This window comes from Stylophora pistillata, chromosome 2 (assembly GCF_964205215.1).
Source record: "Stylophora pistillata chromosome 2, jaStyPist1.2, whole genome shotgun sequence".
NCBI classification, from domain to species: domain Eukaryota; kingdom Metazoa; phylum Cnidaria; class Anthozoa; order Scleractinia; family Pocilloporidae; genus Stylophora; species Stylophora pistillata.
The window spans coordinates 37,398,815-37,662,377 of record NC_142520.1 but is presented as its reverse complement, the minus strand read 5'-3'; the positions used below and the strand labels follow the sequence as shown (position 1 = coordinate 37,662,377).

The window sequence follows — 263,563 nt, the reverse complement described above, 5'->3', positions numbered from 1 at the left end:
AAAGTAACTTCAGCCACTTTAATATCCTGAATGAAAACAAGTTCCTTGCCGAGTAGCTCACCGGCCTCCATGCTGACTGGTCCGTGACTCAGAGTCAAAGGTCTGATCAGAGTATTTAGCTGTCACAATTTAACTTTGGCATTGTCTTAGCAGAACAGATAAGAGCCCTTTTTGTGTCCCAATCCTATAGATCATGGTTAAAACATGCCGGGTACAACGCAAATTACTTGGTAGTCACGTCACGCAGTATAATCAGGCTATCCTCAAATGTCATGACACATCTGGGCTTAGCTAGGCCGTTCCCGTCACCGAATCATTATACAACTGTGAAAATTGCCATTTATACTACGATTGCGTAGTTATTTCTAAAGATTAAATTTTGCGAGAGAGTCCTAATTTAACACTGTTAACGCGCAAGCAGCACGGATCCTCGCGCCTGGAAATATTTTCATTGTTAACTTTAATTAATTTCACATTTGAAGCTAAACGCCTCTTCTTCACTTGCTCATGGAGTCCTTTCGCTTTACCTTGACAGACCTATGGATAATTTTACGCTTTCCCGGCGAGAATTTGACCTGTAATGGGTAACCAATCAATTTCGACGCAAAACTGAAAAAAATTAAAGTTATATTTAAAGTTTATATTCCACGATGATTCCTGATGAAGTCCAGTAATTCTCTTTAATAGGTTTTTAATCTAAAATATACAAACAAAACTAGCATTGTTAACAATACTTATGTTACTTACATTGACCTATGTGCAACACAAAAGCAACTTGAAGAAACTAACATTACCTTTAGTGTTTTAATACATGTATGCCCTGGTGGTATATTTTCTAACAGCGATATTCAAGATCAACCCAGCTTGAAGGATCATCGTTTTAAAACAGACTACTATTCTAAATTACAATCGCATCAGGTTCTAAGTATTCCCAAGTTATGCACAGTTTTATCCCGATTTCTCTGGCCTGCATCATGTAAGGTTCATTTTCATGAAGATTTGAAGTGAATTAAATCTAAATTATTGTGTTGGCGATTTGAGAATTAGCTACCAATCATAATGATTATATTACTGATAGATTTGAAGATTTCTAATTCAATTTGCATGCTACTATGCAGGGCCGTTGTTGCTAAAAGAAACATCAGGTTTCAGGCCGGGGGTTGATGAATGAATTCCTTTTTTTCATTGCGCACATTCTATACAATATTCAAAGGCGCAGTACCCCCCCCCCCCCATCAATTTGATAGACACTACACAAAGATAGACCACAACACCAGGCACTACGTGCCCTACTCTTTTCGAACAGTGTGTAGGTTCTTTAACGTCCCACATATTTTTATCACATACAAGGGCCTTGTGAGACGGGACCTCCATTTATCGTCCCTATCCGAGAAGACTAGAAAGTCTAACCATTTGCAGATATTATTACAAAAGCAGCACTTTCTTCTCAGTTATTTAAAGACCCTGCGTGTTGGTCCGGCCGGATTTGAACTCACGACCTCCCGCACAACAGTCCGGCGCTCTACCCATTGAGCTAACCGGGAGGCGGTTCGTATTTTCTCTTTTTCTCTTTTTCTCTCCTTTGTTTGTTTCTTCTTTTGTCGTTTTCCTTTTTATTATCTTATTTGACATTATTTATAATTGTCGACCCAAGAGTTATCCCTGCAAAAGTTATAACTTAACTTAGTTTGAAAGTTGTTCTCGGTTTTCGTTTGTTGCGATATTTCTATTTCTAAGATAATCATCACAAGTGATTCCAGACGAAATGGTGCAAAACCTTTCAAAGTACATATTAATTAGCATATATACCACCACCCTCTACCTTTCTCCATGGGAATTTCGCATGTCATCTGATACGTTTTAATTCATTAATTATTACCAAGTGCTTCGAGAAGCTGATCTTAGATAGTAAATGAACGTTAAGTGCAACCTTTTTTCTCATTATAAAGATCATATATTATTTGTGGAGACATGCTATCCAGGGCAAATTGCGACTCTACCAATGCTTAAGTGCTGCTTGTCTTCATCAGGCAACGACGTTTGAATAGCTACTCGTCGCTAATGTTGTGGTATAATGACTTGTCACTGATATGTCTTAGAGCACTGTTGTTGATGCATTAATGCTCCAAGATGGCGTTACTCTGCCACAGATCTGTTTTGTTATTGGCTGGACTTACTACTCCGCCTTTAAGTTGCAGGTATTCGCGTTTACTCTCGATTCCTCTGTATCTTCTGATATTGTTTGCATAAGCTATCGACTTATCGGAAAATTGAGAAAACTCACACCGGTAGCAACGATAATGCAGAATTAATAAGCGACAGTGACTAAACACAACTTTCAACACAGTTCTGGAATACCTTTTCCACTTCACGTTTATCCTGTGTAACTGTTTTATTATGCTGCAGCGAAAGGTGTGTAGAGATTAGATTTAAAAAGTTTCTTTAGTTTTTTGGTGATGCTTATTTTCCTACTGTACGCCATGCGTACACACTTTTTTTCCAATAGAACTCTTTCATACATTACTTAAGCACGTATATTTCCACCCTCAAACAGGGATAATGATGGTGTGAGACAGGATAAAACCGAACATATCTGGCTTTGAAGTCAGTTCCAAGTGAATGCCTCACGATGCTTGTTCTATCTGAGTTTCCTTGAAAGACCTGGAATAGAGAAAACCGAAAAAAAAAAAAAAAAAAAGAAAGAAACTGACCACCTTGTTGTAGTCCACCAATTCTAAATTCCATTTAAACAAGGAGGTACTTGTAGGTGAAGGAGGGAAGGGAGGGGATGGAGGGGGCATCTGACCATGTCTCAACAGCTCACATCATTAACATAATGTTGTGCTTTTTTGTTGCGGCCGGAATTTTCTAAACGGTGTAAAATTTTCTGTCACTTTTCTTGTTTTGATCGCTCGTTTATACACCCTCCTATACTCATAGAAAATGTTAAAGATGGCACGAATTCCTTAGCTTTATATCTGCTTGCAAACTATCCGTATTCGCCACAAACTCTTTGATTTTTACTAAAAAATGTCAATTGTAGTGCTTTCCAAACCTTTTAGACATGTGGTTCTTTTTTAATGCATTTAACAGATGGCTATTTTGTTTCTCCAACTGTGCAATATTTCTGGTTCACTGGTCACATGACTTTCTGTCCCACCGTAAAATAACCATATGCATACTGTACTCGTGAAAACAGCAAATCACACTCTTGCTTGCAGTGATACAATGTTGTAACTCACCCACGTTATTAACGGACCAAGTTGGATTCCCCTTGCCCTATAACCATTACTAATAGTTGTTGATCAAATCAACGCTTTATTTACTGGTACTTCCAAACCTTTGTCTTATTCGTCTCCTCGTAGGTGTTCCAAGTTGAACCGTCAATGGATAGGTGCAGTTTATAGCTGGTAGTCCATTCCAAAATTTCCTCTCCTCCTTGAGTAGCCACAGCACAAACAGACAGCACTGAACCCATATCTACTTGAAGGTAGTCGGTTCTATCAGATTTAGTCTTAGGACACCACCCTCCTCGTCCCCTGGTTTCATTCAGTCGGCCGAAGTATGAAGCATAAAGATCACCTTTGATAAAAAACACACTGCTTGCTGACATTCTGGCATCTGGAATTGTGTTGTTGTCTGCCACACCAACAGGCCCACATGTGTTTCCTTTTCTATCTGGAAAGTATGATATGATAAGTATACACTTTGGGCACGTATGGTATTACTTTTCTCTCGAATGTGATGGTTCACAAATGTAATACATTAAATACCTGTACAATTGCGTCCATTTCCAGTACATTCGGGCTTACAAGTAAAAACGTACGATCCGTTGCCGTTCGCGTAGGTAGCATTAAGGTGACAAGAGTGATTTCCTTTACATTCGTCAATATTTGAGACACCACTAATATATTTTGCACTTTTTTCATTTTTGTTGCTTTAAAGTGGACAAAGAATCTCAGTCGTGCGATTGTATTAATCATTGCAAAAGATAAAACAATGGTTTCTCCTTTTTGTGTTTTACGAGTTAGATATTGTAAACGAACATTTCATCACAATTATTTTTAACCCACCACTATAATGGCTCTGAAACAGGCAAAATGTAGATCATGGTGAACCCTTGGTTAAACATGCATGGGTAAGGCTGCTTAAAATGCAGCACATAGCACTTAATGGGATAATAGTTCCTGCTAACGATGCTTTGTTTAATGCTAAGGCTACTATGATGTAGCGTGCGATCGAAGTCATATTTCTGATTCATTATTCGCTCGTACCTTGGCATGACTGTCCATCTCCGATGTATTCTTCCCTGCAGGTGCAGTTGTAGGAACCGTCAGTGTTGATACAGTTCGCATTGACGTCACAGAGATGGTCTCCGTTACTGCACTCGTCGATATCTGAAAGTAAAAGAGATGTCGGGGCAATTCAATAGAAGCAATAAAGCCCAAAAAACCAAACAAACAAAGGAATAAACGAACAAAACTATATCGCTGAAAAGTATATCAGCCGTGATATAAAAAAAAAAAAAAAATAGGCGACTTCGGGGAGTTTCGTAAAATAAATGCTAGCTAGAGAAGTGTCCACATGACTTGCCATCGGTATATTGCCATTTTCATCTCATAGATGGAACAGCATTCAAAAATTCAAGAAGTAACATCTACTAAGACGATAGTTATTATATAGTTTCGGCTTTTGAGGCTAATCCGAATTACCTTCGCATGACCATCCATCTCCACTGTATCCATCCTTGCATGTGCAATTATAAGAGCCCTTAGTGTTGGTACAGTTGGCTTTCATATTACAAGCATGGCTTCCATTACCGCACTCATCGATATCTGTAAGTATTAGGAATGTCAACGTAACTTTTTGGACAAATAAATATCGTGGATGACTAGGAATTAAGTTGAGCAACCCGGTTTTTCTTTTTTTTTTTCTTTTTTTTTTAATCTCTTTTGCCTTTGTGCGAAAAGAATTCAGTATTTTACCTCGAGATGACGGTAAGTTTTCTACATCAGATGAATAGGAAGTTGTTCACAGGGACTGACGAGGAGAAAAGCGAGGTTTGGTAGTCTTCATTGAGGTCGGGTTTTATACACTATCATCGTCTCATGTTGATCTCGAAATTTGCGTAGCTAAGCATTTCTATAGCTGACATTCCTTTGTCGATCAGCTGGTTAAGTTTGCTCTCATAATCTATACTATCATTCACTGACACGTCATTTGCTTTGGACTTCAGGTCCAGCATTTCATTGAGCATTTTGGTGACCTCAATGACACCTTTGATCAACATGCCTTGGGCTGTTTGTACCCTCGAGTCAAAGGACCTCGTGTTCGGCCTCAGTCTGTTCCAAATAAGCTCGTCCACTTTTGTGACGACCAAACTTTCGCAGTTTTGTGGTCGGAGGATATTTTCCCCTTCTCCTTTGAGCTTTGATTCTTCAGGTTTTTTCAATTTCAACATGAGTCCGTTCACGATTGTAGCAAGTTTTTCGTTGACAGCAACGTCGGTCGGCTCTGTCTCTGTGAGGCGTTGAGCAATTGCGTCGAGTACATTACATTTTTTATCTACGTTTTTCGACCGTTTTGCAGCGGTTTCTGTCACATCGTCTGACAAGACAGATATTTGTGATGGGGAGGCAACTCTTTGGCGTTTTGGCCGAGGCTCGTCGCACCGAGGGCGATCGTTAGTTTTATCGCCATTTTCATTGTCACTCTCACTCCTGTATTCTCCCTCGGAGCTCGCCAACAGATTATTTTCCTCTGTGGACCAAGTTCTTTCAATAGTATTTTGCAGTTTTTCAAATTGCTGAGTCAAAGTTGTTTGGAGAGTAAGCATAGAATTCGTTAGCATACTGCCAAATATTGACAGCTCACTCTGTTGTGTTATGTCATTTTCGGGCGCGTTTTCCGACAAACCGTTTGAAGTAGTGTTTTCTACACCACTAGTACCCTCTGACCTGGGAACCTCGTTCCCGCCATGAGGGAGCTTCTTTGCCTTCTTTTTAGAAGAGCTTTTTAAGGCGTAATCCTCAATATGTTCAATATTTGACATTTTTTCACGCCTGATTCGAACGTACGTGACCAATATTGCTGGCAAGCTAACGTGCACTGATCTTGCGCATGCGCGTTGCACTCACATGGTCCTTAAATGTGGTGATTTAGAAGAATTGCCGCTGTTAAGAATTTCTTAGGTGCAGCCCAGGCTCTTCTTAGTCCCATAACAAACGAGTGAGATAGGTGAGTCCTAGATCATCAAATCTATCTCAAAAACACGTGAGGATTGAATAAAACTTTTAAAGCTGTTGTGCATGATGTGCAGAGTTTTTATGATTTTCAGCGTTGATAAAAAAGCACTCAGTCATCCATTAAGCCATTATTCTACTGGACCATCATCTTCCGAATCATATCAGGTTACCATTTATGGTGCATTAATTTGGCCAGTCAGCCAAGTGGCCCATCATGCCGGTGCTTAACTTCGGTGTCTGTAACACGAAGCGACTAGGAGTATTTCTACTCCCCCTTGGATGGGATGCTAGACTATCGCAGGGTTACCCCCTAGCATTAAATTTGCCGGTATCCATTTTTAATTAAAAACCTGAGCGAAGAGAGGCACTGTGAGAGTAAAGTGTCTAGCCTAAGAACACAACACAATATCTCCGGCCGGGGCTCGATCCCGGACCACTCTATCCGGAGTCGAGCGCAACAACTATAAGGCCACCGCGCCTCCAACAATTTCGCCCAGTTCTAAAGGTTTTATCGCGCTGATACGACAAAGCATCGTGTTCTGGATAGGAGAGTTCAAATCCATTGCTCTACTTTTCCACTGAATGCCTGAAATAGACTGGTCCTAATGGAGGTGGCTTGAGTTCTTATTGATATCAAAAGACTCCACCGAGGGATATCTAGGGAATAATACATGAGTGCACCCGAGGCTGCAACTTGAAAAAGGCAGGACGATCTTTAAAAAAGAAAACGAATTTTACAAGTAACGGAGCTGGTTACAGCTCCTTCCTGTTCCCCCTAAACAAGACACAATACCCAGAAATTAGAAAAAGAAAAAGAAATTGGATATTGCGCCCCTAAACCCCTTTTCTTCGGCATTAGGTCACTGTTAACAAGTGAAAGAAGTACAGCCGACTTTGAATCTTAAACCACCCACTGTGTTGCGATTAAATACAAAATTAATTTCTATCAATTCAAGTCTTACCCACGTCACAATCGTGGCCAGTAAATCCAGACGCACATAAACATCGAAATCGTTGTCTTGTAAATCCCGAGTAGCAGGTGCCGTTGTTTTTGCATGGAGATTGAGCGCAAAAGTTCTTAAAAGGAAAAAAAATGGGATGTCACAGGTAGTTGCCAAGAGAACGTGAGCGCACAAAAAAAAAATCGTGAAGGGGCGTCTTTAGACAGGAATTAAAGAGTACAGTGTCGTTCCTAAGAACAGCACTTAGTAACCCCAGTCATAGGTCGGCTATATCGTTATATCCATCGTTGTGATCTTCTCCTGAGCCATGAAATGGATTTAATTATTTCGATTAGATTTAAACGTAGTATATTCAAGCTTCGAAAAACCAATTGAATAAAAACTTTTGCGGTAATGCCTTAAAATGACCCATTTATTTTTGCCTACGAGAATTATCATGTAAGAGGCATGGTTGTGCTTTCTTTATTAAAACAAAGAAAGCGATCAATTGCCAGTTTACTCAAGGCCGGTGACGCATGGTTCCAAACTGACAAATTACATACTTTTGTTAATAGAGTTGGGTGTCCACAAGGCACTCAAAGGATTTTTGTTCTTGGTAACTGCTTATTTATGAAAGCACTTGCCTAAAATTGTTTAAGAATAACAAATAATGGACGAAAGTACCCCTCTGCTCTCATGAATCGCTAGAAGAGAGAGAGGTGCAATTAACAGCTCGTCCATGTACCTTAGTTCCATGGTACACATAGTTCGCTGCTTCCACCAGATCTTTATCATGCTCTTTAGCCGTTGAGTTATTCAGTTCACAGTTGTGTTCTTCTGCTCCATTTTCTCCAAAATAAAAGTTAACACTGACGCAGTCATAGTCCAGGTAGCAACGATATTCACACGTGTCCCTGTCAATCACACTAGTATTTCTTACGGTGTGGTTAACAAGACGTTTTCCCACAAAGAACAGAGTCTGTGGAAATGCTAATATACGGCATTGATCTAAAAATTGAAATCATTAAATGTTAAATAGCGATATGGGTCATGAATTCTAAAGGTCGCAGCCGTTGTTAATTAAACTCGCTTTTCGAGCGCTTGGGACTTATATTGATAACTATGACATACTCAGTAAAATGCCAACATCAAATTATATAAATTCTTTAGTTTTTTCGAGCCAAATAGATCTCTAGAAAAGGATCGCATGACCTCCAAAAGACAGAAAATGTATTTTTTCTTTCTTTTATATAAATGCAAATCATTTTCATGATCACCTCTGCTGCCCCAGCTTATATTCATCAAATAATTTTTTTTTCATCTAATTACTTTTTGCGGGACACCTGAAACACATAGTTTCACAGTTGTTAAAAATGATACCGAAAATTGAAAAAGTGTAACTTTGACGAGCCCAAATTCCAAAGAAAATTTGTCTTCAGAAAACTAAATACTTGCCATTAATGTTCAAAGATAAAAGAGGCAAGAAGTTTCAATTATGAACTTTCAACTTGCGTACATTTTTTCAAATCACATTTTCCTCGCCTAAACGAAAATAGCTTTGGGGCTAAAAATATCTAATTCCTAAACGCGATACGAGTTATGGCCGTAACAAGGATTATTTGAGCACTGTTGATTTACTTATTTTTTTTCTTAAAATCTTTCAGAATTTTTAACTCAAAGCTACACATTCTCGTCATAAATTCTAGCAAATCAAAGGCTCTGTGAGCCAACTTGTGAATTGGAAAACCATACAATGTCGTCAATAGAAAGTGATGTTTGATTTCCACACTAGGATATGAATCGTTCTAAGAAGTGTTGGACTGGTAAATGAACGTTTTGAGGAATATGATGTAAAATTAATTTAGGCGTCAAAGACAGAAAATATGGTCTGGGTAGGAGTTAGTATAAGACAATCACTGTTCCAGATTTAACTGTAAAGGTTTGTGGAAAGAAAGTTCAAAATGGCGCTGTTTTGTTTATCGATAAACTATCGTTGCAATATTAAGCTTGGTATTTACTTGCGATGTAAGTAAGGGTTATCGGCCTTCAGCTCGTGGTTATGTGATTTATTTCCCTCGTGCGTTGCCCGAGGGAAACGCACGAGGGGAATAAATCACATAACCACGAGCTGAAGGCCGATAAATGGCATTTTTTACATGTGCGAGGATTCCCCAAGGGATGCAAAAATACACTGAAGAAAAATGGCTCTATTGTTCATGTTTGTTTTGTTTTTTTAACACTCCATACTGGCATTAGTGGGATTCACAGGTTTCTCGGCTTTTTCATTATATGTTAGTTTTTTAAAGTCGCATTTCGAATTAGTTGGTCGTCTTGTCCGTAGTGAATGCTGGGAACAGGATAGCAATGTTGAGCGATTCAGAGTCAGAACTGTTTGTTACTCAAATCAGTTTTAGTGGCGGCACCTCAATTGAGGTTTCGGAAAACAACTTCGAATCTTTATTTGCGGGTGCAGACAACGAGAAAGCAGTTGACAATTTTAAATTACGCACCGAGAATCTTTTGACCGACCGATTCCCCCCGAAAAGAACAAAGGAATTCAAGTTTATGTAAAACTAAGCATGGGTTAAGCATACAAAAGCTTATACGCTGGATGGGACGCTCGGACATAAGAATAAGCATGTATGCATAAGATTATCACATGCTTTCGTTCTTTTTATGCTTATGCTGTCTAGTGAGTCATTTTGTAGATGGCCTTGTGGCACTGCCACAAACATAGTAACCATCCCTGTTACGAAGGAGAGGTTGGATCAAATCCGCAGCGCGAAAGTAAAAACAGTTCGTTTTGCTTAACTGCGCATAACCGCCCGAACCGCGCGATTTGTTCGCGCGAGAACGCTTCCCTCCTACCTCCCCTACTAAGCAAAATTTTGTCTCCAAACTTACTCCATAGTTTGGAGATCAATAAACAAATCAGAATCCGTCGTTTGCGCATATATTTTCATGGCCTTAGGGGTACAAGAGGGTCATTATTCTGTGCGTTCATACTAAAATGATCAAATTTGAAAATATGGCGTCTGCCCGGCCGACCTTCAAAATTTTCCAGTGGGAATTTTCGTTCCTTTGCCATCGAGTTAGACCTTGGGGAACTGAGAATATAAAGTAGCAATGCTGTAGAATACTCTCCTTGGAAAATAATGGATTTCAAGGTCTTAAAGGTGACTGAATAAGCTCTCGAGTCAACGACAGCACGATTATCTAAAGCGATGCGAATTGTGGACGTAGACTGAAAACCGAACTTTCGGACTTCAAGCAGGGCCTAGCGACAATTTGACGATTCCATGGCCCGATAAATATTATGTTCGAGAAACAACGCGTTCATAAAGTATAGTTTGATAGAAGATTTTGCCTTAAATCACAGTTTTTCAGAATTTTCAATAGAACGCTACGCAATTTTCTGGCCGTGAAGTCAAGTAATCAACGATCTAATCAGATAAAATTTACTGCGTGGGCTTTGTACTTGAGAGAAATTCGTACGTTTTTTGCTTATAATCAGCAAATGAAGAACTGTTTTGAATAAAAATGTCTTCCCGAAATATTTCTTGGTCATTTTCGTCGTGCTTCCAATTGACAGATTCCATGAAACTTGAGATCTCTCCACTCACGCACAAATTCGCATATTCCTTTTAAAATATAACCCGCGTGCCTATTTGGCACACCTACGAAACTATTTAGCAATGTTTACCTTTCATCTTCATTTTTTAGTTAAAACTTAATACGTAACTATCACTTTATTTCCTTTCTTTGGTTTTTTTTTCTTTTTCGAACACAATAATCATTTTCCTGTACATATACATTCAAAGCATTGACGCCACCAAAGAAATATACGCTGCATGAGACATAAGTGTATATTGAGAGATTTGGCAAAACTTTAATTCACGGATGAAAAACGTATAGTTTTAAACTCTTTCAAGATTATCATTGGCTTCTTTTTCACCCCACCACTATTCTTAGCAACAAAGATTGCCATTTCATTTGTCTATTACTCGCCAAATGCTTTCAAATGCACTTAAAAGCCTAAATTCGAAAAACGTTTACAGGAATTGACCAATCGAGCGAGCTACCGACTGCCATTCTTTACATCATATCTACAACTCGCTCTTGCGCATGCGCGCAATTCACGAGGTAAAAATTATTTAAGCATGCTAATTGTACTACGCGGGCGTCGTAAACGAGGGAAATTTGTTAGTTTTCCGCTTCCAAGAATAAGATTTAGCGCTCCTTTGGAAAAGCTTTGGTCTTGAAATATCTCATGACCTCAGCTCAACCAACTCTCATGCCCCCCTTGTGCTCTGCAGACTTCCTGCAGCGTGCATACGTTTCACGATACGCACGCGCCAAGCACGAACAAATTCTTGATTTTACATTCTGATTTTTATATTGTTTTTCTTCTTTTTGTTTTTCTCATTATCGATATAAATTAAACTTGTGTGAGATAAAACGTGTCCGTAGAAAATTAATATTCAAAAACCCTTAGAAACCGCCCTTGAACTTTAAAATCGTCCTGTCCCTTCATTGTGCGTCGATTTTAATTGAATAGCGAGAATGTTCCAAGAAAGAGTTGTTAAATATAACTAAATTCAATATGTTCATGTTTAGACATCCATGTCATCTATCTCTTAGCCACCCGTCAAGTGAGAAGTTTTGATGTTCCCACTCATTCGCAGCCAGTATTCCTTTTGCATTATTGGAAACATAATTGTTCTGTCTGCATTTCAACAACTTTCTCTACGTTTTTATTAGCTTTGAAAAAACCCACTCATCGGGCTCCCAAAAATTGCGTAATACATAACACAGAAAGGGGGCTATGAAGAAAACAGTCTTCCTCGAATGCCGAGTTCCAAAAATTACTAGAAAGTCGTTTTGGTATATGTTTAACACCTGTCGGCAACATGTTTCCGATGTCAACTAAATATTACACCAGCGAATAATCACAGATCCAAAGAGAGATTCTTATTCCACAGCAGCATGTAAAAACAACAAAAAAGGGAAGGAAATTTTTCGAATTTAGAAAAAAATTTTTCCAACTAGTTAAGATATCAATTTTTATTTCCCTAAGTGCGAGGCTAACGTTAGGCTCTTACTTTAGTTCGTGCAAGCACCAGACAAACAAAAGAAATTTGCGAAAATATAGTCATTAATTTTAAGTAACCTTGATAGAACTTTATGGATTCAAATGAGTGTCTGAAAAGAATTCGAGGCTATAAGCTGTAAAATAGATGACCAATTAAGTGGTTGCGGATATTGTTCAGTTATAACTAAAAAACTTTGCAAACACACTTTCATATGTTGTGAAAAAGGATCTAAAATAATTTTGAATGAACAAAAGATACCAGCGTACTAAAATGGACGACGAGTTTCACTAGCCATTTTGTTAGTGAGGCCTCTATGCACGAGACTTTCAGTCTTTAAAAATTTGCGTTTCCTTTTTGTTTTTGGTATTATGCTTAGCTGGAAAATGAAGAGCAGAAAAATAAAGGTTTCTTATCAACAAATGCAAGCTTCAATACATACCATCTGGGCAGGACTGAAATTGTCTGAGGGGAAGCACCACAGAGACAAGGAACAAGTGGAGAAAAACTCTCATGTCCGCACAAAACCAGCCAAAAAGGAATACTTTCGATGTTTTGGAGCTATTGAGTACACCAAGTAGTTTATAACAGCAATTTGTTGACTAAGATGTAACTCCAATTTAAGGCTACACTTCCTAGAAACGTGTTAGCCAATCACATTTGGCCGTGATATGTGAAAGATGTTTTATCGCCCGTCACGGAGACGCTGTTCTGAAACAGTTAATTTGGTTAGTTTTCTCCTCAGGCAGTTATTTCCATCGTTCGCCCTCTATCCTTAAGGACTCTTCTTGTACCTGTTTCAGTGATTAGAAGTAGCATCAAACCAGAAAAGAAATTATTAGTTAAACTCTGCGAAAAGGAAGCAAGCACATAAGAAATCTTTTTTTTTTTTTTTTTTTTTTTAAGATTCAAATTGATATCTCTGTGGCATTTTGACCAAAGTTCTTAAGAAATTTAGAACACAATTTTAGAGATCATGGCTTCAATGAGGTAAACTCTTTTGTCAAGTGTCGTTCTCACTGAGAGTTTTTGTTTCAGCCCGACTTGCACCTGCATTTTAAGTATTCTTTCCTCTAATTTAGTGAGTTTTTGATATGCAAATTAAGTCCAAAAGAAGGTTCTCTTATTTTGATCGCTGTCCACACGGGCGGTCTGGCCAGAAATCAGTTTTAGCTTGTGGCGACACAAAAACAGGAGAATTGGAGAACAACCAAACTATGAAAGCTGAATGTTCCACCAAACACTTTTCATGGGCAAAGAAAAAAGAAAACCTTCTTTCGACGGGAAGTCGAGAGGACCCCCCTAAGAGAGAAAAGCATACCTTGCCAAACCGATACATGCAAACTGAACTGTAAAATACCCTAACTGGTATGTTCCGCATCTTTTCTTGAAAACTGGTCTATATGATAATATCTGCCACAAAAATTCAATTTGTTTGGGACAAAACTCTTAGATATGAAATGAATGGCTTTGAAAAGACCTTTGAAACCGCTATAGATCTTCCTTTCGCTTCATTGTGCATCGACAATTATTGAATCATGAAACTCAGGACATGGAGGGTTGTTTTATGTCACTACGTGATGATGGTAAACATCTTTTTTGAACTCGTGGTCATCCCATCAGATGAGCAGAGTCTTCGCTTATCTGCGGTTAAAACTTGTTTACTTCATTTTGTTCTTGTTTTTGTGTTATTACTTAGTCTAAATTGCCACAATTTTCTAAATGTCTTTATTTAGCAATAATTTCCATTAAATCCTCTACAATACAAATGTCTTTAATTTAGCTAGAACTTGTTTTTCTCATTATCGATATAAATTAAACTTGTGTGAGATAAAACGTTTCCATAGAAAATTAATATTCAAAAAGCTTTAGAAACCGCCATTGAACTTTAAAATCATCCTGTCCCTTCATTGTGCGTCGATTTTAATTGAACTGCGAGAATGTTCCAAGAAAGAGTTGTTAAATATAACTAAATTCAGTATGTTCATGTTTAGACATTCATGTCATCTATCTCTTAGCCACCCGTCAAGTGAGAAGTTTTGATGTTCCCACTCATTCGCAGCCAGTATTCCTTTTGCATTATTGGAAACATAATTGTTCTGTCTGCATTTCAACAACTTTCTCTACGTTTTTATTAGCTTTGAAAAAACCCACTCATCGGGCTCCCAAAAATTGCGTAATACATAACACAGAAAGGGGGCTATGAAGAAAACAGTCTTCCTCGAATGCCGAGTTCCAAAAATTACTAGAAAGTCGTTTTGGTATATATTTAACACCTGTCGGCAACATGTTTCCGATGTCAACTAAATATTACACCAGCGAATAATCACGTATCCAAAGAGAGATTCTTATTCCACAGCAGCATGTAAAAACAACAAAAAAGGGAAGGAAATTTCTCGAGTTTAGAAAAAAAATTTTCCAACTAGTTAAGATATCTATTTTTATTTCCCTAAGTGCGAGGCTAACGTTAGGCTCTTACTTTAGTTCGTGCAAGCACCAGACAAACAGAAGGAACTTGCGAATAAATATTCATTAATTTTGAGTGACCTTGATAGAACTTTATGGATTCAAATGAGTGTCTGAAAAGAATTCGAGGCTATAAGCTGTAAAATAGATGACCAATTAAGTAGTTGCGGATATTGTTCAGTTATAACTAAAAAACTTTGCAAACACACTTTCATATATTGTGAAAAAGGATCTAAAATAATTTTGAATGAACAAAAGATACCAGCGTATTAAAATGGACGACGAGTTTCACTAGCCATTTTGTTAGTGAGGCCTCTATGCACGAGACTTTCAGTCCTCCAAAATTTGCGTTTCCTTTTTGGTTTTGGTATATTGGTTAGCTGGAAAATGAATAGCAGAAAAATAAAGGTTTCTTATCAACAAATGCAAGCTTTAATAAATACCATCTGGGCAGGACTGAAATTGTCTGAGGGGAAGCACTACAGAGACAACGAACAAGCGGAGAAAAACTCTCATGTCCACTCAAAACCAGCTGAAAAGAAATACTTTCGATGTTTTGGAGCTATTGAGCACACCAAGAAGCTTATAACAGCAGTTTGTTGACTGAGATGTAACTCCAATTTAAGACTACACTTCCTAGAAACGGTTTAGCCAATCACATTTGGCCGTGATATGTAAAAGATGTTTTACCGCCCGTCACGGAGACGCTGTTCTGAAACAGTTAATTTGGTTAGTTTTCTCCTCAGACAGTTATTTCCATCGTTCACTCTCTATCCTTAGGGAATCTTCTTGTACCTGTTTCAGTGATTAGAAGTAGCATCAAATGAGAAAAGAAATCATTAGTTAAACTCTACGAAAATGCAAGCACATAAGAAATCTTATTTTTTTTTTTTTTTTAAGATTCAAATTGATATCTCTGTGGCATTTTGACCAAATTTCTTGAGAGATTTTTGAACACAATTTTAGAGATCATGGCTTTAATGGGGTAAACTCTTTTGTCAAGTGTCGTTCTCACTGAGAGTTTTTTCAGCCCGACTTGCACTTGCATTTTAAGTATTCTTTCCTCCAATTTAGTGAGTTTTTGATAAGAAAATTAAGTCGGATAGAAGGTTCTCTTCTGATTCCAAGTGAAGTTTCCATATTTTGTCTATGAAATGACTAAGTACACCTTTTAATTTGTAGCAAGAGAGAATTTCGTGAACGTGCTCGACACTTTCGATCGCTGTCCATGCGGGAGATCTAGCCAGAAATCAATTTTAGCTTATGGCGACACAAAAACAGGACAATTGGAGAACAACCAAATGATTTAACGAAAGGGAAGGCTTCTTTTTGAGATCTTAAAATTTAATATACTTTTTGCCGGATGATGCATCCTTCACCTTGTAGGTTTGCACCGTTATAAATTGCTTATGTTTTTCCAAGCAAATCATCTACTTCTTGAGTCTTATTTCACCCCAGTTTGGAACCGATAAACTTTGTATAGGCAGATCGTTAATGAATCAGTCTTGCGAAAGACATAAAACGAAAGATATGATTTCACCGCAGTAAACACTTTTTTCGATTTTTAAACAGACATGTGACAATTTTGATAAGTAGAACCTCGAAAAGCCTACAGACCTGATCAAGCGCTATTGCTCAGTAGGCCTCATAATTTTATTTATTTATTTTTTCATTTTTTTTTTAGAAAAAATTAATGTAGTCATAAAGTCCCGAGTTTTTCATATTAATTTTTAATTTAAAATGTTCCATACTACTTCTTAAAGTTGCTTTACATAGCAATATTTCCCATCGTTATTATTCATGTCACTTAATCTGAAACTTCTACATATCGAATAAGCCATAGGAAGTCCTTTGATTAAATTCGAGATCTTCTCTTGGCTTCTCTGGATATGGGCGATAATCGAAATATGAGAAAATTATTGTGAGTGTTTCCATAGTGATCGTATAGCATCTACACCGTTTATTGGTGGTCAGTATCACAGTTATTTTAGGTAAAACACAAGAGAGACTCAATTTTTTTCGCATGAGTTTCACTGCGCATCAATAATAGTTTGCATCAATCAATCAATCAATCAATCAACAACTTTATTTAAGTGTCTAATCTTCTAGCTTGCCCTCAGGCCTACTAATCGGGGACACTTCTTAAATTACCTACTACTTATAAATACATATTAATAATACTAAAAGATGATAAGATTTAACTATTCAAAACTTCTTCAAATATATACAATAGTCAATATACTTCAATCAATCAATCAATCAATCAAAGTTTATTGTCTAACGTGAGGCATGGTTGCCCAATTGCCCGAGCCAGAGGCTCATGTATAAAACGGTAGACTATAAATTAACTATAATTAAAGGTATATTATTAGAAGTACATAAAACTTTATAGGTAAAAATATATAAGTTTAGAGTACGAGTGATAATTGTAAAATTGTAGGTGATTAATATTGATAGTTAAAAGAGTCTAAACATTATGTTCGGTGAAAGATATTGCAGTAGATGAATATGAATAAGAATGACAATGTATGTGTACGTACAATAAAAGTCAACTACATGTATTACATTTACAGATTGGTCCTAGAGTGCTAAAATCGAAATTCTTAAGTTTACTACAAAAATCGCTAAGCGTAGATGCTGTTTTAATTTCTCTAGGTAAACTGTTCCAAAGGTGACTAGCTTTATATGTAAAGGAATTATGATACGATCTATTATTATACCCTGGTTGCACTAGATTTACACCTTTATTCCTTAAACTATATCTAGATTCCCGCAATTTAAAAAAGTTTTTAATATATTCCGGACCGTTCCATTTCATACATTTAAAAAGTAAAACCAAGGAAATATAAAATCGCCTATGTTCTAGAGTTTTCATGTTGCTTTTAGCTAAGATTGTATTGTAATCAACATTATTGCCGAGTTTAAGCAAAGTTTTGAGTGCGTACTTATTGACTGACTCAAGTTTAGAGCTCAGTGTTTTATTTATTCCAAGCAATAGCGGACTACAGTACTCCAGGTGAGGAAGTATGTAAGCCTTGTAGAGTGATAGGGAGACATCTACAGGTATAAGTTTTTTGAGTCTCCTAAGGGCACCAATCTTGGCATAGACCTTTTTTATGACACTCTGAATGTGATCAGCAAATGTTAACTTGTCGTCAATTGTGACCCCAAGGATTTTGAGTGAGTTAGATAACTCGACTCTAGAGTCACCAATGATAAATTGAGGGTCGTAAGCAATATCTCCGATCATCATAGCTTGGGACTTTATGTTGTTGACCATAAGATAATTACGAGAAAGCCAAGACAGGAGGATGTCAATATCATGGTTCAGGAAAATTTCCAAGAAAGTGATATCGTGATGAGATCGATAAGTTGTCATGTCATCGGCATATAGACGCAAGGAAGCGATCTGGCCAGCAAAGTTTAAGTCATTCATATATATATTAAAAAATAAGGGACCAAGAAGACTACCTTGAGGCACACCACATTGAACGGGAAGCCAATCAGAGAATTTGCAATTAAATTTAACTCTTTGCTGTCGCTCGGTTAAGTATGACTGGACGAATCTGAGGGCGTCATCATTCAGACCATAAGCACGCAGCTTGGCTAGGAGTAAACTGTGACACACAGAATCAAAAGCTTTGGAAAGGTCAATGGCAATAGTTCCAGTGACTTTCTTAGAATCCAGGGCTAGTCTCCAGTCGTCCACCATTTTTAGAAGAGCAGTGCAACATGAGTGCCCACTTAAGAATCCAGACATATTGAGAGAGAAGTGGGTCTTGAAAGCATCATAGGGCTGATCATACATAACTTTCTCAAGAATCTTGGGAATGGACGACAAGATACTGATTGGTCTGTAGTTTTCCACAAGAGAGCTATCATCCTTTTTATAGGCTGGAGTAACATTACTTAATTTCCATTCCTGTGGCCACGTTGAGTTAGCAAGGCTGTAATTAAGGAGCTTAGTCAAAGGCCCTTTGATTGTTGACGCAGATAGCTTAATAATCATGGGAGTGATATTGTCAGGTCCACAAGACTTGTTTTCAGGCCAGTAAGCAATTTACCAATGTATTCCGTACTGACAGGTTGAAATGAAAATCCAAGATTGAAATTGCGCGACGAGATTGAAGTCACACTTGGATGATGTTCGAAATCTTCAACAGACTTAGTCAAAACAGTTCGATCAAGAACAGGTGAAGAGAGGTGTTTATTGAAAAGATTTGATGGATCACTAACAACTGCACCTCTAACCATTATGCATGTGCCATCGCTGTTATCTTGTCCAGAAGACGGTAGAAGAGGCTTTACCCGCTTCCAAAAATCTCCAGGAGTTGTTGCGTTAGCTGAAGAGTCCAAGAAGAACCGTTTAATAGATTTTCGCTTAAGTTTGGTAACTAAGTTCCTTTGTACTCTATAACTTTCCCAAGTTTCGTCATTCCGACTAAGGCGGTATTTGCGGTATAGTTTGTTTCTCAGTTGAATTGCTCTTTTTATTTGGACATTGATCCACGAAAGTTGGTTTGCGTGAACCCTTTTTTTTTACAATAGGCGCATGTTTCTTAAAAATATACTTAAAAATACACATATGCAATAAAAACTATCTATACAATTTTATAATATATCAACTCTACTAGTTATAATATTTTCTGTTTATGAATTATGAGTTACACAGGTGGCACCTTTTGCATGCGTTTTCAGTAACCAATTCGCTCACATCTTTTTTCCTTATATTTGCTTTAAACCTTCTTAAGAAGGTCTCGTTTCTGTCCTTCATACTAAATTTTGACCATAGAAATGGTTCAAAAAATCTGAGGGAATGCTTTCCGTATTTGACAGTTTTTACCCTTTGAACATGAAAGTCCGAGTTCCTCAGGTTGTAGCTCGAAGGCGATGGCGAGAAGAGTTCTAGTATATTGTAAGGCAGTAATCTATTCCTGATTTTCAACATAAAGATAGCGATATCTGGTAATCTCATGTTATATAGACTAGTTATTCCAGTCTGTGTAAGAAGGTTACTATAAGTAGAGACTCGATCTTTGAAGACTGTACGTAGACCTCTTTCATTAATTCTCTCTAGTTGTTTCTGTCACTTGCACGGCAAAAGTGCCGCACCAAGCTACAGTATGTGAGATGGGGTAGAACTGCAGTTTTATATATTGATTTCGTAGTTTTGCGTTCATCGGGATTAGATTCTTTAGACTTTGTAGAACACCAATCATTTTGCTGGTCTTTATGCAGACCTCTGATATATGCTGCGAGAAATTCAAGTCTTTATCAATAATTACGCCTGGCAGTTTGAAAGCATCGGTAAAGTGGATTCTGCAATCATCAATCACTAACTCCATTTGTTGCGTGTCCCTTGCTACAGCCATTGCTTGTTATTTGTTATAATTGCCTTGCAGAAAATTTGTTTTATACCACCTCGATGTCTCTTCCCCATCTTTCTTAATTCTATCTATTGCTGTGTGCAGATTCAAGTTGGAGCAGTATATCTGATCGTCATCGGCATAGGCGGACAACTGAGATTTAACGCCATGCAGTGTAGAATAAATCATTTTAATTTGATACACATTCCACAATAGCGGTCCAAGGATGAACCTTGCGGACAGCCTCGTTTGACAGCTTTCCAAGCACTTGTGTAGTTGCCAATTCTTGTTCTATTTTCTCGATCATCAAAATACGATCGCATTAATACCAAGGCGGAGTCAGACAGTCCATATGCTTTCAACTTCGCCAGTAACAAATTCGGATGTAATGAGTCAAAAGCTTTGCTCATGTCACAAAGATCTAGAATTACAGGTAAAAGACATCGTTGAAGGAATAGAAGACATGTAACGCATTCTTATGTGACTTTCCAGGAGCGAAGCCACGTGTAGGTTAGGGATTCGCCTTAGGAGCTTGAAGTACTCGAACGCACGTAATCAGTTCAAAGTAACCAGATCACAGAAAATCAATCATAAACGTTTATTTGAAGGGAGCGATGAATCACCAATACAATGGTTAGATTACAAATTGCGATGTAGCTGAGATGGCAGGGTCGTAGCAATGGTTGTGGTGATTATGTGGTTCGAATTGAAGGCAAAGCGATACAAAAGGCTTATGTAAACTAATGCTAGCTAAGACACAAAATCTAAACAAGAGCAGTTTTTGAGCATAGATCTTAAACTATAGCGGCGCGATTACAACTAAAAATATGTAGCGAAGACTTATTTTGATCTTGCTCCTGCGAGGGTAGTAATTAACGGAACGATCACTCAGAGAAACGATAGCTACAACAGCGATAGTAGAAAAGGCGAGAACGCCGATGGCGCAACTTGACTGAGTTGGATGTGGTGTCTCCGACCACATGATTGCAAAGGTCATATTACGCAACTTGCATTGACCACAGGAATCTCAGCATGAATAACAATAAACCCAAGAAAAATTTACAAAATCACTGATGAACAAGTTATACAAACAAAACAAAACAAAAAAAGGAAAATACGTTACGAAAGTAACATCTTGAATGAACAGTCAAATGGAATGAAATGGAATCTTTTCTATAAAAATGATGGGCGCGTCATGTACCAAAACAAATTATAACATAGCGCGCGTGCTTGCCCCATCTTAGTTTTATTGAGTCGCTATGAACAGAATCTTTATTTGCGCACGCCTGTTCGTAAATAAGATGACGTGGGCTTTTTTTTTTTTTAACTTGGCTGCAGATCGCTAGAGTTGCCGTCCTGTTAAGCTGCAGTGCAGATTTCCTTCTTTTTAAAATATGGAAGCAACTAGCGAAGAACTGCCCAATTTTTCTATCGGCATCGACCTTTTAGGTCCTGATCCAACAAGCAGCGAAAGCAAAGCTGAATAAAACTCCCAAGTTACACGTTTCGCAAAGTTGTCGGATCGTTGAGTTTGAAAACATTTTATAGTGACACTTGAATTCATTTAGCTTTGATTTTCTCCATTCTCCCCGTTAATTCTAAGCTTTTCATTCGCAGTTATTGATTAACTAGATCAAATGCGCTCGCTCAAACGAAAGTATAAAATGTGGCGTGTTTCTGGCCAGCCAATAGGTACGTTTATTTACTTTTTTTGCGCAATGTGAGAGTTTTGCACTCTATCACAATAAAAAAGCCTTCTTCGCACAGATCCTTCTTGTCGCTCTGTTAGAAAAGAATTTTTTCATGCTTTTAGCTGTGCGCATATCGAGTTATGGATGCCCGCTCGCTAAGCATGAACAAATTCTTAATTGTAGCATAACCAAAGTAAGGCGCGCGCTCTGATTGGTCAATTCAGCGTCCACCATTTGGCCATGAGTGTACGCTGCTGACGTGAGCAAATGCAAAGACTAGTTTTCCGCACGCGCTTGCTTTTTCTGGTTACCCAAGATTTGTTAAATAAAAGAAAACTATTTTGGTACAATGTATCAATGTATAAAACGCCACAGAGTACACTATTCACTTACGGACGCACTTGGGAGGTTTTGTAAGCACTCAAGAAGGTAGAGTCGCTCTCGACTATCGTCTCGCGCGACTCTTGCGCTTCTTTCATGCTTAGCAACCTCCTGCGCGCACCATAACTCAATGGTGTACGCTATGGTGTTTATCATTTGTTAAATATTCACGTGCAGTGATCGCGGACGGAACGGCGCAGCGATACACCACTTAAAGCGGTAAAAAAAATTAAGACCAACAGAAAATTCGGAAAACGAGGAATGTATAATTTGCTTAGCGAGGCTAGTCTTCTGATAGGGAAACAACCAAAATTTCAGCGAAAAATTTATTTTGATCTCCAAGGTAAAGGCATTGAGTTTCTCGACATAGCGAACAAAACTTTTTATGTTATGTAGTGAACTTGGTTTTTGGTTGACGCATTTATCTAAGTTAACCTACAGAATTTACAGGCCACGAGGTCGCAAGTTAAGAAGCAGCTATCGCTTTTTCAAAGGTTGGAAGACTGTAGTAAACGCAGCATTCAAGCGCTGTACAAACTCCTTCTACTTGTGCAAGTTGGTCGGCACTAATACAATTTAGTGGAGAAATAATTGATTTTGAGACTGGTCTGTTCAGCTTTCGCACCGGCAGTGCAAACACGGTGAAAATCATGCTTTTTCCACAGCCTGTAGATAAAATTGAAAGGAAAACCTCTCCCCTTGGTAGACTTATCCTAGCTGTGTCTTTTTCTGCTTTCAAAACAACCGGTTTCCTCTCGAATTTAGAAAGATAACGCTCTACTTACCGCGCCCTTCACTTCTTATTTTGTTGCGTGACCAACTCTTACCATCAAATAATACCTCATTTTTCTTTTGACACCCATTCAACCAATTAGAAACCCTTTTCGGTGACAATAAATCCAGGCAGCCATTCAAATCACCTACTGTAGTCGCTAAATCATTCGTTAAAAAACTGCGCCTTACGTCCGGTAGCAGCGAGCTAGAGAATCGCTCAGAACTAAAACACATGTGGCACGTTTAACGATAATGAAAAATATGAGAATGATAACTGTATTCAATAATAAGAATAAGATGAGAACGGGCGAGCAGTATATAGAGTGTTCATTAATAAGTAAAGAATTTCTCGGAACATCGTGGAGTAGGTCTTACCCACCACCGTATGCAATAAACCTCGGATAAAATATGCAAGTGATTTCTACATACGTGTCAGTTTTCTAACCATTTTCTTTTACCTTGTGCTGAGAGGAGACCAATATATCACCGGCTTATGGCGGAAATGAGGCAAACTTATGACTCGATCAAGTCTACCAAAGATGGAAGCAGCTTCAGAAGCTCTAAAAGCCCTGTGTATGTTGGAGGACGTGACTACCACATCTCTAAGGAAGGACAAGATGCGATGAAAGGTATTCCTTTGACAATTCTCGGACTGAACGCATTTTAGAATTTTTTATTCTGCATTTATAATTAACCCCTTGTAGTGCAACTGATGATTCAAAACAAAAGGAAATGTTAAAGGAATACCTTTCATCGCATCTTGTCCTTCCTTAGAGATGTGGTAGTCACGTCCTCCAACATACGCAGGGCTTTTAGAGTTTCTGAAGCTGCTTCCATCTTTGGTAGACTTGATCGAGTCATAAGTTTGCCTCATATCCGCCATAACATCTTCAACATGATGAACTCGCTGGTTTCTGATCTCAACACGAACCAAGGCAGTGGTACACATTAGTGAACACACCAACGATACCGGACAAACAAACCAAGATCGACAGCCCTGCATATCGCCAACCGAAGAGTGGTTTTTTTTTTCTCGGACATACCGAAGCTGTGTTGTTGATTGCTCGTGTAACGCGCAATGTTATTTGTAGTGTGGGGAGGAAAATGCAAGCCAAGACAAGCCTAGACGGATCATTATCTTTTAGGTTACTCGTAGACAAATATGAAATCTTGAGATCTTGAAATATGAAATCTGAGATCTTGAAATGCGAATTTGTTGTTGACAGTTGTACAGATTAACAGCTCGATGTTACCGGATGGCTGACAAAATTCAAAGTCATTAGAGGGAGTTAAGGCCAAAAGTCATGTTTGGACTGGAATAAAATCCAACGTGTCGAAACTGAGCTGAAAATAGAAGGAAAGGTATGACGGCTTTGGGAGAATAAGAGGTTAGAAGTTTGGGGTTAAGTGTTACTGATGTTGTCTAGTTAATAAGACGGCTCCCGTTAATGTCAAAATGTGCTTACCATATTTGCCCGAGTAAGCTAGTCCCCGTTGTCTTGAATTGTTAGTAATCAGATGGCCATAGTTCGCCAGACCTGGAGATAACCTGGTTTTATCAACTGAGATGATGATAATGTAAATTAGCCGCCGTAAGGAAGTTCTAGAACTAACGTTTCGACTATTAGCCCTTCGTCAGACTTAAGATCTGATAAAACCAATATATATTGCATTATTTTTTCTCGGTTCGTGAGCAGGCTGTGTCGGTTTCGTGTTGAATCACATTGGAGAACATCTCTAGCTTCATTGCGATTTTTCATAAATATATCTTGTTTTACAGGCTGGGAAGCATTTTTAAGCAAAGACTTCGGTCACGACCTTTAGCCAATAAATAACATTAATATTCTCTTCTCTCCCTCCCTCAAATCACTGATGTTTCCGCGAAATTGATTTTGAAATCAATTTTGTAGTACTAAACTTGCTTTTAAACGGATTGACACGCTGCCTAAAAAACCCTTCGTAATTTTTTTTATCGTTCACAAAACGTAACTTAGAAAGTTAAAACGAAAGCTATCTGCGGTTAACAGTTACAATTAACAATATGACTACTTCATTCAATATTTTAAGTTTTACAGTTTTTAATATTGATGCTGAAAAGCCCTTTTCAGGGATGCTCACTAAAGTGTATGTATGTATGTATGTATGTATGTATGTATGTATGTATGTATGTATGTATGTACGTGTGTGTGTGTGTGTGTGTGTGTGTATGTGTGTGTATGTATGTATCTGAATTTTCCAAAACATTTTGTTCGTTTGAGAAACGTTAAGTGGAAACAAGTTCCTTAACTTGGCCATTTTTACCGATATTTAAATTTTACGACAAAAACCGAAGGTTTCGATTGTCGAAAGTCGCATTAAATCCCTTTGTGTCAATTTTCGGCGGAAGGAAGACAAGATTTACACACGCCATTGCAGAAACAAGCAAACTCACAACTTCAAAACACACCGTCGTTTGAATTCGCTCACAATGTGACTTTCCGTAACATTTAAAACTGAAAAGAGATAAACCTTCTTGAGTTGCAGCTCATCTGCGAGGATCATTTCTTTACGTGTATTTCATCCGATTATGATGTGTGATGAATAATTCTCATAGGCAGCCACAAGAATCAAAGTCACTGGTCAGTTTACGTGTTTATTCAATTCAAAGGACCTATCAAAAGTGTCCGAAAAATCCTAATCAGAAGGTTGATCTCTCTAACCCATACCACTTCTATACTCAGAAGCTTTCACCTACATTTCTTCCATAAATGAATTATGTAATTTGCTTGTATTAAAAGCGTTGGACAGGAAAAATTTATGATAAATCCATAATTAGAGTCCTTTACGACTCGTGTCCTTTATACCGCTTTGATCAGCGATTAAAAAAAAAAAAAAAAAAAATTAAAAAATTAAAAAAAAAAAGTCGTCGTGTGAGTAGACAGAAAGAGAACGATGGCAAAAACTAACACGGTGGTCAAATGTCTGCGCATGTGCAGCTTTTAGGCTGCCAGAACTAAATTGTCTCACACGAGTTACAACATAACACACGAACAGTTAGCCATGATATCTTAAAGGCGTATGACTCAAATTCTTCTTTATTCTATCTATTGTCTCTCAATTCCCTTGTAAACTTCCGCGAAAAGAAATTTAATGATTATCTCATCACAAAATTAAATAAAGCTCATTGAGCTGTTTGACTCTTGAAGTCAAAGTTATCCTCTTCTACTTTCTACAGGTTTCCCAATAAATTTGTAAGGATTATGGTGTGATTCATCATCATCTCGTCATCTGTTTGCTGGACGGTAATTACAAAATTGTTAAGAGAAGTTCTTTGACAACCGCTATTGAAAGTCAAAGGGTACTTTGAACAAAACAAAAAACTTACTTAAGGCAATTTGAAACACGGATACCTCATAACTTAAAAAAAAAAACAAAAAGAGTCAATAACGTACAGTACATATTTTTATAGTCCTTACTGTACAATTGCAGCTATCAGCGTTTGCTCCTGAATAAGAAGCAACTAGTCTGTGCTACAATAACGCAAAGTACAAGATGGTGTACCAGAGAGATGATACACATAAAAAGAGCCACAGTTTCTCAGTTGGATGTTGATGGACCATTTACAACAGTTTGATGACCAGTGAAAGCAGACCTGCCTGTTAACTTGACCCTCAGCCACTGTATGAAGAACGCCATTAAGCCAACCTTGAGCAGATGTTCCACACCTATAAGGTGGTGGACAAGTGGTTGGCATTTTTGTTCCAGCAGCTCCTTGGAAACGATACCAGCCATTAGACATTGACTTGTCACACTTTGAAATCCCAAGCTTGTATGTAGTTTTACGGTCAGCACTGGTCAAACTCGAGTAGCTTAGGCAGTCCTCAACTAAGCGAACATTATTTTGTTTGGTTATTTATTAAGATGAGCACACGCAGATGCAAACTCAATGAAGGATATATAATAGATAAATGATAATTTGTTTGTCTAAATTCAGAACACACACTGATTATTTAGTATAATGGAAACAAATAATTCTGTATAATTGTTCATGCGCATGTTATTTCCGCGTATGTAATTTACCGAATATACGAGAAATAAACTCGTTTCATGGGTTGACTAGTTACAGAGTGACGATGGTCCACACGTTTCCTGAAACTATTGTGAGAACCATAGGCAATATGGATAGCCCAGCTAGATAGCAGATCAGTCCATCAATAAGTAGTCGACTTATAGAAGGTCGAAAACCGACCAATTGTCGATTATACACCGACAGTTTACCGATGCCTTGATCGAAATATCAAGCGACAATTGATCGGTTGTCGGCCCACCGTGGATAAATACTCGTAATCAAAACCAATTTTTTCTCTTCGGTTGCTTAAAACTTGCAGAACATTTGACACTGGTTTACTAAAGGATTAATGTCAAAGAAATAGGTCAGACTTATTACAATAAACTAAACAAAATCTTCGAAATTCGAAGCGTATAATGAGAAGAAATTAAGATAACTCACAGCAATAGGTTGCCAATTTACTGGTATCAATAACGACCTTTTCTCTTACTCACCTTGTTTAACCTTTACATGCACTCTAGCCTCAAGCACCAAATGGGGAATTTTAGCCTCACATACATAAGTTCCTGTGTCCGCATCCACGAGTCCAGATATCCTTAGGGTTCCATTTAGAACTTTCATTCGCGCCTCAACCCAGGCCCCAGATGCGCGTTTCCAAGAAACTAATGGAGTCGGATCACCATCGGTGGAACAACTGAAAGATAACGATTCTCCTACATATTTGATTACATTGGTGGCTTCATAACAAACCTGGGAGCAGACCAAACTACCAATGCTGTGACAGCAGAAACTTTACCAAGTGAGTTTGTAGCAGTGCATATATATGATCCTGTGTCCTGCTTCTCCGCCAAAGCAAGGGTAATTAATTCCTTTCCCTCAGCAAACGTGATTCTATCCCTGGGGAGAGAATCCAAAATTCTTGTCCAAGTAAGAAGAGGTTTCGGAAATCCTGTCACGTGACATCTAGGTAGGGTGGTGTTTTGCGCAGTCTTAACATGCGTAGGACCTCGAACGAGCTGAACGCGTGGAGGAGCTTAAAAGGAATTGTTAGGAGATATTCATGCTTCCATGAATAATAACAATAGTCTCTTCCATTGTATAATGAAGAAAATGATTGCGTAAAAAGGTGATGCATTAAGTAGGATTCTTCAACCAGATAACAAAAAAAGGCTTATACGAGGGAAAATCTCTATTAGTAAAGCCCTCAATCACGGTACGTAACTTCAATTAGTCAAATAAACTTTGTACCCTCTATAGTCAACGTAGCGGATTGGTTCGCTGATCCAAGTATATTTCTTGCCACACAGATGAATTTTCCAGTGTCCTTTAAAGAGGCGTCGTGCATCTCTAGCTTCCCATCAGGACCACAAATGAAACGACTGTTCCATGCAGATGAATTTGACCTTAGCCATGACGCAGTCGGTTTAGGATTTCCTTTAGCGGAACACTGAAACACTGCACTTTGATTTTCTTTAACCGTTTGCTTGCTCGGTGACACCCCAACCACGGGGGATGAAATGGATTCTCCGGGTTCTCCTTTGGCACCGGGTGGCCCCCTGGGACCCGGGACTCCTTTTAACCCTTGCTCTCCCCTTTGACCCGGTGGTCCGACTTTTCCCTGCTTTCCGTACGATCCTGGTTCTCCTCTGATACCACGTGATCCTTTTCTTCCCTGGGCTCCACCTGGTCCTCTTCACCCTCGTGATCCTCTGAGTCCTTGCATTCCCGGCGGTCCTTGCACGCACATTTTTTTCTCTCCGTGAACAGAATGATAGTGGGGACAGCGAGTGTAAGGTTTTGTTGATCTCATTTCTGATTGCCAGCATGGTAATTTGATCTGGTTTGGCTCCAGATTCCGCTGAAAATCGGCGAACTCTGTCGATGCGCGCTGGCGAGGAAAAGAAAGATTTTGACCTAACGTTGTCGTTATTTTACCATTTGAAAAAAAAAGCCATTTTTTATCGATCTGAGATCTTGAGACTATCGTTGAGATTTGCATGTTTGAATTCTAAGCGATCAACGTAAACGTAATTAACATCTCAGGCCTTAAATTGTACTTTTTGTACTTTGATATTTGAGCTTATAATTTCCGCATTCACCGATGGATATGCCTCCTACAGTATACTGAGTACATCACCGGTGATAAATTCCGGTATCACAGATTAACTTTTTGTATATATCACACAATCAGGTGAACAGAATTTTTCTATAATCGATCTCATCCCTCTGAAAACTATGTGACCCCCCTTCGATCTCCTCTGGCGATAAATAACGTTGTTCCCTAGTGCCTATCGACAAAGGATCAAGAATTTTTGACATCTTCGTTTCTACCTTGAAGATACTGCATGTTTACATACAAGCATTGAATGCAGTTTTAGATTCTTTTTATTTCAGGAAATTGACCTCCTGGCATTCCATTACCCTACGGCCACGTGCACAGCTAATCACTTCAGCACGAGAGGAAACATATGTAAAAAGAAAAGAACATTCTACAGATCTGAGATCTTACAAAAGAAACATATAACGAAGCAAACTTTAAATTGTTCTTCACTATCGCTATTTAATTGTTATTCTTAATTGCTCACTAAAAGCATTCGTGATGAATGGTTAAGAATTAACGGGTAACAGATAAGGTGAATCCAAGTGTCATGTTACCAGTCATCACAATTCGTAGAAAAATCAGCCAAAAACGAAAACACAATCTACGAAAGAGATACATCTACTAAACGAGATGAAAGGTCTGTCTGGGACTGAACATGATTTTACCATGTTTCATTTTGTGTTGGTAAAAGGATTTCGAGTTTACTGAGCTGAGCAGAAAGCACAGAATCAACCTATTGTAGTGCGACTGATGATTCAAAACAAAACACAATGTCGAAGGAATACCTTTCATCGCACCTTGTCCCTCTTTGGAGATGTGGCAGCCAGGTTCTCCAACGGAATCAGGCGTTTTAGATTTTCTAAAGCTGCTTGCATCATTGGTATCTTTAATCGAGTCATAAGTTTGCCTCAGTTCCGCAATAACATCTTTAACATGATGAACTCGCTGGTTTATGATCTCAACATGAACCAAGGCAGTGGTACAGATTACTAGACACACCAACAACACTGGACAAACAAGCCTAGATGAACATCTCTGCATATCGCCAACAGACGAGTGTTTTTTTCTCTCGGACATACCGAAGCAGTATTGTTAATTGCTCGTGTAATGCGTTATGTTACTTGTATTGTGGGGAGGAAAGCGCAAGCCCAGACAAATATGAAAAGTGATCTTGAAATGCGAATCTGTTGTTGACAGTTGTGCAGATTAACAGCTCAAAGTTACCGGATGGCTCGAAAAAATTCAAAATCATTCGATCGAGTCAAGACCTAAAGCGCATAGGCTGTAATAAATTCCAAAACGTCGAAGGCTGAAAATAGAAGGAAAGGTATAGGGGCCGCATGAAGTAAGGGTTACGGAAACTTTAGGGTTAAGGTGTTACTTAGCCTGCAAGCAGGCCGTCATTATTTGTGCTGTAAGCTGCCGGACTTTGCCTGTCTCAATCTTCCCGCAGGATTTTTCGAGTCGGGATAGGTATGCTATGGGGGGGGGGTCTGGAACCTCATAATCAACGGTAGACCCCTGAGCTGGCAGACCTAGCGCTGACTCGCGTTGCCGCAAGGTTTCGTTATGAATTTGCAGCTTTCCACAAACCAGCTCCTAAACACTCCCGTATATCTGAACGACTGAATGTTGCGATTTCAAAATGAATGCAGTTTTGGTCTGAATTCATAGTTGGGATTTCAAATCAAACTTGTGCTGCGCGTTCGTTTGATTTTGAAATCACGTGTATGATTTCAGACCAAGTTGTACTCCATCCATTTAAACTATGGTAATATCAGTCGAATCCCGATAACTCGAACCTCGCGCTAACTTACATTTATGGCAGTTTTTACCCTCGTTAACTCAAAACCTTGATAACTCGAGCGTCTTATTCCACAAATTAGAAGCAATTTTCGTTTCCCTTCAGATCATTCTCGATATTTTTTTTACCCTCGATAACTCTAACCACGTCTGTCAATGCGTGACAAATCAAAACAATGTACTGCAGTCCAAAACATTAACGTTACGTTGTGATTTCTGCATTACTTTGGTGTTACATTTTCCCTCCCCTTCTCGGATCATGTTACTGTAGGTAAATATATTGTTCGAGAGTCGATCGATATTCGACCGATAAGTCGGTCGATACTCGGTCGACACTCGGTCGATAGTCGGTCGATAGTCGGTCGATGGCCGATACTCAGTCGAGACTCGGTCGATAGTCGGTCGATATATCGGTCTCGCTCAAGGCGAGGTTATCGACTATCGACCGAGTGACGACCGACATATTGACTGAGTATCGACCGACTCTCGACCGAGAGTGCCTACAGTAAACATGATCTGCCTTCTTCATATACAACTATATAATATAACTTTGTAAGGATTTTTAGGGGGTCTCATAAACAGAGGGGCTTATATCCGAGGGGTTATAGCCGAAACAGAAAAAGCACGACGAAACGAGCCACTGATCAAGGTAAGTTTTCCATTTAATGGTTTTTAAGTAAGCTTAAAAACATCATAAATCTTTTTTATTTATTTATTTGTTTATTTATTTAATGGTTCGCCCGAGGGCAGGTGATAATATAATAGGACTCTAGGTCCCCTATAAAATATTAACACCCAAACCCAACCCTGAGTATGAAAGAGAAAAGTGCAAAACCAATCCTAACCCAAAGTACCCATTAAAATATTTTTTTTTTACATAAGAAAAGAGAAAAGTAACAACAATTAGCAACTACAAATATTCATACGATTAACTCTACGACATTTAGGACAAATTAGCTTATATGAACTAATGTTGTCTCCATCAAATACCAATTTAAGCCTTTGAAAGAAGAAATACTTTAACTTATTTTTAAAAGAAAAAATGGAAGCCTGTGACTTAATATTATCGGGAATGGCGTTCCATAAATTAGCTAATTTATGGCGTTCCATAAACTAACTATTTCATTGCCTTTGGAAGAGAATTAAAACTAACAACACGAGAGGAATAACTTGGTTTTATAAACTGAGCTGATGATAATGTAATTCACCACCTATATGGAGGTTCTGGGGCAGACGTTTCGAGTGTTCAGTCCTTCGTTAAACTTAGGATCCAATAAAATAAAAAAAGTTGTAATCCCCTCCCTTCCTCCCCCCCCCTCCCCCCCATGGACGCAGCACCGCACTTTCTTTGCCCCCGCCCCCCTTGCTTGAGCTTAGTTGCTTCATCCGATTCTGCCGGCGACTCCGCCACTATTTCGTAAGCGCGTATGAGTCATTTGCACAATCAAAATATATGGCAAAGTTCCGGTTGTTTCGACGCTGATTCCTTCGACCTTATCACTACCATTACAAGTCCAATTTTCGATTTTCACCAGATCGTGCGTGCTCTTTTCTATCTGCCCGTAACAGCGAATCCAACTCCTTAGCCACTGAATACTGATCTTGAGAGCCAAGCTCAAAGAAAACAATGAGCATTCATTAAGTGACAAAGACAAATATTCATAAGAGCATATGTTTCCACCGATGAAAGTTCGTGGATGAGTTATCCTGGATGGAGTGCTATTTTTTAAGTCCTAATTATTTTCAAAGAACAGGAAGTTCTTTGAAAACTAAAAAAAAGCCTTGTGTTTTTGAGCATGGTGACTGAACATATAAAGGATCCAGCCTTGTTGAAGTTTGACGATCACCTTTGATCATCTTATATACCTAATGATATATAATTATAGTCTGATCAGTGCTGCGTCGAGTTTTTTTTTCCGTCTTAATACTGAATGTCTTGTGAAGTACAGCTTAGGGTACAAGCATATAACAATGAGTTTTTTCAAAGAGGCTTTTTGAAAAAGTTTTAATTTCAATATTTTGTATTTTCTGTGTCCCACTTGCGCCTTGCCGCTAAATTCATTTCGTCTGCGTAAGAAATTCGAGCCCAAAAAGGTAGTAAGGCGACCATATATAGGTTGCATAAGGATATGAGTATGTGCATACGAAAGATTAAGATCATGCTCTGGCTTGCTTTGGTCCAGAGTACGAAATAATCAACGCAATGTAGAGTGTACGTAGCGAATTCTGTGTAAGCATCCTCAACGTAGTTACTGTAAGTATTGTAAGCGGTGTCCTTTGTGTGGTTATGATTAAAATTAAAAAGATAAATAAACATCATCACTGCTGGAACTGACTGACTCATTTTATAAAATGTTAATACCGCCAAAGGAATGTCCCTCGGACATTGTTCGGTTTTATTTTTCCCTAGGATATTCCTTGGTTTTAACCAGGACATGTTTAGTTCACGCGACGTGTTAGATCCATTGCGTACGAGCAAAACTTTTCGTGGAGTTTAGATCGGGTTAAAAGTTTCGAAATTCATCGAATGTATTCGTTTTAGGAGTGAATCTTTTGTAAGAAACAATTTTTAACGAGTAAGGCTTACTGCATGGATATCGTCTCCGCCATGCATGCAGACTGAAGAAAAAAACATCATGACCAGCATTTTAAGCTTATCAGAGTGGGAAAAATTATTCTATCGGTAAGGAAGCGCTTGGTTAAGTTGCAAGAAATAAAAATTTCAAATCAAGTCAACATAAATCATTGGAGAAAAATCAGTCGTTTGATAAATGAGATTCTTGATCTGTTAAAAAGAAAAAATTACCAACGAAAGGGAGATAGATCATGAACCAACGACAAAAAAGAAAATGATTGAAGCTTTATTTTTTTCAGATTTTAAACCCCATTTTTAAACTTGAACAGTTCCTGTTAACATATAATGCTTAAATCAAGTATAACTAATTCTTATGTTGGTACTGATATAATTGGCCTTGCAGTTCAATATTTTAATTTCAGGTTAAATATCACCAGCCATCATATTCGAGAAATAGCAAACTCGGTATCTCTTTCATCATGTATTGATCTATTTTCGTTTCATAGCGGCTGAAATTTTTTTAAGCTTACACTTTTTATGTCATGCATGCACCAAACTAGGATGTTATTTGAGATTCCATATATATTAGCCTATGCGCAACGTTTTCAATCGTTTTCCCCGCTTGCGTTAAGGAGGCGCGAGGAAAAAACCTGAGTGACGTAAGTCTTCCCGCGAGATATCGCATTTCCAGTCCAACTTACAAGTGGGTCCTTCACTGATCTCTGTCATGCGTTAAAAAATAGTCACAATCATAAACAAAAGAAAGGGAGGCAGATACCAATTTCCGCCTACGTACACGACAGTCAGCAAAACTTTTCTGCGCAAACTCATAGGAAATGTTTGATAAATTTATACGCTTTAAGATTAAATATACGGGTCCAATCTTTCCCTCCTAGAGTTCAACATAGTGGGATTTTCACCTTAGGATTTATCAGTAATGTCTGAATTTCTTTTTCCTATCTGGAGATAAGAATAACGAAATTCAATCAGATGGAATTGATAATGTGTTCACCGTTAAAAAAAATGATTCGTGAATCGTTGTTTTGGCCCAAGACAAACATTCTTTTTGTCACTTCTCCAAGTGTGTTTTTGATAGGCTGGCGATGTGACCACGTGTCACCCTAATACGGAAAGCACATCTGCAGTATATTATGAACCTTTGAAATTAAAATAGCATACTGAGAGCAGGTGCTTTGTTACGCAAATTTGTGAATCTTAATATTCAAGCGCCAAAAACTTTCAGGAATTACTGAAGTACATCGAGACGGCGACATCACTGTGACCTCTGAGACGACCGCGTGGAGCTTTAAATCTCACGGATCTTCTTTAGCGAAAGTTGTTCTCAGATCAAGTAGACACTCGTGAAACGAAGAGATAACATCACTGGTAGAGCAAGAATTTATCAAAATGCTGAAAATCGTTCTCGTGTTGATTTTCGCGGCTTTCGCTCTGACAACGGCGTTGCCGTTGAGGAACACTTTTTACGAAGACGTCGATGATTACAGTCGCGATTTTATCCCGAAGGAAAACGCCGATTTTGACGAATCTGCCTATGATGGATATCTGCTTCGCCGCGATCCGGTCGAAAGAAACCCAGGTTTGTACCAGTTTTGCTTGATTTCTCCTTCGGAGTGCGCATTTTGTATTTACATGTGAATGTTTACTCGGTGTTTACAGATGTCTTGGGGAAGTATCGTAGCATGCAGGAACGCCTGTATGATGAGTACTATAACCGAGATGCACAGGGTAAGTGTCGTAGAACTCTCTCTCAGTGTCCCTAACGGACTATGAATACTATCACTTTCGTTACAGTATAGCTCTAAAATTCTCGTTAATAAATTCAACTTTGTCAAAAATGTGCAAAGAATGAAAGCTCTTAACACGGAATCGTCGACTCGTTTTTTCACCAATAGAAATCGGGCTATATTCTACATTTTCAGTACGGGTAATTCTAGACATATCGTCCAAAGAATTTGTTTTAATTGCACATTTTTTAAAAAAAAACCAAAAAGGGATCGAAATTTGCGTTTCAAAACACAAAATCGAATAGATAATGTTGGAAACTCCAGAATCTACGGGCGGAAATTTCGCCGCAGGGGGAACAGGGCACAGTAAATTTTAAAATTTTGTTGCTAGAGAGGGTTTGAATCGCGAAGATATGAAAATATTGGTCCTTGTAACGTTATAATTCAAGCGAGCAGACTCTGGTGAAATTTAAACAAGGAATGGTTTGCGGTGAATTTTCCCGGTGGAAAACTAAAGAAAACTAATTAATTTGCAAAACATTTTAGCCGATTCAAAATCGAGACATTAGTGGGACGGAAAATTATGATTTTCGTAAAAACTTGTAGTTTAGGTACCGAAATTGTTTATCATTTATACCCTAGAACAGTAAGCCCGACCTAACTCGACGGTAAAACATTTCTGAACGGTATTGATCATTTAAAGGCGCGAGATGCCTTGAACACGTAAAAGGATCGAAAATAAAGAAAATTTCGCTCCTGTTATTTCGACAGTTGCGATAGTCGTCGGTAAATGGGTTAAATTCTTAACTAAATAACCATTACGCGATAAACGTCGAATTTCATGTAAGTTGCCTACGTGGTAATCGTTTTTTTTATTATATCTATTACCGCAAAGAAAAGTTGGATGAAGAACAGGTAATATTTCAAAGCAGTTGTTTAGAAAATGAGGATTGCCTCCGTCAGTTTATTGAATTTCCTCCAGCAGTTTCATTCGCAATCAAAGCTATTATGATCCTAAAGTTATCAGTTGACAGATAATGTGACAACTAAAGTGAAAAGACTGGACGGAAACGAATGAAGTGTAGTTTTGACGAGAAACAGAGTAAATTTCGAATAGATTCTGCCTGAGTAAACATGGAAATAGCGAACCGGACGTGAAGTTGTTTTGCCGAAAAAATCAACTTGGAAAGCTAGGCTCGTTTTATGGAAAACCGAAAGCTCGTTCTGCTTTTTTTGATTACTATATGTCAGATAGCTGCTGTACTTAGCAACCAGTATTATTAAGAGATACAGGAACGCCGCAAGAAAAACAAAAAAATATTTCAGTTTTATTTATCGCTCACATGGCTACGGGCAAAGAGCCGCCTTAAAAATAATCCCACGCAAAACTTTCAGTACTTCACATAAAACAGAAACATGGCCAAGTTACGGTCGACGAATGATGAAAAATCGAGGATAAAAAGCCAAATGCATTTGACTACGATCAAATTAAAGATCGTCATCTTTTCGAATTGTGGTCGATTTAGAAAGTTGTCTTTGAACTTCTTCAAGGCCGAGCAAACATAATGATTCGAGCTGAAAAATTTTATCACAATTACAATTGGTAAACCTAAGCAATATATATGCCTAAAGATTAATGATTTCTAAACTTTTGGCTCTAGGCTTGGATATCACTTTCTAGTACAAATTGACGTCAAATAGGTACACTGACATGGGCGGGTTAGATATTCTGGCCAAATATTACCTATGATCAGGAGTGGAAAAAAAAGAAGAAAGTTGAAAGCCAGTTATGATTTTATTTTTGCGATATGTTTACTTTCGGAAATATGCAGCAAGTCATTGAACCACGACAAATTCCTGAGCGCCTAACTTTCATCACAGAACGGAGAGATTGTTTAAATAATCATCTCCAACTGCTCTGTTTTCCATGAATACCTCAGACTGATCACGTTAAAACTTTGCGGTCCCATCTCGGTGAACTCGAGCTTCCGCTAAATCATCACTAAACTTACCAAACTAGCAGCTAACCCGAACTTTCTGATATTACGAATTCTTTGTTTCTTGTTCCCTTCAAAAATCGCATTAGCGGGGGCTTTAAGGAATATTTACCTCGTGTTGGAATCAAACATGTTAAAATCTGCTTTGCCATTTGGGAAAAGTTTAAGGATCTTGCTCTTCGTTGTGCTTGAATAACTATGGAAATATCTTTTCGACTTGTTATGACCCAATATCGCCATTCTAAATAAATTTTTTCCCGTCCTCTCTAGCATTAAAGGCTGATTAAATAATTTTCAACCCATAATAAAAGTTGCGAGATTGATGCAAACTATGCGGGAAATGCTATTTAAAATATTTATGATTTACGAACATTAAACAATTTTCAACGTAATTACCTTGTATTGGACGAAATTAACATGACAGGCGGAAGATCGTTTTGACGAACAATTTAGATGTCGCAGTAGATTGCCTTTTAATTTGTTCACTACTCAGGCATGAATTATCCAAGAACCCATAGGTCCAAATTTAATCGTAACTGCACGGGAATTCAATTCTACATACTCGAATCTTTTATGGAACTTAATCAGTAAAGGGTTTTTTTTTTCTACTTGGGTAAATTTAAAGGATCTTGCTCTTCGTTGCGCTTGAACAACTATGGACAAACCTTTTCGACATGTTATGAACCAATATCACCATTATGCATAATATTTTTCCCGTCTTCTCCAACTCGCATCAAAGGCTGTTTTTTCTGTGCGAGAATGTGTTATTCAAAATGTTTATTATTAATGAACTTTAAAAGATGTTCAACGTCTTTGCCATGTACGTGTTGGAATGAAATTTACATAACAGGCTGAAGGAAGACCGTTTAGACGAACAAGTAATTTAGAAGTCGAAGTAGATTGTCTTTTGTTCACTTTGTAGGCATGCAATATTCATAAACTAAGAAGTTCATATTTAATTGCAACTGCACGGGAATCCAATTCTACCGACTCGAGTATTTTAAGGAACTTGATCAGTAAAGGATATTTGAATTCAACTTGAAAACTGATAACTGGCTATAAGATATGGTTCGTAGAATTTATCGTCCTGACAACATCGCTAGAATAACACTGAGCTGGGCGGCGATAGATCTAAGTGCTTCGGAATAAGCGTTAGCCTTGGTTAACTTGGGAAAGTTTTCCGGTAATTAATCGCCATATGACAAGTAATATTGATAAAAGCTTTTTCGTCATCCAAGCATAACTTGTAGAAAACCACAAAGAAAAGCGAATTCAATTGCCTTTTCACGAAGAATGGAGAAGTACAACAGCTCTCAGTGAGAGAGGCGAGCTAGCATACATGAAAACATGACACCCCGAGGGGCAAAGGGCATTTCTCATCAAGCAATTGCACTTTCGTTATCTGTTTATAGCAAGTAAAAGATAGAAATCCAATTAATCTTTCATGGAGAACAGACAATTACAATAGCTTTCTGCGAGGGAAGTTCCCTTTGACATGGAAATATTTTACCCCACAGTGCAAGACACACCCTAACGCTGCAAATAAAATGCACGCTTTTGTTTCACCGCGTGTGAAATGACGAGTGCTCTCAGAAGCTTGAATGAAAAACGAATTCCTCGTTTCTCTCCTGTTGACAATAGTGCATCAAAAACAGTTGTCACTCTCAGACCCTTGTTTTAAGCGTTAACAAAAGAATACTCAAAGAGTTTAACACAGGGGTAACGCACGAAATCCTCGATAATAAGACTTAATTGAAAGTTTGAGTTCTCTTGGCCTTTTCCAGGTGAATACAATTTTATGCAGCCAAACAACTTGAAGTCAGGATAGTGAAAGGTGAACATTCTCGTTCACAGCTCTGGACTGCCAGCAAGGTCTCTTTTGTAATGACTGAAACAAAAACACGCAAGTCTTCTGTTCAATTCGCAAACATCAAAGCTTGTTTAATAACTTTGGACATTTTGGTGCGGTCGTGTACTCAGCAATAAGCAACGAAAATTTATCAATCAATCTTTTGAGGCTATATTGTACTATATGTTTTATTCTATATATTCTATTTATATTTGTTTTTAATAGTTACTCTGTTGGGCTAGTTCCAATTTTAATTCTAGACTTGCATGTATTAATTACTAATCCTTAGTTTTGAGGGCCACTAGTTTGTCAGCGTAAGCTGTCATGTGTACACCCTCTTGAAATAAAGTTGACTTACTTACTTACTTACTTACTGAAACAAAAACACGCAAGTCCTCTGTTCAACTCGCAAACATCAAGGTTTGTTCAATAAATGTGGAGATTTTGGTGCTGTCGTGTACTCAGCATATAAACAACGGCACTAATTACACAACATTCCACCACAAAAGAATAGGCAAATTTAATCTGGTCGATCGATGATTAAATCTAGTCGATCATTAAATCTAGTCGACAATCAGTGATTAAAAGCAAACTTTGTCTTGGCCTCATCATTTCAAAATAGGTAACTCTAACCTTTCAGTAGTCTTTATAATTATATCATTCAATAGAGAAACATGGTTTAAAAACGATTTTAAGTTATTACTGCAATGATCACCATCATCATCTTCACAGTAAATTAGCAAAGTAAAATTCGGATCCCCAGAAAATCTCTCATGGAGCCAATGAGAACTCAAAAGAAAAAAATATAGAAATGAAAAGAAGAACAAAAAAAAAAGCTAAAAGCGCTGGAAACTGGGAGTGACAAAGTTGGGATTAAATTTAGTTTCAATTTTGCATCTGACTGAGGATGTAGAATAAATGTTCGACTTGATCTGTTAAACTCGTTAAATGTGTTTCAATCTATACAATCTCACTCGTATCATCTGACTCGTAAAATCGGATTCTTAATTTTAAGATCTGCTTTGAAAGATTTGTAGACTCCATGGAAAAGTGACTTAAACAAAACAACGACAAGAAACTAGAACACATGGCATCACATGCAAACTAAACCCAGTACTGCGCGGGTAGGGGAAAACAACTAGATATGACGTATTGCAATCAACAGAGAAGATGACGCAAGTTGTGTGGGCAATCACAGGACTTAGCAACGGAAAACCCAAGCAATCCCTTGAAATCGATTAATTTACACTTTCTTTTGACTTTTTGTTAGAAGATGACGAAAGCAAGGCTGAGGAAGAACTGCCTCTTGAAGATGCAGAGGAATCGCTCTATCGTGAAGAGGAGCCATGGACGAGTGATGACGAAGTGGAATCATTTAATGCGCCAACGGAAGATGACGAAGATGAAGCAGAATATTACGAGGAGGAACCCAATGACGCTGAGGTGGAAGAGAGCGAACAAGTCGAGGATGAGGCCCCTACGAATGAGGATGAACCCGAAGAAGTACCGGACGACGAAGCCTTCGAAACAGCTGAAGAGGGAGTTGAAGCCGCACAAGATGATGGGGCCGATAGTGCACCAGTGGAGGAGGACACAAAGCAGCAGGAAGATGAAGCAAAGGAAGCTCCTGTAGAAGACGAAACAGAGATAACCGAGGAGGAGGATGACGTGAAAGAGGAAGATGAACCCGAAGAGGAGGACGCTGATGAAACACCGGAGGAGGAGGATGAGGCGGAAGATTCTGTCGAAGCTGAAGTACCTGAATCACAAGATGAAAGTGAGAATCCAGCTGAAGACGAGGATGATGACACCTTTGAGGATGATGAAATAGAAGAAGTTCCTGAAGAAGAAGATGAGGCCAAGGAAGAAGAGGATGAAGCGAAGGAAGAAGGTGAGGCAGAAGAAACATTACAGACGGAAGATGAGGCAGAAGAAGCAGCTCAAGAGGAAGATGAGGCAGAAGAAGCAGCTCAAGAGGAAGATGAGGCAGAAGAAGCAGCTCAAGAGGAAGATGAGGCAGAAGAAGCAGCTCAAAAGGAAGATTCAGCTGCGAAAGCGGAGGATGAAGCCGAAGAGGATGAGGAGGCCGAAGACGTGCCTCTAGAGGAAGATGCTGATGAAGAAGTACCACAAGAAATGGATGAAACCAAAAAGGAAAATTCCGAAAAGGAGGCTGATGAACCATCAGATGAAGAGGATGCTGTTGAAGATGAAGCTGAAGAGGCCGCTGATCGCCATGTAAGTGCGTCTCGCTTCAGAGATCTTCCTTCTTTGAAGAAAATGGTGATGGACACCAAGAAGTTAGGTAAGCTCTCCAGATCACTGTCTCATATTCAGTCAAAGTTTTCTGCATAGATCTTGAGTGTTGAAGCCCCTGCATTATAACACTAAGAGATTCAAGACAAGTTAAGGTGATTACCCAGCATTGCATTGCACATCCTGTATTACAACATAACCAAAGTAAAGCGGGCGCTCTGATTGGTCAATTCAGCGTCCCCCATTTGCCCATGGGTGTACGCTGCTGACGTGAGCAAATGCAAAGACAATTTTTCCGCGCGCGCTTGTATTTTCTGCTCACGTAAGATTTGTTAAATAAAAGGGAACTCTTTAGCTACAATGTATCAATGTTATATTATGAAACAAATGGTAAACACCACAGCGTACACTATTGAGTTATGGATGCACTTGGGAGGTTTGCTAAGCACTCAAGAAGCTAGAGTCGCTCTCGCCTCGAGCGACTCGTACGCTTCTTTCGTGCTTAGCAACCTCCCGCGTGCATCCATAACTCAATAGTGTACGCTGTGGTGTTTACCATTTGTTATTATAGCATAACCAAAGCAAAGCGCGCGCTCTGATTGGTCAATTCAGCGTCCACCATTTGCCCATAGGTGTACGCTGCTGACGTGACCAAATGCGAAGACTATTTTTCCGCGCGCGCCTGTTTTTTTTTTTTTTTTCTGGTCACGTAAGATTTGTTAAATAAAAGGGAACTCTTTTGCTATAATGTATCAATGTTATGTTATAAAACAAATGCTAAACACCACAGCGTACACTATTGAGTTATGGATGTACTTGGGAGGTTTGCTAAGTACTCAAGAAGCTAGAGTCGCTCTCGGCTATCGCCTCGCGCGACTCTTACGCGAAGTTAAATTCATACTGTTGCTTGATGATTCATTTTGGTTTTTCTTTACAGAAAGGGAGCTGGAGTATTTTAAGAAGAATGGACTTCTAGACGAAAAGGAGGCATATGAGTTTGACCAGTGAACCTGATGAGTTCAAAGCCGCATATCTTTCTTAGTTTCTTCTTTTAATCACAATCAGTGCAGAAAGATAGCAAATCCTTTTTTTTAATGTTGCATGTGCAATATGTTGTATAATCGGTATTATATTCAAAACAAGCCTGTAGAAAAATCTTATTTTTTAATAACTTGAAAGTTTTTGTTTCCATTTTCCATCGTTTCTAAGCATTTTTTTAAATTTCGTTTGAATGCCAAGTGCGTTGTCAAAATTGTGTTTCTGTACAATACACAATAAACTTTTCGGTCGTTTGTTATTTACTTTTCGTATTACATGCCTTTTGTTTATTTGTATACTTTTTTCACAGTGTTACATGTTTTGTTCAAAATCAACACATGTGGGGGATCCAGAAATTTTTTATTGGTGACGAGGGAGGGGGGGAAGGGAGATGCAAAATTTGAAAGAGAAAATATACCATTTCTTCTACACTTACGCCCGAGTAAGCTAAAAACTATTTCAAGACAAGTCGCAGTCACAGAACAAGAAAGTCAAAATCAACACAATTTCTGATTAATTTCGATACTCAGTTCAAAATGTGTTAAACCATTTTCTCAATTTTCTCTTCGTCTGCAAATTGAAATCCTTAATATCGTAACAGAGGCATTTTGTCTGCGCATGCGCGAGTGGAATTGGTTTGTCGAGTTCGGCGCCATTTGAATAGTTTTCGACGCGTTTCTGCAGGTTTTCAACTGGACGATCGACACCTTTTTGTAAAACTTTTTGAGGATGCATGAAGGAGTATGACAAGTTCACCAACATTCCTAACTCTGTAGAGACTCGTGGTGTTTGCTGGCTCTTCAGTTGAGGATATTTTAATGATCAAAGTGCGAACAAAACGCGAAAAAAGCCCGAAAACTTGAAGTTTGAGATTTGATTTACCGAAGATCAAACTGTACACATGAGAAAACAAACCTTGAAGGTTAGTCTTAAGATGTTGATGTTTCAATTTTGTGAATTACGAAGTTGCATGTGGAGACAATCGTGAGATATTCGATCCGGAGAAAGATGGAAATTTACATTTTGATCTTATTTTACTTCAACTTCGAAGTAAAATTGCGTTAAGTTTGAGGTGGCCCCCAAGCATCAAATCACTTTAAATAACATCGTCTTTTCGTTCTCTTTACAGTCATATAGGACACAAGGCTTTAAAAGATGTTCCAGCTTCAGGATTAAGTTGCTCTTACAACAACCCTCGGCGAATTATTTTTTGGGAGGTTTTATTGGATTTTCCAAGTCATGACCCAAGACCGTCTTTGTCGTTTTTGCTCTCCAAGTCTGTTGTACATGTTAGGTAGGCATGTGTCTTAACAACGGTTATGGTCTTACCTCAATCAACTCCGGTTTTGGCTTATTTTTTTACTGTGTTTTTGTCGTAACTTTTACTATTGCCTTTTCAAGCTTCATTTGCTGACTAGAGGAAAAACTTTGGTAAAACTTATTTATCACTTGGCCCCCAAGTCCCTCACTATTGTCAGTTAATTGTTTATTTATCTAGCTTTCGGTCTAACTAGTCCATTAACCAAAAAAAAATGCGTGGGCTTTGTCTTATGAGTGAAAACTGGTACCGCTTTCTTCATGTTCATGTGTTATTCGAAAAGAATGGCGTCAGCTGTATTCTGTCCTGTTCATTTCAGTAGAATGCTTTGCCTTGCGAAGTGAATGTTGAGTCGAAGTGCACTATGAATTTCAAACCAGTTGAGTTTATATTTCACTTTGCTGTATGTGTCGTGATCATGAAATTCTTATTTCTTAAGATTGATGATATGAATAGTCCTTTTTACAGTTGTGTGCTTGGTTGCCAAGCCTTTGAACAGGAGTGAGGCTAGAGATGACCTTGTTATGATACAAACCTTGCTGCCTTTCAAATGTAAATCACTTTGTTATCATGCTAAGTAGATACAGGTCTCTATCACAACAAGGTCATCTTTAGCCTCACTCTGAATCAAAGGCTTGGCAACTAAGTACACAACTGTAAAATGGCCTATTAACTTTTATGTTCTCTTCTGTTTAAGGTAATGTGAACTCACCCACTAATTGGTAGTATTGATAGAATGGATGGCTGTGACATTTACTGTGGCAAGCTGTTATTCAAGAATTTGTCATTATTCCCAGAAGCTTACTACTGGTTTAAATTATTAGCCTTTTGTTCTCTGTACACAACTTGCCTAGACTAATATGCTATATGGGAGTTATGTCTACTTTATTTGTAAAATTGGTAAAATTACCAATAAAATTTCCAATAAAGTTTTCAGAAGTTTTGTCTAGATTTCATTGAAAATGAATGAGGAGTGATCAGTCATATTCCTTAAGAGTGTTTAAGCTTCCAGCATGAGAGCTACCTCACTGATACTATCAGCTGTACAGGTTCTCATCAAATTGTCAGAGAACTCTCGTAATTTAATAGGTTGAAAAGTAAGGTTGCGGAAGGTCTATGTGATGTTTTTGGGCAGTTTCTGGGCTTGTAAATAGATCAACCAGAGAGGCATTTTGTCTGCACGTGTTAAGTAAATTTTTGTTTGAAGTGGATATCTGCTGCTACATGCCTGTGTGGGTTTCCCATGAAAAAAGTGAAACAGGAAAATGCATTGGAAAACAATAGTAGAGTGAGTTCTTCAGACAACTTTTCTTGTCATTTTTCCCTCTGTAACTTAGACGGAAGCACCCTAGTCTTAATATGGTTGTGTGGTGTGAAAGGAAGTCACATTGATTGATTTTCCAAATGCAAAAGAATGTACAATCAAGTTCAATTCGATTACTCTTTAATGGTTGTTGGTGTGATCGATGTAGATGATATTTTTTATGAATGATACAGGAGGCCAGTCGAAGAGCACATGAATTGGAAAGCAATAATCGTGTCACTGCTATCTCAAGAAATTGAGTACATTTGTAGTACTTACTTTCCTTTGAGTGTTTTAGAGCTTAATCTGCTAGTGCAATGTATTTGCAATTTCAGCAAAAAGTAAAAGTTCACAGAAGTTTCGGTTTTGGTTGAAAAGTTTTTTTAAGAAATCACAACTGAATAAATTATTTTCCTAATAAAAAATATATTTTGACTTCATCCATCCTTCTTACAGCCCAAAAACATAACCCTCAACAGATGAGAATTGCACCATAACTAGAGGTGAGTACAAAAAAAGAAAGACCACCCTGTTGCCTAAATGTGAATAAAATCAAACAACATTTTGAGTTTCCAGTTGTAATAATAATAGTTAAATGAATCAATTATTTTCCAAATAAAAATTATATTTGATCACATACACCTTTTGTAACCTATAAGTTACGAGAGTTATCAAACAATTTCTTAAGAACCTGCACAGCTGATGGTATCAGTGAGGACAAAAAACGAAATTTTTCCCAAGCCTTGTATCCCCTGGAAACAAGACTGAATAAAGTCAGATTAAAATAACGAGGAGAGTTTTGTTTTAATATGAAAATGGATCATTTACACCTATTAGATTTTAGAGAAATAAGACTGAAGTCAAAAGGAGACTTTGATACGCCATTTTAAGTGGTAACGAACACCAACCTGGCTGCTATTTAAAGAAATTTATAGACATTTGCCAAGGGGTTTAGCTTTGACAATTTTACAGGAGACAAATCATGTATGAATAACTCAAGAAATTTATTAGCTCTCATGCTGGAAGCTTAAACACTCTTAAAGAATATGACTGATCACTCCTCAAATTCATTTTCAATGAAATCTGGACAAAACTTCTGAAAACTTTATTGGTAATTTTATTGGTAATTTTACCAATTTTACAAATAAAGTAGACATAACTCCCATATAGCATATCAGTCTAAGCAAGTTGTTTACAGGGAACAAAAGACTAATAATTTAACCCAGTAGTAAGCTTCTGGGAATAGTGACAAATTCTTGAATAACAGCTTGCCACAATAAATGTCACTGCCAACCATTCTGTCTATACTACCAATTATAGGGTCACTTCACATTACCTTAAACAGAAGAGAACATAAAAGTTAATTCATATCATCAATCTTAAGAAATAAGAATTTCATGATCACGACACATACAGCAAAGTGAAATATAACTCAACTGGTTTCAAATTCGTAGTACACTTCGACTCAACATTCATTTCGCAAGGCAAAGCATTCTACTGAAATGAACAGGACAGAATACAGCTGACGCCATTCGTTTCGAATAACACATGAACATGAAGAAAACGGCACCAGTTTTACTCATGACACAAAGTCCACGCATTTTTTTGAGGTCAATGGACTAGTGAGACCGAAAGCTAGATAAATAAACAATTAACGGACAATAGTGAGGGACTTGGGGGCCAAGTGATAAATAAGTTTTACCAAAGTTTTTCCTCTAGTTAGCACATGAAGCTTGAAAAGGCAATAGTAAAAATTACGACAAAAACACAGTAAAAAATAAGTCAAAACCGGAGTTGATTTAGGTAAGACCATAACAATTGTTAAGACTCATGCCTACCTACCATGTACAACAGACTAGGAGAGCAAAAAGGCCAAAGACGGTTTTGGATCATGACTTAGAAAATCCGCCAAAACCTCCCAAAAAATAATTCACTGAGGGTTGTAGTAAGAGCAACTTACTCCTGAAGCTGGAACATTATTTAAAGCCTTGTGTCCTATATGACTGTATAGAGAACGAAAAAACGATGTTATTTAAAGTGATTTGATGCTTGGGGGCCACCTCAAACTTAACGCAATTTTACTTCGAAGTTGAAGTAAAATAAGATCGAAATCTAAATTTCCATCTTTCCTCGGATCAAATATCTCACGATCGTCTCCACATACAGCTTTGTGATTCACAAAAATATAACATCAGCATCTTAAGACTAACCTTCAAGGTTTGTTGTCTCATGTGTACATTTTTATCTTCAGTAAATCAAATCTCAAACTTCAAGTTTTCGGTTTTTTTTCGCGTTTTGTTCGCACTTTGATCATTAAAATATCCTCAACTGAAGAGCCAGCAAACACCACGAGTATCCACAGAGTTATAAATGTTGGTGAACTTGTCATACTCCTTCATCCATCTTCAAAAAATATTACAAAAAGGTGGCGATCGTCCAGTTGAAACCTCGCAGAAACGCGTCGAAAACTTTTCAAATGGCGCCGAACGCGAAAAACCAATTCCACTCGCGCATGCTCAGACAAAATGCCTCTCTGGTTAAGGTGGCTCCTACCGGTTTTCATCTTTTTGATGGTTTGTAACTTTGAAAGAATACAACAGAAAGACTGACTAAGGCCAGTTGAACACTTTTACGGGGTTCAATTACATAATCATTGGTTATCCAAAAATAAGTGTCATTTCGTCACTAGCAGTTTCCATGGCAACGCTTTCATAGGCTTATTCAGACGCATTTTTTATCTTGTGGCTTAAATAATTCGAAAACTAACCCGGTGACCCCCTGATTTTTTTCAGTGATTGCTTTTGGCACTTGAAAAGGAAAATGCACAAAGATTTTTAAAAAATGCTACGGAGCGGAATTTCAGAAAATCTACAAAAAGGGCAATTTTCACACATCGCAAATTTCCTATCGTAGAATTTTCTAGTTTTTTTTCTGATGATTCCTTTCGACATTATTATCATATTGGAACAATAAAAAGAAGGGGTCACCGGACTTTTTTCCACGCAATAGATTTCGTGAGTTTAGCAATTTCCACGCGCGTTCTCGCGCATTTAAAAATCTGGATTCTATAAGATCGACATTTGCTCATGATCTGTTTTTAGCTACCGCTGACAATTGCGTATGCTCGCGCGAGCACCTACGATCTGATGTTTACAGACGTTTACTGCTAAGAAAATCATTAAACAGCCGTCAAAGACAGCCTCCCGAACTCATCTTAAAAAACGTACACATGACTTCTGGCTATATCATATTATTTTCCTTGAAGTTTCAAAGTCTTCTTCCACTTCAGGTAGATTATCCTTCACTTGAGTTCTTCTTTTTTCGCCGTCGCAAGATTTCATATCGGTTGAATATTTTTTTAAATGTGAAGTGAAGCAACCTTTACTTCTCCGAAAATCGTCTTCGTTATCTTAGTTTCTATCTCTTGCATTCACAGTGCCGCTCAACACATCAAATACAAGCTCTTAGGTAAACTTCTCACATAAGTAGGAAAAAAATCCTCGCGCCGCCATCTTTGTTTTAAATTTTCGTCTTTTAATCTCGCGCTTCTTTCGCACGTTTCTCTCGCGCGTGACGCAAGAGTGATCTGTTCCCCGCGCGAGGAAACTGGTACGAACCACCTTAAGCCAGCGAGCGCAAGCGAACGCGATTGACGCGTCCTTCTCTCGAACGCGATTTACCCTTCGTGCAAGCCACGCGTTTTTCTCTGCACCCCTGCAAAACATGCCCATTGATAAATTCAAAGAATATGAAATAGGAAAAGTAAGATAAATGAAGGATGATGAAATGAAAGTAAGGTAGTAAGAAAAGACATGGGAAACTAACATCGCACGGTTGACTGTAAATAGAATACAATCCACTTAAGGATTGAGAACTCTGCGTTCATCTTACTGTACCATTGAAAATCAACCGTCGGAAAACCAGAGATAATTGAAATAGGCTCTATTTCTGCAGAGTACCCACAGATTTCCAACGTAACCACACCCAAAGAGTATTTCATTTAGGACGAATTGTTGCAGCGGACCTGGCGCACCAATTTGGCCATTCTTCCTTGACATAACACATGTTGTGTAGCAGTATGTTTTTTTTCAGATACCTTTCCGTTACCATTGTTTTAATAACTCGTATCGAGCAATTACTATATCGTTGTATCTTCGGAGCAATCATAGTAACTTAAAGATAATATCTAGCAAGTCTTTAACTTAGGATTCCTCAGTTCACGAATATGAATGATGTCTTTCCCATTTACGCCTTTTTTTTTTTTTACAACAGAAAGCCATGTGAAAGCTAACCTGAGCAAACTGATATGTTAACAACATAATTTGATTTTAAAAATTTAGTTGTTTATGTAAATTGGTCCCCGTAAAGAATTTATAAAGCTGAAGATTCGAGCGTTAGCCCTTTGTCACTCAGTACAGCGAATCGAAGGGCTCTGAAGAAGAGCTAACACATAAGCGTCAGCTACAGAAACTCTGGCTAATTTAAATTCCAAACTCAGTCGATAAAACCATATTATCGTATATTACCCCTCCTCCCCCCCCCCAACCGACGGAACTCCACAGTTTCTTGAGAAACTTACCCCTTTTGAAAGAATTGTTTCATTTTTAGCGTGCGAGTATCGAATCATGAATACACGCGGGCAGTTTGGAGAGCAAGAGAGAAGCGTAAGGTTGCTCGAGGTGCAGCCGAGAGTAACTCTAGGTTTTTGAGACAATGGTGTCAGCGTGAACCATCTCTGTGATCCACCATTTCTTTTTCGTAAACTATTAGCCAATCAGACACGCGTTATATCATGTAGCCGTTGTAACTTATCCTGGCACACTACTATATGAGTCATACACCACAAAAGAAATTAGCTTTCTGGAGATACTGCTGACCAGTGTCTATTGGGTTGTCAGATCATCCGTCAGATCCAGTCAGATTCCGTCAGATCCCTTTGAAATCAACAAAATGGCGGGGATAACATCCGAGTTTTCTTCAAACACACCGTTTGATTTCCCAGACGGAAGAGTCAACGAAGATCTCTCGCGAAAAATGAGGATCCCGCAGACGATCACTGTACCAGGAGGTGAAGAAGATCACCAATCAAACGGACCGAAAAAGATTCCAGGCGATGGAGTGCCCATGTCGATCCCTGACAGAATCGAACTTGGTTCGTACTCGCCCAAAAGTGACATTCCGAGAGATTTAAAAGATGAAATGGTGGCAGTCAACTCTTTGAGTAGCATGATAACTCCTCCACGAACTCTGACCGTTGACGATACAAAATCAGCGCATTATCCTCAAACTAGCACTGCGCCTGTAAGTGGATCGCCAACAGCAGCTCGTGGAAACAGAGAGCGTAGAACGAATGCCGTTAGAGATATTGACGATGAAAGGTGTGTTAAAACTAATGATATTGGTTTTTTGTTTTCAGTAAAGGCTCGATGGTCCTGTTTTGCCCCCTCTTTGCCTAAAGATTGACCATACATGTTATTTGTTTGAAAATAAGGTTGATATTTTGAGATCGAGATTCATATATTTGATCCTTGGTTAAAAAGAGAATATTCTTTTAGTTTGATTAAGATAATAATAATATGCATGAAAAAAGTACCCGCTTCTTATTGGCTGAAAACGGTTGCATTTTTCATTTAACACAACTGCAAAGTTGATACACGAGTATTACAAATGTAATCTTATTTATTAACACCAAATTGTTCTCAAAATCGTGTTCTTGCCGTGCAACATCATAGACCAAAGACACAATTGGTCGAATAATTCTGTTTTGTAGCCATGCTAGCATTTTTTTTTTTTTCAAATGCCTATCTCTCTTGAACCTTGCATGTTTGTTTTGGGTACATTTATTGATTTAATTATTTTTGTGAAGACTTCTACTATTACAATTAACAACTAAAAAGTTTAAGGTTACTGGCAGGAATTTCTAGCTAGGGTGGAGGGGGAGGGCGTTGGTGTTATCTTACTGGTATTTGTTGGGATGTAATGATATTTTACGGCTGTAAAAACGACTAAAAATGCTCTCTGTGATCATCAACAAAATTGTTGACACATTGACCTTTTCAACCCCTTATTACTAACTTTATTAGTTAATTTCGGCAGGGGACGTTAAAGAACCCACATCATCAGATTACTGTGATGTGGTCTGGCCTGTTTATTAGGAATTGGGGGAGGGGGCATCTGTAAAATTTCTCCTTTATAATTGTAAACTGCCGTCAGCAGTCTGGAAAAGTCTCCCACACAGTGTTATAAAGCGCATTAGATCATTTACATGGAAATGCGCTATAGAAATCGATATATATTATATTATATTATTTATTATTTATCTCTTTTGCCCTTGTCAAGTTAACTTCTTTTCCCCCTCCCCTCTGTAATGTTGTATCATGATTCCATGAACTTTTAGCCATAATTGAATGGGGGAGGGAGGGCTGTTAATGGTTTATAGTAAGGTAGAGAGAAGAATGTTATTCTTCACACAAATAAAACTCTTCCGACTTGATATGTCAACTAATTTTGACCCTGATTATAGCACTGCCCCCCCCCCCCCCCATGGCTCAACCCTAACTTTCAACTTACTAGCCAAGTGCCTGGCAGCATGCTAGTTACATCTTAGATGTTACGACAATTTCAGTTTGTTTACTAGCCAAACTAGCTAGTCGAAAACCACAAGTCAAAACTGAATTTCTACTAGTCTATGGCTAGTGAGCTACCGTTAGTGTTGAGCCCTGCCCCCCCACCCTGAGCTCCATAAAAGTATGCCTTTGGATAGAGAGTGCATAGTATCACTCTGAGCAGGTTTTTTTTTTTTTTTTCCTTCTCAACTGAATTGATTCTTTCTACAGCATTGCTGTTGGTTTAGAGGTGATAGAGGAAGGAACTCCTTTAGACAGTGACAGTGATGTTGGTCATTACATGGGAGGTGACTCTCCCGACTCAAGAAAATTCATCCTGCAGATACAGCGTCTAAATAGCAGAGTTAATGAACTGGAGAGAAATGTTGAACACAACTCAGTGGGATTTTGGTCCAAAATGATTTTCTTTGCTTTCACAATCATTAATCCCGTTCTCTTACACTGGCTGTTCTGGAAAAGAAGGTGAAAATGAGAAGTGAAGTAGGATTGATATCACCTCTAAGCTTGGGACTGTCATGTAAATTTTGTTACGTTTAATAAAGCTGATAAAGAGATAAGGATACAGCTGATAAACTTGAAACATTTTTTGATGAGGCCATTTGTTTCATCAAGCAAAGACGGTGTTTTGATTTTTAGAGTAAGGGTCATTTTCAAATTCCTGCATTGAAAAACTGATTAATTCCTACATGGATACTGACATTTTCATCTTATAGACAGCCAGTACTGATGAAAGATCAATGCTTTTGTAAAAAGACATTAGGCACTGCATATATTAAAGGAAATAACTGCACTTTGTTTATGTCAAGAAGTTTCCTGACAGACTTTTTTGTATACTGGTAATTAAAGTTATGAAAGAGAAATTTGGATAATTAGGTAATATGCTTTTTTTAATCTCAAAATGTGAAAACTAACAATTATTGCATGAGGTTGAGCATGGTACTAAGAATTATCAAAGCCAAAGTTTGTGTTATCTGCCAAAGTTGAAGGCTGAGGCAAATAACACAAACTGAGGCCTTAGTAATTATTGCTATCATGTGGAAACCAAATCCAATGATTGTTTTGTTAGGCATATTCCTGAGCTGCACTTGTAAAGACAAGAGCGCATAAAACTATTGTCTGAAGGTATGACATCACTTCTATTCTACATGTATAAAATTTATTGTCTGTAGGTATGGTGTAAGAGAATGTACAATAACAACTCTTTACACCCTAATGTCAGTATGCATATTCTCCATACTGTTCACTAGAACTTTCCTAAGGTGCTGACAAAGAGAATTTGTTTGACAATCATGAGCCCCTGTAATTGGTGATTATTTCCTCTTTTCTCATGACTTTAAATGCATGCTTCAGGGGTGATATTGTAAGGAGAAATTAGATGCTTGTCACTCTTACAGATCAAAGGGTTAAGCCCATTTGCTTTCACGTTGTTCCCCTCATGACTCATGATTGTAAGTGAGAGTATTCGTATAAAGCATTAAATAATTAAACATGAAACCGTTGATTCTTTGGCCTGAGTTTTTACACCACCAATGCATACTAGAGCTAGACCAGTGGTCCACACCAAAAAAACCAACACTCCAGGTTCCAATTTTGACCAGGAAACAGCAGATGAAGAGCCACTTCGGGAATATGCCATATATGAAATCTATCATTGTTATTATTATTAGCTTGAAGAAGTAAAAAAGTGTGCAATGAGCCTCTTCTTTCCTTTTTACTTATATAATGAGGCATCGGTTGAATCTTGCTCAATAAAAAATTTGAGACCACTGTCAAGAAATATTTGATAAACTATTTCAGGGAAGTTAGGGAAAACATTAATTATTAGATTATTAACATTAATTATTAATTAATTATTAGAGAAAACAGCCAAAAGCTCAATGGCCTTCCCACTTGTATGTGCCTTGAACCCAAGAACATACAGAGTTCAGTCCTGTCTTCAAGACTTAAAGGTTTTGTAACAGTTTAATAACTTGTAATGCCCTTCAAGCCGGAATGATTTTACTGGACTTTCACATTTCTTCAACATATTTTATTTACAAACATAACTTATTCTTGAACAAACTTGTTTTAAACAACTGGTAGTCCATTTTATGTATATATCAGTATAAATTTTTAAGTACCCAGTAGTTATCATATTATTCAACTTTTGCCTGTACAGCATCTATCAATGAACTATCTATCTAGATTATCTACCTAACAAGCACATTTTACTCCAGGGCTAGGCCTATAAAAGGGGTCCCTGTTCCTGGAAGGCCCTCACCCATGAATTAATTTATAACAAGGACACCTTTCAGGAAATCTCTGATAGCCTTCTTATTCTTTGAGTCACTTTCCTTTCTCACTAGAAGCAACCAAAAACCGAATTTCTCCTTACAATATATATCATAACATTTTCAAGCAAGGTTATGATGAGATGGCAATGTATCAATCAGTGAGATTGGGTTGGATTCAACACCACCCGGCATCATAAGTGGATTGAGTTTGTTGGTTCTCTACTCTGCTCCGAGAGGTTTTTCTCTGGGTACTCCAGTTTTCCCCTCTCCTCAAAAACCATCATCATTTTAATTTATTTAATTTAGAGTTTATTTAGATTTACACACGACCCCACAAGCTGTTCAGCTTTAAACATTATCGAGTCTAAATAAAGGTGTTATTATTATTATTATTATTATTATTATTACTGATATTTAAGAACTGTGTGATTGACAGTGAAGAGAACTCAATTTTAGATATGGGACAGTTCAAGTCTTACTGCATCCTGTTTAGTGGGCATGGCCCAAATCTGTTTTCATCAGCCTGTGAGGAAACAATTCTCAAACAGCTTTTGGCAGTGAACGTTTGAAACAAAAAAGGAATTTTTCTATTATAACAACCTCAGATCTCTATGATGTACTGCTACAGCCCTAGTTGTTGTCATTTTAGGTTCATACAGCCTAAAAAGCGAGCAACCATTCAAAGATTTTGTCCCCTGAAAGAAAGAGATTTTCTACACTTTTAAAAGGATGGACTTCTTCTGAGTGGGGTGGGCGGGAAGGTCTGTTTTCACCCCCAGGAGGAAATAATTCTCAGGTAGCTTTTGGCAATGAGCATTTGATTTTGAAAAAAAGGGAATTTTATTTATAGTAACAGTTTTGACCATTTCTTTTTAACAACAACCTCAGATCTCTATGAGGTACTGCTACATCACTAGTTGTTGTCATTTCAGGTTCATAAAAACGAAAAAGTAAGCGACAATTCACACAAATTATCCCCTGAAAGAAAAAGAGATGCTCTACACCTTTAAAAGGAAGTACCCCTTCTTCTGAGTGGGTGGGGGGAGGGGGGGGGAGGTCTGTAGAATACCCCAACAGGCTTAGGGGGGGGAGGTCTGTGGAATACCCCAACAGGCTCATCAAATTTACACCAGGCAGCAACAGCAGCAACAAGCGTGGTAACAAAACTTCGCAGGGATGTTACCAGAATGTTTAGCTTTTAACACCATAGTGGCAATACCCTTCATCAGAGCTGAAGAAACTTTGTGACAAGCCCCAGCTCTGGAGATATACTCAGTAGCTAACGAACGGAGTCGTTTCCCGTCAAATGAGTGAAAATGGCCGGGAAAAACTTTATCTACTTGGCTAGACAGTTCTTGAAGTCTTCCGCACGTCTGAACATATGCAGTAATATCACTGTAAGGGAGCCAGTCTATCACATATCCGTCATACATAGTATCACCGCTGAACAAGATCCGAGCTTGTTCATCTATTAACCCGATGCTGCCTCGGGAGTGACCGGGGAAATGAAGCACACGCAATTTTCGGTCTCCAAGATCAAATTCGTATCCTTCTTCTAAAACTTCGAAAGGCTGAGCTGGTTTCACATGGTAGTCCTGAATATTCCATCCCTTGTAAGGGGGAACAGAAATCTCGGCCGTGGTTGTAAAAATAGAGACTGTTTCGTAGTTGTTTCCACTGCGAATGGCTTCGGCCTCCCGGCTGTGAATAGCGAAGTTTTCGAACTGGTGAAGTCCTCCTGAGTGATCAAAATGAACGTGAGTAGCCACGGCTTCTACAGGTTTGTCGCCGATCAAAGCTTCTTGTTTGAGGAAACCAGGGAGATCCCACAATCCAATCCCTGTGTCGATGACTAAATCTTTCTTCGTGCCTTTGACCAGCCAAATGTTAGCTTGATTTGGAGAATCAAAAAACCTCTCCCGAAACAAATACACATTTTCGTACCCTTGCACCTTCTGAACGCTAAATGGTTCTTCGGCCATTCCAAAATTAATGCAGTGAATTACAGTGCTAGCCCGTTATTTCAGAATCGTGCTCACAAGCACGACCACAATGATATTGCGTGACCATATATCGCGTGACTATTAAGGACCGCGGGGTAATTCCCTAATCAATTTTAAGGCTTTTTAAGGCTGACAACTTAAAAAAACTATATATGAGATTGTGTGTATAAGTGCGAAGTTGTTACACCTGACCTTTAAGAGGAAGCCTGCGGCTGTGCTATCGTTAACCGTGCTTGATGGCTTAAGCCCGGTCTGTCACGATGTCACGACATCCGACCAAGAACCCAAGCGAATTAGGTTCCAGACTACCACGTTTCCCTCTCCCTTCATTCACCCCATAGTTAGTACTATGTTCACACCGGAAAAATAATCGCAGTCAGTCAATTTATTGCACCCTGCGCATGACAAGATATTTCCATGTTAAAAAAGAGATTTTCTTTTTTTTCTTTACAGTTACAAAATGGTCTGTCTCGTCTTTACAATCGTATTTGTAGGTAGCCATAAACGTACAAAGAACTGCCAGTTCTAAAATACTTCTACTTCTCGTTAGCTGCTCTGAACGACTCGTGCCTCAGTAGAAAATGCACCAAGTTCTTCAGTTTTGATCATTTAGTACTCGCATCACAAGAACTGAATTTCTAATTACAGTTATGGCTTGAGGAATTTACAGTAATTGATTTCTATGGGGCTCGTTCTGGTCAAAATTATATTAATTATTTTGACTAATACAGAATTAATAAAACTTTTTGTTCAGTTATTTTTGTGGTGTCTTATAAATAATTATATCCACTCTTCGAATTATTTTTACCTATTTGACATCTTATTTTTTACTTCTTTAAGTCTGGAATTAATTTTACCTGTCTCATTTTTTGTCATTCCTTTCTTCAATTATTTTTTCCTTCATGCACGAATTTCTCAGCAAATCCCATACCTCATTGCGGGATGAGTTGAATCCCATAGCCCCTGAGAATAATTCCAAGATAGCGGCCAGGAACGTTGTTTTTCGAGAGAGAACTGAACGAGGTTTTCGTAATTTTCTGAAAAATTTGAAGGCAGTGTTTCGGCTTTTCCTGACTCCTGGGAATGGAAATTTAACAACCGATGCTTTAGTTGAAGGAAGACATCATCTGCTAGATGCCAGAGGGACTTTGTCTTTGTGAATTGTTGATTTGGAAAGAGGTGACCCCAACCCAACAGGTTTACCGGCAAGTACTTTACAAGCACCCCTTCAGAAGTTAAACGAGTTTGTGGCTCAAATGATTAACATGTTGCCAGCCGAGATAGAGAGTAGACAGCAGGCTAAAAATTCCGATCACTGCTAGGGTCCAGCTCGAACACTTGCGCTCACTTTTTTTCTCTTGGAAAAAAATAGCAAATATGCCGCAGGTGAGTGTTTCTACCATCCAGCGAAGGCGCAGGGAGTTTGGGCTGAGTGATGAATTTGATCGTTATTCAGACATAACAGATTATGAAATAGGTCAGATTTATGCAAGTGTAAGAGATAACTCACGTGAAGGCCCCCTCACCCCTAATATGGGAAGGAGGAGGTTCATTGGTGCATTGAGAAGCCGTGGTTTACGAATTCAAAGATGAAGAGTTAGTGAGTGCTTATGCCGCGTTGATCCCATTGGCACTGCTTTGCAATGGAGAATGACAATTCATCACAGAAAATATTTTGTTCCAACACCTAACAGCCTTTGGCATATAGATTCTGGGCACAAACTTATACGATACAAACTGATCACTCGTGTTTGCATTGATGGCAAGACCAGATTGTTAGTTTATGTTTCATGCTGCAACAACAAAAAGGCTGATACAGTGCTCTCTTTGTTCCAAAATGGGGTGGAACAGTGGGGACTACGTTCACGTGTTTGCTGTGACTATGGAATGGAAAACTTTTATGTTGGCCAATACATGATTGAACACCGTGGAGAAGGCAGAGGAAGCATAATCACTGGATCCTCAGTGCACAACTCCAGAGTTGAAAGAGCTCATTGAGATGTTTACTCTGGAGTGCTCGCCTTTTATGTACGCATTTTTGAGGCAATGGAAAATGAAAGCATTCTTGACATATCGGATGATGTTCATTTATTCAGCCTTCACCATGTCTATGTTCCCAGGATCAATAGATCTTTGAATGAGTTTATTCAGCAAATGAACAATCACCCAGTTTCAACTGAAAACAACCAATCACCCTTACAGATGTGGGAAAAGGGAATGTTAGAGAACATGCATTCTGGGCACACTGCACTTTCATCAAAAGAAATTGAAAACTTTGGGGTGGATCTAGAGGGTGCACTGTTAGTTAAAGAAGACGATTACCAGGTTAATGTTATCCCTCCAACAATTGAGTTAACTGAGCAACAGTTAACCCAAATGCCAAGTCTACTGCAAAATGATGAGAACTGTGGAGTTAATATTTGCAAGCAATGTGTAGAGTTAATTCATTCTTTCTTGAGGTAGAACTTTAGACCATGTAAATCAAGCAACATTGACAGCATAATGAGCAGATGGAAGATATCTGGATGTAGGCATTAGATGTGTGTTCCATTTATGGAATCACTTAAAGTAAGCAAGGGACAGCATTTTGATATAAGATTTCTATTCCAGTTTCCATGGAGGCAGACAGTGTGTGTTGTGAGTCAATTTTATTCTAAGTTTAAATTTTATTTTTCTTGGATTAAAACTACTTTACTATACAAACAGGAACAATAAACAAGAACCATCAATGATACTAGAAAATATCCCTACCCAGTCAGGGTGGGGATTTTGTAATTTATTATGAATATTGTCCTGGAAGGTGGGTGGTAGCAGGGTTGAAGTTTTGACTGATGGTGAAGGAGGTATGGACATTTTCTGTAAAAACTCAATGCATGTATCCCATATTAACTTCTTACAACAGCCGAGTAGTAAACGCAATCCTACACTGTTTTCTCTAGGTCAAGTGCATCCACAATTATAACAGTCAAAATAGGTCATGCATCTATGCTATAGGTAAACTTATTCTGGAAAAATTCCTTTAATCACTCCTTTCAATAGATCCACTGTTCAAATGGAAGTTGAAAATGCAAACCATTACTTGTTTCAAAAGTCAAATGTTGATTGGATCTCAGTGAACCCCATGTGACAATATGTGGGAATTTTGCGAGATTTTTTCCAGTAACACCAAAAGAGAGGCCTTGTCTGTAAAACAGTTTGTCGAAACAGTTAAATGCTGATCAAACAGTCATCAAAAAAAGAAATCATCTGCATAATGAGACAGCACTGGTAGTTATTTTCTGAATAACAGAAGTGCCATTTTTACTCTATTTGCTGACTTTCCATTCAATTTCTTTAATTCAGTCAGATGTGAAATTATATAATTATAAACATTTCCATGCTTTGGTAAAAGTGATGAAACAACAAGAGCATTAGTGTTAAAGAAGGTAATGTTGACGAATTTGTATTCCTGAAAATATCCATATACAACTTCCCGCAAGTTGGCGGATAATTTGACCTTGATCCTCTGGAAAATCTTGAACCTGCGGTTGGAGATCTGCGATGTAGTTCATCGACGGCGTTTTCTGAACGCGAACTGCACCTATTATTTCGAGCTGGAACAGGAGCAGGGTTTTATCTTCCCACTACGTTTGAAAGTTGAGTTATAGTTTCTATTGCACTTTCTGCAATTCTGATAATTTCATCCTTCTGGGAATCGCTCCACATGCACCAGCCGCCATATTGTATGAGGGTGAGCAATGGTGTATGGGATTCCCCTCAGCCCGCAATGACAGGTAAAATTAATTCCAGACTTAAAAGAAGTAAAAAATAAGATGTCAAATAGGTAAAAACAATTCGAAGAGTGGATATAATTATTTATAAGACACCACAAAAATAACTGAACAAAAAGTTTTATTAATTCTGTATTAGTCAAAATAATTAATATAATTTTGACCAGAACGGACCCCCATAGATTTCCTTACCCCGTCTCCCAAAAAATGTTCCACTGTATCCCAAACATTTCAATGGTTTTCGAGCTTAGTAAATAACCACGTTTATTCGCAGCACGCCATTTTTATACCACACTTAAATAATCACTCTGACTTTGTTTCTCTCAATAAATAATGTATAAAAATATATTAACACAATTCATCAAATATATTAAAACACCTCTCGTGAATTAAATATCCAAGCACTCGTATATCAAAATTAAATGTACAATATTTTTCGTCTTTCAATTAAAAGACAACATAAATAATTTCACTCTGTAAAACTCCAAACGGCGACAATTTCTTTTTTGTTTAAGACACTTATACATCTCTGTCCACATTGGTTTAAGATTTTTTTCTGGTCTGAGCAAAAAAAGCGTCTTCTCTCCTCGAAAGTATTTTCTCATCTCTCAATCGTAGAAAGATTCCAATAATCAAGTTAAAAAAAAAAAAATTATGAATACCGCTTCTTTTGTTGTTAAACTTATGTACATGTTCTGAACTTTTTGTTACGAAACCTTTGCTTACTTTACAATGTCAATGGCGAATGAGGTAAAATGTTTCCTGCGGGTGTAACAATCCGAAGTACAATTTACGAACGATTAATTCTTTGACAAAATTTTGATCAGTATCCTTTCAAAATGAGGAATTTTCTTCTATACGAGATCTAATTAAACCCGTTGTAGGAAAATAGGAAACAATGTTGTACTCTCACCACATTCCATATATCAAAACCGGTGTATTTCATAACCTGCGCTCTGTTTGTTTAAAATAATAGCAGTGTAAAGGAGGAAAACTAAATTCACAGACAGAAAATAATAGTTTAATTTAAGAAAGAAAAAAATCAAAAGAACACCGAATAAAAATCAGTTCCAATGACAAAACTCGGTAGGTGAAGAATTCGCAGCTCGCGAGTCAAATTCAATTTCGATGCATCGAATGTGGTATTGCAGTTAAAAGTTAAGGTATATCCCTTCTCGTTGAAGCGATTTAAATCAATTCATTCATTTAATAGGAGGTAAGAATTGTCCTCCTTCAGCTACAGTCGTTTCATCAGTTCTCTCTCCTTCAATATCATTCGCTTTACTCGCTGTGCCAGGTTTCTCCTTCACGACCTCTGAAGTGATTCTCTTAGTCAGCGGTACCCCTGCTCCTTTTGTCTCGGTCCCAGACTCCGCCTGTTTGGTGATATTATTTTTCTTGTCATGGTGAGCAGTATGCGAGGCGTCTGCTCCGATTGGCTGTAATCTTTCCCGCGTTCGCGCGCTCCGTTTCGTCAAGCTAGCTTCAGCGTGTCCTTTGCTTGGCTCTGCAGGAATTGTGGTAGGTCCTTTTGGAATTGTCTCTGTAGGGTTGAGTGCATCCGCAGCGGCCTTCTGTCGGGAAGTGAGGCGAGATGTCCCGCGATGTCTTTGACGTCCCTGGAAAAGTACGATAGAATAAACAAACAAAACAGAGGAAAAACACTAAAGCAAGTAGAGTTATTGTATCTGTTAATTGTTAAGTTATTGTTATCTGCGTAGTGAGAACTCGATTAAATTTGCTGAGAGTGATTTAGAACGGCGCACGCAAGGTAAGACACGCGCGCTTTCTCGCGGCAGGCTCTTTCGAGTCCTCAGGACTTCCCGTCCTCAGCGAGCGTATTCTAGTAGGCCTCATACGATCAAACTAGTTCTTGTAGTGGTATAAAACATCAGAAAACACGAAAAGAACGAATTTCGCAAAAGGATATGACAGAGCACGATTAGAACCAAACATGACCCGCACGGGGTAGCAGGATTTCGCTGGCTAGTACTTTTCTACGCGGAATCGAGCGAGGAACGCTTCCTTGCTTCCCATTCCCCTCGCGACCACCCGGACGCAATCATTTGCCCACAACACCATATCGGCATTATGTAACAAGGTTTAACTTAATCAATATTCGTCAGAAGGGAGGCTTGATCTCTGACCCTTTACACCCTAACATCAGTATGCATATTCTCCATATTGTTCTATATATATTTCCTTTGGCACTGAGAAGGAGAATTTGTTAAACAATCGAGAGCTTCTTAGGGAGGGGTTCATAAGCGTCCTTACCTCTTGTATCCATTCATGCTGGATAGCTTCGTCAGGAGTCAAACGAGCTGCTGGATCCCATCTAGAAAAAAAAAAAAAACCTTTTCAATGGCATGGTCATTTACAGATATGAAATAAAGACGCCAGCACCCGTAAGAATTTTGGATCCTATCCACACAAACGCGTTTCTGTTTGAAAACGCAGAAATTTGGTGCGTTCTCGCCTATCCTGCTCACTAAACTGTTCGAAAACGCCGCAAATTTTAAACGAAAGCTTTGCAAATTGTTTCAAAGGAGGAGTATTTTGGAAACGCATCGTTTCTGGAGTTGAAAAGTAAGAACGCTGATCAAAACGGAGATTTATGAAAACGATTTGAAACTGGTGACTTTTGAAAACATAACAGAGCATTTGAAGTGGACTGTGATGAAATAAATAAAACTATTCTGACTCTAAGCAGCCTCTAATAAAGTCCACGAACAGCGCGTCGTTTGTCTTCAGAGCTGCACCAAGTTCTTTGCCATTCACTTGGCGTTTCTTTCCTTTGGAGTTCGTCATGCTGCGTGGGTTTCCTTTGGAATCTAAAGATCAAAACAGGACGCAAGCTTAACAAAAACAGTGGCTGTGCCTTCACGAATTTTATAGGCAACCGAGAGGTACAAAATCTTAGCAAGAAATTATATCAGGGAACGCGTCAGTCTTAATAGTGGTGGACAAGGAGACCGCTGAGAAAGGTGTAGAATTTATCACAGGCGCTTCAAACTCTTAAAAAGTTTCCATGGCACATACAATAACAAACTGGTGCTGAAGGGGGACGGGGGTGGGGGGAGAGGGGGTGAAGGGGGAGGAAGGGATGAGGGTGATCTGCGATGAATTAGTATCCCAACATGGTGAGATGCCAGTTCAATGCAGATCACCGCCATCCCCTCCTCCCCCCACCACTTCCCTCCCCTCCCGCCCCCCCCCCTTCAGCACCAGGTTGTCATTAAGTTTATTATTAAACACAAGGTCGACTGCGAATTAATGCAGGACACATCAGCAATCAAATGACAGACCTACATACTAAAGGACTGAAAGACTAACCGAAGAAGATCCTTCTTCTCGAAGCTGGCTCCAATACGTTTGGTGGCGGTTTGCCTAAAATCTATGAAAATCAAACACGTAAATAGAAAAACTTCCAACGTTGAAAATTCGCTTAGATTGGAATAAATGTAGAAGAAAGACAGTACTGTGGCTCACTTAGGTACGATCTGAACAGCAATTCTCCTAACCACCCACTGCACATTTAGTTCATAATTAGTAGAGAGAACTGAGTGTTAAAACAAGATACGATCCTCTAACTAATAAGGTTAGCGATTCTCATCCGTTTTTGTTGGATTTTTCATGGAAATTGAACGGAGAAATTACACGCTGATCACAAAGGACTGATGTAACCAGAAAGAAGAGTTCTAGGTTTTCTCAAAACGCGACCTTTAGCGAAATAAAAAAAAAAAAAAAAAAAATGTCACCTCCATTATACATGCTAGCTGTTCCACTTCATTTTCGCCGGGAAACAGAGGATAGCCAGTGTAAAGTTCAACAAGAATACACCCAAAACTCCACATATCAATCGCCATATTGTAAGGAATACCTGAAGACATGAAACGAACAACGAAGTAAGCGGCGATGAATCAACGCTGCTGAGTAAGTAACGTATTCGATTCCCCATCGAGCTGTTCGGAATCCGAAGTGGGAGAGGAAGGTAGCTTGTGATCTTGCTTTTAAGAAGTGGATACACAACTGTAATCTATTTTTGAAATACCTACTTAATAAAAAAATATCAGTCGCGCGTATTTCGATGAACATGGTGAAAAACAACCATCAAAGTAATCACCAAGGCCAAAATGAGTGAATGAAGAGATTGCATTAGTTCAATGAGACTCGCCTAAAGAAACTTTACCGTAAAGGAGAATAACGTTTTCAGCTCACCTAAAATGACCTCTGGTGAACGATAGAAACGACTTTGTATGTATGTGTACACTGTAAAAAAAGGTGAACAAACAAAACAGCGTTTAATTAATGTGCAAGATGAAAGGAAAAAATAACTTTTTAAAGATTTATCATTAAAGAGGTTCTCGTTTTTCCACTAAAGTTTTACAACCCGTTCAATGCGCGCACCCACCGAGGGAGAATCACCAATTGCGATTGGTCAATTAAAATGTAACCTCTCCGTTGATTGGATGGAAATAAAGTTTTGAACCCGAAGCAAAGTGACGACCAAAGCTGGATAAACTACAGCCAAAATACTAATTTTCTTTGATAGAGCTAAAGTTACTTCCGTAAGATGCATCTCACATATAAATCTGAGGTATGGCATAGCTAACCCACGAAATCTCTTCAGCTCATTTGGTGAAGTTACCTTCCCAGGAATGGGAACCGAGAATGGTTTGAATTCTCACAAAAAAACTCCCAACAGATATTAAATATCTTCGTCTCATCTTTACCTCTTTGATGCTCGTAGCAACTCGAACCAAAGTCTATTACTTTAATGGAACTTTGCCCTCTTTGTCGTAGCAAAATATTTTCCTACAAATAATAAAAAAAAAGTATCAGTGGAGAAAATTCAACTGCAATATCAGTGAAGAGACAGGCCATCGCACTGAATTTTGTTTCAAAGCCTTGGCGTAGTACTCTAACTGCACGCCAAACATTATGCTTCTTACAACATTGGATGAATTACCGGTTTTAAATCGCAATGAATAATCTTTTCCTTGTCCAAAACTCTTAAGCATTGAAGCAAGGAATAAGCAAACCTGAAAGGAAAAAGAAAACGTTCAGCATAAAAATCACAACATCAATACTAATACACCATTTTAGACTTTGATACAGGCAAAGAGCGAACTGGAAAAAGGAAAATGAGATGAGCGAAAAGCAATATGCTAGATGCTGAATACAAAATGCGAAATGCACTTTGTGACATTTGCAAAGTAAACTATTTAAGTGCAATATAAGATACAAAACGTGAATTGAGAATTAGAACTGTAAAGAGCACATGAAATAATAGAATCATACACGGTAGGTCATCAATCATAAAATCATTTTGTAAAACGCAGTGATAAATACGTATGATGCACGATCCTCGCTGTAGAGAGCGCTATTTATGCAATAGCGAAAATCAGACCTGAAAAAAATCAGGCCTGTACGGGATTCGAACCACTGACCTCTGCGATACTAGTACAGCGCTCTACCAGTTGGCTTGTTAGCTCAATTGGTAGAGCGCTGCACTAGTATCGCAGAGGTCAGTGGTTCGAATCCCGTACAGGCCTGATTTTTTTCAGGTCCGATTTTTGCTATTGCATAAATAGCGCTCTCTACTGCGAGGATCGTGCATCATACGTATCTACAACCGCAGTTCAAAATATATGAACTTCATATATTCATTGTAGCAGTGATAAATATAGCTCACCTTCTTATCAAAGCAAGACTAAATCCTTGGAAATTGTTTTTCTTTATCAATTCATATAAATTCATTCTGCAAAATTGATTTACAAAGTACATCGGTGAGGCGAGAAGTTAAATATGTACCAAGAGACTGAACCTGGCTTAAACGTAGAACGTCAACGCTACGGCTTAATTCACATCGCACGGTTACAGGGTTCGCGCTGTTTCGAAATTAGAAGTAGGCCGTAATTCTGAGCCAGAACGAGGAAACAAATCAAAGGTTACTGAAACTAGAAACTTACCCCATGAGTTCAAAGCTAATGCACAAGTGATTCCTAGAAAGAAAAACAAGTCACTATTTTAGAAAGGTAAAAAAAATTTCGGGCCAAGTGCCTCACCCCACTCGAGCCTCACCCGAGGCGAGCCGAGGCGAGCCGAGGCGAGCCGAGCCGAGTCCTAGCCCCACACCACCCCAGCTCTCCTCAGAAATAATAAGGGGGCATTGCTACTCCACTTCAAAAACCAAAATCAATTTCTCCTTAAAATATTCATGCCTACTCAACCTGACAGGTGAGGAGAAAAAAATATATCAACTGGGGGATAGTGCTTTATAAAGTATCAAATTCTCACAGCTCAAATTATACGATATGTATGGCCAGCAGTGTAGAGAATTGATATTTTAGATCTAAAAATGATACGAGGACGGGAAGACGCCTCTCAGTCGAGAATGAAATCAGCCTTAGGTATGAAAGAGCTGCATGCGCACTTACCTAAAGTAGAAATAGTCTATCATGTGTATAAGATTGTAGTTGTTTTCTTTATCCTGCGAAAAAAAAATAAATGGAAAACAAAGTGGGAAAAATGAATGGTTTCAAGTTTCTAATGCGTAACTTTAGTTTTTAACTTGGTAGATTGACGAAGATCCGTTCCGTGATCATACTGACCTTTTTAAGCAAGTGTTCCAGAATTTTAACCTCAACTAGAGCTTGTTGGTGAAATCTGCAAAACACAGAAGTGCTTATAATGACTAAAGGGATGTGGGTTTTCTTGACAAGGGCGGCTACTAGATTACAAAAAGGTACGATATGTGATGATGGTTAACACTTTAAAAAAACACTTTAAAAAAAAAAGTACCTAAGCCTGCAGTCCTCAGCGGCAAAAGCACAAAAGGGCGGGAAAACGAGTGGTATCAAACAAATGCTTCTTTGACTGTCATACCTCTTCTTATTGCGTATTATTTTAACAGCAACGTGTTGTCCTGTCTTGTGATCCAAGGCTTTCACCACCTGACCAAAGGAACCTTTCCCCAGGACCTCAAGCACTTCATATCTGTACACAAGGTGATCGTGTAAGGCTTTCAGGTAACTGCCACTCTCGTCATCGTAACCTAAGAAATAGTTTTCACAGATAAAATCCGCCTTAATCTTCCCAACTATCCGGCGGCCGGTATAGAAAAGATGTTCATTTTTCGTCTTGTCAAGAGCGTGGGACAAAGAAAAACTTCTGAGTCTCCATGAGGAATCGAAGGAGGAGTCCCCATGAGCAATCGATGGAGGAATCGAAGTAGGAGTCCCCATGAGGAATCAAAGGAGGAGTCCCCATGAGCAATCGAAGGAGGAGTCCCCATGAGGAATCAAAGGAGGAGTCCCCATGAGCAATCGAAGGAGGAGTCCCCATGAGGAATCGAAGGAGGAGTCCCCATGAGGAATCGAAGGAGGAGTCCCCATGAGGAATCGAAGGAGGAGTCCCCATGAGGAATCGAAGGAGGAGTCCCCATGAGGAATCGAAGGAGGAGTCCCCATGAGGAATCGAAGGAGGAGTACCCATGAGGAATCGAAGGAAGAGTCCTCATGAGGAATCGCATTTACGGTTTTATTATAATTTCAATTTGTATTTGGAATTCATTTATTCCTAGTTCTAAGTAATTGTAACGCAATTCAGTCTACGGACTGCCATGTTCCATATTCTAATAAACTATCTATCTATCTAAGCTCAGTCCTTCGGATTCCGCTCTCCGATACTCTACCCAGGGTTCGTGCAGGAATTTCAGAGTTAAATTTAAGGACTTTTTAAGGAGTATTTAAGGACTTAAATTTGACTTCAAAGGAGTCATTTTTGCTATGAAAAAAGCGTTTGTTTGCAATAATGGCGGCACATTTTTTTTCCCCAAGGCGCTCTTGAACCAGATAACATTCTATATTTTTTCTCTTTTATTGTTTCCAATATATTTTTTCACATTTAATGCGTATTTAAGTAAAAAATTCAAGGAGTTTTTAAGAATTTTTATTTAATTTATTTCTTAGGAGTTTTCAAGGAGTTTAAGGAGTAGCACGAACCCTGTCTACCACCGAGCCACAAAGACTCTATGGTGAGCAAGGCCCATTAGGAAGTTCACTTATAACACGCGTCCTGCATACTGCTGGGATCGGCAATGTCGATAGCGTCACGTTTTGTAAAGAACAAGAAAAACGGTAAGTTTTGAGCTCGGTACAGAAATATAGAAAGATTTTTTTCGTCTTGTGGCGTGGCTCGTCTTAACTCGTGGATTTGCTTAGCACGGGAACAAGTGATGTGGGGATTCAATCGGCAAATTCCGTGGCGTTAGCACGGCTCTAGGTAAAGCATGCATCACTAAAGAGGACGGACCAATTGTTATCGTATCAATTGGGGAAGACTCTTGCGGGAATGACCACTAGCTTTTAGCGCAAGCATTGTATGTTTTGATTACATTCTGCGCAGTATATCCACGAGTTCACCAGAGCTTCACTAGTTGGTTTGTTTCGTTATTTCTTATCTAAGTGTTTCAATGGCTTGGTTACATTATGCAGTATGCTATTATGGATGCTATGTGGGTAGAACCTGGTGTTTTGTGCTTGGGATTAGCTATCGTTGGGGGGGGGGGGGGGGAGCAGGAAGGGACCTGAGGTGTCCCCTCCATTGTTAAAATGATTTTTTTTTCTGTTCATACAAACTCATTACTCAGGTTGCGAAACGCTCAAATCCGAAGATTCTATACGGCGTGAATCACACTCTGCACTTTCGACAGAATGCCATTTTAAGGGGCATTGTGAAAGGCTTACCGTTATTCTGCGGAGCGCCTGGTACACCTTCGATCTTCTTCGCCTCCAAACCAAGAAACCAAACGTCTGGGAAATCTAGTATTTCTGACTGCTCGAATGTGGACATCTTATCCCCGTAGTTTTTGATGGCAACTGAGAATTAAGTTTAAAAATTGACGTATCTGTAATTAAGCTCTCGTTTTATCAATTAACGCATCAACATGAACAAATGGATAAAAACCACAGCATACCATTTGTTTCATAACATAATATTGCTACATTGTACCCATAAAGTTCCTTTTATTTGACAAATCTTACGTGATCACAAAAACAAGCGCGCAGAAACTAGTCTTTGCATTTGTCCGCGTCATCAGCGTAAAATCAAATTCTGGACACTGAATTGATCAATCAGAGTGTGTGCTTTCCTTTGGTTATGTTATAAATGTTTATATTTCCTTTTAAGAAAGGAAATATGCAATTGACAAAACGTACTCTGCGATCAGGCGTTCGTTTTTAGGTTGAACTTAAGCTCTCACTCAAAAGAAAAAGAGCGCTTGATCGTAAGTAAACAGAGCATAGAATCTTACCGCTGGGTGACATAGGAAGTTTGTGCCCGTTAGGGTCTCGGCGAACACGGGTAAAAGTTTCATTCTCGCTGTTCGTTCTAGAAGCAAAACACATGAACAAACATCGTCAACCTAACCCTAACACCAAACCTCTTGCGCGAGAAATGTTTACAACAGTTCTAATACATATTTCATTTGAGCGTCTGGGCACAATATTGAATGCGTCTTTTATAATAGCTTTTGACCAACATACTAGGTAACCTCGTTCCCAGGGTCTCTCCTCTTCCCGCCCCATAGAGCGGGAAGGCGAGAGACCCTGGAAACGAGGTTGGATACTAGGTTCTTGGATTGATCTTTGAAAAACAGTTATCTAATAGTCAGTACCTACTAGAGTGCGTCCAAACAATAATTTAGCGAATAGCTTTAATACACTAACTATACTATTCCCTACATGAGAGTGGAGTGTCTCTTGGATCCTTGTTTACTAAAATCACTTAGGTTTAGATTCTGCGCCTGCAATGATAGTCAATTCAAAGGAAGATATTCGTCAGCGGTTTTTATTGACCATTAATACCGGGTATAACTACACATTAAGCCAAAAACACTTTACTGTATCTTGGTCTGACAAAGCACGGACTCGACACCATTTCTAATAAAGCTGTGAGGGGTAGGGGAAGCCAAATTACTGACTGTGATTTATCACTTCTTGAAAAAGGGGTGATAATGCGCGCTCTTGAATCCACCTCCCCTTCCCTCTCTCTCCCCAGCTATAACCTCCCTCCCCTCAGCTATGACCCCCTCCCCTCTTTCTGCCCAGCTATGACTCCCCTACCATCTCTCTCCCCAGCAATGATCCCACTTCCCCCTTTTCTCCTCAACTATGACCCCTCTCCCCTTCCCCCCAGCAATGACCCCACTTCCCCTTTCTCCACCCAGCTATGACCCCCTCCACTCTTCCCCCCCAGCAATGACCCCACTTTCCCTTTCTCTCCCCAGCTATGACCCCCCTCCACTCTTCCCCCCCAGCAATGACCCCACTTTCCCTTTCTCTCCCCAGCTATGACCCCCTCCCCTCTTTCCCTCCCAGCAATGACCCCACTTTCCCTTTTTCTCCCCAGCTATGACCCCCCTCCCCTCTTTCCCTCCCAGCAATGACCCCACTTTCCCTTTCTCTCCCCAGCTATGACCCCCCTCCCCTCTTTCCCTCCCAGCAATGACCCCACTTTCCCTTTCTCTCCCCAGCTATGACCCCCCTCCCCTCTTTCCCTCCCAGCAATGACCCCACTTCCCCTTAACTGTACCGCCGCCCAGTTAGCCCAATGGATGGTGCGCTAGACTGTTGTGCGGGAGGTCGAGGGTCCGAGGCCCGGCCGGACCAACACTCAAGGTCTTAAAATAATCGAGAAGAATATGCTACCTTTCTATAACATCAAGAAATGGTTAAATATTCTAGTCTTCTCGGATAGGGACGAATAAATGGAGGTCCCGTCTCCTGCAGGGTTGGGGGTAGGAGACATTAATTTCCCACACACGAGATTACTGTGTGATGGATGTCCTCCCCTGGGGTGGGATGGGTGGGTTTATACATTGAGTGTAAAGCGCTGTTGATCTGTCATTGTAAGGAGCTGACCATTTAACTTTTGAGAGGGGGGGGTGGGTGATTTTGAAAAAATTTCCTGCAAGCGCTTGTTGGAAGAAAAAAATTGCATGCAGCCCAAATGTAACATAAAACATGTACCTAAAAATCGGAAAAAAATATCCTGCACAGCAGATTGCTAGAAAGAGAATTTCCTGATGACCAGAAATCACCCATCCCCCCTCAAAAGTTAAATGGTCGGCCCCTAAATAGCGCTCTATAAGAAATAAATTATTATTAAATTATTATTATTATTCCCCTTTCTCTCCCCAGCCATGACCCCCTCCCCTCTCTCTCCCCAGCTATGACCCCCTCCCCTCTCTCCCCAGCTATGACCCCCTCCCCTCTCTCTCTCCCCAGCTATGACCCCCTCCCCTCTCTCTCCCCAGCTATGACCCCCCTTCCCCCCTAGCAACGACCCCACTTCCCCTTTCTCTCCCCAGCTATGACACCCCTACCCTCTCTCTCCCCAGCTATGAACCCCCCTTGTCCTCTTTTACCCCAGCTTCTACTCCACATCTCCCCTTTCTCTCCCTAGCTATGACCCCCTCCCCTCTTCCCCCCCCAAGCAATGACCCCACTTCCTCTTTCTCTCCCCAGCTATGACACCCCTACCCCCTCTCTCCCCAGCTATGAACCCCCCCCATCCTCTTTTACCCCAGCTTCTACTCCATATTTCCCCCTTCTCTCCCCGGCTATGATCAAGAACCTGTTAGGGAAGTTAAAGTGGAACTGGAGGAAACCTGTTTCTAAAGGGACACGGGCAGTTCCTTAGGCGACTTCCATGCTGCGACTTTTAGTTGGGAGCCCCGCGCAATTTGTCTCAATAAAAATTTAGTCGCCATAACAACCTGATGTACTCTAAATACCCCGGAAACGTACACATCGGAAACATAATTAGTCTTCAACGTAATTTCGTAATTCTACAGCGACCGAAAAAAGATTCCTAGACTTAACTGCCTCAGGAAGTACTTTCAGCAGTCATTGTCGATGAAAATCTCTCAGAGAAATACGAACATCTGGTTGAGAGTAAATTCAATAAGGTGCTTTGATCGCCACTAGCCAAACTAGGAACTTGTTTCCAAACGGATGTTTGATATAAAATAGAAAGAAACACCCCTAAAATGCAGACTAACTCCGCATCTTACAAGTATTTCTTTTCAGATGTGGATTTCGATTTCGACACAGATTCGCATGCAAATATCCTGTTCCAATATTTGCGTTCAGTTCGTAATCTTCCAGCAAACTATGTGTCTCCCATATTACTTCTAAAGAAAATATTTTCTTTACAAATCTAAAGGTCTGTTGTTCTCCTCTGTTTGTTTACTTGAACACTGGCCGAGTTACAAAAGGAGATTATCATAAGTTATGCCTTTTTCTCCTTCAACAAACTAAATTTTTCCTTAATGAAAATAAAGAAGAAACTAAATTTGTAATGTCGTGGCTTCCTTTCGATGACCTGACCTCTGGAGTCTCAGTTAAAAATAACCGACAGAATGAAAATTCATTACTTTTCAGAGCCTTTGCGATGTTGACAATTCTTGCCTGATTTTACAATTATAACGAAATTTGCTAAGGAATTACACCATTCGAATTTATTTGTCCCGCAGACTGGAGGTCCGACAGATTTAATAAATTAACCTTTACTACATAAAAACTCAAAGAAGTAAAAACATCGAGCCTTAGTTTGATTTTCTCAAATGCGTGTCTTACGAGAGAAGGTTATGGTGGCTGTAGATAGCGCATATCTTAAAAATAACAAGAAACTTAAATTTGCCGAGAGCCTTAAATATGTGTGCGTCAACTACCAGCGTTATCTTAGTCTCGAAGCAGCTGTTCTCAATAGTTGCCTGCACCGAGAAAGTAATATCTTGGAAATCTTGGTATCTGTTTTGATTGAAAACGATGAAAAGTAAGATTGGATTTGAAAGGTGGGCGAATTATCTTTACCTGAAAGAACGGGTAGCAAGGGAAAGATCTAAATGTAAACTGGAAAATACAAAAGGAAAGAAACAATCTCACGCAACACAAGAGAAAGGGAACAGATGAAAACGAAAAAAGCAAAGAAAATTCCACGTCGAAGAATAACTGATGATAACCACGATTATAAGAATGGAAATAAACAAAAAACGTGACACTTTTCAACTTGTCAAAATTTCTAGTCTCGTTCTTCAATGGTTACAGAAAATCTCTGGCGACGCATTGAAAACGTAGTCGAATTTACTGCGATCGATGGCTCTAAATTAAAATACCAATTTCCTCTAGGTTCAAGAATAAATTATTTAGATAATTTTCCCGTCGGGTTATGAGTCTTACATATTCAAGGATTTTTTTTTTTGTGATAGTTCAATGAAAATTTTATTACCGTCAAACCCTTGAAAATGTTTTTGGGAAATGAATCTGAATACTCTATCAGAGTAGAAGAAAAAAAGAATTAATGATGGGGACCAGATTTAGTTTAATCTTCAGAAGACATCTCACCGAGTGCTCATAAATTTTCTGTAAAAAAAGGCTTTTAACAACACCTGAAAATCTATAACTAGGAAATACTTACTTCACTAAAAATTTTTCTTCCAAAGAATGTTTTTGAATGGGCCGGACCGGAGCACTGAAATTTGGCAAACGATTTATTTTCTTCTTCAAATTAAATATTTGCTGAATTATTTACTTCATCAAATTCATCAAGCACTTCTCGTATGCCGGGAAAACAAATTCATGAAATTATTGCGGCCTAAAAACCAACAGATTAAGCGCAATTTGACATAAACCACCACGAATCTGTCCTAAAAAAAAAAAACTGCTAAAACAAGGAAAACTGAATAATGCGCTGGGTTCTGGGGAAAAAATACATGAAAGGTGAAACATTTTGAACTCATACAACCTTCTTTCGATGTACAGACTGAAGAGATCCCGCTAGGCCCGTGAAAACTCGAATTTTCATGTGTCCACGAGTTAGTGTACTTGTATTCTGAATTGAAATGCCTGTCTTTTGGCCGGGTTTCTGTCCTTGTTTCACCATGATGAAGTAACAACACGTCTACGTTGATGACAGCAAGACCGCGCGCTGGAAAAGCGACCTACAGGGAGGTCTGTCTTGTGCTCGGTCTACGAGACACGCGTGATAGAAGGCTCTTGAATGAAGATCGAATAGAAATCTAAGCGCACGACGAGTAGCCTTTTTCGGCGAGTATAAATGAATAATTTTGTTATTGCGTACAATCCGAACCCCAGCTTGAGTTTCAAATGATTAGCAGAAGAAGAAATAAAACAGCGTGTACAAGCGAAAACAGCTCAGCTTACATCTGTCCCTTCTAGGCGAAAAAACATGTTGCCACGGTGATGAGATTGCTGGGTAGCTTGATGTAATAAATTATTCAACTTTGCGAGGAGCAAATGGAACAAGCGAGGAAATTTCCACCTGTTTCATCGGCGTCTTTTCGACTGAAACCCACTGAAGTGCTCATACTCGAAACCCATTGAAATACATCGAACAATTGATTGAAATTCGGAAAAAAATTAACCCAACACAGTGCGATTAAAAAAAAAAACACCATCTCATTTCAAGTTCGACCGATTCAGCTGAAGCATTAAAATTCGTTTACGTCGGACGCGTAAGTTCGAAAAAAAAAAAAAAGGTTTCATTTAGCACCCCGCATGAGTTTGCAATTACTGGGCGCTGAAAATATCGCACTTAACGACGTAGTGTCATTAGCAAGTCATTAGAAATTTCGTAAACTAAGAAACGTCATAAACAATGGCTATACACGCTAGAAACACCACAACTGGCAAATAAAACACTTCGAGGGCAACATCGATAAAAGCCTAATCAGATCGACAAGTTAAACGTTCTTCTCAGGCTAAATAATCGTTTGCGAAATAAATAACTCTCCTTGTTTTACTGATTTTCACATTTCAATTCTCCAGACAGGCAGCTGTTTCAAGTTTTCCTGTCTTTTAACGGTCTCTACGAAAATGTAATGTACTTTAGGTACAAAAGAATTGCATGGTAGCATTCTATCGGCGCACGATGATGAACACATGACACATGCTCATTTCCGAGGTTTCAGAAAATCGACCCAGTATAAAGCTGTGCCACTTTTAATTAGACTTGCACTTGAAAAGACCTCTTCGAAGTTTTAAAGAGGTGTCACCGCTCCTACAGAACATTGTCTTCGACCAGCGAATCTCCAATTACCAAGATAAAATGCGACGTCTACGCACAAATATGAGCGAAAATTCTACGGTAGAAACCATCCAAAATAGATTAACCAAACTTGCTACATTTTCTAAATCTTTTCTTTATATTTTTTTTTCCATATGCTCTTCTTTTTCTTCCATTCAATCATTAATTCTCGTCATGATATATCTCTGAAAGATCGCACGTGATTGGCAGCATAATGAAAGACGTCACTTACCCATGACATAATGAAAAAACGAACACGCTGACGAAATCGCGGGCTCGGAGAAATATCAATAAACTTGACTGAAGTCCAAGAGCAAACCATCAAAATGGACATTTAACTCAGTTAAAATATTTCCCTTCTAAGATACATCTCTTGGCCTTCACTCACCTGTTTATTTGAAGTTTTGAGAATGTTCTGCTGGTTTAACAATTGCGGCAGTTGATCAGAGAACTTCTGGATATTAAAAGAAAGAGTGAATATTTAACTTTTAAACACCCTGACATCAGTATGCATATTCTCCACACTGTTGAGAGAGAGAGAGTGAGAGAGTGAGAGAGTGAGAGAGTGAGAGAGAGAGAGAGAGTGTGTGTGTGTGTGTGTGTGTGTGTGGTCGGTAAATTAGCATGTATTCTCTCACGTCTGTTTCCGTTTTTCTTCAGTTTTTTGTTTTGGTTTATCAAGTCATATCTACCCTATAAAACATTTGTAATTGGCGTTTTCTACATCTCCTTTGTATATCTCTTGATTCCTATGAGATCGGAGTATTTTACGCGTCCAAAATACTTACCTTTCCCTCTTTGGAAGCATGGTCGCCTGCCTGCAAACATAGCAAAAGAAGTAAGGGAACATGGCAATGTTATAGCAAATGGTTAGCTTGTCTCAAGTTTTCTTCAATTAGAAGCAAAAACTTCTCTTTAACATCACACAAAGAAATGTAGTCCTTATCGATCTCGACAAAAAGGGCCGGTTATTTACAAGAGGTCTAACCCTAACCCGATTTCATACAAGCAGACTGGGTCTTAGGTTTTTTCTATAACAGGGTTGATTTTATTTAAAAAATTCTTCCACTGTAAGCTTTCGGTCCTCTGGACACTAATCACAAGAATAAATGTTTGGATAAAAGGTGCAGTTCAATTGGAGATGGTTAAGAACGCAGTTCTGTTAAACGATGGCTGAACTTTGTCTTAACAATCAGACCAAAGTGTTCTAAATGATTTAAATTTCTGTTGTCTTTATTGTTGCTGTTGCTACTTGTTTTGTGTGTGTGTGTGTGTGTGTGTGTGTGTGTGTAAACTTTTGTTGTTGATAAATGGAGCCGACGGGCGCAAACTGAAGAACACTAGTCTCAAGTGAGGTTGATAAGGAAAATTTGTAGTTTTGGTTCTAGATTTTGCAGAGAAGGAAGAAAAAAGACCCTAGAAATGAGGCTGCATCGAGAGTTATATCACCTGATGTCTATCTGGTCCAAGCTGTGGTAAAGTTCCTGGAAAAATACTTGTAACCCTCTTAAGGTAATCGTAAGAGACAAAAAAAAAAGTATTAGAATGAGAACGTAAACTATATCTCCTATTGCATTATACAGTACATCCACGAAAGTGTAGCAGACGTATTTTTCTGACCACAAAATTCAATGAGTGATTTTTTTTTTTTAGCATTGAAATATATTTTTAATGTCCACGCATATTGTCACCTTATGTTTCTAAATGAGCATCCAACGCAAGAAGATCTACGCTGCTACAATAAACATGTGATATACAGTTATAAATTTTGATATTTAATGCATCGCAGAGTGGTAAGGGAATCCCTGAAAAATGCAAGGGCACTGAACATATAAACAGGGTTTTTTGATAATTAAATACAAGGTCGGTCTGAATCCAAGTCAAGGTTAATTAAAATAAAACACAAGAACAACACATTATGCAACAAAGGGACAAAGGAAAGATGAAGAGTTCTACACTTCAGGTGCAATTCAATTTTTTATAAAGCGTATGTTAAGTGAAGATACGTTTAAAAGGCTCATTTCCTTGGACTTCTTTTATCTAAAGTTTCTCTAATCTTCTTCATTTTAAAACAAAGTTTTTTTCTTTCTTGGCTAATCATTGCCTATTTTTAATGTCAGCTGTGTATTTTACAATTCATACCTGAAGCTAATATGTAACCTTTGAAAACAAGGCTATTTTTTAAACGTTATAGAAGTGTAATGGAAATACATGTGCGGACCACAGTGCATAAATACCTGCTGTCCTTGCAAAAGGGGCTTTCCTTCAGTGTACTTGAGAATGAGTTCATTCTTGCTGTAAAATAACAAGTTAGAGAGTCTTGGTTCATCTGCGATACTGAACAGATAAATTAGATGCTTTGCACTCTAAGGAGTAAACCCTATCACTCCGGAGATCCCATCAGTATAATTCTCCCCTACTGCCTGTCATACAATCCTTATGATGTTCCTTTAGAGAACTTGGTATCTGATCAACTAATAATCCACTAGTTGATACTTTTCTTTATTCTCATCACTTGTTGTCTTGATACTGTATGAGCATTGTAAAGAGAAATTCTGTCTTGGTCACTTAAAGGGAGTGAAAGAGTTTAAAGCCATACAGGTCTTCCCTTAGATTGCAGTCTTACAAGCTGACACTCAACAACTACGGTTCAATTAGAGAAATTTGCCATGGTATGGCTGTTTAGTGAAAGTACTTATCAAAAAGTACTTGGCAATGAAGCTGGACACCTTAGGGAAGGTTTACCACACTTTGAACACCCCCTCCCACTCACAATCCCTGAAAGTTGGAAACAAGGAACATCATTTCATTTGGGTCACTGAGTGGCAATTTTAAAAAATGGCAAGTATGTGCTTAACACTAAGAGTTTAGACCACAGATGCACTGATTACCTCAACAACACTTCCTTTTCTCCAACTCTTGGGAAAAGACTTGTGACTTCTCATCCAAGAACAGTAGCAAAAGAAATACATGTCCTCTTACTTAACTCGAGCTTTAGAGAAACCAAGTTCATTTACCCATTAAACCCTTGGAGTGACCAAGATGTAATTTCTCCAAGCAGTAAAACTGCTGAGCCAATCATTCAACATTAGATCATGAGCCTAACAAGCTTTGATTGTTAGATAAATTCTCCTTGCCAGTAGAGAGAACAGTATGGCGAATAAGGAAAGTAATGTTGGAGTGAAGGGGTTTACAATAAATGTGACTGAGGTTGCAATTCAGGTTCATACAATGCTGGGCGTAACACTAATAGTAGCCAAATAGCCACAGACTAGCAAGGTTGTCCTCAAGTGCTGGCAGGCGGCCAGGGAAATTCGCCAGCTGAGAATATGGCAGTTGCCGGCTGATTTTCACTGGTAATCACTCGACAGACAAGTCTTGATTTTTAACAGTTTAAGGAAAAAAAAACCTTGCCGTTTGAAAACAAAAAGGTGAAAAAAAATACTGAACTACGTCTAGGCTGCAGAAGTATTAATGGTGGAATGAGGTGCTGTAAAATAAATTTTTTAGTGTCTCTCTCTGTTTCGGATCACTGACCATTTTGTAAACTCAAAGCTTGGTAGCCCTGCAGACAAGATGTTGCAAATGACTAGACACAACCAGCTGAATGGCTTCCTCAATCAGCAGGCCATATTCTTAGCTATACCACTGGACTAGTAGAAATTCAGTTTTTGGCAAGTGGCTTTTGATTTCCACCAGCCAGTTTGGCTAGTGAACAAACTGAAACTGTCGTGACACTAGCCACTTGGCTAGTAAGTTGAAAATTTAGTGTTGAGCCCTGAAATGAATATTTTTCATCCTGAATTATCCCCTAGAGTTGACTTATGCCCTTCCCTACCCTCCCAAAGACCATGAGATATTTGGGTAGAGTAGAGATGCATGCATCAATTACCTTAGATATCCATTACCAAATGTACTACTTGGGTGGGCATTTCCTGAGCGATGATTACTCTGATCTGGACTCTGAAAGTCATTAAAGTAAAGTAAACGTTAGCACTGCATGGAGTTACCCGACTTACACAGCATGCTGGAGCTAAGTCATGGTAGTTTCTCTAGCGTGAAATGGCTACTAGTATTGCTTGTATGTTGCATTTTTTGTGTTGGCCACTGAATTTTCTGTTGCACAGTTTAAAATAGTCATTTAATACTTTCTCCTGGTGTATCATAATATATCCCTCTCAACAGTCACATTATTTTCAATTGCATAAACATCCACCAATTAAAGGCTGATTATCAGAGTTTTCAGTATACATATATCTTATTAACCAAGCATGAGGGCCGTACTGGGAGAATGTCGGCCCGAGGTCTTGACAGTACAGACCTCCCTGCATTTGGTCTGTACAAAAAAAGACAGAGGGCCGATATTCTTCCAGTACGGTCCCGAGCAAGCTTGGTTAATAAGAGATTTATTACACGACTAAAGCTCAAAGGGACACAAGTGCGGTATCATTTGGGACCATTCGGGACAGTGCCCAGTCCAATACTGAGAGAATATTGACCGGCAATAGAGCATTTTGATTGGTTGATTTTAGTTATTGGCCCTCTGACTTCCCGAGTTGTGTAATAAGAAGAATTACAACTGACTCTTGGTATATTCCATGGTATTATTCCTCTCAAAAGTGTGGCATTACAAGTGTTAGAAGGAACTTTGCACTTCCATTCTCAGGGGTGACCAAACTGAAATTTATCTTCACACTTTCAATACAGTTTCAGGCAGAAAATTGTTGAGAAGAAACATATCAGTTGGCAAGTACAATTTGATTTAACACCAAATTCTCAGCGCTAAAGTTACAGGACATGTTTAGCAGATGGTGTATAGAATTTGAATTTAAATATTGAGAATGAGTTGTTCTCAGCTGCCCCTTCTGCAATTATTTCCTCCTTGCTAATTAATATACATTTGCAGTCATTCCAACTTTTCATCTCTGTGACTCAACCAGCAGACCTGTACACATCACAATCGCACCAATTATTAATTTTATGTAGTTTCTGTGAATTAAGTCAATGCTCTTATCTCTTCATGCCAAACATTCTAAAACTGAGTGCAAATGCATTTACATACTAGGTACAATAGTTTAGCTATAAATAAATAAACTTTACACTTCTGGGTTTGCTACGATAGAAAAATTCTTCTTCATTTCAACACCATTATAGACTCAAAAAAAATATATACAGCACAACTAATAATTTACTGAAGATGACATCTTATTTCAATTTGATGAAAGAGTTTCATCATTTGGAATTTTTGCAAACCAGCATGATTTTCTAAAATATTCTCTGTCCTTCATCAAAATTTATTTTAAAAATACTACCAAATACATGTTTTCCACCCCTGAAATTTAAACATTCAATTAACTTTATCTAGTTTCAGTGAATCTGGGCCAAATGTTGCTGTATATTTCCTTTAGTCTGCAGGTAAAGAAAAGTTTAAAGAACATAATATCTGTATTGAGTGCTTGCTGTGACAAACTTTCAACATGAAATTCCTCAATTTGGCAACTCACCACACTGCTATCAATATTGCTACTGGTCCCTTCTGATGAACTATGATACGCTTTGCGCTTAAGAATTACAGCAGACCCCATAATGTTATTCCTTCATCAGAAGAGCCTTTTTAAAAAGCTGTCTGTGAATTTTGTTAGATTTTAGTTTTCAAAAACACTGGACCTCATAAAAAATTCATAAGAATGTTAGTGGAAATTTTGCATGCATGTCTCATTATGTTGAGGTTTCACAACTGTAAATTAAAATAATGGTTAGAAAACTAAACACAAGCACTAGAATTTATATTGCCATTTTAATTAATACATTATCGATGACAGTTTATAAACTACATACATCTAGTGTATAAAAAAAAAAAAGGACTTAGAAGAAAAACTCACGACTTTGTTTTAAATTACTTTCCTTCAACTCAACATGTGTATGTTTTTATAAATTTAAACAATACATCACACACAGTAATTATTTAATTTCAATTTTGGATCTTGTGTTAAAACCATTCACAAAAGTCTGTGACATTATTACTCTCACAGATATTTGTTCAACTCATGACATGGTCTATTAACCCGCTGGTGGGTGTAATTTTACAACAGAGGTAAATGTCAACTGTACTAAAAAAAAAAAAAAACTAACATAAAAATTTTAATAAAGACGCTGAAAAAAAAAAAAAAACAACACAATATCTCCCCAGTCTGTCTTACAAGTAATTGGTCTGAGAGATGGATTAGCATTAATTCCTTGAACAAATTTTAATTCAAACTTCATTAGAATGAACACATCAGTGTTATACTAAATCATACAGTGGTGAATCCATAGGACACTTAATGTATAAAGAGTAAGTTTTATTATCTAAGTAAATAAATAAATTAGACAACAGTTTGGGTTGTGCTAGAGTGAAAAACAATGAAAGGTCCACAACAACCTATAAATGAGATACAATGAATATATGAAGATCATATATTTTGAACTGCGGTATTAGATATGTATGATGCATCAAATCCTCTAATATCAAATCCTCTTAGATACGTATGATGCATTATATGTATCTAATACCGCAGTTCAAAATATATGATATTCATATATTCATTGTATCTCATTTATCACTTTCACAGGTTTATTATGAATCAACTTAACGGCCTGCTCCCAGTTGGCTTGTTAGCTCAATTGGTAGAGCGCTGCACTAGTATTGCAGAGGTCAGTGGTTTGAGTCCCGTACAGGCCTGATTTTTTTCAGGTCTGATTTTCACTATTGCTTAAATAGCCCTATCTACTGCGAGGATCGTGCATCATACGTACAACCTATAAAGTTATCTAACATTTTTAATTATAATTAATCAAAAGCTACCAGTCAAATTGGAATCATATATCAATCGATGGATAGAAAAAGTAGAAATTGTAGATATTTCATTCCACTTTAACAATAATGATCAAAACTTTTGAATATCGTTGAAGGCTTGTGTTGAGCATGTTTCTATTTATAACTGTGGAGGTTTATAATTACAATAACGGAGAACCGATTGACATTCATTATTGCAGTTGCTTAGTAACCAGCCCAGGATCATTATCTACTAAAAACAATACTGGCCTTCAATATCAATGATGATAATACTTCCACGGCAATCATGATGAATTTTAAACCAGTTAAAGCACAAAGGATTAATAAGAATACTAAAAAAGGATAAGTTAAAGTCAAAACAAAGACTTATTTTAGAGGCTATCATTCAAGGAAGAGACCAACAGTTCAAATTATTTCCAAACTGTCAAAGCATGTGCGTAAATAAATTATAAATAATTGGTTTCCTAGGTTTTAAAAACTTTAAGGCTGCGACCAATCGCTAAGAGTAACAATATTTTTTTGCCAGTTGAAAGTTTATGTTAATGATTTTCAGACCATGACAACAACGAAAAAAGGAATTCTTAATCTAAGAAACATTTAATTCTAACATGTAGGTCTTCTAACCATATCTCAGTTAACAGTAGTTCTGAGATTATACTTTAATATTTTCCGTATCAGTGAGAAAAAATGTCGAACATTTAGAAAGCGTTGTTAATTTACTAAACAAAATACTATAACTAACCTTGAGCTAGTTGTTTTTCACAGGAATAAAACTAAACTCCTTTGGTTTGTTCTCAGCAAGAAATTATCGTAGCTCTTTTTTTCAGACTGTATACATTAAATCAAGTTAACATTTTTCAACCAAGATATAGTTTCACTGTTTCATTCAATAATCCGTGCCTTTTCTTACCTGAAGAAAAAAAATGCTGTCCAATAAAATAAATAATTTAACTAGTAGCAGGTGAGACAAAGATTCGAATTTCAAATAACTATTTGTTGTTAATGAAACGAAGCATGAAGTGCTAGTGACGGCCCGTCACACGAAATTATGTAAACATGCATATGCGCGCAGCTAAAATAAAAATTATCTTTTCCCCAATTGTAGTGGTACAACCGTGGATGGTGAGAAAAAGAGGCATCGAATTGTTTGATAATCAGTTTTACAACCTTCCTTTGCACATTCGAATCCGTGCCCTAGTTTTATCACCAAAATTACGACGTTATGTCTAATAGGAACTGATGCGTTTTTGCGCAAGAGAAATTGCTATTGTCAAATCTGAATTTATCCCATTTTTCGATGACCAGTATCAGATTTCCGATGATAAACAATGAGGATTAATTGTCAGTAATTTATTGTAATTTTAAGGCCGATGTTACGACTTTCAATCGGTTTAAACCTTCGTGTTATAATTGATTTGTGATGAGTTACAGTTTTTCATACAGTCTATCGTCGAGTGTTTTCCTTAAATCGACACGGCTGGACATCGTGTATTACACACGTGTTATTAAATTCAACCGGCCGAATTACGTATATTAAATATCGTCTAAGAATCTGCATTCAACTCCAAAACTTAAGGCAATGCTAACCTTCCAAATAATTGCGTAAAAAATATATAGTGCGAACAAGACAAGATTAGGGACTTCATCCAGGCTCAAAATCGCTAGGACTGCAGACACTACAGAAACTTGGAAAGCTGAAATTGTAGCTGTCAAAGTTTATTACCTGTGTGAGGTTTATGGATTTCTTCGATCCTGTTTGCTTCAAGAAAGGAAGTAGATGCTGTTTTCTGTCTTTTGAACGCTCTTCTTTCCCCATCGATAGCCTGAAGAGAAATAAAACACCCTGTCATCGTCTCAAGTACAACGCTTCCACTTTTCAATAATAAGTCGTATCTCGTCACTCACGGTGCCTAATGTGTAAACAAAGACCACACGAACCTAAAATATTTACTCAACAACAACAGCTTGAAATGAAAATAATATTCAGCCAAACAAAGCAGAAGTTACAATATGGGAACTGCTTACTTTCTCTCAGAAGGAAGGCCACTCATTCTTCCATCTTCGATATGTACTTTCTTCGAGCTTTACGAGGCACCAAAGCGTGCAAAAGCAACTGTAAAATTTTCCTCTGTAGGCACGTGGAGACTTCATAAAGCATCAGCCAGCTCCTTTCAATGGTATCCCTTAGCTTACGATTCAGAATGAAGAGTTCTGCTTGAATATACCCCGATCAACTAGCGATTTTTTCGAAGCGCACGTTAAAAACCCGCGCGTGCCGGACACTCTCTGTCACCTCAGTTGTCAAATATCACCTTGACAACTAAGAAATGAAGAGCCACGCGCGCTTAAGCAGCGAGTAAATCACTTTTCTCTTCAATCAGACACCTTAATCCCTGAAAACGTTTGCACAATTTTATTACCGTTTGCGCAAACATTTCAAGGCTACAAAAGCAAATACAGCTATTGAAAACACCTCCTTTAAAAAGCCATTTGTGAACGCTTTGGTTCGCAAAATAGACAAGAGCAAAGAGTTCTCCTAAGTGTTGTTGACATAGAGGTGTGAAAAAAATATTTATATGTAAATTAAATTCATCCTCTGACTTTCTTTTCTAATCAACACAGGAAGGTTGTACCGTTGGCACGAAAATCAAGGGAGTTAAAACGGGCTCTAAACTAAAGTTGAATACATATAACAGCATAAATGCGAGGTTAAACGAACGTGTGAAGGAGAAAATAAACTATATTTTGTCGACCTTTACTGGGGTTTTCGCTGGTCTTACCGCTGAACTTCGAAGGGAACTAATTCATGACGTTACCCCGACCAGCTGGAGCGATAAACTTTGATTGACAACCGTTCGCTATTCCTTCTGGCAGCGATCATACGAAGCAGTTCAAATGTGAGCATATTAAACTTGATTAAGGGAAGAAAAAAATAATGTCACTGATACTAAGATTGGAGCGAATTATAACTGCGAAATGTACTAGCGTATTGCCTTTGATTGCGGGAAAGAAATGATACGAAAAAAGAAAACAAACAAACAAACACAAAAACTGAAATTATCAGAAAACAAATCGCTACCAAAATTCCTCACCTTACAAACTCCCAGGAGTGTGGGTGGGGTGGGTAAGAATACACTTTTTGCATGTGGTTTTGCCGTTACTTTTAAAAGAAATTGAAGGTTCGAGGGTGTAATAGAATCTAGAGAAATATCTCTTTTTGAGTACAGTGTACAGTAACTCGACATTTTTCTTTACCGTGTAGTACAATTTAAATATATCGCAAAATTTTCATGCTAAACGCTAACATCCCTATCACAAATGTTAGAGACAAGCACTAGTGTTTTCATATTTGGTAACGAATAAGAGTAAAGCAGTGACTACAAATTTACACATATCACCGTCTAAATAAGTATATATTTATAAATCCAGGCTGCCTATTTCCAACATCAGACCTCAAACCCTGGTACAATGTAGTTGATAGAGCTTAAAGAACTGATTGATAACCTCAAAGCGAGAAGAATGTTCGTTAACGAGTCATTCAACGTGGGTTGTACAAGATGCATACAGTAAAGGCTTTAGAAAAATTATCGATGGCTTTTGAGAGGCAATTTTTCCTCAAAGATTTCTCTCAGACGGTTCTTTGTAATCCATGCCAATAATTTCAAATATCTCTTCTTCGCTTGAAACTGGAATCGGTTCGCCCGGTACACCTAAACGGCAATGACAAACTTTGAGTGGGAGTTGTTTCATTTTAATGTTGCCAAAGTATAGTACAAGGCGACTTCAACACGCAGGTGTCGATACCTTTAGCACTGTACGCGGGCACTCAACCGGCACTGCTGTATTGGGTTACCTATGTGTGAACACAGCAACATTTTGTGCCGATGCCCTGGCTCTAACGCTCGGCCGCTAAGTGTGAACACAGTCTAAGTATTTTTAAAGTCTCGCTCGATGACCCCAGCCCAGGAGTCCAACCAGAACATTTCCAATCGGAGCAAGGCAAGCTTACCGCCACGAGCCGTGTCTCTGTCGCGCCTCAAAATTTGATCTCTACCAGATGCTCAAAGCAATAATAGTACATCTTGTGACACCAGCCACCACAGCAAAGACTAACACCGAAGGATCGTAAGAATTGCCGGTAGGGTGGTAGCACCGTTCCGCTTTTGATCGCGGACGGGCACTCGTTCTTAAGCGAAACACGGTTGTCAAGGTTACTCTTATCATTACTCTTCTTAAAACCACCACACAAAAAAAGACAGCAACTTACCTGTACTTCCCAGTGGCCTGGAATGGAAGAAAAAATGGATCCTTTGAATAGCCTACGTGTAGCCGTACCCTCCCCCCAAGGAGAAACGGGAGGGAACGGTTTGTTTCTCCTCGGGGGGAAGGGTAAGGCTACACGTAGGCTATCCTTTGAACAACGTACATGATGCGATACGGGGTAAAATACAAGAATAAAGTGTCATTGTTTTTCTTGCAATAGAAGTTACTTGTCACCTACGCGATCTGCTTCATTTTACTGCCTGCTTCAAAAAACACTTTCGTCATGTATCTGTTAAAACGATATCATGAGAAACTAACCTTATAGAATATTCATTTAGAGTGAAACCTTTCTCTAGCGCTTCGTGTCGCATTCTTCTGTTAAATTCGTCACTGCCAGTGAAGTACAAAATCCCACAGAAGTACTGATCATTAGGGATTAACCTGTTATAGTTAATAAATGTATTTATCATGGGTAACGTAACCCTTTCTTTGGGGTGTTGCATAGTATGTTGTTATAATTGCTTCATTAGCGGTAGGCTATAAATTCGAGCTGTTGTCATTTATATTCATTCGCGTCTTATGACCGTCCCTACGCCCTCAAAAGTAAACACCCAGTGACTAGAGATTGTCAGTTTCTCTTAGAAGTAGGTTTTTGCATATACGAACATAGTTTAGATTGTTTTGTAGGGTAGTTTTTCTTGCTTTATTTTTTACATTTCCGAGTTTTCATTCCGTTGATGTATCATTCCTATCAGTTTTGTTAATGAAGGTATAATAAAGAGGGTCGCATACGGCTCGTGTTGACACACCCCAATTAAGGTTACTTAATAACTGTTTTATATTCGTTTGAGTGGGGTATGAATTTTTTTCAGGCCTCATTTCCACAACTACATAAGTAGGGTTCATTACTGCGAGTATAGCCTTCATACAAAACTAAATGTTGATTTTTTGAAAGGTACCAAGAACGCTTTATCCAGAAACTGAAATTTCTTTTTTTTATACTAACGACCTATGTTAGTTTTAAATGGACACTATGTGACGACTTAGATACATTTAGCCGCTGACCTCATTGACTGTTTTTCCTTTTTTCTTTGTTGTTGAGTTTGAGGAGTTTGAGGAGTTTGATGAGAAAAGCACATGGCACGTTTGTATTTTGTTTTCCCTTAGTTTATTTACTTTTTCCGTTATCTGGGTACGGAAAACTTTGAATCGTTCTTTTGTTCATTGGATAAATTGTTTGTTAGTTAATTATTTGTTAGTTTGAATGAAACAACGATACAATTCAACGCATGTCAAGAGTTTGGTTGTCCTTGATAACCGAGTAGAGACATTGGGTCTCTACAACCTATGTAATTTCGATGTTCCCTGATAGGAAATCTTAATTATCATCTTCTTCTCGTGCGAGTAAATTTCTTTACGCCTATATAAATCTTATTGAAAATCCTGAGACAGACGTTTCCCTACCTGATATCGATCCTTCTATGTAATGGTTCTTCTGATTTCGGTAGAATACAGACCCCCTATCAAAGTAATGGTTCATCAGTGAAAATGGTCTACCGAGGTAAAGGGGATAAGTTGCTAAGGAAACTGTGGTGCTGCGTCGGTGGGAGTAACGAGGTCACTTTGGTTTTATCAACTGAGTTGATAAAGTAAATTGGCCACCGTAGAGTTTCAAAGCTGACGTTTCGAGCGTTGGCCCTTCGTCAGAGCGAACGTGGAAGAGCTCTGACGAAGTGCTAACGCTCGAAATGTCAGCTTTAAAACTCTTTAGGGTGACCCGTCAATTAACATTATTTTCCAAGGTAAGTTCTTCCGTCGAAGGGTTTATCGTAAAGTGCAGATTTGTTGAACAATCAGTAATCAACTAAAGAAAGTGGAGTTTTTGAAGGGGTGAAGGGCTGGAAGGTACAAAGACACCTAAGCATAAAGGCACAAAAGGCTTGAAGGCTCGAAGAAACGAAGGGATTGGACGACGAATCGGGGAATTGACGAAGGCACCACCAATAGGCGAAGGCACGAAAGCATCGAGGCACTAACAACTGATGAACGGCCAGAAAAACAGAGAAAAGGAAGAAGAAAGGAGTGGAAACACAAATGAACGGGGAGAAAAGGGATTAAAGAAAAACAGGAAGAGGTAACGAAGGGCTTTGGATGGACTCTATTAAAAATTCATCATTTATATAAGATTGATTGCGGATGATTGCTCAAGGGGCAATAACATCAAACTTAAGAAAGATGTTTTGAACTCAGTAGAGAAATAGAGAAAGATGCTTTTCGTCTTGTCATGAGTGTGGGACAAAGGAAAAATTCTGAATCCCCAAAACTTACCATCTTTCTTAATCTACTTTCAAAACATGACGCTATCGACATTACCGATCCTAACAGTATGCAGAATGCGTGTCACACAGGAACTTCGTAATGGGCCTTACTCATACTGAAGCGCAGAATCCGAAGATCTGAGCTTTGATTCCTCATGGGGACTCAGAATTTCTTCTTTGTCCCCACGCTCGTGACAAGACGAAAAACATCTTTCTCTATTTTTCTTAACCGAGCTCAAAAGTCGCCACCTTGCTTAATCTACTTACAAAAAACTCGATTTTGTTTGATACAATACACGTAGAGTGAAATCCCTACCATAAACTTAGTATCACCGAGGGATATTGAATCCGTCACAAACCCTGCTTTTGTCAGCGTGTCAACAATACCACGCATAAGAGCCTTCTACAATCGGAAAATTAAGAAAACACATTAATTTCATGATGCACATAAAGAAAGTTAAGTCTGTTACTGAGAATCAAAATTATAATGGAACTCTGAAATGGGAGAATTGTTGGCGCATTGGCCAAGGTTAGATCCAAACTTGGCGTTAAATACGGACCACTATGAGTTCGAAGGAGAATTATGGTTCAGAAACCACATAATTTTCATGGCTGCTAAGAAAAAGTATGTGAGAAATTGACAATGATAACATGTGCAACCCAATCTTTCTAAAATTGACTTAATAATTCCAATTCGATGTAGAATCATCGGGCGAAGAACCACTTCGTTCGAAGATGTGCAACTACGATATTCTACAGTTTGGTTACGGTGTCGCATATAAGGTTACACCAGTCATATTTCGAACCAAAAAGGAGACGCTCCCTTCACTATAGAAATCTCTCACCTTGTCAAAGTCAGTATCTGTAGACACAAACGAAGGGTGTGTCACTAATACGTCAATGTCGCCACTAGAAGAAGCACCTGAAATTGCAAATTAGAAAATAGGAGAGCTTGGTTGCTCCAGTGAAGTAGCAAACGGGTTTGTTTTGAGATCACCAATTCCTTTGAGGGCCAAAAACCAAATGAAATTGCGCAGATTTTTCCTCGCTTCGCTCTAGGTCAGCTGAAATAGGCAACTTGTAACCACCCTGTCAACAATTAAGGAGCAAAACTAAAGTCAAACGATTCTTGGTTATTCACGTGTTCCTGCACTTAATAGAGAGATGTTTAGCACCGTGTTTACGTGAGACGTAAACGGCAAGAGTTACCACGTGGATTTGCTTTTTCCCGCCACTTTTTCACGTTTGCCGGTTGCGCTTTGCCGTTTCTACGCGAAAGTAACCTGTTTCGCTTTTGCAGTATACCTGAGATTTTCTTCACTTTTTATCTCACAGAATAGAAGTTAATCGCTGGGAAAAGGACCCTAAAACTATTCCTTGTAAGTCATACAAGAGGGTCTTCTGTATTTTTTACGTGAAGCGTGATTGAGCCATTTTTTTTTCTCGTGAATCGTGATTTGACTTTTTCTTTATTCGTGAATCACGATTTAAGATGATAAGATCTTTTCATGTTCACGTGAACGAATTTTTTCTCTTAAACGAGACCCGTGAATTAATAAACGTGATTCGTAAACTATTTTGCTTTGCGTGATGAATTTCCGACTATTTTATTGTCATGAAAATGAACGTATTGTTCTCGAACGGCCGTGGTTAGGGTTTTGACAGGAGATGTGGATCGATACAAGTCAGAAAACAGACCATTAATGGTTCTTGAACAAATAAGGCAAGACATCACATCCTCTTTTGTCGCGTGAGACTGCTCAAGACTGGAAAAAAATATATCAATTCAACGTGATTGTCTTTAATTTCGCGTGAACGTGAATGAGTTGTGGATATTATTCGTGATGCGTGAAAAAGGCCAAATACTTTTTACGTAACTTAGTTTAACAGAGGGGTATATAGGGGACCCTCATACAAGGGCGCCTTAAATTCCACCATGAAGTGAGCTCAAACAAAGTTAAAGCAGCAAGGTTCGCGCTATTTTACGTGAAACGTGAAAGGACAAGCTGACGTTTGCTCTTTCACGTAAACACAGTGCTACATCTCTCTCTCTATTAAGTATGTGACATGTATTCACTTTCAATAGCTCCAAAGGATGTGGAATAATTTTATCCTTTTTCTCGAAACTGATAGCATTTTCTTTAATTTTCTCAATGTAATCACCTCTCCTAAAACTTCCACAAACTGTTGGGATTACATCCTTGTTAAACTTCTCTATCTTCTTTAAGATTATTTCCTGAGAGGCAAGATAAGTTTAAGAAAAATTACTAGATGTGGAATGCATCGGTAGGAAAGAAGACTCACACTTTAAAAACAAACAGGTACATGAAAAGGATAGAAAAATCAGTAAGTGTACATTATTGATTGAGCGTGAGGTCAAGATGACCGAGTTCTCGTTTGATTTACGTTTTTATGGACCGAGACGAAGTAGAGGTCTATAAAAACGCAAAAAATTAACAAGGCTTATATCCAGCCATATTAACCGAACAAGCTTGGTCAATAAGGGATTTATATATAGCAAAAAGATGTAACTTTAGTAAGAATCAAAAATGACTTGTACATTTCGAGAGGCGGGAAATAAAGCCAACTGTGTTTGTAGCGTGAAAACCCACGGGAGTCATTTACGTTTCCTTTTCTTTTTTTCTTCTTTCTTTTTTTGTTTTTGTTTTTAATTGTCTTCTGTCGCTTTTTGCAACTCCATAGCCGACAACGTCCAAAAACTATGAACTCTGTAAGTCCACTCGACATTTTTTTTTTCTTATACGGGATGAAAGCGGGCAACCTCGAGCGGACAAGATGGGCCCATTTTGCCCGCGCGGGCGCGGGTAGCCAATCAAAAAAATCATAGGAATTTGCTTCACAATGCCCACAGGCACTGCCAGCCGAATAATGAACTAAGTATATGAAATGCAGATTTTGGCTAAAATACGGAGAGTTTGAGGAAATGGTCACAAGACTACAAGTGAAAAAAAAAAACATTATTATAAGGATGGCTTACAATTACAAGGTCTAAGCTAACACGTTCTTTTAAGGAACTAGTAAAATCTAACATCAGGTTTTCTCAATCATTTCAGATCTGTCATCCATTATGTATTCACCTGAAGTTGCAGCATCTCATCCCTTGGTATACGCTTCTCAAATTGCTCAAGATATCTAATTTCAAAAATAGAAAAATTTCTCATCGCAAGGTTCCAATATTGAAGTTAACAACCTCTGAACTAAGTGAACGTATATGATTACAGTTTACAAAATTGAAAGCAGAAATTCTCCAAAGGTAGTAACACCCTCAGGAGAAGTGACTCTCCGAAAGGTGCAATTCAAAATCAGTCAGAGCAATTTCTCATTTATACATTCTGGCACTTATGAATAAGAAACAATGTCATGTTTATCACACTTCTTTCAAAAAGTTGCCCACAGGGAGCTATGTTCCACAATAACAGAACCCTCAGAAATAACCAAAATAGGAAAAGAACATTCTAAACAGAATAACTTATTAGGGAAGATTGGCTAGTAACTTTGGTATGTTTGAGAAAATTGATTTTCCTAACTCATCTTATAGTCACCGAGACTAACAACAGGACTCGAAACTAACTTTTCAACTTACTAGCCAAGTGACTAGTGACATCTTAGATGTTACAACAATTTCAGTTTGTTTACTAACCAAACTGGCAAGTGGAAATCGAAAACCATTAGCCAAAACTGAGTTTCTATTAGTCTGTGGCTGGTTGGCTACCATTAGTGTCCAGCCCTGTAGCAACATCACCATCACATGACTTGTGTAGTAGTTAATTAACCAGCCTTTTTATAACTTTGTTTATTGAGTATTAACTTCAGTTCACATGTTACCTACTTGAGTCCAATCTTCTGATGGTGATTAAGACGTTCTTGAACCTTTTTCAGACCTAAAAGAAAAAAAAGTAATGGAACAGTATAAACTGTACACCACAAAGTGTGGTAGTTTCTAAAACCATGCAATCAATTAAGTATACATGACAAAAACTCTCAAAGTTGAATTATTGATGAAGGAGTTCCCCCATTCTTCCTTAGGCCAATCCAAATTCAAAATCATTCGTTACATATCTGTCTATACAGAATCGAGGCTATTTTTATTCAGAAAAATATGAGTTTTTCATGAAATCTGAAAATAGCTATTCAGCTTACTGACCTCTGTTATTATTTGTGGTTACGTTTACCTTCCCTTACGACTGCACATACTTCAAACTAATTGCTTTAATAAAATTGACCGACATTAGGACATGGCAATGCATGATAGATCTGACTATGTCATTTCTGATTGATCATTAAGCACTGGCAGATGCTACACGTCAGCCTAGCACACTGCAGTTGTATCAGTCACCCTACTTCAATTAAGCTCAAGCTACCTTCTACTGTTGCTACTCCATCTTCTACAAGCTTGCGTGCCACAGCAGGCCTGCAGAAGAAAAACAAAATGTTATCTTGAATTCACTGCATGCAGTTTTGTTGAGTTCCCTTCTGTGAACCAAAACTTTATTTAAAATGTAAAACATGAGCTCAGTGTTGTATTTACATTAATTGAAAATCACAAGTTACATTCCTAAAATAAGTTAAACTTTAAAACTGATCTAACTTCTCTAGCCAGCAATAATGTTTTACAGAAACAGTTACAGTACTGTGACTTACCCAATACCAGACACTCTTGTCAGCTCCTGTATGGCTTTTGTAGTGTCATCTGCTCTGATCTGAAAAACAATCAGTTTTGTCAAAATGATAAAAATCAATTAAAGTGACAGCTTTGTCTGAACCTGAGGAGCTTGGGATATGCGGATTGGCGTTGGAATGGTTCAGGTCGTATCTGGCAAAAAGAGGCCAGCGAGTCTCCATCGACGGATCTCTTTCAGAGCGCTTTAGCCTGGAGTGTGGTGTCCCACAAGGGTCATGTCTGGGCCCCCTGCTGTTTCTAATCTATGTATCCAAGCTATTCAGAGTGGTTGAAGATCAACTTCCACACGTGCATTGCTATGCCGACGACACACAGATTTATCTGAGTTTCAAACCTATCAGTAACACATCCCAGGAAGATGCAATCCGTGCGATGGAATGTTGTATCGAGAAGATCAGGCGCTGGCTGATCCATGATAGACTCCTTCTTAATGATGACAAGACTGAGTTTATTATTATTGGAACGCGCCAGCAACTTAACAAATTACAGGCTATGAATATTAAAGTAGGTGGTTCAGAGATAAAATCTAGCCACCAAGTTAAGAACCTTGGGAGCTGGCTTGATCCAAACCTGAATATGCGCCACCATATTACTAATATATGTAAGGAGGGTTTTTTCTACTTGCATAATATTAGACGCATTAAGAAGTATTTATCGAGAGACAGCTTACTCACTTTGGTACACGCATTCATCTCGAGTAGGTTAGATTACTGTAATGCTTTATTGTATGGCCTTCCCAAAGAGCAAATAGCTAAGTTACAACGCGTGCAAAATGCTGCCGCCAGACTAATTATGGATATCAGGAAGTATTCTCACATTACTCCAGTACTCTATGAGTTACACTGGTTACCAGTACTAGCGCGTATACACTTTAAGATCCTATTATTAACTTTTAAAGTCATCCATGGCCTCGCACCCGCAAATATTAGCAATCTTTTAGTTATCAAACGCAAGTCCTTGTACAATCTTAGATCTAACTCGGGTATTTTATTAGAGCCACCTAGAGGCAAAATGATGGCAACCTTGGGTAAACGTGCATTTCAGGCAGCTGCACCACATCTATGGAATGAGCTTCCATTGCAACTACGCAATATTCGATCTGTAGAAATTTTTAAGAATTCAATTAAGACTTTTCTTTTTAGGCAAACCTTTTAATAGAAGATAAATTATGAATCCTATATAGCCAATTTAACTGTAATATGTAATTATTATTTATTTATCTATTTATTTTTTAATTAGATGAGATTTTAATATTTAGAGATATCAGTTGTAAAGCGCTATTGATCTGTTATTGTAAGTAGTGCTATATAAGAAATAAATTATTATTATTATTATTATTATTAAGAAAAGGTCTGGGTGGAAGATAGGGGTGGGGGAGGGAAGTGGTAAACAGGGGTGGGAGACAGTGGGGTGGGAGAAAGGGTGAGGGAGGGGGAGAAAGGGGGTGAGGGGGGTGGGAGGGGGAGGTGGGAGAGGAGGGTGGTAGAGAGGGTAGAAGAGAGGGAAGGGAGAGGAAGAGAGGGGAGGGAGAGAGGGAGAAAGGGAGGAGTGAGAAAGGGGGAAGGGAGAGGAGGTGGGAGAGAGGGGAGGGATAGAGTGGATGGACAGGAGGGAGGGGAGGGATAGAGAGGGAGAGGGAGGGAGAGAAGGGAGGGAGAGGAGAGAGGGGAGGGAGAGGAGGGAGAGAGAGGAGAGAGGGGAGGGAGAGGAGGGAGAGAGAGGAGGGAGAGAGAGGAGGGAGAAAGAGGGGAGGGAGAAAGAGGGGAGGGAGAGGAGGGAGAGAGAGGAGAGAGGGGAGGGAGAGGAGGTGGGAGAGAGGGGAGGGAGAAAGGGGAGGGAGAGAGGGGAGGGAGAGAGGGGAGGGAGACAGGGTGGTAGAGTCAACCTGCAGTGAATACTTGTCACCTGTTGAATAGGACTTTTAAAACCAGAAGAATAGATCAATTGCATGGTGCGTAATATTATTACCTTTTCAAGTTTTTCCAACTTTCCTGTTTTGATAAACTCATCTATCTTTTTCCCAATCTTATCTCCAATCCCAGGCTGGTGTGTTGCAAGTATACAGAAAGCACATCAATGAAAAGATAATATAAAGACTAAATTTAATAACCCTAATTGCTCATTTTTAATTGGATGATGCAATAACTATTGATAATAGAGAAAAGATTGATTGAAAATTATTCATAATAAAACAAATCCAACTGAAAGTAATCACAACAGCCAAAAAGAGGCACGGGAAAATATTAAAATGAGCCAAGGAGAACTCAAAGTAATAAAGAAAAAGGTGAATAACTGGAGCACAGTAAAAATACAATTGGCCAGGTTGACAATTGTGTGAAATAACTTTTGCATCTGATTGGTTGAGGAGGTGCCATGACGACATTTTCTAAGCCAATTACACTGAGCAACATAAAGCAAAACCAATCCAGTACTCCTGAATTACATTTAAATGGACACTCAATTCAAAGATGATGACTGTCTTTTCTCAATCAGTCCTTAACTCTTGCTAAGTTTCATGTGTTGGGTGTAGCAGTTATCAATTGAAAACACATGCTTAAAAACCTTTTTGACAGAGCTCAATTTTCTTTAACTGAATGGATGTATTTTTTCATATTTTTGGTTTTCAGAAACTGACAAACAAAAACCTGCAGCTTACCAATTTACGTGCCTCCTGTCCATTTTTTATTCGAGTCGGGTGCTTTGCTAATACTGATGCAGCTTTCCTGGATAAAGATATTCATAAATTGATACTGACAGAAGTGAAGAGGGGGAAAAGGTTAATAATCAGATATGGGTTAATCAAAAGGTAGTTTTTTTTGTCCTCGTCCCCCCCCCCCCAATAAAAAATTTCCTGAATCTCTCCCTGAGACACCAGAAAAGCTTTTTATGAGCCAAGTCACAACCAATAGACAAATCAAAATTGAAGCTTAGTTTATCAAATAACCAAGTATGAAGAATAAAATAAAGAATAAAAAAGGTATTTGAAATTTGAAAGGATGGACTATCATTATCTGCTGCCTCAGGGCCATTAATTTTCTCTTCAGAATGGCTTTGATATGGAGCAAAAATGTTAAAATGTATTTTTCAGCACCTGATCTGTTTGAAAAACCCCTACAAGAACTATGTAAACCTTTTATCAAACTTTTCCTCTCATACTTCCTAAAAACAAATAATTAGTCAGTCATAACGTTAAAGCTTGAGGGCATTCCCATACAGGAAAAATAGGTCATTTATAAATATACTAGATATGGACAAAAAATTAAACAAAACATAAAACATCCTTATGTGGTTATTTCAAATATTTGACCCACTATTGGAGACAATCAAATATTTACACAAATATTTATGCCATTTAAAGAAGTCTTAAAATATTCCAAACTTTCATGGGATTCAAACTCACACTCTTGCACAAAATAATGTGCCATAACCTACAGAACTACCAAGCCACATTGGGATGAGGTAGTGAGTCCTGCATTCAACTAGGACAAATTAATTGTATTGGCTTGAACCAAGCCTAATATCAATAATTTGCACATGCTATTCATCAGTTGCTTAATAAATAGCAATTATATTGAAGTTCAAATGAGGCCCTATTTAAAATATTGCTTGGCGACCCCTGTCATTCTTAGAATAGATCGAGCCAAAGTCACTAAGACCTGGACCAGTCTAGCATTCCAGTTTTAATTAACAACTGCAGTTCATCAGATACAATGAAATATATGAAGTTCATATATTTTGAACTGTGGTATTAGATACGTATGGCACGATCCTTCAGGTCTGATTTTCTCTATTGCTTAAATAGCGCTATCTACTGCGAGGATCGTGCCATACGTAACTGCAGTTCATGTTTAAAATAGAATTAATCATACCATACAGGAGTATGGGAAATTAGACCATTGAGTTGCTGAATAACTTTCGGTCTTTAAAAAAAAAACAAAGCTTGTCTTGTCTTGTCTCAATACTCATTCATGTTTGAAGCAAGAAAAGTCCCACATTAGAAAACACTATGAATGCACAACTTGTGTAGATGGCATAGTATAATACCAAAGACTTTGTTTGCCACCTTAAAACATTGAATTAACATATTTATAACATTAAACTTCTATATTTATAACACTGAATTTATGTGAGGAACTAGCCGATACTGTTGCCTGTCACACGTCACGCATGTTACCCGTCAGTCTTGACAGGCTTGTTTTGATCTTCTGTTTCAGTTCGCCATTAAACTACACGTGCTTTTATTCTCGTTGTCTGCCGTCTCTGTTCACGGCCTATTACATACCTTACATGGCGATCAAACAAGATGACACATGGTTTCTGTTATTTGGAGTTTCGTGCTTACACACTCATCAGACAGATTTAATAATTGATTTTACATATTTATATATAACACTGCATTGAATTAATATATTCATGCTACAAAACTACATGCTAATATCAGCTTTAGTCAGGCTTATTTACACTCTGTTAAGAGAAACAATAATGCAATATCCCTAGAGCAAACTTCCAAAATTCATATACCCCACAACTAAAAAAAAAAGATAAAAAACAGATATTAAAAAAAATTATAACTTCCCGTATACCCACCTGTATGCATTATGCTTGTGTATTTGTCTTGACACGTTCTTTTCGTATTCTGCAAGCTCTTCATGAGAAACCGCAAATTTGTTTTCAATATTTTGTTGGCCTGTTGGCGCCAAGTCTAATATCTACACCAAACTATTTTAAATTTAGACGATAGAAACTACTCACCGGTAAGGAAATCGCAAAAATCACTGTTTGGGTTCTGTTCAGGCGCTTTTCGTTTACTCATTTTTGTTAACAAAATGGTAAAATTTTTAGACAACTCACTTCAACCTTCAGAGGAGGTCGCCATTTTTTGTTTTTGAAAATCCCGCGAAGAGCTTGGGTCCGATTTCAAATCGTTGTCTGTCACGAAATGAATATTCTATGTACCTCTGTTCTGGGTTGATCTCTCTTTGAAAAATTTTATTAAGACTTACAGATTAATAATAGTCTCACTATGAATAAAAAATTCACCCCTCCGTGACGAAGATTAACTCCTGGAGCGCTTCTTTTGAAATGGAAATTTACGTGACAGTCTCCGACTATTTTTACGTCGCGTAATCGATTAGTGATCCAATGTGACGTCACTGCACGAGCGAGGAAACTTTGTGAGGGTATTGCGAAGAAGACAGGCTCGTGATGCCTTATCTGTATTGCTGATGAAAAGCGGCTTATTCTGAGAGGAAAAAACTTCTTTCAAGAGAACGACTACAGAGATCGTACGATTTTGGTACGTTTAGAACCGCTGTGTTTTCGAAGAGAGACGAATATAAAGGGCTACACAGCCACTCTGGAAACTAACCTGGCGAAAGTCCAATCTCTCGGAAGTTTAATGCTTTCGTTAAATCCATCACACTTTCTTCATCAACAAAACAGGACTTATATGACATTTGAACACTTGCTAATAAGGACTAGGACTTGAGTTTTAAAACGTGAAAGTGTCGATGATGTATGCAGCAAGAACATGTGCGAGATTGTTGCGGGAGCGCTTGGCGAGTTATGGCAAGCTTTCGCTTCACAAGAGATGGCAACAAACTGCGGTTTTGGTCGCTCAGGAACCGTTTTTAAACGGCAGTAGCGGCAATTATGTGGAAGAAATGTACATATCGTGGAAAGAGGATCCTAAAAGCGTACATCGGGTGAGTAATTTGACTGATTTGTGCCCGTAAATTTTGATATTACAGCGTGCGAACGTTATAGACCTGAAATGTATTGAAACTCCTACGAAATAGACAACCCGCGTGTATACACAAAATCGTCTAGTGTTTTGGATTGGTTTCCTACAAATCACTGTCCATCATTTGCTCCTCATTTGTGCAGAACATTAATTAAACGGGAAAACAGATACTTGAAGATGACCTTTTTGATAGTTTTTCTTCCTGCAAAAACCATTCATTCCAAATAGGTGCTTTAGTAGTTTAGTAGGAGGAAGTTGAACCTTGACCGTCCCATGGCCCACCCTCTTCCCTTGGTGTTTACAGCAGATGTCACGTACTGTTACGCTAGAGTGCTTACCTTGATGCATGTCCAAGCTTGCTTTTATAAGAAAGATATAATTAGATTTCACAATATTCTGAGTATTTAACTAATGTCCTTTGACGTAGAGAAATGTTACAACTTTTTGTCTTTTTTTGGTTATTTTTATCATGATTATTTTATAATTGATAAACATAACAGCTAAAGGAACAATGTTTGATATTGATGGTTTATTTTGAGATGAACTGAAGATACACTTGAAAAATTATACATACTTCAGGGCTTGACACTAACTTTTCAACTTACTCGCTAAGTGGCTAGTGACAAATTTTATGTTATGACAATTCCAGTTTGGTTACTAGCCGCCAAACTGGCTTGTGGAAATTGAAAACCACCAGCCGAAACTGAATTTCTTCTAGTCTGTAGATAGTTGGCTACTATTATTGTCGAGCCCCGATACTTGGTCAAATGGGCAAACTGTGAAAAATGTTTGTGTAAACATAGATTGGAAATGTCGTATGAAGTATTGACCTTGCTAACTAAATAATTAGCTCTTTTACTCCTAAGATATGCTTGTTAATTCTCCCCTCTTACTACTTGACATTTCCTTGTGCATTAGTTACCAGAATTTGGTGTTGAATGAGGATCACAATGTTTATATGATTGGTTGAAGTATTCTCGTTACCTGTGTCCTGGATAATTTATGAATCTTTTAGGGAGAAGTTACATGTTAATCACTCCCGGGAGTTAAAGGGTTAACAAATAAATTCTACGTTGCCGTGTATCTGTGTAGTGACATATCACAGAAGACGTCAAATTATTGTAAGAACTCAAAGTGGTACTCGAGGTGCAGCCAAATGAGTCACTGGTCTTCTTACCACCATATTATACATTACTCATCTTAATTGTGACCCTCCATGGGATTTCAGGGAATAAGGTGAACGCACGGACATGGCACGCTCACACGCTAAAACACAAGAACTAGCTTTTAACACATTAGCTGTGTGTTAGTTACGTGCCTCGTTAACATCGCAGCCATTGTCTTCCTTTGCACGGTAGAGACAAATGAACATGTTAAGATCTTGCCTGCATTTTTGCGCGGTATAACATCGCGACCGTGTTAAATTTTTAGCACACTCTTTGAAGTTAAAGTTTCTTTCGATTTGTACAAGGAGGACTTCGTAAGCTGTAAGGCTTTCTATTAGCTCACCAATACAATTCTAGTTGTCAATATCCAGTGCAACATCGGTCAATGAATCGCCGAACAGAATGGTGTCTCGACTTGTTGTCTGTTTATTTAATCCTGCTTTTGGATTCTTTCTTTATTTTCGAATTTCTCATTTTCTTAAAGCAGCTTGCTAAACGTGGGCCGAACGAGCAATGACGTCTGCTCTTGAAATCGTAAACTTGTGAAGGTAGCTAGCCAAGCACAAATGCATAGATAATTGACAAACGTAAGCTTTAGTATTAGAGCAAACTTGTATGATGCAAAGCAAATGACTTTACCTCCTTTGATAAGTGAGGGATTTTCCAGCTACGAACTGTTCAGCCCAACGGACTATCAATTTCAGCTTTATTTTTGCGAATTATATAATTATATGCGCGTGCTACTGTAAACATGTGCACACGCTTCCATTTGACGTCTTGTCGGAGTATTTTAACAGTTGTCTCGCACCATGAAGAAAGGTTATACACCCGAAACGTCTGAAATTACAACCATTTATGAGACTTTGATATTTATTTCAAAATATTTATCATTCTGCTTGTAAACTGTGTTCTCAAAAGCAAATGAATGCATGCACAGAGTCCAGAGGAGTTAACTTAAAGTTTGTTCAGTTTGCAAACTAAAAAACTCAGTAATACCTTCCACAATTTTAATTTTAATTATCCTCACGTTACAGTTGCGTTACGAAACATATATACTGCAGCACTAAAGACTAAGAGCTCGTAAGATGCCAAGATCGCCATACGGTACTTCGCAGCCTCGTTCGGAAAGTTTCGTTTTGCACCAACTAACTAGCACTTATTCATTTTCAAAATGCCGATTTGCATAGAGTGACGAGCAGCGACCGCGTCGATCAGGAGCCGGAAATCTGTTCCTAAAGGATCCACAAAGATCCGATACTGGGCTTAGTACATGTAATTGCGTGAAACGATAAGGATATATATTTGACAAGGTAAGAAGTTTTAAAAAACAATAATTCGTGTGTGCAAACTGAGCTCCTCTGAACCTAGTTGACACGTTGTGCTCACTGAATTACTTGTGAAAATCCTGTTCAAGACAAAGAGCCGTAAATTGCTGTGAATGTTTGCTTTTTTTTAATTGAAACTTTTAAATAGGACAGTAGATTTTCTTTATTTTCGCTTATATACTGTATGAGTAATATACTTTATAACCACCATTCTCACAAATAAGAAGCTGACAAACACAACTAACAAAGTAAGATGGGCTGTATAAGATAAGCTAGCATGTAAAGAATTCTACCATGTTAAGGAAACAAAGGAACTTAGCGTGTTACAAGAACAAAAAATCTAGTGTGTTACAAAAACAAAGCTCTACTGTGTTAACCAGATATGAACAATGGTTATGAACACGCTCTCCAGTATCAATTGTTTTCATGCGCATACTAATGACGCGACACGTAAGTGTGTCGTGTCATTAGCATGCGAGCGTGTTATAACATGCCATGTGTGTGCGTTCACCTTATTCCCTGAAATCTCATGGAGGGTCACAAGTGGTATAATTTCAGAGCTGAGGAAAGAGTTTCCAGCAATTAATCTGATTGGTTGAGCGGTTCCTTATATGATGCTTTATAAAAAGGGCTCCATGCAGTTTATACAAAATGTTAATAAATGTTACTAAAATGTTATGATTTTAGAAATTTCTCAGTTGTTCAGCTCTGAAATTAGACTAAAACAATTATTCACCTCAGGTTTGGTGAATATTGTCAAATGATCCCCACGACTTCATCTCGGGGATTATTCGACGATACTCACCTCGCCTTCAGCGAATAATTGTTAAACAGAAATATGTTGTTTAAACAGTGTTAATAGTCACCTTAAGAAAATCTTAACATGGTTACTATTTGAAGATTCAAGTGTTGACTGTGAATGAAGTTTATTCAATAGAAAACTTCCAATTAAATGACCCAAGTATTGTTTCAAGTATAATAATTAATAATTAATAATTAATTAATAATTAATAATTAATTAATAATTAATAATTAAGTATTAATAATCGCTTTAAGAAAATCTTAGCATGGTTACTATTTGAAGATTCAAGTGTTGACTGTGAATGAAGTTTATTCAATAGAAAACTTCCAATTAAATGACCCAAGTATTGTTTCAAGTATAATAATTAATAATTAATTAATAATTAATAATTAATAATTAATAATTAAGTATTAATAATCGCTTTAAGAAAATCTTAACATGGTTACTATTTGAAGATTCAAGTGTTGACTGTGAATGAAGTTTATTCAATAGAAAACTTCCAATTAAATGACCCAAGTATTGTTTCAAGTATAATTTCAGAGCTGAGCAAAGAGTTTCCAGCAATCTGATTGGTCAAGCGGTTCCTTATATGATGCTATATAAACTGCTCCACAAAGTTTAAATAAAATGTTAAATAAAATGTTAATAAATGTTACTAAAATGTTATGATTTTAGAAATTTCTCTGTTGTTCAGCTCTGAAATTATACTAATAAAAATAATTATTCGCCTCAGGTTCAGTGAATATTGTCGAATAATCCCCTCGACTTCGTTTTGGGGATTATTTGACAATAATCACCTTGCCTTCAGCGAATAATTGTTAGATATATAATGACTAATCACTTTCATAACAATTTTTCACCTCAAAAGTTATCAACTGAAGTAGATTGCATTTTCCGATGCATTAGTTCAGTTATATATCACAGATTATATCAAAATATGATAGATACACTCTTTTTTTTTTATATATATATAAGAACCTTTTTCATAACTGGACACATACTTGCATTCACCTGGGCTTTCTGTTGGAAAGAGACTTTGTTTTTTGGGCCTACATTTGTGTAATCTGCTGATTGGCGTTCAGGTCTACTGCTTCTCTTAATTAACATAAGATAGCTTGGTTGATGTAGCATGTTTCTTGATGAAACGTTCACTTATAAATGTTCACAAATAAAGAAGTCTCTCCAGGGTTCCTGGACTGACCTGTTCTGAAAATAAATGCCATTTTTTGGTGTGGGTCTAGCATGAATGCTTTGCACATATTTTGTAAGGGTTTTGAGCATATTATACACAGTATCTGGGCTGATTTTGCACCACAAAATTTTCTCTTCTTCTGCCATTATGCCATGCTATGTGCTCATTAGTCAAAAATGTCACACATGCGTGTTAAGGACCTAGCTACGATTTGCGACTGAACAAAAAAAGAAAAAAAAGGCCGGAATTTCAACTCAGCCATTTCTTTTGGAAAGCCCATCAAATAATGTTTGGGCTGAGATAACCAAAATTTTAAATACATACCTAGCCTGAGAGTCAGTCATTACTTTCTTTTTTTGCAAGAAGTTTACATGAAAGGTGAAAGAAATGGAGAGCTTTGGTCTCACAAGACAATTAATTCAAATTCTTAGGGGCTTTTTTTTTTTAACATAAACAATGCAGTGATCTTATTCTGCAATAAACTGAAGAACAACTCAGTTTGTCATCAAATTTCATGTGGTCACATCTTAATTGATTTATTGAAATACCATCTCAATGTTATGTACGCTTTTAGGGACAAATTATAAAAAAAATAAGAATATTGAACCCCGGCCCCAAAATTAGACTTTCTTATGAAAAAAAAAAGAGTGTAATCTGTGACCTATTATTGAACATTCGCTCCGACGAAGGGCTAACGCTCAAAACGTCAGCTTTTGTAATCATTACGGTGGCCAATTTACCATTTCAACTTTGTTGATATATCCAAATTGTATTATTGAACAGATGCATGGCAGCGTAGAATCTATTTACAGTTTAGAACTGTTTTTAAGATAAAATGTTCTTAGAGTTAATCTAAAATACACTAGGCTGACAGATTGACATTTGTTTAATTATCTCTCTACAGTCATGGGATGCTTATTTCCGTCAAGTTCAAAGCGGAAAGCCTCCAGGACAAGCTTATCAGCCACCTCCCATCTTGGGACAAAGTCCCGGCATGGTAGCAACGAGACAAACTGTTCCAAGTGCTGTGGACCAATCCACAATCAACGAACTGGTGTCAGATCACATGGCAGTTTACTCATTGATTCGTTGTTACCAGGTAATACAAAATCTGCAGTCAAATTTTTTTCTCCTTTTTTTTTTCCCACTAGCTAAAGATGCACCTGGCAATTTTGGTTGTCTGTTTAACCAAGACACTAAAAAACCTTTCAACTTCTAAGATCTGATTGTTAATTCTCCCTACTATAGCTGCTACATTTTTCCATGTAAATTGGTTACAAGAATTTTGTGTCAGATCAAGATAACAACTTTTTCTTGATAAGTTTGAATATTCTCATTACTTGTTTGCGGGATAATGTATGGATATTATAGGGAGAAGTTACATGTTGATCACTTCTGGGAGTTAAAGGGATTATTAAGCTATCACACCTCCTCTTCCTCCATCTAAGCTAGTGTATCAAGACATGTACCAGTTTGGAAAACAGTCACAGAAAGTTAGAGGAAAGTAAATAGATGGTAAATAAATAATAAATAAATAAATAAATAAATAGCTAATTTAGCAATGGACATTCTCCTGGGTGGCTCTTCTTGTCCACTGTTTCCAGATTGAATTGGAATTTGGAATGTTGGTTTTTGCGGAGGGAGGAAAACCGGAGGACCCGGAGAAAAACCCTCGGAGCAACGATGAGAACCAACAACAAACTGAATCCACATGTGATGCCCGGTCCAGGAATCAAACCCGGGCCACAGTTGTGGGAGGCGAGTGCTCTCACCACTGCACCATCGATCCCTGCTCCCCTAAGTGATAACAAAAAAGTGATAATGATGACTTGGAATATCTTTAAAACAATAGCTTTTGTGCCTTGCTTCTGATGCATGTGTAGTTATTTAAAAAGATTTATGTGAAGTCATAATTTTCACAATCATAATGTCGGAAAGTGATTTTGATCAATTTTTCTTACAGATCCGAGGCCATCATATGGCTCAATTAGACCCACTCGGCATCTTACAGGCTGACTTATCTGAAACTGTCCCAGCTGACCTCTCTTTAGAGTACTGGGGACTGGGTAAGTCATTGGTTTATAAATTTTGTCCTTACAAGACCATCACCATGTCTATAATTAAGATGGTTACTCTTTTAGAACCTGTTAAAGTTCCGAAATTTTGTGAGATGTTTGCGAACAGCATTTGACCCATTTTCAATGACACATGTACAACTCTATAGATTGCATGTCATCAAAAAGTGTAACAAAGCTTCCAGGAACTGCGTTTCACCAATATTTGTATTTTGTTTAACCCTAGGACCACTTAGAGCGACCAGCATCTATTTTCTCCTTACAATATCACCCCTGAATCACACAGTCATGCAGGTGGCAAGAATAAAAGAAATGATCACCAACTGAATTGAAGCCCTTGACTGTTAAACAAATTCCCCTTGTCAGCACCTTAACGCATGCATAATTTGCATGCAAATCTGCCATCTTGCATGCATTTTACACGTATGTAGGTGCTGCCATTCTTGCAGCCAGCACTATACCGAGAATAGAGAATGTTCTGGTATTAGGGTTTAAAATTCATAGCTCATGGCTATTTTTCTTCCTTTGTATAGGTGAGAGTGATCTCGATAAAGTATTCCAGCTCCCTAATACCACATATATTGGTGGAGACAATGATGTTTTGACTTTGAGAGAAATACTTAACAGGCTGAATGTAAGTTGGTGACTGTTTGATGATATAATAATTTCACACTCTCTGTTTTTTTTTTTTACACGAATGTCTAATTCTGAGCCTGGGGTTAAGCATTCTTACTTTTTGCTGCGATTTGAGTCTTAAAACATACTTAACTTGTTTGTAAAGTTGTGTGGTATGGTAATTTAATAAAACAATGGTAAAAAATGTCTCTAAGTGTTTGAGTTAATTTTCATGTTAGATCACAGTTGAGTCATGTTAGCTCACAATTTTACATTTCTTTTATCTATATCATTGACTTTTCGCACACAAAAAAACGAGCAAAATAAAGAAGTTCTTAGCTGACAATCTCATCTGAAGGTTCTCATAAAAAAGGTTCTTATGAAATAAAAGAATCTACTAAATTATGTATTTTATGAACCCTTTCAATCTTAAGATCCCATTCTTAATTTTCCCTAACTGCTAAAATCTGTTTGTGATCATAGCTTTAGGAATGTAATGTTGAATCAAACAATATTTTACCCAGGCACTTTTCTTTCCTGCAGAATGCCTACTGTGGACACATTGGATTGGATTACATGTTCATTCCAGAAAAATCTAAATGTAATTTATCTTACGTGTATATGTTAAATGTGCACCTGAATTGGCATGCTAACTGAGTGGAAGTTGTTGGAATGCTGCTGTTTGCTTCCAAGGAAGTGATTTTTCCTTCAGTTTTTCCCATCCCTTGAGCCATACATCTAATGAAAATGCTTTTATTACAATTGCATCTTCTTAATGGTTTCAAAACTAGATACTTCTTTGGATGAAAAACAATTAAACCCCCCCCCCCCTCGTTTAGCTCAATGGATAGAGCGCTGGACTGTTGTTGTTCGGGAGGTCGAGGGTTCAAGCCCCGGCCAGACCAACACTCAAGGTCTTAAAATAATTGAGAAGAATTTGCTGCCTTTCTATAGAATCAAGAAATGGTTAGATATTCTAGTCTTCTCGGATAGGGACGAGTAAATGGAGGTCCTGTCTCCTGCAGGAGGGGTAGAAGACATTAATTTCCCATGCATGAGATTACTGTGTGATGGATGTCCTTCCCCGGGGTGGGATGGGTGGGTTGGGTTTAGGTGGATGAACCTAGTAGGGGACTACATGTCCTATTGTTCTTCCACCTGTACAATGTACAAATCTTTAGAAACAAAGAAAGCTCTTTGTGGAGAATAACATCAAAGTCTCCCATCCAGTCCAGTCCAGTCCAGCCTTTAACCCAGGTTGCATGATCCCATTTGTGTGATTCCAGTCTATCTTAATAGTCAAAGGGTGCAGAGAGATGAGATCAAAGCCGTTTCTGGTAGTTGTTGATTGCATACTTTTTTGATCAAATCTACTGGTTTTATTTTATTATAATTTCTTATTTTTTCTATTTCCAAGGTGATTGGATAAGGAAGAGATTTGAGACTCCAGGAATTATACAACTAGACATGGAGGACAAAAGAACTTTAGCCAAGAGGCTCATTCGCTCTACAGGGTAGGAATTCACTGCTCCTAATTATTAGTAAGACCGTCTAGTACCTCACTCTGAACTCTCACTCTCAACTGCTACTAAGACAAATTTTCTCTTTATAATAATTATCAATACAATATGAACAGGGCTGTGGTCTAGCAGGGCCCGGTGGCCCATTGGCGCCTTACTTTTGCTCTTGGGCAACTCAAGAATCTTAGTTTTTTCATAAAAAGCATATGCTGGGCACCCTGGATTTTAACAGTTTCAGAGCACTGGGCTCCCTTCAATTTTTCTTAGAGCACAGCCATGATGAAGCAGATAAACAGTGAGAAAATGGGAAAAAATTCATGTAGAGGAATATCATTTGATCCAACAGTAAATTCTCAGAGGTGAAATTAGAAATGATGTATGGCAGACAGTGTGAATAATTATTGTTTAAAAGAGATCTTGGGAGTGTCCTCTCATTATGGGTGAGATGGCGATTTTTGTATCCAGAGTTAAAACAAGCTTCCTTCCCAAATTGCTTTTTTCCCATTTTTTGGGCAATATTGCAAATAACATTTGTCAAAATGACTGCAAAAACCTTAAACGGGTACAATAAAAAAGCAGAGAAGAGACAATTCTATTAAACCAAGAAGTAATGGTGGTGGTAAAATGTGGGTAATACAAAAAACAGATTGCAGATGATGAGTTTGAAAATTTTTGCTTTGTTTTTTTTTCTCACTGACTTTGGCCAACTTTTAATTTGCTCCTTCAATTTGGAAATCAGCTTTTAAAAGTTCAACAATTGTTTCCTCTGGATAATCTTTTGTCCAAACTGTGTTCAGTGAACACACTAGCAAGAAGACGTATGGACTGCAACTGATTAATAGATGTTGTTGTTGTTGTTGCGTTAGCTTGCAAGGGGGTTGAATATTATTTCCCACTTTTCCTTTTGCAATTTCTTCTAATAATGTCTTGTAGGTTTGAGGCTTTTCTAGCCAAGAAATGGTCATCAGAGAAGCGCTTTGGCATTGAAGGCTGTGAAGTGTTGATTCCAGCAATGAAGACGATTATTGACAAGTCCAGTGAGTTTGGTGTGGAGAGCATCATCATGGGAATGCCACACAGGGGCAGACTTAATGTTCTTGCTAATGTCTGCCGCAAATCACTGGAACAGATCTTTACCCAGTTTGATCCAACCCTGGAAGCGTCTGATGAAGTATGTTTGCAGGATCATGGCACTATTTTAAACTTAAGGCTTTTTTCCTCAAAGATGTTTGCACCCAAAATCTTGCCCAATCATTATAAACAGTATAATCACTGTCTGTGGCCTTTCCTTACATTTGGGTAGTTCTGAAAGCAGCATAGTTCTACAACACAAGTTTATCTATCAAATCGGTAAAGATTCCTTATCCCCAGGGCATCAACAAACACTTTTTACTCAACTAATTTAGTCCTGTTTTTTTCTATACCAGGGCTTGATACTAACTTTCCAACTTACCAGCCAAGTGGCTGGGGACAACGCAGATGTTACAACAATTTCAGTTTGTCTACTAGCCAAACTGGCCATTGGAAATCGAAAACCACTGGCCAAAACTGAATTTCTACTAGTCTGTGGCTAGTTGGCTACTGTTAGTGTTGAGCCCTGATTACCATGTTCCCACCAATAGCCCAGCCTACTCCATTTTGTGCATACAAACGCACATACAACCTCAAATTCCTTCCTTCACTCTGACAAAGGGCTAACGTTCAAAATGTCTGCGTTGAAACTCTACCGTGTTATTATACACATTTAATTAGATGTCAAAATGCTTGTATCTACATTTAAGCCACATCCCTTAACTTTTATCTCATTTTTTTCAATAAAAAACTGCAGCCTATCCAAGGGTAAATATGGTACTTGGTACTTCAATTAGCAGTGAATGATGTTTTAACAACCTGAGGGATGTGGTGATTAGAGTTAAGTCTTATTACGACATCACGTAGGCTGATGAAACACCAGTTACTACTTGTGGGAGGGAGCTGATGTAAACATTTGCAGAAGTTCCTTGTTGTTTTGGTATCTTAACCCTTTCACACTCTAATTCCCATCTCTTATTTCTCACTAACTGTACAGTCAAGAATTTGGTGTAACTTTAACTTTTAGTCTGATTTTTTAACATTCGACTTACAATTAATTTTTTGACTGGTCCTGCGAGTGTGAAGTTGACATGATATCTCATTATCTGCAGCAGATATTGGGTTATTATGTTGAGTTCAAAGTCTGCCTAGTTTCCACATGAAATCATGAATAATATTTATCAAACCATCTGTCTGTGTTATGTGTTATCTGCCTCAGTCTTTGGCCTTGGTAGATAGCTCAGACCTTGGCATTGATAATTCATGATATGCTCAACCTCATAAAATAATTGCTTTAGTTATTATTCACATCACCATTTTGTTGGATAATGTTTGGATATTTTAGGGAGATGTTACTTGTTAATCACTTGGAGTTAAAGGTTAAGGATATATACCCACTACAGCTCTTTGAATGTTAAGGTTGTTTATTATCTGTCATGACTTCTCCCCTGAACGGAATCATATTTTAAGGGGACAGATAATGGGAGTGAAGAAAATCATCAATTTGGAAGTTATCGTTGGTAGTGTTGGATGTGACAACAAAATTTCAAACAAGATTGGCTGGAAATGTTCATTTCTTATCCAACTGAACAAAGTGGAGCACAAATAACATGCAAACAGAGTACAAATATCCTGAAATATTGGACAGGTGGTCATTTCATTTTGTATTGCAAGAAGACCTTTTTAACCTGTTAGCTGCACGAACTGCACTTCCCCATCCACTTTGCCTTTAAGTTATGAAAAATGAGCAGAAACAGTTGGCAGAAAAAAAGGCAGTTGGATAATAAATAACTTAGACATTTTAGTCTGTAGTATTGCTTAATATTTTCTCTTGTTTGTATTTTGACTCACTCCCATGGGCTCATCAAAGTATGGCACAACTTCAGTTGTAAAATGCACAGCGATACTACACACAAATGCATCTAATAAGACATAATAGTCCATTTTACAGTTGTGTGCTTGGTTGCCAAGCCTTTGAATGGGAGTGAGGCTAGGGTTGACCTTGTTATGATACAAACCTTGCTGCCTTTCAAATGTAAATCACTTTGTTATCATGCTAACTAGATACGGGTCTCTATCACAACAAGGTCATTTTTAGCCTCACTCTTAATCAAAGGCTTGACAACTAAGTACACAACTGTAAAATGACCTATTATGTATATCATTGGCCTGGTAGAGTGGGCATTGAGAACAGGGGTTATTCAACGCACTGTTCTTTCCTTTGTCACAGGGATCAGGAGATGTGAAGTACCATCTAGGGATGTCTCACGAGCTTCTTAATAGAGCAACAAACAAACTTGTGCGCCTGGCTGTTGTGGCAAATCCCTCCCATTTGGAAGGTTTACAAATTCTTTCTCTTTTTCATTAAATTTTATTGTGCATTTGCGAAGCCAATTAGAAAGTAACAATCTGCAACAAAGTGATTGGCCTATTAGCATTGAGATTGCAATATTCTGGCCATGGAACAGCAAACAAAATTAATTAGCTAGCTTTGCTGTCAACTCTTCCTCTTGTGCAATGTCACCTTGCATTCTGGGAAGGAATGAGGTACTGGGGCAAGGGTCGGCCATTTTAAACAGTATCTCTCGACATTCCCTTAAAAATTTGGTTGTAGAAAGTAATCCATCTGAACTATTTTCCTCAAATTTTGCCTGGATACACCAGTATGTCAATGCATGACAAAAATAGGAGACAATTACTTTTTACAGCATCCTCACAGGGAGTCTGAATTTGTTCTTATTAGTCAGTGTTTGGTCGTGTTTGTCAGTTAAAGTTGTTGTGTTCATTTAGCTGTGGATCCTGTTGTTGAAGGGAAGACCAGATCTGAGCAATTTTATAGAGCGGACACACAAGGGAAAAAGGTAGTTTTAGATTGAGTATTTTCAAATAGACAATTTAACTTGTAGCTTGTTGATTTCCAAAGCAGAAAGAATTTAGTATGCATGTTGTTGCTTTCCATTTTCTTGAGATTGCTCCATCTGGGGTGTAATGGCACTATCATTCAATTTTTATCATTGTTTTTTATTATTTTATAATTTTTTTTCATTACATCAACATCAACAAGGTGATGAGTGTTTTGATTCATGGGGATGCAGCATTTTCTGGGCAGGGTGTGGTCTATGAGACTTTCCATTTAAGTGCGCTGCCACAGTATACCACACATGGCACCATACATATTGTCGTTAACAACCAGGTTAGTTTTAGTGATTTGGAATTGAATATATTATTTATTATTAAAAACTGGATCATTGGATAATGCAATTCAAGACTTTTTATTGGCTTAGCCATTATGGTATATCAGCCAATATACCATAATCTACAAATATGGTAAGCGTACGCGTCAGCTTAAAATCAAAAGGGAGCTAAAAAATCCAGTTTCTTCTTACAAAATAATAATTTCTTGGGGGCGTTTTTAATAAAACAATTATTCCACTCGCGCTTGTTGGATATGAGATGATTATAGCCAACTCGGCACTACGCGCCTTGTTGGCTATCTATCTTCTCATATCCAACGTGCACTCGTGGAATAATTGTTAAATAGAACCACATATTTGAATAAATTCCTTGCATTCTGATTGGTTAATGAAGGGAGGTATTTACTGTGGGGTTTTGAGTTGAAAACAAGGCTGAGTGATATTGTTTCATTCACTAAATGTGGTTTCGTCAATTTTAAACTGCTTATTACAGACTAGCAGAGAAAAATGAATAGTGCAGTTAGATTGTAATGACTATTTTAATGATTGCTTCCTTTCAACTATATAATATTTTTAACTAAAATATACTTCAGACAGAACAAGTGTTATTTTCAAAGGTCTCAATTCTTTCATTAATAACATATAGGGCAAAAATAATGAAAGTTGATGGGTCAATGAAGAGGGTATTTTTTCTTAATTTTGCTTGTGAAGAGGGCAAAATTACGGTACTTGTGTTTTGAATGCTTTAACTTTGTCTCAAAAAGCACTAACTTTATATTTCAAAGTTGAAAGTTTGTTAGCAGGCCTGGTTTTCAATGTCCTGGTATGTTTGTGCAAAAGTAAAATTTCATTCAGCTCATTCGTGTGTTTGTGGTGATTGATTCTTTGTCAACATTAAATGGTTTCCTGTGACTGGTTACTCAAGAGTGCATTCAAATTCAGTATTTTTCCCCTCTATTTTGTTATACTAATTAATTTTGTAGTTAATGTGTAATTTTATATTCCACAAAGCCTTTTGAAATATGATGACCACTTCTTTGATTTCAGATTGGCTTCACCACTGATCCAAGGGTTGCTCGATCCTCTCCTTATTGCACTGATGTCGCCAAGGTGGGCACACGGAATCTTATCTTTTAGATCAAGTAGCTTCCTTCAACTTCCCTCCTTAGTTGCCAAGTAATTGTTAGAATTGGAATATCTACAAGTAGGTGGTTTCTTTGAAACACGCTTATGTGTTAAATTCCAACTTTTCTTGTGTAAGAAAATTACAAATTAAAGAAAAACTGCTTTGAAAAATTTTGAACCACAAAATAGGGACACTCAAAGATTGAAGATTTCTTGACTCCAGAGCAATAAACACAAATGCAGACAACAACATATATTTAATTCTTCAATGCTACCTTGGTTATTGGCTTTAAGGTCAACTTTTTCAGGATTGCCATTTGGCAACCTGCATATTCATTCATAAAATGGTCACTGAAAAAAAATATTCTTTGCAAAGAAACCCCAAAAAAGAGAAGAAATAGGACACTTTAACTTGGACATTTGTTATATCTGACAGCTGTTGTGTAAACTTTTGTATTTAAAATCTTCTTCTTATAGGTTGTAGATGCCCCCATTTTCCATGTGAATGCTGATGACCCAGAGGCTGTTATGCATGTGTGTAAAGTTGCAGCAGAATGGAGAGCAGAATTCGGCAAAGATGTTGTGATTGATTTGGTATGTATTAAATTTTTAATTTGGTGAATAATTATTCCTACGTATGCAAGTCTCTCTTAGGAACAGATATTGAACTGATATTTGGTATCAAATGTAAAATTGAAAGAAAATTAGATTTGTTACCACATTACTGCTATGTAGGTCTTTAAAGAAAGTTATTATTTTTTAGCAATGGGATGTAGCTAAGGGGGCTTATGCGACCCATCCCTTTTGTGAGATACAAGTTTCAGCCAATTTCCAAAGAATCAGCAAGGCATGAACGTTTTCCAGTATTCCATATCTCAGACCTTCTCCCACATAAATGCTAGCTGGCTGATACACAAGAAATAGCTGCTACAGTGTAAGAAACTTCATATGAGCTGCCAAGAAATTCATAAATGAACGGATCCAATATGGTGCCAAATTCTCCAAAACAACTTCATGAAAATTGTATGGCAGGCACCAAGGTGAATTGCCAATAAGATCTTGAGAGTGTTGGGGTGAAGAAAGTTAAAACAATAAGTGAAGAGAAAGAGCACTTAGACACATATTTATTTACCCTGTGAGCAGAGCCTTTCCTTCTTTTCTTCTTCTTTTCTTCTTTTCTTCTTTTCAACCCTCCAAGGGAAAAGGCTCTGCCGACATCCTGTTGTTGCGTTGAAATCCCAAAAGCCCAAAACTCCGGGCTAGTTAAGCCAGTTTTGCCTCCAGTCAAACCAGTTTTGGTGCGCATGTCTTTGTTTTTCATGTACACAGATGACCAAATCTGCACCCACAATAGTTCAAGGGGGCCTGGAAAAGAATCAGTTTCTAGGCAAACACCACACATGTTCAAACGAGCAACAACAAGATGTCGGCAGAGCCTTTTTCCCTTTTCGATTCGAGGACGGGTTACCTCTGCTCGCAGGGTAATATTTATTGCATATGCTCGCATCTTTTAGATGATCTAATTACTGTCTAATTAACAATTTAAGGTTTGTTACCGTCGACATGGCCACAATGAAGGTGACAATCCAATGTTCACGCAACCAATCATGTACAAGAACGTCAATAAAAAGAATCATGTGTTGGACCTGTACGCAAAGAGGCTGATAGATGAGGGTGTTGTCACTGAGGAATGGCTTCAGGTACAGCTGTATGTGTGGATTATGCTCATAGAGAATGAGTGGGTGTGCCAGACAGAAAAATATTTGGTTCAAGGTCATGGTGCATAGACAGAGTGCAGTGACGTCCATTCCTTATGGCTTAGAGCGAAGTATTTTCTCATGCAGCCTGATTAACTCAGTACTGGTCATGAAGCACTTTTTCATATTTCTGTCACTCTTTCTTTTTCTTCTTATCTTCCTTTCTTCTCACAGCTTGCACCAGGCAAGACCAAATTGGTTTTTACGGTCCTTCTCTGAGGCAGTCAAGTGAGGCCATCAAGTTTGGTCTTCTTACACAGAATTTTTCCCTTGTAGTTTTTCAATAAAAGCACGGGCTGGTCTGTATGGGTCATACAACCCTTTTGATAGCCACAGATCTGTTAAGTCTAAAAGTGTGACCAGTCAACATAGCATTTGAAGTTCTTAGTTTGCAGTTGAGATGGGTGGCTGATGCGACTCGACACAATGATCCAGTCCCTTTATATAGCTGCATTAAATAATTATTAGCCTCCCCAATTTTGGATTGTCATACTGAAAAAATTATTTATGGCTATTTTTCTTTCAGGAAGAGAAAGCCAACTATGACAAGATCTGTGAAGAAGCATTTTCGGAATCAAAGTCTGACAAGCGTGTGCTGCTCAATAGGGATTGGCTTGACTCACCATGGAAAGGTGTGACATTCTGTTCAATTTTGCATGTCCATTGGAGGTTAAAAGAATTGTATTATACTACTTCTTCTTATCCAACTGCACTATGTAGAGTACAAATAAATTTGCAAATCAAGATTGATGTCATTTACCTGACATAATTCTCTTCTCAAGTTGATACGCATTTTGTAAATAGCCCACCGGTCTGCCTCCTGCCAGTGGGGATTTTTACGCACTCAGTTTATATTGTAGCTGAAAAGCCCCTTAGGGGGAGCTTAAATTTACATATTTATTTATTTACACATTTCTTTGTTAACAAGTGGAAACAACTTCTACCTTATTAGTTTGAGTATTCTCATTACCTTTTTTCTGGATAATGAATTTTTTTTTTGGGATATCACGGGGGGAGGAGTTAAAGGGTGAATGCAAATTTTTTTTATCCACAGATTTGTTTCAGAAAGTGTGACACAGTTCCACCCAAAAGGGTTCATGTATTTATCAATTTCATTTGATAAAGGATAAAAGATAAACAGACGAACTGATATCTAAAATATCAGATGTACTTAATTATTTAAACAGTTCCCTATTGTGTGTTCCAACAGGATTCTTCCAAAAAGGCTATTGTCCTACCCAACCAGTGAAACCAACAGGAATCCCTCTTGAAACTTTGAAGCATGTAGGAAATGTGTTCAGTGCTGCTCCTGGTGGCGACTTCAAGGTTCATGGAGGTAAACAAGATGATCCCTCCCTAACTTGCCCCAAGCTATGGCTGCTCGGTAGCCATGACAACTGGGAAAAAACTTGAGACTGAATTTGCAGCCAAAGCTGCCATTGTGGGACTGGCCTCAAAAATGTATCCCATTTTAATTGGTCTGAGGTCAAAACATTTCTCATACCTGTTGTTTTCTTCAATAAACAATGTTTTTTCATTATCCCTGGTTGTTATGGTAACAAGCCTTGACATTGCATATTAAATCTTCCAAAATAAGTGCTATGTATAAGTACAGAGTACTCCCTTCATCTAAGTAGGACAGGTTAAAAGGAATTTTCAGATTAGCAGAGCACAAAAAAAATTGAATTGTTCAGCTATTAGAAACAATTTTGGGGGGCATTAAGAGGAACTACAGGCTGTAACTTTTACCAGTTGCTGCCTGAAAAGGAGAACAATGACTCTAATTTGCTCGAGAGACAAGAGTTCTGTGGTTAGCAGTTTAATAGATTAATATGTAAAAGTTGTACACCAAGTCAGAGCAAGTACACTGTGCCTAGTCAAAGCCTCGATGTACATAGTAAGTGGCAGGCCTTGTTCTTAGTAACTGAATTTTCAATTTCAGGACTGCGCCGCATTCTTAAAGCGCGCCATGATCTTCTGGAAAGGGGTTATGTAGACTGGGCAATGGGTGAAGCCCTGGCATTTGGCTCTCTTCTGATGGAGAGTGTTCACGTGAGACTCAGTGGACAGGATGTAGAGAGAGGCACTTTCAGGTAGATGTTAAACCCTTTCACTCATGATCTAGTTAGTGATTCTCCTTACTCTCTGCGATATAATTCTTGTGATGTTACTTTGGAGAATTTTGAATTGGATCAATTGCTTATCTCCTAGTTCATATTTTCCTTAAGTTTATTCTCATCTCTTGTTTGCTTGATATTGTATTGATATTGTAAGGAGAAATTCTGTCTTGGTCACTCATGGGAGTTTGAGGGTTAAGACACTGGGCCCAGTTGTGAAAGGGCTGATAACACTATTCAGTAGATAAATCGCTGACTCTGAATATATTAAAATTGTATATGAGAACTGTGGGGTAAGAACTGAATATCAAAAGTGATCTTTGCAGTAATGAACACTACTTGATCTGTAGTGAAAATATGGCCAGAAAAAAAATTCAGGTCTGTACAGGATTTGAACCCATGACCTTTGTGATACGGGTGCAGTGCTTTAGAGAAATTGCTATCCAGCAGATAAGAGTGAACAAAACCCACAGTGCCGTCCCACTGTATTATCCACCCTTCAAACAACCAGGGCCGGTACTGTGTAAAAGTAATACATGATGACCTAACTGTTTAGGAGATTGCTGGCTTCCTTTGTTGCTATTTTTTTACAACACATACCCTTTAAAACTACTGAATGACAGAAGCTTTTTTACATGAGCCAATGGATTATATATATTTTTTTGTTTTTGTGTCAGTCATCGTCATCACATTCTGCATGATCAAGACAAAGATAAAGTAACTTACTGCGCACTGAATGACCTCAGCACAGAGCAGTCCCCTTACACAGTCTGTAATAGCTCCCTATCAGAATATGCTGTATTAGGTATGTTTATTCATATTATTCTTGTTCATATGTTTTAAAAGTTCCAGTATTCCTGAAACAATTTTAAATCAAGGTAAGGACAGTCATTATTTCTGGTGAGAAGGGATGGCATTTCAAGTCACTCAACTTGCATGATCACCTCCGATAAGACTTTCACATTTTCCTTCCTCCGCGATAGCCAACATTCCAAATTCCAATTCGATCAGGAGTCAAGTGTTTTTAACTTGAGCCACTGGCTCGGAAGATTGGGGAACCACTTCACCCAACAGTCCTTTTTGAGACTCTCTTGTCAATCTCCATTGCATCACATAATCAACAGCTGAATTACAGTAATTGTTAACTGTATCATTAACTTTCATGTGTTATTGGAGTTTTTTTGGAAGTAAAACAAATTTTATTTTATTTTGCAGGTTTTGAGCTTGGTTTCAGTATGACCAATCCATATGCTCTTGTTTGTTGGGAAGCACAGTTTGGTGACTTTAACAATACTGCCCAGGTATATTAAAAATCAAATACTACCTAATAAAAATCCTTAAAAAACTTGCATTGATTCATAAACTTGCATAGCTAAACCAAATAAGAGTTCACTGGTAAAATTATCAACGTAAAAAGCAACCTTTGAATCTTTCAAATACTTGTAAACAATAAGTCTACTTGTCTTCTTTTAAACAATAAATCTAAAAGTCGATATTTACAAAGAGAATAATAAAAAAGGAACATATAACGGAATGTAAGTCTAAAATTCAGTGGACACGTTACTTTTCCTGGTTATATCAGTTTGAATGGAGTGATCAACATCTGATCTTTTTTAATCAAGATCATGGATTAAAGGCAAATAAATGGCCAACCGTTTTATTATCAGAGATCACTGGCTACTCTGATGCTGCTAATCTGTTAAAAGTGACCAGTACATTTAATGCAAATTTAAAAATAAAAAAAATAAAAAAGCTGGCTCAAATTGCTTGTTGCAACATTTGATTTTGCAGAATTTTTTTTTTTTTTTGGCAGAAACTTTCTTTATGCAGATCAGACCATCCTCAAAATCTGAAATAATTACGTTAAAACTGGCAAATGCCCAAGGCATGCTAAAGGGTTATTGTAACATTTGAGGTCATGCTACTTTTGTTTTTATTATCCTTTCAGTGTATTATTGACCAGTTTATCAGCAGTGGACAGGACAAATGGGTCAGACAAAGTGGACTAACAATGTTACTTCCTCATGGATATGAGGGAATGGTGAGTGTGATTTGAAAGAAGAAATCATTGTATGTGATTTGTTGTTTGCATGTGACATGCTTTGTTTACTTCAAATTCTGAATAACAGGCATCTTAAACCTGTGGATTGTGAGCTGTTATGAAGTTGTTGTAAGGGCTAGATATAAAAAAAATAGAATTTCTCAGTGGTGATGTCTAAATTTCATTTGTACAGTACAAAAGCACTTCAGTTGATTATTTGCTTTCTTTCAGGGGCCCGAACATTCTAGTGCCAGACCAGAGAGGTTTCTACAAATGAGCAATGATAACCCTGAAGTTTTTCCAGTAATTATCTTCCATTTCCTTCTCTATTCAGTAATAGACCACTTTCATAAATGGCTGCCATAGAAATATTCTTTTGTTTAAATTTAAATTAGCCCTTCTGGGCTCGCTTGAGATAATGTATTCTTTTGAATTTTGTACTGGAGAACGAGGCCAGTAGGGCTAATTTAAATTTAAACAAAAGAATATTAATCCGGCAGCCATTTATGAAAGTGGTCTATCTACTATATATGGTTTATCAGCTATCATATGTTAAGATAACTTTACAGTTTGTTTGTTTTTGTTTTTGTTTTTTTTCCTTTTTTGGGCAGTTCATCTGAAGTGACTGTTTATTCCATAATTTGTTCTTTGTTATTTGTTATTTTCATTTTTCTTTTTTTTTTTTTTTTCGAGAATTTGTTGGAATTTGTCGGCAAAGAATCTCATTCATTCGCCCGTTCATTCATTTCATATTCGGTCAAATTCAGTATTGGTGGGTTTGTTTGTTATGCATGTTCTGTAACTTTCACATCTGCAGACAAATAATGAACTCTTTGAGGTGAATCAACTTTACTCCACCAACTGGCAGGTGGGTAAATTTTCTGAGTTTCACTATTCATAAATGTGAATCTTTTTGTTTCTTTCTTTTTTAAATTTTAATTAATATTCCCCTCTTAAATTGCGATTTTACAGAAACTGCACTTAAATCTGGGTCTCTTTTTCAGGTTGTGAACTGTAGCACCCCTGCAAACTATTTCCATGTACTGCGGCGACAGATTGTTTTGGAATTCCGCAAGCCTGTAAGTTTGTCTCAGTGCTTCTCTTCTTAGCGGAGACAAGAACAAGAATTTTATACCTAGTCAAGTTGTTTTTTTACAGATCTTTTGTTTTTTGTTTGTTTGTTTGTTTTACTTTTACTGTTATTATTACATCATCATCATTATTATTGTTATTATTATTATTTATTGTTATTATTGTTATGACGCAGTTTATTGAACTTCAGCATGCCAGGAAAAGAAAGTTTCATAGGGCGCACAGCTGCAGCGTAACCTGTGAAACTACACATCATTGCACTTATAAAACATATAAAAACCTATTTGCTAGCATGGAAAATTATTTAAGATACAACTAATACTAATATACCATTGCTAATTTACAATCTATTATTAATATACATAACAACTAAGTCACGTTCTGTGAATAAGATTACTGTAAAACTTATAAACTAAATTCTCTACATAAGTCGATTAATCTTCTAATATACGGAACTCAATATTTAAATTTCCTTCAATGTTTAAAACTATCCTTCAAATTAATTTAATTATTACTAATATTAATTAACTATCCTTCAAATTAATTAAATTATTATTATTATTATTATTATTACTATTACTACTATATTAAAGGAGATTAAGCTGTCTCAATAATTCAGTCATGTTTCTGTGGTGTTTTAAGTGACCTACAGCTTAAGGGAAACTCCAAAATATTAATTCAGAAATTTATAAATTCACAAGATAAGAAGAAGCAAGGCTGGGAAAAGATTGACAAGATTGGTCAACTTTATTATAGTCCATAAAGAGGAAAAGATCAGGTTGTAAAACAAACTCTTTGTTTTCTCTCAGCTCATCTTGATGACACCAAAAAGTCTTCTTCGTTTAGAAGCTGCCAGATCTCATATTGATGAAATGGCAGAAGGTAAGTTTAAGAAAATGTTACTTTTGGTTTGTTAGTTGCATTTCACTTCCTTTGATTTGAAATCTTGAGTTTGCAATGTGATACTGGAGTTTTTGTTTTCTAGAATGTACTGTAAGGTTCTTCTAGACTGAAGGTTCACAAAATAATTGTTTCAACAATGAAAGTGTAAAAGAGAAGTTTAAATCATTTTAAATAGTTCTAGCTCGAGTGTAAGAGTACTTTTCATCTGAGTGAGTGTCTTTGCATTTCAATCAGCCTGCGTCAATGTTTGATGAATTAGAACTCTATGGTCTTGCATTTGAAATCACTACAGACAACATTTAGGACCAAATAGAAATAGATTAAATTTAACTCGTACTTCAAATACAGGGACATCATTTAGACGTGTGATCCCAGATTCTGGTCCAGCATCAGTTAATCCAGAGAAAGTACGCAAACTCCTTCTTTGTACGGGAAAAGTCTACTATGATTTGGCAAAGGTAAGAGCTAGGAACTGGAACTCATTTTAAATTTGTTTCCTTCTCTGTGCTCCCCTTACCACCCGACACCAGGCTCAGGAATCAAATCTGCAGCATAGCAGTGCAAGTTGAACAGATCATCACCATTTTGCCATCTCTGCCATTTTCGTCTTGTACCAAAGAAGTGGCAAAGTCCACATATCTTGAGCATGGCAAGCATGCAAAAGGTCTGACAGATCTTTGGAATCTTTTACACTTCCTGCCTGATGGGGGCCTCTCTCTTCCCGTAAACCAGAGCAAGATATTGTTGCTCAAGCTGAATTTTTGTTGTTGTTTTTTATTTTTTGTTCTCTACTTAAGGAACGAACCAAGAGAGGTCTTGAAGAAGATATTGCTATCTCTCGTGTTGAACAGGTAGATAAGTACCAGTACCTTTTTCAATTATTGATCACCAGCAATTTCCTTTCCTTGCATTTCTTAACCCCTTAACTCCCAGATTTGCATGTAACTTCTCCCTGTAATATCCGTACATTATCCAGCAAACAAGTGATCAGAATATTCAAACTTATCATATAGTTAACAGTTATTCCACAAGCGCGCATTGGGTATGAGATGATGGATAGCCAACGAGGCGCGTAGCTCTGAGTTTGCTATAATCATCTCGTATCCAACAAGCACGAGTGAAATGATTGTTTTATTAAAAACATTAAACTAAATTATTACATTTTGTTAAATTTTTTAGCTCCCTTTTAATTTTAAGCTGATGCATGCGCTCACCATATCTGTAGATTATGGTATATTGGCTTTTATTAAAAACTAGATCATTGGATAATGCAATTCAAGACTTTTTATTGGCTTAGCCTTTATGGTCTATCAGCCAATATACCATAATCTACAAATATTGCAAGCGTACGTTTCAGCTTAAGATTAAAAGGGAGCTAAAAATTTAATAAAATTTAATAATTTAATTGAACATTTTTAATAAAACAATTATTCCACTCGCGTTTGTTGGATATGAGATGATTATAGCCAACTCGGCGCTACGCGCCTCGTTGGCTATCTATCATATCATATCCAACGTGCGCTCATGGAATAATTGTTAAATATACCATAATGGCTAAGACAATAAGAAGTCTTGAATTGCATTATCCAATGATCCAGTTTTTAATAAAAGCTGTTATCTTGATCTGACCCCAAATTCTCCCAACTAATTAACAAGGAAATACGTAGGAGCTAGAGGGGAAAAGTGACATTCTCATCGTGGGAGTTAAAGGTTAAGAAAGGAACGGAATTTGGGGGGGGGGCGGGGGTGGGGTGATGGGGTTACAGCAATGTTATCATTGCAACCAACATTTTTAAGTTCAAGTCTTCTTGGCTTGTCCACATGAACTGCTTGTGGGCTTGTCTCCTGCTCGTTGCGATTCTTAATCTTGCTGTGTTGCCAATTTTTGGTTTTTTTCCTGGCTCCACCAGCTTTTGTGAACATTGTTTGCAGATATTTTTGCATGTGCTGATTTCTCTAAGGGAACTAGCATTTATAGTGCAGTTAGAAGAAAAGTCTATCTGTTGATAACATTCTCTGTTTGTAAACTTGTTCTGCAATTTGTCTCTTTGCATGCACAGTCCGTGTGCATGGTTCAAATGACATTTGCTTGCTCTCTGATACAGCATTGACAGACAGCAGTGCTTGGCACTGACCTTGTTGCTTAACCCTTGAGAGAATGAGCCTTCGTTTATTTTGCAGGAGATACAGACAACAGTCGAGAATATCTTTGATTGTATCTGTGTTAGAGGTAGCGGTAGCAGAGAGAATGACAATGATCCTATGTCACTCGGAGACAAGTACCTTACGTAACAGCAATAGGCTGATGCTGTAAATTTATCAAACAGAGAAACCCACTGATTTTCAGTTTCATTTTTATCCAAGTTGATGTTCTGGTGTGTGTGTGTGTACAAAGTTGTTTTTTTTTTTTTTTTTTTTCTGGTAACAATTTGCTATTGTGGCACTTGTCTCTATAGTGGAACTGACTTCACTTAGAATAGTGTTCAATATGACATTTAACATTGTGGGGAGTTGCAATGCGGCTTTACGTTAAGGATACCCCTCTGTAACCTGTGGTGTCTTGTTTCAGATAAGTCCATTCCCATTTGACTTGATCAAGGCTGAAAATCAGAAGTATGACAATGCAGAGATTGTGTGGGCACAAGAAGAACCCATGAACATGGGTTACTGGACGTACGTTCATCCACGCCTTGTCACTTCTGTTGGAGACAATGTTAAGATCAGGTAATGAAGAATCAATCAGGGTTGTAACTGAAAAAATTATGCTGCTGGCTAAAATTTCAAGTGAGGTGTTTCAAAGGTGGTGAATGATCGTTAGTGTGTAACCTCGGAAGTACCCATTGTGCTTTACCAAGCAATTGCCGGCCAAAAATCCAGTCAGTGATGGCTGCTTTTTCATTCGCCAAATTTGGCTGGCACTGGGCACTTAGTGATAACCCTGATACACTGTTAGATTGCATGGTGGGAAGTCTTCTCTTGACATGGTAAGATGTCTCAGCTATTTTTTGCAACTGGTTGTAACTATATCCTTTTTCGTTACTACCCTCGCCAGAATCTGTTAAAATATGGTTTAAAGAAAAGTGGTGTGACAAAAATAAAGAGCTTGCCATGCACTAGGGTAGCGTTATGTCCAGTTAATCTATGCTTCTGAGAGTAATTTCTACCAACCTTTTGATCAGCCAAGTGGCTAAGTGGCCCATTAGAAGTTGTGAGACATTGCAACACCACTCTATATTTTATTTGGTTTTTTGTTTGATTGGTCGTGGTTTTTGTTTTTTTCTGACAGTTATGCTGGCCGTCCTCCAGCTGCATCAACAGCAACTGGAAACAAACATCAGCACATTTCTGAACAAGAAGATCTCATCAACAAAGCCCTGGAATAAATTGTGTATCTCACTTTGAATGACAGCTTTTGTTATTGTATGTATTTACTTTGGATTGACATAGTGCAAATTGTAGTCCAAGACAAGAAATATTATATCTTATTTTCTATAGAGCACATTTTTTTTTCAATCTGCTTCTGCAAGCTTGGCAAGGGAGGGTGAAATAAATATGCAGTTTCACTATTACTTCAAAGTTAAAAAAAAAAGTCAATTTTACAAGCCCAGTATAGGAATATTTCGACTTGGCAAAACCCTGGGTTTGCTAACTGCTAATACAAAGTGGAAAAGTGGAGTGTAGAGTCAGTGTAATCCAAGAAATTAGTCTGTATAACAGTCAAGGGGTGATATTGAATTAATCTGAAAATTAGGGAGTGTTTTTTATTTTGGAATGAAATCTGTAAAATGTGCTAATCTAATAAACAAAGAACTGTTTGGTAATTGTTTCTGTCAATTTTATCAATGTGGATAATTTGTTTACATTGTTGGCTGAGATGAGAAAATATCTCATTTAGCATGGCCTCCGTGCTCCAATTCTTTGACTCCTTGATGAAGCTGTAATCTTTTTAGATAAAATACCAGAACTCAGGTCCCAGCAGAAATTTCTTATCTCTAGAACCACATGAATCTAAATGTCCACCTGCATTCACAATTTAATGATTGCAAGTTAAGGATTTTGGGTTTGAATGTCCAGCATAACAATATCTTGAAAACTCATTGATGAATAAAAGTCTTGAACTATATAAGTAGTGGTTTCTTTTATTTATAAAGGCTCAAACATTTTTCTCGTCAGACATTGAAATAAAGAATGAAACTTCATCACTCCATCCATTTACAGCCAGCAGTAAACAAAGTACAAAATCTCACTTTAAGAATTACCTCTTTGCACCCTAAAATCCGTATGAATATTCTCTATACTTTTCTCCAAACATTTCCTTTGGTACTGACAGAGAGAATTTGTGTATTATTTAATCAAAGCTTCTTAGGTTAGCAACCATTTCCATTAATCTCATGATCTGAATGAATGAACCAGCAGCCTCAAACTCACATCTGAGAAATTGAGCACAAGTCACACTTCATTTGTTAAAGGTCAAGTCTAAGTTAATGTCATTTTTGTAAAAACCAAGTTTTGCTTGTCAGGTAAATAAATACAATTATTTATTTAGTAGGCTTTGTTGACAGCTGCAAGGGCTTCTTTACATACTGGATCAAGTTTTCCATCACCCCCTGGAATCAGAGTTGATACATAACTTCAATAAAATTTTCATCCTTAATTAACTTTTTCCTAACTTTGTTCTCCTGTGGTGGTTGGAAAGTGATCAAAGCAGCAGGTGGTATCAAACAATAACATTTGTGCTGTAGCAAAAGGAGTGTGATCTTTCCAGTATGTGTAAACTCACATGTAAAATTGTTTAAAATTGGAGACTTACTGAGACCACTTGACCTGAGAGCACCAGTGTTCCCTCCTAACCAGCAGAGTTTAACACATGAGTCAAAAAGAATCAGTGAAAAATTTGATGTTAGCACCCCCACCTAGAGCTCCAGGTGTAAGTAACACTGATGAGCCACAGGAGCTCCATGAGTGAGGCACTCGAAAAGTTTTTTTTTTTTTTTTTTCACTGATTTTCATTGACTTGTTTAACTGACTTTGCTGAAAAGGAGGGACCCCACCTGGAGCTCTGGGAGTGATACTAATGCACCACAGGAGCTTCAGAACCAGGTTAGAAACCTTGTCGTGGAGACTAAATTGTGTACGCAACACAGATAATTTTTTTCCTTCATTTTTTGGCATCAAAGACCTTGCACATCATGTGCCACCCCAGTGGACTCTTCCACTTCCTAGATCTCAATAGTAATTCTTCTGTCGGTCTACCAAACATTTCTTTTCCTTTCTGTCTAAAGAATCATCGCGAGGAGAAATTATGTCTTGGTCAATCTTGGAAATGAAACGGCTAGCACCTCTTTCACTCCCAAGTTGGAATTTGGTAAAGACCTACCATATTGAAGCGCCTGAATTTTACAGCGATAAATTATTTCCCCGTGAACTACCAGCTCAACATCATCTCTGTCAGGAGTTTTGACAAATTCTACTGTGTGTCCCTCGCTTCTTAAGAGTGCTGTGAAACCAAAATATAGCTAGTACAACGTGTATTTCTAAATAGTATAGTACAATGCAACATGTCGTGTATTAAAAAATAAATAAATACGAAGAAATTTGACCCCGATGAATCTTTACCTTGAAGCCCCTCCAAACGCGCAGTACGATGTTCAACTATTCCACATGACATATACGGTCCAAACTTCACAGTTACTTTGTGTTTGACCATTTTCCAGGTAGAAAGTTGGTTGTTGTTTATGTTGGCAACGAGTCCGCCATGTTTATTACCGAATGAGATCGTGGAGACTGTTGTTTTAAAGAAATAATTATTTTACTTTTGATTGGCCCATAGTTGACCAATCAAGAAGGCTGTTACTTTTAAAGGAGCGTTTGGCGCTCAAGTTGACGGTTAAAAGCTCCTTTTCTACTCCATTGCAATTTGATTCCAATTCATCGATCACGGGTTCGATTTTTTCTTTAGGCTAAGCAAACATATATTTGTTTATCTGGCTGTGAAATGAGGTGGGGATGACTGCAGATCCTTGTTTGCGGTAAGTATCATTATATTAATGCCTAATTTAGTTTCGTTTGTTCTCTAATGAACCTTTTCTTTTCTGTTGATTTAGTTGATGTTTGGTCAACTTCTTTAATTTTTTGACTACAGCAAAAAATGTGATACCTTAAACAACCCTGAATGCGTGATCTTCCTCAATTTATTTCGTCGTTATGGTACTCTATGCATTTATACTTTTTTCATCTGCATAATTACTACTATTTGCGTTCAACCGTGAACCGTGAACGTTTTTCGTGCATGTTTATTCTTCAAACGAGACAGTTTTCCCCCACAACTGTGACGATTGGACCAACTATCATAGTTTTGTGCTCCAAACGAAACATTTTCATTGGTCCAATCGTCACAGTTGTGTGGGAAAACTGTCTCGTTTGAAAAATAAACATGCACGAAAAAACGTTCACGCTTCACGGTTGAACGCAAATGGTAGTAAATATCTGGCTCAAATGTTTTTAACTGTCATATATGGTGTATCTTCATTCAAACTTATGATATATAAATGTAAACATTAAAGGTTAATGCCTTTTGGGTCGATGTGCCCTTCTTAATAGACATATGGTAGTTTCGATTGGCCGAGTTTCTTGGATTTGTCAAGTGTACCAAAATTTTATGACTCCTGGTCATTTAGAGTTTTGCAAACCTTGATAGGCTGCCGGTCGTTTAGATACAGCACCTTTTTGATCTGTTTGATGTCCATAGATTTTCAGTAATTGAACAGGAGCTCTTTGACTGATTCCATGAAATAAGATTCTCCCACGTGCTTGTCATTTCAACCTTTGCCCGTACCGTGTGATCATAGGAAATTTTTTCCCGAAAAGAGAAGTCATATTTATTGATCACTAATTATCGATTTCATTTTAATTATCTTATGGGTGTATTATTTTGTTGGACAGGTAGATGAAGAGATATTACAGCCATTTGATGCTAAGAGTAATTTTAATGCAGCAGGCAGCATGAGTAATACATCTTCAAATGCAAACTCTGGATACAAGTTGGAACATGATCTTGCTTGTCTGGCTGAAATGTTTCCTTCTGTGGACTGCAAAGTGTTGAGGAATTACCTGGAAATCTTTTCAGACCAAGCTAACCACCTGTCGGTAATCATTGACATGCTTCTACAAGGGGAAAGGTCAAATCTTGATCAAAATGCAACTCAAGAACAAAGTGCCATAAAACAGAAAATAGCAAGAGAGGACTGCAACTCATGCAGTGTAGAAGCTGGTATAGAGGAGCTTTCGCCCAACAAATTACAGAGAAGAGATTCCAGCTGTAGTGACACTGACAGCTTGCCTCCAATGTTAGGAGAGGGTGAATTAGATGGTAAAGCCAAAGTGTTAGGTAGCAATGAAAGTGAATTACTTACATCTTGTTCTGAAAACTCTGACAAGAAAGAAGTGAACACTGTTAAATCACTAAAGTGTAATTCAGACAATGATGATTGTGACATAGTGTTGGTAAAAATTGTAGAAAGCTCAGCAAGAAAATCATTTCACCGCACTAGTAACTGTATCAGTAAATCAGGTACAACTTCACCTTCACGGCATAATGGTATCTGTATACGTTACAAAGGAGGCGTTTTCCATCCGTCAATGACCAAACCTAGAAAGCTGCAGATTGTTGAAATTGATGCCGATGGAAAAAGTTGCACAGGTAACAATAATACCCAGTCTCTTTCAAACAGAGATCAGTCTAAAAGTGGCCAATCACCTGGAAGGAAAAGACAAAGTATTGCAAAGCCTTCCTATTCAAAGACTTCCACAGTGGTTCATTGTGCAGAACCTTCAGATTCAGGCAAAGAGGTGCTAATGGTTGAAGAAATCAGAAGTAGGAAGGAGGGGTTGTCAGCTACAGCCTCTGTAAGTGACTTAGAGATTTTGAAAAAAGTGTTCCCTGATGCAGACCCCATTCAAATTGGTTTGCTGTTAGAAAAGTATGCCAATGAGCCCAACAAAGTTGCATTGGTTGGGAAAGAGCTTGGGAACAAGCCTGATACCCAGGCCCACAGCTTGAGGAGGAAGGTTCTATTACCAAGGGTGACGTGGTTTTGGGAGTCAGGCGACAACAAGTTGGTTCCATTTACTGACTCGGAATGCAATGTTTTGGAAAAAGAATTCCAAAACTGCAAGTCAGATTATTCTGGAGTTGCATCTGACAAACTTGCAGCTATTATGCTACCAGGGTCGACCAAAAGTGTCAAAGTTAATTTTTTCAAAATGACAATGGCTTGCAGCAACAATGGCACAAAAAGCCACATCTTTCGAGTCCCAGAAGGAAACGAGGAAAATAAAGAGATCAGGTGTGTTGCTCATTGCTATTTTTATGAAGGTTATCCTACCTGTTCCAGGCATTAAGTTTGTAAAACGAAGTGCTTTTATAAGTAAACAGCATGTTATTAGAGGAGGGGTCTAAAATAAATAATAATAAATAAATAATAATAATAAATAGTAATTTAGCAATGGACATTCCACTGGGTGGCTCTTCCTTGTCCACTATTTCCAGATCAAATTGGAATTTGGAATGTTGGTTTTTGTGGAGGGAGGAAAACTGGAGGACCTGGAGAAAAACCCTCGGAGCAAGGACGAGAACCAACAACAAACTCAACCCACATGTGACACCAGGTCCAGGAATCGAACCCAGGCCACAGTGGTGAGAGGCGAGTGCTCTCACCACTGCACCATCCCTGCTCCCCGAAAAGGGAGGGTTGTGTAAACAGGAAACCCATAACAGGGCTCGAAACTAACTTTTCAATTCACTAGCCAAGTGGCTAGTGACAACTCAGATGTTACAACAATTTCAGTTTGTTTACAAGCCAAACTGGCTAGTGGAAATCGAAAACCACCAGCGAAAAACTGAATTTTTATTAGTCTGTGGCTAGTTGGCTACCATTAGTGTCCAGCTCTGCCATAAACTTTAATAGGAACCTGTATGAAAAGAAGACCAGTGTACAGTGAAAGTACACTCCTCTTCAAGTTCTAACCAGTATGAAAATTCTCCTGCAAGTAAGTAAGATGAACATGGGAAGGTATCTTTATAAAGGATGAAGACTTCTTGGTAGAAAAAAATTCTGAAAATGCAACCACTTGTATGCTCTATGCGATATGAAAGTGTCGTAAAAGATCAGTGATGGGGCTTGACATTAATGGTAGCCCACCAGCCACAGACTAATAGAAATTCAGTTTTGGCTGGTGGTTTTTTGGTTTCCACTAACCAGTTTGGCTAGTAAACAAACTAAAATTGTCGTAACATCTAAGATGTCGTCAGCCACTTGGCTAGTAAGTTAAAAAGTTAGTGTTGAGCCCTGAGTAACCATTTACACCCTAATATCAGTATCAATATTCCCCAATTCTCTTCTCTATACATTTCTTTTAGCACCATAAAGGAGAATTTGTTTCCCAATCAAAGCTTCTTAGGTTGACAATTCTTTCTTTTATTCTCCTGATCTTAATGAGTGATTCAGCTGGGAGAAATTAGATGTTGGTCACTCGTAAGGGTTAAAAAGGTTAAAATACAAAAAAGTGAGTTTCAAAATTACCTTCTTTCACAACTGCAATTTTGGCAGATGCCTTGCCAGATTCATGATTCTAATAATTCAATAATTCTAATAATTCAATAATTCTAATAATTCAATATTTCTATTAATTCTAATAATTCAATAATTCTAATAATTCAATAATTCTAATAATTCAATAATTCTAATAATTCAATAATTCTAATAATTCAATAATTCTAATTCAATATTCGAATGACATTAGATTTTGTTAGACATTTAAGAATAAATACTAGCGAGAAAAACACACAACGTTTCGATGACTCCATGTCATCATTCTCAAGTGAGAAGAGAATAAAAATGAATAGTTAATTTATACCGTACAAAGGTGGCAAACGTAAAAAGTTTAAAATATTTAAAATATTTAAATAAATAATTGCGCGTGTTAAGTTCATAAATGTAAACTATTAAATAAATAGTTTCGCGCGTATGGAATCCGATTGTTTGTTCAAAGAGGGCTTCATCCTCTTTATGAAAAGCATTTCATGAACTAAACAGTCCAGTTTCCCGGTGCACTTTTAAGTACGTTGAAATGCTTGGTCAGGTCGCCAATGGTTTGTAGGCCGTGGTCGTTCTTTAGATGTTTGCCGATGGCCGAATTACGGTGCTCATTAATACGTTGATGTATATGCTGGCTGGTGTACCCGACGTACTCTGCATCACACAGATCACATTTATAATTATATACAACGCATTGTTGGCTAACTATAGGAGGTTTAGGCTCACCTACTCTGAGATCTTCACAGATTTTGCGACTCTTGAACACGGGATGAAGGGTGTGATCGATTTTGTTGCTTAGATCTGATAATTGCCTTTTCACTGCGTCAGCTGACTTTTGATCTTTAAAAGGCAAAACCACTCGGTGAACAGCATTTTCGTTGACGGATAATTGAGCTCGCACTACAGGGTTTTCCGACCTAACTGAGGTGACAAAGTGAGAGATGGTGGAATTGATGAGGTGGTCGGGATACTTGAGGTTTGTAAACATCATCTTTAGATGATCGCATTCAGATTGGAAGGACTCCCATGTGGACGACAGGCGGAATGCACGATTCAACATGGTCTTAAGTAGTGATTTCTTGTACCTTTTATCGACGTGGCTCTGGTGATGAAGCAATAGGCCTGTGTTTGTTGGTTTCCGATAAACACTAGTTTCTAGTTTACAGCCTTTCTTGAGCACTTCCATACCGACAAAAGGTAACTTGTTTCCAGATGCTAGCTCCATGGTGAAGTGTATGGACGGATGGCATGTTGAATCGTGCATTCCGCCTGTCGTCCACATGGGAGTCCTTCCAATCTGAATGTGATCATCTAAAGATGATGTTTACAAACCTCAAGTATCCCGACCACCTCATCAATTCCACCATCTCTCACTTTGTCACCTCAGTTAGGTCAGAAAACCCTGTAGTGCAAGCTCAATTATCCGTCAACGAAAATGCTGTTCACCGAGTGGTTTTGCCTTTTAAAGATCAAAAGTCAGCTGACGCAGTGAAAAGGCAATTATCAGATCTAAGCAACAAAATCGATCACACCCTTCATCCCGTGTTCAAGAGTCGCAAAATCTGTGAAGATCTCAGAGTAGGTGAGCCTAAACCTCCTATAGTTAGCCAACAATGCGTTGTATATAATTATAAATGTGATCTGTGTGATGCAGAGTACGTCGGGTACACCAGCCGGCATTTACATCAACGTATTAATGAGCACCGTAATTCGGCCATCGGCAAACATCTAAAGAACGACCACGGCCTACAAACCATCGGCGACCTGACCAAGCATTTCAACGTACTTAAAAAGTGCACCGGGAAACTGGACTGTTTAGTTCATGAAATGCTTTTCATAAAGAAGATGAAGCCCTCTTTGAACAAACAATCGGATTCCATACGCGCGAAACTATTTATTTAATAGTTTACATTTATGAACTTAACACGCGCAATTATTTATTTAAATATTTTAAATATTTTAAACTTTTTACGTTTGCCACCTTCGTACGGTATAAATTAACTATTCATTTTTATTCTCTTCTCACTTGAGAATGATGACATGGAGTCATCGAAACGTTGTGTGTTTTTCTCGCTAGTGTTTATTCTTAAATGTCTAATTCAATAATTCTAATAATTCAATAATTCTAATAATTCAATAATTCTTATAATTCAATAATTCATCAGTTAAAAGTATGACCATAAGATTAGGGTTTTCAAATTGAAAAAAAAGTCGCAGGAAGAAATTATAAAGGGGCCCGAGCACTATCTCAATTCAATAAGAGCGGCCTTGTGGGGTGGGGTGCTGGAAGACAAATTATGTGGCGAAAATGCTTGAAGTAGCTGGTGACTTGCATCGGGCACCAGCTGAATTTGAAAACCCTGCAAGACAAATTAAGTTTTTTTTTTTTTTTCGGTTATCTCTAGTGGCAAATGTTTAATACCACAAGAAGCCCTTACAGTCCCAAATGATTGGCAGCAACAGAGCAAAGGTGCAGAATTAGTAAGAGTACGTCCCGGTTCAGCTGAGTGGGATCATGTTCTAGGGAGTTTGAAGAGGAGTATAAAAAAGGCAGTTGTGGTCAACGTACAGCGGGTTCAGAACAAGTGGCTCTACAGGAAATATGCAATACAGCGTCATTTGTTGAAGGAGAAAAATGGTAAGTGTTTGTGATGGATAAGCAAGGATATATTTAAGATTTTAAAGTTTCACTTTCCCTGTTGGTAACCTTTTCTTTATGCAATTTTGACAATAACCTGTCATGTGTCCCCTTTAATCAGGAGCGGCATCCATCAATGAAAAAGAACTGTTCCATGGAACCAGACAAACAAGCCCTGAGGCCATCTGGAGAGGTGAAGATGGGTTTGATATGCGCTACTCTGCTGATGGCATGTGGGGTCGTGGTGCTTATTTTGCCTCTGAAGCTTCGTATAGCCATCATGGATTTGTGTATCATGATGCTCAAACACAACATTTTCAGCTATTCCTTGCCCATGTCCTCACTGGAGATAGTATATCATTACCCCCAGACCACAATCTCAAAATGCCTCCACTGAAGAAGGGGTCTAATATTCGCTATGACAGCATCAATGGGGTCGCTAATAACTGCACAGTATACATTCTCTATAAACTTGATATGGCATATCCAGCTTATCTTATCACATACACAGTAACTAACAATAGGCGATAGATTGCAACAAATAGTCCTTTAACTTCCAAGATCTGATTGTTAATTCTCCCCTCTAGCTAATACACTTTAATTTCCTTTTTAATTATTTACAAGAACTTGATGTTAGATCAAGATAACAATTTCTACCTGATGAGTTTTGGTATTCTCATTATCTGTTTGTGGGATAATGTCCAGATATTAAAGGGAAAAGTTACACGGGAATTACTTCTGGGAGTTAGCTGGTTGAAGTTCCATTAAAAGTGAAATCAAAATATTTCTAAGCCTGCAAAGGGATTAGTTTTATGCTTTTTAGAATTATAATGAACAGAGCAAAATAATGATAGTTTCTATAAAAAAATAGTTTTATCCCTAACAGTTGCAGTTTTGTTTAGACTACTGGTTGTAATTTTAGAAAAGAAACAAGGTTAGCTTAATAGACACCTCAGTTTGAACTTGAAATGTTGTATTTTAAAGAAATAGTTAATTCTGTGGCAATCACCTTCTTAGATGATACGTGGTTAATCCCTTTCACTCTAGAAATGGTCAAATAGAATTTTCTCCTAGCAAAACCACTATTTCAAGCTGAAAGATTAGAGAAAAAAGGAAAAGATCAATTGGGAGAAATTATTTGCTTTAACACCAAATTCTCGACGGTAAAACTACAGCCACTAGGAAATGTATACTGTACCATGATTGGCAGTAATGTTGCAATCTGATTGGTCAATTTACCACTGTTGATAAGAGTACAGACAATGCTTGTGTCAATGTGTCATGCAACCATTCATGTCAATATTGTGGTAAGAAAAAAAAGAACAATCAAACAAATCAACAGTGGTATAGCATAGTCTGTACTCTAATTGCAAATGTATTTGCCATCACTGTGGTTAAAATTTGTTCCCGACTTTGCTGTGTCTTCTCAGTTGTGAGTCCACAATATTTTGACCTCTGATGACAAATAATTATCATAGTTAAAAAGAGTAAAGACCAAGCTAAGCCACCATCGATTTGTTACACAGACAGAGCAGAGAACTGACATTTTTGCTTTTTAGGAGTTCAACAGTTAGAGACCTAATTCCAAAATTGTTACAAATCTATCATAATTCTGGCTTCAATAGGATACCTAACCTTCTTTTCCTGAATTGTAGCTCTCAATTTCAAAAACAAAACTTGGCACAATCCTTAAAACCCTAGCTGTGACCAGCATCGAATTTCTCCTTACAGTAGCATGGCTGAATCATTCATGAGTATCATAAGAAAAAAGTAAACAATCACCAACTTTAGAAGCTTTGATAAGGGGGCAAAGGGGTTAAAATGAGGTTAAGAGGGTCAAATGCAATGGAGATTAACAGATAGCTTTTAGTTTATTCCATTATGGAATGAGGTGTTGCGTCTAACTGAAAAACATTATCCGGTAATTAAAAAGTAGAGGTTGATTTTTTTTAAATTAATGCTTGTGTTTAAAGTTTGGTCATGTATTCGGTAACAAAGTAAATTATCAACTTATTTCCAACATGGTGACAAATTAAGAATTTTGTTTTGTTTATGGTAAGAAGCCTGGACATATAACCTAATGGTAACATATAACCTAATGACACTAATGGTAGCCAACTAGCCACAGTCTAGTAGAAATTCAGTTTTGGCTAGTGGTTTTCGATTTTCACTAACCAGTTTGGCTGGTAAACAAAGTTAACTGAAATTGTTGTAACATCTAAGTTGTCACAAGCCACTTGGCTAGTAAGTTGAAAAGTTAGTGTTGAGCCCTGGTAACATGGGATGCAATGGTCAGTACAGTCACCGGTTACAGGCGGAAAATAATAAATTTAATATTGACTCAGCACTAGCTTCCAAGGCAGACCTTCTTTTGTTCCATGACACAAACTTTTCTTAGTACAGGAATGAATTCCAAAATGAAGACAAGAAAAAAAAAATGTCAATAAATACATCCTATTAACCAAGCGCGAGGGCCGTACTGGGAGAATATCGGCCCAAGGTTTTGACAGTATGGACCAAGCGCAGCGAGGTCGGTACAAAAAAGACCCAGGGCCGATATTCTTCCAGTATGGTCCCGAGCAAGCTTGGTTAATAAGAGATTTATTATACAACTAAAGTTCAAAGGGACACAAGTGCGGTATCATTTGGGACCATTCGGAACAGTGTCTGGTCCAATACTGAGAGAATATTGACCGGCAATAGAGCATTTTGATTGGTTGATTTTAGTAATTGGCCCTCTGACTGCCCAAGTCGTGTAGTAATACAGGATATTTCGTGTGGTCAACCATCAAGGATTCATCCCAGTCAGCAGGGCTTAATGTCAGTTGGAAGCAGAAACATGTGGCTAATTACCTTTTCTGACCAGGACACTATAACAGCAAATTTTTAACAAGGTCTACCACAGGCATCCCTTATAAATAGCCCTTTTATGCCTGTATCGTAAATTCAGAATTCAAAATAATTTGTACCTTGAAACAAGGCAAGGAGGACTAAAGAACATGGAGGCAGAATTTTGTACTTGGGAGAAAGCGTGATCTTAGGGCATTGGATTCCAGGGAGAAAGGTCTGGGTTCCAAGATATAGCCAGTAAAGTCTATTTACGAGCCTAGTGGCCCATTAGGCCGGTGCTTAACTCCGGTTTCTGTAGCATGAAGCGACTAGAAGTATTTCTACTCCACCATGGATGGGATGCCAGTCCATCGCAGGGTTACCCCCAGCATTAAACTGCCGGTACCCATTTATACACCCGGGTGAAGAGAGGCACTGTGAGAGTAAAGTGTCTTGCCAAAGAACACAACACAATGTCCAAGCCGGGGCTTGAACCCAGAGTCAAGCGCACTAACCATGAGGCCACCGTGCCTCCACCAAGATCTAGCTGGGTAATTGTTAAAGATAGGCAGACACTGTTTTTCCAAATGGATACTGTACTGAGTACAATACTGACATTTTTCTTTGATATCGCTACTGTAACGTCATTGAGTTAAATGGTACCGGTAAGTCATGTGATTTGATTGACAAAATATAGGGTTATCTTCTACTGTTTAAGTTCTGCAGTGTTCAGTACTCTAAAGAAGAGTCAATAAGACAGTCAAAAATTTAAAGTTGGATTAAGGATGTACTTAAGTCAAAACTCATGGTCATCAAAGAGTTGACCCTTGTAGCACTCACAGGCCACCAAGACTGGTACACTATGGTGGTCGGTCACTGCCCAATCTTTAGTCCAGAGTCTTTTTGGCTCCTTGTCAGCAGTTGGTCCCAAGGCATGAGACAAAGCACAGGCAGGTCACGTGCAGTATCAAAAGCACTAAATATTTTTCAGTAGTATCGACATTTTCCAATCTGACTTTGGTATCACCGGTATCGAATATTTGGTATTGGTATAGTGTTGCACTCTTGGGTAAAACACTTTACTGTCAGAGCCTCTCTACACTGTCAGCAGGTACCAGTGAATTGTCAGGGAAGCCTCGCTGATGAAATGCAGGGGGATAATCTTGCCATGGACTAGCATCCCATCCAGGGGGGAGTAGTAATACTCCTAGTTGCTTCATGCTAGGGAAACTGGGATAGGCTTGGGGTGGATGGGCCACTTGGCTCAGTTACAGACTTTACCAACCTAAATTACATCAACCACATTTTCAGAAATATTTTATTCTTTAACCCCAAGAGCAACTAACACCTGAATCAATATCACCCCTAAATCAATAATTAAGGTCACCAGAGTTAAGAAAATGATCACCAACTGAATAAGCTCTGGATTGTTAACTAAATTCTTCTTGTCAGCACCTTAGGAAATGTATAGAGAACAGTATGGAGAATATGCATACTGATGTCAGAGGGTAAAGGGTTCAAATAATTTTTTGCTAGGCACAAGACAAAGAGGGCTAATAATCACAAATTCAAAATAACAATCATTATGTTAACTTTACTACCTTCTTTCTTACTACCTTGTATCTTTGAACCTATCAAAGTTTATAATAAATACAAATTGTTGAAAGAGATAAGTCAAATGTAGTACACTTTAGTACATGGATGGTACAAAATAAGCTTAAATCATGGAATTTTCATACAACTTTAGTTCATAGTGTAAACCGAGACAAGGCAGAATTTCTTATACTGAATGCACAACACCGTCCTCAACCAATGACTGACCACATCAAAGTAAACACAGATCGAGTCAAGCCCTCTTTTTCTGCATGAAATATTGGTGCTATCTTTGATCAGAACATCTGCCTTGAGAAGCACATCCCATACATAATGCAAATCATTGTTTTTTCCTTTAAATAATATAGTGAAAATAAGAAACTGTCTGTCGAAATCAGACACTGATTATTAATATTATTATTGTTATCCCAGAGAATTAAACTGAATGCTACACTCTAATCAAGCAACACAGGGCAAAAACCGTAACCTGTGAGCCATGCATGGAGTAAAAAATAAATGTACATTAACTAATCCTAAAAAGCTTTTACGTTGTGTATACAGTCCTTCTTCTAACAGGAACTCAAACTGCCACTTATTATTATTATTATTATTATTATCATTATTATTATCATTATTATTATTATTATTATTATTATTATCATTATTATTACTAACCTGAAGGTTTTCAATATATTGTGTTCACTGATTCAGTGTGAATTTTGGCAGTCATAAAGAGCAAGAGCCCTTTCCATAATTTCTTTCTACTATCTAAATTGAAAAAGTTCATTCCCAAGTACTGCAGCTGTAATTATCTTTTAATTACCAATTACTTCCTGGTTGTTAGAGTACATAGGACTCCATCTCTAGGCCTAAGAGTTACATTTTCTTCTTCTGCGGCAGTTTGCCCAGGCAGCAGTTCGAACTTAAACTCACGTAGCACTCGTGCCATCAAGACTTTAGCCTCAAACTGAGCTAATGTTTTTCCTATGCATGACCTTGGTCCAAGAGAGAATGGTAAATAAATGGATTGTGAAATATTCTCTTTAAGCAAAGGAGAAAATCTGTCTGGGTCAAATACATCAGGGTTTTCCCAAAATTTGGGAGACTTTTGGAGTAAAATAAAACTCACAGTCACACAGGTTTTTGCAGGGAGTTTGTAGCCCCCAAAAGAATCATCCTTTAGTAGCATTCGCTGGACACCCCCAATTGGAGGGTGGAGTCTCAAACCTTCTTTCAGAACCTGGCCAAGGTATTCAAGTTTACCCAGGTCTTCATACTCTACGTCATTGCGGCTCCCAATGATCCCTTCCAACTCCTTTAAAATCCTAGACAAAAACAGCATAAAATAAAACTACATTTTTTATCTTTACTATCATTTTCAGTTGATGAATACACACAGAAGTTAAAAGTCAAAACATTGTTTGTTTATGTAAAAAAACAAAAACAAAAAAGTTTTATTTAAAAAAAAGAAGTTATCAAATAAATGTTTATTAAAAAAAAAAACATTTCAATATAACAATTCAAAACTAGCCGTTTTCTACACATGCACTCACCGTTGTTCAATCTCAGGCTGTTCCAAAATCTCATATAAAGTAAATGACAGCTGATTGGAAGTTGTCTCTTGTCCTATTTAGAGAAAAAGGTAGATTAATATTATATCAGATATTTCTCAGGGCCTAGTTGTTCAAAGGCCAATAAGCACTAACCCAGGGTTAAATTTTCACTCAGGTTTCTTTATTCCTTTGTTTTTAATTAAGTCTTTTTTGGGATAATTTTCTCTATTCTTTCTAGAGTATCCAACAATCAAATTGAGGAAAAAAAGATTTTTAATGAATTTTCTTTTAAAGCTTTCATATATAAAATAAAAATTCACACTAACCCTGGGTTATCTTGGCCCAGCTTTGTACAAGCTGGCCCAGAGTGATTAGAGAAGAAAAGAAAGAGAGGGAGCAAGATATATTTTGATGACCAATACCACAGTGGCCTGGAATGACATCACCCTCTTTTCCTCCTTCCAAGCCTTCTTTTTCTTCTTTCATGACACTTCTTTTTCTTTTGCAGTTATTTTTTGTCTTCCACAACTTCTTTTGTTTCCACAACTTCTCTTACTTTTGCATTTTTTTTTTCACTTTCCCTCCTTTTTTTCCACCTTTGATTTCACTTTTTCATCTGATGACTTTTTAAAGTCTACACCCTAATTGCAACCCCCTTTTTTTATTATGATTTTTAGCTATGTTTGTTACCACCATTACCCTCTACCAAAATAAGTCACGGATTGAAGAAAAGAGGAAATAACAAGGAATCAAAAACGTTGCAGAAGAAAAAATCTTGCAGAAGTCAAGGTGCCTTCCAAACTAGCATACAATACAGCTATGTACCATGAACACATACTACACATCCCTTCATGAGTACAAAAGTCTGGTTGCTTTAATTCAAGTGCATCACATTTCCAACTGGTCTTAATTTTAGCACTTTTTTTGAAAAAAAAGTTTGCCATACCTGCAACAAAAATTGTCAGGAAATTATCCACTAAATCATCCATATCTAGATCAGGATTTTCCATTGCTTCTCTAAGTATGTGTTCCAAGACATCTTTGGGCGTGTCCTCTCCGTTCCTCAGCGCTGAGCAACGTTCTTCAATAACTTTGGTGGCAAAGCTTCGTAAGTATTTAATATCCTTAATAACAGAATTTTGAAATGGAAAATTGGAAAACTGCAGCCTCCAGAATGGATTTCGGAAGCTCGACTCGACTCCTTTTAATGCTTTGAACACTGCACGTGGAAATTCGGAGTTAGGATTAGCTATAGTGCCAAGGCTGATACCAAAGCCAACCTAAAATGAGAAAATTGACTTAAACATTGCTACAGTTTTGTGAACCTGTTAACCCTTGACACCCCAACATCAGTATGCATATTCTCCATACCACTCTCTATACATTTCCTAATGTGCTGACAAGGAGAATTTGTTTAAAAATCAAGAGCTTCTTTAGTTGGTGATCATGTCCTTTTTTCTCATGACCTTGATGCAGGATTCCAAGGTGATATTGTTAGGAGAAATTAGATGCTAGACACTCTTTAAGGGTCAAGGGTTCAAAGTGACTAGCATCTTATTTCTGCTTTCAGTATATAAATGAACATTAAGGTCATTTATTACATCGCTCGCAGCGCCCGTGGGCAAGATGAAGCAAATCCTGTGTTCTGATTGGCTACCTGAGCAGGAAAAATGGGCCCATCTTGCCTGCTTGGGATTGCCTGCATTGATCATGTGCATGAAAAAATTGAATTAGAACTATATTGGTAATTCTTGGACAATTTTGGCGATGGAAATGCAAAAAGTGGCAGAAGATAGTCAAAACAAAGAAAACTGAAATGACTCTTGCAAGTTTGTTGTGCTACAAACACAGTTGGCTTTCTTTCCTTGCTCTCAAAGTAAACAAGTCACTCTTGATTCTTATCAAAGCAAAATCTTTTTGCAATGTAATAAATCCTTTATTAACCAAGCTTGTTCGGTCAAGATGGCTAGATATTAGCCTCGTTCTTTTTTTGCATTTTAATGGCCCTCTACTTCATCTCAGTCCAAAAAAATGCAGAAAAAAGAACTTGGCCAATTTCTAGCCATCTTTACCTCACGCTTGTTTAATAACCCATATGTATCAGAATGAAAGGAACATTCACCAACTAAAGAACCTGTTTCAAGATTGCCATGGCAAGCAAGAGATGGGAGTCAAAGGTACACGAATGTGGAGAAGAAAGTACCTCTCCAGTACGCCTTCCACTGCCAAGATCTCACCTGAAAATCATAGACTTACAAAAACACTATAAACTGAGATATTGTCTTTTGTTTGTTCAGTTACATATTATGGTTGACATGGATTGTGCTGCTGAGGAGCAGGAAATATTGCATAGTTGGGTGGTCACTAAGAGAAGTTAATATTTAAGTCTAGGTAACAAGCATTTTTATGTTCTGTACACGAGTATAGACTGGGAGTAGGTGGTGACGGACTATCAACCAATACCCGACCGCTGATACCTGGGCACTTGACAGACAGATTACCTACACTTGACAACAAATGACCAGCCACATATCCACCGCCTGTCGGTTGACGTACACATATTGATCGAGCCTTGATGGACAGTCTGTCTGTCGACTAACTATCGACTGAGAAATCCCCCAACTTTCAACCAATATATCAGTTGATATGTCCACATGTCAACCAAAATGTTGGTTGATAGTCTGTCGATATATCTGCCGACATATCAGTTGACACTACCTATGGTGAACATGATCCAAAATTTCTCATAGGCCACATTTTATCACTACTGGACTACTACCTTCCCGATGATATCCAGGGTAACTTTCGCAAATTCATCTGCCATTCTCACTGGTGTCTTCCCATCAGCTTTTTCCCGGAGTTTCCCTAAAAATTCCTCTGCTACTGAATTGAAGGATTCCATCAGATTCATGAGATACTTTCTATGAAATGCTGGGTTCAGCATGACTCGTTTGTGATGCCAGGTTTCATGATTAATCTCCGTCAAGACTCCACGACCCAAGGTACGCTGCCCAAACACACTTGCAATTTTGAAATAAATACGACTAGCCTTTGGTAAATTCAATGTGATTAAGGCCTTCTTCGCCATGTCTGGGTCAACAAGGACTACAATGGGCACATGAAAGATCCAATAAACAAACACTGGACCATATTTCCGATACCATTGTAAATGACAAGCATTCACACCTCAAAAAAAGATAGAGAATACACATGAATTTATAAGATATTTGACATCCATTGTCTATATTCATAATCAACTTGTGAGACCGACCAAATTAATTGTACTTTTTCTCTCGGCTTTGAATAAATTACATGTGCGCTATTAACTGAGCACGAGGTCAAGATGACTGGATATTGGCCCAGTTCTTCTTTTGCATTTTTATAGACCGAGATGAAGTCGAGGTCCATAACAATGTGAAAAAAGAACAAGGCTAATATCCAGCCATCTTGATGGAACAAGCTTGGTCAGTAAAAGATTTACTACAATGCAAAAGATTTCACTCTCTTAAGAATTAATAAGGACTTGTTTACTTCGAGAGCTGGGAAAGAAAGCCAACTGTGTTTGTGGCACAACAAACTCACAAGAGTCATTTCTGTTTTCTTTGTTTTGAGCATCTTCTGCCGCTTTTTGCGTTTCCATCGCTGAAACTGTCCAAGAATTACGAACATAGTTCAAATTCTATTTTTTTTCATGTGCAGGATCAATGAGGGAAATCCTGAACAGACAAGATGGGCCCATCTTGTCCGCTTGGGTAGCCAATCAGAAGACAGGATTAACGTTCTCTTGCCCATCGGCACTGTGAGTGATATGTCATAATGAGGCTTATATTGATCTAAAGTGCGCTCAAAATGTATCAATCATGCATTTACCCAGAAAAGGTTCATTAAATTTCAAAGCTCAATAGAGGTAAATAAACCTTCAACTCAGATCTAAGCTCAGTCAACGGCAAGATTTCCGTATAACCCCATACTTCATTATGCATTCAATTCTTGGATAAAGGAAAGTAGAGGCAAAACCACAGATTTCCTTTGGGACTACGGCTTTGTTCTTGATTGGTATGGGGTTATAAGGAAATCTTTCCCAGTCAACTTATATGTCACGATAAGAGAATCATCAAAATAAGCTTACCACTTCCCGGAACGCGTTTTGATTGGTTTTGAATAAATGGTATATTGCCCCAAAAGAAACCATCCCTCGGTTGACCCGGTACATGCTTGTAACGCCAGTGTTGATAAAAAACGTACAAGCTGAAGGAGAGAAAGCCTACAACGAGAATGAGAACGAAAATGGAAATAGCAAATAGCACGAAAATCATATCTAATCGCTTCAGTTCTGCCTAAAATTGCTCAACCGAAAACTCGTAGATTCCGCATCTGCAGTCACATGACGATTACAACATGCCAGAAAATAACACGAGCGTGAAGCTGACCAACACACCTGACCATTTTGCTGAGTGATCAGCCTGTTTTAAGATGATTTGGTGTTACGAGTGAGGCGTGAGTAGTCCAGTGGTCAGTTCGCTGGACTCTGGGATAAACGGCCTGGGTTCAAGTCCTAGCTGGGGCTTAACGTTGTCCTTAAGGTGGCTCAATAGGGTTATGCAAGATCACGAAGCGCGCGCCAGTGACATCAATCGAAAGTTAATTTTTCTCGTTGTTTTTGCTATTTTTCAAATCAAAGCTACTGAAACATAAAAAAGGGGTAAAAGACGTTAATTTCCCACGCACGAGATTACTGTGTGCTGGATGTCCTCCCCTGGGGTGGGTTGGGTGGGAAAATAGCAAGTCCACATCAGCTTATACAGTTGCCAATAAATTCAACCTGGTTGAACAAATAAACATGATGGTGATGATGATGATGACGATGCAGTATTAGCCTACAGTGCAAGCGTCTTTTGGAAAGCAAGCGCTCAGTATTTTTTCTTCTAACGTTTTCATGACCTTCGAAGTTTTCATGACAAGCCAGCCACCATCTTGAAATTTTCAAACAGAGGGAAGTTGAGGAGAGAAAGAAATTTCTACCCAAGGGGAGCCTGAAGGGAATGGCCGACTGCAGGGAGGGTGGGTGCTGGGATGACTCATCAAAGGTTTGAGAGAAGCCTGGAATCCATGCCTTAGTCGATTCTCTTGTACAGCGGTATATGCCATCGTTGTTAGGGTTGTTGCCAGGAGAAAGACAACACAAGTGAACAGGGAGACTGTTTGGAGATCACAAGCTGAAAGAACCGAAGTTTTACCGTTTTATACAGGTTCTTCGAAACTTTTTGGGGATTTATTCTGTACGTTTGCTTCAACTGATTTTTCAAGGCATCAGGTATGTGAATTTGAGAATCGCGATCAATCAAATCTGATTTAACAAATTTGCGGAGGTTTTGGGATCTTGTGAGGACTGTACGTATGGATTTCTTCAATTTCATGTGCTTGTTAATTTCATCGGTTGTGACAGACATTTTGCTTTGTTTTATCTAGCAGATCGGATTCAATTAAGGTCAAAAATGGTGTCTGCTGTGGTCAATTCTTACGAGAATGCGGTAAGTTTGTTGGCCTGAAGTGGGACTGAAAGTTCGCCCGCAAAATTATGAGTTTTTAAACTTTCTTGTGATGTCTTGTAGCTGTTAATTAAAAAAGCCCCCTGTATTTAGCAAAATCGCAGAACTGGACGTAAGATGAAAAGAAGGCATTTTTCTTGTTTAATCGTGAAATTCTGTCGCTTGTACCTCATTTGTTTTTCTCTTAAATGATACGCAGCGAAAACGCTTTGATTTATTTAGCATCTGGAATACTTGATGTGTGTCAGTTGTACTTGATCCAGCTAAACTGCATCATTTATTACTAAAGCCTTTTTTTAAATTTTCTACATCGATTAACACTCAGTTGTCTTTTCCAAAACAACCTGTTCTTGAAAATGAAACAGGTTAGTTTTCTTTTGATAAACTTTTGATAGTACAGGGAAATTTCCATTTCTTTTCCAAAATCCCTATTTAAATCAACTGATAAAAGAAAAAAGAAGTAAATTAAAGTCTGTTTACAAGCCAAGTGGTCCATCAGGCCGGCACTTAAATCTGGTTTCCTTAGTGTGAAGTGACTAAAAATAATTCTACTCCCCCCTGGATGGGATGCTAGTCCATTGCAGGGTTACCCCCCCCAGCATTAAATTTGCCAGTACCCATTTATACGCCTGGGTGAAGAGAGGCACTGTGAGAGTAAAGTGTCTTGCCCAAGAACTCAACACAATGTCCTCGGCCAGGGCTCCAACCCGGACCACTCCATCCAGAGTTGAGCACACTAACCATGAGGCCACTATGCCTCCCCCAGCTAATAAAAGTGTGAGTTAAATTATTTGTTGGTTGCACCCTTTAGAGCTTCATCAGCCCATTACAACTCAAGGATATCGAAGACAAAATAAGAAACATTGTCAATTCCAGAAAAGTTAGACTGACAGAATACTTCAAGGATTTTGATCGTCTCAGAACGGGCTTCATAACAAGTAAGTTTGTCCTGGCTTTTTCACATCGGTATGCATTATTACAAACTAATAGTTACCATTTTAAACTAATATTCAGAAAATACATACCTCTAACTAACTGAGTTCGAGGTCCTTACTGTAAATTACAGACTCGTGATCTTTTTCATCATGGTATTATGGCCCAAGCGCGAAGCGCGTTGGCCTTAGATCCAAGGGGAAAAAATAGGTTCTGACGTAATTTACAGTATATACCAAGAACACAAGGTTAGCAAAAATATTTATTGTATTTCTGGGTTAAAATATAGGGGGAAATATTTCAATTCAAACAAACTTTTAAATTTAAAGGGGGTAATTAGTTTCTAAGGAAACTGTGGTACTGCATTGGTGGGGTAACAAGGTAATTTGGTTATATCAACCAAGTTGAAGTAGTAAGTTGGCCACCATAAAGAGTTAAAAAGCTGACATTTTGAGCATTAGCTCTTCATCAGAGTTTATCCTCCATTCGCTCTTGGTCGGATATGACCAAATTATGGTGAAGTGTTGATCAATCATAGCGTACGTAGCAACTGAAAGATATAAGTATGATGTGCGATCCTCGCAGTAGATAGCGCTATTTATGCAATAGCGAAAATCAGACCTGAAAAAAATCAGGCCTGTACGGGACTCGAACCACTGACTTCTGCGATACTAGTGCAGCGCTCTACCAATTGAGCTAACAAGCCAACTGGGAGCAGGCCGTTAAGTTGATTCGTAATAAACCCGTGAAAGTGATAAATGAGATGCAATGAATATATGAAGTTCATATATTTTGAACTGCGGTATTAGATACGTATGATGTGCGATTCTCGCACATCATATATTTATTCATTGCATCTTCATATATTCATTGCATCTCATTTATCACTTTCACGGGTTTATTACGAATTATCAACTTAACAGCCTGCTCCCAGTTGGCTTGTTAGCTCAATTGGTAGAGCGCTGCACTAGTATCGCAGAGGTCAGTGGTTCGAGTCCCGTACAGGCCTGATTTTTTTCAGGTCTGATTTTCGCTATTGCATAAATAGCGCTATCTACTGCGAGGATCGCACATCATACGTATCTAATACCGCAGTTCAAAATATATGAACTTCATATGTTCATTGCATCTGAAAGATATAAGTTATACGATCATTCAATGATTGGACACTTTTTTTTGCCTTGTCATAGAGTCTCAATTTGACCGCTGCTTGGATCAGTTGTTTGGTATTGTGTTGAGTCCTGAGGATGATGCAAAGTTAATGGAAAAATATGGCAGCCCTGAGGCTAAACGTAAGGGATTGGTGAACTACCGACATTTCTGTGAGGTCATTGGTGCAGGTAAGTTGTTCGTCTAAGGCTTAAGTCTGTCTTAGTCAGTTGAGTTTATTACATGAAAAACATAAAAATCAGCATAAAGCATAAGAATATGTATCTTGTCTACAGTGTTTGATCCTGACATTTTGAATGAAGATCCAGCTACACAGCAGATTGGTCCAGCAGCAAGGTAACTAGCCAGGCATAATTTTAGCGATAATTTCTGCTCAGTATTTTCTAAGCAAAAATTATGGCCGTCGTCTTTGATTCTACTGGAAGCAAAAGGCTGGGGAGAGAAAGAAATTTGTACTGAGAGGGTGGGTGACAGTGAAAAAAATAGGGAGGGGTGAGGGTGGGTGAGTGAATATTATTTCATCTCTTCCTGTTCCCACCCCCTACAGTCAACTCTAACTCCTAAATAAATTAAACATGGCTGGTTGAATAAACAGTTGCACACTTTTTAACATTAATTTGCGGCAATAAGATGTCTGCACTGCAGGATACAAGGTAACAATCACAAATCTAAAATACAATTATAATGATTAAAGCTCTCAAAAAGCTAATTTATGAAGGTTCAAGAATTATTCCTGGACATCTCTCCTCTCCATGTATATTTCAAAATTTTGGTAATACCTTTTCCAATATTTGCTGCAGCCTTTTTACTCTATAAAAATACATTGTTCTTTTTTTAGTGGCAGTCCAATAGATCACCGCCCCCTAAGTCCAGCATCCCTTGCAAAATGTGAAGATCTCTTGATGCGATTGGCTCGCTTTTACAAATATCATGGAATCAACATCAAAACATGTTATGCTGACTTTGATAAGCATCACATTGGTGTTGTAACGGAGAGTCAGGTGAGCAAAATGGTGCTTGAATTCTTTCTTGGGGCCAGAAAAAGCTTTCTACAGATTGATTTCAAGCACTTTACTTCGCTGTAGTCTACCACCAGTGCTGAAACATCCAAAGGGTTTTCAAGCATTTCTCAGAGAAGAATGTCATTGCCTCTCATTTAGGAGGCTGATCTATAAAATACTTGGGAATAAATTTGTGGCTGTTATGACCTTGGATTTTATCTAGGCCAAGAGACTCATTAGATACTTTTCAAAAATTTCCAGCAATCTTGTCGAGCATTGTGCTCAAAGTTCTGTTTGCAAAATCAAGATATTGGCAGTCTGGCTCTCTATTGCAGAAGGATTCCCAGCAACCACTGTGACATAATTTTTGTTCATAGAAGCTTCTTGCAATTGTCAGTAAAATTTATTTAATCGTCTGGAAATCCTCACAGAGGACTCATGTTTTTCCTTGCGCTCCTTAAAAGTTTTTGATATCTTTACTTGAAAAATGCCTTTGCTGCATGTGTTTACCAAATCTTTCTAAATACTCCATCTACAACCAAGCTGCTTCCAACATTGTTGATCCTAGCCATACAATAGGCATGACTGGCTTGACAAAAATTGAAGCATTTGACTCAACGGACAAATAAGATTTCAGTTTTTGAGAACAGAACAACCACACCAGGTTGGAATACTTATGGGAGGCGAACTCAATTTTTTTTCCTATAACCACTTTTAAAACTGCATCAGTCAGCTATTATTCGAAAACATAAAAACATTTCATCCTGTGCAGTTCTTTAGAAGTTTTCCTGGCTCTCCGGACATTATACACGAAGAGACAGTTCTGCTGGCCAAGAAGTACCGTGAATCCATGCGACCAGGCCTGTGTAACTACTATAGCTTCCATGAGGACATCGAAAGGATGCAAAATGGTGATTATGTGTATTGTTTTATGAACATTCTGTAACTTTCTGTTCTTTGTTTGTGGCGTTATTTGTATAAGGCTAGTTCTGCTCGCAGGCTAGATGAAGGGAATCCCGTTTTCATGTCGACTGTCCAAACAGGCAAGATGGGTTTGTCTTGCCGGCTTTGATCTCACAAAAAGATGATGATGATGAACTTTATTCATGTGTCAATTATAAAATAGCAGTAATAAAACCACTAAGTAAGGACACAACAAGATAATCGAAATAAAATAATAAATAACTAAGTATTAATATACGAATAAATAGCATAAAATATACAAATAAATAGCATAAAATTTGTGATCAGCAGAAGTAGGCTAGGGGACCTTAGGACGTGGGAGGGGGGGAGGAATAGTCTGAGCCTAACTAAGATATAACTAAGAATCATGCACTGCAAACCAAGCAGCCCACACAGCCATCATCGTCCATTAAGATTTTCAAATCCATTCCTCTAACTGCCCTCTTAAAACCCGCTAGTGAATTCAACGTCCTAATACGGGAAGGTAGCTTAGCCCATAGCACAGGTCCTAAATACCTAAGGGAATACCTGCCATAATTAATAGAGTTAAATCTTGGAATAGTAAATTCTTTAACTCTTAAGTTATACACTGTGTGATTTGCTGAAAATAAATCTTGTATATAGCTTGGTGCTGGCTTAAATTTTACTTTATACATGATGGTCGCTATATCTTGCAATCTACGGTTCACTAGGGTGGGCAATTTAGCCCATTCTAACAGCTGCCTATAGTTAGCGTTCCAGTCACGGAAAACTGCCCTTAGACCCCTCTCCTGGACATGCTCCACTTTTCTTGCATCACTTCCCCTACAAAAGTGCCATACAGTACTGCAGTAAGTCAAATAGGGCAAGACTGCAGCCTTATACAGCTGCAGCTTAGCAGTGGTTGGTATCAAGTTGCGCAACCTTGTCATTACTCCCACTCTCTGACTAGCTTTTTGCAAATCTCACTTATATGGACATTAAAAGTCAATTGAGAATCAATGCCTACACCTAATAATTTAATGTTCTGATATTGGGAAACTGTATTACCGTCTATGTCAATATTGATATTGGCATCTTTTTGCTTGCTAATGAGCATGCTACCATATTTAGTAAAGTTTCCCTGTAAACAGTTCTCTTTGTACCAACTTGTTGGTAAATTTAATTTAGCTGGTTGATACTGTCTGTGCTCCAAAACCTTTCACTGCCGTGAGTGACCAACCCAGACTCTCTCCTCGCAATAATCAAGACAATAACATCCGTTTTTGGTGATAACCCGGTTTTTTTCAAGCGCTGAAAAAAATATTTGAAGGATAGTGTTCATAATACCCTCTCTTAAGCGCGGAAAATACTCGAACATTGTCCTCGGACATTACGTTCTCTGAGAGACGAACAGATAGTGCCCGCAGGCAAAACATAGAGCATTGTTGTACTAACTGAAAGTTATTTTATATATCAACGTATTTAAAGAGTTCTCAGCGTTGGAAGGGGTGTTTACAACAGCATGAATGTGTCTGGCAAAGATACAACTTATTCTTTCGGAATCTAGGGGCTATGTACAATCTTGTTGAAAATTTTTCAGGGTAATTAACTCTCCGTTGTTATCTGATTCTTAGCCTTGGCTGAAAAAGAGGATTTTACAAAGCATATTCCGAATCAAGACATCATTGACGATTTTGGAAAGGTAACTGTTATATTTAAACCTGTAGGAATATCGCAGCCACGAGTTAAAAGATCCATTTATGAAAATGGTAGAGTGTGTCAATAGGGTGATGGCTTTTACGGCTAAAGGTTAAAATTTTGCCCATTTTACAGCTAACTTTTTTTCACGACTAACGGTTACTGTTAAGAAGACGTTAATGAACTTGTGCGCGTGCGACTCACGTGCGCGTGCGACTCACGTGCGCGTGCGACTCACGTGCGCGTGCTTTGGGACTACGTAGGCTAATAATATCGTAAGCAAATCACGCGGACTTTTAATTTTGACGTGTGCGATTTTTTAGAGGGAGTTGAAAAGTTTTTAGTTTATCGAGTAGCAGTTTTGTTTAGAACATAACTGGCAGAGTCGCGCAATCAAATTCATTATACGTAAGCGTGCTCAAAATCCCGATAGTGCACGCTGATAGCGTCAGCAAATCCGACTTCGCCAGAAATTTTTTTTTTCGCGCGAGCGGCCATTGTTAGCGCGGGGAAAAATAATATATTTCGCGACAATAATGAATACAAACAAAAACTCGGCCTACTAGTCCGAAAACGAAGACAATGTTTCGACCTTTTCCCTTGGGCTAGAGTTCTTAAATGAGGCAGAAAAAGAGAAAAACAAAGGAAAAGGAGACTCGGCATCAGCGCCGTCACGATTCGCTTCAACTGTTATTGTTGTCCGTTTTTCGCATCGGATTTGATGCACAATTCCACCGGCTATGTTCTAAAACAATTGGTTCATGCTTTCAGCTGTGCACTATCGAGGTACGGAGCACGTGGGAAGTTTGGAGAGCACTCGAGAGGCTAGAGTTGCCCTCGGCTATCGCCTCGGGCAACTCTTACGCTTCTTTCGTGCTCTCCAAACTTCCCGCGTGCTCCATAACTCGATAGTGCACGCTAAAGCATGAACCAATTGTTAATTAATGGTCGTTGTCGTTTACCGTGAGTCTACAGTTTACCGTGTTGGAATTAAAGTGTTTGTTTGGATTTCCCCTTTCGCTTCAGAACAGTTACAATTTGTCGATGTTTATGTCTGAAACTAGATTTTCTGCCGTTTTACGGCTAATGGTTAACCCCATTGGGATCCTGATGGTAGAGTGCGGCTTGCTAATCATCTGAACAGCACCTGGGGTTGTTTTTAGTTAGTTCGTTTGTTTGTATTAACGCATGTTTGCTTGCTTATAAAGTTTTATAGAGTTTTATTTTATAAATTGGTGATGTTTTTACATTTTGCGATAACAGGTTTTTGAAGTTTGAGTTGCCTAATTTTCTGATGGGAATTAAGTTTTTGCGTCAGATGGAACACAATCCAGAAAAAAAAAAAACACTTCACTTTTCGATACACACAACAAGAGACATTTGTCAAATGAATGGGTTCTCCCTTCTCCCGCTGACTTTTAGTTTTGTGTTTCAGCGTCCTAGAACACCATCTTTAGAAGAAATATTTGAAAAAATCAAGGAGGCTGTCCACAAGAATGGGATCCGGACAACAGAGTTCTTCAGAGACCATGATAAGTTAAGAAGCGGCGAGATCACTGAAAGTCAGGCAAGGAATTTAATGGTGTATTTTGATAGCCAGATAAATTGGTTTTTGCTGACTGAGTTGATAAATAAATTGCCACCGTAAAGATCTTATAAAGCTGACGTTTCGAGCGTATAACGCTTCATCTTTCACTCTGACGCAGTGGAGCGAAACCTCCACAACGAATTTGTTCTACTGTTAGGAAACGAATTGAATTAAGAGGGGGGGGGGCAAGTTTTTTTTTTTTTTTTGAAGAGGCGAACTAGTAACGGTGAGGGAAACCCCGCCAGACCATCCGGTCAACACATGTGTGGAACCAAACACTGTTATCCCACGTGTAGCCGGAACCTCCCCCCGATGAGAAACGGAAGGGAGGGAATGTCCCCTCCCGTTTCTCCTTGGGGGGGGGGAGGGTACGACTACACGTGGGCTAAACACTGTAGGTTAATGTTTTCTTGTAATAGTTCACTACCATCACTATAATTCTCATTCCAAAGAACGACATTCGTTGCATTAAATTTACCCGGAAACTTTTTACTTTTTTTGAAAAAAATTCTGATGACTTTTTACTAAGTTGATCCTAACTGCGCCTAAATATTGATTCTTCTTACCTTTCAATAGTTTATTTGTGGCTTGAGTCTTTGTTGTGGGACACAGGCCCACCTGTCCCGTGACGAGATACAGAAAGTAGTGGAGGTGTACCGCCAGCCTAGTGGGCGTGTCCGATACAAGGAATTCTGTGATATCATGGAGAATGGTTAGTAATCAAGATAAGTTAAATTTGTACGATGTACCATAAACTCAGATTAATGGGGGAAAAAAACAAATGCGTTACCTTGCCCCACTATTTTATGACTAATCAAGCCTTTGGTCTCAGCATTTTGATTCTTTTTTATGTAATCTGAGTGTGGTCTGATGTGAGGACAGTTTGCTTGCCCTACACGACAGATCTATTATAATTGTTACTCTCTTTAAATCTCTTTTACAGCCTTTACTGTCCCGGATTTAGAAAAGAAGCCAACAGCGGATGTTTACCGACCACCAATGGGTGCGCTGTCTAAGGTATCGATTAATAGCAGAGGGTGCAGCGTACAAAGCGCGCACAGCGAAGCCCCTTACCTAGCACATTGATCTTTGACACGTAAAACACATCACTGTCAGAGCAGGTTTCAGTTGAGTGTCGAAAATAACTTCCGGTAAAATACTTGCTGCACTTTGCTCTGTGATTGGTCCATAAAAACTCACTTCACTATCAGATTCAAAGCCAATCAGATTCAAACTAAAACCAATCGCAACTTATTCGTTTGCGTTTTCCCGCGCTATAAATAACCGAGTTTGCCTGTGTTAAATCTGAGTCTTGATTGGTTCCTCGTGTTATTTTTCTTCACTCTGATTGGCCGTTGTGATAACTTTGGTATTTCTTTCACGACCCTTAATAGAAAAGCGTTCTTAAAGTCCAGAATCGGAGGGTCGTTTACACTTAAAGAGATGATGACTGAGAGAATGAGCGTTCGGAATCTCTAGCTTCAGTGATAGGAAAAGCTCCCGTCTCGTAGTCTGTTTTTGTTACGGTTTCTAAACATACATTTTTGTTGTACGTTGTGAAGGCTCCTAATCTGCTATCTGCTCAAGAAGAGGACAGAGTCAACGAAATACTCAAGGAAATTGCTGAAACAGTGAGGAAGCGAAGATTGATGGTGTATCCCTATTTCAAAGATTTTGACAGGGTAAATATAGTCTGCAGTGCAGGCGTTCTTGTGGAGTTTGGGCGAAAATTAGGACTTTGGGGCTTTCTGTTTTATTTTCCAGACCGCGCGTAAAATGGAGCGAGGCGAACAATTAGAAGGTGGGGGGAGGGGGAGAGGTTTTTCGCCTCGCTCATTTTACGCTCGATCTGGAAAATAAAACAGAAAGCCCAAAGTCCTAATTTTCGCCCAAACTCCACAAAAACGCCTGCTCTGCAGGCTAGGGTAAATAAATCTTTATTGTTGACAGCTCCTCTCTTCATCATCTCTATGCACTCGTGCAGTCATCTTTATTAGCACTGTAGCCCTGTGAGTACAAGAGGAAATAGGAACTTAAAGAGAACCACGACGTCGACGACAATTGAAAAGTGGCGAAATGAAACTTTTGATCAGCAGAAAAATAGCTCTGCGAGTGCGTTAGAAAACCAGTATGCACATTTAATTGCCTTATAAAGCAAAACAATAGCATGAAATCGCAACATTTGTCCGTAGAAGGAGAACAGGAACTTCATGTTGTTGACGTTTCCTCTTCAACCCTAACGCTGCATCAAAACGGTGGAAACGCTAAAGAGAAACCAAAGTTTATTTGTTGATCGAAGCACCGCCGTCGTGTTAAAAAAAATTGGGCTCTGTCTTTCTAGAACGCTTCCCCTTCATAATGGTATGGCCGCTCTCGGTGTGGGTTTTTATTTTTTGATTTGTTCTAAAAGTCTACACGAGATCTTTGTATCAACAAGCCATACCGAGGTTGCATTCAACAACTTATACAGGACCATCGTTTTCACATGTTGTTTGTTTCCTTTTATCTACAGAGTAAAGGCTATACTCGTGGAGTCACAAAACCTCAGTTCGCTAGAATGCTTCATTTCTTATCCATTACCGTCCGGCCGCAAGATCTAGCCGTAAGTACTTTTCAATTTTTCGTCATATCATTTTCCTTTTACTTTGATTTCTTTTGTTGTTGTTGGCTTGATTGATTCTTTCCCCTGCTTCCGTTCTGATTTAGTAATACAGTAACGTTCACCTACAGAATCTCGCTGCAAAATGACATTGCGTTTCCCAACCCTCCCCTCCCACCGGTCCTCACTTTCGTTTGCGAGTGCCACCCCTCCCTCATTTATCTTAACCCTTTGTCAGCTACGAGTGATTAGCATCTAATTTCTCCCTACATTATCATCTCCCCCCCCCCCCTGAATCGCACAATAAGGTGACAAGAATAAAGGAAATGATCACCAACTAAACAAGCTCTTGATTGTTCAACAAACTCTCCCTGCCTTAGAAATGTATGGAGAACAGTATGGAAAATATGTATAGAGAACAGTATGGAAAATATGTATACAGATGTTAGGGTGTAAAAACTTAATCTAAACCTAACCGATAGAGGAATTTTCAGACTAGCGATAAATAACTAAATGCTGAGTGAATAGGATGAAGTTCAAAGCCAAATTTTAAAACGAATGGCTGTTTTTAGAAAGTAAGCAACAATGTCCTCCCTATCTACAGCTTTTGTGCAAGAAATTTGAATACCCCGTCGGAGGGGACATCAACTATTCAGCTTTCATTCAATCGATCGATTCTGGTAAGTAAACGAAATATCCTTTTAATTTGGATGTGTCAACAAAGTTGAAATGGTAAATTGGCCACCGTAACGATTACAAAAGCTGACGTTTCAAGCGTTAGCCCTTCGTTTTACTCGTAAAACTTAATCAGCCGGACATGTTCAACGTGTATTCAGGACTCCTGTTCGAATGTTCGACAACCGAAAGTATGATGCTTTTCAACTGGAAGAGTCTACCTGCTCGGCGCTGTTTGGTTGACTCAAGTTGGGCACGAGTCCTCCTGTATATTAATGGCTGGGTCTAAAAAATGGAAGACGGATTCTCAATGTGCCTTTAAATTTTCTTTCTCAGAATACACTGGCACGGCAACCACCATTTCAGACTTTGCACAAAAAGACAAGTAAGTTGAAGGGTTCTTTGGCCTAGAGTCCTATCCAGCTGGTTAAGTTCTGACTGTTTGGACCACTTAAGTTGTAAGAATTAGCTTTTCAAAGTTCTATAATTCTGTCCTGTTAATCTTCCTGTAGAACTCCAGCTGAGAGCGGAGAACCTCGACCTTTAGATTTGAGCAAAGTTGACAGACAGGAGTTAATTGATCGCATTAAACACTACGTGCTTGTCAACAGACTAAGGGTGAGTTGAGTGCAAAATCTGCCAGCTCCCTTGATATTTAGAGTTCTTATATTTCAGCTTGTTTATAACTCTTTGCCTGTGAATAAGGGACTTTTCATACTGGCTGTTATATTTCTTGAATACTCTTTACTTTTCTTCCTTCTGTGGATTTCCGTGGGGAGAATAGAAAGCGATGGGATTGGTCCAGAAAATACCCGGAAAAGCTCGCCTATGCACCGAATGCAAATATGGCGTCCAATTTGAGTTGCCATTGTTCTAGACTCACTAGCCTCGTCTTCGCGTTGAAACACAAAAGGATTATTACCTGTGTGAGAGGCTAGTAAGTCCAGAAAAATAGTAACTCAAATTGGACGCCATATTTGCATTCGGTGTACACTCAAGGGGAAAAAATTCGTCAACAAGGGATCGGCTCTTTAAACAACACCAAAAATTAACCAACAAAGAAAAACAGAAAAGTAGGCTTGGACGAAACAAATATGGCTCGTAGCTCTTTGTAACAGGGAGCACGCAGCATTTTGGGTTTAATACTTTTCTATCTATAGCTAAAAGACGCTAAGTTATTGTGTAGGATTTCTTCTCGAGGTTAACCTGCGCACGTGCCGAAGTAATTGAAGATATATCTCGGTACCTCAGGCGACAATTGATGATTTGTCTCATATATTGATGTTTTATTAGGTGGAAGAGTTTTTTCAAGACTTTGATCCTCTGCGTCACGGCTCGATCAGCAGGCCTCAGTTCAGACGTTGTGTAAGTTTAATGGGTCAACCCAACCTGACAGATGAACAGTTTGAAGTCCTGGCCCAATACTACAAAGATCCTAAGTTGCCTGGCAACGTGATGTGGACAGGATTCCTCACAGACACAGAAATGGGTGAGTATTGGATAGAGCCCAGCCTTCGCTCGTTGACCCTTGGTCATTCTTGCGGCACGTATAGTATGTTGGGAAAGTTCGAAGATCTCATGCTTTTTTTTTTTTTTTTTTTGCACCTCAGCGGCCTCAAAACGTTGTTTTATCGCTCGATTTAAACCCCTAGAATTTTCCTCTTTTACTTCAGCGGACATGTACGTGTCCTTTAGGATAAACAATGCCACTAAAATATTTTGTGTATTATTCTGATTCTCTTATACTCTTTCTGTTTCATCCCCATCCCCCCTCCCCCCTCCTTCAACCATGTAGTCTTTACTAGGCGTGGACTGGAGAAGACTCCCACATACACAGTGCCCGCTATGGAGACATTTCAGATGAGTAGGCCTGGGGCTGGCTCCGAACAGCTTGAACAAGACGAAGAGGTGCTCCTGGAGCGAATCAAGCTGCGCATGCGTCGAAAACTGACCGAGCAACGAATTTTGTCCAAGCCGTGCTTTCAAGATTTTGACAAGTGAGTTTAATGTTCCACCCTCGTCTCACTTAAGTATACTAAACATTTTTTTTCTTTTAATTAATTAGACTTGAAAACATGAATTTAAGAGACTAAAGTTACGCGACCAAAATCTGTCAAATTTTTTCAAAATGTAAAAGTAATTTTCCCAAAAATTCATAGACTTTTAAATTTTTATACTGCCCGGTTGTTAATCAGCGTCAAGTTTATTATTAACAATTATTTACCGAAGTGGAGTTGAATAGTGATGGATACTTCCGAAGCAGGGAAATGGCGTGGTAAATGCCACCACTTTCACCTACGCGAAGAATTTCGAGGGGGGTTAGTTGTCGCTAAGAGATTATAACGGGGAAACTTTAGATAATCATCTGTCAATGAGGGGAGATCGTGTTACAGAGCCTCATCGTGACTCAACCAAAATTTTTCGACCCCCTCTCCCCAGGCGATAAAAATGACTTTTCTCCTACTCAGTCGTTTTTAGTGCACTCTATCTTGATGTGTGAATTTAAAGCAACACATGAAGTCTTCTCAAGGCAAATTATTTGTTTCTCTTTTGTGATAGGCATAACAACGGTCACGTGACAAAGATCCAAGCCAGTCAGTGTCTACACACGCTAGGCCTGACGGATGATCCTGAAGAAATCAAGGTAACCAAAAGTCCAAGCCTTTTTTCCTGCTCTAACCGCAAATTTGCCTTTAGGTGTGATTTCAATTTACAACGGTGGGAATAGCGGAGCTCGCAGCGCGCGCAGCGAAGCTCAAAACTTATCACAAATGGTATTACGATCCGTTCTCTGGAGTGGAGCGGTCGTGGGTCGAGTCATATTCCGAATGAATATGTTGTGCTCTGAAAGAAGACACTCCGCTGCCACAGTGCCTCGTTACTCTCAGCAGTAGAAAACCATGAGCACTAGAAATTTTTTATTCGGCGACTCGACAAGAAGTGGGGAAAGCAACCCATGTTATCTCATCTTGTAGGGGGGGGGGGATTTTCAGAATTATTCACCGATATTTATTTCTTGTTGGCATGATAAAAAGATACATTTTTTTAATTTTGCAATTTTTTTTAATCGGTTGTAGGTTCTTCAGAACCGATACTCAGATGACATTGGATTCAACTATATTCAATTCTTGGATGATCTTCAGGTAAAAAAGAGTTTGGTTGAGGAAGAGAGCGTTGCGTGACAAGACCAAAGCGGAAAAAAGGAGGAAAAACTTAAACTGATATCGTGTTTGGGCGACGAGTTATTTATTTTTTTTTTTTGCCTGTTTTCTTTGTATTTTAGAATTACTCTCGTCAGGCAACCAAGACGAATTGATAATTGTGTGCCAAGTGTGAAAGCACTGATATGTTATTCACGGACGAGCTCGCTTTATTTAAAGTTACAGTCCTTAAATGTTTTTGCATGTCTTCTCTCTGATCTTTTGTACCTGGTGATTGTTTCCTTTCTTCTCATTACCTAGATGTTTTATTTAGTGGTTTAACTGTAAGGAGAAATTAGATGCTAGTCACGTTAAAGGGTTCAAAGGTTAAATCGCTTCCATGCTTGATCTTCATTGTCCCTTTTTAGTGCATTAGTACCGCTCCGTATTTTACCTTTTTCAAACTATGTATTATTGTAAATTTTTTTTCTTCCTTTATTGGTTATAGTTCCAAAAACGACATACAATCGCCATTTATTTCTTTACAGCCTTCAGAAAAACCAGAGTTGAAATACTTGCAGAGACTGGAAGAACTAAAACTGACCAACCAGAAAAATTTGCCCGACTTGGGCGACGACAACATCGAGAAAATCATGTATAAAATTAAATGCCGTGTGATGAAAGAACGAATGAGACTGTCTGAGTTCTGCAAAGATTATGACAAGCTGCGCACTGGAAGAATACTCAAGACTGTATTTCCCAGAGCTATGGATCTGGCTTCACTTAAACTCACCAAGGTGGAGGTGGAACAGCTTATGAACAGGTACCGTGTAGAACCTTTTCTTACTCAAATTTTACTGTAAATCCTCGAAGTAGCACTTCCCCTTTAGTAGTAAGCCAAACATTTTCACCAGCGCTTACCTCATCTTCCTCGAATTGTAAAGTAAAGTCTGTTTACGAGCCTAGTGGCCCATTAGGCCGGTGCTTAACTCCGGTTTCTGTAGCATGAAGCGACTAGGAGTATTTCTACTCCCCCCTGGATGGGATGCTAGTCCATCGCAGGGTTACCCCTAGCATTATACCATTTATGCACTTGGGTGAAGAGAGGCACTATGAGAGTAAGGTGTCTTGCCTAAGAACACAACACAGTGTCCCGGCCGGGGCTCGAACCCGGACCACTCGATCCGGAGTCGAGCGCACTAACCATGAGGCCACCGCGCCTCCACCTTCCTCGAATTAGCACCTCTCTTACAGCGAGCAAAACATTTTTATCAGCGTTCTTCTCCTCCTCCTCTTCTAATTAACACCTCCCTTCTAGTAAGCCAAACATTTTCATCACCACCCTATCCCTCCTTCTCAAATTAGCACGATTAAGTTGTACTTATGATAACACTCTAGGTATTGAAGGATAACTGGGAGCACTAACTGTGTCGAAACTTTATGTTGGTGCACCATTTATGTCCTTGTTTGGGGGGCAGGTGTTACTTTACCAAACACGAATGCCTCAACCCGATTTGGGAATAACTGAATGAAGGACCTCTGCTGGGTTACGTGCCCCTCTCCCCTCTCCCATCAAACAGTGGTCTTGTCTTTCGTCGAAACCGGCTGATAATTTGAAGATGTACGGTATCACTCGTGTTCCCACCCTTTGGGGATTTTTCTGCTGGGGACCGTGGGCTTCGGTACTCTTTTTTTCCTGTGGCGGCCATCTTGGTTTAATTATGTTTTGAGCTCGAAATAAATATATCTTATTAACCAAGCGCGAGGGCCGTACTGGGAGAATATCGGTCCGAGGTCTTGACAGTACGGACCTCGCTGCGCTCGGTCCGTACAAAAAAGACCGAGGACCGATATTCTTCCAGTACGGTCCCGAGCAAGCTTGGTTAATAAGAGATTTATTATACGACTGAAGTTCAAAGGGACACAAGTGTGGTATCATCCGGGACCATTCGGGACAGTGCCCGGTCCAATACTGAGAGAATATTGACCGGCAATAGAGCATTTTGATTGGTTGATTTTAGTTATTGGCCCTCTGACTGCCCGAGTCGTGTAATAAACCCGCTTATTCGACTGTTGTGGTATCGAGAACAACGTCATCTATGCGTCTGTCCTCCAGTAGATTATAAGCAAGAACCAATCAAAAGACGTGTATCATTTAGATTATAAGCAAGAACCAATCAAAAGACGTGTATCATTTAGCTAATCATATAAAAGATCGTGGACAGGGATTTACCGGAAGTACTTTTTCCCTGTATAGATACACGGCTGTTGGATATCCAGATTATGTGCAATACACAGCATTTGTGGAAGAAATCGAGTCTATCTTCACGTTGAGAGGTTTGTAGTATAGTCTTGTAGTTGGTCTTGTAACGTTTTTTATCAAGATGAAATTAATTGGCCAACATATGATTTTTGTGTTTGAATGGTAATTCTAAGAAACTGCAGAAGTTAATTAAAGCCTGTGAAAAGATTTGGACCAACAGAAATATTTCGTTTTGGAAGCAAATATGATTTGGGTGGCTAAACGTAGGAAATAGTTTTTGGAGATCTGGCACGGGATTGAGAAATAAGGGTTTATGCATCTTGAAAATTAAGCCAACATTTTTCAAGGATACTTTCCTAATACGAGTAAATCTTTCCATCCTCGGCCTTTTTCTTGGTACATTCTGATATCTCTTGTGTTCGTCGTTCATAGAAAAAAATTTATTTTTTTAGCTTCATGCTTTCGTGAAGAAGAAGATTTTCTACCATCCTTGTAACCTCCAATGTTCGTTCTATGGACGCTTTAATTTAGCAATCCCTTGTCGCGCTGCCAAAATTTTAGGGTCACTTTTAAACCTCTAACTTTTACCTCCATTCTCCGCAGACCTGGAGAAAGCACCCGAGGTTGTTCCGATTCCGTTCCAACCTCAGCCCGAAAACGAATACTGCAAACTGTCATCAGAGGAAGAGCAGGCTTTGGAACTAGTCATGCACCGATTGGCAGACCGCGTGCGCATACGACGCATTCAAATTTTCCCGCTCTTTGAGGATTACGACCGCGTACACAACGGCACCGTCTCTCGTTCCCAGTTCCATCGCGTTTTGAGCGAGCTAGACCTCGGAAGCTTGGTTAGTATGCGGGAGTTTTTGGCCATAAAGAAAAAGTTCGACGTCGTGTTGGGATACAAGCACGATTTTAACTACATCGGCTTCTGCGATATGATCAACGACTTTGCTAATTTCGAATACGGAAAACCATGAACTCAACAGGATTTGCTTCAAGCGAATTGTTATTTGCATTGTTATTTGCAATGTTATTTGCATAGAAAGAACAGGGAGATTTTATCTTCTTTTTCTAACAATGTGTTGCTTAGATTTCGGAGTGTACATAAAATGCATTTTATTCATAAAATGTTTTGAAAATGAATTCACGATGTTAACTTGGTACTCCTTACTTTAGCCCAAAGATACTTTCCATAAAAATTAAAATAACTGTACTTTTATTTGTGATTCAGTCTGATTCAAATAAAATGACGTTTAAGTAAAATGCTTTCAGTTTTGATCCTTTACCTTTATCTTTTTTACCCCTTAGATCTCACTATCAATTCTCTCAACCATCTTCCATACATTTCTTACAATTTGGGCTATGAGAATTTGGCTTTAAATCAAACTATAATCAAACCCATTTTTCTTCACTTTCTTCCACTATATGCACGATAATGCATTGAAATTCTAGTCACTCGTGGAAATGAAAGGGTTTACCTTTGACCTGAAAGAGTGACTGGCATCCAATTGCTCCTCACATTTTCACTCTTCAACCAAACATTAAAGTCGTAAAATTAAAGAAAATGATCACCAACCAAAGAAGCTCTTGATTGTTAAACAAATTCTCCTTGTCAGCGCCTGAGGAAATGTTTAGAGAACAGTATGGAGAATATGCATATGAATATGATGTTAGGGTGAAAGGTGGTTAAGATTTTCTCTGTACTTTATTTTTTTAATACGTACAAATTTTCTTATTTACATTTAATGTTTTTTTTTTTTTTACTTTAACTAAGGTAAATTTTTTGCTGACTTCATATCAGTTACAGCTTGTTCTTCGAGAAACGATCATTTTTCTCTGTTTAAAATTGCAATAGAGTGTCATCTTTACTAGATTGCACCCATGGAAACTTGTTAAACACCACTTTTCAGTGATTACAGACGGTACATTTATTATTTACAATTGAATGCTTAACTAGAGATTAGACGAATAAAACAACGAGTAATAACTTTGTAAAATACTAAACTGCAAATAAAACAGAATATTTATTCTTTGCTGATTTTGAATACTTAAGTCTGATACTCCTTCCTTAGGTTTCAACCAAACTTATAAATTCAATTTCTTGAAACCATATTTCTTCTTGGAATTCTCGAAGAGAAGCCCGCCCGTATGCCGAACTTTAATTTCAAACAGAACATTATCGATAAGTATACACAAGGTTTGTGGTCAGCGGTAGCTGATCAAGAATAGACTTCATTTACAGCGGTCGAACTGTCTAAAATAACCAAAGTCAACTAAATTTTTTTGAAGAATTTTAAACTATACTTATCAACATGCCACAGCGCAAAATGTTGCAATAATGTTCCATCAACGGCAGTGTTATTTGATTACAAAAACTTCAAATTGTGTGGTTCCAATGCACTCAGCACCAATGAAATCTGGGCATGGACAGCGTGGGATATGTGACTGGCCGATGGAACGCGGACCCAGGTCTCTCTAAAGCGTAGTGAAGTCGCTTGTCTTCCGGTCGAAGATGTGTAAACTTTGCCATACTTTCTTGCACAACTGAAGAAAAAATTGATATCTATTTAAGCTACGACGAATTAGTGCTTAAATTGTCGGCTTGACCTTCTAAACAAATATCGTGAAATGCCACTTCAGATAAACAGCTTTCACTTGTCTGCTTGATACGGTATTGATAATTATGAGGAGAAATTCTGTCTTGGTCCATCATGGGAGCTAAAGGGCTAAGTAATAAAAATTCTGAGCATAGTGAGTGAATTAACTCCTTACATGCATTCACAGTTTAAAAAATCCTTTCGAACGTTTCATTTCTTTTCCCTTAAAGACGTTACGAAAGTCAAAAGGTGGCATCATTTACCTGATTGCGGCCAATTCTCAATCTGATATTGACACCACGTGACTACTGCTTCAGCCATGTGGTGCAAAGTAACTTTCTGTGGATCGCTGGGAAATGTGAGCCCTAAAACAAAGTAGAAAGGGTTTCAAAATTTTAGTGCGTGGTCGTTCTGTTAATTTTAATAATGGAAGTGAAACAATGGGGAGAAGTGAAAGTTCGGGTCAGCCGAAATGTTTTTCTTCAATGCCTTGGCTTTTTTGACAACACCTTGCTGTGTTGTCTCCCCAGTTCCTCTCAGATCAAAGTTTGTGCCCAGTGGCCCACGTTCTAGTTTGGACGCGAGCTAGAAACAAAAACTGGATCCAATAAACGGAATCGAGTCTCGCTGATAAGCGTCTCCTAAAGAAGTATATTGAAAAGGCTGTGGTCCTTTAGCTCGACTTGATCTGCTCGATCCAGTCTTAAAACATGTATATGGACAGTAAAGAAACCTTCGTTCAACAATTAAAAATCCCAAAGCAATACTTAATATATCTCATCTTATAATTACCTGTCTGCGTCCTTTGCCACTGTTCTGACTTTTCTCTTCTTCCCACCAACTCATCGGCGACAGCGAAAACTTTCGGAGCTACAATGTTACTTCCCCAAAAATTCCAGAACTCTCTTATGACTGATCCGAATACTCCTCCTGCCGGATAGGAAAGTAAGGGGTTATCAGCTTGTTGAAAAGACTTTGATTACAAAAACTCTGCGGAAGGTGTTCAAGACGATTACGTAATAACTTTTGTTGTAGTCGCATAGCGTAAGTGACCTGATGACATTCTTTGTCGAATACTCTTTTCCGCAATTAGTAGGCATTGTACAGTATTAAAGTTCAGTTGCAGAGTGTTCTTAAAGAGAACCGTTCCGAAGGATCTCGAGATAAGTTTATGTTTAGAGTAGTTCCGAAAGATCTCGATATTAGATTAGTTTTATTTTTTTTTTTTTTTCGGTGTTTTGTCCGACCATGGCTAAAAAGCAGGCCCAATCCGTGTTGTTACTATTGTTTTGAGTCCCAGATCCTTCTAGTGCGACCAAAACTCCGTGGATGGTTACCGGGAGAGGTCTGAGCACGACACCATTTTAAAGTAAGGAAGGACAAAGGAGAAAGAGAAAAAAGAAGTTTGTAAAAAGAAGGAATTGCTCAGCAAAAATAAGTGTCAGCAAAAATAGGGCGAACAATAAAGCATTTTTACACAAATAATTTACTGTAGTTTTGATAAAGAGAAGTTATATACACCACAATTTTACATTTCCTTTAACTAGAAACATCTTCAGGATATTTTTTCTTTAGTATTACGCAAAATAGTCTTAGCTCACCTGACAGCATGCAGTCCGTGCTGACATACTCCTGCGCACTGCATTTTTCACCCGTGAGCCTTTGCGTCATGTCGCGGAACTTCATTGTGAGCAGCGGATCTTGTAGCCTTGTGATTATCTCTCGCTTGCACAGTTCGAAGTGCATGTCGTAGCTCTGTAAACTGCTGGTGATCTTTTCTCGAAGCATTTTGTACAATGAGCTGACGCTCTTGTATTGAAAGACCTTCAGGAGAGTTTGCACTTGCGTGTTGATGATCATGTTTACTATGGCCTCGGTCACCATCTGTGCCTGGTCAGCGGGAAAATCATGGATAACCATCTGCCACTGAGGACGAGCGAGATCACGTGTCAGTAGAGAGAATGAGGCATTCTAACAAATGAGTCGAGAGGGCATGAGGAGAGTTTTTGCGGACACTCGACCAAAATATTATTTTCACCTACAATGAGTGGCAAAAGCCTTGGCACTTTTTAATTTTTTTTTTTTTTTGGGGGGGGGGGACGGGGGGAAGACTTTCGAGTAACGTTTTTGAGATAAACTAAAAGATTTCTGTTTGTTGCAAATTAAAGAAAGAATTGTCCACCTACCACAACGACCAACTACTTTTTCCAATCATTGTATTCGTTAGGCTAATTTTGAACTTTCTTGCTCTAATTCTTGGCAAGTGAAGAAATTGATTTTGAACTCCTGATTTCTCAATTCACTCCTGATAACATAAAAACAGCATCTAAAAGATAGTTTTTAAAATTACCCTGGGCGAAAAGAAGTCTTCATCTGGCGTCGAACAAAGGCGAGCCAAAGTCTTCATATGGTGAATTTGTCCTTCCTTCGTTCCTTGCCGATATAACGTTGCCATAACTACAGGCCATCCCATTACGCTTCGCGATATCATACGGGTCTCCAGCAAGTCAAATCCGGGAATGACATCCTGAAATGTCTGACAGAGTAAGTAAAGTTTCCCGCATGTGGTAATGTTCGTTTGATCGTGTGACAGAGCTCTGTGAAAGAGTGTTTCTGTCTCTGGTACAGTCATACAGATATACAGATCCTCTTCTTCAACTGAGTAACCTCTCAATAAGCCAGACGAGAGCGAAGAGGACAACTGCGCGATCTCGGATTGCCTTGTAAGTAAATTTTCCGCAATTTCAGCGTGTTGCCTCTTTCTAGACTTGTACTTCTTTCCATCTGAAGATGTCGAAGCGTTCTAAGGAGAAATAGTAATATTTTAGATTTTTCCTTGCTTGGCTTTAGATCTTTAAACTATAAGCTTAGGTATGCTGCATTTTCAAACAAAGCATAACTCGTCTATATTCCATAAAAGGGACGATTTGTACCCCTGAAGAAAAATTTTCCGAAATAGATTCAATAGATTTAAAAAGGAGGAAACATATCAGCTAAGCTAGTTCATAGAGTGCTCAGTGCTTTCTTAAGAGCATGTGGCTGCTCACGTGTTACCCACTCAGACACGTGACTGAAAGTAACTGATACATCTTTCACATTACAACCCCAAAAGGCTTCTTCAAAGTAAATGATTTTGTCACGTGTCTCTCTCACTTGCGTACTATGTTTAATTTCCTAACGTGACTCTCTTTATTAGCGCAAGAGATAAAAATTTACCTCTTGTTTCTCTGTCTTGTCTTCTGTGTTCTCCACTTGCTCGGTGTTACCTTTCTGGCTGCTGCTAGCTTTATTATTTGAATTTCTGTCTGGAGTTGCTCTTCTTGCTTGAGGCCTGAAGTGATCATGGGAGCCCTTGGACTCAAAATAGATTCCATCCTCTTGATGGACCCAAAAATGGGTCACTGGATAACCGTTGTTGCCTGAAAAGAAAAGAAAAAGGTAAGTTGTGCGCTCGAGCTGAGTGGTACTGTTAGAGCTTATCTCGGCTTTTTTAGAGTATATAAATCTTCTTTCCCAATAACACAGCATAATGACAAAGCCAAGTCTTGAACACAGACCTCTCGAAGGAGAACGACACGAAAATTAACAAATGGTTAACACCACAGTGCACACTCGAACGACTCTAGCTTCTTTCGCGCTTTGCAAACTTCCACGTGCATCCATAACTCAACAGTGTACGTTGTGGTTTTTACTATTTGTTTTATAACATATGAAATAAAATTCTTGCTAAACATTTGCTCTCTGCCGGGAAACATTTGCTCACGTCAGCAGCGTATACCCATGGGCAAATAGTAGACACTGAATTCACCAATCACAGCGCGCGCTTTACGTGAATTATGTTATACAAATCGCTATTTCTCACCTGTACACTTTCTATGGACTAGAGTCCCTGTGCACGTGGCATTTGGACAGTTCTGGCCCATCTGTCTTTCCCGAACTGCAATAAGAGGGTAAAGTGGACTAAGCTTCGTGTGCAACAGAGTAACAGATAGATAGATGGAGAACAGACCATATGAGTTCCAGCTAGAGAGGAAGACAAGCACACATAAACAAACAGGCAGACCGGCAGGCTAACGAAGACTCGTTGCCATGTTCCCACCAATCACGTAGCTCCTTTTTCTCCCTTTAAAAGCACACACAACCCACAATTCCCCTATTCGCTCCGACGAAGGGCTAACGCTCGAAACGTCAGCTTTTATAATCGTAACAGTGGCCAATTTACCGTTTCAAATTTTTTGATATATTCATATTATAACGAAGACAAAGATAGACAGACCCTAGATAGACAGGAAAACCGAAAGACCAACAGACGAACGAACAGGATACGTGACAGCAAGCAAGCATACAGGAATAATTTGGATATATCAACAAAGTTGAAATGGTAAATTGACCACCGTAACGATTACAAAAGCTGACGTTTCGAGCGTTAGCCCTTCGTCAAAGCATACAGGAACACTGGGAGTGGGGAGATAGCCAGACAGACCCCAGGTAAAAAGACAGACAGGTGGCACTAAACTACAAGCACACAGACAAAAGCAGACAAAAAGTACAGACAGGCAAGATAATCAAGCAGTTTGCTTACCTTTATCAGATATAGCAGGTCTGACGACAATTTTAAGCCCATTGGGAAGTGTGCAGTCATTACTACACAGCAGTACTCCAACACACGTCTTCTTGAGAACAAACTTGTTGTGGTTGTTGGTATATTTCATGGCCCACCCAGAAATATGTGCTTGAGCCTCTCTGCTGTAGGGTGAATAGCGGAGTTTGGTAGAGCCATCAATCCATTCCTCGAACTCATCGTATTCCTTAATTGCCTGATAGTGAAAATACATTGAGAACAAGGTTGGCTGGCTATTATTGAATATTTTTATGAAATGGAGACCAATACTTAAAAAAAAAAAAAAAAAAAAAGATCAGGGTTTTGAAAACGAAAAGGGTATCTATTTTTGTAGTTTGATAGACATTAAGAGATCTGATTTGCTTTGCCCTGTTGTTGTTGTTGTTGTTGTTGTTGTTTCTGTCTCCTGTTAACCTTACTCGGGTATCAGCTTGTTCTTTCACTTAAATTTTGTCTTTTTTTTTTAAAGTGTAATTTTATATTGAAATCATTTTCTGTCGGCTCAGAAACATATAGGTCCGTCAGGCGTACACGCACAGTAAATCGCTCATCATATTGTTCGCATTTCTAATTCCCATTATTCCCCGCACCCCTTACTAAGCATGCGCAAACTCAAAAATGCCTTATGCTGGGTCTTCCCAACATAAGTTAATTCAGTATCAGTTGTTAAACTTTATTTTCCCATCCTTAATGGTCCAATTGCTCCAAAAGCAGCCATTTATATATGACTGACCTGTAGAATTCCCGCCTGAGCCTCAGGATCATGAATAGATCTCTCCCTACTATCAATGCCCCTTTCATGTCCCACAAGGTAGTGATAAGCGAGCCCAGGCACCGGATAGTGTAGGGCTGCCTCAGGATACCATAAAGAGGACCTGGCGAAAAAGGACAAGAAGATTTAAGACTCAACAATGATACTTTACTCATGACCTTCAAAGACATGCTTTACGTTGAAGATCGCGTAGCTTTCGATCGAGTTTCGCACAACCATAACAACAGTAACCAAAACAGTTAAATAGATCAAAAGCCAAAACCCACAAGAGTGCGGTAAAACACGGGGGGGGGGGGGAGATTGGTTTTTAGATTTGTAACTGATTGGCGTATGAGATTGCTACGTCAATGGTTTATAAACGAACCACAGGGCAAGAAAAAAAAACAGAAGCGAAGAAATCCTGAATTGATTTGTACAGGCATAGACTTTCAAAACCCGTTTTTACTTATACAAATAAGTAAGATTGTGAGAATACAAAAGGAGAACAAACATATTCTAATTTCTGCTGAGTGTCGAAAAACCGAAACCAAAGTAATTTCAACCACCAATCGGAACAAAGATCAACGATCAATGACAAAGTAGAAACAGGCAACCTCCTTAAAGCGCGGGAAAAAGTGGCTGACCAAGTTGGGATTGGTTTTAGTTTTGCATTTGATTGGCTTAGGGAGTGGCGCCAGTTTTCTCGATGAATCATAAAGCGAAGTGAAGCAAAACCAAAGCGATTCAGGATCACTTTCGACACCCACTAGAAAACAGCTCTAATTTCCAAATCGTACTCGAGACTAATGGCCTTGGTAGTCAATAACTAAATTAACAGCGAGTTTCGGTTTCCTTTCATTAAGATTTCGCCTGGCTCAGCCGGTTGCCGAAATAATTAAACCTTTTAACCAACAATTGAAAACGTGCGAGTTTTGTCGCGTTATTGTTAGCTGCTATTTAAAATACCAGCCCATCAGACGGAAAAGATGTAGTAAAAAAGTGTTTGAAATACTCACGTCAACTTCAGTCTCTTCTGGGGGATATGGCATAAATTTCCATTAACATTTCCCATCTGGGCGGCAAATCTAAATGGACAAGAAATAACAAATTACTGTTTTAAGAACAGTTGTAATAGGGTTACGCTCTAAACTTACATTCGAGTTTTCAAGTTAGTTACTTTATCTTGATTTGAAATGCTGATCCAGGATATTATTTGGGTTGTTGCAGTGTATTCAGGCGGAAAATGGATTTGAGAATTAATCATTCATTGACTGAGTGTGTGAATCAATTATGCACTAAAGGACATTTATTGATTTAAAGGTCAGCACAGCTTGTTTTCAAGGCGTGTTCCCTTGTAACGCCTAAGGAATTTATCAAATATTCTGCTTACCGATCGTTTTGTAAATAAATCTGTTAAAATTCGTGATCATATATTGGCCTTCTTGCGAAATCATGTTTACCTATTGCCCATGCTGATCACGATTTTTAAAATGATCATTTGAAAGACCACCTACGGAGAAATTCAAGCACGTATTTCCTCGGGAAAAGCAGGCGAATTAAGCAATAACATAGTAACCAGCCCCAGCCCAAATATATGTGATAGTACAAATACGATACTGCATCTCTGTTTCCGATAAATTTTACATTTTACACCTCGCGAGAAATCGCGATTCCCTTCCAAATAACCGAGAATATAGCAAAATTAAATCACAGATAAAACGCTGGGGAAAAAAAATCAATGCCATTGATTGAAAGAAGTACCAATGAAAAAAATAAAATGCGCGTGAAAAGCTAGATTTGGGTGAAAATGAAGAAAGTATTTTGAGCTATAATAAAATAAACGATGCCATGAAACAGAAATATACCATTTATATTTTTGATATTTTAAGTACTCGTGGACGTTACATGAACTTTAAATTTTATCTTATATTTCCAACATACGTGCGTTTAGATAGAAAAAGTATTTATAGCTTTTATAAGTTTGAATCACAGTGAATAAATGACAACCCTGTCATATTTATATCAAGACAGTTAAGCGGAAGAGTTTCCTTACCCTTCTGTTGTTACAATGGAAGCCAGCGCGCGGTTGAATTTCGCCAAAATCTCTCCGTCTCCTATTCGGATCGTGTCTGTTACAAAATGAATGAAACAAGAATTTAAAACCAGCAATATTTTGTAAAGAGAGGGAGGAAACATTTTGCGATTAGGGGAAGAAATAGAAGAACTTTTTATGAAATACTCTCATGAATAAAAACAAAATTTAAGCGGGAAGGTTCTCTGCGCCAAAAGAGATAAAAATTAGCAAGTTGGAGACCTCAGCTTTGAAATTTATGTTAGAAATATCTCAGTATTGCTCGCAATCTACTAGAAAATAGACTTTTTCATGAGTGATTATTTCACGTCGTGAAAATTAACTTTTCTTCATTATCATTAATTGTAGAAAGACGACGCGAGTTAGAATCGGAAAAATAAAGACGCTGAATATACATTTTTTTCTTTGTAAGAAACATCTAAAAAATTGGATACCTAAAGCCTAAACTGAAACAGGAATGTACTTACGAGAGCGAAATTTCTTTCCCTCGTTTTCTTCAGCTCTGAGAGACTCAAAACTCATTACGTTCACACACTCCTTTGGATTTCTTTCCTACTTCTTGGCAGTTCCTCCTAAAAAACAAAAGCAAATAAAGTAATTTAAGGATACATAACTGGCGAGGACGAAAATTCAAACATTTCAAAGGTGCTAAAATTTTCGAAGTGTTAAAGTGATTGTTTTCGTTTTTTGGCGAGGACTTAATTCCAGAATGCCTCAGTTTTTAAAAAGATCAAACTGAAATAGTAATTTCTGTGTCATCAAGAATTTGCTCTTCGTAAAGCATTTTTCCGACCGACTGTTTTTCCGCGTAGGTTTAAGTAAGTTTTTGATTATAAATTACGATGTTTCAAAAAATTCCAGTTGGAGTTAAATCTACAATACTGTTATGTTAACAATATATTATAATGGCATAACCCGTTAACGCAAATTTAACTGTACTCTTTATTAGAAACTTTTATCCGGAAGCAAATCAAAAGTGATTTAGGGGGGAAAGTATTTTGAAAGATGATTCCACCGTGTTATGTCGGTTTGCAAAGACTCTTCTCTCTAAAAATGAAAGGGAAAAACAGAACCGATGTCCAAGTTTGATTACCAGCGTGAAAATACGGACATATTGAGGGTAACCGTATCACTAAAACGTCCTACAATTATGTGTCATGATTCAAACATAGAATGACCCGTAAAAAGTACAAAAAAAGAAAACACATCATTAATATCCCATCACATCAAAATGAAAAAGCCATTAAACTGTAAAACTTGCCCGCCGAAGAATCTCCAATCTCGCAGTGAATAGCATTTGGTTTTTTTTCGCCAGGAAGTTTCTCAGCTGCTGGGTTGAGAATCTTCCACGCCGATTTTTTGATGGCTTAAAAACCAGCTCGTTTGTTGACTTGTAAAGTTAATTCTACCCATAATCTAATCCTACTGCAGTTCCGGTACTGTAAAGGGATCAACAGAGCTTTTTCTTATGCAGAAGGCAGCTTTAATTTGTGTTTCTCGCGGTTTTTCACTGATTGAAAACAAAAGGCAAACGAAAGTAAATGAGTCCGTTGGATATGCATTTTGGTTGGCAAGAAGAGTGTATGGTCCCAGAAAAACGGATGGGCTGGCTTTGAATAAGAGACAGAATTAAAAAAAAATATTTTCCATCAAAATAATTTTGGGGTTTAAAATAAGAATGGATGATAAACTGTAAATCCAGCTTACTAATTTTCAAGTTGCTCATTTTTTAAACACGAAAATAAAGGGAAACTCTCTCTTTTTTTTTTTTTATTATGTCGGCGTTTTCAAAGTCTCTTCCTCGAAAGCATTCTACTTTGATTTATCCGGTACTTGACTCTAGATGAGCAGAAAAAGATAAAAAAAGAGAAAAAAACATTTCACTTCACTCCAATCAAAGCCGGTGGTAGATTTGTAAAGTGTAAGTTTGAGCGACAACCTTCGAAGCTGGTGCATGTTCGCTTTCATAAGCTCCAGAGCAACACTGTGCCTGTCCGCGCCAAACAACGAGAACCTCTTGAGAGAAGCTGAAGAGTTCTAGGCGCAATTATTTGTTAATGAGAAAAAAGTTTTCCCTGAAAGTCAGATGCTTTCAAAGGAAATCAAACGTATTTCCCGATGGGAATACAAATGCGGAAAGTGAAAGAAAAGGAACGATAAGTAAACCCGACGTTATTGAGTCATAAAATGACTTCACTGTTAATTCTACACATTTTCTGGATAAATCACTTAACGACAATTTTGAACTCAGCGGGATTCAAATTTTCGCTGCGTGAAATGTATAAAGGAAATCACGCGCGCAGCCAAGCTTATGGAGACTTTTTTTTTCGCCTTGAGATGTAATTTTGCCCGCACGTCATGTGTCCATACTGAATTCAATGCTACCTCCGAAAGATCAAACTTCATGAAGGATTCGGTCAACTGCGTACCTTTGGGGTGTGAAGCGATTACCAAATTAGGTCGTTTTGTGACAGTCTTTAAAATATACGAACAAGGCAGGTCTTTAGTACTTACCTCTAAGTTTCCAGATCTAAAATTATCGGCTTGAGTGTTTGCGTTTTAGCTGAGAAAGATATTATGAGCGCAGCCGATGTTACACGTTTCTCGGATGGCTGCGAATTGGCAAGATTTTAAAGTGTCTACCCGTCAATTCTGCGCAGTTGAGTGTGTTTCACAATGATGAGAATTTCAATGCTGTCGCCATATGGGCCCGCGATACACCTGCTCCCTGTCTAAACATCGAACAATTGTGGGATAGAGTCAAATCACGTGACACGCGTCCAAAATTCGAAAAATGACAAATTTAATATTTACCGAGATGTTGGTCTAGATAAATAATGATACAAGCGACGTATTGGCCTTTAATAAGCTCATCTCTTGGAGCTGATGTGTTTACGGATGAGCAGGATCCCGCTCGCGGGGTAAAATCTATGCGTTCTGCGTTTTTTTGAAATCGATAAGTTTTCCGAGCGCTCGACGAAAACGAGGGCACCGGCTGTGGGCGAGAAAGGGGAAAAAAAACCGAACAACTCGCATGAAATCGTTAACAAGCTCCGAGTGGACAAATGGGAAATCAATTACTAGCTGAGAACCCAACAGATGCAAGATTTCACGAACACAAAAGCAGTAATGGTCCGTAATAGCCATTTAATCACACACTATTTACAGGCCAGTTTATTAATTCAGTCAGCGATACAAAAGAACTGTAGCGAAAGGCTTTTCACTGCGCTGATTTTCACGGGTTGTTTTTTTGGACCTAAAATAACCATTGCTAAACGAACCTGGAAAAAATACCCGCCGTAATGAAAAAGAAAAAACAAAACAAAACAAAATAAATTTCTGTCGAATTTTCACGCACTGGGTTGTTCGGTTGGAGAGAAAGAAAAAAAAAATAAAAAGTTAGCGTATATTTTATGCAAAGCTTTCGCAGTGTGGAAGTCTCGTGGCAATTGCTCATCTTCCCTGATAAGGCGCGCGTGTCAACAATTCGAAACATCTTAAAGATAGGAGAAAGTCTTAAAAGGGTATTTTGTTATTGTTTGACCTCAGACTAAATTTTGAGTATCCTTTTTAATGATTCATACTTAGAAGGAAGGAAATCGTATCTTCTAAATAAAACCATGCAGATACGCTTCGAATGACAGCGGGTTTTGTTTCAATTTCGTGTTGGTTTAACTGTTAAACGTAGAGGTCGCAAAAATTTCTTGGCTTCGAATGGAAACCTGGCTGAACCTCGAGGCATGAAAGTAATTGAAGTCGCTACGTTACAACCGATTTTTCATGGCGGAACATTTTTCTCAAGCCATGGAAAAATTAATTACGATGTGAGATAAGAGGTGCTTTTCAGATAACATTATGGCTCCCGTAGCCCAGTTCCGTAACGGGTTTTGTGTTGAATACATGATTTTGATAACGTCATTTTTTTTTTTAATCTTTCAAATGAAATGACTGGTTATGCATATTTCGTTTCATTACGGGGAAGAGATTAGCACTTCGACACCTTTGTAATTCTCACCGATCAAACTTTCGCTGTCAGTATTTTGATATTTCTTAATAGAACTGTCTTGACCTCGACGGTTGCAATGATTCCTGATATGCAAAATCCTTCAACCTCTTGGCTTAAACAATATGTATATTTAATTAAAACCCGCCATTCTGTAGCCATAGTCTTTCATATGCTGTATCTAAATCCGGCGGAATAATATGCCTGGCGACATAGAATAATCATGTTGTAGTTTTTTAATCATAAATCAACGTGTCCCAAAAACAGAAAAATTAAAACTCTCTGACATGATTTTCAAAATAATTGACATTTTGGAAGAAGCAAATCTTTATGTGAAGGGATTACACTTGAAATCCCACTGTTTAAGATCGTCCAAAGTGCAATCGGTAAATCAAAATGCTAGACACGGCAGAGTTATCATAAACTTTGAAATATTTTAAAATAATTCAAACAGCCCCTTTCAAAGAGGTTATACCGATCGCTCTAATACAGAATTTTAAGGGATGAGGTTGAAAGCGAGATTTCGCTCTGAAGGACGAATGCATTTTTCTTTATGTTGATTATCATAGCATTAACAAAGTAAATAACGAAAGCATTTTCGCTGACATGAAAAACGGTCCCATTCATTAAAATACTTGGTGGACAATTTCTGAAGCAAACGTAATCGAGATTTTGTACGTGAGCAAGAAGTGAAACAACATCAAACGCACCAAAGTGGGTTGTTTTGAATTCTGCTTAAATCATTGTTTAAAACATTTAAAAGGAAACTCCCATTTTGCATATAAGAGAAACGTAGTTAGAGCACCAATTAACACCTCAATATAGCTTTTTGTGAAGGACCAGGTAGCTTTTAAAAGGGTACCTCTTAAATGCCACCGCATTTTAAAATTCATCGAATTAGACAAAAACGTCCGTATAGAAACACTATGTCGCACGCTTCAAAGTTCAATAAATTCCACTTGTATCATAATACTTGTACTTAAGCGCATGCATGTTTATGGAAAGAAGATTTTTTATTTTAAATTCAGGGCGTTATCTAATATTACAAAAGACTGAAAAACGGCTTAACTGTGAAAAGCAAAAGATTTTCTTTTGCTGTTAATCAGAAATAGCTTTATTGCTAACCAAGTGCGCCATGTAAAAGCCAGGCTTCATTTCGTGGACGGAATAAACCCGATAAAGTTTTAGAAACTTAAATATATTCATTTCAGTTAAGATTTTGGGTTTTGTGCAAACACTTCGCTTCGAGCGAATGATGATAAAATAGTCTGGTAAAAAAAAAAATCCGATGCATTATGATTTAAGCCCTGAAAATAGGAACACCGTGCAAAAGTAAATATCGGTAGCCATTGGGGTACATATCATTGCCTAACAACTAGCATGCTGCTAAATATTTATCTTGGGCATTTAAAAACTGATCCAAACTGAGTGTATATCCTGGAGAACAACTGATCAAGAAGACAGGCGAAATTTCTTTAATAATCAAAGATGAAATAGATTTACTCATATGAAGTCGGCCGCCTTTGAGTAATGCAAACTGAACTGCGCTTTTCAAAACAAAATTAAGTAGTTTTCTTCTGAAAAGTAGTTGAAGTATTTTAAGGACCTTATGAAATTTGGGACATTGTGTAATGGGAAACCCTTACTAGGTCTGGAAAAATTAAATACCGAATTTATCCGAATAAGCACCGTCCCCGGATAAGCGCCTTCCTCGAATAAACGCGGCGTTTGAAACAGGAAACTTAATTAGCGCCTCGGTCCCGGTGCAGCGCCTATTCACAAGCTTTCACAAACTGCAATGCTTCATATGGAGTTAGATATCTTGAGGGAATTCACGGACAATTTATGTCCAAGAAATGAGGGCAATAAGGTGGATAGTCTTTCGGACAAGCTTTGGGACCGGAGCAGGGAGGAACTTTGATAAATTTACGGAAAAGGAGACACCCATCCCCCTGACCCCGCAGTTTATCTGTAGACAGTCGAACGTGTATTAGCGGCACCGTATAAGACGTCACCTTGTATTTAGCGGTCGGGGGTCAAAGTCCCGGTCACCCATCACTGGGTTCCAACGGCCCTACTTGCGTTGCCTTTAATCCCTTTTGAACAGTCACTTAAAATAGAAATACTCATATAAAACTAAGAATAATTTTTCAAGTAATTTTCATTCCATCTTTCTCTCCCAAAATCAGAATAAGTAGTATTTTTGAGCGAAATTCTGTACATTAGGTTGTCAATTATGGCATAAAGTAGTGTCGTGTATCGTTTACCCCCAGGAACCCTGCTGTACCCCTAAATTGTGGAACTTGTGGTGGCCATTCGCCGTAGGTAACCGCTTAATCGGAGTTCTACCGAAGTAAAAGTAGGAGTAGAGATTCAACGATGAGCCTTCACACTTTTAATGATATTTGCTATATAAACCTCGAGGTTTCCCAAGAACAAAGTTTATTTCTAATTTTTACAATCATGTACTAATAGTAGTGCAAGCCATGACAAAGCAAAACTGATCTTTAGTATCTTCCCTTAAAACTAAACTTTTCATCTTCACCATATCATATTATGATTTCTTTGAAAAGCTTTGATTAAAATGTTACACACTCGGCTTAGTTTTCTTGGCAATTAGTTTTAAGGTGTCCAAATTTCTCTCTCACTCTTAACTTAAGAGTTATTCTGATATTATGCCAATTCAAGTTATTTTTAAAGTAATGGAACTTGCATCTTCGATCGTTGTTATAAGTTCAAATTGCCCGTTGCGCATGCTTTGAATTTACAACGACGGGATGTGCTTCAAAATTTTCTCGTGTGTTGGTCCTAGTTCAATTGTCTCGTAGTAAATATTGATTTGTGGATAAATCTAACAAAGCTTTATCTTAGTTCAAACCACCTTTGGTAACAAAAGATCAGTATACATGTTTTTATGCATCCACTACTTACAATATAACAATAAATCGCATTACTCGAACGTTTTAGAAACAACAGTATCACTCCCGGCGATGATAGTTCCATGATAGGTGGTTCTTTTGGTGAGGGCCAATTCTCGGTACGTGCTTGGAAGAGGAACGAAATCTGAACTTGCTTTAGGAAAAAAAAAATGTTAAAAAGATTTCTTCAATATTACAACGTGTTTTCATCGGTAACAGCTCGAGATTTTGATAAATTCATGCTTTCCACTGGCAAAGAGTAATTCAGCTCAATAAAAGTTGACTGTAACAGAGGTAGTTTTCGCTCGGCAACGCTCTGTGTATGAAAATAACACAACGGCTATTTTAGCGTTGTTTGTTTAGGAATACAGGTGGGCAAATACTCAGTGTCTTCAAGTTAATCACAAAGTTAATTTCAAAGAAATTTGTCTTTTTTTCCCCTGTTACCGTGCTCCGATTTCGTGGGAAATCTGTTTCAGGACTTTCGGAGTCCCTGTTTCTGTTTCCAAAATCTTTAGCATCACACTTTTGTATTTACATCAATAACTGAGCCGAAAACAATTTGAAACGACTTAATTTAGCATGTATGTTAAAGAGTTATGTTTATGATATTGAGTTTCATTTTGTCAGCAGTTCCTTTCTTTACTTGAGTTGAAACGAATGAAGTTCACAAACTGCTTTGACTTAAAAACAAGCCATCAAGAGTGATCCATATGAAAACCAGCAAGAACCATTTAACAACAAAAACCCATTTAGAAACTCCGATTTGTTCTCAAACACACGTGCTCCTCGCGTAATTTATCATTTCGCAACCAATCAAAAAACGCTTTGTTTATCTAAAATGAAAAGAGACAAACTTAGGGAAACAAAGAGTTTGTGTCTCGAGGCCGACAATCAGCCCTATCACATTCAATTTTTCCTTCTGTTGTAGCAACCTGACCTTAATTATTAATTGTTTTAAAGAAGAAACAAAAATCGGTATTGAGAAAATTCTGATGTAGCAAATGCGTCGTTAGGGAAGCCTTTCTCTCGTTTGTTTGACAATCGCGTAAAAATTAGCGACAAAAAATCCCTCGGGGTGTATTTGCCATGTGCACAATTCGGTTGACATCAATTTTCTTCGTCGACTGGGAGACTACAAGCAAAGATTTCGTGAAAGGGATAAAGTTCACTTCGACGCAACGAGATATTAAAGTTCATTTGTTTTACAACAAGAAAACACCGAAAAATGAGCTTCCTGGAGATTCGGAATGGATTGTAAAGCATCCAACGCTTACATCTTCCGCCGAGGCGTCTTGGACGGCGCTTTTAACGTACGTGCTTCATTTTTACACGCACACAGCCTGCAACTGTACAAACAACCACTGTAGACTTTGGCCCAAGCGCCATGTTCATACAAAATACAGAGCTCATATCGTATGCGGAGACGAGGGTAGATACGAAGAATTGCAAGCCATTTTGAAATTCAATAAAATCCCTGTGAAAATAATCAACGTTGGCGAACGTACCCTTCTCGACTTGTTTCAATATTCTTGCAGCCACTGCAAAATTATTTTCAAAACTAAGAAAGAAGCTGAGACCCATGACCAGAGCAAGCACAATTTTCTGTGCACGAACGCGAAATGCGAAAAAAGCAAGCGAACAAACGGCTTCTTTGCAAAGAGGGAATTGGAAGAGCATCTTGCTCGCCAGCAGTGCTGCGAATTCTGCCCGGAGAAAATATTCTGCTCGCCCAAAAAACTAGAGGAACACATGGGGAAAACCCATAGGAAGTGCGACTGCAGCTGCGAGGAGTACTTCGAAACGAGGGATGGATATCTTGAGCATTTTTATAGTAATTTGCCTCTTCCGTGTCTCGAAGAGCCGGGTTGTTCCGAGCGGTTTCCGAACATTGAATTTCAAGCTTTCCACCACAAGTCTGTTCACGGGGCAACCTATCCTTACTATTGTATGGCTTGCTACAAAAAGAAGTACTTGGTCTGTCTCAAAACTGCCGAAGAATTATTGAACCACGTGGAGGATGAGAAACATAGCGACGAAGAGTTTTCTTTTGCGCAAATTCCTCTTCATATTGCATTGCAGTGAAAGAAAACTGATGTTTAGAAATTCAAGAAAATTGTGACAATAATTGAAGAAGAGATCGGAATGTCCTTTGGAACTTCGTTTTTAAGAAATTTTACTACTGTAATGACACAGACGAATTTTGCTTCAAGTTTGATTTTACAAAGGTCTTCGTTCAACTTTAATTAAGCAAGGAAAACCTATTTTTTTTTTTGCAACTTTAAGGAGAGGGCCAATTGCTGGTTTTAGCTTTAATAGAAACGCAAAGTTCTACCCAGAGTTATTCTTCAATTGACCTATTCGATAACAATTCAGTTAAGTCTAAAATTGTCAGGCTGGTGAATTCAGTGATTACATATTAAAAAGTGCGCGTGTTCCTCCGACACAACTACTTTTTAAATTGAAGTTTCTGAGAAATTTTATTTTTGCTATAAGAACTGGACAGAGGTCCATTATTTTAAAATGTCTTCAGGTAAATGTTCTCTCTGGAGCTCTTTCAAATTCTGAACTTATTTAAACCGCATTTTTCCCGGTGTAATTGACTATAAAATGTGATGTAGATTGATTTCAGTGGAAACTGAACAATTCGTCATTAACTCCAACAGAACAAACGGCATACTTTTGTTGGTTTTCGACTTGTTTAGCAGTCACAAACGGTACGACGGAGCTAAGCTGCACTAAAGAAGTCAAAGATCAAAAGTACTCCAAGTTAAGAAACCCGAGTCTTTGTTTCCAGATTACAAATTAAGCCATCACAAGAGTAATGAGTTTACTTAGGCAGAATGCCACGGCCACACGTTTGCGTTACGTGATACCTTGTATAACTTTGAAAGTTCGGTTTTCTGAGCCAGCTGGAGTAATTCTCATGCCATTTAGCCGGCCAATTATGTAGCTAAAACGTAAAAGAGCAATGTATTCTTATCGCGTTTTCTTGCAACTTTGCCGGTACATTAATTCTTAACTGAACTAAAATTCTTACTTCACAAAGTTCTCCCTCCATGGAACGCGCTGGAACGCACATGGAACGCGCTGGATATCTATGTTCTCTTTTAAATAGCAGTTCTTTCGAAATTTCGAAAGCGTTCTCTTGTATTTGTAGAGGTGTGTAAGTAAGTGTAAATAGCATTCATGCTTAATCCACCTGTTTAACTAAGTAATTCATGTCTTCAGGCGTTTTAAGTATTCAACGGATAATTTGAAATTTACCTTTTTGATATGTTTGAAGTTTTAAGTCTGGAGTTGTAAGATTGCATGAGACCAGGTTATTCAGAAGAAAATAGCGATTAAATTACCTTTGATTTTCATATTGGTACATTTTAAATGGTTTCAAAGTTTCCAATATATATGTTCTTCAGTTGTATAAAAATATATCGAGCTGACTGTTTTTGAATTGCTGAGATATTTGTTTTTTTTCATCAATGCAAATATTTGAGAGGAAAAAAAAATACATCTCCGAAATTTATGATTTTAAGAATTTCTGTGAGACCTATATTTCATTTTAATTGCGCTTTAATTCCAAAAGGACAGTAAAATATTCTTTTCTTGTTTGGTTTGACGCCCAAAGCTCGAGGTAAACTCTAAAAATCAATTCGATCTCGTGTAACTTTATTTTGTGTAACGTGTAACATTTGTAGTTGATTACTTGACTTCAAGTAAGCCAATTTTGAAGCTAAGAAGTTGTATTATTGTCATGAGCTCGGTAGCTCTTACGAGGAGCTAACGCTCGAAACGTCAGTTTTGGAAATTCTTTACAGTGGGCAATATACAGCAGCAACTCAGCAGATAAAACCAAATTATTTTGATCTCTTCCCCACTGACGCAGCACCACGGTTTATATAGAAGCTTACCTCTTTTATTCATTATGTATTAATTTATATTATTAAAAACTGGATCATTGGATAATGTAAATCAAGACTTTTTATTGGCTTAGCCATTATGGTATAGGAGCCAATATACCATAACTAATATCTGTACATTGTAACATCCGGTTTCTACTTACGAAATAAAGTCGAGAAGATTTGTCTAACATCTTGGGGGCGTTTTTTTTTTTAATAAAACAATTATTCCACGAGCGCTTGTTGGATATGGGATGATTATAGCCAACTCGGCGCTAAGCGCCTAGTTGGCTATCTATCATCTCATATCCAACGCACGCTCGTGGAATAATCGTTAAGTATAATATTTTAGGGGTTAAGAACCACGACAGAAGAAGAAAGGAAATAAGTCAGAGATGAAGCAGAACATTTTCCCTGGCACTTGTTTTGTGTTGGGATATCTTTGATGAGTTTTAGGACTCAAGACGAAAGGGTAAATTTGCTATTAAATCAGTCGCTTCTATCGGGTTTGTCTGTTTGCCTGGCAAAGTTGGCCAGATAGCTCTGTCGACTCATACTAGAACCAAATAATTTTAAACATCTTTCTTTATTCAAACGATCGACCTGAAATTTCCAGCTTAACATCTTTCTTACTGCTATCAGGACGCCTTGGACCCTGTGCGACCCATAACAGAAGTTTTGTCGCGTAGGACTGAACCGATGCAGGTGAGAAGACTGAGGACGCGTCAAATCGTTGTTTTTGGTTAGCGCAGTTCGCCATCAGCATATGCCCACGCGACCTATTACGATCGCCTTTTTTTATCTTACTGGCGGAGAAAGCTCTGGAAACGACAATGTCGTAATGATAGTCCATGGTTAGGTTGTTAAAAGGCGGGTTAAAGATAACCCAAAGTTAGTGTGAAATTTGATTTCAGATCTGAAAGCTTTAAAAAGAAATTCAGTTGAATTCTATGTATCTACCGCACCACTGCGGAAAAAGAAACACTGCAAAAGTCGAAAAAAGTCAATGAAAGAGCGTTGAGATATGTCTATGATTACTGATCCCCATGAAATTCTATTGTTCTTTCTCTGCATTAAATCAACGATTGTAGTCTTTAAGATGACAAAACAACTGTATGAGGAAAACGGAGGCGGTCCTCTTTGTTAGCAGGGAAATTATCAGGGGTAATATAATTAAACGCGCTAAATAAACATGCTGCAATCTTAAAAATATTGCAGTGTCCAGGCTGCAATATTAAAAATATTGCAGTGTGCAGGTTACAATTATTAAAAATATTGCAACTTGTTTTTGGAAATTTAATGTATAAAGCGCACCAAAACTGATAGCTTACCACATTGTCAACATTACCGTTTGCGTTTAACTCTCGTTCATTGCAAGTTAATTTTTTGTTTCGAAGTGCCACTTTGATCAACTAAAACTTTCAAACACTAAAAATAAATACAATCAAGGAGACTGATAGTATGGAGCACAATCTATTGCATTAAGAAGTATTATATTCATCAGGGCCGGGTTGTTCAAAAGTAGGTTAAGATAACCCAGGGTTAGTGTGAAATTTGATTTCAGATCTGAAAGCCTTCAAAGAAAATTCAGCTTGATTCCATTCGTCTACAATTTGACGATTAAATGCCTTAAAATAAATTGGGAAAATTATCCCAAAATGGCTTTTTATCAGAGAAATATAGAAACCTGGATTAAGATTTAACCCTGGGTTAGTGCTAATCGGCCTTCGAACAACAATTTATTTATAGAAAATAACAATTCTAGTAGAATTAGTGCTAACAACTAATGACTGATTACTACCCTCTTGATCACATTTTTCCAGACTTACTACTTTAACCTCTCGTGCAGTATAATTTTCCCCAGCACCGTTTTCGTCCTTTTTCTCTACATCGATTACGGCCTTTTTTGAAAGAGAACCCTGCAAAATTTCGCTTGCCTCTTTTTTGAGGGCTGATGAGGTACATTCATATACTCTGACACCATCGGAAGACCAATGACCAGTCGTTTCTTGGATAAGTTGTCCTGAAACACCACCATCATACAACCGTGTAGCACAAGAACGTCTGAGAGAGTGATTAGTGTAGTGCCCTTCGATTTCTGCTGAAATATCTGCCTTCGTAGAGCTCTGTGTAATAAATAATCCTTCGTCTTCCGACGAATCCATCCTCTTTCTAAACCCAGGTTCGCACTGAGTAAAATGACTGAATTCTCTGGCTTATAAAGTATGCAAATTAGCAGTGGTACACGCCTTACACGAATTAATTCCATCATTAGAACTGTTTTGAACAACTGTAACAACGAGCTACAATGACAACCCTCGGATCACTTAAAATCTAAGAAATATTCATCACAAAAAAGAACAATAGCAATGAGCATCACATTTATCACACATAGGTGCGACTAAAATCGAAGATCCAACACAGACACAGAACATTAGGATTTCATGGGGATCAAATAATTACAATAGATAATTACTTCGGCACATGGCATTATGAGAAATATTGCAGCCAGCTGAGGCCTACGGCCTCAGCTGGCTGCAATATTTCTCATATAATGCCATATGCCTCAGTAATTATCCATTAAATAATGATAAACATGTCTCTAATCAGCATTTCTTGGAAAGGATAAGCGGACTGCCCTCCATGGAATCTCGAAGAATTCAAGACATGTTACTGACAATACGTAACAGCATATCGAACAAAGCACCACAGGCAATTAGGAATCTTATTAACTTACGCTCATTTAAGTACAATCTCAGGCGCCAAGAATATGTTTTATCTTTACTTAAAGTTAACACTACCAAATATGGACTGAAGTCATAGAGATAGTTTGCAGCCAAAAGATGGAATGAACTCTCAAATGACATTAGAATAAAGGCGGGCACCAAAGAAATAGCAAACAGAACTAGATCGTTAAATTTCAGGGATTAGTAGATTTGTAATGTTAGTTTTAATAGTATTTTGATTGCGGCGGTAATATTGTAACAACAGTTTTAAATAGCTTTTAATCAGTCTTTAATTTGTGATTTTTCCCGCTGTGATATTAGCGTTGTTAGTTCTGAGCGATTTGTTCGGGCATAGTGATTCATTCGGCGAAACAAAACCAAAACCCAGTGCGTTCAAATGTGAATCTGCCTGGGAATTTTCGCATAGTTTTAAATGTTTTCTTGGTGAGAAAGGTATGAGTTTATTAAATTCCTCTATTGTGACTTTGCGAAAAGAAAACAAAACGAAATGCATTATAATTGCTTGTAAAACAAATTGGCTTTGGTCATTGACACGGGGCATCACGAAGGCTCAATAACAAAGACTTAAATCCTTCGGCAGACTATAAACAGTCAGAAAATTTGTTGATAAAAAAACATGCACGTTAAGTTCTTTCTTATCGATTGGGAAACCAAAGGTCAGCTTTATCTCCAAGATATTACAATATCTTCTCAAACCAAGGGCTTTCTTCATTTCTACGTGTTCTATCGGAGTAAAGAAATTCCAGCGAAGTTGCTACCGCAGTTCAGATTTCTACATGTGCCCAAGAACACATCTATAATGCCATTTAGTGCTGTAGATTGGAGATTTCTTTCGACGAAGCTAATCGCCAAAGATCCGCACGTTCGAGTTCAAGAAAGAAGAGATATAATCCTCGTTTCATCTGAAGCTCAAAACGTTTTTTCATCCTTGATAGAAATTTTTAATGAAGAAAACGCTTGTTACAAGGTCACCGATACCAAGGAATGTACCCTCATGGACGAATTCCAATACAGCTGCGATAAATGTCGCATGGTTTTCTGCAACAAGAAGGAAATCAGAAAGCACGACGAGATTTTCTGCGGGTTTTTCGATGGTTGTCTTACGCAGAAGTACAAACGAAAAATAGGATTTTCTAGCGAAGAATCGCAATTTCAAGAACGCGTTCAGGATGCAGACAAATGTGATCTTTGTACCGCAAATTGCGTTCTTACCTACTGCCCTCATACAAGAAGAAAAGAGGACATGAAAATGGTTCACAAAACAACATACGTGGGTAAGACACATCCATGCTGGAGTAAATACGACACGAATGATTTTAGCGCGCACTTTTTCTATGGCTACGATGTTCTGCCATGTTTAGCGGTGACCGGCTGCACGCGTACGTTCCGGACTCTTCAGGAGCAAGCACATCATCACGTGACCGAACATGGCTGCCGTAAGCCGTATTTTTGCATCGTGTGTTATAAATTGTTGAAATTCAAATGTTTTGAAAGTGAAAATGAGTTGTTATACCACGGTAAGCTTGAGGGACATTGTGAGCCAGAATTCGCGTTTGCTTAAAAGTAAACAATTTTAATTAAATGTGAGAAAGCGGAAAAATAAAAGAAGGAAGATAGTTTGTAAAGAAACCGCGCTGCTGCGTCGTCAGTGGGGAGGGGGGGGGGGGGCAGCTTTAAAAGTTCTTTACGCATGCGTTATTCACCAAGCGTGAGGTTAAGGAGGCTGGATATTGGCCGAGTTCTTTTTTTTCTGTGTGTGCGTGTTGTTATGTAACGGGACAAAGTTGAAGTCTATATAAATGGAAAAAAGAACGGAAAAAGAACGGAAAAAAGAACGGAAAAAGAACGGAAAAAAGAACGGAAAAAGAACGGAAAAAAGAATGGAAAAAGAACGGAAAAAAGAACGGAAAAAGAACGGAAAAAAGAACGAGGTTAATATCCAGCCATCTTGACTGAACAAGCTTGGTTAATAAAGAATTTACTATGGCAAAAAGATCATCGCTTTATCCAGAATTCAGACTTGTTTATTTCGAGAGACGTCAAACTTAAAGACGTGAAACTTAAAGTTTTTTTAGCACAATAAACCCAGCTTCAATTTTGTTTTGGCTGTCTTTTGCCGCTCTAAAGCTGAAATTGTCCAAGAAATATGAACTTTGTATTTTCGCTCCAAATAATTCGTTTCTTGCGCGGGATCAAAGCGACTAGTCGCCAGCAGGCAAGATGAGCCCAATCTTGCTCGCTCAGGTAGCCAATTAGAACACAGGATTCACTTCATATTGTGCACGAGAAGGCGGTTTATTTACAATATCAACTTACGTATGATGCACGATCCTCGCAGTAGAGAGCGTTATTTATGCAATAGCGAAAATCAGACCTGAAAAAAATCAGGCCTGTACGGGATTCGAACCACTGACCTCTGCGATACTAGTGCAGCGCTCTACCAATTGAGCTAACAAGCCAACTGGAACTAGTATTTGTCAGTAGGAAAATTGGCCAAGACCTTAAAGAATGTGAGACCAAACCACAGCTGGTTAATCAACAGTGCGTAGTTAATTAAAATGTAACCTGTGTGATACAGGGAGCTATGTTGGTTACACACGCGGGCATTTATAAGCCCGCGTGGATAGCTATAAGAGTACGTCATCTTCAGTACGCAAGCACTACGACAACGACCACGCAGGTGCTGTCCCTGAGGACCTTCTTAGCTGTTTCAAAGTTCTCAAGAAGTGCATGAACAAATTCGATTGTCTTGTCAACGAGATGCTTTACATCAAACAATTAACACCGAGTTTGAACGTGCAAACGGATTCCATCCGTACTAAAGTATTTGTGTAGCTACCTCCCATATGTAAATTAGTTGTAACTCTTGAATTCGCATTTGCTAATTTTATTTTCATTTGTACCCTTGACAATGGCGTTATGAAGTCGCCGAAACGTCGGGATATTATATCGCTTGTTATTACCTGTCTATGTATTACTACATCTGTGTTAATACGAAATTCACTTTGCGTGGAGCTAAGACAAATAATTATAAGTAATAAGTCTGCGGGCAAAGAAATCTTTCAAAAAGGGGTTTCAGTAACTTCTTCCATAAGCAGCTGCCGACGGTGTAATAGACAACTGCACCCAGAGAAAGGGCCGTAAGGTGAAACCCAAACATCAGAGCCTGCCCACAAGGTCAACAGGTCTCATGCCAGGCGCTACACCGCCGACAACCGCTTCCTCACGTGATAAGACTAACTCATAATGGCCTTCAAAACTGTAGTAATTTGTGCGTTTTTCAGTCGAACAGAGGCATGCGCAAGGCTAAATTCACAATGAAATGTATACTAGCTGGTCGGGAAGATTACAGATTATCAGATTATATACCAGAAACTGGATGGTTTAATATTAACAACGACATCAGCAGATATTTCACATCAACAAAGAGGTTTTAATTTCTCGATCGTATACCTCTCACTTCTCGCCTGTTTAGAACAAAGATACGTTATGCTAAGTTTCTTTTTTTAAACTAGTGAAAATAAAATACACGATTTAAAATATCTCCAAATGTTGCTTCAAAAAGTCAGTTCCAAGGAACTTTGAATGGAAAGAATTTCCAGTAAATACACTGCTACAACACATAAAACAGAATTTCATAAAAATAAAGTTACAAATACCCCATCGTTCCTGCCTTCAGTAGAAAGGTTCAATGACCACCTCATCTACTTCAAAAAGCGTCACTCTTGTTTCTTTACAGACGCTGCAATTAACTTAGTTTATCGGTTATCCTACACATACTTCACAGAAAAGACAAACAAATTTCGATAACGCGACATCCTCCCTAGCTAAGCTACACGATCTCTTGACTTTTAAGGATTTTAACGAGTTTAAGAAATCACGACGGCAACTTCAAGCTATGCACGTGCGTCAGAAATGTCTCTAAATTTCGTAAGTCCTCTGCAAAACAATAACGTGAAATGACCAAACTTTGCCTTGTCTGGAGAACGTGAACGACGACAGCTAATTTTTTAAATTTCTATTTCTAATTTAACACTGCGTTCCATATTCAGTTTTGAGATAGTCTTGACGGTCTAACACGATTCGTAGGTAAAATACAAGTTCATTTCTTAAACGACGTTGTCCACAGCGTCGCCGCCGTCGTTTCTTAAACTACCCAACTGACTCTCAGGGGAGGGGTTCTCGTCTTAACTTTACATGGACTAGCCTGATTTTTGGACGGTTCACAGTCCCTTGGTCTTAGTCATTCTCTTCCCCCCCTGATTTCTTTGTCCTTCTTGGTTAACTCTTCAACTCCCACGCGCGATTAACAAGTAATTTCTCTCGGCAATTTTGATACATTATCCACCATACAGGTAAGAAGAATCGACAACTTTATCAGCTGGAAAACGTTAGGTGACATAACACCAATTTCTCTTCACTGAATCATGAGGAAATGCGAGGTAAGCGGAAACAAGAACTACTGGTAGATCGTGGTAGCTTCAGAGTTAACATAGTCATCACGACACACCAAATTGGAGAAGAATGATTAAGATCAAGCAACATTGGAACATCCACGAATAAGGAAACAAACAATCATGGAATGCTAACTTCAACTGAACTTGAACTAATGCCTAATTTCCCTCCTGTTTGACTTTGCAACTCCGCAACAAACTAAGGAGAGGGGCGAAGAGAGGGTTGAAATCTTCTTTCCCTCCCTAAAAGATAGCTACAGTGCTATAGCTACAGGAACTCATATGTTTGGAGTATGTAAGAAATCCTAGTCAAGAAGGTTTACACGTGGAGGATACATAGCGTCCTTGAATCATACGGATCTTGTCAAATTTGCCCCCACTGAAAGACTGTTCTACATGATCTGCAAATGTGGAGGAAGGCTACCAGTGATTTATTGGAGCCAAAAGCTAGGCTAAAGGCACTAATAAACCATTTTGATTCCTTACGCAAGTTAAATGTGCTTGTTTGCAAGTTGTATATGTAACCCAGCCGTGATGACTTTATCAAATGTTAACTCTCCTTTAAAGTTTCCATACAATAAATATTGCTCTGAAGTGGGAGATGATTTATCGAATATAAAGGAAACAATTGTTCTTGGCATCCGTCCTTTTAGGCAGGCCAACGGAACAGTTACTTTCAGATGCCATTTTACACGTCAACTACCAAAATCTTTGGGACAGTACAACGATATTAAGAAGGACAAGTAATGACGACATTGGAAATGATACACCTCAAAGCTTCATCGTGATCTAGTTCTCACTTCTCAAAACTAAAACAGAATGAAGTGTATAGAAACCAGTTAGGAGAATCAACATTTCGATCTTAAGGAGTGGAAAACTATGTAAGAAAACCTTTGAACAACTAAATTCTGCACGGGACATGCGTCCAAGACGTCGATGACGCAGTTTGTACTTGATCAACAGAATATTTTAAAAAGATAAGACAGGAAGTGTTAGCCTTTCCTAGGAGTCAAGACGTGCTAGTTCCATGGTGTAAATTCCAATAGATTCCATGTCATTCAAAACAAAATAGATCTGTTTCAGAGATGATGCCATAACGGACACAAAATAGTTTGAGATTGCCTTCAGGATGGTCTGTGCGGCTGTGTCTTTCGGAAAGTTGTTGCTGCTTTCAGGATAAAAACAATACAAAGACAGTTAGGGTTGACCGTTTAATCTTTAAACGCGTAAGATTGACTAGCATCTACTTTTTCCCCACAGCACCACTTCTATGGGGAGACAAATATCTTCAAAGCTATATTTGAATTCCACCAAAACATATGCTTTAAAATTTCCTCTCTGGTTGAGTACTCTTCCAGCCTCTAGCTGGCACGTGTTAACCTTGCCAAAAAAAAAAAAAAAAAAAACTGCCATAATGCTTTGCATGCACCTCTAGGAAGAATGCATAGAAAAACATTTCAGAGCCTCAATATTTTGTGGGTGTATGGAATCCAAACAGGGACAGCCCAAAAAAATTTTGCAAATCTGAAAAAACATTCAGAATTCATATCTATTAGACAAATCCCTTTTTGAAAAGTTTGTCAATCCAGAAAACAATTCAAATCCTGGTTTACTTCATAGATCCACAGATAACTCTCACGAAAATCGAAAGAAGCTTACACTCCAAGAATGTTTCCAAAATCCAGAAAATTTTCGCTGGGGAGAATGAACAATCAGACCTTGCTGGTTAAAGGTTTAAGGAAATATTCCCGCATTTGCAAAATCTAATGCATTCATGAATAAACTTGTGATAACTTTGTAGTTAAACATACAATATCAATACATTAAAAACCAAAAATACTTACGCTCCACTGCCAATAGATGGAATAGCAATAGATTTGATGTTTTTCTCATCAGCCAATGTCAACACACTCTTGACAGCTTTCTCCAGATTTTCCACAGAATCATCATTTTCCCAAGGAGGGCTATGAACATGTACCACATACTGTGCTGGGAAGTTATGTCCATTGCAAATGGCCGCTAGAAAAAGCAAAAAAATACAATATTTATCATTATTAAAAACTAGATCATTGGATAATGCAATTCAAGACTTTTTATTGGCTTAGCCATTATGGTATATCAGCCAATATACCATAATCTACAAATATGGTAAGCGTACGTGTCAGCTTAAAATTAAAAGGGAGCTAAAAATTTAATAAAATTTAATAATTTAATTTAACATTTTTAATAAAACAATTATTCCACTCACGCTTGTTGGATATGAGATGATTATAGCCAACTTGGCGCTACGCGCCTCGTTGGCTATCTATCATCTCATATCCAACGCGTTCTCGTGGAATAATTGTTAATTATGGAATGGATGATTGCTTACAAATTATAATAAAGGAACAGTTATATATTAATATTATTAATGAATTAATTGACTACTGTTAGTGTCAAGCCCTGCAATCAAGCAACGTCCTGCAGTGACCAAACCTCCCCCTGTCCCACCCGCTCAAGAATGTGCAGATCCAAAATTGGACTCAACAGCCACCACAAGGCATTCCACCCCCCCCCCCAGCAAGGATTTTCTTCCCACTGATCTTTGAACTAAGAAGTATCTGCCTTCGTCATCATCATATCAAAAACTTGGATTTTCATCATGGCATGTTAAAAACATACCTGTTGTTGGTTCTAATGGTCCATGAGATTCAGAGAGTTTTTTAACCTCCTCCTTAAACTCACTTCCACCGGCTTTTTCAAGAGCTGAACCTGAAAGTCAATACAGCATTGATGAGCAGTGTTGAGCACATTTGAAATCATCCTGTGATTTCTACACAAACAACCTAAAAACCATCCAGTATCAGGGCTTGACACTTATGGTAGCCAACTAGCAACAGACTAGTAGAAATTCAGTTTTGGCTAATAGTTTTCAATTTCCACCAACCAGGTTGGCTATCAATCAAACTGAAATTGTTGCAACATCTAAGTTGTCACAAGCCACTTAGCGAGTAAGATGAAAAGTTGGTCTTGAGATCTGAATATGGTCAAGGGAGAACCAGTCAACATTTGCAAACTGTGGTGAAATTCAATCAGCTTTTTCAACCAGACCCAAACTACAATAAAACATAAAATAATACAGCAATGGTCTGCACTCATTTAATTACTGAGTATCATATATGAAAACTATAGTCAGATGTTTGTGGTGGACTGAGACCTACTAGATAAATTAACTGATCTATTCTACTTCCTGTAATTTGCTACCATCAATCTCCACTTGCTTTAACTTTTGCCCCCAGGAATGCCTAGCAACAAATTTCTCGTAACAATATCAACCTTGAATCATGCATTCAAGTCACAAGAATAAAGGAAATGATCAGCAACTAATTAAAGAGGGTTTTAAGTGTTAAACAAATTCCAGGGCTTGACACTTATGGTAGCCAACTAACCACAGACTAGTAGAAATTAAGTTTTGGCTTTTGGTTTTTGATTTCCACTAGCCAGCTTGGCTAGTAAACAAATTGAAATTGTTGTAACATTTAAGTTGTCCCTTGCCACTTGGCTAGTATGGTAAGTTTAAAAGTTAGTATCAAGCCCTGAATTCTATTATTCAGAACCTTACATTTAGTAAATGTATAGGGTAACAGTAAGGAGATGGCTACATTTGGGGTGCAAAGGGGACAAAGTGGCCCCAAAAGCAAAAGATCAATTAACGCTGATTATTATATGACTGTGTCTCACAAGGACTGGGAACTACCGAATTCACGAATTTGATTGGCTGAAATCAATATTGAAAGTGGTCTAGATTTTCCCATCTAGACCAGTCTAGAAAAAAAAAAGGTACAAAGAATATAAAAAATTGGCATATAAGACACAGCCATATAATAAACATCTTATTAACTGAGCTAGGTTGGTCTGTATAGGAGAATCTTGACCTCGGTCGCTGGTACAGACCTCACTGCATTCAGTCTGTACTGGCGACCTCAGTCAAGATTCTCCCATACAGACCTCCCACTCAGTTAATAAGAACTAAGTATCAATGACGTGATGTCACAGGTCTCAAAAGGTAAACGGTGGTCCAGGGATCTTTAATATCTTACCAGCCAAGTGGCTAATGACAACTTAGATGCTACAACAATTTCAGTTTGTTTACTAGCCAAAGTGGATTGTGGAAATAAAAAACCACAAGCCAAAACTGAATTTCTACTAGTCTGTGGCTAGTTGGCCACTGTTAGTGTAGAGCCCTGGTGGTCTGCCTATGCTGTAAGAATGAGATTTGGGTACGTACCTACTTCACCACCCAGATAAAATGATGCATTGGTTGGGTGTACTAAAGCATCTGCTTCCACCGTTGCAATATCACACTGGATAACTGTTAACTAAAACAAGAGAAGACACTCCTTAACATGCTTGAACCAGGGGAGTAGTTGAACTTAAAGGCAAGAAAAATACTAACTGGTGGACAATAAGCACATCAAGAAGAAACAAGAGACAATATACACTGTAGAAACAACCACAAAGTTTTCCTCAAGCCCTAACAAGTCAAATTATCCACTGTAAAACTTACCTTTTGGCCCAAGAAAAGCGTTTTCTCCGAAAGAACAGTAACACCTGCACCTGGTGAAACTTTGTCAGCTCCTTTCCTTGGAGCAGGCTGAATGAAACAGTAATCACAATCATTATCACAATCATGAAACAGTAATCACAATCATTATGTTAATTTATGTGAAGTAAATTAAAAAGGAAGAAGACTCAGAGAGACAAAGAAATTCTGGTTGAAATAACACAAATTGCAACTACACAAGTTTAAATCTTGATCTCCACTTTAAACCCTCCAATCCCAAATAGTGACAAGCAACTGATTTCTCTCAAATGAATCACCCCAGAATCTATCATCAAGGTCCCGAGAATAAAGGAAATGGCCATGAACTCAAGACTGAAGCTCTCGGTTCTTTAGACAAAAACATAAAAAAAACAAATATTGTTGCCTACATTCTGAGTAATTTCAGGAGTGATTCCTGTTTCTTTGTGCCTTGATCATTCAGAGTCCTTGCCCTGAGAAGCCTTCATATTTCATTGACACAGTTTGTGCTCCAGAACGCAGGGAATGTATTTCATGCAGTGCTTTCAATAAGATTTGAAATAGGTGGCTACCTCGGTACAACACCCACCAGAGAGTGACTTAATTGTGACTTAGCGTGGTGACTGCAACTTGAGTGCGGTGAAATATACCCGGCAACTCCCAACAGAATACCCGCCAGAGCTCTGGCAGGCACTAAGTCTTATTGAAAGCACTGACTTCATGAGGGCCAAACTTTGAAGTATCAGAAGGGCTGAATTTTCTAAATCCCTGTAACCCTTTAAACTCTCAAAAGTGATTAACAAGTTACTTCTCCCTTACTTTGAAGTATCTGAAGGGCTGAATTTTCTAAATCCCTGTAACCCTTTAAACTCTCAAAAGTGATTAACAAGTTACTTCTCCCTATCCAGCAAACAGATCTTTGGCAGGGGTGAGAACATGCCATGCAAACTTGTCAGGTAGAAGCTGTTATATTGATCCAATACCAAATTCTTATGGCTAATTACTAGGAAAATGTGTAGAAGTCAGAGGGGAGAATTAATAATTGGATCTCGGGATTTAAAGGGTTAATACACTGGTTATCAACTGTCTACTGCTGTCCGTAAGACCTCTAACTGTCCTCTGTTTAGCCCACAAGAAAAATATCACGCTTGAGTTTTGCCTAATGGCTCCTTCTCTAGGTAAAGCTGTCTTACACACCATTGATTAGAAGACCACTTATGGAAAAAGCACTCCTGGGATCTTGTTAGAAATTGTCCTTACTCTTTATAATACAATTCTTATGTTATTCTGAAGAATTTGGGATTGGACCAACTACCGTATTTATCTGTGTAGAAGTCATTACTTTTACGACTGAAAAATCAGCCCAAAAATCCCCCTCAACTGATACACGGGTCATAGACAAAGACCTGACCCAAGTAATCCAAGAAATTAGCATAACAATTGCCTGAAGTCCATTAGGAAAACTGAGTTTACAAAACCAGTTCTAACTGTGTTTGAGTTTCATCAGTTTTTGGCACGTTCTTCATCAACGAAAAAGTTACTTTTTAATTTTTTTCTTTTGCAAACTTCAGAAAGCATGTGGAGTTTTCTTAGTTACCAGACTGAGTGCCCTTCAAATTTGTTATTTCCAAGATGGTGGTGTTTTCATCAAGCGATCCTTCAAACCTCTTCAGTGTTCCTTTGGTCTACTAAATCTCCTTTCAAAAGGTTATTTAAATACATGAAGATTTCATTTTCAAAGCAGCTTACAAAATATGGTAAATTACTTCTCCAGTCAATCAAAGTGCTTGTATATGCTTAAATCATGAATCGTGGTGATGTGAACAAGTGCTGCTAAACTTCACAGCACAAAGTTACATTTTGCTCTGCAGTTTTTTTTTATTCCCCATGTCTTCAATAACTCCTCGGAAATATGAGATCAATCATTTGGGAAATTTCTATCAGTCTGAATTTTTCTTTAACTAGAAATGATGAAAAATCCGATTTTTGACCTTGAAAATGGGGGGTTGACTTATACACGGGGTCAACTTATACACGGATAAATACAGCAATAATCCCGTACTTGATATTTTTCCTTATTCTCATCACTTGTCTGCTTAATATCCCCCTAACATTATAAGGAGAAATTCTGTCTTGGTCATTCAAGGGAGTTAAAGCATTAATGAACCCCCTACATCAACAATCTGAGAGGTATTAGACCTTCATGTCTAATACTGACTTTTCACAACCTATGGTAATCTGCTCCCCATTGAATAAATAATAATAATAATAATAATAATAATAATAATCATCATCATCATCATCATCATAATCCTAATAATAGAGATAAAAGACTCTTTCACTCACCCCTTTCTTTTTCGCTTTACCAGCAGAAATAGGTGCTTTTTTAGCAGGCGAGACAGCCTTCTTTACTGGACTTGTCATCTTCTTCCCCGATGTAGTTGGTTTGGGTGCCGATGTTGTCTTCGGGTGCTTTGGCTTTAATTCATCTGGTGCTACAAGTTTCCCACCTTTTCTTTTCTTCAAAAGTTCAGGGTGAATATTTGGAAGGACACCTCCAGATGCAATTGTCACACCTTTCAACAACTGGTAAAGTTATGATAAACCTCACTTTGGTAAACAAGGAATATATCAAATGAAAGCTTTTGAATTTGGTTTAATCCACCAGGGCCCAGTTGTATAAAGGACGGATAACTTTATCCAACAGATAAATCGCTATCTGGTGGTTAAGTGATAGAAAAAGATAAACCTCACTTTGGTAAACAAGGAATATATCAAATGAAAGCTTTTGAATTTGGTTTAATCAACCAGGGCCCAGGAGTATAAAGGACCGATAACTTTATCCAACAGATAAATTGCTATCTGGTGGTTAAGTGATAGAAAAATGTATAGCATTATCCATCAGACAGAGTTTTATCCAATGAATAGTGTTACCCAACCAGGGCTGGACATATAAACTCCAAAATTCAGGGCTACTAGAAGGATATATATCATCTAGTTATCAATACAGTCAAACCTCAATTATCTGGACAAGACTAGGGGACTAGACGAAATAGTCTGGATAATTGAGGGTCCAAATAATCAAGAATATGAATATTAATGAGAAACAAAAACTGATTAAATTAAGAAAGCAATATTTAATCCTGAAACAAAAACATTCACAAATTGTTTTGAAAAAGATGTGGTCTACATCTTCACTGTCCTATGTGAACACCTCTACGCACGTGTATTAACAATTAAAATGAATGAAAAATGTTTTTATATTCATTTGGTCTAAAATGTTGAAGTCAATCAGTTTGTCTTGTAGAGAAACATCGCCTTTACTTCACTTTTCAATGCTGTAGTTTTTAAAAGAATATGGCTACAGATGTTGATCATGACTAATAAATATTCATGAAAAAATTGAGACCAGAGAAAAAGTCTGGATAATTGAAAAAAAAAAAAAAAACGGATAATTGATGTTCAGATAATCAAGGTTCAACTGTAACCGAGGAACTGCAGACCTACCCCTCCCCCTGCAGTCAACTGATAGCAGGACTAGTGTTAGGGTTAACATTGTATAAGGGGAGGGGTGGGTGGGCAGTTGTAGAAACAGGTCTCATTATAGTGTTCATTAATGTGGGCACAGACATTTCTATCATAATTCAAAATGTGGTATATATACCATGGGAACTATGTTGACTTCACAAACTTTGGTCCTGGCTAAAAAAAAATTATTCTATCTGTGATTCCTTATCTGTTTATTTCAGTCAAGGGGTACCTCTACTAAGGAAATGTATTTAGAACCCCAAGGATGTTCCCTAACTGCAAGGTCAACTTAGCAATAAGTTGAGCACTGTGTATTACATTTGTGCAGTAATGTACGAAAAAAAAGAACAAACAAAATGTGAAACAAAAGACACAGACAGGTGGGTACCTGATCCTCTCACTATTCTACAACTTCATCTGTTATCTCAAACTGAACAGACACACAGCAAGATGGAATCTTTTTTTTTTTTTTTTTCATATTCTAATGAGAAAATTGGACTAGCACTGTTTTATTTGCCCTCTGACAGATAATCAGTAAGAGCCAATAGAATGACTGTATCATTAAGCTTATTACATAATGCACTCTATAAGTTCCCAGAAAGTCTCCAAAGGTTGGCATTTACAAGTTATTTTGGTGACCATTTAGTTTTCCCAAAGCAGTAAGCGGAAAAAAGTAAGTTTGTTCTCGTAACTGCAATTGAGTATCTTCATATATGTACCACGATCAGTCCACCGGAAGCGATCCTTAGACCTTAAACCAATACCGACTTGAATTTAGAACCTGTACGAGGTCACAAATTCGTGAAAGGAAAAATTCCTCGTGAGTAATCATTGAATTCTTGATATCAAAACCAGAAAAAATTCCTCGGATGATGTGAAATAACACTTAACAAACTCTTTGTCCTTGCTATAAAAAAGAAAGTCGTGACAATAAGGCACCAGCCAGAATACACGCGGTACTGTATTTCATGTAAGATTTGTTTGGGGTCGAACGAAAGTGAAATTAGACGAAATAAATACAGTGCATAAAAAGTAAGAATTTTCCCTTCAAGCAAAGAGTGATAAAATTCACAAAGCCACAGACAGCGAGCGCGATTGCTCAACAACGCGGGTTTTACAGCTGTTCGATTGGAAGATTAGTAGGTTCATGTGCTGATCAAAAGTTCGTAAGACTTACTCCCTTCACGATTAAGTGTATATCGCTACTTTTCCACACTTGCGACTGCGTTAAAAAGGAATCCATTGAAGGAATGATATAGTAAGGTGAGAAGGGTCCATGAGGAACAACGAATTTTAACTGCTTTCCTTTGAGCGACTATCTGTCCAATTGTCGCACAGAATCTGAGCCGTGGGCAAGAACCGCGCGCTGATAACATCAGAAAGTTATATCTCTAATACTAGTACAATGAACTAAAAAAGAGCTACAGATTTGTTTGGAAGATTTTAAATGAAACACTAACCTGATGGAGTTCTTCATCGTTGGCAACAGCCAGCAAAATGTGCCGCGGTATAATTCGAGTTTTCTTGTTATCACGGGCCGCGTTTCCTGCGAGTTCTAGGATCTCAGCGGTTAAGTATTCCATGACGGCTGCTTGGTAAACTGGCGCACCCGATGCGATGCGGAAATGATGAGTCGTTTGGCGCAAGTAACGGTGAACTCGACTCACAGGAAACTGTAGGCCTGCCTTGGCTGACCTAGATTTTGCTTTCGCCCTCTTAGCCTGTTTTCCACCGCGGCCCGACATGTTCGATCCGAGAAACACACAACTTACGAGGGGGATGAGTGAAGTGAGTCCGTGCTTGGTGTTGTCTGTCAAGCCGCTAGCTAACCAATCACAGATAAGAAGCCGCCAAAGTTGCCCTACCATATTTGGAACCGTGTCCTTCTCAGCTGGCGCGTGGCGTCTGTTTCGAACAAAGAATCAGGCGAGTGTCTTCTTTGAAGAAAAATGAAGCTATAATTATAATAAGTTGAGAGAAAAAGTGAAAAAAGAATACGTCACTGCCACAGACAAGCAAACTTTGATGAATGTTTTGCATGTGCAGACTTGAAAAAATTAACTCTACTCTAGAAAAAGACGTTGCTGTTGTCTGCGGACCCTACTATCAAACACAACACAACTTGCCAATTGAATTTTCATCCACCCAAAAAAAAAAAAGAAAAAAAAACTTGGTATAATTAAGATACATATTCTACCAGGAACAAAGGAATAGAATGGAGACAGGTAATTAAAAAATAGTGTGAGGGATCAATGTTTTTTCATGCTTGCCAGAAATAAGTTTCAGGCATAATCTTGATTTTTGATCCTTGATTCATACATGGCTAAAGTGTTTTCTTGCTTTAAATTTTTCAGGTGAAATGAATTATCATAATGTCCCGCTGAAACATTAAGAAATAAAGCATTTAGGCGTTTAATTCCAAAGATCTGCTTGTTAAATCTCCTCTCCAGCTGCTCCACTTGAGAATTTGCATTTAGATCAAGATGACAAAGCACACACAATTCCTCTATTCGCTCCGACGAAGGGCTAACGCTCGAAACGTCAGCTTTTGTAATCGTTACGGTGGCCAATTTACCATTTCAGCTTTGTTGATATATCCAAATTATTTCGTTACCCCCACCGACGCAGCCCCAAACAGTTTCTTTAGAAACTTTCAGCCTTTCTACATGATAAGTTTGAGAATTCTCATAAACAGTTTACTGGATAATGTATGGATATTATTGGGAGAAGTTTCATGTTAATCACTTAGTAGTTAATTCTTGGTCAGTTTTTCTTTCTTTTGTTTATTTATTCTTTTTTTTTTTTTCTCATAATTATGGTCACTGAACATAATTTATCAATAAACTTGGCTATGACTCAGTGATCAGACATTTTCAAACCTCGTCTTCAAAAATATTATTTTTTCTTCATATTTATTTGCTCAAAAGTTTGTGTTAACATTAAATTAATAGATTTCTATCAATCACTGTCTTTGTTGTAAAAGTTCATTGATGGATCTAAGCTGGTTGGCAGCTGTTAATGAACTATGCCCTTCAATAAGCAAACTGGGAAGGTTGTCACATGACCCACATTCCTGAAATAAATATCAAAAAGAAATTCAGTTAAAACAGAAGGATTGTAAATGGAAACTCCAACACATTGAAATTCAGTGTCCTGGGGCCCATTTCTTGAAAGTCCTGGTTAGGTAACTTAATGGGCCTATAAAGCTGTTCTGTTTTCATTCAAGATAGGGATTTCAAATGTTTTGAAAATGATGCAATAAAACTATCAGCTAAAGAAACAAAAAGGACTGATCTTATAAAATTTTGATTTCAAAACATGGCTTCAGGCCCATCAAGTTACTTGGACCTTTGAGAAATGGGCCCCTGGCTTCTAATTATAAGAATTCTGAAAAATGGATGTGTTCAGGCAGGTGAACAAGACTCTATAAAGGTTGGTGTCTGCCTTGAATACTCACCCACTTTTATAAACAAGCTTAATTAACTATAACGATCTTACGACAAAAACCTATCTAAGATGAAAGCTTGATGCCTTCAAAAATTAGGTACTGTCTTGGAGTGAGTAATTGTTGATTGCATGAATATCATAAATCCTGTGTTCTTTATCTCACCTTTTACAATAGCTAGTGACCAGGCCCTCATTCTTGGCACAGCAGGGAGAGGTTTGGGTTTGTTTGGGGGGGGGGGGGGGTGACACTAACTCTACAACTGCTTACATCCCCAAGGCCTCACACTTTCCAATTAAAACCCTTCAACTCCCAAGATCTAATTGCTAATTCTCCCCTCTGGCTGCTACACATTTCCTTGTCAATTAGTTACGAGAATTTAGTGTTTGGTCAAGGTGGCAACTTCTACTTGATAAGTTTGAGTATTCTCATTACCTGTTTGCTGGATAATGTATAGATATTATAGGGAGAAGTTACATGTTAATCACTTCTGGGAGTTAAAAGGTTTATTATGAGGGCTTGGTCACAAGCTACCTTTTACACCCACAACACAAATTTTACTGCAATTGGACAGAGAAGAAGATGATTAGCAGAGAAAGATTATTGATCACAGATAACTCATTCATTTGAAATTGTTGGCAAAATGATCAAATAATTTGTCAGTGCAAGGTTTCCTCCAGATCATTTTTGTTTTAGGGAAATGATGATGGTTAACTCACTTGTGTGGATGCCTTCTTGGAGGACGACTCTCTTCTGTACTCGTCTTGTAATGCTTCAAGGTTAAATAAAAAGGAGCTAAAATCTTCCAGGACCTGAAGAAATTAAAGGAAATCAGTTTTATGGTGTTACCTTAACAGTTATAAAAGTAAGAAAGTTAGCATGTGTTATATGTTTTCAAACTTCATCAACAAATGTATCTACCCAGAGTGGTTCTAAAAATTACTGTGAGCAGTTGCTAGAATGCAAGCCAAAGCTACCTCATCTACAGCAAAATAATATATACAGTGCAGGACATAATCTTCTACAAATATGTAGCACTCAGCTTTAATACCCCCAAAGAGCAATGTTTGTTTCATCAACAGTTCGTTCTTTTATTTTCCCTTACAGTTAATTACCTTTTGTTTCTCCTGATTTTGTTGCACTTTCTTTTTTTCTTGTTCAATTTTTGCCAAGATCCTGTGAATGACACAAAGAGATCTTAGATTTAATTTATTACAGTTTCTCCAAATCTAAAATGCTAAATAAATAATAATAAACAAATAATAATAAATAAATAAATAATAATAACAAACAAATAATAATAATAATAATAAATAAATAATGAATAAAAATAATGATGATGGAGAGGCAGCATCCAAAAGCGTCCTAGACACCATATGAGGGATGCTCTCCAGTAAGCCAACAAAATATACCTATAATATTAAGAAACAATTATCAAAGTACAAAATTTAATATAAAAATATTAAATTGAATTAAATCTGAAATTCTTTAAAGTATTACCAAAAAATGAAGTAACTTTATGTTCACTTTAAGGCTGGAAATACTGACAGAATCCTTTACATTATTAGGAAGACTATTCCATTCATTAATAATATGGATAAAAAAGGTATATTTAAAAATATTTGTTCTACTAAATTATAATCCACACCACAATCTTTACAGAACAACAACTTATCAGAAATATCCATACCATAATGCCCGTATATTAAATTGAATAAAAACACAACATATCTGATGTATCTTCTTTGAAATAAACTTTGTAATGTTAATTACTTTAATCTAAGATCATATTTAAGACACATATCAGATGAGACACCTTGGGGTATAATCCTCTTGTTTATGACCCTGGCCTCTAAACTCTATAAAACTGGCCTCATCAGCAATTCTCCCTATTCTCTGCCACACTATTCTTATGGTTTGAGTTTGGAGAATTTGGTATTGATCACTCATGGCAGTTAGAGGCCTGGTTAATAAGTCCATGCCGTTGGGTAGTGATTCGTCGGTAGATAGAACACAAAGTCACTCACCTTGACCTTTTTTGCTGTACACTTAGGAGATCCTTGCGTAATTTGTTAACTTTGGATTTTGCCTGGAAGATAACACTTGAATGAGCCTACACACATAGTCAATCATATTATCAATTAAAGATTGATAATCAACCGATGAATTTAGTTAAACAAACAGTAGTCTGTAGCCATTTTAAACGGTTAGCTCAATTGTTTAGAGCGTCGGATTGTGTTGTGCGGGAGGTTGAGGGTTCGAGCCCCGGCCGGACCGATACTCCTGGTCTTAAAATAAGTGAGGAGAATTTGCTACCTTTCTATAATCAAAAAATGGATAGATGTTCTAGTCTTCTCGGATAAGGATGAATAAATCGTAGGCTCCGTCTCCTGCAGGGTTAGGGGTAGGAGACGTTAATTTCCCATGCACAAGATTACTGTGTGGTGGATGTCCTCCCCTGGGGTGGAATGGGTGGGAATTGACCCTGAAAAGCCCCTATGGGGAGTGGTCAAGTAACGTATGTATGTATGTAACGTATGTATGTAACTCAGCCTGGAACTCCTAAAAAATGATTAACAGGTAACTTCTCCCTATAATATCCTTACATTCTCCAGAAAACAGGTAATGAGAATACTCAGACTTATCAGGTAGAAGCTCTGATCTTGATCTAAATTCTTGCAAGTCATTTACGAAGGAAATGTGTGGCACCTCAAGGGGAGAATTAACAATCAGATCTTGGCAGTTTAAGGGTTGACTAGTAAAGAGTGCAGAGAACCAATCTGTAGCACACAAAGCTTGAAATTAAAAAAATGTATATATATATATTTTTTAAATATTTTAATCAGCAGTAATTTCACCATTATGGTAACAATTACAATGACTAACAGAGGTAATCATCACCATTTCTCATTAATAAAGGCTGATAGTTTCTAAAGAAACTGGGGCTGCGTCGGTGGGGGTAATGAAATAATTTGGATATATCAACAAAGTTGAAATGGTAAATTGGCCACCATAACGATTACAAAAGCTGACGTTTCGAGCGTTAGCCCTTAGTTGGAGCGAAGGGCTAATTCTTGAAACATCAGCTTTTGTTACGGTGGCCAATTTACCATTTCAACTTTGTTGATATATCCAAATTGTATCATTTCTCATTAGTTTTAGATGGTTGCTGAATCTTTTTTTTTTCCCACCTTGAGAAAAGACCCTTTGTAGTACTTGGTTTCTCTGAATACTAAAATTATAAAAAGTAAACTTAATAGTTAAACCTTTCTTAGGTTGGTCTTTAACATTTGGTTTTCTCTGTGAATATCGATCTGCAAGATGAAGACAAGGTAATATTACCATCGATGGTTTCATTAACAAATGGTAAACACCACAGCGTACACTATTGAATTATGGATGCACGCGGGAGGTTGCTAAGCACGAAAGAAGCGTAAGAGTTGCTCGAGGCGATAGCCTCAAGCGACTCTAGCTTCTTGAGTGCTTAGCAAACCTCCCAAGTACATCCATAACTCAAAAGTGTACGCTGTGGTGTTTACCATTTGTTTTATAACATTGATACATTGTAGCTAAAGAGTTCCCTTTTATTTAACAAATCTTACGTGACCAGAAAAAACAAGCGCACATGGGAAAATAGTCTTTGCATTTGCTCGCATCAGCAGCATACACCCATGGGCAAATAGGGGATGCTAAATTGACCAATCATAGTGCGCGCTTTAGTTTGGTTATGTTATAATGTGTATTATCTGAGTATTACTGCAATATTGTAAATTATTGACTCGATCTAGATGTGAGCTAAAATACTGATCACCAAGTTACAGCACAACTTCTAATTAAAAAGTACTCAGGAATACTACTCAATGTATATATAGAGGTTCCTTTTTTGGAGGCAGGGAAGAATCAGAAAAATTTCTAAACATTTTCATTTTTCTCTGTTTTAGATATAGGTGACAAATACAAAACACAGACAAAGTTAAGGATCATCTCAAGCACAGGTTTTGCATTTAATTTCAACAGCAGTTACAGCTTGATAAACCTCCGAGTCAATAGTGATTTAATAATTATTAGTTAACAAACTAGTTTAAAAAAATTCAAACTGGTTTGAAAAATTTAAAGAAAGAAAACATTAGAACCACAAAAAAGCATTGCACATTGCTATGAATACTAACTACATAAACTGTATTATACAAGTTCCACCATAACCAAACAAACTTGATTTCATGGTACCAAATACTTACTGTTTCACTGAACGTTTTTCTCATTTGTATGAAGAATTCTTTTATGGCTTGCTTCCCAACTGTTGTCTCAATGTCATTTCTATCAAAATAAAGGTACCAAGGAAATTGCTTACAAACTGTTTGAACCCTCAGAGCAACCAACATCTAATTTCTCCTTACAATATCACCCCTGGATCACACATGAAAGTCATGAGAATAAAAGAAATGATTTTTATTATTATTTTTTTTTATTTGAGGATTTGTACCAAGTACTGGAGCAGAAACAATAGGACATGGGTCCCCTACGAGGTTTAAGCTCCAACAAACCCACCCATCCCACCCCAGGGGAGGACATCCATCACACAGTAATCTCGTGCGTAGGAAATTAACGTCTCCTACCCCCAACCCTGCAGGAGACGGGACCTCCATTTATTCGTCCCTATCCGAGAAGACTAGAATATCTAACCATTTCTTGATGTTATAGAAAGGCAGCATATTCTTCTCGATTATTTTAAGACCTTGAGTGTTGGTCCGGCCGGGGCTCGAACCCTCGACCTCCCACACAGCAGTCCAGCGCACTATCCATGATCACCAACTAAAGAAGCTCTTGATTGTAGAACAAATTCTCCTTGTCAACACCTTAGGAAATGTATAGAGAACAGTATGGAGAATATGCATATTGATGTTAGGGTGTAAAGCATTGAAGCCTGGTTTTCTTGGAACAACACTTATAATAATTGGTTAGGAATATTTTAAAGAAACGAGGGCAAATTCTCACTGGGACAAGTAATCCCAACTTCCACTGACAATGACCACAGATTTATATAACATTCACATAGAACTGACTTCAAACTTAAGTTCTGGTTTCTCTAAAAGAACTCTGCATTGAGATTATGAAAACAAAGCACTACTGCACCTTCTTGTAATTTAGTGAACTTAACACAAAACCCTATCACACAGTTGTTTCGAACAATTGCAAACTTGAAAGAAGGCTAGGCTGTTTAACTATAAGGTCCATGGTAACAATCTTACTGCAAACTGCTAAGGTAAGATGCAAACTTGCCACCAACTTCCTTAATTGAAAAATGTAGACTTTGTCGCTAAAATTTTCAACCAAGAATGGATGAGCCATTTCATACCCATGACAGAACTGAGGGTTGAAATGAGGCTTACCTTAAAAATATGTCAACTTCCCAAAACTACTCACAGATGATTCATTTGAAACGTTGAAAGAAAGTGCACAATTTCTATACAGCCCCATACTTTATAATGCAAGTGCCTCATTGATAATAGAAAACAGTAAACAAGGTTCATACACTTTTTCAGGCCAAAGATTCAAGGACTTTTCAAGGACTTTCCAGGACCGTACTTAGAAATTTCAAGGACTTTTTGTAATGACAATTTTACCTAAAAACCAAGAAAAAATGTTTCTGTAAACATCTATGTTTTGGGTTTACCGATGGTGCAAAACAAAAGCAGCTATTTTTCGATGTTGTTCAATAAAAAATCAAGGACTTTCAAGGACCCAAAACAAAATCCAAGTACTTTCAAGGCCTTGAAATTGGCCTCCCGAAATTCAAGGGTTTTCAAGGGTTTTCAAGACACGTACGAACCCTGAGTAAAGCAAACAATAGATTCCATTTAAGACAGAGGCTTCATCTTAGAATCGTATTGGGATTGTATGTAAATTTTTCCAAAGACACTTTAAGTACCTGATTTCAAGAGCTTCCTCCTCAACAGAAGTTAGAATAACATCAAGGTCTGTTATCTCTGACATTCTCTTCTTTCTTCCATGATCAGCATTAAACAGCCTCACAAAGTTATTTTCTAATAGAAACAAACAATGATTGGTGATAAGTTTTAACATTAAAAGCAGATTACACCAGCTGCCCTTGTAAGAGGAAGCAATCACATTTGTATAAGTTTTAGGTAGTGAGATACTTTATACTATAGCATTGGCTGTAGTATAGTACAAAAAAAAAAAGACAACTATCATATGTTGTCCATTTTAATTCTATCGTTGTTCTTGTAAATATGACATATTTGTGTATACTAAAACAGTGGATAGTGTTGAAGGCGCACTCTGATTGGCTAGTCAAACTCTGAATATCCTTTACTATTTGCCTCCGAGCAACTTGGGAAAAAATGGTATCAGTTTGCATCCGTGACAAGTGAAGAAATCACTCAAATCAATTTTTGGTGGTGTATATTATCTCACTGTTTTAGTATATACTAAAACAACTATTCACCTCAGTGTTGGCAGTTAGCGGTGGATATTTACCTCGTCGCTTTGCAGCTTGGTAAATATCCACCACTAACCACCTCCACTTTGGTGAATAGTTGTTAAATATACAGATCTGCATTCAAATGATTTTTTTTTATAACTTTAAGATACTTTTAATACTGACAATATAATCTTTCATGTAATCTGGACTTTAAAATGTAATCTGGACTTTTAATACTGACAATATAATCTTTCATGTAATCTGGACTTTAAAATGGCTTGTGAAATTTTCTCTTAAATTTTGAGATACTGAGTACGTTTTAAAAATGCGTCACTGAGTTATCACACTTTGGTTTTCTTCTCACCTCTGTACTCATTTTCTAACAATTCCATCTGCTCATCTCCTACCAGTTCAGCATCTTTTCCTCGCCTCTTTCTGCTATTTCTTGTCTTAAATGCAACAGGACCTGAAACGGGAGTCTTGTCTGATAACAACTGCAAAAAGTAAAAAACAAAAACTTTTTTTTAACTACAATATAAAAGCAGACGAGTAAGGAGACTAACTGAACGAAAATATCAACTAGGGAATTCTTAGTTGATCCAATAGTGAGGCGCGGTGGCCTCATGGTTGGTGTGCTCTACTCTGGATCAAATTAGTGGTTCATGTTCGAGCCCTGGTGGGTGTTCTTAGGCAAGACACTTTACTCTCACAGTGCTTCTCTTCACCCAGGGGTTTAAATTAGTACCGGTGAATTTAATGCTGTGGGTAACCCTGCGATGGACTGGCATTCCATCCAGGGGACGGGGTGGGGGGGGGGGGGTAGAAATACTCCTGGTTGCTTCATGCTATGGAAACCTGAGTTAAGCACTGGCCCGATGGGCCACTTGGCTCGTAAGCAGGCTTTACCTTTACCTAATTGATCCAATACCAAATTCTTTAAACTAGCATCATAAGAATTGTATGACAGACAGTAAGGAGAATTGCTAATTAAGATCCTGAGAAGTAAAAGGTTAATAAATCCCTGAAGTGATAAAAATATCTAACTTCTTCTTGCAATTCCAAATAGTTATTTAATTTATAAACAGGTTATTATGAGAACAGATAAGTTTATCAGCGAGAGGGTGTTGATTTGGAAGAAGGCCAGATTTTTCAACCTAAATTACAAGGAAAAGTATGGCAGTAAGTAACGAGAATGATTAAAGTTTAAGTTTAATAAACGCTCTTTACCACTGTACAAGAATAATAAACAATAAATAGGTACAAAAGGTAAAGGAAAGCAATAGGGGGAAAATGAATTCCCATGTAAAAACTGCTCTCCAAGTTAGAAGATAGTAAAATAAAAAGAAATGTCTAATGCATAACCACACATCTAGATAAAAAAGAAAACGGAGGAACTACTATGTCTTGACAATAAAATCTAAATATAGTAAATTATAATAAATAACACAATAAAATCTAAATACAGTAATTTATAGTAAAAATACAAAACAACTAAGTATGAAGATAATTAAATAATCGATTTTTAAAGACATTTAAACTGGGAGCCAACATAACAGAATTAGGTAATGAGTTCCAGTCATTAACATATAACGGTTTAAAAATGAGAATTTAAAATAGTTTATCCTTGCCGCTCTAGGTCTGATATTAATTAAAAATCATGGTTCCTTCTAGTTCTGGTCGGGCCAGTCAGATCAACATATCTAGTATAGTCCACATCACAATAGCCATGAATTATCTTGTAAAGCTGAACCAAGCAAAGATATTTTCTTCTGAGCTCCAATGTTGGTCAATGCGCTCCAATGGGGTTGCGCTTTTACCCACGCTGCACCAGTTCTATGGAACTCTTTACCGCTGACTATTAGATCTAGTAGCAGTATTTCTGTGTTTAAAAAAAGACTGTGAAGACTTTTCCTTTTAATTTGTGATTTTTGGTCTATTTGATATATATTCTTACTGTATAGCACTTTTGAATATTGACCAATAGTTAAAGTGCTCTATAAATATATTCTTTATCATTATTATTATTAATGTTGACCGGATTAACCTATTGACGTCCACTGCGCCCGTATGCGTCCATGTGGACCCACACCCTTTCTTCACCTTGTGATGCCATCACTTTTAACCCTGGAGCATGACTTTGAGCACGTACTTGAACAGGTTAAAAATATCTTACAAACGATACCAGAATGAGCGCAATTTGAGTGAAGGAGATTGGAGAAATAGCCAAAAAGCCATGTAACTTTGACCTGAAAATCTGCACAAAAATCTTGTTCCATTACCCACCTACCTTTCTGAGCATGTGGTTTGAAAATAATGAGTAGTTTCCTCAAAAATCTCTACACCAAAATGAAGCCTACAAAATTTCCAGCAAGTGAGGAGAAACTTCAGGCAAAGAGAGGGGAAAAAAAGGGCAGGAGAAAGAGAGAAAAGTAAAAGTCATAAGAGTGGCATTACTTTTCAACCCAAAAACTATCTGACTTGAAATTTTGCTTTCTGCGTCTGTCCGAGATTTTCAGGCTGCCATTTTGGATCGAAAGACCGTCGAGTGTACAAGCTGTCAATAGGTTTGTGGTAAGTTTAAGCTTTTAAAACCACAACAGTGACCCAAAATCTGCTCGACTAGCTTCAAAACACAGTTTTTCACAAAAGCTGCAGCTATTAATGAATTATCCTGTAAAGCTGAACCAAGCAAAGATATTTTCTTCTGAGCTCCAATGTTGACCAGATTAATTAGATCTTGGGAGTAAAGGGTTGAATTTGTCTATTCATACCTTTGGCAAAGATTGATTTGGAGTTCTGTCCACGCTTCCTTGATCTGTTGGCAGAAATAAAAGCATCAATTTTTCACTTTGTTTCTCAATCAGCAGATAGCTGCAGAAAAAAATAAAAAAAAACAATAAAAGGAAATAAACTAGACAGAACTTCAACTACAAAAATTTAAACTGGATGCAGACAGTAGTTTGGTTGCTGTGGTGATTAATTCATATTAAATAAATAATGCTACAAACCTGTTTGAGTTTTGCCCTCTGGACTGTCCAATATAATTGACCTTGGACTTCCATCAGGTGTCCTAGAGCGTGTAACTAATAACACTTTTTCATGGTCTGCAAAAACACTGCTTTGACGTGGGATAACTGGAGAACTGTCCTGAGGAACCTCAAGATAATGGGTAACATTTGATATTGAGGCTGCCAGATGTCCAACCAAAGGAGATCCTGATGAATCTGTTGAGTTGTTTGCATGAGCTTGATCTGGTGTTTCTGGTACTGGAAACAGTTCTTGCCTACTTGGAAGTGCACCTGGTGATCCCTTTAAAGCAAACAAAACCAAAAATGCTATTTAACAATTGGTTCATACATCAGCATGCATTCATCGAGATATGAAGCATGTGGGAAATTTGGAGAGCAGGAAAGATGTGTAAGAGTCGCTCAAGGCATAGCCAAGAGCAACTCTAGCTTCTTGAGTGCTCTCCAAACTTCCCAAGTACTTCACATCTCGATGAACGCACAGCTGACGTATGAACCAATTGTTTTATAACAATTTCAACTCTGTAATGTATAAAGGGCACAAATTCCCTCTCCTACACTTCAATGCGTTGTTTATTTTGTTTCGGAAAAGCATTTCACCATGCTCCAATGGTCTTGTCTCAGATTGGTAAAAAACTGACAGGTGAATTCATGCGTGGAAATGAAGTTAGAGTTCTGAAAGGAGATGAAACCGTGATTGTTTTGTTTCCCCTTTCTCTGGATTCTTTCTTGGGAGTTAAAAAATCCATTCCCAAAGAAAAAGTAGGCAGATTTTCATCAGCTTGTTGCCATGTCTAGTTTAACTTTTTTGCAGAAGTTTTTCCCATTTTTTAATGAAAAATGCTTCAGTCACTCACGAGAAAAAATTTTTTTTTAAGGCATTTGTTTGCTGATGTCACAAGCATGCACAATGGAAAATTGAAGCATGCTCACGCTATTGAATTTGATTGCACTAATTTACAAGCTATGTTATAAAAGGTTTTAACGTATGGGCCTGAAATTTTTTTACAGGCCTTATTTCCACTACCACATATACACATGTATGATTTTTGCATATTCAAATTCATTGTTATCACTTCGATGGGTTTACTACAAACCAACGTAATGACCAGCTCCTAGTTGACTTGTTAGCTCAGTTGGTAGAGCATTGCACCGATATCACAGAGGTCATGGGTTCAAATCCTGTTCAAATCCTGTATCCTGAAATTTTCTTAAGCCCTCATTTCCACTACTACATAAGTAGGGTTCATTACTGCAAGGATCACTTTCTTACATTTCATGAAACCACAGTGCACATATATGATTTTCGTATATTCAAATTCAGGTGTTAACCCTTTTCACCCCTAACATCAGTATCTATATTCTCCATACTGTTCTCTATACATTTCCTTTGGTACTGACAAGGAGAATTTGTTCAACAATCAAAGCTTCTTAGGTTGCTGGTCATTTCCCTTTTTCTCATGATTCAAATGAATTATTTTGTGGTATTACTATAATGTGATAGTACATGCAGAAGCAGAGATGGTGCAGTGGTGAGAGCGCTCGCCTCCCACCACTGGGGCCTGGGTTTGATTCCCAGAGCTGGCATCACATGTGGGTTGAATTTGTTGTTGGTTCTCAGAGGGCTTTCTCCAGGTCCTCAGGTTTTCCTCCCTTTGCAAAAAGCAACATTCCAAATTCCAATTCGATCAGGAATTGAGTGTTTTTAACATGAGCCACCAGCTTGGAAGATTGAGCAGCCACTTCCTACATTATCTGCTTTAAAAATAAAATTATTATTATTATTAATTATGCTGGACATGGCTGATATTAAGAACTACAAGCCGATTAGCCTTCTGCCAGTAACGTACAAAGTCTTTTCACAAATCCTGCTTCAAAGGATGCTAGGTGCCTTAGACCAACACCAACCAAGAGAGCAAGCAGGCTTCAGGGCGGGTTTCTCTACCGTCGACCACATTCACATTGTAAGTCAGCCACAAGAGAAGGCAAACGAGGATAAGATTCCACTCTGTTTTGCCTTTATAGACTACTAGAAGGCCTTCCACTCCATTGAATTTACACCGCTTTTCAAGGCACTGGAAAACCAAGGAGTTGATCAGGATTATAACGCTATCTTACGTGACCTGTACAATGGTGCCACCTTGGTTATAAAACTACAGAGGGACAGTCATAAAATAATGTTGGAGAGGGGAGCTAAACAGGGTGACAACATATCACCCACAGAGTCTCTTTATATCATGTCTTTGGTATGAGATCATAAAGAGAATTGATTGGGAAGGCAGAGCCCTCTCGATCAATGGAGAATATCTCTCCCATCTAATTTTTGCTGACAATATCATCTTGTTGGCCAAGTCACCAGAGGAAGTGAACGGTATGCTCATTGACATCCATAAGACAGGCAAACCAGTTGGCCTGAACATGCATCTAGGCAAGACTAAAGTGAGGCTCAATGACCATGTCAACAATAACTGTCAATGGCAAGACCATTGAGGCAGACAGCTATGTATACTTAGGAAAGACATTGACACAAGATGGTGACCTACTTCCTGAGATTAGGAGAAGGATTGCACTTGGTTGGGCAGCCTTTGGAAAAGTGGACAACATCATGAGAAGCCGCAAGGCAAGTATGAAGATCAAGAGGAAGATACACCATGAGTACATTCTACCAGTAATGACTTCTGGGTGCGAGACATGGGCATTGAACAATGCTATGGCAGAGAAGCTTGCGGTTGCACAGCGAGAGATGGAACGTAGAATGCTGAACCTTACCCTTCGAGACTGAAAGCGAAACACCTGGATTCGACATGAAACTGGTGTAAGCGACATCGTCAATGCTATCAGGATGGCAAAGCAAAGATGGGCAGGTCACATAGCACGGGTGTCAGATAATAGATGGAACATTGGAGCAATGGAGTGGACCCCAAGAGATTGGACCAGAAAACAGGGTCGTCCAAAAACAAGATGGAGGGATGATCTCACCAGACAGCTGGGACCTGCATGGTTGAGATTGGCTAAAGTCAGATACCTGTGGGATCATTCCAGGGAGGGGTTTCTCCGCCGGGAGTGAATGGGGCCATTCCATTATTGAAGGCTTTCTTGTAACACCCCTCCAGAAAAGAAATTTTTTAACCTCCTTCAGAATTGCCTGAAATGACTCCCTTCAGAATTTTATGTAGCTATCAAGCAAACCAATTGAAACCCCTTCAGAGACTACTCGTGAGAATTTCTGTAAGGGTACTTTTATGCCGACCCCTCTCAGAAATATGGTTCAACCCTCCTAAGGAAAAATATAGCATTGACCCCCACTCCCCCTAAGAAATCCCAGGCCTTCAATAGGGGGGGGGGTGCGGATATTAAATGGAATGGCCCAATTTAGCCCTGATGATGATGATGATGATGATGATGATGATGATGATGATGATGATGATGATGATGATGATGATGCTGGTCACTGGATCTTAAGGTAAAGATGACACTATACTAGACTGACTTCATTGATGAGCGTGAGCTTTACTAGCAAGGATGCATGAGCCACGAAGTAGAGACACTCTTCATATTTATGATAAATTAAATCAAAGATTTATTTTATTAACAGTTTGCTTACCTGACTTGAGGTAACAGTTGCAGTAGTGGAGACTTGTGTGGAGCGATCTCTCCTGTTTGTTTTAATCTTAAAGCTTCTCAATGTAGTTTGACGCTTTCTACACAAAGATAATATCACAGTTTAAATGCTTTACTAAGAGGAGAGTTACCTAAGATCGACTTCTAATACATCTTCGATCCGATCGGGCTCTAAATTTACAGATCACGGCAATTGATTCCCGCATTTTTCCCCTTTATATCACGAATCAGAGCTTCAACTTAAGTAATTACAATACTAGTCAGGTTGACGAACTTACGAAGGCCTTCTCCTTTCCAATCCAGCTTGTCTAGTGAAACGAACGGATGCTGGAGAGAGCTGATTGAGAGTGTCGTCAGTTTCTGCCGCCATTTTTAGAAATTTATGTTCTATTCGTGCCCAATCTACCAGCGTTCAGAAATATAGCAGGCCCGCAAATCGTACTAAGCGTCACCGAAAGTGTCAACCTAAATACAAAGAAATTTCTAAAGATTATACATGTAATCTCTTGCTTGGAAGGACGCGAATTCATTTTCGAGACCTATACTTGACTTCCGTGCCTTATCCTCGACTATTGAGGCTACGAGAAACCAACGACTGTTCTCAAAGTAATTTATTTGGTATCACTCATCCAACAAAGATTAATGAATAAAGGCTGATAGTTACGAAAGAAACTGTTTGGGGCTGCGTCGGTGGGGGTAACGAAATAATTTGGATATATCAACAAAGTTGAAATGGTAAATTTGCCACCGTAACGATTACAAAAGCTGACGTTTCGAGCGTTAGCCCTTCGTCTTTCGCTCCGACGAAGGGCTAACGCTCGAAACGTCAGCTTCAGTTTTGTAATCGTTACCGTGGCCAATTTACCATTTCAACTTTGTTGATATATCCAACATAAAGATTAGATGCCAACAATATGAAATCCATGAAATGGGTGTACAAGGAATTGATTTTGTTCGAATTGAAATGTGGCTATCCAGTTAAGCAAATCGATAAAACTAAACTCTGCATTGAGCCTTATGTTTAGAGAAATCTCTATTTTTCTGCCAGGATTCGTACCTCTGGTAGGAGTCCTTGTAAATAAATAGTAAAAAATAATAATAAAAAAGGTAAGTTTCAAAAGAAACTCTGGCAGTTATAACACGATAATTTGGTTTTACCATCTGAGTTGACAATGTTAAATTAAAGAGTTTCTAAAGCTAAAGTTTCAAGTGTCAGCTCATCGTCAGAACATTGATCGATTCGCTTGAATTTTACGCTCAGTGGTACCTCACAAATATAGATTTCAATTATCTTTTTTCTTTTGGTTTTTCATTGTTTATAGATTTATTTAATTTCTTTGTATGCATACGAGTGTGATAATCATTCTCATCGTCGTTACCGTGGTCGTCATCGTCGTCATCGTCATCGTCGTCGTTATCGTCATCGTTATCGTCATCGTTATCGTCATCGTTATCGTCATCGTCATCGTCATCGTCATCGTCGTCGTCATCATCAAAGTCAGCGTCGTCGTCGTTGTCTTAAACGCAATCATTTCCCTTTTCGGATCTCTTTTCGCATGGGAGAAAAACCTCTAAGACGCTTAAACGAGTGAGAGAAAGAGAGGAGAGTGTCGTCGTAATTTTTCACTTATTCTTCTACATTATCAAAAGTTAAACCTAAGGCGCACACAAAAGCGTTATCTATGCGGGTTATCAAAAATATTAAAAAAGCTGTCAAGCTATTTGTTAATCGCAGGTTTTGTTTACGTTTCCAAAACAAACAAAATAACAGCTTGACGAGTGACCCCTGACTGAGTCAATAACCTGAAACCAACTGTGAAATAGAAACCAAACTCAAATTGTGAAATTTATGTACATAATAAATATCTAAAAAAAAAAAACAGATCTTCATTAAACCCGAAGGAATTTCCTCAATGAAATATTCAAGTCTCATTCAATGCAAATCAAGTGAGAGATTATCGGTTACCATGTGACCTGAAACACTTTGAGAAAGATCTAACACCTGCTATGGGGTATTACAAACAAATTATACGACGATACAGTGACTCGGCAAACAAACGCAAGGAATTATTCAACGCGTCAAAACTCCACGTATTTGGAGTTTATCTAGTCTTCTGAGGCAATACTTGGAAGCTTCCAAAACTCGTGGATAGAATTCAGTATTTTTTCGCCGGGTAATAATAAGCAATGGAGACTTGCTTGAATTTCGAGGACTGATAATTTAGTACGGTTTAAGTTCGTGGCCTGCTGCAAAGTGTTATCTTCGATGGAAAGATTATTTGGAGTTCAACCGGAGAAGCAAAGATTTTCGGCGTGCTATCATTGAGATTATAGAAATTTAGAAACAAAAGTATTGCGAGGCCTTAATCATGAATTCCAATCGAAGGATTGTCTTTTTCGTCGAATGGGATACAGATTTCGTCAGTTTTATCAAGGGAATTACTTTGTCGCCATCGCTACGAGGCATAATTGTTTTACACATCTTCTACAGACAAGACATTTCGACGAAATTTCTTCCAAAGTACAAGCCCTGGCTTTTTAAGCATCCTGCTGCTTCAGAACGGGAAGATTCCGTGTGGAATTTGTTGGAGTCGTATGTGAAGAGATTTAACTTCGAAGCAAACTATTCGTTGTCGACACCTCGCGAAAAAAGGAGGCCGAGAACCGCAGAAACCATAGCAAATTTGGGTAGTCGAGATGGTTCCGATACATTCGTCAGAGATGCTTTTCCCAATCAAGCGTACTACGTGATCTCAAAATCAACAGAAAGCTACAAAAAGTTGGCTGAAACCGTTTATCAATTGCAACAAGTCAAGCTAGAATGCGTGGAATTTTCCACAACAACAACATTGCTAGATTTTCTACAATTTAAATGTCCCTACTGTAGGATTGCTTTCACCGAAAAGAAGGAGCTGGACATTCACGACAGAGAGAGGCATGGATTTGTTTGCCCAAATCTGGAATGCAAATTTAACAAAAAGGAAAACTCTTTTCGCGAAGAAACCGAATTAAAAGAACACATCAAGAATCAACTTCGATGCTCTTTCTGCCCCACAAAGGTGTTCTGTTCCTCGGATGTACTAGAACTTCATAAGCGAAGCTCGCACAAAAAGTGTTCCTGTCCTTGTGGGAAATATTATGGCGAGCGACTGTCATATTTGGATCATTTCTTCGCGGTGTATCCTTCGCCTTCTTCAATTACTTCGTCGTCTCCAGCTGGTGGAATACATACGAAGGGAGAGTTGGTAAATAATCGCGGTCATTCTCATGTCGGGAGTAGCCGTAAGAACGCAGTTGATAAACAAAAAATCAATTTGTCTGAAAATTCGACTGTGTCATGACGTGTCAACAAGCCAGACGCCTAACAAGTCGGATACTTGTAGCTCAGGCTGATGTGAGGAAAGCTTTGTGCATGATGGAAAGTGACACAACTGAGTGAATGCAAATTTATGAGGTCAGTTACGAACTACAAAGGAAAATGACCTAAATCACCTTAATTTTCAGTCATGTTTTGATGTTTGGGGCTTGTTGAGCGCAAGAACTACTACTGCATATCTTGTCGTACAATGCAATGCAAATACATTTTCTTTCTGTATCCGAAGCGTAAGAAAGCGGAAGAAATTTGAGTGATAAAACGACAAGGCTGGATTGGAAACCCAAATACGAAACATTGGACCAGCGGCAAGGACTGCCAAGCTTTGGAAAACCTTGAGAAGCCCTTAACCTTTAACGGGATATGAGGCCCTTTAATTTCTAAGACGTGATTACACAAATACTCTTTCCTAGCTGTCATACATTTTTTTTTTGTAAATTAGGGCTTTTCCGCACTAGCGGACAATACTAAAATTGTCCCGACAAAATCAAAGGACAAGTTTTGTCGTCCAAAAAAAAAAATGTTTCCTCTTTTGCATCCGTACCCTGGCACCAGAGGTTTCTCTTTTTCTCTCCTTTTTCTCCCTGTTTACAATCCTTTCGAGCTGCGAAGCAGCGAGATCGCCGAGCTGCGTATCTCCGAGAAAAAGAGACGCTGCTACGCAGCTCGGCCAATCTCGCTGCTTCGCAGCGCGAAAGGATTGTAAACAGGGAGAAAAAGAGAAACCTCTGGAGCCAGGGTATTGCATCCGCATTAAAAATTTTACATCAGTCAGCGCCTGATGTGCTCAAAGGACCGGCCAACATATAGTTTGCCAAAGGACACCAACTCTAATTTTGAGGATTCATCCGAAGTCGTTTTAAAGTTTTAAAAACCTCGAGTTTCGCAACAAAAGACAATTATTTGCCATCTCGTAAAATGAGAGAGTTTACGTTTAATTGACTCAGTTCAATGCTGGTCACGGTAGCTTTTATGATAAATGATCGACAAGTTTATTACGTTTTTGTCTTGGCCCGGTTCAGACGCCGTACGTCAGCCGAGCCGAATCGAAGAACGGCGTCTGAATCAATTCGGAACGGCTGATTTAAATTTAGATCGGCTCGGTCAATTAATCCCGCCTCGGGGAGAACGGCTGTAGACCGGCTTTGATTCAGACGCCGTATTCCGCATGAGCCGAATCAAATGCATAAATTATTTTAATGTATTCTTCTTGCCGTTTTTACATGTGAGCATAAGTGTTGCAGAAGAAAAATGGCAGCTTGAAGAGCCGAGCAAAACGATGCTGACAGATATTCTTCGCTCTGTCTAGTCGGTTCTTTGGGCATTATGTAGTTGTCTTTTGTGTATCGCTCGTAATAAGCGACGCTTTTACCAGCAGGGTAATCTTTGTTTTTTTTCAAAAATTGAACGTTTATTGCATATTGGAATTTCACATTCAAAGCAAGTATATTTGGTCGCGCCGAAACACTTACTGATCAACTGCCGGACTTTATATAGGTACTTCTTTAAAGAAGTGACCAAATAAAATACTTAAAACTTCCTTAAATAACTTGCGTTCTTTATAACACTTATCAAATTTGTTACTTTAAACTGCGCCAGCCACGGTCACGAATTTTCTTCAATTAACTCGGCTGAAGTACGGCGTCTGAACTGGGCCTTAGTCGATTTTGTCCGGTTTTAACCCGGGAGAAATCTTGTCTGCGGTGCGTTCGAAGATTCGTCCACTTCGACCAAAATTTGTCAAGTCGCAGCAGACCACGCCATTTGCAAAATGTTGGTGATGAGAAAACATTTGTCTCAATAAACAACCTTTTCGTTAGTGTGGAAAGACCCTAAGTTGGGAGAAGTTCGATGCGATATCAAGCAAGGCCGTAGAACAAATCTCGTTATGTAGATCAAGAGAACGCCCTCTCGGTGGTGATAAGAAATTTGCTCGCGGGACTTCCGATGGTCAACGAGCTAAATGAAACAGATTTTGAAAGGTTTCTGATGAGCCTCTTGGTCGAGACGAAACGGCGCAATGTTATACCAACCGTATGAAGTATTCTTTAAAAGTATTTGACATTCACCCTCCAAAAGTCCAATGAAAAGACATAAAAAACAAACTCCTGGTAAGTCAGTGCTTTTCGGTTGTGGAGTTTACTTTACTGATCCTAGCTTTTCAGTTTCTTCCAATATTTTTTACATGTGAAAGGCATCACTCTCGCTGGAGATTAAGAGATGTGATTCAGTAAAAAGAATGTAATAACTGTACGCAAAATTTTCCGTTCCCTTTATTGCTGGTCAATAAAATGATGTCTTCAGAAAAGTCGCTAAGGTAATTTAATTTACCGGTAGAAATTTTGGAGACCTCGAGCTGCAGAAAGAAAAACTTTTGCAAAAACGCAGAAAAATCGCCAGTCCAGAAATGGTTAAAGGATAATGAATAAATAGAAATACTAAAAAAAGGTCAATAAGATATAGATAAGTATAACCACAGGTGCGTGGTAACCATGGTAACCGGATTTTTCTGTCTTTGTCCCAAATTACTTTCATGAGAGAGGTAGTTCGGAACTTGGGAGAACCCTTGTTCGATTCGTGACTTGTTCGGATTAAATTGGATCAACCATGATCACATTTTTCTTTGAGTTCCACGCCCTTTGGGCCAGAATCATCCAAACAAAACCATGAGAAGCGTTCTTAAATTCAAGAAAAAAGCCCGGGCAGATAACATTTTCGGCTTATTGAGATAAAACTTACACCTCAAGTCCTCTTTGAATGGAATAAACGTAACGTTGTCAATTTTGACTCATAACCTTCATCTCGAGTTTCAATTAAGCGAGTTTGTTTTTTGTTCATAGAGCGCCTAGTCAGTCACCCTTCAAACAGACCGATGGACGACTGCTACGCAAACATGGCTCCATTTATGTCAAAAAGTATTTTTCATCCGGAAAGGTGCCGCTTTCTGATCGTCAAAGATACATTCATTTATTCTCACGTGATTAGACAGTCATTTTACAATTAGTAGTTGATTATACCACTTCACTTTGATCCTTAACCAAGATAAAAGAGGATTATAGCTGAATGAAAGTTGAACCAATATTGCAACTCAATCAACAACCTTTTAACACTGCAATTTCGTGTTATTAATCTGCTTTTGTAATTCTAATTACTAATTGCGGTGTTCACCGTTCTAGTGACCTTAAGATAGAGCAGGCGCGCACTCTTTTGTCCTAGAGACGTCTATTCAAGACATGCTGTTTGTATTTCTCGCGAAACTTATCTGTTCATATGAAGACGACTCAAAGATGTCAACGTTCTTATTGTTTTCAAGCCGAAGTGAAGCTGCTTATGTATGATGATAGTGTTTGTTCGTTCGTTTGTTCACCTGCGGATCGGGAACTGTTTCAGTCGAATGGAAATACAATATAGTATTTTTTTTTTTTTACCATCATTCGGGCAATTACGGGTGAGAACATAAAAAAAACTGCTGCTTTGAAGACGTGTTAGATCGACGCGCAATCAACGGCTTAAACTGAGTTAATAAACATGTTCGCCGGAAGACATAACGATGAGTTCTACTTGATATGGGAAAGCAGCTGCCGCAACTTCATCGAAGACATAAAATTTTCTTCGCTGGACGCAAAATCGCGTTTGAACGTTCACGTTTTCCTGCGGAACGATACTCCAGTGAAAGCCCTTCCGCCATCAGACCCCGACTGGATTACAACTCATTTCACGCTCACAACATCCCCTTATGCATCTGATACGGGGCTTATTGCATGCCTTCTTGAGAAATATGGTGATTTCGTTGAGGAGTCAGGCGACAACCAAGATATTTCGCGGCGGAGACGAGTTTTCTTGGTCGCTGAGCGAGCGAGACAATATGAGGAACTTATCGCGAATTTGAAGTTGTTTAATCAAAAAGTGGAAATTCAAGAGATCAATGGTCAGGAACTAGACATTTTTGAAGTTGTAAAGGATTCGTGCAGATTTTGCCGCCTTGTGTTTGCCGATACGGAAGAGACGGACAAACATAACTTTGAAGAACACAACTTCTTCTGTCAAAACCCTTTGTGCCATGGCCACCGCCAAAGATTTCCCTCCGAAGAAGCGCTTTTGAAGCACAAAGCCTCACAAACTAAATGCCTATACTGCCAAGAGTTGTTTTGTTCGGATGATTTGAATAGAGCGCACATGAAACGTGAACACAATATCAACCCGCAGAGTTTTCCACATATGGAAGCGAAAGCAGATTTCTTTGCAGAACAAGAAAAAGTTTCATCTTTGCCTTTGCGAATTTCATGTCAGTTTTGCCCTCAGAAACAGTTTTTATCCAAGGGCCAGTTAGAGATACACATGCGAAACTCCCACAAGAAATGTAATTGCTCATGCGGGAGTTACTTCAAATCGAGAGAGGAATATTTAGATCACTTCTACAGTGTTTATCCACTTCCTTGTTACGAGAACCGCAAATGCCCGCACCGCTTTCAATCGGTTTATTACCAAGCAGCTCACCACAGAGATTTCCACAACTCTCTAAATCCATTTTACTGCGTTCCTTGTCAGAAAAGAAAAATCGCAGAGGGCTTGCCATTCTCGAATACGAAGACCACATTCAAAGATGACAGTAGTTTGCGTATTCATGGCTGTTCCTTGGGCCACAACGAAACAGAAATGTTTTTATTTGATTCAGTTGATGATGCTGCTCTTAACATAGGGGAAGAAAAAGCCCCTCTGCGAAGATCCCCAACTAGAACGACCTCGAATTTAAATTATTGCTAAGCGAAAGTAATTTTTCCTATAAGCACGTAACAAGGGAAAATAATGGTACATTATTTTCTCTTGTCACAAAACTTAGGCTCGCTTTCCGCTGTTTTCTTAGAGCCCTCGTTCCCCCTTCCCTCTGAATACCGATGTCAGTGTTCTTTTGCGGGATAGTTTGCGCATGTCCTGTCATGCATGAATGCATTGATAAATCACGATCGTCCCCAAAGCCACTCGGTTTGCGTTTTCATTCGGATTACGTACCCGTTTCTCCGACCTCATGACCAAAAGGAAAGAGGACTCTGGAGACGAGAATGGCTGGGTGTCGCATTAGGTCGTTGAAGCCGAGACAGACGGTTTTGGGGGGTAGAGCGCCGTCAATACATTACTCACATTGCCGTTGGCTGTCATTGAGTGAATGGCAGCCAAGAGTGTAGGCCTGCAATGTATGCACGAATGTCGAGTTTATGGTTAATATCACGTCGCTGATTTTAGTTTTTGTTTTCTGTTTTCCTACTGAGAGTATGAACAGAAATTTTATTTCAAGAGCGAAAACGGTGTTTCATAATTTATCCAGCTTAGTGTAGACAGAGCCCAAAAGGTCTTGGTTTGAAAGGTGTTTAATTTCCCAATACTGGCGTACAATTTTCACCACCCACCCCCCCTTGTTTGAGTTGTTTTTTTAGAGGCCAACAGTGACATTTCTTTTCTCCACTCAAAATTTTTGGTTCAGCTTTTTATATCAATACATTAATTATGTCAATTTTTCTTAAGCATGCAAATGTCCTATTGGAAGAATGCTAATCTATGTAACTGGCCATAATTTGAGACAAATCTCACAAGTCCCCCCCCCCCCCCATTTAATTTCCCAATATAATCTTTCAATTTTCATTATTCCTCCTTGTTTGAGTTGTTTTTTTTTTTAGAGGCCAACTGTTACATTTCTTTTCTCCAATCAAAACAATTTTCAGTTCACCTCTTTATATCAATACAATGAATTATGTCCATATTTTTATTTTGCACGCAGATGTTCATTTGTATTATAAAAATGCTTATCTACCTAACTGGCCATGACTTGAGACAAAATCTAATAAATACTCCCATGGTAAGGTGCTAATCATTCCCCCCCCCCCTAATTTTCTTGTAGATTGAACCTTTAACCCAAGAGTGATATGCATTAAATTCTCCCAACAGTAACACCAGCAAGAACATTAGGAGAATTTTGAGTACTGTTGCTAGTGTGAAGGACTGGGATAACTGCTGCAAGTGCTAATTAAAAAAATTACAGTTTTTGATTTCTTGACCTCACATCTTCCATTATCCATAAATATCTTTATTTATTTCAGTATTATCTTAGTTTTATACAATTCACAACAAAAAACTGCTCTTTCAACCGCCATTTCTGCATTGTTCCACAACAAAAATGACATTACTTCTTTTCTGTCATTTTTTCTCTTGAGCGTCATCTGTTCTAAGGCATTATTCCTTCTAAACAATTCCCGAAAACTTATTTTATTCCAGGACACTTTTACATAGTGCTTATATACTCTTTTAAAAATATGTAGAAGTATTCATCACATGGTTACAGTAAATAATGTTGAAAACATTAACACCAAATATACAGTACATATATGTGCAACAAATTTTGTTGGCCAAAATATTATCTTGGTATTTTACTTTAAAACTGAATAGAAACTGTACAAAACTTTTGGCTATCAGCATGTTATTAGAAATATTCTTCTGCAAATATTTTGCAAAGCAAGTTATAACCTTTTAAGCTACAGAACTTTATCTGCTCACATATTAAGGTACCTATACCTTGACTGATACTGTCAATCATAGCACATTAACTCCTTATGCGTCTTTGTCCTGTAGCTAATGAGTTGTTCAAATTTTTGCATCGTTCTTGCTGGTGCACTCTTTACTCTGTGTCCAAATTGATGACTAGTTGTGTTTGGAACTTTGTCAGAGAAGACACTCACTTTTTCTGGTAGTTCTTGTTTTGGCTTGAGTCTTCCCTTCAAAAAATAAATAAATAATTCTAAGATTAGTATGATAAAATTCAGATAAGTGTGGGATACAAAAAGATTTCTTAAATGTGATTTTTCAAGGAAAATCAGAAGATAAGGCATGTAATTTAAAAAATTGTTGGTTTCTTGTGTCAGTGAGGGCTTTTTATATAATTTGTTTATTCTTGTGTTTTTCATGTTGCCATGCATGTTCTCAACAACAATGTAAGTCCTTTCTGTATACTTAAATGAACAACACAGAGCCATTTCTTCTATTTGCTTTGAAAAAGGGCTAACTCATGAAACCTCAACCTTATAAACCCTTTACAATGGCCACTTGATTATTAAAAAACTGAAGATTTCGATTATTTAAGTTAAATAATACTTAAATAGAGGTTGAGGTATGGGAAACACATTTAACACTGTATTATTATTATTGGTTACTGGAAAAATAATAATTTATTAAATAGAATCATAGTTGCCTTACCTTTGGGTCATAATCTTTCAGAAATCCCCAATTCTCCTCCCTAAAAACAATACCATCCACAACACAAAATATCAGCATGATATTATCAAAGTATTATGACAAATGTGTGATAAAATACAATTTCAAATTTTACTATCAATTGCCTCTTTCAACCCACTGTTCCCACATGACACTTTTCTGTTTGTTTCAGAAATGTTCCCACATCCGTAGGGATGTGGGAAAGAGGCAATTGACAGTAAAATTTGAAATTGTCTTTTATCACACATTTGTCATAATATTTGTCATAATATGTCATAATGACATTTGTCTTGACATTCAGGTGCCTGAAGAGAGATCCAAGGGGGGTGGTGAAAGAGAAATTTGGAAGAGAAGAGGTATAATAGACTTGGTGAATCTTTCTCAGAATCAAGCCGTATATTCTCGATTTGAGTCAATTTATTTCACTACCTGCCAATTATAATTTATGGTATATGAAAATTTTGAAGATACACAGCCTGCTGACCTCAAAGAGTCAATATAAAAATTAAGAGGAAAACTGTGACTTGGCCTATCCATTTCTTCAGCAACAACAAGAGACAACAAATTCAAAAGATGCAACAGCAAACCTCTTATCTCACCAAGTACTCATGCATTACAGTATAGAGGGTTACATAAGTATTTCTTACAATCGCGTGTTTGAGTGGTTTTTCCACCACATCAAATTCACCATCAACACACTAAAACTAGCCTACACGAACAGAAATGCCCATTATCTTACCACTTTGTCCTCATTTTCTCTTCTTCGCGACAACGATTCTTCCAAATGGTGTCATTTACAACGACATTACTCATTTTGGTTGGAATATTTGAGTTGGGGAGCTAAGAAAGGATTCTCTAATGCTAAGTAATACCCCTTCAGATCTTAAATGGTGTTGAGTATTGCTTCTCTTCTCTTCATAAACAAGGAAGCTAACATAGATGAGATAATCGCAAACTGTCAATATCAGAAACAGCTGTCGTGACGTGTCGCTCCGTTCAACAATGACTCAGCTGATAGCGATCTACAATCGCTTCCACGACGACCGATAATTACGTATTTACAACATGAGCAATCGACTGTGATCAAACCTCCATGCGAAGTGCATTCATACGCCAATTATCAAAATATTAAGCCAGCGAAGATTTGTCTCTTGATTTTTACTAAGGATCGAAGAATCAAACCCGGAAACGAGCTCTCACAAACAGATTGCAGTGTTTAAGTTAATTCTATAATCTTACCATTTTCTTGTCATTTTTCCTTCGTTCCGACAACGATTCTTCCAAATCTCATCGGTTCTAACGAAATTACACCTGGCATACTCTCTCTGCGCATGGGTTTTTGGAGGAGCAGACCTAACTCTCTCCTTTTGAGGAGTACATTTCTCGTGATAAAGACTTGGAGTTCCAGCCCGCCATGTTGAGTCTGGAAATCTTCCCGCAGAAGCTGCTCGAAATCCGGATGAACTTGCCATGTTCTTTGCGTTTCTTAACTCTAAACTATAAGTTTTTGATGGAATGGGCAGTGACTGTTGCTCTTTTCGTAAAGTGAGGAACCCACAACCCCGATAACAACCGCGAGAGACAAAGTATTGTTTTGTTCTAGAACACAGCGATCATGCTGAAGTTTAGAAGTCATGTGACGTACTGTTACCAGGTGACGGTAAACAATAACTAAACCAGGATTTTGTTACAGGTACCCAGGCTCCACCCATCGAAACTCCAATCTCGAGCCCAGGGTAGGGTCATTTTGGCTGTTTGTTAGCGGTATGGACGCGCAAATAGGCATTTATAGATTATGCTAGCATAATTTTTGGCATAATTCGAGCAAACTGGCATAATTTCTGCCAAGTAGCAATGCTAGCATAATTTGCGCATTTTGATAATTATCAGATCATTTTTGATGCCATTATTTGATAATTTTTTGTCTCTAGTCCCAGGCACTTGGTGACCTTAATCGATATTTAAAGTTTTAGTTTAACTAGTAGCATTTGTAGTTCACTGTGAAGCACTGAGCCCGGGTCTGAGGTGCACTGAAACCGGAAGTCACATTTTAGCCATGTCGATCCCAGTACCTCTCATTAGGCAAGGCTACAATAGTGGCGTCGGCCATGCCTGATCCGAACGTAAACTTGCATTTGCACATGTTTATTTGAAATTCATTGTGGATTTGTTGCGTTTCTTTCCTGTACACGAACGGCTTCTAGTTAAAAAATATATATTTTGGACTTATTTGCATTTTTTCAAAGAGCATAATTTAAAAAAACGGTGGCATAATTTGGAAAAAAAGAGCATAATGTTAGCATAATTTAGCCAAAAAAAAAAAAGCAATGCTACTAGCATAATATGCCACATTTATTAGCATGATCTATAAATGCCTACGCGCAAATCACGCTGATAAGTACCCAAAATGACCCTGGGCTTGAGATTGCTCACACTCAGAGCTCAACTGCGCTCCAAGATCACTAAAATTTCTACTTTTTAGACGTTGTTCGTCTTTTTTTTTTTTCGGGCTGAAACCCTTACATGCTTGTGATTTTCAATCTCGTCCCACGAGCCTTTCTCTTCCTTCCTCGGAATATAGGAAGGGATTGCACCCTGTCAACAAGGCTTATGACTCGTGATCAATTATTTTTATGAAAGATTTTAAAAACCAATAAATCTCTGAAACAGGCGGAACCAAGGTCACTATTAAGGTCACTATTAAGCTGGCTCGTACCAGTTTCCTCGCGCGAGGAACAGGTCACTCTTGCGTGACGCGCGCGAGAGAAACGTGCGAAAGAAGCGCGAGATCAAAAGATGAAAATTCAAAACAAAGATGGTGGCGCGTGGAATTTTTTCTACTTTTGTGAGAAGTTTACCTAAGAGCTTGTATTTGATGTGTTGAGCGGCTACTGTGAATGCAGAAGATAGAAACTAAGATAAAGCAGACGATTTTTGGAGAAGTAAAGGTTGCTTCACTTCACATTTAAAAGAAATATTTAACCGATGTGAAATCTTGCGACGGCGAAAAAAGAAGAACTCAATTGAAGGATAATCTACCTGGAAAATAATATGATATAGCCAGAAGTCGTGTGTAGGATTTTTAAGATGAGCCCGGGAGGCTATCTTTGACAGCTGTTTAATGATTTTCTTAATTAGCAGTAAACGTCTGTAAACATCAGATCGTAGGCGCGCGCGGGAGCACACGCAATTGTCAGCGGTAGCTATAACAGACCATGAGCAAATGTCGATCTTGTAGAATCCAGATTTTTAAATGCGCGAGAATGCGCGCGGAAATTGCTAAACTCACGAAAGCTATTGCATGAAAACAAGTCCGGTGACCCCTTCTTTTCATTGTTCCAATATGATAATAACGTCGAAAGGAATCATCAGAAAAAAAACTAGAAAATTCTACGAAAGGAAATTTGCGATGTCTGAAAATTGCCTTTTTTCTAGATTTTCTGAAATTCCGCTAGGTAGAATTTTTTAGAAATCTTTGTGCATTTTCCTTTTCAAGTGCCGAAAGCAATCACTGAAAAAAATCATGGGGTCACCGGGTTAGTTTTCGAATTACTCAAGCCACAAGCTAAAAAATGCGTCTAAATAAGCCTATGAAAGCGTTGCCATGGAAACTGCCAGTGACGAAATGACACCTATTTTTGGATAACCAATGATTATATAATTCAACCCCTAATAGTGTTCAACTGGCCTTGGTCAATCTTTCTGTTGTATTCTTTCAAAGTTGCAAACCATTAAAAAGACGAAAACCTGTACGAGCCACCTTAACTTCACCAATTAAGCCGGGACTAACAGAGATGGGCAACTGCTTACAAAGAAACTACTACGGTTATACGGAGGCCAGAAAAAATCTGCCAGAAAAAAAACCCTTTAGAGAAAAAAATATCACAGGAAATCTTAATTAAGTTAAATACTTAATTAAAAAAATTGACGAACGGTTACTGAACCACTGCCTGTCCACACAGATCTTCCCTAATGCCTGGAAGATCGCAAAAGTTACCCCTGTTTTTAAAGGAAACGGCAGTAGGAATGAAAAGAACAACTATAGACCGATCTCTGTGCTCCCTATTCTTTCGAAAGTGCTGGAGAAACACATCTGTGAATACCTAGTTAACTTCTTGAAAGAGAATGACTTATTCCACCCTCTCCAGTCAGGGTTTAGAGAATCGCACCCCACTGAAACTGCGCTTATTCGATTGGTAGACCAGTTACTGTTTAACCTTGACGATGATAAAGCCACTGGACTTGTTTTTATTGACTACAAGAAGGCGTTTGACCTGATTGACCATAACGTACTATTGTCAAAATTGAAGGCTCTTGGAGTGGGTGAGAGCAGTCTACCCCTGTTCCGTGACTATCTGAGTGGCAGACGCCAGTATGTGAATATAGACGGACACCATTCTACCCAAAGGGCCTTAACATTGGGAGTCCCACAAGGCAGCATATTAGGTCCAATCTTGTTCCTTGTTTTTATTAATGATCTACCTGCAACACTTCAGCACTCCGTGGCTGATATTTATGCTGACGACGCAACTATTAGCTACTCCACCCATTATAACGACGGCTCCTAATGATATCTCGGTCGGCCTTCAGACGGATATTGATGAAATCTTGAATTGGTCAGCTGACAACAGAATGATCCTTAATGAAACCAAAACCAAATCTATGCTTGTCACTGGTAAACGGTTAGCCAAGAAAATGGAACAGTCCACCCTGCAGTTAAACGTTAATTCTACTGAACTGGAACAAGTGAACTCGCATAAACTATTAGGTGTCACGATTGACAGCCAGCTAACTTTCGAACAACATGTCGAAAATCTATGCACGAAGTTATTGCAGAGAATTGCCGTGCTGCGAAAAATAAGACGCTTTTTGCCCATTGATCAAAGGAAACTTTATTATAATGCTATGATCAAGCAGACAATGCTTTATGCATCAACCATATGGACATCTTGTTCTGCTGAGAATTTGCAGAAAGTCTTTAAACTTCAGAAACGCGCGGCACGTGTAATTCTCGGAGCTGACACTAAAGCGAATAGCGTACAACTGTTTAGGAAATTGGATTGGGTTCCATTCTTTCATGAGGCAAAAGTAAATAGGTCACTAATGGTGTACAAACGATTGTCTGGGGACTGTCCACCTTATATGTCCCAAATGCTCGTAAGAAACGCAGACATAAATGAAAGATCAAGCAGACATGGACAACTAAACCTCGTCTGTCCCCGATTCAAACGGGAGTCAGAGGGAGGTAGGTCTTTCACAGTATCGACCTCACGCCTCTGGAATACCTTACCACTGGACATAAGAATGAAACCTACTATCAAATGTTTTAAGAAGGTCATGTTAGATTTTTTTAAGAATAGTTATAAACGATTAGAACATTTTATCTTATAGTTTTTAGAAACTTTGTAATTTTTTTAGATTTTTAGTTCTTGACCTTTTTCCATAATTAATTAGTTTTTAATCTTTTTCAATAATTATTTGTAATATATTTTAAGAGGGCCACTGGTTTGTCAGTTTTATACTGTTATGTGTTTTACCCTCTTTAAATAACGTTGATTATTATTATTATTATTATTATTATTATTACTTAATCGATAGAAACACATTCTTTCGTTTTCGTCAAAGATACGTATATATGGGGCATTTAGCATGCCTCACTTTACTTATTGTAGTTCTATTTGGAATAGCTGTCTCAAAGAAGATAATGACCGATTAGAGAGATTACATGAGAGGGCTCTTAGATACGTGTTTAATTACTTTTCCAACGAATATGATAGTCTATGTTATAAGATTGGTTACTCATTAAGTTGTAGAAGGAAACAAGATATACTTTTAATAGTTTTTAAAGCCCTCTATAACGATATGCCTCAGTATATTCAATCGTTATTTCAAGTAAGAGAAAATAAGAAAAATCTTAGGGGCAAAAACAAACTTGTTTTACTGTAGCCAAGACCACAACTTACGACCTTAAGTCGACTTCTTACATTGTTGCTAAGGCTTGGAATGCATTACCTGATAAGTTAAGATTAATGGCCGAATTTTGCCCTTTCAGGAATGAGATAAGAAAACTAAGTAAGTTGTAATTTTATATCATAATCATTTATATCATCATTTATATTTAGGCTTATTTTATTTTTAAACTCTGTAATTTATATTCATATATTTTTCTCGGTATATTAGCATCTCTATTGCTAGAGGTCTAACAAGCCTCATTTTCATCCGAGTTTAAATAAAGTCATCATCATCATCATCATCATCATCATCATCATCATCATCATCATCGGGTTAGGAACCATGGCCCAAACTCGGGGTAGCCCATCCTACAATGCTTCAGAGGTATACAAAATAAGTTTTCAAACTAAAATAAACTTGGCGTCGGCCAAAGGTGCAAGGTTGGTTCTGAGGCCTAGATGGACTTCACATGTTGTATTCCCCGTTATATGCCACTGCATCATTATTACCCATGATGCTCGAGCCTAGCTAGGGCCCAAGTCTTGTCGTATCTCGTGCCGACAGAAGATTTATCTCTGCCTTATTCGCCGACTCAATCGTCAGAAAGATCATTTTTCAATAGTCTCTGTGGAAAATAAGAGAAAGAAGTGACACGTGATTGCTGGAAGCCTGGAGTAGTAACACGTAGATAAATTTTTACGTATGATGCACGATCCTCGCAGTAGATAGCGCTATTTAAGCAATAGCGAATTTCAGACCTGAAAAAAATCAGGCCTGTACGGGACTCGAACCACTGACCTCTGCGATACTAGTGCAGCGCTCTAACCAATTGAGCTAACAAGCCAACTGAGAGCAGGCCGTTAAGTTGATTCGTAATGAACCCGTGAAAGTGATAAATGAGATAGAATAAATATATGAAAATCATATATTGAACTGCGGTATTTGATACGTATGATGCACGATCCTCGCAGTAGATAGCGCTATTTAAGCAATAGCGAAATTCAGACCTGAAAAAAATCAGGCCTGTACGGGACTCGAACCACTGACCTCTGCGATACTAGTGCAGCGCTCTAACCAATTGAGCTAACAAGCCAACTGAGAGCAGGCCGTACGTATCAAATACCGCAGTTCAATATATGATTTTCATATATTTATTCTATCTCATTTATCACTTTCACGGGTTCATTCCGAATCAACTTAACGGCCTGTTCTCAGTTGGCTTGTTAGCTCAATTGGTTAGAGCGCTGCACTAGTATCGCAGAGGTCAGTGGTTCGAGTCCCGTACAGGCCTGATTTTTTTCAGGTCTGAATTTCGCTATTGCTTAAATAGCGCTATCTACTGCGAGGATCGTGCATCATACGTATCAAATACCGCAGTTCAATATATGATTTTCATATATTTATTCTATCTCAGATAAATTTTTATTCGTCTAGTTCTTTATCTATTGTTCGGCATTGTCCAAATTTTCTGTTCGAGTTCAGCCGAAAGGAAAATTGTTTTTCAATGCTGTTCATTAGTGTTCTCAATAGGTGCAGTTAATTTGAGGGTGCACGATTCTTTCCATTCAGGCGGAGCCAGCCGTGTGGAGGATAATCAAATGGGATAACTAAACATCTATTGTTGGTTTTCATTGTTTCATTAGCTTCTTTCACTCTTTGCACTGTTTGCCTTCTCCATCGGTCTAAGTCCGTCTCTTTTTCGGTATCGCTTTCTCCCAGCGAAGGTAAACATAATTTTATCAAAGTTTCAAATCGGCGAGTCTTTTGATCGCGCACCAAGAAAGGGTCTACACTCAAGCTTATATCATTTCCTATCAAACATCAAATGCAAAGTTTGGAGCATGTGCTTCTAGTGCATAAGTGAGATCGCGAGCGCTTATTTGAAAGAAACCGCATGTTTTTAATTATGGCTTGCTCATTTTGTTGTCTCGACGCTTTTGCGTTATTGAAATAACTTTTGTCGTGCTTTATCAGACAAAGAGGACCCGGATTCTCTGACGATTCGGTTTGATGCTTGTCACACGTGAAACGTCCATTGGGAAACGGAACTTTTTCTATTTCTAGAGAATCTAATTTAACTGAATACCTTGTCAATAGCTTTACCCTTATTATTCTCATGGCAAACCTTAACTAAAGGCGGGGTTATCATCTGGTTGATTAGTATTTTGTTTACAAGTAAATATGTTGAAAAGTGCTAGCCCTCGTGTTTTTAACAGTTCGTGATGAAAACTTTAAAATCAGACTTCTTTCAGATCCTGTTTTACAGTACTCATCATGATTGACTGTGTTCTCGGCGCGATTTTCAAAGTGGGAGTTCTCCGTACAGATCTGTCCTGTCGCTCATTTTGATTTTGTGTCATTTTTTCAGTCTTGTTTTGTTTTCTTTATTTTTTATTCATTTTTCTTGAAAATTGTAGTTCTGAGCATGCATTTCAGGCTGCAGAAACTTTTAAGGTCTTTCAAAATTTCTTACGAAATCTGCCCCCTCGAATCGTTATCCAAACGTTGGGTTACTTTTTACACCTTTGTTTTGATTTGTTTCCCACGAGGATGCCAATTATCTGAGCGTGATTTATTTTTTGATGATATTTTTATCAGTTTCGAGACAATAGCTCTAATCAGTGCAGTGTTTCGTGATGTTTTGTCGAGTGCCCGTGGCAAATTCTCCACTCTCGTATTTTCACTGACTTAAATTTGCCTACAGCATAATTTTTTTCTTGCTTCCTTACTTTGAAAAGACGGAAATACCAGTAAATTCAACGGGAGTTTTTTAAATAGTTTAGACCTGTGACAGCATTATTGCACAACGTCTCCATGACAAGTTGCAATGACGTCATTAGCAGCACCCCCCTCTAGGCTTTCCGAATAAAACTCTCCCTTTACCCAATACCGGCCTCTTTAATCGTGGTTCTCAGAGAGGCGAAGGTTAGTAATTGAGACACTATTTTATTTCTTTTTTATCCGTCTCAATCTCGTTTGGATGAAAGCCATCGGGGCCTGTCGTGTTAAGAGAAAGATTCTGTTATTGTTATTTCGCGTTCATAAACGATTACTTTGAGGTTTTTCTCTCCTTTGGATGCGAAAAAGTTGAGGGTTTTATACCTTCCCGTGGCCCTCACCGATCTCATTTCGTCGACATAATTTCGGTGTTTCTGAGCTGTTTTAAGGCTTTAAATTTTCAATTTATTAATCTGATTTAAAAAAACTTCTGGCCTAGGATATGGGTTAGAGCCGTTTCGAAAGGAAATCTAGAAAGGCGCTATTTGTTGAAATGAAAATGGCGAATCATCGATCGCCAACACGTGATGTGTCGTTTAAAAGAGAGAGATTTTAATGAAAGAAATACTGTCTCGATCGTTGTTTCTGTGTAATCAAATCAGATCAGGTTCTACAAGCAAAACTTGCGTATTTGAACTCTGAAGACGACGTTTTCTCAAAACCCAAGTTTTGCCTCTCAGATCATCTCGTCTAAAAGTAGCAAACCCAAGGCTTACAATGGGAAAGGAAAAGACTCACATCAACATCGTCGTCATCGGTCACGTAGATTCTGGAAAATCTACTACCACTGGCCATTTGATCTACAAATGCGGTGGAATCGATAAACGAACCATCGAAAAATTCGAAAAGGAAGCCAATGAGGTAAGAAACGTTTCCTGTAAGCATAACGCAAAAAGGTTTAAAAAAAGTGTGCTGAAGATGTTCTGTGTAAATTTTAACAAATCACAGAGTCTGTGATGGCGCTCTTTTATTTAAGTTGTGAGGACTGTCTCTTAATTTTTCTTTTATTGGTGGAAGATTTCAATTTGTCACTTGCAGTCTCACTTTGGTTCAACTTATGAAATATGATCTTGAAAGGTGATACATGTCATTCCCAACATGAAATTATTTGAGTGTAAGTTCAGATTATGACTGATTATAAGCTGAAACCTGCTTTCCTCAACACCTTCAGACCCTGTAAATGCCCCAAAGACCCCTCGCCCCCCAGGGATCTTCGTAGTATTGGGGGGGGAGTGTATCAAGAACTCTTTGATAAGAGGAAAGCAGAACAAAGCAATTGTCATTTTATCAAGTGTGTGCGATGAAAATGGGTAAGTTAGCACATTGACACCTGAACCACCCAAACCTCGCGATCACCTCATGCAAGAATGCTTTCCCCCCTACCTCCCCTACCAAGTGGAGTTTTGTCCCCAAACTTCCTCTATAGGTTAGGGAGCAATAAGCCAATCAGAATCTGTTGTTTGCGCATATATTGTTTTGACTTTAGGGGTACTAGAGGGGCATTACTCTCTGCGTCTTCACTAAATGACCAAATTTGAAAATATAGCGTCCACGCGGCCGACCCTCAGAATTTTCAGGTCGGATTTTTCGTTCATTTGCGATCGAGTTAGACCTTGTGGAATTCAGAATGTAAAGTAAAAATGCTATAGAATACTCTGCTTGGAAAAGAATGGATATCAAGGTCTTAAAAGTGACAGATTAAGCTCTCAAGTCAACGACACTACGATTCTCTAAGGCAATGTGAATTATGGATGTTAAGTGAAAACCAAACTTTCAGACTTCGAGCAGGGCCTGGCGACAATTTGACGATTCGATGGCCTGGTAAATATTATGTTCAAGTAACAATGTGTTCAAAAAGTATAGTTTAATAGAAGATTTTGCCTCAAATCGAAGTTTTTTATAGAATTTTCAACATAACGCTGCGCAATTTCTGGCCATGAAGGCAAGTAAACAATTATGTAAGCATGATGAATTTTACCACGTGGGCTTTGTACATGTAAGAAATTTGTACGTTTTTGGCTTATAACAGCAAATCAAATAATGTTTTGAGTAATTCTGACGTCCCGAAATATTTCTTGGCCATTTTAGTCTTGCTTCCTTTTGATAGATTCCATGGAACTTGAGATCTCTTCACTCACAGGCAAATTTGCATATTCCCTTTTGAAATATGATCCACATGCCCATTTTCACACATGCGAAAATATTTAGCGATTTTTATCTTTCATCTTGATTTTTGAGTTAACACATGATATGCACCTATTGCTTTTTTAGCCAGAAATAAGTTCTTTAATTAGTCCTCTTTCACTGGAGCTTGTTTTTTGGAAAAGCTGATTTTTAAAAATTTACTGCGCATTGTTTGCCTTGGTTTCTCCAAAATTTTGAGTTTTCATCGGCATGTGTTACACGTAAGTGTCACTGGGTTAAGCAGCAGAAGCTTTTCGAAATTCTGGGCTGATTTGTGCACATCAGGGTGACAGAGAGTGTGCTATGGAACTTGCTGGGCTTACAATTAAATTAATGTTCCTAAGGCTTAGAACCCAAGTTCTGTGAATTAAAAGTGGTGGTGGAAGGATCCATCCCTCAAGACATCACAGAAAGTGTAAGGGGTGACTTTAGATAAAACAATACGTCTACATTCCACTTTTTTTTTAAATCTTAGATGGGAAAAGGCTCCTTCAAGTATGCTTGGGTGTTAGACAAGCTCAAGGCTGAAAGAGAACGCGGTATCACCATTGACATTGCTCTCTGGAAATTTGAAACTGAGAAGTATTATGTCACCGTCATTGATGCCCCTGGTCATCGTGACTTTATCAAGAACATGATTACTGGTACTTCACAGGTAAGGCTTCCACTGTCCTTGCTAGGCTGCCTATAGAAGAAAAAGAGCTTGTGATGCATTGAAATTGCATGTGATATGGTACAATCGCTTTCTGTTGGACTTGATCAAATCTGTTAAAGGGTAAAATCAGAAAACCACATGACTGTCTCTGAGAAAATACCTGGGAAAGATGAAAAATCAAGCCAATTTTGGTTGTAATGTGCAACACAACCTCGAGGATAAAATTTTTAAATACATTTTTCAGTGGAAAATAGCTCACTTGGACAAACAAATCGGATCTAACGATAACACACAGTAAACACTACATTTGAGCAGAACATTAACGTTTCAAGTTTATTTAAAGGCATAAAAAGGCTTCATCATTCCCGATTATCCTTAGTGTAACAATAGGTTTCAGAATTTGGAAGTACACTAAGTTGTTTTCCACAGATTGACTGAACTTGAATCCTGTGGGAATAAAAACACTTAACTAAATGCTCATATTTGGTGGCTAGTGATATCTTAGATGTCACAACAACTTCAGTTTGTTTACTAGCCAAAACTGAATTTCTGTTAGTCTGTAGCTAGTGGGCTACCATTAGCATCAAGCCCTGGAAGGTTTTTAAGAGATAGATCCTGTTACTGCAGATAATACTGGACTAGCTATCTTTCTTGATGACCGACTGGTGAGTGAGTGGCTAATTTACAGCTTAGTGGCAACTGGCAATGCTTGTACAACTTCTGAGTGGGTGGATGAACACAAGAACTTTATTGAGAGTTTTGCCATTGTCTTCTGTTTTGTAGACAGAGTTTAGAAATGTGAAGGTCAAAATGCCTCAGTCCCTGTTGTTAGGATTAGCTCCCCTCCCTTTTCCTTTTGCTCATCAGAATATTTCCCACCCCCCCCCTTTTTTTTCCAATCAATACTCATTTGGTGTTCAACTTTCCAGGCTGATTGTGCTGTATTGATTGTTGCTGCTGGCACTGGTGAGTTTGAGGCTGGTATTTCGAAGAATGGCCAAACCCGTGAGCATGCCCTGTTGGCATACACTTTAGGAGTAAAGCAGCTAATTGTTGCTGTAAACAAGATGGACTCCACTGACCCCAAGTACAGTGAGGCACGTTTTGGTGAAATTCAAAAGGAAGTCAGTGGCTATGTCAAGAAAGTTGGCTATAATCCCAAAGCTGTGGCATTTGTTCCTATTTCTGGTTTCCATGGTGACAACATGATTGAACCAAGTAGTAATGTATGTATTTTCTTACTGGTCTTTGTTTCTTTTAGTTGGTTCAGTGCTTATTTTGGGTGAAAAATGTATATGTTGTTTTAAGGTTGGGTAGCTACAAGATCAAATTCAGGGGCACCAAGTTGTTATTGCTTTTTTGTTAGGTACTCTTTCACTCGAGTGATTGGTGAATCTGGCTAAATATCAGGTTCAAGAGATCTCTGTTTCTGTCCAGGATAGAATTGCAGTGTTGCAGTTTCTTATATTTTGTCATTCTTCTCTTTGGATCTAGATGAGCTGGTTCAAGGGATGGTCAGTTGAGAGGAAAGATGGAAATGCCAGTGGAAAAACCCTCTTTAATGCCCTGGACTCGATTTTGCCACCAGAGCGCCCCGTTAAGAAAGCTTTACGTCTGCCATTGCAGGATGTTTACAAGATTGGAGGCAAGTTGTTTCTCCCTTGGTGGATGTTTAACCTTATGATCCCTTCAAGTTAACAGCAGTCAGACTTGTTCACTTTGTCACAATCTTCTGCCTTTGATTTCTTTGGCCCAGGTTTTCTTTCTCTCCTCTTTTTGACTGTATCATGGAGATAGTTATTTTTCAGTGTTTGCGATTTGTGATACAAAATACAGTTTCTATTGTGTAGTAACCCCAACTCCAAGAAGTGACTGACAGGTGGCTTCTCTCTACAATAGCCATATTATGTTCAGGAAATGGGAACAGGGTTCTGGTTATTTAATTGGCTGATCAAGTAAAGCGTTACCTTGTCTCCTTCCAAGCAATTTTGTGAAGTTATCTATCTGATGTTACTGGTTTGAAAATCCATCAAGTGTTGAAGAAATCCTACTTATGAGAATGTGGAAAATATACGTGGTATTGTGGTGTAGAACAGGACGCAACTAAGGAGCAGGAAAGTGGCCCCACTAAATGATGATCCAAACTAACTTTAAGTGGGATGTAATTTTTTTTTTTTTTTTTTTGGTCATGGGGAACTCTTAAAATCATTTTTGTTGGGATTGAAAGCAACAAAGCATAAGTGGTAAATGGAATTTAGCAATATCTCAGGATGTGGCTTGATATTAAGTAATGTCCATTTTCAACCTCTCCCAGGTATTGGAACAGTGCCAGTTGGCAGAGTGGAAACTGGTGTCCTGAAGCCAGGCGTGGTAGTGACATTTGCTCCTGTTAACATAAGTACTGAAGTTAAGTCTGTGGAAATGCATCATGAATCTCTGGCAGAAGCTCTCCCTGGTGACAATGTTGGCTTCAATGTGAAGAATGTGTCTGTTAAGGAAATAAAACGTGGATATGTTGCTGGTGATAGCAAAAATGATTGCCCGAAGCAGGCTGCTAGCTTTAATGCCCAGGTAATCAGCACTTTTATCCTTTGGATTATTTCTCTTCTCCAACTGGGCTTAATTTAAGTAGTATTTTTTTCTACTATAGTAGTGCAGTAATGTCAGTCTGTTGGCCAATTTGCTGTTGTGGATGTGAGTGTAGACAACACTGCTTGTGTCAGTGTGCCATGATCTTAGTCACCCACTGAAAGAATTGTTTTATTTGACATCAATATAGTGGTAAAAACAAATTCATAGTGGTTTAGGGTGGTCTCTACTCTGATATATTTGTTGCAGACTCACTCAGCTGTGTCTTGTGACTCCACACGCACACAGACCATGCTTAACCACTATTGATTTGTTAAAGTTGTGAGAATGGAGAGCAAGTGGGTGAAATAGCTTTGTGGTTATTTTTAGGTAGTGTTGCAATTTTCATCTTAAATTGAAAGCATCATTGCATCTCCAAAATGTATTTACAAAATCGCAGATCTTAAGTGCCAGAGAAACAGTAATCTCCCAACTGTTTCCCTGTGATGCTGCAGAATTATTTTTCTCAGATGTGCTGTCTGTGGTGCACCAAATTGGCAAGCCATGTTTTTCTCTCTTTTAGCCTTTCATCCCCCTAAGTGGGACTAGCATCTAATTCCTCCTTATAATATTACCCCTCAATCATTCACTGAGGATGCGAGAAAAAAACCCTTAAAAAAGGAATGATCACCAACTAAAACTAAAGAAGCTCTTGATTGTTATTAGTTATTCCATGTCAGTACCAAAGGGAGGAAGGTACAGAGAGGAGTTTGGAGAATGGGGATGTTGTTGAAGTTAGGGTGTAAAGCATTAAGTCATTTTTGTTGTGTTGTGTTTATGCTATTTCTACCATCAAGTCAATGGGTTAGTTACATTGTTAACTCTTGGTTCCATTTTGGTAGGTTATTGTCCTAAACCACCCAGGAGAAATCCATGCAGGCTACAGTCCAGTGCTGGATTGCCATACTGCCCATATTGCTTGCAAGTTTGCAGAACTTCTCGAGAAGATTGATCGTCGTACTGGCAAAAAGTTGGAAGACAACCCCAAAATGATCAAGTCAGGAGATGCCTCTATAGTCAAGATGGTGCCATCCAAGCCAATGTGTGTGGAAAAATTCTCAGAGTATGCTCCGCTTGGACGCTTTGCTGTACGTGACATGAAGCAGACAGTAGCTGTGGGCGTCATCAAGGAGGTGGACAAAGCTGAGGCGTCCGGTGGCAAGGTTACAAAGGCAGCCCAGAAAGCCGGCAAGAAAAAATGAAATTCACTACACCATCTTAATTATAAAAGACTTCTCCGCTTGCAAGTCAATCACGCTGTAGTAGTCGAATGGCTTCTTTCCTATCTATTTCATCGCAAGTCTGTGCGAAGGCGGAGACTGTTTTTAAAATGTGAAGGTTTAACTTTTACTTGCTAGTAATAAAATCAATAAAACGTTCTGTTGTAGGTGGAGTGTGCTCTGTTTATTAGATCATGATTAAAATATACTTTCAAGGTGTGGCATCGACTCGAATTGAATAAACTACTGCTTGTTATATTTTTACATTGCGTGCAAATGGCAAAAGTTAAGGTATTAACACTTACCTTTTTCTTTCAATTTTTTTTGTTTTTTTGGAGAGAGTGTCTTGACAAAAGTGCTCCTAATCACTGGTCATGGATATTTCTCACGAGGTGTACCCCTTATGGATTGCGTAACCAATTATTCTGTGAACTATTATTCCGTGTGTTGGGTGTGAGTTGGCCATAAACGATCTCGTATCCAACGAGCGCGATTTTATCAACTTCGCCGTTTGTTATTGTTATGGGAGCTTAGTAAATTTGACTCGAATCGAAAGTTTGGAAACACGTGGGCGAATTCCTTTCCATAACGAGTGATTCGGTTTAAGGGCCGAAAACCCGTATTGAGTGAACCAACCGGGTTAGTTGACAAGCTAGTAATTGCTGTACTAAACTGTTTCTGAGGTAATGTGGGGTTTATTAACCGAGTGTTTCGACCGTTCGCTCTTTCTCGCGGACGAAGGGCTTGCCTGGCTTTTCTGCCGAAGTCCATCTTTTCTCTTCAATCATCAAACTTTTTAAGTGCCGGTTAGTAACACTAGGTCCAACGTAAACCACGGTTTTTGACCAGCAATGGCACTCGAGTTTTCTGTCTAAGAATCTAGTGTCTTTCGGTCCCCCCTGACACTTAACAAAAGCTCAGCTAAAAGGTTTGGCTAAAATGAAGATAGTTTAGAGCTTGGTTTTGTTAAAGGACGACTAAACTCTGTATAAATGACCGTCGCAAAATGTTTTATTCTCGGCAGAATTTCTAGTTATCAACCAAGGAAAGCTCAGATGGACTTATCCGGTGACTTCTAATCGATTGTAAGGTATTTTTTTTTATTGGTAGATGAACCGGAGGGGGCTTGTAAATAGTTGGGGGAGACGAAGTGGCATTGTAGACAGTGCCAAGAATTGATATTTTCAAAGTGAGACCAAAAGAGTTGGGTAATTTTGCTATCAAGCAACCTTAGTTTATTTTCCAGCTGGTTCTTTTCTAGTCCCTCTACTACCGACGGACTAAATAATCTTCTCGGAGATGATTGTGGAGAATACCTTACCACTGCCGTTTCACGGATACTGGGGGTGGTGAGGGGAAATATTAGAACGCTGGAAGTAACGGTCAGTCAATCACATTTAGGGATTTATGTCCACCGGTAACAGCGAACTTCGAGATTTTCCCCCTGGGATGTAACGGATGTCATATTTGAAGTATTTATTGTCGTTATGCAACGCTGACCTAAGAAATTAGGCTCATGTATTAAAGTCAAAATCGAGGAAAGAAATGTTGTGTTTTTCTTGCATCTTCGCATCTTAGTTAGAGAATGGGGTGGAATGGACTCGTATAAACTGAAACGATGGTTTACGCGTTCTTAATTCACACACTTACTCCTGGGCCCTGTCGATTGTTATATTCATCAGTTTTTGTGCACGACCCACAGGTAAGTACAGCTCAAACACAACTTTCTCGAATTTCACCTTGTGTATAACCAAAGCAGCGTGAAGTATGGTCTTAGTGAGGAAAAACGGCTTGGTGTTTTTAAAGTTTTTGGTAGTTTATCAACGCTAAATGAGTCAAACTAAAAGAAATGAATGACATTCTCAAATTAAAGAGATGAATTACATAGATGGAAAGAACGGCTGGTTCCAGCTAATGAAATTGTCTCGAAATATGAACAAAAGAAAAAGTGAGCAAAGATGTCTAAACATATAGATGCGATTCCAGCCTTTTATCCTTAAAAGTGACTAGCATCTAATTTCTTAAAGAATTATTACGATTCCACTGTAGTAACTAGTACAAAGGTAGTTGGACTCCAAGACTTAAATAAGGCGAAAAAAGTAACGATTGACATAACAACGTTACAGAAAGGACCACCAACTTACTTCTGTGACCCCAAGCAGAAGTTGGACTAGCATTTAATTTCTCCATGCAATATCTGTCACCCCTGAATCAAACAATTTTGGTCCTAAGAATAAATCAAAAGGTCACTAACTAAAGAAGCTCTGATTGTTAAAGAAATTCTCCTATTCAGCACCTTAAGGAATGTATAGAGAAAAAGTATGGAGAATATGTATACTGTTGTTAGGCTTTAAAGGGTAGAAGCTCCTATGCTCATATTCTTCCATTTGGTAGCCTTGGAAATATATACAGAACTTTTTTGGTCTCAGATCAGATCATGGGTCAGATCACAGAATGCATCAGAGATTGGATCACAGATTGGATCATGGATCAGATCATGGATCGATTCAAGAATCTGTCATCAGATCCCTAGTCCAGTCTGTGATCCAATCCGTAATCCAATCCAGGTTCTGTCAATACCAAAACTTTCTGGAAAACGTGCATATGGATATCAGTGTGTGAAGGGGGTTGATCAAATTGGCCAGTCAGTGACCCTTTTAACAAGTGTTGCCATGTCAATCAATGATCCCTGATCTTATTAGATCAATGAGGTGCCAACAGATGATGAGCGTGCAACCAGGAAGGAACAGTTGTTGCAAGTGTCACAACGTGTGCAATCTGAGTACTCTTTTAGATTTGTTGCATCAGGAGATGACAGTCCTGAGGATTTAGCTGGATTATCTTCAACAAATGAGTACGTTGAGTTTTTGGAGTGGTTTTTGATTGGTTCTTATGATCTCTTGTGGAGGTGCGGTGGCCTCATGGTTGGTGTGCTCGACTCCGGATGGAGTGGTCCGGGAGCGAGCCCCGGCCGGGGACATTGTGTTGTGTTCTTAGGCAAGACGCTTTACTCTCACAGTGCCTCTCTACACCCAGGTGTTTAAATGGGCACCGGCAGATTTAATGCTGGGGGGTAACCCTGCGATGGACTAGCATCCCATCTAGGGGGAGTAGAAATACTCCTAGTCACTTCATGCTACAGAAACCGGAGTTAAGCGCTGGCCTGATGGGCCACTTGGCTCATAAACAGACTTTTATGATCTCTTAGAGGACAGAGCAGTAGATGATGTCACCATTACCACTTGTTGCTTCTTTAGGATATAAAACAACTGGATTCCATTTTGCCGTGTGTCTTCTCTGTAATAGGTGACAGAGGAGGTCAGTGAACATCAGTGTGTGACCAGCATGTGGCTAGATTTGTACTCTTACCGCATTTCAACATCATCTTTACTGAACAGATGTACATCAGCATGGAATCTATTTGTTGAAATGACAAAATTGACTTTAATTCAAAACCAGTGCTATTCCAGAATGAAATCAATACCCTTAACCCAAAGTGGAGTTTTAGGTTCTTCATTCCCTTGGCTGTGGAATAATTCGGTCTTGGTTCACAGATTCATTAAAGAAGCCATGTTGCACATTTTGTGTGTACAGTGATTGCAATGGATGGCAGGCCTTATCCACACTTGCATTTTAATTCAAAACAGTGTAATTTTTTCATGTTTTTTTGTAAATCATCCACTTTAAAATGCCAGCAAACCCTTATTAGAATGAATGATTGCAAATTAAAATGAAAAGTGGAATGTTTTGGAAATGCTCTGTTCCTTTTGTGAATAAGTTAAAGTAGAGGCTTTTGATGCTTCTGATTGAGTGAAAACAAGTGTATTTTTCATGTAAAAGGAATGCAAAGGTGTAACACAAGTGCAAATTGTTGATCTAATACCAAATTCTCCAAACCAGCACCATAAGAATTGAATGACAGGGAGTTAGGGGATCTTGGTTGTGAAAGGGTTACAAAACTGACAGATTTCTTTCAATTTACAGGCTTATGTCTAGTTTGAAGTCTGGTGTTTTCAGGTAAACAGTTATGTATCTCCTTTTTGAAATTAATTCACATTTTTATATATCCACCTACACCTCCCCCCCCCCCCCCCCGGTTAGCTCAATTGGTTAAAGCGCCGGATTGTGTTGTGGGAGGTCGAGGATTTGAGCCCTGGCTGGACCAATACTCATGGTCTTAAAATAACTGAGGAGAATTTGCTACCTTTCTATAATACTAAGAAATGGATACTATTAGATAATTCTAGTCTTCTTGGATAAGCACAAATAAACCATAGGCCCCGTCTCCTGCAGGGTTAGGGGTAGGAGACATTAATTTCCCACACAGGAGATTACTGTGTGGTGGATGTCCTCCCGTGGGGTTGGATGGGTGGGTGTTATTGTTACACAGCCCCATTTAAACCAGCTGTTAGCTGAACTGGGCTACCCTGTCTAATTATTCGTAAATGTATAATATATAATATTATTAAAAACTGGATCATTGGATAATGCAATTCAAGACTTATTATTGGCTCAGCCATTATGGTATATGAGCCAATATACCATAATCTAATTTCTGTACATTGTTAAATCCGGTTTTTTTTCACAAAATAAAGTCGAGAAGATTTGTCTAATATCTTGGGGGCGTTTTTTTAATAAAACAATTATTCCACTCTTGCTTGTTGGATATGAGATGATTATAGCCAACTCGGCGCTACGCGCCTCGTTGGCTATCTATCATCTCATATCCAACACGCGCTCGTGGAATAATTGTTAATTAGTTCGTCTCTCCTCAACAATATTATAATGTTATATCATGTTTACTTTACTTTACTTTATTTAAAGAGGGAAGCGCAATAACCGGTTACAGTTTTCTAACCTGCGGCCCTCAACCCACCCATCCTATACCCACCCATCCCACCCCAGGGGAGGACATCCATCACACCCCAGGGGAGGACATCCATGACACCCCAGGGGAGGACATCATCACACGGTAATCTCGCGCGTGGGAAATTAATGTCTCCTGCCCCTAACCCTGCAGGAGACGGGACCTCCATTTATTCGTCCCTATCCGAGAAGACTAAAATATCTAACGATTTCTTGATGTTATAGAAAGTCACAGGAATTTTGTGTTGGATCAAGATAACGATTTCTACCTGATAACTCTGTGTATTCTCATTGCATTTTGCTGAATCATTGTTGGATATTGTAAGGAGAAGTTGCATGTTAATCACTTCCGGGAGTTAACAGGTTAAAAGTCAACCTTAGATACAATTGCTACAATCTGCGACAAAACTCTTGAGACACTTACACCAAAACAATTGAAAGTAAACACATTGTGAAACTGTGTAAATCTAGAGAAAATCACTGTTAGTTCAAGAAAGCAATGATTAAAGTCAATTGCATTACATGTATTACTCTCATAATGCCTTTTTATTTGATGTCTGGTTTGTAGGCTTTCACCAGGAAATCCCTTCAATGCAGAAAAAGTTGTTCTTTGGAAAGGTTTGGCAAAGTAAGTCACATCCATGAATTTTGTTTCATTTTTGTCAACAAAATGAGTTTATAGGGTGGCTGACTTAAATTACAATAAAACCAATTAAAAGCAGCCTGCCCTCCCACTAAAGGATTTTGGGGGGCTTGCTTGATTTTCAGGGGGAGTGGAGGAGGGATCAGTTGTCACTAACAGAGTTTGAAGGGGAGGCTATAGACTGAGGGGTTTTTAAGTATAAGTACTGACAAAGCCTTATGGGAAGATCAAGTAAATTTTGTTGCAACACAACCAGAATCCTCTGACCCTCCAGGTGAAAAAATAACGGCCAGGCCCTCAGTTGACTTTTTTTTTTTGCATTACTTTGAAACCAATTTCCTGAGTGAAGTCTGTGAAAAATGCAGAAAGGTTTCTTGAAAGGGCTATATGGATGGTCAATATGAAAATCAGTAAACCCTGAAAACCATTTATTTCAGCTGAACTCTTTATCCTGTGAGAGTGACCAGCGTCTATTTTTCCTTACATTTTCACCCCTGAATCACACATTAAGATCACAAGAACTAAGGAAATGATCATCAACTAATAAAGAAGTTCTAAGTGATTGTTAAACAAATTCTCCTTGTCAGCACCTTAGGAAATGTATAGAGAACAGTATGGAGAATATGCATATTGATCTTAGGGTTGTAAAGATGTTGCATAATCAGCAATTCACTTGCACCATTATTCACGCCGCCAGTTACGTCTTATCACAATAGAAATCTTTGTTAATTAGTGTACATTGTAGTGTAACCGTATTATATGCAAATTGCCACTGAATATATAAACTCGTGAAGTTAGTTCCACATAGGATTATTTCTTGGATTAGTGTGTGTGTGAATAAAGAACCTCTTTTACAGAACTGAGTAGTTAACAAAAGAGTTAAGTTGAATGCCTTTTCTTTGCAGTTCAGGATTCACTCTCATTTGTGAAAAGGACGAAAATCGCCTCATTGCTGAGAATGTTTTGGACCATGTCATCAGACACCTTCAGGAACACTGCCAAATTATCCTTCAGCCTTCTGAGGCAAGATGGTTTAGCATTTCTAATAAAAAAACTACAATACTTATTTGATTGTGCACCCTGGGCACTTACTAATTTTATGGATCTTGAGTGTAAGCTTTTTTATTTTCTCTGAGATATTTGCAATTTTTTTTGCTATTTTAAATTCGAGATGAAATAAAGGTTTGTTGTTGTTATTGTTTTGTCTCTTATTGAACGCTTACTTATTTGAGGGCAGGCACCTATCAAATTTCACCTTATTAGGTAATCATTTTAATTTGCAATAAAACAATGAAAAAAAAATGTGAAGATGTTCGATAGGTACCTATTTGGGGCTGGGTGACCATTAACTTTTCTTACCTTCAGGTTGGGTGCTTATCAAATAAATAATTCATCTCAAGAATTTCATTGAAATGTTGTCTTCATTTCTAGAAACCGCCTCCCAGTTAGCTCAATGGATAGAGCGCTGGACTGTTGTGCGGAAGGTCAAGGGTTCGAGCCCCGGCCGGACCAACACTCAGGGTCTTAAAATAATTGAGAAGAATTTGCTACCTTTCTCTAACATCAAGAAATGGTTACTAGATGTTCTAGTCTTCTTGGATAGGGACAAATAAATGGAGGTCCCGTCTCCGCAGGGTTGGGGTAGGAGACGTTAATTTCCCACACACGAGATTACTGTGTGATGGATGTCCTCCCCTGGGGTGGGAGGGTGGACTAGCATGAATGGTTCCTATGTTCCTTTCTAGTCCTTCCCCACTGCAAAACTTAATGCTGTGAAAATGGACTAAATTAAATTAAATAGAAATGGTATGCTTTACCTTTGTGATAGCTTATTGTTTTGTTTGATTTTTTTTATAGGCAATCCTCAAAGTGGACAGGGTTATAACAGTTATTTATCACTTTCTACCAAATGGGCAGGTATGATTCCGAATGAAAAGGTCACAGTCAGCTTACTTGATTTAAGGGAAAAGTTTTTACCTCTGGTGTTTTGAATAAAACGAACTCAGGATTTCTGATAGCTGACAGAAGGCAAAGCCAGGATGAACTAAATTATGAAATATTTAAAATTCACAAGTCTTGAATTTAAAAGAGAAATGTAGGTAACCATTTGATTCAAGATGTGGTCACTTGGGATGTGGATTGTGACTTTTAACTTTTTTTTTTTTTTAGTCAGAAGAAGAAACTTACAATTAAAGAGAAACGTAACTTCCCCCCCCCCTTTTTTTTTTGAGTAAGAACAAGAAACTTACAATTAAAGAGAAACAACTTTCTTTTCACTCTTTCCTTTTTGTCCCCTAAGTTTTTGCAACTAAGCCATGCAAGTGCAGGACAGGACAGGACAGCTTTTTCTGGACCTCCTCTTCATCAATCCACTCAGCTCTGCAATTGTCAGCTTTCACTCACTCATGGGTCGTATGGGTCATATAATGATATTCTTTATTCATTAATTTTTTTTCCTGTTTTTTTTTTTTTTTTTTTTCCAGCTGCTGTTCATGAATAATCGTTATTTGCGGCAAGTGGAAAAAGAATTGGAACAAGTCATGTCCTTAAAGAAGGAGTGAACACAACTGTTACACTTCAAAACAAGTGCTTAGCTTAGTTATTAATAATAATAAAAAAAAATAAAACAAATTCATCTGATCTTTCCCCTGTATACCAAGTGTACTGAGTTTTGTAAGTTTTTTTGAAGTATATAAGTACTAAATATCACACACCTTAATTCTAAGAACTATGTTTGCTTTAAATGTCTTCTTGAATTGTTTACATTTGTGAAATAAAATGAACATAGTTAGGCATCACCTGATGAGTCAGTTCAGTTTCCAAGCGAATGCTTTATCAGGTTATAGCACATGCATGTAACTAGAAAAGGTAGAATAGCAACAGAACACATTTTTTCCTGGCTCTATTACATGATAAAGCCACTTAGGGTGTTGGAAGAACATTCTCTCCCAACATCCTGTGTGTTCTATTGGTTAACCCTTTCACTCCAGAGATCTCGATAGTAATTCTCCTTACTCTTTGCCATACAATTCTTTTGACATTAGTTCAGAGAATTTGATACTGGATCAATCAGTTATCCCATAATTGATATTTTGCTTTCTTCTCACCACTTGCCTGCTTGATATTGTAAGGAGAAATTCCATCTCGGTCACTCATGGTGAAAGGGTTAATTTATAGCAGAGCTCGCAGAGCGTAGCCCTATAATTATACAAAATGTTAGTAGTAACCCATCAAGCTGAAAAAATTTGGACTTATGACTGTGCAGTGTCAATACAAGGTGCTACTTTTGGCACAACTGTGCCACAGGCATGCCAATGCCACAGCTTTGTCCAGTAGTCCAGTGGTCAGTGCACTGGGCTCTTAATCAGACAACCCCGGTTTTAGTCCTGGCTGGAGCAAGGCGTTGTGCCCTTGAGATGTGCAAGAAAAAAAAATCCATTTTGGCACTTTAGATCAGAATGTCAAACCATGTCCATCTGAAAATTATCATCAAGTTCAGTCTCTGGTTCGCCCCTGATGAAAGGGTGTGTCGAAAGGAGGACTGTGGGCTTACTTTCCTAAATATAATATTATTAATGATCATATGCTCTTTTCTCATTATTTGATAGCAAAATTTCCAAAGGGGTGACTCACAAACCTATAACGGAAGGTCCTACATCAAGATCAATTATTACTTCTATTATTAATGTTGTTACTTTAAAGAACAAAACACTTCCTGTATTTTAGATGCTCTTAACATCACTTGTTTGGCTGGGTAGCTTTTCCTTTTCAAGAACAATGTAGATTGCCTGGTCATTTTCATGTTTAGAGGGTTTTAAGGAGATAGCTATTCCATGTCTTGACTTGTTAGTGAAGCCGTTCATATTGTGTATTTTGCTTGTCAAACATGGTTTCTATTTCTTCCAATGTTTTACCCTTTGTCTCTGGCATCAGAACAAGAACAAAAATGAATGCAAGAAGGCAGAATCCTGCATAAAACCAGTATACACCTTGGATAGAAAGAGCATCAACCATAGATTGATATGTTTTTGTGACAACAAATGCCAATGTCCAGTTGGCCAGAGTTGCAAAGCTGCTGGCCGGACCACGGGCTCGCAGGGGAAATATTTCTGACATCACAAGCCATGGAACAGGCCCCCATGCTAGGGCAAACATCAAGTTGAACAGAACAATACACAAAATAGATAACCAGGAAATCTTCTTAGCTGGAACAGAGTGACTTATTGAACCAAGCAAGGAAACTGTTTCACTTGCTGAGCCTTCACCTTCTGGAGGGATGTAGATCTCAAAATATACACCAAGTGCTGCCAAAGACACACACATTCCAATCGCTGTTGTCCAGAGGAGAATGCGCCGCCCTGCTTTGTCCATGACTAAACAAGCTAAAGCTGTACCAACAAACTGCACCAGGCCTACAGCAATGGAGACGAGCTTTCCATCTTTAAATCCTGCCTCTGCAAAGATGTGGGCAGCATTAAAGAGAACTGCATTGACTCCACAAAATTGTTGAAACACCATTAACCCAAGACTAATTATCAAAGGTTTAGCTATCACTGGTGACAGCCAGTCTTGTAACTTTAGCGTCTCTTGCCGCTCTATCCAAGAAAAATTATTACAAATAGCATGTTAGTACAAACATATGTACCTTTAGCAACAATAGGCTCATGAAGCCTTTTGATGAGTACATTCTATACCCGATTGCACTGATGAAAGCAGGGGTACTAGAATTCAAATTAAACAGATTGCTTTTTTATCAAAAATGTTTTGGATTTTGTGAAAGTGTGACAGTTTCTGATCTCATTTTCATTGTGTTGTCAAACCACTAAAATGTATCCTCTGATTCTAAGGTTAGAAAAAGGTTGCCAGCCACATCAACAAAAATTCCTTTAATGTAAAACCTTTGGGAAAACTTCCTTAACTTTTTAACCGCCTCCCGTTAGCTCATTGGATAGAGCGCTGGACTGTAGTGCGGGAGTTCGAGGGTTCGAGCCCCGGCCAGACCAACACTTGAGGTCTTAAAATAATTGAGAAGAATTTGCTACCTTTCTATAACATCAAGAAATGGTTAGATATTCTAGTCTTCTCGGATAGGGACGAATAAATGGAGGTCCCGTCTCCTGCAAGGTTGGGGCAGGAGACGTTAATTTCCCACACACAAGATTACTGTGTGATGGATGTCCTCCCCTGGGGTGGGATGGGTGGGTTAGGACAGCAGGTCCACATCAGCTATTACAGCTGCCAATTAATCAACTTGCTTAAACAAATAAATGAACTTGAACTTGAACTCCCATGAGTGACCACAACCAGGTACATTGAGTTGTGTTCTTGGGCAGAACACTTTACTCTTACAATGTCTCTCCTCACCCTGATGTTTAAAGACACCACGGAAATGACAGAGCTGAATAATGAAATGCATATTTTCCAACTTAAAACCATGCACAAGGCCGATGTCTTCATCAAACTCAGTTTACAAACATATGGAAGCGCTTGGCAGCCTAAAGTTGATGACCGCTGACCAGTTACTGTGACGTCATGAAAACGTATTTCCGCGGTGTTGTGTTTAAATGGGTACCAGAGAATTTAATGGTGAGGGGGGGGGGGGTGGTAACTCTGCAATGGACTAGCATCCCATCCAGGGAGGGTAGAAATACTCCTTCTCGCTTCATGCTATGGAAACCAGAGGTAAGCGCCAGCCTAATTAGGCTCATAAACAGACTTAACCCCTTTTTTCTCATTTGCAGAAACTGAATTAACATTTAAACCTCACCTAAAGTTGATTCAATAACGAAACATTCATGTTCAGTGTCAGCATTAGGGCCTCGAAACCACAGCAAAGAATCCAGTGCTTCTCTTCTTTTGTTCTTGGCCAGACACCACCGAGGAGTCTCTGGCATGGTAAACATCAGAATGATGAGAATTGTTGGTGGAACTGCGCCAGTAATAGCCAACCATTTCCAGTGACACTTCACACCTACAGCATAAACGATTAAAAGGCCCAGCGTAACTGCAAGTTGATTGACAGAGCCAAGTGTTCCACGTAACTGTGCTGGCACAACCTCAGCAATGTAGACCTACCAAAAGAAAGATTGGAGGAAACTATTTTCACACAATCGTAACAATATCAGGGAAGTATTTCATGACAAATTTCAAATCGAAGTGCATTGCGCTGGGATAACTTACCTTCTTTTCCCTCATTCAATAACCAACATCATCTCTTGGGAAAGGAATGAAAGTATGGGTATCAAGAATAAAACGTTATGCTATTCCAGTATATTGTGATTTCATTGGTAATGTTTAGACAATTTTGTCACTGATTGAAGTTTCTGAGACTGTTAGGGCAGGTTATTTATACAAGGTCTAACCCAAACCACTGTTCTGCGCAATCAGTGGGCCTCAGGCTTATCTCTATAAGAAGGTTGATTTGATTAAATAAATGTTCTTCCATTATCAGCTCTCTCAGCCATCTGGCCACTGTTCACAAAAATAAATGATCAGATAAAAGGTTCAGCCTGATTGAGGATTGTTTAGGACGCAGGTTTGTTAAACAATGGCTAAACTTAGTTTACATATTGACTAGCCCTTGGTGTTTCCTCTCATTTATGGAGAACTATGGTATAAAATTTTAATGGTTGGCACTAGGACATGGGATAACAGAGGAGTTTATGATCCGCAGGTGTGAGACTTGACCCTTTTAACCCTAACATCAGTATGCATATTCTCCATACTGTTTTCTATGCATTTTCTCTGCTACTGACAAGGAGAGTTTGTTTAATGATCAGGAGGTTTGTTAGTTGATGATCATTTCCTTCACTCTTGTGACCTTATACTGTGTGATGCATGGCTGGTGTTGTGAGTAGTACTAAGATGTTGGTCTCCCTCAAAAGTCAAAGGGTCAAGAATTAACGACAGCACATGGAAAGAAACTTATAAACTTACTGGAACAGCAAGTGAGATTACACCACAACCCATTCCTGTGATAATCCAACCAGTGTAGAGCATGGCGACATCATGAGCAAAGCTGATGAGCAACCATCCCAGAACAAACGGTATGACGCACAACATAATGGTACTCTTGCGCCCAAACTTATCAATTGCCCATCCACCCAAGGGACTTCCAAAAATGGCTCCAATTGTGACCAGGGACTGCAGATACAAAAAGAACAGAACAAGAATTATAAAAAATAAGGGAATAGCTGAACCCCACTGGTCAGCAGCAGTTAACAATTCTCCTCTTCATATTCATGTGACGAGAAGAAAATAGAAATAACAAACCAAATTCTCCCAGCCAAAATCATTAGCAACGTATGGAGTACAATTCAGGGAATTGATATTTTTATCTAGGGGAGTGAGAGGGTTAAAAGAAATTTCAGAAAATACGCAATTTTGAAATAGCAGCTCACTTACGGGATTATTTAATTATTAGGAAACATCCACACATTAAAATATAAATAGTCTCATTTGATCCACGACTAAAAAACTTCGTCTGGGTAAAGAGTTGTGACTGATCGAAACTATGCAAACAGCAAAGGTCCGGTCTTCTGTTATAACGGATTCAGAAGAAGGCCCATAAGAGCACACGACATGTTCTACTGAGGGAAATTCGCAAGGGAGTGTTCCGACACATTTTATTAATCACAACACAGGCTCTAATACTCAGTTTTTACGAAAAAAAATTTCGATCGATGATTACGTTATCCACTAACTTATATAACTAACGAGATTCAAAGACATTAGGTAATTGCGATGATGACTTTTTTCATTCTTGACGCAAAACGGTGAAACTTTCAGTTTAACAAGTTTTTAGCCGACAAGCTCACGGTGTTTGCCCAGTAACGATGAAACCTGATTTACAAAAAAAAAACATGATCGAACTTACCGAAAACCAGGATCCCTGATCTACAGATAAACGTACACCTGAAGAATTTTCAGCGTTTTGTAAATCTTCCAAAGCGGACGATGAATATCCCATACAGTATCCAAATGACAACGGCCCGAGAGCTGCGATAAGAGTAGCAAGGATTGCTCTGCCGACTCTGTCATTCTGTACCATTTCGTTGGACTGAATGGACGTCGAAAATTCTTTTTCACGCTCAGCCATGATGTTGGATACTTCGACCGATGCTAATTCCTCGATTTATGGTGAAACAAGCAAGAAAGCCAGCTTATGGAGTCGGAGAATCCTACAATGTACTTGTGGAACCCCGGGGGGGTACTCGATATATTCCTGGGTAGGGAGGTGCGGCGCGGCCCTTCATACCCTGACCCTGTTTAAGACAAACATCGCTGATTTTCCTACCCTGTTTAAGACAGAATTCCGATTTTTGATACCCTGTTTAAGACATTTAATGTGCCTGGTATCAATGCCAAAATCAACGGAATTCAATATTGATTAAAATTAGAGCTTGTAAAAATTTTGCTGTTTATCTTCCAAGAAAAGATATCCTGTTAAAGACAAAAATTGATAAATCGATACCCTGATTAAGACAAAAAATGATAAATTCGATACCCTGTTTAAGACAAAAATCTCGATAAACATACCCAGGCTGGCCGAACGTCCCCATTAAGCCCTTAGAAGGGAGTACCCGCCCCGGGGTGGAACCCTTATGGGACGGGCGTAAGGACACGCGAAGCGAGTGAGGTCGCATGGATTACTGGGTCCATGACGTCAACGGAAAAAACACCACAGTAAATCGGCTATTCCAAAATGTTACTAGTCAAAACAAGAAACTTAATAATTCATTGAAAAATGCAACTTTGTTTACTCTTTTTGTTTTACCCTTAAGTTTTTGCGACAAAACCATGCGAGTGCTGGACTGGTCGGTTTTTTCTAGACTGGCCCAGTCACGTCAGTTCATCAGGCATTTATAGATTATGCTAGTAAATGTGACATATTATGATAGTAGCATTGCTTTTTTTTTTTTTTGGCCAAATTATGCTAGCATTATGCTCTTTTTTCTAAATTATGCCACCGTTTTTTTAAATTATGCTCTTTGAAAAATTGCAAATAAGTCCAAAATATATATTTTTTTAACTAGAAGCCGTTCATTTACAGGAAAGAAACGCAACAAATCCACAATTAATTTCAAATAAACATGTGGTTCAGGTTAGACCCGGGCTCAGTGCTTCACAGTGAACTACAAATGCTGCTAGTTTAACTAAAACTTTAGATATCGATTAAGGTCACCAAGTGCTTGGGACTAGAGACAAAAAATTATCAAATAATGGCATCAAAAATGATCTGATAATTATCAAAATGCGCAAATTATGCTAGCATTGCTACTTGGCAGAAATTATGCCAGTTTGTTCCAATTATGCCAAAAACTATGCTAGCATGATCTATAAATGCCTACAATCCATCCTAGCTCTACAGCTTTCACTCTCGTTTTCTAAGGGATTTCAGGCACAAGGCAATAAGAGTCATACAATAATATTTTTTATTCATTATTTTTCTCTTATATTTTTTTTAGCAGCTGTTCATGAACACTCGTTATTGTTAATAATAATAATAATAATTATTATAATAATAATAATAATAATAATAATAATAATAATAATAATAAAAACAATAATAATAATAAATAAAATGATGAGGCTGTAAACGTTTTAGCCCGGAAGAAGAATTGGAGCGCACCTGGACCGGATCGTATCGCCAATTTTTAGTGGAAACGTGCCTAAGCGCTGCATGAGGGTGTTATTTCGTCATTCCGTGTGATCTCCGAGTATGAGGAAGAGTATTCAGCATGGTTTTGTGAAGGAAAGACAACGTTAATCCCAAAACCCGGAGAGTTTACCAGCGACAACCAACGACCCATCACATGTCTAAACACGCTTTATAAGTGGTTCACTTCGTGTCTGCTTGTCACAACAAACCAGCATCTTGAGGAGAACGATCTCATGGAGGGTGCGCAGAGGGTGGCACGTGCAGGATGCAGTGGAACAACAGACAACTTATTGATCGACCGAACAGTTGCGTTGGATTGTCATAGGAGTAGGCGGAATTTAAGCGTGGCCTGGATTGATGTTAAAAAGGCGTACGATTCTGTAGATCATAGTTGGTTGAATGGGGTGATGACGTTACACAGGTTTCCCACATGGTTGTGTAAAGTCATTGCTAAACTGTGTAAGAGTTGGAACACAAAGGTAGTGGCGATCACAAGGGAAGGGAGACAGACCTCCGAAAGGATTAAGTTCAACAGAGGGTTACCACAGGGGGATGCAATGTGCCCGAGGCTGTTCACCGTATGCTTGAACCCAGTGGCATGGAAGATCAGAGCCGCTGAAGGATACAGGATGTCCAAACCTATTAACAGCAAGGTTACGGGACTCTTGTATATTGATGATATCAAGATCTTCGCTGCATCGAAGAGTAAGCTTGAACGGGTTATGAAGATGGTTAAGTCATCTATGGAGGATGTGGGGCTTCAGTGGAACCTAAAGAAGTGTGCGGTGGCCCATGTGAAAAGGGGGGTACAAGTGACTGCAGTCTCAGGGGGGAGAGTTGTGGAGTCGACTAGAATACCATGTCTTGATGATGGTGAGCGGTACAAGTTCCTTGGAGTACTTGAGAGTGTTAGGCAGGAGGATAAGTTGGTCCTGCTGAGTGTGCAGCAAGAGAGTATCTCAGACGATTGTCGGTTATTTGGACAAGTTCCTTGTCCGATTATAATCGGGTGGTAGCGTCAAATCAGTTTGCATTGCCTGTTCTTGGATATCTTATGTGGACACAACAGTGGCCGGTGATGAAACTTCAGAAGCAGATCGATGGGGAAGCGCGCAAGATTGTTGTCGAGAGTGGGGGTAAACACCCATGTAGTTCGAATGCATTGTTGTATATGCCAAGAACTAAAGGAGGGCGGGGATTGCGCTCTGTTGAAATGGAGTACAAAGCCACAAAAATCAAGGAATGCGTTGCTGTATATGACAAGATGTAAAGGAGGGCGGGGACTGCGCTCTATTGAAATGGAGTACAAAGCCACAAAAATCAAGGGTGCAGTCAGACTCCATGGTAATGAACATCGTGTACTGGGAATGGTACGGGAGTTTGAAGAGCAAGCGGCAAGGATGGGGCGTAGGTTCATTTTTAAAGAAGCGGCTAAGTGCGCGGAGGAGTTGGGGCTGGAGTTGGATTTGGAACACGCGCAAGGGATCAAGAAAGAGGTGCGGAGGTGCCAAATTGAGAAGTTAGAGGATGAGATCAGAAACCAACGATGTCAAGGGCGTCTAGTGACTACCAGGCTGGAGGATGAGAGTTTGAGTGCCGGTGGGTGTTTCTGGTGGCTCACAGAGTGGAAGAACTGCCCATCACACACAACTGCTGGACTCATCGAGTTATAAGTTATACGAGCAGCTATTGCCAACGCGAGTATACACGAGTCAGAAGACCCACACAAGCGGGGAAGGCGAGGTGAGGTGCAGATTATGCGGCAAGGCTCCAGAGAGTGTGTCTCATATCTTGTCAGGATGCAGTGCGCTGGCCCAGAGCAAGTACCTCTCTAGACACGATGCAGCACTGAAGGTACTGTTTCACGAACTGTTGTATGATGAGGGATTTATAGACGAGATACTCCCCTGGTACTCACGCGACAAGCCGAAGCCCGTGTATGAGTCAGAGAATGTTAAAGCTTATTGAGATGTCCCTATATATGCTGATCAACAAGAGGTCAGATGCAATAGGGTGGATGCACGCATTGTAAATCATATTTGCAAGAGAGTCGTGACGCTGGAAATGAGCTGCCCGTGGGTTAACAATCGGAAAAGAAAGGATGAAGAGAAGACACTGAAGTACGGACCCCTTCGCTGGGAACTAAGGCAGCGGTTCCCAGGCTACGAGGTGAAGCAATATAACATCATTATGAATGCCCCCGGGGGGTGATCACGGGAGCTGGATGTCATGATGCGTGAGCTGGTGGGAGGCAGAAGCACAGACGTACTGCGAAAGATGCAGAGGGCAGTGCTCTCGGGCACGCTGAATATTACCCGGACTTTCAAGGTGGCAGTTTGAGTTCCTGTTTGAAGGAGGACCGTAAACAGAACGGAAAAGCTTTTTAGGATTAGTTAATGTACATTTATTTTTTACTCCATGGCTCATTACGGTTTTCACCCTGTGCTGCCTGATTAGAATGTAGCATTCAGTTGATTTTTCTGTGACATAATAGTAATAAAAATAATGATAATATGCTCTCTTCTTATAATTTAATAGCAAAATATTCACAGGGGCCCCTCACTGACCTAGAACATAGGTGTATCTATCACCAGTAATTGCCCTGAACAGAGATCAATTATTACATTATTGATGTTGCAAAAATATTCCTCAAAGCATCTATTACAAACAGCAAGTAAATTTTTTCCACTAACAATAAAACCAAACCAGAATGCAGTCAAGGAGAAGATGAGCAGAAATGCCAAAATTAAGTCTTTCCATGGGTAACGCTTCAAAATGACCAAATTGGGCATTTCTTCTGTCATTTCATTTTTGTCTTTGATTCTTCCTCAAATAGTATGAAGAAGGAACAATATGTCTATTGTAATGTTAAACTATTTTGAACCTTTACCCTCAAATAATAATGAAATAAATTCAAATTCAATGCATCATTCATCTGCTTGGTGTAAAGTATGAAATATTATAAAAATAATAATAAATAAATTTATTATAATATAATAAATTATTATAATTATTTATGGTACATTTATTATTTGTTATACATCATTCAGCTGCATGTAAGCCCAGATAGATAAATTGCCTGTTATTTAGAGGTTTCAAGAAAACTTTTGGCTTATTTAGAGTGTTTTGACAAGACTTAACACCCTTTGCACCCTAACATCAATATGCATATTTATTATCCAACTACACTCCATAGAGTACAAACAATGCCTGAGACGAGTACAAATATCACACATAGTATTTGTACTCCAGACAACCAGTTAGTCGGGTTTTCTCGCATCACGCAAGTGATGAATTGAATTTATGTTATAAAAAAACTGGAAGACAGTTTTGATTAATTTTGTGACAACAAGGAGTCAAAATGGCTCATGAATATTGATCCAAGTTTATCACATAAATCGAACAAAGAAAAGCAGTAAGATGGCATGAAATTTCATCATTTATCGAAGAAAATATTTATATACTTCTGTCATGCACTGTCATCCATGAAAATCGCCTGCACTGAAAAAACAATTTGGTGTGTTGGATAATAAATCATAAAAAAATGTTTCTTTTTTCCCCCTAGGAACAAGGAATCAATGACAGCTAGAAAGAAGAAAAAACAAATCACATTATGAGGGTTTGAAGAATATTACAGCTGTTCCATGTCTTGACTTGTTAGTGAAGCCGTTCATATTCTGAATTTTTCTTGTCAAACATAGCTTCTATTTCTTCCAATGTTTTACCCTTTGTCTCCGGCATCAGAAGAAAAACAAAAATGAATGAAACAAAACAGAATCCTGCATAAAACCAGTATACACCTTGGTTGGTGAGAGCAACAACCATAGACTGGAATGTTTTTGTAACAACAAATGCCAATGTCCAGTTGGCCATAGTCGCAAAGCTGCTGGCTGGACCACGCGCTCGCAGGGGAAATATTTCTGACATCACAAGCCATGGAACAGGCCCCCATGCTAGGGCAAACATCAAGTTGAACAGAACAATACACAAAATAGATAACCAGGAAATCTTCTTGGCTGGAACAGAGTGACTTATTGAACCAAGCAAGGAAACTGTTTCACTTGCTGAGCCTTCACCTTCTGGAGGGATGTAGATCTCAAAATATACACCAAGTGCTGCCAGAGACACACACATTCCAATTGCTGTTGTTAAGAGAAGGATACGCCGCCCTGCTTTGTCCATAATTAAACATGCTAAAGCTGTACCAACAAACTGCACCAAGCCTACAGCAATGGAGACAAGCTTTCCATCTTTAAATCCTGCCACTGCAAAGATGTGGGCAGCATTAAAGAGAACTGCATTGACTCCACAAAATTGTTGAAACACCATTAACCCAAGACTAATTATCAAAGGTTTTGCTATCACAGGTGACAGCCAGTCTTGCAACTTTAACGTCTCTTGCCGCTCTGTCAAAAAAATGATTATACAAGTAGGCTTGTTAGTATAGAAGTATGCATCTTTTGCAAAAAGAAGCTTGAGTAGCCTTTCACAAGACATTCTATACTTGATTGCGTTAGTAAAATCAGGGGTACCATAATTTAATTATATAGCTCTTTTAATCAAAGATATTTTGACAGTTTCTGATCTCATTTTCATTGTGTTGTCAGATCAGCTTGAAAATGTATACTCGGATTCTAAGGTGAAAACCAGCTAGGAAATGCTGTCAGCCACACATCAACAATGAAGCTCCCAATGTAGCCCTCTAAGAAACCTCCTTAACCCCTTTTAACCCCCATGAGGGACCAAGACAGAATTTCTCATTACAATATCAATACAATATCAACAAACAAGTGACGAGAATTAAGAAAATAATCAATTGGGCATTATTAGTTGATCCAATACCAAATTCTCCAAAATAACATCAGAGGAACTGTATGGAAAGACAGTAAAGAGATTACTTGTGAGATCTTGTGAGTGAAAGAGTTCATACTACAAAAAGCAATTAAACGGATAGCCTAAAAATAAATGAAGGTTGGAACAACTTTCTTACGTGCAGAAATATTTTAAACCTCACCTAAAGTTGATTCAATGATGAAACATTCATTTTCAATGTCAGCACTAGGGCCTCGAAACCACCGCAAAGAATCCAGTGCTTCTTTTCTTTTGTTCTTGGCAAGACACCAACGAGGAGTCTCTGGCATGGTAAACATCAGAATGATGAGAATTGTTGGTGGAACTGCACCAGTAATAGCCAACCATTTCCAGTGACACTTCACACCTACTGCATAGGCAGTTAAAAGACCCAGTGTAACTGCAAGTTGGTTGACAGAGCCAAGTGTTCCACGCAACCGTGCAGGTGCAATCTCAGCAATGTAGACCTACAAAAAGGAAGGAAGGAAACTATTGTCACACATTCCTAACAATATTAGGGAAGTATTTAGTAATAAGTGGGAGACGAGGAGGCCTCAAGGTTAGTGCTATTGAATCTGGATCGAGTGGTCTGGGTTGGAGCCCTGTGCGGGGACATTGTGTTGTGTTCTTGGGCAAGACACTACTCTCACAGTGCCTCTCTTCACCCAGGGGTGCAAATGGGTACCAGCAAATTTAATGCTGGGGGGGGTAATCCTGCGATGAATGAGCATCCCATCCAGGGAGGAGTGGAAATACTCCCAGTCTCAAGTCTCAAGTTAAGCATGCCTGGCCTAATGGGCCACTTGCCTTATAAATAGACTTATTTAGTGACAAATTTTAAATTGAAGTGTATTTGGCTGGGGTACCCTCCCTTCCAGGAAATGGACTTGATATGGATTGACAAAAGTCATAGAACACATCACTTGTAGTTCTTAAACAAATAAAACAAGGCATTACATCATCTTATGTCACGTAAGACTTGTCAAGACTATAAAAGTAAAAATATTAATTGAAAGTGATTGTCTTGATTTTTGCGTGTATGTGAAAGGGTTTCGAATATTATTTGTGATGCACGAAAAGGCCAAATCTTTTAACATGACTGAGTTTTGCAGAGGGAATCCTCTATACAATCAGTGGGCCTCAGGCATATCTCTAAAAGAAGGTTAATTTGATTAAATAAATGTCCTTCCTCTGTTAACTAGAAGCCCTCTTAACACTGTTCACAGAAATAAGATGAATGGTTCAGCTAAATTGAGCTAAATTTTGTTTAATAACTGGCCCCTAGTGTTTCCCCTCATTTATTGCATAACTATGGCATACAATTTTAAAGGTTGGTGCTGCAACATGGGATAACAAAGAAGTTTATGATCTGTAGGTGGGAGACTCAGCACTTGACACGCTAAGATCAGTATGTATATTCTCCATACTGTTCTCTATACATTTTCTCTGCTGCTGACAAGGAGAATTTGTTTAATGATCAGAAGCTTTGTTAGTTGATGATCATTTCCTTCACTCTTGTGGCCTTATACTGTGTGATGCACAGCTGGTTTTTTGAGTAGTACTAAAATGTTGGTCTCCCTCAAAAGTCAAAGGGTCAAGAATTAAAGATGGCACATGGAAAGAAACTGATAACCTTACTGGAACAGCAAGTGAGATTACACCACAACCCATTCCTGTGATAATCCGACCAGTGTAGAGCATGGCGACATTATGAGCAAAGCTGATGAGCAACCATCCCAGAACAAACGGTATGACGCACAACATGATAGTACTCTTACGACCAAACTTATCGATTGCCCATCCACCCAAGGGACTTCCGAAAATGGCTCCAATTGTGACCAGGGACTGTAGATACAAAAAGACAACATCAGGATCAAGGAAACAGATGAACCTCCATGGTGAGCAGCAATTAAACATTTCACCCCACAGAGTGACCCAAATGAAATCTCTCCTTCCAATTCTCCTCATCATATTCATGTGATGAGAAGAAAATGGAAACAACAAACCAAATTCGGCAAGAGTTCTATGTAACCCCATATATTAATTATGCATATGTATGCATAGAGTGTTGCAAAGAAACCTTTCTATTTAGTCTTTACGAAATGAATGCATAATTAATGTATGGGGTTAGATGGAACTCTTTCCCCAAATTCTCCCAACCAAAATCATAAGTAATGTATGGAGTAAAATTCAAAGAATTGATATTTTGACCTAGGAAGTGAGAGGGTTAGAAAATAAGCAATTTTAAATAGCAGCTCACTTACATGGATCATTAAATTACTTGCAATACATCCTCACATTGAAATGTGTCTCATTTGATCTAAAACTAAAAACTTTTTCTGGACTGAAGGGGTTGTGACTGATCGAAACCCTACAAAGAGCAAAGGTCAGCTTTTCTATTATAACATACTCAAAAGAAAGCAAATTAGAAGCATATGACATGTTCTCCAGGGGAAAACTTGCTCGGGGCGTTCTCGTGACACTTTTTTGTCAATACGTGTTTGAAAATTTCATCGATCACAACTCTCTCTCTAAATTTCAATCGTTGTTAAATTTTAATGAAAGAAAAATTTCGATCGATGATTGCCTTATATCCACTAACGTATCTAACTGTCGAGATTCAACGATATTAGATGATCTAATTGCGGTCTCGTTATTTTTCCTTCTCGATCCAAAACGGTAAAACTTTCTGCTAAACAAGTTTTTACCATGAGCTCACGCTGTTTGCCTACTAAAGATGACGCCAAACATACACAGTTCAACTTACAGAAAACCATGATCCTTGACCGCTGGTTAATTTAAAAGCAGAAGCACTACCGCCGTGGTCCACTAAATCTTCCAAAGCAGACGATGAGTATGCCAGACAGTATCCAAACGACAACGGGCCAAGAGCTGCAATAAAAGTGGCAAGAATTGTTCTACCAACTCTGTCGTTCGGTACCATTTCGTTGGACTGAATCGACGTCGTAAATTCTTTTTCACGCTCAGCCATGTTGGATTCTTTGTTCGACGCTAATCCCTCAGATATGGAGAAACTTGCGATTAAGCTAGCTTAATGAGCTGTAGAGTTGTGCAATTATCGAACCCACGAGAGGGGTAAAGGCGAGCGAAAACATGTGACTGAGTCCATGACGTAATTTCAAAGACAACACAAGCCATGTGATTTTTCAATAAAGGGGGTAATTTCTAAAGAAACTGTGGTGCTACTGGTAATATCAACTAAGTTGAAATACGTATGATGCACGATCCTCGCAGTAGAGAGCGCTATTTATGCAATAGCGAAAATCAGACCTGAAAAAAAACTCAGGCCTGTACGGGATTCGAACCACTGACATCTGCGATACTAGTGCAGCGCTCTACCAATTGAGCTAACAAGCCAACTGGGGGCAGGCCGTTAAGTTGATTCGTAATAAACCCGTGATGATTATTACGAATCCCAGTTGGCTTGTTAGCTCAATTGGTAGAGCGCTGCACTAGTATCGCAGAGGTCAGTGGTTCGAATCCCGTACAGGCCTGATTTTTTTTTCAGGTCTAATTTTCGCTATTGCATAAATAGCGCTCTCTACTGCGAGGATCGTGCATCATACGTATCTATAACTGCAGTTCAAAATATATGAATTTCATATATTCATCGTATCTTAGTTGAAATAGTAAATCGACAACCGTAAAAAGTTAAGAAGCTGATGTTTCGAGCCTTAGCCCTTCGTTAGAGCACTAATTTCGGCTTAGTTGATATTACCAAATTACCATGGGATTTTTCTCCCGTGTTGGGATTGTGTGAATCTGCATGAGAAATAAGAGCAGTGTCGGATCTTGGGGAAGGACACACCTCCCCCCCGCCCTCAAAGTCTAGATCCGCCCTCTAAAGGGCACTATGTGAAGATGTTTTGGTAATTTTTGGCTATGTTTTGCGCCAAAATGAGTCCAAACTCTAATCCCCAGTTCGAAACAGAAATCTTTCATTAGACAACTAAAATGCAAAATGGCTGGAGCTTTCACTTGGGTAGAAGAGCGCAGAACACGTCATCACAACGGAATGTGTTGCTATATGGTTTAAATATGGTCTATCGCTGTTTGGGAGTAACAATTTTTTTTACGAAAACTTACTGTAATGTAATGAAATGGAGACATGCCACTCTCTCTCATTTAATCCCTTCCCCTTTGCGTCATGCCTTAGTTGTCAGTACCGTAGACCACACGTCGACGCGGTGCGCACGCGTTGTATCACAAGACTTCACAAGACAAGACTATGGCTCCTTAAGAGGATATTTAGGGTCTTATCAACTAAGTTGATAATGTAAACTAGCCATCATAAAGAGTTTCAAGGCTGACGTTCGAGCGTTAGCCCTCGAAACGTGTCTGCCTTGAAACTCTTTACGGTGGCCAAATGACAAACTGCCCTCTAAAAC

The 263,563-nt window shown here is 38.4% G+C and overlaps 24 protein-coding genes, 1 long non-coding RNA gene and 1 pseudogene across 39 annotated transcripts in view; 11 read left to right on the top strand and 15 right to left on the bottom strand.

Annotated features, from left to right (window-relative positions):
* LOC148739348 (uncharacterized) overlaps nt 1-13,312 on the bottom strand; it is a 158,837-nt gene extending 145,525 nt beyond the window's left edge. The window contains exons 1-6 of the mRNA XM_088751146.1: nt 12,719-13,312; nt 7,932-8,194; nt 7,208-7,322; nt 4,713-4,835; nt 4,275-4,397; nt 3,774-3,893 (exon numbers count right to left, since the gene is read on the bottom strand). Coding sequence (XP_088607272.1) covers nt 3,774-3,893; nt 4,275-4,397; nt 4,713-4,835; nt 7,208-7,322; nt 7,932-8,194; nt 12,719-12,791 — 817 coding nt within the window. The 5' untranslated portion in view covers nt 12,792-13,312. The remainder of the gene's footprint in view (nt 1-3,773; nt 3,894-4,274; nt 4,398-4,712; nt 4,836-7,207; nt 7,323-7,931; nt 8,195-12,718) is intronic.
* Nucleotides 667-3,674, bottom strand: LOC148739349 (lactadherin-like). The gene is made up of 2 exons (XM_088747908.1): nt 3,327-3,674; nt 667-2,734 (listed from the first exon to the last, which is right to left on the bottom strand). The coding sequence occupies exons 1-2, from the start codon at nt 3,611-3,613 to the stop codon at nt 2,521-2,523; spliced, it is 501 nt and encodes a 166-aa protein (XP_088604034.1). The 5' UTR covers nt 3,614-3,674; the 3' UTR covers nt 667-2,520.
* Nucleotides 13,313-25,009: 11,697 nt separating the features above from the next.
* Nucleotides 25,010-30,236, bottom strand: LOC111329458 (uncharacterized; annotated as a pseudogene). Its single transcript, XR_015997370.1, has 4 exons — nt 29,889-30,236; nt 28,251-28,890; nt 27,497-28,035; nt 25,010-26,818 (listed from the first exon to the last, which is right to left on the bottom strand). The product of XR_015997370.1 is annotated as an uncharacterized LOC111329458 (transcript).
* Nucleotides 30,237-34,666: 4,430 nt separating this feature from the next.
* On the top strand, nt 34,667-42,625 carry LOC111329446 (uncharacterized). 4 transcript variants are annotated; one of them, XM_088751185.1, is made up of 4 exons: nt 34,667-35,078; nt 35,159-35,227; nt 40,346-41,377; nt 42,266-42,625. In XM_088751185.1, exons 1-4 carry the CDS (start codon nt 34,889-34,891, stop codon nt 42,334-42,336), a joined length of 1,362 nt encoding a protein of 453 aa, XP_088607311.1. In that variant the 5' UTR covers nt 34,667-34,888; the 3' UTR covers nt 42,337-42,625. The 4 variants fall into 4 exon arrangements, with proteins under 4 accessions (XP_088607311.1, XP_088607310.1, XP_088607313.1 ...); XM_088751184.1 differs by having other exon boundaries at nt 40,343-41,377; XM_088751187.1 differs by lacking the exon at nt 35,159-35,227 and having other exon boundaries at nt 34,668-35,078.
* A 3,444-nt stretch (nt 42,626-46,069) lies between these two features.
* LOC148739347 (uncharacterized) lies at nt 46,070-47,886 on the bottom strand. Its single transcript, XR_015997372.1, has 3 exons — nt 47,198-47,886; nt 46,830-46,990; nt 46,070-46,484 (listed from the first exon to the last, which is right to left on the bottom strand). It is a non-coding gene; the product is annotated as an uncharacterized LOC148739347 (long non-coding RNA).
* Nucleotides 47,887-49,894: 2,008 nt separating this feature from the next.
* Nucleotides 49,895-53,381, top strand: LOC111329467 (uncharacterized). The gene is made up of 2 exons (XM_022934179.2): nt 49,895-50,365; nt 51,824-53,381. Exons 1-2 carry the CDS (start codon nt 49,938-49,940, stop codon nt 52,077-52,079), a joined length of 684 nt encoding a protein of 227 aa, XP_022789914.2. The 5' UTR covers nt 49,895-49,937; the 3' UTR covers nt 52,080-53,381.
* Nucleotides 53,382-53,627: 246 nt separating this feature from the next.
* LOC111329450 (acyl-coenzyme A thioesterase MBLAC2-like) lies at nt 53,628-56,052 on the bottom strand. Its single transcript, XM_022934162.2, has one exon. The coding sequence runs from the start codon at nt 55,866-55,868 to the stop codon at nt 55,011-55,013; it is 858 nt and encodes a 285-aa protein (XP_022789897.2). The 5' UTR covers nt 55,869-56,052; the 3' UTR covers nt 53,628-55,010.
* A 3,711-nt stretch (nt 56,053-59,763) lies between these two features.
* Nucleotides 59,764-83,996, bottom strand: LOC111329422 (dual specificity tyrosine-phosphorylation-regulated kinase 4). 3 transcript variants are annotated; one of them, XM_088751153.1, is made up of 23 exons: nt 83,634-83,996; nt 83,332-83,431; nt 78,666-78,736; nt 77,011-77,068; nt 76,223-76,279; nt 75,562-75,591; nt 75,162-75,227; nt 69,406-69,467; nt 68,976-69,052; nt 68,410-68,541; nt 66,548-66,716; nt 66,274-66,328; nt 66,100-66,152; nt 65,632-65,664; nt 65,355-65,420; nt 64,629-64,701; nt 64,393-64,474; nt 63,878-63,928; nt 63,418-63,539; nt 62,993-63,053; nt 62,361-62,490; nt 61,934-61,994; nt 59,764-61,278 (listed from the first exon to the last, which is right to left on the bottom strand). In XM_088751153.1, the coding sequence occupies exons 1-23, from the start codon at nt 83,657-83,659 to the stop codon at nt 60,862-60,864; spliced, it is 2,052 nt and encodes a 683-aa protein (XP_088607279.1). In that variant the 5' UTR covers nt 83,660-83,996; the 3' UTR covers nt 59,764-60,861. The 3 variants fall into 3 exon arrangements, with proteins under 3 accessions (XP_088607279.1, XP_088607280.1, XP_088607281.1); XM_088751154.1 differs by lacking the exons at nt 83,332-83,431; nt 83,634-83,996 and adding an exon at nt 80,278-80,436; XM_088751155.1 differs by lacking the exons at nt 75,162-75,227; nt 75,562-75,591; nt 76,223-76,279; ... (2 more) ...; nt 83,332-83,431; nt 83,634-83,996 and adding an exon at nt 73,472-73,956.
* A 2-nt stretch (nt 83,997-83,998) lies between these two features.
* LOC111329424 (DNA polymerase beta) lies at nt 83,999-97,858 on the bottom strand. The gene is made up of 15 exons (XM_022934131.2): nt 97,644-97,858; nt 97,479-97,536; nt 95,548-95,614; nt 94,860-94,934; nt 92,852-92,910; nt 92,572-92,621; nt 92,040-92,091; nt 91,288-91,342; nt 90,353-90,425; nt 89,035-89,111; nt 88,506-88,592; nt 87,336-87,391; nt 86,190-86,312; nt 85,876-85,892; nt 83,999-85,318 (listed from the first exon to the last, which is right to left on the bottom strand). The coding sequence occupies exons 1-15, from the start codon at nt 97,702-97,704 to the stop codon at nt 85,224-85,226; spliced, it is 1,005 nt and encodes a 334-aa protein (XP_022789866.2). The 5' UTR covers nt 97,705-97,858; the 3' UTR covers nt 83,999-85,223.
* A 123-nt stretch (nt 97,859-97,981) lies between these two features.
* Nucleotides 97,982-124,450, top strand: LOC111329463 (2-oxoglutarate dehydrogenase complex component E1). 2 transcript variants are annotated; one of them, XM_022934175.2, is made up of 27 exons: nt 97,982-98,596; nt 104,024-104,218; nt 105,083-105,185; nt 105,728-105,828; nt 106,353-106,410; nt 107,227-107,323; nt 108,263-108,500; nt 110,631-110,739; nt 111,191-111,261; nt 111,465-111,593; nt 112,642-112,704; nt 113,197-113,313; nt 114,267-114,419; nt 115,003-115,108; nt 115,687-115,812; nt 116,419-116,569; nt 117,271-117,398; nt 117,809-117,894; nt 118,542-118,634; nt 118,866-118,937; nt 119,452-119,502; nt 119,639-119,713; nt 120,536-120,608; nt 120,978-121,087; nt 121,427-121,480; nt 123,199-123,353; nt 123,916-124,450. In XM_022934175.2, the coding sequence occupies exons 1-27, from the start codon at nt 98,402-98,404 to the stop codon at nt 124,010-124,012; spliced, it is 3,006 nt and encodes a 1,001-aa protein (XP_022789910.2). In that variant the 5' UTR covers nt 97,982-98,401; the 3' UTR covers nt 124,013-124,450. The 2 variants fall into 2 exon arrangements, with proteins under 2 accessions (XP_022789910.2, XP_088607256.1); XM_088751130.1 differs by lacking the exon at nt 119,452-119,502 and having other exon boundaries at nt 98,046-98,596.
* Nucleotides 124,451-124,752: 302 nt separating this feature from the next.
* Nucleotides 124,753-126,432, bottom strand: LOC111329464 (UPF0728 protein v1g117062). Of its 2 annotated transcripts, XM_088751262.1 has the most exons (4): nt 126,246-126,432; nt 126,007-126,126; nt 125,440-125,475; nt 124,753-125,236 (listed from the first exon to the last, which is right to left on the bottom strand). In XM_088751262.1, exons 1-4 carry the CDS (start codon nt 126,334-126,336, stop codon nt 125,172-125,174), a joined length of 312 nt encoding a protein of 103 aa, XP_088607388.1. In that variant the 5' UTR covers nt 126,337-126,432; the 3' UTR covers nt 124,753-125,171. The 2 variants fall into 2 exon arrangements, with proteins under 2 accessions (XP_088607388.1, XP_022789911.1); XM_022934176.2 differs by lacking the exon at nt 125,440-125,475 and having other exon boundaries at nt 126,246-126,426.
* Nucleotides 126,433-126,503: 71 nt separating this feature from the next.
* LOC111329465 (uncharacterized) lies at nt 126,504-135,207 on the top strand. Of its 3 annotated transcripts, none has more exons than XM_088751160.1 (4): nt 126,504-126,658; nt 127,576-128,974; nt 132,631-132,863; nt 132,985-135,207. In XM_088751160.1, exons 2-4 carry the CDS (start codon nt 127,632-127,634, stop codon nt 133,392-133,394), a joined length of 1,986 nt encoding a protein of 661 aa, XP_088607286.1. In that variant the 5' UTR covers nt 126,504-126,658; nt 127,576-127,631; the 3' UTR covers nt 133,395-135,207. The 3 variants fall into 3 exon arrangements, with proteins under 3 accessions (XP_088607286.1, XP_022789912.2, XP_088607285.1); XM_022934177.2 differs by having other exon boundaries at nt 127,572-128,974; XM_088751159.1 differs by having other exon boundaries at nt 126,504-126,662; nt 127,572-128,974.
* Nucleotides 135,208-137,266: 2,059 nt separating this feature from the next.
* LOC111329430 (cholesterol 24-hydroxylase) lies at nt 137,267-143,240 on the bottom strand. 2 transcript variants are annotated; one of them, XM_088751167.1, is made up of 6 exons: nt 142,968-143,240; nt 142,421-142,486; nt 141,618-142,024; nt 139,785-140,118; nt 138,839-138,911; nt 137,267-138,610 (listed from the first exon to the last, which is right to left on the bottom strand). In XM_088751167.1, exons 1-6 carry the CDS (start codon nt 143,152-143,154, stop codon nt 138,112-138,114), a joined length of 1,566 nt encoding a protein of 521 aa, XP_088607293.1. In that variant the 5' UTR covers nt 143,155-143,240; the 3' UTR covers nt 137,267-138,111. The 2 variants fall into 2 exon arrangements, with proteins under 2 accessions (XP_088607293.1, XP_088607294.1); XM_088751168.1 differs by lacking the exon at nt 142,421-142,486 and having other exon boundaries at nt 142,968-143,238.
* Nucleotides 143,241-143,992: 752 nt separating this feature from the next.
* LOC111329429 (uncharacterized) lies at nt 143,993-161,644 on the top strand. 2 transcript variants are annotated; one of them, XM_088751132.1, is made up of 23 exons: nt 143,993-144,152; nt 144,311-144,369; nt 145,199-145,325; nt 146,511-146,660; nt 146,766-146,826; nt 147,329-147,491; nt 148,264-148,402; nt 150,050-150,117; nt 151,549-151,680; nt 152,278-152,413; nt 152,645-152,718; nt 153,264-153,383; nt 154,214-154,303; nt 154,905-154,980; nt 155,312-155,360; nt 155,488-155,593; nt 156,269-156,464; nt 156,771-156,972; nt 157,535-157,619; nt 158,053-158,118; nt 158,664-158,938; nt 160,373-160,452; nt 160,982-161,644. In XM_088751132.1, the coding sequence occupies exons 2-23, from the start codon at nt 144,334-144,336 to the stop codon at nt 161,356-161,358; spliced, it is 2,808 nt and encodes a 935-aa protein (XP_088607258.1). In that variant the 5' UTR covers nt 143,993-144,152; nt 144,311-144,333; the 3' UTR covers nt 161,359-161,644. The 2 variants fall into 2 exon arrangements, with proteins under 2 accessions (XP_088607258.1, XP_088607257.1); XM_088751131.1 differs by having other exon boundaries at nt 144,308-144,369.
* On the bottom strand, nt 161,581-173,107 carry LOC111329444 (uncharacterized). 2 transcript variants are annotated; one of them, XM_022934152.2, is made up of 13 exons: nt 172,957-173,107; nt 170,910-171,014; nt 170,404-170,479; nt 169,367-169,435; nt 168,333-168,474; nt 167,561-167,795; nt 166,841-166,915; nt 166,195-166,397; nt 165,329-165,781; nt 164,580-164,904; nt 163,771-163,908; nt 163,242-163,343; nt 161,581-162,925 (listed from the first exon to the last, which is right to left on the bottom strand). In XM_022934152.2, exons 2-13 carry the CDS (start codon nt 170,962-170,964, stop codon nt 162,783-162,785), a joined length of 2,016 nt encoding a protein of 671 aa, XP_022789887.2. In that variant the 5' UTR covers nt 170,965-171,014; nt 172,957-173,107; the 3' UTR covers nt 161,581-162,782. The 2 variants fall into 2 exon arrangements, with proteins under 2 accessions (XP_022789887.2, XP_022789888.2); XM_022934153.2 differs by lacking the exon at nt 172,957-173,107 and having other exon boundaries at nt 170,910-171,277.
* A 5,145-nt stretch (nt 173,108-178,252) lies between these two features.
* On the top strand, nt 178,253-180,728 carry LOC111329462 (uncharacterized). The gene has a single exon (XM_022934173.2). The coding sequence runs from the start codon at nt 178,453-178,455 to the stop codon at nt 179,446-179,448; it is 996 nt and encodes a 331-aa protein (XP_022789908.1). The 5' UTR covers nt 178,253-178,452; the 3' UTR covers nt 179,449-180,728.
* Nucleotides 180,729-184,265: 3,537 nt separating this feature from the next.
* Nucleotides 184,266-186,105, top strand: LOC148739346 (uncharacterized). The gene has a single exon (XM_088751224.1). The coding sequence runs from the start codon at nt 184,623-184,625 to the stop codon at nt 185,565-185,567; it is 945 nt and encodes a 314-aa protein (XP_088607350.1). The 5' UTR covers nt 184,266-184,622; the 3' UTR covers nt 185,568-186,105.
* A 1,313-nt stretch (nt 186,106-187,418) lies between these two features.
* LOC111329427 (core histone macro-H2A.1) lies at nt 187,419-198,692 on the bottom strand. 2 transcript variants are annotated; one of them, XM_088751196.1, is made up of 7 exons: nt 198,010-198,692; nt 195,368-195,607; nt 193,007-193,093; nt 192,728-192,818; nt 191,122-191,211; nt 190,305-190,479; nt 187,419-189,625 (listed from the first exon to the last, which is right to left on the bottom strand). In XM_088751196.1, exons 1-7 carry the CDS (start codon nt 198,415-198,417, stop codon nt 189,463-189,465), a joined length of 1,254 nt encoding a protein of 417 aa, XP_088607322.1. In that variant the 5' UTR covers nt 198,418-198,692; the 3' UTR covers nt 187,419-189,462. The 2 variants fall into 2 exon arrangements, with proteins under 2 accessions (XP_088607322.1, XP_088607321.1); XM_088751195.1 differs by having other exon boundaries at nt 187,419-189,628; nt 198,010-198,680.
* A 742-nt stretch (nt 198,693-199,434) lies between these two features.
* LOC111329466 (uncharacterized) lies at nt 199,435-213,485 on the bottom strand. The gene is made up of 12 exons (XM_088751199.1): nt 213,362-213,485; nt 213,067-213,163; nt 209,445-209,745; nt 209,208-209,251; nt 206,801-206,930; nt 205,924-206,038; nt 204,233-204,311; nt 203,261-203,308; nt 202,022-202,083; nt 201,110-201,170; nt 200,714-200,806; nt 199,435-199,622 (listed from the first exon to the last, which is right to left on the bottom strand). Exons 1-12 carry the CDS (start codon nt 213,451-213,453, stop codon nt 199,512-199,514), a joined length of 1,233 nt encoding a protein of 410 aa, XP_088607325.1. The 5' UTR covers nt 213,454-213,485; the 3' UTR covers nt 199,435-199,511.
* Nucleotides 213,486-214,946: 1,461 nt separating this feature from the next.
* LOC111329432 (uncharacterized) lies at nt 214,947-217,226 on the top strand. The gene has a single exon (XM_022934143.2). The coding sequence runs from the start codon at nt 215,453-215,455 to the stop codon at nt 216,422-216,424; it is 972 nt and encodes a 323-aa protein (XP_022789878.1). The 5' UTR covers nt 214,947-215,452; the 3' UTR covers nt 216,425-217,226.
* Nucleotides 217,227-219,378: 2,152 nt separating this feature from the next.
* On the top strand, nt 219,379-223,697 carry LOC111329431 (uncharacterized). The gene has a single exon (XM_022934141.2). It carries the CDS (start codon nt 219,985-219,987, stop codon nt 221,218-221,220), a length of 1,236 nt encoding a protein of 411 aa, XP_022789876.2. The 5' UTR covers nt 219,379-219,984; the 3' UTR covers nt 221,221-223,697.
* LOC111329433 (ciliary microtubule inner protein 5) lies at nt 222,515-225,353 on the bottom strand. Its single transcript, XM_022934144.2, has 3 exons — nt 224,956-225,353; nt 223,699-223,738; nt 222,515-223,220 (listed from the first exon to the last, which is right to left on the bottom strand). Exons 1-3 carry the CDS (start codon nt 225,186-225,188, stop codon nt 223,035-223,037), a joined length of 459 nt encoding a protein of 152 aa, XP_022789879.1. The 5' UTR covers nt 225,189-225,353; the 3' UTR covers nt 222,515-223,034.
* A 7,093-nt stretch (nt 225,354-232,446) lies between these two features.
* LOC111329426 (elongation factor 1-alpha) lies at nt 232,447-239,300 on the top strand. The gene is made up of 7 exons (XM_088751183.1): nt 232,447-232,593; nt 233,127-233,307; nt 235,106-235,285; nt 236,215-236,511; nt 236,780-236,930; nt 237,600-237,856; nt 238,756-239,300. The coding sequence occupies exons 2-7, from the start codon at nt 233,164-233,166 to the stop codon at nt 239,113-239,115; spliced, it is 1,389 nt and encodes a 462-aa protein (XP_088607309.1). The 5' UTR covers nt 232,447-232,593; nt 233,127-233,163; the 3' UTR covers nt 239,116-239,300.
* A 1,330-nt stretch (nt 239,301-240,630) lies between these two features.
* LOC111329443 (AP-5 complex subunit sigma-1) lies at nt 240,631-247,440 on the top strand. Its single transcript, XM_022934150.2, has 7 exons — nt 240,631-240,835; nt 241,836-241,987; nt 243,118-243,150; nt 244,568-244,627; nt 245,548-245,665; nt 246,500-246,559; nt 247,126-247,440. The coding sequence occupies exons 1-7, from the start codon at nt 240,752-240,754 to the stop codon at nt 247,201-247,203; spliced, it is 585 nt and encodes a 194-aa protein (XP_022789885.1). The 5' UTR covers nt 240,631-240,751; the 3' UTR covers nt 247,204-247,440.
* Nucleotides 247,062-252,851, bottom strand: LOC111329438 (solute carrier family 2, facilitated glucose transporter member 8-like). The gene is made up of 4 exons (XM_088751173.1): nt 252,519-252,851; nt 251,579-251,785; nt 250,410-250,713; nt 247,062-249,237 (listed from the first exon to the last, which is right to left on the bottom strand). Exons 1-4 carry the CDS (start codon nt 252,738-252,740, stop codon nt 248,489-248,491), a joined length of 1,482 nt encoding a protein of 493 aa, XP_088607299.1. The 5' UTR covers nt 252,741-252,851; the 3' UTR covers nt 247,062-248,488.
* Nucleotides 252,852-256,683: 3,832 nt separating this feature from the next.
* LOC111329437 (solute carrier family 2, facilitated glucose transporter member 8) lies at nt 256,684-262,479 on the bottom strand. Its single transcript, XM_022934147.2, has 4 exons — nt 261,922-262,479; nt 260,793-260,999; nt 259,318-259,621; nt 256,684-258,709 (listed from the first exon to the last, which is right to left on the bottom strand). Exons 1-4 carry the CDS (start codon nt 262,144-262,146, stop codon nt 257,961-257,963), a joined length of 1,485 nt encoding a protein of 494 aa, XP_022789882.2. The 5' UTR covers nt 262,147-262,479; the 3' UTR covers nt 256,684-257,960.
* Between the last annotated feature and the right edge of the window lie 1,084 nt (nt 262,480-263,563).

Excerpts from the sequence above, each read along its gene's own strand:
- LOC148739349 (XM_088747908.1), bottom strand. The coding sequence starts at position 3,613 with ATGTCAGCAAGCAGTGTGTTTTTTATCAAAGGTGATCTTTATGCTTCA. Across the intron at positions 2,735-3,326 it reads ACAAAGGTTTGGAAGTACCA|AATTGGTGGACTACAACAAG; the intron begins GTAAATAAAGCG and ends AATGGAATTTAG.
- LOC111329446 (XM_088751184.1), top strand. The coding sequence starts at position 34,889 with ATGCTGAAAATCGTTCTCGTGTTGATTTTCGCGGCTTTCGCTCTGACA. Across the intron at positions 35,079-35,158 it reads TCCGGTCGAAAGAAACCCAG|ATGTCTTGGGGAAGTATCGT; the intron begins GTTTGTACCAGT and ends CGGTGTTTACAG. Across the intron at positions 35,228-40,342 it reads CTATAACCGAGATGCACAGG|AAGATGACGAAAGCAAGGCT; the intron begins GTAAGTGTCGTA and ends ACTTTTTGTTAG.
- LOC111329467 (XM_022934179.2), top strand. The coding sequence starts at position 49,938 with ATGGCGGGGATAACATCCGAGTTTTCTTCAAACACACCGTTTGATTTC. Across the intron at positions 50,366-51,823 it reads AGAGATATTGACGATGAAAG|CATTGCTGTTGGTTTAGAGG; the intron begins GTGTGTTAAAAC and ends TTCTTTCTACAG.
- LOC111329450 (XM_022934162.2), bottom strand. The coding sequence starts at position 55,868 with ATGGCCGAAGAACCATTTAGCGTTCAGAAGGTGCAAGGGTACGAAAAT.
- LOC111329422 (XM_088751153.1), bottom strand. The coding sequence starts at position 83,659 with ATGAGTGGCCTTCCTTCTGAGAGAAA. Across the intron at positions 77,069-78,665 it reads TTTGGTAATGGATATCTAAG|CAAGAATGAACTCATTCTCA; the intron begins GTAATTGATGCA and ends GTTATTTTACAG. Across the intron at positions 69,053-69,405 it reads AAGAGACACTCCACTCTCAT|AACGAACAGCGAGAATGAAA; the intron begins GTAGGGAATAGT and ends TTTTGCTTCTAG.
- LOC111329424 (XM_022934131.2), bottom strand. The coding sequence starts at position 97,704 with ATGAGTAAACGAAAAGCGCCTGAACAGAACCCAAACAGTGATTTTTGC. Across the intron at positions 92,911-94,859 it reads AGTTGGAAAAACTTGAAAAG|ATCAGAGCAGATGACACTAC; the intron begins GTAATAATATTA and ends ATTGTTTTTCAG. Across the intron at positions 92,622-92,851 it reads ACAAGAGTGTCTGGTATTGG|GCCTGCTGTGGCACGCAAGC; the intron begins GTAAGTCACAGT and ends TTTCTTCTGCAG.
- LOC111329463 (XM_022934175.2), top strand. The coding sequence starts at position 98,402 with ATGATGTATGCAGCAAGAACATGTGCGAGATTGTTGCGGGAGCGCTTG. Across the intron at positions 119,503-119,638 it reads TTTACTCCACCAACTGGCAG|GTTGTGAACTGTAGCACCCC; the intron begins GTGGGTAAATTT and ends TCTCTTTTTCAG. Across the intron at positions 119,714-120,535 it reads TTTTGGAATTCCGCAAGCCT|CTCATCTTGATGACACCAAA; the intron begins GTAAGTTTGTCT and ends GTTTTCTCTCAG.
- LOC111329464 (XM_088751262.1), bottom strand. The coding sequence starts at position 126,336 with ATGGTCAAACACAAAGTAACTGTGAAGTTTGGACCGTATATGTCATGT. Across the intron at positions 126,127-126,245 it reads GCGTTTGGAGGGGCTTCAAG|CACTCTTAAGAAGCGAGGGA; the intron begins GTAAAGATTCAT and ends TTGGTTTCACAG. Across the intron at positions 125,476-126,006 it reads AATTCAGGCGCTTCAATATG|GAGGGAACACTGGTGCTCTC; the intron begins GTAGGTCTTTAC and ends TCTGCTGGTTAG.
- LOC111329465 (XM_088751160.1), top strand. The coding sequence starts at position 127,632 with ATGAGTAATACATCTTCAAATGCAAACTCTGGATACAAGTTGGAACAT. Across the intron at positions 128,975-132,630 it reads GAGGAAAATAAAGAGATCAG|TGGCAAATGTTTAATACCAC; the intron begins GTGTGTTGCTCA and ends GGTTATCTCTAG. Across the intron at positions 132,864-132,984 it reads TTTGTTGAAGGAGAAAAATG|GAGCGGCATCCATCAATGAA; the intron begins GTAAGTGTTTGT and ends CCCTTTAATCAG.
- LOC111329430 (XM_088751167.1), bottom strand. The coding sequence starts at position 143,154 with ATGATTTTCGTGCTATTTGCTATTTCCATTTTCGTTCTCATTCTCGTT. Across the intron at positions 142,025-142,420 it reads AGAAAACAGAAATGACTCTT|GTGTGAATGCTTGTCATTTA; the intron begins GTGAGTTTGTTG and ends TCTTTTTTTGAG. Across the intron at positions 140,119-141,617 it reads CCCTGGATATCATCGGGAAG|GTTGGCTTTGGTATCAGCCT; the intron begins GTAGTAGTCCAG and ends TTCTCATTTTAG.
- LOC111329429 (XM_088751132.1), top strand. The coding sequence starts at position 144,334 with ATGGTGTCTGCTGTGGTCAATTCTTACGAGAATGCG. Across the intron at positions 147,492-148,263 it reads GTGTTGTAACGGAGAGTCAG|TTCTTTAGAAGTTTTCCTGG; the intron begins GTGAGCAAAATG and ends CATCCTGTGCAG. Across the intron at positions 160,453-160,981 it reads GTCTATCTTCACGTTGAGAG|ACCTGGAGAAAGCACCCGAG; the intron begins GTTTGTAGTATA and ends CATTCTCCGCAG.
- LOC111329444 (XM_022934152.2), bottom strand. The coding sequence starts at position 170,964 with ATGAGTTTTGAGTCTCTCAGAGCTGAAGAAAACGAGGGAAAGAAATTT. Across the intron at positions 169,436-170,403 it reads TCCATTGTAACAACAGAAGG|ATTTGCCGCCCAGATGGGAA; the intron begins GTAAGGAAACTC and ends TTGTCCATTTAG. Across the intron at positions 162,926-163,241 it reads TGAGAATTGGCCGCAATCAG|TTGTGCAAGAAAGTATGGCA; the intron begins GTAAATGATGCC and ends TTTTTTCTTCAG.
- LOC111329462 (XM_022934173.2), top strand. The coding sequence starts at position 178,453 with ATGTGCACAATTCGGTTGACATCAATTTTCTTCGTCGACTGGGAGACT.
- LOC148739346 (XM_088751224.1), top strand. The coding sequence starts at position 184,623 with ATGCACGTTAAGTTCTTTCTTATCGATTGGGAAACCAAAGGTCAGCTT.
- LOC111329427 (XM_088751195.1), bottom strand. The coding sequence starts at position 198,417 with ATGGTAGGGCAACTTTGGCGGCTTCTTATCTGTGATTGGTTAGCTAGC. Across the intron at positions 193,094-195,367 it reads GTAAAGCGAAAAAGAAAGGG|CCTGCTCCAAGGAAAGGAGC; the intron begins GTGAGTGAAAGA and ends TGTTTCATTCAG. Across the intron at positions 191,212-192,727 it reads TTATCTGGGTGGTGAAGTAG|GTTCAGCTCTTGAAAAAGCC; the intron begins GTACGTACCCAA and ends ATTGACTTTCAG.
- LOC111329466 (XM_088751199.1), bottom strand. The coding sequence starts at position 213,453 with ATGGCGGCAGAAACTGACGACACTCTCAATCAGCTCTCTCCAGCATCC. Across the intron at positions 206,931-209,207 it reads CAAATCAATCTTTGCCAAAG|TTGTTATCAGACAAGACTCC; the intron begins GTATGAATAGAC and ends TACTTTTTGCAG. Across the intron at positions 203,309-204,232 it reads GAAAAACGTTCAGTGAAACA|ATCGATATTCACAGAGAAAA; the intron begins GTAAGTATTTGG and ends TTCATCTTGCAG.
- LOC111329432 (XM_022934143.2), top strand. The coding sequence starts at position 215,453 with ATGAATTCCAATCGAAGGATTGTCTTTTTCGTCGAATGGGATACAGAT.
- LOC111329431 (XM_022934141.2), top strand. The coding sequence starts at position 219,985 with ATGTTCGCCGGAAGACATAACGATGAGTTCTACTTGATATGGGAAAGC.
- LOC111329433 (XM_022934144.2), bottom strand. The coding sequence starts at position 225,188 with ATGGCAAGTTCATCCGGATTTCGAGCAGCTTCTGCGGGAAGATTTCCA. Across the intron at positions 223,739-224,955 it reads GGAAAAATGACAAGAAAATG|GGAGGAGAATTGGGGATTTC; the intron begins GTAAGATTATAG and ends TATTGTTTTTAG. Across the intron at positions 223,221-223,698 it reads TGAAAGATTATGACCCAAAG|GGAAGACTCAAGCCAAAACA; the intron begins GTAAGGCAACTA and ends TATTTTTTGAAG.
- LOC111329426 (XM_088751183.1), top strand. The coding sequence starts at position 233,164 with ATGGGAAAGGAAAAGACTCACATCAACATCGTCGTCATCGGTCACGTA. Across the intron at positions 235,286-236,214 it reads TGATTACTGGTACTTCACAG|GCTGATTGTGCTGTATTGAT; the intron begins GTAAGGCTTCCA and ends TCAACTTTCCAG. Across the intron at positions 236,512-236,779 it reads TGATTGAACCAAGTAGTAAT|ATGAGCTGGTTCAAGGGATG; the intron begins GTATGTATTTTC and ends CTTTGGATCTAG.
- LOC111329443 (XM_022934150.2), top strand. The coding sequence starts at position 240,752 with ATGGTTTACGCGTTCTTAATTCACACACTTACTCCTGGGCCCTGTCGA. Across the intron at positions 244,628-245,547 it reads CTTTGGAAAGGTTTGGCAAA|TTCAGGATTCACTCTCATTT; the intron begins GTAAGTCACATC and ends TTTTCTTTGCAG. Across the intron at positions 245,666-246,499 it reads TTATCCTTCAGCCTTCTGAG|GCAATCCTCAAAGTGGACAG; the intron begins GCAAGATGGTTT and ends TTTTTTTTATAG.
- LOC111329438 (XM_088751173.1), bottom strand. The coding sequence starts at position 252,740 with ATGGCTGAGCGTGAAAAAGAATTTTCGACGTCCATTCAGTCCAACGAA. Across the intron at positions 251,786-252,518 it reads ATCAGGGATCCTGGTTTTCG|TCCCTGGTCACAATTGGAGC; the intron begins GTAAGTTCGATC and ends TTGTATCTGCAG. Across the intron at positions 249,238-250,409 it reads CGTTATTGAATCAACTTTAG|AGCGGCAAGAGACGCTAAAG; the intron begins GTGAGGTTTAAA and ends TTTCTTGGATAG.
- LOC111329437 (XM_022934147.2), bottom strand. The coding sequence starts at position 262,146 with ATGGCTGAGCGTGAAAAAGAATTTACGACGTCGATTCAGTCCAACGAA. Across the intron at positions 261,000-261,921 it reads GTCAAGGATCATGGTTTTCT|TCCCTGGTCACAATTGGAGC; the intron begins GTAAGTTGAACT and ends TTGTATCTACAG. Across the intron at positions 258,710-259,317 it reads CATCATTGAATCAACTTTAG|AGCGGCAAGAGACGTTAAAG; the intron begins GTGAGGTTTAAA and ends TTTTTTTGACAG.